At 37.1% G+C, this 288,358-nt stretch overlaps 2 protein-coding genes, 1 long non-coding RNA gene and 1 pseudogene across 21 annotated transcripts; 2 read left to right on the top strand and 2 right to left on the bottom strand.

Annotated features, from left to right (window-relative positions):
* Window positions 1-65,642: 65,642 nt before the first annotated feature.
* Eea1 (early endosome antigen 1) lies at window positions 65,643-218,975 on the top strand. 7 transcript variants are annotated; one of them, XM_074084109.1, is made up of 31 exons: window positions 65,643-65,858; window positions 102,166-102,258; window positions 117,430-117,555; window positions 131,676-131,803; window positions 136,865-136,919; window positions 137,000-137,065; window positions 141,380-141,422; window positions 142,456-142,569; window positions 143,216-143,337; window positions 144,697-144,852; window positions 148,158-148,175; window positions 150,548-150,664; window positions 166,431-166,769; window positions 170,149-170,298; window positions 171,410-171,529; window positions 176,563-176,766; window positions 179,604-179,804; window positions 182,030-182,143; window positions 186,537-186,692; window positions 189,031-189,170; window positions 192,688-193,018; window positions 194,108-194,209; window positions 196,168-196,362; window positions 201,946-202,128; window positions 207,070-207,255; window positions 208,772-208,903; window positions 209,890-210,075; window positions 210,955-211,193; window positions 211,459-211,579; window positions 212,293-212,391; window positions 215,363-218,975. In XM_074084109.1, exons 1-31 carry the CDS (start codon window positions 65,835-65,837, stop codon window positions 215,483-215,485), a joined length of 4,383 nt encoding a protein of 1,460 aa, XP_073940210.1. In that variant the 5' UTR covers window positions 65,643-65,834; the 3' UTR covers window positions 215,486-218,975. The 7 variants fall into 7 exon arrangements, with proteins under 7 accessions (XP_073940210.1, XP_073940212.1, XP_073940214.1 ...); XM_074084111.1 differs by lacking the exon at window positions 137,000-137,065; XM_074084112.1 differs by lacking the exon at window positions 117,430-117,555 and having other exon boundaries at window positions 65,644-65,858.
* LOC109698456 (AN1-type zinc finger protein 2A pseudogene) lies at window positions 110,544-111,306 on the bottom strand (annotated as a pseudogene).
* An 842-nt stretch (window positions 218,976-219,817) lies between the features above and the next one.
* On the bottom strand, window positions 219,818-275,864 carry Plekhg7 (pleckstrin homology and RhoGEF domain containing G7). 12 transcript variants are annotated; one of them, XM_074084100.1, is made up of 18 exons: window positions 275,089-275,510; window positions 271,766-272,442; window positions 270,612-270,634; window positions 266,184-266,294; window positions 263,320-263,447; window positions 259,763-259,803; window positions 254,711-254,806; window positions 253,694-253,837; window positions 250,152-250,247; window positions 249,029-249,130; window positions 245,862-245,975; window positions 237,016-237,190; window positions 235,443-235,558; window positions 234,882-234,975; window positions 229,525-229,604; window positions 227,624-227,777; window positions 223,661-223,758; window positions 219,818-222,085 (listed from the first exon to the last, which is right to left on the bottom strand). In XM_074084100.1, exons 2-18 carry the CDS (start codon window positions 272,414-272,416, stop codon window positions 221,978-221,980), a joined length of 2,331 nt encoding a protein of 776 aa, XP_073940201.1. In that variant the 5' UTR covers window positions 272,417-272,442; window positions 275,089-275,510; the 3' UTR covers window positions 219,818-221,977. The 12 variants fall into 12 exon arrangements, 11 of the variants coding, with proteins under 11 accessions (XP_073940201.1, XP_073940205.1, XP_073940204.1 ...); XM_074084099.1 differs by lacking the exon at window positions 275,089-275,510 and adding an exon at window positions 275,679-275,864 and having other exon boundaries at window positions 219,819-222,085; window positions 254,711-254,809; XM_074084098.1 differs by having other exon boundaries at window positions 219,819-222,085; window positions 254,711-254,809.
* Window positions 227,773-237,797, top strand: LOC141425812 (uncharacterized). Of its 2 annotated transcripts, XR_012450946.1 has the most exons (3): window positions 227,773-230,340; window positions 232,266-232,391; window positions 233,523-237,797. It is a non-coding gene; the product is annotated as an uncharacterized lncRNA (long non-coding RNA). The 2 variants fall into 2 exon arrangements; XR_012450945.1 differs by having other exon boundaries at window positions 232,266-237,797.
* Window positions 275,865-288,358: the final 12,494 nt, after the last annotated feature.

The raw sequence follows: 288,358 nt of genomic DNA, 5'->3' as shown, positions 1-288,358 counted from the left end.
GAGGCCGGAACTAATGAGATAATGAATTGAACCGAACCAGAGCCTTAAATACAACCTGTAAAATGTCTGATTGCATTTCATTTTATAGCTGCTGACCTGACTGTTCTTGGCTAATGTGTGTGTATGTTCATATATTTATCTTCTATGATTTGCCATGGAAATGTGACATGTTGAAATGCAATCTTGTGTGTAGATATAATCATAAGTAAGAAATTTCTAGGCAATAGAGATCAAACATATTGCTGTGATTTGAATGTGCAACCCCCAAATTCATGTGTTAGAAATTTAACCTCCCAAATCATAAGTTAATGGTGCTTGGAAATGGGGACCTTGGGAAATAATCAGAATTTAGATGAGCTCATGATGACTACCTCATAATGGCATTAGAAGCTTTATGAGAAGAGAGAGAACTGAGTTAGCAAGCTTGCTTACCCTCTGAAGCCCTCTGCCACATTAAGATGCAGTAAGAGACCCTCACCAGACACCAGTGCTAGGTTCTTAGATTTCTTAACCTCTCAAACCATGAGCCAAGTAACCTCTATTCTTTATAAGTGACCCAGTCTATGGTATTCAGTTACAGCAACAGAAAAAGTGCTTTCTCATAATTATCCCAGCTGGTGACTTGAACATTTGCTCACTCTCATCTCTGAGGAAGCTCAGAACTTTCATTCTTTTTTATTTCATTTAGTTACATATTTTCCTCTTTTTACTATCATTTCTACATTTACTTACATATGTATACATTGTTTGTGCCACCTCTCCCCACCCCCCTGATTTTCTCTTTATTATCATATTATCGTTGTACTGGGGGTACGTTGTGATATTTACAAAAGTTCTTACAATATATCATAATTGAATTCACCCCCTCACCCCCTCCATCGTTCTCCTTTATCCCCCCTACTCCCCATTCCTGGAACAGTTTCAATAGGTCTCATTTTTCCATTTTCATACATAAGTACATAATATTTTCATTATATTTAGCTTCCTACACCCTTTCTTTATATCCTCCCCCTCCCACTGGTACCAACCCCCAGACAGGGTCTGTTTTACCTTCCTGCCTTTTTTTTTTTTATAGACATTTTGTTTTGTTTAAGATATCTGTACAGAGAGCTTCATTATGACATTTCCATGTATATATGTATTGTATTCTGGATTGTTTAATCCTCTCTATTTTTCTCCTTTTACCTTAGGTCACTTCTTATGGTGATTTCAACAAGTTTAAATGTGTGTCAAACCATATTCACCTTCTTTACTTCCTTCTTTTACCCTCCCCTTCTGTTAGTGCCCTTCCCTTAGCATGACCTGTTTTTCTACCTTGTCCTTCATTGCTTAGGTGTCTGTTTTCACTGAGATTTTTGCCTTGGTATTTTACCTGGGCATGCTTGGTGCTTATGTCAGTGTAATCCCTTTCCACTGCATTTCCTTGACCCTTATCTTGTCTGTGTGTTTCATTTTATCTTATTCTTACACAGATGTGATGTATTTCAATATTTTCATTATCTTTCTTTCCTTCTTTTCTTGCCCTTGGTCTCCTCTACCAGTCCCACTTTGGGTACATGCTCTGTATATATATACAGAATTATGATATATGTATATATATGCAATATTTTTTATTGGGCCTATATCCCACCTATGAGAAAAACATGTTGCCTTTGCTTTCTGAACCTAACTTCGCTTAAGATGATGTTCTCCAGTTCCATCCATTTACCTGCAAATGACAGAATTTCATTCTTCTTTATGGCTGAATAAAAATGCCAGTGCATATAAATACCACATTTTCTTAATCCATTAGTCAGTGTGGGATGTATTGGCTATTTCCATAGCTTAACTGTTTTGAATAATGCTGTAATAAACATGGGTGTGCAGGTGTCTTTTTTGTAACCTGATTTACATTCCTTTGATAGGAATGTGAAATCATTCCCTAGGAGTGATATTTCTGGATCAATGGTAGCAGAGCTTTCATTCTTGATTGCCAGGCCCAGCTGTGTGTCTCTTGGAATTTCATGATGTCCAAGCCTGTCCTTGCACTACAATGTAACTCAAAGCTTTCTCCACACTCCCCGATGTTTCTGAGTTTGTGAAATTTACCTCCTACTCCTTGCCCTGAGATCAACTAATGCAACATTTTCTCCAAATGTCCCCTTTGCCTGTTTGCTTTAACAAAGACCCAAAAGTCTCCTGGGGACATAGCTTCCCTCACTGCCTCTCTAAAGGTAGAAGAGTTTTATGTTTTGTTTCATTTTCTCTTTTTCATGCCTCATGTACCACAAGGCTGAAAAGTAGGGAGAGCAATGCCTGGCTCACCATTGTTGATTACAAAGCTTTTCTCTCCCTTTTCCCTATAACCCCTCCACCCCCACAAACACACTTTGAATTTGTCCTCTTCTTGACCTCTGCTCTCTCTGCCTTATTCCCCAAAACACTGAAACCCACTTCAGAGTGTTTCCTTTCCACCCCACTCCTGCCTCGTTCTGTGACATCAGCTTTGCAGGTGACCCTCTCCATACACTGACATACCTGCTCCTTAACTTCCTCATCCCCTGTTCTGAACAAGCTCTGTCTTGGGGCTAGGGGAGTAGCTCGAGTGAAAGAGCAGCTGCCTAGCAAGCACAGGGCCCTAAGTTCAAGTCCCAGTTCCACCAAAAAGAAAGTACTCTTGGCTCAGTGGATATTCATAGGTAAAAATAAACTTTTACCTGTATATCACATTATATATAAAGAGTAACCCAAAATGGCCATATATTTAAATGTAAAATGTGGACCTATAAAACTTTTAGGAGATAAAGTTGGAAAAAGTCTTTGAGATCTAGAATTTGGTGAAGAGTTCTTGGATTCCAGGCATGCATGGTGGTGCACACTTATAATTTCAGCACTCAGGAGGCTGATGCAGAATGACCATGAATTTAACGCCAGCTTGGGCTACATACCAAGACCCTGTCTCAAGATGGAGAGGGAAGGAATAGGGAGAGAAAGAGAAAGAGAGAAAGATCGTTTTTAGATGTGACAGCAAAAACATAATTCAGTTTTTAAAAAACTGGTAATTGGATGTTATCAAAATTTAACAGCTTTGCTCTGCAATAGACCTTGTTGAGGATAAAAAGACAAGCTAAAGACTGGGGAGAAATATTTGCAATTTTCATGTCTGATGAAGGACTAGTGATATAAAGAACTCCCAAAGCCAACATAAAAAGAAATCCAAGTTGAAAGCTGGCAAAAGACCTGCAGAGATTTTTCACCTGAGGAATGTATAGATGGCAAACAAACACTTGAAAATATGTTCACTGTCATTAACACCATGGTCACATATTAGAACCACTAAAACAAAAATGGATAAACAAATGGCTAAATAAACCAATCAATGGACAAGAACAGCCAAATCTTCCATGCTGAAGAATTCCAAATAATTGATGTGGCTTCTCCACCCTCAAGGAGATAGAGCAGAATTCCTAATTCCTTAAGCATGAGTGACATAGTGACTTCCTTTTGAAGAGCACAGCATACAAAAGGGGAAGAAAGAGTAGCTTTGCCAATGGAGAAATCTAGCAACCGTCCCCTCAGGTGATCAATGTAGATGGCAACAGTGGTAGGTTATGTTGATAGTATGCACCTTTGATCCAATGTAATGAAAATAGCACCTTACTTATGTGGTCTTCCTCCCCTAAACTCTAAACCCCAGTCTAAGCATGAAAAAAACATCAGGAAATCAGGTAAATGTTGAGTGGAGACTTGGAGCCTACTTTTCTGTCTCTACAGTCAAGTGTTTTTCTAAATGGAATGGTGCTTTGTGGTGGATGTGAACTCAGCCTGCACCCAAAGGGTCTCAGGCTTCCCTGAATTACTTCACATTCACAAAGGTAAATGACCCACAGCAGGGGTTTCCAGCACTTGGCAGGGACAGAGCTTTTACCTGTCCCGGGAACACCTGCAGTAGAAATTCTCTGCTTCCCCCCAGAAGGCCAGGAGGGCCATTATGGTTCTTCTCTGACAGGGAGGAGCAGTAACTGGGGAGGAGGGGTGGTAAGAGCCCTGGGCTTACTTAGTGTGGGCTCTGGCCACTCCTCTTACTTGAAGGTCCCCTTGCTGATGTTCCTATCTTCCCACTTTTGAGCAAAATGGAAGAAAGGACTTGGAAACATGGGAGCCATTGTCCTTAAATATTGTATTTGTCTAGACTTTTAATTTTTTGAAACAGTGTCAAGACTACTCTTTCATTTTTGTTCATATCTATGTGAAACAGAATTTTTGATAGTGACAGTAAGAAAAACAAAGCAGAGCCTTTCCTCCTGTGTGCTATCAAATACCAATGTACATTGCCATAAAATTAAAAGAAAATTTAGAGCTGGGTGTGGTGGTGCATACCTGTAATCCCAGTTACTCAGGAGGCAGAGGCAGAAGGACTGTGAATTTAAGGCCAGTCTAGGGAAGGTTAGTGAGACCCTATCTCAAAAACAAAATAAAAACAAAAGCCCTGGGGGCTTAAGTGTAATGTGCTTTAGTAAGTGTGAGGCTCTGGGCTCAATACCCAATGCTGAAAAAAAAATCAATTCAAAGAAATTTATACCAAGAAAACATAATGTACATTGTGTTATAAAATAAATTTTAATGTTGTAAACAATTCTGCATTTATAGAAAAAACTATACACATATCCTTTAAAAATGTCTGTGTTTAACAAATAATATTTATTGGGAAGAACTCTCTTTTGTTTTGAAATTAGGAACTTCCTACATTTTTAGTGTTGAAATATCCTTTCCTTTCTGAAATGATGGAAACGGTAGCTTTTTTGTTATTGTTGTTGTTGGCAAAATTAACAGCTTGGCAACTTTGTGTTGGGTCTTTAATCTTCTCTGGGAAATTTTACATCCTGAAAAAGTTAAGTGTGGGAACCATTAGTCTAAGAATGCTATTATCCCAAAACACAGGAGAATTATATAGCTAAAAAACATTACAATTCTATGTAAATTATGAACTCAGTTGTTGAGCCAATGGTTATTTCCATTGGTTTGTTTCACATACTCCACTGGACAAAATTTCACTTCTTGATTAGGTTATTTTATAAACACCTAATACAAAAAGACCTGAGGTTGTAAAACAGGAATATGGTATAGCTCCATAGTATCACAGTTTTATAGTGCATGTATTTTTCATCCAGCAATAGGCTAGAAAGATTTTATTATAGTTGTTTTCATTTGTCATATGTGTTTGCTTTGATATTTTTCTCTTGTTATAACACACCCCTTATGCATTTGTGAAGACTGCAAAACGTGGTCTTTAATGGTTGGGGTGGTGTCTGTATCTTGTATCAAAGGATCTAAATTGACGAGAAATATAGAAATGAGCTTCTAACTCTAGTAATTGCTTTCCCTTACATTATACAAGTAAGAGAATCATTCCCTTGAAGTACGAAAATCCATTCTTCATGAAATCTGTATTCTACTTCAGAGATTTTAAGCATATGTATAGTTTTACTCTGTTCAAGAGCTTGAAAAAGATGTAAAAATAGGCACTGATTGGATTTTCCCCTAATTTAGGTCTATGCCCCAGTTCAAATGCATCTAGTTTTGCCTCATTAGAAAGCAGATCCCTTTACTACGTCCGGGCCATCTCCATCTTAATGAGTTGTAGCGGGAAAACAATTTTCCTGATTCCTATAGTTTCAGAGTGAGACTATTGGCAGTGTTTCACCCACAGCAGGTAGTTTTACATCCATCTGTGTTCATAGCAAAAGTGGAAGAAGTAGTATGTTAGCATTTTCCTGCTCAGCCTGGACATTGAAATGTGTGGTGTGGAGTCTTATATTCTTTCTCGTTGGATTGCTTGAACATTTCAAAATTTACTCAAATCAGAGTTTTACTGCTGATATTTAGAAAAGATTTGATAGGGGCTACTTAGATTCATTATGTTTCAGGGGTTTTTTTTGACAGAGGGTCTACTATGTAGACCAGGCTGGACTCAATCTTGTGATCTTCCTGCCTCAGGCCTCCCCATTACTGAGATTATAGGTGAGCACCACCACACACCTGACTTCTCAAATAATGAAACATTTGACATAATTTTTTTGTAGGTAATAGAGATTTTAAAAATACGAAGTGTTGGTGAGGTCAGAGAATTGTTTTTTTTAAAAAGGAGCCAATCACCTCAAATTAACAAATACATGAAAATGTAATATCAAGAATATTCAGATTATTACTGACTCATAAAAATAAAAAAAATTCAGAGAGGGAAGCTAAGATTTTGGAGGTGGGAAATAAATTGCATAAAATTTCTTCAAGACACCCAAATTCCCAGACATTTTAATGTTCTTGCTAAAGAACAGAAGAGGTTAATATATTTTTTGCTGGAAGAAACCATTAGCTAATTCACAAATTATACTTTTGTTTGCTTTTCCATTGTGAAGGATACACATTTGTTAGCTTAAGTAAGATCTCCTGCCTTACATAGTTTCCCTGTGGAAAAAATAATATTGACTAAGCCTCTGATCCTGCCTGACATGATATTGATACACTCAGAATCGTGGAAATTTTCAGCTGGAAAGTACCTTTGGATGAGATTTAAAGGCACTAAAAAATATGACCTTCACACCAGTTACCATTTACATAAGTCATGATAAATGCCACAAAGAAAGTTTAAATAATTATACTAGTCAATAGCACAACTGGGGTCCTAGTTTATGACCTGTTAATTCTCTTTTTCTATTACTGGGAAAATATATTCATCAACTTCTTCTGACTATAGAATTTTACACAGATGAGGAAACTGAGACTGAGAAAGGAGAGTTGACCTCACTAAGATCTTGCAGTCACTTAGAATTAAAGCCAAGTTCAGTATAAGGAAAGAACATTTATGCAAATAGAACAGTAACTAACCCATCCATTTAGGGAAACAGCCTTCTGCCGTAGACCAGTAGGGCCTCAGAGGATGGTGGGTCACAATGAAGAAACAGGAAAATACTGAGAGTTGAGGAACCCAGACCAGACCTGAACCACACTTTGAAAAACTCTATGAGGGACCAGAATGTGCTTCCCCCAAGATGTGGAGGACTGTTGAGCTGAAGACAAGAAGAAATAATACAGGAGAGCTGTCTGGCCTCCCTCTGTGTAAAAGCAGGACATAGTTTATAAAGCCAAAAGGTACTCTGGTTATCCTACCACCATGACCACCAGACAGAACAAAAGTTAACCACCAAGGACAGTTTGAGTCCCTTGTTGGCCTACAGATGATACAAAGGAATTTATACTGGCAGACTTTGCTGAGTAGACTTTATCTGCCATTTGTTTACTCTTCCTCAAGTTGCTGCACATGGAATCTCAAAATTCTTTTCCTTTGTATTATCACTTCAATAAAAATTTACTAGTCTTTGTTGAAGATGCTGTATAAGGTGGAATTCAAAGCCATCTCTTTGAAAACAACTCATTCTTTTCCTGTCTTCTGTGTGTATATAAAATAACATATTAATCAATTTGCTTGTTTTTCTCTTGTTAATCTGCATTTGTAGCAGGCATTCATCCCAACTAAGAACCTACTGGAAATTATTATTGCTCCATTATCGTTCTTTGTTTGTCTATTTGTTTATTGATCATCTCTTTGATGAGAAAGAACTGTTAGATTAGAAACTCACAGAGTATGGTTTGTAACTCATTGTATCTAAAAAAACCTAAATTATTTTTTTGAAACCCAGAAACAATATACCCAAGTAGGCGGAATCTTGTGCTTGGATGCTAACTGTCTTGAGTTTGTAGGATGAGAGAAGACTGCTATCATAATTAGTGAGCCCTTTGACCCATGCAAATGGCTCTCTCCCAGGGCTTATCTTTCTTATTGGGGTAAATTCTATGCATGTTCAGAATCCCTGAAACTCTTGCTGTGTGTCTTATGTGCTCCTTTGTATTACTGGGTATTTCACTAAATGTTTAGGCTCTCCCCATAAAGAAGGTATTTGGAAGAAAGACAAAAGCGATCACCTCTCTTTATCTCAATAACTTTAATTTAATGTTCAACACAAGGAGATACTTGGTAAATCATTCCCATCTGCTTTCCACCAAATCCCACTTATGCTGAAGGTCTGTCTCTTCCATGGATCCCTGTGGCATTTGCTACTTTTATTTTTCTTTGGAACACTATCACACACAGTAATTTATTTAACTGCTCTTTGTGTGAATATGTTGTATCATAAAAGTTTTTTTAAAAAATGTTTTATTCTTTTATAATATTTCTCTCCCTTAATATGTAAAATTATCTTCCTTCTTTATCAGGTTGAGATAAACAGGAAAGAATGATATAAAAGCAGGTGAATGCTTTATGTGTACATATGTTTGGGAGAGAATGATGTGTGGGTCTGGTTGGTTTGAAAATTGAAACCAGAAAATTGAAAGGACTTTTTATAGAACTATATTTAAGGAATAGCTGCTTAAGTAATTGCTGTATCCATTATCTTAATGAAAATACTTCAGAAAAGTACAAGGAAATTGGTCAAAGGTAAGACAAATAAAACATTCTTTTGGTCAGAGAAGGCTGTGATGTGTGGTGGGTAGAGCTTTGATATCAAATAATCTGAGGTCCATTCCTTGTTCCCATAATCCTTGTGAGATTCAGACATGTTACATAATCATTTTAAATCTCAGTTCCTTGAAAAACATAACTGAGTGTATTTAGCACATAGAATGATTGAAATAATTATGAGTGAATGCAGGTAGAACACAATTCAAGACCTGTGAAATTAGCTGTAAATGATGATGAGGACACCTGATAAGGATGAGGATGCAAAGATTGAAGGGTAGAAATTGCCATTGGTTGATATTAAGGAAGCAGGAAGTTTTCCCTGGAGCATAAGAAAAGTTATAAACAAAAGTGTGTAGGTCATGGATGGGGAAAATGAGTGAGAGAATGAAAAGCTGCCTATTGAAGGAACAATGGTTCTTCTAGGGGAAGAACAATTAAGGGAAGGAAAATCAAGATGGGAAAAAGTTAAAGTAGCAGCCTACTGGAAAGGAGTATAAAGAGAAAGGGAAGAAACTATAAACTAGGGTATGGGAAAGTAAAATACCCTGAAGCACATTGCCACTCATTCAGAAAATATTGACACTGCTTTGTCGTTTCTCAGGTAGCACAGAAAACTGGCTGATCCACTGTGAGATAATCCAAGATGGCGGGGAAACATGCTGCCAAGGAACCTCGTCAGTAAACCATGAAGAAGGAAGAGCTCTCAAAGTTTGACTTGACTCCACCCTCTTAGCTTTCAAATCTATGACCATTGCATATATTGTCAGGGAAAGAGCACCTTCTGTTTTTTTCCTGTTGAAGATATTTGAATCTGAGAAATGAACTTGACAGACCACCTAACAGGAGAAAAGGTACACAAATTTATTACATGTACGAGGCACCACAAGAGTGAAAAGTGAGTACTCAATGAAATGTAGAGGCTTATATACCCTTCTTCATGCAATAGAGGGAAGAGGGGCTTGTAGATGCTTTTAGGGTAAGAGTAAATGATTTTTAGGGGAGATGAATGGGCCCAAAGAGCAGATATGACTTGGGCAGTGTGTCTGGTGTCTAGACATGGCATCAACTCCAGTCTTCCCTGAAATTAATCTCCTCTGTTTGATGAGATTATAGGCAAGGGACCTAGGGTAGCTGCATTCTTTCTAGATGGAATTCCCTTCCTCAGATAAGGGAACTTCAAAGAAGGCTTTTCACTGCATTTTAGGGGAGAAATAGGAGTAAGAGATGGAGGGACTGGAGAGGGTCAGACAGACCTTTGTTCTGAGACAGTTTTGTTTTAGATTTTTGAGACAGAATCTCTTATTATGTAGCTCAGGCTGACCACAAACTCTGAATCCTCCTGCCTCAGCCTCTGAGTGTTGGGATTATAGGTTTGCACCACCACTATCAGCTCAGACAGTTTTTTATTTTTTTTTTTTCTGCTTCAAAGTCCTCAGTATGTCAATGCACTACACTTTGGGATGTCATTTTCTGAGCCCCAATAATATAAACAAATATTTCTCTTTCAGCAGTTTTGTTACCAATAACCAAAGAAAAACCTTGTTGACAACTCAAAAATTGCATGTCCTAAACAAAGCTCCTTATCATCCCTCTGAAAATCTTTGGCAGTACTCCCATCCGTCTTGGTGAATGGGGCTAGATTCTCCTGAACTCTGAGGCTAGGAAAGTTATCTCTCTCTCTTCTTCTCTCTCACATTTTAGTGTTCAATTAATGGTCTCTGCAGTAATTCTTGAATTCATCATCTCTTTCTCTTTCACCACAATCACCTTAATCTAGGCTTTGATTTGTCTGAACTTCAGAGCTGAAAAGTACTTCCTTATACAAAGGCTCACAGTGCTTGGGTGATTTTCCCAGAGTCACATGGCAGTCAATGGGCAGTAGACCAGTTAGCCCAGCTTATGGATCAATTTCTCTTTCAATTTATGATACTTGACATGCATAAATCGGTCCACACAACAAAACTGAGCTAGTAGAACTGGGGGTTTCTCCAAAAACAGGCTCATAACTAACTTATATTTCTCACAAATGAATATTGGATCTATCCTCCATCCTAAATAATTTCCTGTGTGTGGTCATACTACCCTGAATGCACTCAATCTCATCTAAATTGTTTCCTGAATCTTCTTTCGTATTTCCTACAGTTTACTAGGCATCTTCAATTGAATGTCCTGCCAACACTTAACATTTAATATGTCCAAATGGAAGCTCCTTCCCAACAGAAAGACCAGAGTACTCTGATGAACTAAGAATTAGGATCTATGCTGGACTGGTGGCATATACCTGCAATCCCAGTACTGGAGGAGCTCAAGAAGGAGGATCTTGAGTTTGAGGTCATCCTACTTACATAGAGAGACCATGTCTCAAAAACAAACAAGAAAGAATTGGGATCTAGATTTTAATCTCATCTTTGCCCTTCATTAAATGGAACATACCCTATGCAGTCTCACTTTCCTTAATTGTACAATGCAGAATTGATCTTGTTTAATAGAACTCCAGGGAGAAGTATGAGATGCAACAATTTTACTAAACATTCTGCATAGTATCCACCATGTAGTAATGTTATTAGTAAAAGCTCAATACTGTTTTCCACTCTTCTTTCATGCTCCCCGAATCCAACCTGCTGCTGAGTTCTAAGGGTTGGGACTCTATCTCTGCTGTTTCACTTGCATGCAGCTACTTCTCCTTGTATCTACTTTGATCTCCATGAAAAGAACTCTCTTTTTTGCCCAGTTTTCCCCTCCCCTCCTATAGTGAGCTCTGGAAGAACATGAGTTGCTCAGGTGAAAGTCACACGGGTTGGATTCCATTTGAGTAGAGCTCTCCAGATAGCACAAGGATGTCTTCACACATTAATGAGTAGATCAACTTTTCTGCAAGTGTTTTTCCTTTGCAGCACTGACATTCACACTTAATTTGTTGCCTTATTTATCACAATTATCTGCTTTCAACCCAAAATAAATAATGAAGGAATATTTCCAGTAAAAAAAAAAGTTACCTAAATCCATTTCGCTTTGGCCAGCCCCTTATTATATATCAATTGCTGTATTACAATTTGCCTGTTTACAGGGGAGTTGCCAGGTCTAACACATAAAGCATTCAGAAAATTGTCCATATTATGAGTTCACAGTAACTAGAATCCCTGTGACTCAGTTTTCCACAAATGAGCCATTTGTGAAAATGCTCACAGATCAGCAACTGTGCACTTTTGCTGGCAGCACAAACATTGCTGATGTGCACACTGCAAATTGCAAGCAGCTTCCCCAGTGAAAACAAAGAGAACAGAATCACAGCATTAAAGAGTTGGCAGGGAATTTTAAAGATGACTTAAGCTAGCCTTTTGTTTGGGGCACAATCCTTCTTTAAACTATTTTGAATAGATAAAATCTGTGCTATTTAGTGGATTTTCTATAACAGTCTTCAATTATTCCAGCTCTCCAAATGAGGGAGAAACTCCTTCTGTCTGAAACAGTTAGTATAATGCCTAGCTGAGAACCTTTGCTTGATTTCTTCTACATGAAAAAGACTCATTTTGGAGGAGTTGTCCATCCTTTTCCTATGTGTGTCAGGATTAAATCTGGGTTTGTGTCAGCCTACCAGTGATTGAACATAAGAAAGAGAGAGAGAGAGAGAGAGAGAGAGAGAGAGAGAGAGAGAGAGATCCTGGAAAGCTCTTCTTTTGTTCCTAAAAGAAGATAAGAAGATGTAGGGGAAAAGCAGCTCTTATTTTGATCACACATGATACTTAGAGATGTACAGCCCCCTTGCATCCATGAAGCAATCTGGCCAAGGGCAAACTCACATGGTAATGATGGCAGAGCAGAGATTATGAAAGAATGTAGTGGGTCTTGGATACTGCTGTTGAGCTGCTGAATCTACCAACCTGAAGCCACCCTCCCCAGGATTTCTTCTTATGTGACAAAGTAAAATATCCTCATTTTTAAATGACTGGTAACTATAAATTTGTAGCTTTTTTGGTTCAGAATTTTGATTGGACTGATGTTTAAATGTCCACAACCAGGTAAAAGCTATTCTAGGTGATGGAATGATTGTTCATATCATTTAGAGAAAGGGAAGGTAAACAGTAGAACCTATTTTGGATTCACTAAGCCCACCTGTGCAAGCTAAACATTTCATTTTGGATAGGATTAGTAGAATAGGTGTTGGGTGAAGTCATGGACAACACCAAATACTGGATTTCAACAAACATCTAATAAAATTGCTTATACCATTTTGGCAGCAAAATGGGAAAATATTGAGAAGACATGGTGCTGAAGAAAGATAAGATGCTAGAGGAAGACAAAACTGGTCAAAAGGGCATGGCATTTTAAAGGTGCTTAGTAAAAGAAATAAAATTTTGTCATTTGTGACAATATGGATGAAATTGGAGAACATTGTGCTAAGTGAATTAAGCCAGATACAGAAAGACAAATACTGCACGATCTCACATCTATGTGAAATCTAAAACAAACTTCTAGAAACAGAGAGTAGAATGGCGGTTACTAGCAGATGCAATAGTGATATTAAAAATTCTGCATAGTCTCCTTTATGCAGTAATTGCTCAATGTTACTAGGAAGGGAGGGGAGAGCAATGATAGATATGAAGAACAGGCCTTGTTTTTTGTTTTTTATATCTATTGTACAATTTATTATACATTTAAAAATTGCTAGGGGAGTAAATTTCAAATGCTTTCAGTATAAAAATGATAAGTATTTGAGATGACAGATATATTAATTGGCTTGATTTAATTTTTCCACATTGCATTCATAAAATATAATTATTTTATACCAGGTAAATATATGTAATTTTTAAATTGTCAATTTGCAAGAAGATCCATTAAAAAATAAAGGTACTGTGGCAGATACTGAATAGGTAATAGACCAAGTGAGCAAATAGGTTGGAGGAGGTTGTCATTCTCTAATAAAAATTGTGGGGCTCACTAGCTGTGTGAAAAAAATTTGGGGACATAGTAAACAATGGATAGTGTGCCAGGAATCAGGTGGAAATGATGGTAGGAGGCCCAGCAGGCCAGAGTTGGCAGAAAAATTGGCACGTGACAGGTTTCTAATTGTTTATATTGGAATACAGGATGGAAAACGTTCCTGAATGGTAATATGCGGGAAGTAGATGAAAAGATCTCAAGTTTAAACATTTGAAAAAAAATGGAGGGTGTCCTGATAATAAAATAATAGGGATTAGAAAAGAAAAGCAGGGTTTTCTTGTTGTTTGTTTTGTTTTTGTTTCTTTTGGGGGAGACTGGGGTTTGAACTTAGGGCTTTGCACTTTCAAAGCAGGCACACCACTACTTGAAGCACACCTTCAGTCCAAAATTCAATTTCTTAAGACAATAATTTAAGAAGGCATCACATAGCAGAACTCAAGTTTTTAGTCCTTAGATGAGGGCCAGTATTACACTAGGAGAACTCATAACCCAATATTGAGTTCTAAAGTTTTGTTCAGGAGACCTTCAAATTCCTAGTATTGTTCCTAGACACACCGGGAGGGCCCATACAGGGAAGTCAAGTGCCCTCAGCTATAGAGAGTAGGGATACACAGGGAAAGAATCAGGAAGTGCCTCACCCAAACATTGTTGATTAATCAATGAGTCCATATCAACCTTGTGGAAAATTTCACAGTTATTTGTCTAAGAGCGTTGACCATGACCCTGACTTGTTCAAATATTTTCATTATGAACTTGAATGAAAACAAAGATATGAAAACCAAATTTTCAAACACAAAGCTAGGGAAAACTGCAGATATGTTAGACTTAATAATAAAAAGTTGAACATAGTTATCAGCACCTTGTGTGGCTTTTTCCCCCCAAATTTTACAATAAAATACTTATAAAGACAAAAGAACATCTTCACAATGCACAACACTATATCCTAGGACCATATAGAAAGACTGGTCTATTGTGAGCATCACAGAGGAATTCCCATGAATGATAGGGCTGTGAGGAAGTAATTCAAGGTGGTAAACAGTGGACCTTCTGTGGGAAAGTACCCATACTAAGGGTTTGTCTTTCATTTGCTTTCTGTCTCTGGATCAAAAGCCCAAAATCAGTTTTCATGAGAAACATAGCCCACTGTGGATAGTGTGCGTGGTGTATGTGTGTGAGAGAGAGAGACAGAAAGAGTCAGCGCTGTCTAATTTTGTGCTCTCCATATGGTAAGCCACTTTTCTCCACACCATTTATCAAGTCATGTATCTTCTTCCAACCAAATTTTGATCCCATCTCTTTCATAAATCAAGATCATGGGGTCTGCTTCTAGATGACTTCTCTTCACATTGTTTTATTATCTGTTTCTGTGCCATTACCAAGCAGTGTTTATTTTTTTCTCTCAATTCCTTGGTTTTGTTATATGTCTGCCAAAAGACAAAATTACAACAAATTTAGTTTAAAGATCTTAACTGGCTTTTATTTGTGGATCCAGAATTCAGCAATGCCTGTTTCATAAAAGAGAATGAGTGTTGAGTGTTCTGATGAGCTGCCTAAGGGAGCTTGGCTTTATAGACAGAAAAGAGCTGAAGAAAGCAGAAACAGAGAAGAAAAAGTGGTTGGTCGTTTCAATTACTTTCCTTTAACCATTAAACCAGAGGAAACTTCCTTGTCATGCCAGCTGTTTAAAACTGACTTGTGGGGTTTTGGCTAGTCCCCCTCTCTCCCTCTTTCTTTCTCCCCTCACCAACCCTGGTTTCTTAGAAGGTCAGATAAACAACTGAGTTTTGATTTGGAAGTGATCTTCAGCATGAATAATTCCATTTTGGTTTTGTCTGTTTAACCTAGTGCAGAAGTTCAGTTCAAACCAATGACCTACTATAAATTTTATATAAGATTTCTTAATACGTTGTTCTTTTTCTGCATGTTGACCTTTCTTCATGTAAACTAAGCAAATATACTCTACCCCCAAATTTTGCACAACTTGGTAACTTAAAGGGCATCCTAGTCTTGTGCTCGAACTTAAAGGAAATGCCTCGAATATTTCTCTAATAAATATGTTTTTTGAGACAGAATTTCTATGTAACCCAGGCTGGCTTTGAACATGTGATCCTCCTGCCTCTGCCTCCCAAGTGCTGGGATTATAAAGATCACCTGCTCTTCTCCTGTAAATATTAAATTTGCTGCTCATTTTTAGCAGATTAAGGAACTTTCTATTTCTGGTTTTCTAAACACCTTCTGTCATTGTTGCTTTGTGGTATTGGGGATAAACCCAAGGTCTTGCACATGCAGGCAAGGGCTTTACCACTGAGCTCTATCACCAGGCCCTTTTAAAATTTCTGTTTTGAGACAGAATCTTGCTGAGTTGCCCAAGTTGGCCTCCAGCTTGCAATCCTCTTGCCTCAGCCTCCTGAGTAGTTGGGATAACAGGTATGTGCCACCACCTTTTCAAAGAATTTGCAATTGTTTTAAATATTATTTTCTACATATACCAGGAAAAAGATATGATTTTTATCCTTTAGTTCATATGTGGTGAATTACATTGCTGTAATTTCTACTATGAGCTACCCTTTCATTGCTGGAATAAATCACACACTGTTCTAATCCTCTCTTCAGTGCCCTTTCCCTTATTAGGTAATGTAGAATAAGACATGTAACTTTTTATGTTAATTAAGTTGTGGTGTTAAAGTGCAAGTGACCTTAATTTTACTGAAAAAGGTAATTTGTTCTCATTCTGTACCTTTAAATCAGAAGAACATGAGCTAAGGCAAAATCACAAAATTCCTCAGGGAGATAAATTGCCCTTGTTAGCAACTTTGATAATCATTTGAATTAAAAGAGTGAATACCATTGTTGCTTTATCCCTGTGGTACTTTGGGTCAATAACCTAGATAAACTTTTTTTTTTTTTTTGCCATACTGGGGTTTGAACTTAGGACTTCACGCTTGATAGGGGCAGGTTATCTACCACTTGAGCCAGACCTCCAGCCTTTTTTGCTTTAGTTCTTAGTTGAATGGGGTCTTATGTTTATACCTGGGCAGGCCTGGGCCCCATCCTCCTATTTATGCCTTCCTAATAGCTGGGATGACCAGCACATACAACCACACAGGCTTATTGGTTGAGTTGGGGTCTCTACAGATGATGCTCTTGACTTCAATCACCCTGTCTGTATCAGTGTGGCAGAAAAGACCCAGGCACAACAAGTTGATATATTACTCCTACATGATCCCTTCTCCATAGCTGAGAATTCTGGTTAGTAAGGCTGGGTGTAGTTTATAGCCATGCATGCAGTAGACCGAAGCCATGACTCCAAACAATATCCCAATGCTGAAGTGCAATATACTGGGCCAGGACTGTGTGTTTTCTTGATGCAAAACACTGAACAGAGTCCTTGACTATCAGGCATCATGGGTTCATCTCTGTTGATTGATTACGTCAGTGTTACTTCTCAATTCCCACTGTGCTGTGCATCTCTGCTTTGCACATTCAGTTCCTTTTTTCCCTCCCTCCCTTCTCCCCTTCCTCCCTTCCTCTCTTTCTTCTTTCCTTTCCTTTCTTTTTATTTTTTTTGAGGGGAGATTTTTTTGAACACATGATCCTTCTGCTTTAGCATTTGAGTGCACTATTCCCAGTCTGCACATTGGTTCTTAATCTTGCAAAAAAAATCCACAGAGAGCTCTTTGCAGAAAAATGAAAATAGGCATGCAGTTTCTGAGTAGTAGGTCTATGGATTATAAATTTAAGCCCCTGAGATAGAATCAAAACCAAAAAAGGCTGTAGGGCTCAAATGGTAGAGTGCCTACCCAGCAAGCATGAGGCCCTGATTGAAACTCAGTACCACCAAAAAAGTAAAATAAAGGCTGGAGGCATCAGAGTGTAGTTGACTTTTCGTTTCAGCAGAGCCACTACTCATTTTCTTGAAAGTACCAGTTTTTTAGGTGAACAGCTAAGCTGGACTGAGCAGTAGCTTACAGGGTTTTGTATTCTTCTTACACTGTGGTAGTGTGTGAGAAGAGCAGAGTTGCACAGATCCTATCAGACCTTCCACCCCTTTGAGGAACTGTACCAAGAACTCCAAATATCCATAACCTTCTGCAGATGACTTTTGTACAGTTTCTAGAGAGGATTCATCACTGAGTACTCCTGGAAGACAGATCAAGGTCTTCCTAGAACTGGGCATTGATCCGAACACCAGATACCTGGTTATTGGATCTGTCTTATTTCATGGCCATATCCATTCATTTATTCACTCCTAGAGTGATTTGATTTTCAAACCCTTAATTGATAGCACCATGACGTCTATTGGGCCTACTCGTTGTGAATTTTCATCCTCTTCTTTGCTAGGGAGTATGCAATGAAAAAAAAATCCTTTGGGGGTAAAGATTAGCTAAAAAGAAAGACATATTATTTCCATTTAATAGCCACAGCACGAGTCTTCTTTAAAGAAGAAGACAAGTAGTGTGGCCCAGCACAGCATGAAAGTCAAGTAGGAAGAAAAGCCTGTGATTCATCCTTGACATCTGGTGTGTTGTGACTGGAGGACTAAAATAACAGTGTTGTGGTGATTTTACACTTAATTTAATCTTAGACTTTAGATATTAAACAATTATATAAATTTTGAATGAGGCAAACAATATAAAAAGGGGAATAAATAGCATATCTGGTTTTTTTTTACAAATAATAAGGGCCTAAACACATTTTCAATTAGATTTTAACAAATCAAATTATGCTTTAATCAAATACATTTTTTGTTTCAAAGATGAGAAGTAATCAAAACCACTGAATGGGGGCATCCTACTATTAATAACATAATGACCCATATTTTTAATTAACTTAGAATATGTGGCTATTTTAGTTGTTCTCTTTAGAGTTTCCCCACCTTGGATCCAGAGTGAAAGCACTGCTAGAAACCACCATTGATTACAGACTAGGAATTTCTAGCAAGTTACTTTTATTTAGACTTGTTTTTAAATTAAAACCACATATCATTTTTGATTAAGTTTTATTGTTTTTTCCTCCTACTTTGGAAAGATGTCAACAGTTGCTTTTCTAGAACTGAAGTATAAAGACATTTGGGAAAGGACTGGTCCTTTTCTGACACTCTAGAACTTTTAAGAATATAAAAATTAAGACTGGAATTATGGCTCAAGCAGTAGAGCACCTGCTTTGCAAGCACAAAGCCCTGAGTTCAAACCACAATCCCAGCAAAAAATTACTAATGTCATGAATGTAAAAATTTGATATTATAGACCTAATTAAGTTATTATTTGCTACTAGTTGTTAAAATGTAACACAGCTTATGTTGCATTTCTACAATAATGGAAAGTACTGACAAAAAAGAGATTTTATGTGGGAAACAAAGTACATATTAGAAGTGATTTATACTACATATCATTCTCATAGACGTGTGTGGTCTAATATGTAGCCATTGGCCATATATATACAGCTATTAAACACTTGAGATGTACTGGTGGGGGAGGGGGACTTTCTCTTCACTCTCTTAGTTTAATACATGGAAGCCTGTGAATTAAAACCAAAAGACATTATTAATAGGAGAAAAATACAAAATTTTAATATTTACTTGCATGGGAATTCATTAAAAAAAAAAGAAGTAAAACTCAAGGAGGCAGTTAGATTAGGAGCTTATATGCCATTTCAACAAAGAAAAGAGGGTTTGGACTTCAAGGAATGTTAACCTATGGAGAAATGACCAGGAAATATACAGGGAACTAAAAGAAGGATTGATTGATTGATTGATTGATTGATTGACTGTGGTGCTAGGAATCAAACCCATGGACTTGTGCATGCCAGGCAAGCTCTTTATCACTATGCTATATTCCCATCCCTTGATTTTTTGAGATGGGGATCTCCCTGTACAGCCCTGGCTGGCCTGGAATTTGCCATCCTCCTGCCTCCTCCTTCTGAGTGCTGGGATTGAAGGCATGCACCACCACATCTGGTTTAAGGAGTATTTTAGTAAGGTCTGTTGAAACTCTCCTTATGTTGACTCTACATCTCCTGGAATAAGACACATTCTTCACTTTCTGGTATGGGGAGGAGTGGAGGACAGGGACCTTCAAAAGGGGAAACTTGATCCTCTTTTTTTAGATAGATAAGAGGAAGACAGAAAACTCCTTGCACCTGTCATTCTTCAATTCTTTCAGCATAAAATAATCCTGATTCATTTCAATATCAAATTCAAATTAAGATGTGCTATTGTCACAAAATACACACATGGTTTTGAAGACTTTGTATGAAGTAAAAAGAATATAAATTATCTCAATTTTATGATTGCATGCTGAAATGATACTACTTTTGACATGCTAAGCTTAATAAAATGCATTACCAAATTAATTTCATCTGTTTCTTTTTATTTATTTTTAATGTTACTAATAAAATGTTTAAAATGACACATGGTTCATATTCTATTCCAGGAGCCAGTGCAGTCCTAGACATTAAATAAATGACTGAGGTTGAAGGTATATTTGATTTTAATAGAATATCCTCATTGCCAGGTGGACAGTGGATATTAATGTAGCAAATATTATCTCCCAGGTCACATCAACCTGAGAATTGAATGAGAGTGCAAAATAGTAATAAGAAAAAAAGTACTGTTTCTCACTAGCTAGCATTTGCTGATTCCTGGAAATTTTCATAGTCTTTTTTGATGGCTCAAGATGGCTGTGGAGATGACTAAGTAAAACCCAAAGTATCTTTAGTCCCACATTTTGTCATTGCTCCTATTTCCACGGTCTTTTGGAATCAGAGACTGTCACTCTACAACCTGTCAGTTCTACACTGCTCCCTTGACCTGGTGGAGTTGAGGTCACTCTTCACAGTTGCTGCCTTCAGAAAACCATCCCCACTTCTGGGTGCCAGGTGTAGAGCACTCCTAGCATCTCCAACAGCTCAGTTCCCCACCAGAAACCAGCGCCTTCCAAGCTTCTTTCCTCCCCTCTTGCCAGTGGCATTAGTCTACCTTGTTCTTAAACAGCTTGGGGGTAGCAATAAGCCTGATCTTGCTCTTATCTTAGCATTTTGAGTCTATGTTTTGACAAAGTGGCATTTTACCTGAAGGTTATGAAAGCCCTCACCCTTTTGTGTTCTGAAAAACAGTATATTGCAAGGAACCACCCTTTCCTGTGTGACTTAGATAACATCCCTACCTCCACAACACCACTCCTTGTTCACAATGGCAAAGCCATACCAGACCTGCCAAATTCCCGTTCTTGGCTCCATAAATGGTTATTGGAAATACTTGTCCCATTGATCAATCTGAACAAGATACTGATTAATTACTTGAGTTAAGCTTCTCTCCTCCTAGGCCTTTGAACTTGGGCCCAGCCTGAGCCAGTACGGGGTCCCTCCTTACGAACCCTCCCTGAAAATAGGCTGGCTTCCAGTAAGACATTCTGCGATCCACATCCTATCTTGTTGCCCTTCAGTCCTCCTCCCACCCACTTCTTGTTTATTCCTCTCTCTGGAAGAAGAATTCTGCTTTGAATCACAGGATATTTGCAGGCTCTGTGGTAAGTGCTTTCATCCTTTTGCAGTCTCCCTTGCAATAATCCTTTTGAATGAAGTCCCTCCCTCCAAAGTCTGGAGTTTTTATTTGATGGTTTTTACAGGCAGTGGAGGGATGATCCCTTGGAGAAGCCCCAGCCCCTCTTACTTCCTTCAGAAACTGGCTTGTGGCCACTTTGTGTTAAGTTCAATGTATTGTGATTTTTGAAAAAGAATTTTACTATGTTTGCATACATGAAGAGAATTTCATAAATAAAATCCCTCAGCAACATGTGTCAAGATCTAAGAATGGTATAGGTAGGAAACACCGGGCTCTGGGAAGCACGTGCCTTGTCTGTCACCCACCAGCCACACAGCATGCTGATGTCACCTTCCCAATTCTTGTTTTTACCCCACTTCTAGACAATGCCAAGTGGCAGCTCTTAGAGCAAAATTTCCAAGTTTCCTTTCTTCAATCCACATAGTATCAAAACTTGCCTTTTAGTTAGTAATCACCATTTTCCAAATAATTAGGAGACTTCACATAAACTCCTGGTTTCTCTTGGAAAATAGGATCCAGAAACACTGTTTCCATCCTCCAGTAGGGTGACAGCCTTCACAACTGGCCTGCTTTGCTCAGTTCCATGACCTGCAGGCCTGGGGCCATATGCTAACCCTGATCCGTGGAAGAGAGCACACAGTGCTCCCCAAACAGCTGCATGAGTTGGAGGGGTGCAAAGGTGTGATGACTCTCCTCCCTGTCATGAGGGGCTGTAGCTGTCACTCCTATAACAAGCGAAGAGCAAAAACTTTATTTAACCAGAGATTTTCATAACAGAGGAACCTTCCAGATGTGACGACTTGAAAATAGACCCAGAGAAAACAGTTTTTGTGCTTAGGTTCCATAAAGCATGGACATCCATGTAGAAACGTGATCAGACAAAAAAGGTCTGACCTAACGGTAGTGGTAGTGATTAGTGTGGGGAAAACCCAGTAAAGCCTGTCGAGCTAGATGCTCATTGGTTCCTCTGTGAGGCATTCCTTCCTTTTGGAATGAGGGTTCTATGACCTATTATCAGATGAGGTAGGTCAAAGAATTTCTTTAGGCCAGCTCCTTTACAGAAAGGCAGGGAGAGGGTTGTATTAATATTTCTGGGTTTGATGGCTTGGCCTTGAGGAAGAGGGATTCTTGGTTTCTATGGCCTGCCTTAATAAGCAGGAGAGAGAAGGGCAGGAGGTCAGAAACAGCTTCCGTTCCAAGTACTCAGCATACCAAAGCACCAGACTTTGGAGCCCCAACACTGTCCAAATAAAATGACATGTAGAGAGGCTCCTTTAAGCACTGAGTAGTGCTACTTCTCCCTCTGTACTTGCTGGTAGTTAGGCTTGCTGGGCTTACACTGACTTGAAGCATTTAAATAGACTCCCTGTTTTGAATTCATAGGTAATGGTTAAAATGAACAGAAGGAAGATTAGTGGAGCATCTGAAATGAACCTAATCCTTAGGGGAAAAGAAGTAGATTGTAAGAATCTCAAAACATGTGTATGAAAGAGACATTTTTCAAGAGTAAAATCTTAGGACTGTAACTATATCTTCAAATGAACCATTTAATCAAGAGAGAGTTCATTGATGAAATAGTTGTTTTCCCTGCCCTGTACCTAAAAACTGATTTGATTGATTTTACAACTAAATGGAAGAAGGTGACTGATCATTTTTTGCAAACTCATTCTTGCCCTTTATTGATTTTTGTTTAAAGTTTAGCCACTGAACATTACGATGAAGTGACTGGGCCACATTGAGCTGATAAGAACAGGACAGTCATCAATGATGAGACATGTCACAACTCTTATGGGTTTTGCAAAGCCTTGAACATGTTGGGCAAGTACTCTACTACTGAGCTACGTCCCCAGTCCTCGGCTTTTTGAGACAAGGTCTCATTGTGTAGCCCAGACTGGCCTAGAAATCATGATCCTCCTGCCTCAGATTTCTCCTTAGGGATTTAAAAAGTCAACTTTTCCCTTGAAAAATTTGAATCTCATTCCTGCAGAATGAAGGATAGTATTGGCATCAGGAATCTTTTAGTCTTGAGGTTAGCCCGGGACTATCAGAACTGCCTCAACCGTAACCGTTGCTCAATCAGAAGCTTTTGTGAGAACTCACATGCTCTATTCCCTCTGCAGAAAATTTCTTTTTAGATCCAGATGTTGAAGAGGCTTCTTCTCTGTTCGATCTTGTCCCTGCTGTGACACCAGTCCTCTCCCTCCACCCACCTCTGGACCATGACTACCTCTTGCTGAACACCTAAGCCAAGAGTCAGTTTCACGAATGGTGTGCTCAATTCAGGTTACTCCCTGATTAAAGAGTCTACAGGCATCTCGCACTTGGCCCTGAAATCTCCATTTCCCAGCATAAGGTGTGGGTGGAATGTAGCAGACGCCTGTCAACCTCCCCTCCCTCCAGGACTGGCAGATTCTCCCAGCCTCAGTCTCCTCATTCACAACAAACTCAGTCTTCTCCACTTCTGGATGCTTCTTAGCCTGCTTTATCTTTGCATTTGGAAAATGATGCCACTTTTCCTCAGGAGAGGTCTTTGTTTGCCCCCAGCATTTTTACAGATTGCTTTCTTGTTTTCTTTAACTTTGGTTCTGAAGCAAAATGTGATGAGGTAAACATTCCTTTAGTTGTTACTAAGCTATTTCCCTGCTTGCTTTGTTAACTTTTCCCAGTGGACGCTCCCACACTTTTTGGAGTGTTTTGAAGTGAACTAGCGCCCTCTGTAGGAGAAACCACATCTCAGCGGGGTAAATTTCTAATGCCAGTACCTAAGGCAAGAAATCCCATTTGTCAAAATTATCCATGAAAATCCCTTAAATTACCAGGAAGCATAAAAATCAAGAATTAGCTTCATTTTTTTTTCTCTTTTGATTCAGTTGCTGCCTACCTTAATTGGAACAGGGTAACTTCAACAAGGGGAGAGAAAATTAAATAAAGGAATTGTCTCTTTCTCTACCTCTCTCTACCAGAGGCTCATATTCTTCACTTCACAGGCAGCATATTCAGTCATTCAGAAACATTTGTTGACTTTCTACTAGGTGCCGGCCACCATTATAAATTCTAGCACAAACAATAGATCCTTGATCTCAGGTATTTCCATTCTAATAAAGAGGCAGAATTCGAACCTCTAGTTTGTAAAAAGAGATGCTTGGCTGGTTGTGTTGCTCCATGGTAGAGCGCTTGCCTAGCATGTATAAGGCCCTAAATTCAATCTGCAGTACCACAAAACATCTAAAAATTAAAATAAAAGGGCACACTTCTATAATCTCAGCTACTCAGGAGGTAGAGATAGGGAGGATTATGGTTTGAGGTGAGTCCCAGCAAAAAGTTAGCAAGACCCCATCTAAGAAATAAACTAAGTGTGATGATCCCAGCTATGAGATAAGCCATAGGGTTGTAGTTGTAGGCTGGCCCCGGGGCAAAAACATGAAATCCTATCTGAAAAAAAGCAAAACAAGGCTGAGGGTGTGGCTCAAGTGGCACAGTACCTGCCTAGAAAGCACAAGACCTGGGAGTTCAATGTCCAGTGTCATCAACAACAACAACAAAAAGCATCAAGGAGACCCGTGTTTTCAGTGACAAGTATACTCTGAAGATAATGAGAGTGGGAAGTGACTTTGGGAGTGACTCTCACAGCAGAGCAAGCTGTTTTAAATAGATTAGTCATGGAGTGACTGCAGACAGTGATTTTAGGCAGAGATTTGGAATGAAGGGGACACTGATTTATACCTGGATGCTGGAATAGCATGATAAGCAGTCTGACCCCAAATCTCTACATCTCTAGACTTACTTGCCTCCCACATGTTGTATGTTGAGTTACTTCATATGGATCCCATGAAGAAAAGTAAACTATTGTTGTTGCCCTGCCTTAATCCCATTGAAAGACATTGCAGGCCAGGCATGGTAGTGCAAACCTATAATCCCAGCACTCAGAAGGCTGAGGCAGGAGGATCACAAGTATGAGGCCAATCTGAGCTACATAACAAGTTCAAGGCCAGCATTGACTATGTAGTAAAACCCTCTCTCTCAAACAAATGAACAAAACCCCTCAGAAATCTGGTCAACTGGGCCACAAAGTAGTAGTGGGGGCTTGGTGGCCTGGGTCAGAATAGTTGTAATTTGAGTGGGTGGTCTTTTTGGCAACTCTTAGTGGCTCCTGCTGTTCTTAACCATGAGTGAAAACAAGGAAGTGGGAAATGAGTTTCATTTTATGAACATCTGATGCTGTCTGCCTTCTCCCACTGGGGAGAATTCTGATTATATATTTATATACTTCATATATGTATAAAACCATACATTTGTACATATATATGGTGAGGGAGGTAGGCATAAACACATATATACATATATACACATTTGTATGAATGCATACACACACACACACACACACACACATATATATATATACACACACATTCATTTGTATGGGAGGCGGTGAAAATATATATAGGATTTTTTTTGAGACAGGTTCTTGCTATGTAGCCTGGGCTGGCCCAGAACTCATTCTTCCTGCCACAGCCTCATGAGTGCTGGAATTACAGGTGTGAGCCATCACATCTGGCTTGGTTAGACTTAATAAAAGGAAGGGCTGAGTCATTAAGAGGCAAGAATGTCTCCAGCATACTTCTGCATGAACTGTCTTGTGAGCAACCTGACACTCCTGGACAACAAATGGGGCTGGGCAGTTGTGTGGGGGGGCACTCCCATCTGCTTCATCAAACCAGATTTCCTTATTTTTTAAAATTCATTTATTCACATGTGCATACATTGTTTGGGTCATTTCCTCCCCCTGCCCTCCCTCTGTCCCCTCCCTCTCCCCCCTCCCCCCGCCCCTCACTTCCAGGCAGAATTTTGTTGAAGAGAAGACATAAACATAACAAGGAAGACAAAGTGTTTTTGCTAGTTGATATAAGGATAGCTATACAGAGAGATTCCTAGCATTGCTTTCATGTACAAATGTACAAATGTACAAATGTGCTACAACCCAAGTTGATTCATCTTTAACTGATCTTTGCCCTGGTTCCTGATCCCCTTCTCTTGTTGACCTCTGTTGCTTTAAGGTTTCTGTATTAGTTCCTCTGGAGTGGGGACATCAAACGCTTTCATGTTTTGGGTTTACTACCTATCCCCTTACCTCCCGTATGTGCTCTCCCCTTGTCATGTGACTCAAGTCCAACCACATTGCTGCATTTGCCCTAGATCTAAAGTCCGCATATGAGGGAAAACATACGATTTTTGGTCTTCTGAGCCTGGCTAACCTCGCTCAGAATGATGTTCTCCAGTTCCATCCATTTACCTGCAAATGATAAGAGTTCATTCTTCTTCATGGCTGAGTAAAATTCCATTGTGGATAAATACCACATTTTCTTGATCCATTTGTCAATAGTGGGGCATCTTGGTTGTTTCTATAACTTGGCTATTGTGAATAGTGCCACAATAAACATGGGTGTGCAGGTGCCTTTGGAGTAACCTGTGTCACATTCCTTTGGGTATATCCCCAAGAGTGGGGTTGCTGGATCATATGGCAGATCTGTGTTTAGATTTTTAAGAAGCCTCCAAATTTTTTTCCAGAGTTGTTGCACTGGCTTGCATTCCCACCAACAGTGTAAGAGGGTTTCTTTTTCTCCACATCCTCTCCAACACCTGTTGTTGTTGGTGTTTTTGATGATGGCTATTCTAACAAGGGTGAGGTGGAATCTTAGTGTGGTTTTGATTTGCATTTCCTTTATGGCTAGAGATGGTGAGCACTTTTTCATGTGTTTTTTGGCCATTTGAATTTCTTCTTTTGAGAAAGTTCTGTTTAGTTCACTTGCCCATTTCTTTATTGGTTCATTAGTTTTGGAGAATTTAGTTTCTTAAGTTCCCTGTATACTCTGGTTATCAGTCCTTTGTCTGATGTGTAGCTGGCAAATATTTTCTCCCACTCTGTGGGTGGTCTCTTCAGTTTAGAGACCATTTCTTTTGTTGTGCAGAAGCTTTTTAATTTTATGAAGTCCCATTTGTCCATTCTCTCTCTTAGTTGCTGGGCTGCTGGGGCTCTATTGAGGAAGTCTTTTCCTATACCTATTAGTTCCAGAGTGTTTCCTGCTCCTTCCTGTACTAACTTCAGAGTTTTGGGTCTGATATTAAGGTCCTTGATCCATTTTGAGTTGATTATAGTACAGGGTGATAAACATGGATCTAGTTTTAGTTTCTTGCAGATGGATAAACACTTTTCCCAGCAACATTTGTTGAAGAAGCTGTCTTTTCTCCATTGTATATTTCTGGTACCTATGTCAAAAATAAGGTGAGTATAGTTGTATGGATTCATATCTGGGTCCTCTATTCTGTTCCACTGGTCTACATGTCCGTTTTTGTGCCAGTACCATGCTGTTTTTATTGCTATTGCTTTGTAATATAGTTTGAAGTCAGGTATTGTGATACCTCCTGCATTGCTCTTTTTGCTGAGAATTGCCTTGACTATTAGCGGTCTCTTGTGTTTTCAAATGAACTTTAGGGTAGATTTTTCAATCTCTCTGGTGAAAGTCATTGGGATTTTGATAGGAATTGAATTAAACATGTAGATTGCTTTTGGAAGTATAGCCACTTTTACTATGTTGATTCTACCAATCCATGAGCACAGAAGATCTTTCCATATTCTGTAGTCTTCCTCGATCTCTTTCTTCAGGGGTTTGTAGTTCTCCTTGTAGAGGTCATTCACATTCTTTGTTAAGTTTACTCCTAGGTATTTGACTTTTGGGGGGCTATTGTGGGTGGAATTGTTTCCATATATTCCTTCTCAGTATTTTTGTTGTTGGTGTATAGAAAAGCTAATGATTTTTGTATCCTGCCACCTTGCTATAGTTGTTTATGGTGTCTAGGAGTTTTTGGGTAGAGGTTTTTTGGGTCTTTAAGGTATAGGATCATATCGTCTGTAAATAGGGATATTTTGACAGTTTCTTTACCTATTTGTATTCCTTTTATTTCTTCTTCTTGCCTAATTGCTCTGGCTAGGAATTCCAGTACTATGTTGAATAGGAGTGGGGAGAGTGGGCATCCTTGTCTCATTTCTGATTTTAGAGGGAATGGTTTCAGTTTCTCATTGTTAAATATGATGTTGGCTGTAGGTTTGTCATATATAACTTAATAATGTTGAGGTACATTCCTTCTATTCCTAGTTTTCTTAGAGCTTTTATCATGAAGTGGTTTTGGATCTTGTCATAGGCTTTTTCTGCATCTATTGAGACGATCAAGTTGTTTTTGTCTTTGCTTCTATTAATGTGCTGTATTACATTTATAGATTTGTGTATGTTGAACCATCCCTGGATCCCTGGGATAAAGCCAACTTGGTCATGTTGTATGATCTTTCTATTGTGTTCTTGGATTTGGTTTACCATTATTTTATTGAAGATTTTTGCATTGATGTTCATTAAGGAAATTGGCCTATAGTTCTCCTTTTTGGAGGGTCTTTGTCTGGTTTTGGGATGAGAATAATATTGGCTTCATAAAATGAATTAGGCAGTGTTCCTTCCCTTTCTATTTCATGGAAAAGTTTAAGGAGAGTTGTTATTAGTTCTTTAAATGTCTGATAGAATTCAGCAGAGAATCCATCAGGTCCTGGACTTTTCTTTTTTGGGAGACTCTTGATTGCTGCTTCAATTTCATGTTGTGTTATAGATCTATTCAGGTGATTAATATCCTCTTGGTTTACTTTTGGATGGTTGTAAGTATCTAGAAATCTGTCTATTTCTTCAAGATTTTCAAACTTATTAGAATATAGGCTCTCAAAGTAGTCTCTAATGATTTCCTGGATTTCCGTGGTGTTTGTTGTTATCTCCCCTTTTGCATTTCTGATTTTACTGATTTGGGTTTTTTCTCTCCTCATTTTAATCAGGTTTGCCAGGGGTCTGTCAATCTTAATATTTTTTCCAAAGAACTAGCTTTTTGTTTCATTAATTCTTTGTATGATTTTTTTTCGCTTCTATTTCATTGATTTCAGCCCTTATTTTTATTATTTCTCTCCTCCTTCTTGTTTTGGGATTTGCTTCTTCTTGTTTTTCTAGGAGTTTGACATGTAGCATTACATCATTGATTTGAGATCTTTCTGACATTTTAATCCATGCACTCATGGATATAAACTTTCCTCTTGGGATTGCCTTTGCTGTGTTCATAGGTTCCGGTAGGTCATGTTTTCATTTTCATTAACTTTCAGGAACCTTTTAACTTCCTCTTTTATTTCGTCAATGACCCATTGATCATTGATCAATGTGTTGTTTAGCTTCCAATTGTTTGCATGTTTTTTACTGCTGTTTTTGTTATTGGTTTCTAGTTTTAATGCATTATGATCAGTAGAATGCATGGGATTATTTCTATTTTCTTATACTTGGTGAGGCTTGCTTTGTGCCATAAGATATGATCAGTTTTGGAAAAGGTTCCATGAGCTGCTGAGAAGAATATATATTGTGCAGAAATTGGAAGAAATATTCTGTAGACATCAGCTAGGTCCATTTGATCTATGGTGTAGTTTAGTTCTAGAATTCTTTGTTGATTTTTTGTTTGGATAACCTATCTATTGGTGATGGGGGGGGGTATTAAAGTCTCCCACTACCATTGTGTTGGAGTCTATATGTCTATATATGTTTTTAGGACCTTCAGTGTATGTTTGATGAAATTGTGTGGATCGACGTTGGGTGCATGTAGGTTGATAATTGTTATTTCCTTTTGGTGTATTTCCTCTTTTATTAGTATGGAATGTCCTTCTTTATCTCATTTGATCAATGTAGGTTTGAAGTCTACTTTGCTTGATATAAGTATTGCTACTCCTGCCTGCTTTCAGGGGCCGTTGGCTTGGTAAATCTTCTTCCAGCCTTTTACCCTCAGCCAGTGCTTATTTCTGTCGATGAGATGGATCTCCTGTAGGCAGCAGATTGTTAGAGCTTCCTTTTTAATCCAGTTTGCCAAGCAGTGTCTTTTGATGGGGGAATTAAGTCCATTAACATTCAGTGTTAGTATTGATAGGTATGTGGTGATTCCTGTCATTTAGTTGTCTTTGTTGTTGAAGGGTTTGATTGTGTGCAGCTGAATCAATGTTACTCTCTACTTTCTTGCCTTTTCTTTTCCTGTGGTTTGGTACTGCCTGCCCTTTTTTGGTTTTGTTTGCTTTCATTTTCTCTGTGCAGAATCCCTTGAAGAATCTTTTGTAGTGGTGGCTTGGTGGTCTTATATTGTTTTAGTTTCTGCTTATCATGGAAGACTTTTTTGCTCCATCTATTTTGAATAATAATTTTGCTGGGTAGAGTATCCCAGTGTTGAAGTTATTTTCATTCAGTGCCCAGAAGACCTCACTCCATTCTTTCTTGCTTTTAAGGTTTCTTTTGAGAAATCTGCTGTGATTTTGATGGGTGTACCTTTGTATGTTATTTGTTTTTTTCTCTCTCACAGGCTTCAATATTCTTTCTCTATCCTCTGTGCTTGTTGTTTTAATGATAATGTATCATGGGGTTGTTCTATTTTGGTCAAGTCTATTTTGTGTCCTGGAGGCTTCCAGTACCTGAATGGGTATAGTTTTCTCTTGATTTGGGAAATTTTCTGTTATTATTTTGTTGAATGTGTTATGCATTCCTTTTGCTTGCACCTCTTCTCCTTCTTCAATGCCCATGATTCTCAGGTTTGGTCTTTTGATGGAGTCAGTGAGTTCTTGCATTTTCTTTTCACAGGACTTGAGTTGTCTGACTAATAATTCTTCAGTTTTTCCTTTAATTACCATTTCATCTTCAAGTTCTGAGATTCTACCTTCTGCTTGTTCTAGTCTGCTGGAGTGTCCTTCCATTGTGTTTTGTATTTCTGTTTCATTCTTTTTTCTGAGGTTTTTCCACATCATGGGTCACTTCCTCTTTAATATTGTCAATAATTCATTTATCTCTCTATTTATGGTGTTTTCTGTTTTACTTTGGTGTTTATTTAGGGCTCCTATGATTTTATTTATTTGTTTTTGTGTTTTCTCATATTCTTTATTTTTGTTGTCTTGGAATTTCTTGAGTGCCTCCTCTATGTTTTGGTTAACCATGTCTAGTAACATCTCTATGAAATTCTCATTGATCACTTGCAGAATTTCTTCTTTTAGGGTGTTCTTGTGGGCTTCATTGGGTTCCTTGGTATAGTTTATCATTTTGTTGGAGTCTGGATCTGGGTATCCATTTTCTTCCTTTCCCTCTGAATCCTGTATTAATTTATTTTTGGGGGGGAGAAAGGTTTCAATCCCTTTTTTGTCTTCCCATCATTCCACTTGGTACTGCTTCTGTCCCTGGTCTATGTGTAATTTAGTCTTAGCTAACTTACAATAGTAAAACTAACAAAACCAAGAAAGAAGGAGAAAAAAAAAAAAGAAAGAGAAAAAAAAATGGAGAACCAAAGAAATCAACAGGGAGAGATGGTGGACAATCAAACAGCGAACAAGACAAACAAACACTTAAAGAAAAGAAAAAAGAAAAGGAAAAAAAATCCCCGGCTCAGGAACAGTAGAATTTCAGTTTTAGTAGTTCTGGTGTTACTCCTTTAGCATCCAGTGCTGTTTGTCTGCATCTCCTAGGCAGGTTTGGAGCTGGTGTCTGGTGGTGCTGGAGCCCTCCTGTGGTGGTCGGCAGCCTGGCAGGCAGTGGGCAGGCGGCAGCAACGTGGAGGTGGCAGCCTGCCTGTTCTTTCAGTCTATCATGACATAGAGAAGACTTTCACGGGCTAGGGGTTCAGGGTGGTGAAGTTTCAGGTCTCCCTTGTGCTTTACCTCAGCCAAGTGTGTCTCCAGTGTCTCAGCAAGTTCCCTGATTCCTAGAGCTCACGCAGTCTGAGTCTGTGTCCCAGTTGCCATTTTGGATCCCTCCAGATTTCCTTATGTTATTGCTAGTCCTGTCTCCATAGACCCAGGGCAGTGCTTCAAAGAGAAGTTGCTATACTTTGGATACTCAATGCCGCCCAAATGTCTATGTGTTAAAGGCTTGGTCCCCAGGTTAGCACTAAAAGAAGGTGGTGGAAGTTTTAGCAGGAGAGACCTAGAAGGAAGTCCTTAGGTCATTAGGGTATACCCTGAAGGTGACTGTGGGACCCTGGGCTCTTCCTCTCTCTCACTGCCTGGTAAGATTTCTTTTCTGCCACACTTTTCTCCTCACTGTTACTACCCAGCAGGCCAGGCAATTCCAAAAGCATGGTCCACCCAAATTTGCACTGAAACCTTCAAAATTGTGAGTTAAACTATCCCTGTTGGTTTTATTAGTTAATTCTCTTGATAATTTCATTATAGTGATGGAAAGCTGACTAAAACAGAAGCCAAAGAAAAGCAGGGTAGCTGTTGAGCATTGGGAGTGCAGTGAAAGTGATGACAGGGAAAACATTTGATGGTGCTTAATTACACTATGTAAATTCATTTATCTATCTATTTATCTATCTGCCTATCTACCTGTCTATCTGCAATTCCTTAACTACTAACTAGGTTTGTTTTCTGAACTGAAACTAAAACTCTAGTTGTATTAGTATTTATAAGTAGACTATCTTTTATTTATTTATTTTTTTTTGTGGTACTGGGGATCAAACACAGGGCCATGGGCATGCTAGATAAGTGCTGTACCACTGAACTATATCTTTAGCCATATAAATACACCACATTAAATATAATTGTTGAATAAGGTATGCCCATTGAACCATTTGAGAAAGACCTTATAGGTCATTTGTGATTACAGCTCACTTAAAATGGGGTTTCCAGATAAGGCATTAGACACCCAGTTGAATTTGAATTTTAGAACAAAAATATTGGGACCTATTTACACTAAACATTTTATTGTTTTGTTATTTATCTGAAATTCAAATTTATCTGGATGAACTGTATTTGTACTTACTAACCTGACAACTACCTTAAAACTACTCAATTTCTGATCCTCAAGAATCCTCTTATTTCAACACCTGTAGAGCAGCCAATTCTCCTGGCTAGTGTGGCTTGATGTCCTCTGAGACGGAAGAAGCAAGTATTTTATTTATTTTCAAAAAAAAAAAAAAAGGAAGCAAAGATCTTGGAAAAACAAAAGGGACAGAAAAATAAGTGTAACTCACATTACTTGGAAACTAGATAATAGGTGAAGTGTACTGCAATACTGTTGATCCATGAATTTATTCATTATATTTATATCAAAAGGTGAGATCAGTGAAATGGCGATGTAAAGACCCCTCCCTCCAATCATCTCTTCTTTAAAAACAAGGAGAATAATTAAAAAGTTATTAGAATCAACTTTTTTAGAACTCTAGAAAATAGCAGACTTGCAGCAATCCAGGGAGTGTTTATTCAAGAACAATGTCTGAATTCCACGAAGAAGGAGCTTTGTGGCATGTTAACTTTAGCCTTGGAAATCAATAGCCTGTGATGGCAGTGGAAACCAGAAGCCTGACAGCCAGTGGAGCCGCAAATTGGTACTGGAGCTCCTTCAAAGTCACATTCTGAGAGAACAATTTTTATTTAACCTGTCTTGGGATTCACTGAAAGACCTCAATTGTAAGATTGTCTTGATTTGACTTGGGTTGGAGCTCATGCAATGCAAACAGCCTTTTCTCCAGAGATGTATATTTAAAACAACCAGAGGCAATTGTTTAATACCAAGGCTGCCTTAGGACGAAGATAATCGTTGTGCCAAACACTAGGCTAAGAAAAAAAAGCTTAAAAGGCAAAACCAGGAGACAAGATGTCCATGAAGGACTTTGAAATATTCTGATATGTTCTTGGGGAAAAAAAACATACATGCAAGTAATTGTGTGTACGTCTAGGGCTGGGCACAAGCTTACAAAGACTTGAGAAGGGACTTCATTCTCATCTTTGCCTAAGTTGGAGGGTGTACACTAGCAGGAAATGAAGACTAGGACAGAGTTGTAAACTGCCTGGCTGAGTGTTGCAGGAATCTTCCAACATGCAAAGAGAGCCCTTTGGTAAAGACTAAGAGATTCACAGATTCCACCATTTAAAGAAATCTCTGTCCAGTATTAGCTAATCACCACACTAACTGAGCTGGGAAAGCTGACAACTTATGGCCACCTACAACTATGTACATAAATGTCCATATAGCCTTATTAATTACAGCCCCAAGTGGAAACCACCTATTATCCATCAACTGATGAACTGATAAACGAAATGGGATTTATTCATATGGTAGGATATTCTTCAGCCATAAAAAGAATGAAATATTTATTCATTTTACAACATTTATGAACCTTGAAAACATGGTAAGTAAAAGATGCCAGAAATAAAATTTCTACAATAGGTCAATTCATGGAGACAGGAAGCAGATCAGTGGTTTCCATGGGTGGGTGGAAATGAGAAGTGACTACTAATGGGTATAGGATTTCCTTTAGGGATGGTGAAATATTTCCAGAATTGGTTGTGATGGGTGCAGAGACCTGTATATATTCTAAAAAGCACTGAATTGTGTACTTTACAATGGTAAATGTTATGCTAAGTAAATGATTTATCAGTAAAAAATAATGTAAAAGAACAGTATTTTTTAGGACTATTTATATTAAAAATTGCATTGTCACAACTGGAGGCATGGCTCAAGTGGTAGTGTACTTGTCTATCAGGCTCAAATCTATGAGTTGAATCTCTGCTATTGCCCTCCAAAATTGCATTATTAGTACACAAAGAAAGAGCCCTCATCCTTTAGATTTCTGAGCCTTTCAGATCAAACCTACATACTGGATAAATCATCTGTTTTATGCAACAATACATTGTGTCTATTATTTGTATCATTAAAGATGCCATTGCCACATCATTTTAATGACTGCATAGTATTCTACTGTAAAGATGCAGAAAAATACATTTTATAATTTCCTATTTTGAACATTAAATTTTCTAACTTTTCTCTAATATAAGTACCAATATAGGATACATTCCTAGATAAGAGATTGGTCAGAATATGTATACCTTTTTAAGTTAATAGGTGCAATATATGAGTTAATTGGGTATTATTACTTTGTAAAAAGTAGAAACACCTTTGGTTTTATTCAAGTGCATATTTATTATAAGAGTACCTGAAAGCTATGCATGGTGGTGCTCACCTGTAATCCTAGTACTGGGCAAGTTCAAGAACAGCCTAAGCTGTATAGTAACACCCTCTCTAAATAAACCAAGGTCTGAGAATGTAGCTCAGTAGTAGAGTGCCTGCCTGCCTAGCTTATGAACGGGCTTGGGTTCAATGCCCAGCACTCAAAAGAAAAAAATAAGAGTAGTTAGAAAAGTAAGGAAAGATCCCAGAGAACAGAAATGGGGCTGTTATTCATGGTACACAGCAAGTCTGGCCTTGTCTACAGCCCCCTGTCTCAGTGAGCTGCTATTACTGTATTCTATTGTAACGTCTGCTTCTGCCTCTACTGCTTGACTTCTGTTCTTTCTCCATCTCATGACTTCTGCTTGCTCAGAGAAGTCAAGAAGGATCTTGACTTCTGTTGCCTCATAACTTTACCTTTTCATTCCCTCACTACAGTGCTTCGCTTCTTTATTTGTTATTTGTTTTGTTTTTTGGTTTTGTATTTGCTATGAAATATGGACTTTTGAAAATGCCTTTCATTAAACTTCTCTAAGCAGGATAGTTTAATTAGTTTATTTTATCCCTGTTAGGTGAAGCCTTTACACATGACTTTCACGCAATAACCAATACTTGTGTCCTATTTAAGCAAACAAAGCATTTTATGTTTTGTTTCCATACAGTAAACTTGGCTACTGGCTGCCTTCAGACTCAGAGCCTAACCAGGATCCAATCAGCTGTGACCAGGGAAGCATGGTCACATGCCAGAAATGATGGAGATTTAGATTTAAGGAATTGCTTCTGACAAGACACCACAGATAACTCTATAACCCATCCCACAGTACCAAATTTCCTTCCAGCAAGTATCAACTTGTTCATCAGAAGTATGTAAGAATGCTGGTTTTCCAAACCTTGGTATCATAAGTTTTAAAATTGCCCAAATTTGTTAGATTAAGAGTAATTAAGAGGGATTTGCATATATATTTCTTGACAATTAGTGATTTTTTCTCATGTGCTTATTGGCATTTGTATTTTCCTTTCTCATGTCCTTTGCCTATTTTTTTTAACAAATTCTAGTGCTTATCTTTCATTTTAATTTATAGGACTCTTTGAAGTAGAGATACTATACATTTTGTTTCTCATTATAATGAGATACACTAATCTTCAGAAATGTTAGCCTTTCTATACATGCCTCTCAGACTCTATTTTTGTATCAGCTGTTGAGATTTTTAACAATTAAAATTATAATGATGTTCTTACTATAAGTAAATGCTAGTGAAATGTTAATCAACCATTGTATTCTCAATGCCCTGAGATGTTTGGAGAAACTTATTCAAAGGTTGTTTGCTGGACAGTTTTATAAATATATATATATGCACATATATCTATATGTATATGTATATGTATATATATATATATATATATACATAAAATTGTAGAATTATGAAATAACATTCAACCCAGGTAAAAATTTGGCCATTAGTCTTCCTATCCCACATGAAAAAGCAAGTGCTAGAGTATAAAACTTCCATGTCAAGGGATGCTGGGAACTTGGTATTATTTTATTACTTTTATAAACACCTGCCACTCAATTTGTTCTACAAAGTTCATTTGAGAATTTTTTTTCAGACAGTTTCACTATGTAGCCCACACTGGCCTTGAACTCATAATCCTGCTGCCTCAGCCTCTTGAACACTGGGATTATAGGCGTGTATCATCACACAACTTATTTGAGCATTTTAAGCTTTGATTTTGAAATGTCTGTTTATCTAGGATCATGGGTGAGAGGGAAAATGGAGAGATGGTCTATTGTGTCCAATGAATAGGACTTATGCCTCAGAATATGGTGTTATAGGTATAATACTGGTTTATTTCTGGAGGTGATTTACCAATACAGAGCACGCACTGAGCTATCTGATTGCTCAGTGGTAATCACAGTCAGAGCTTCCTTCTGTACGAATTCCTATCTCTGTGCCTCTGGAATGGGTCTTTTTCCTCTGGCTGCCTTCAAGATTTTTCTTTGTCTCCCTTCCTTCCTTCCTTCCTTCCTTCCTTCCTTCCTTCCTTCCTTCCTTCCTTCCTTCCTTCCTTCCTCCCTCCCTTCCTTCCTTCCTTCCTTCCTTCCTTCCTTCCTTCCTTCCTTCCTTCCTTCCTTCCTTCCTCCCTTCCTCTTTCTTTCTTTCATGTAGCCCAGGCTAGTCTCAAAGTCACCATCCTCCTGCCTCAGCCTTCTGGGTGCATATTTGTACCAGCATATACAGCTGTTTCTTAGAGAAGTGGTTTTTCAAGTTTTAATGTGCATATGAATCTCCCAGTTTCCTGTTGAAATAGACTTGATTGAGTAGGTGTGAGTTGAGGCCTAATTTTTGGTATTTCAAACAAGTTACCAAGTGAAAGTGGTGTGGTAAGGCCTTAGAACATGCTGCCAGAGACAGGAAAGGAGAGCAACTTACTGGCCAACCATTTCTGATGTTATGTCACTGATCAAATTCATCTCATAGGGGCTAATACCCTGCTCACCACCACACTTTGGATTGTGTTATCAGTCCCTCAGATAGCCACTGAGGGAGCTACCCTCTCTAGACCTGGCTGCAAAGCAATGTTCCTATAGCAGAGGCAAGAGTCCACAAGGCTGAAGAAAACATTGGTTTTAGCAAATGAGAAAATGGTGGTGGCAGCCACAATAAGACACTATTTCTACCCTCATGGAACATATGATTTATTTGGGGAAAGGAAGGAAAACAGGAAATTTCAATATATCCCTGTGGTAGGCACCTATGATATGGACCAAAAAAAAATCTCCGGTAGTCATGCCCTTGTGTTGACTGGACTCACTGACTTCCTTTTGTCAAATAGAATTTTTTTTTTGTCATTTTTCTTTTATTATTCATATGTGCATACAAGGCTTGGTTCATTTCTCCCCCCTGCCCCCACCCCCTCCCTTACCACCCACTCCACCCCCTCCCTCTCCCCACCTCAATACCCAGCAGAAACTATTTTGCCCTTATCTCTAATTTTGTTGTAGAGAGAGTATAAGCAATAATAGGAAGGAACAAGGGGTTTTGCTGGTTGAGATAAGGATAGCTATACAGGGCATTGACTCACATTGATTTCCTGTGCGTGGGTGTTACCTTCTAGGTTAATTCTTTTTGATCTAACCTTTTCTCTAGCACCTGTTCCCCTTTTCCTATTGGCCTCAGTTGCTTTAAGGTATCTGCTTTAGTTTCTCTGTGTTAAGGGCAACAAATGCTAGCTAATTTTTTAGGTGTCTTACCTATCCTCACCCCTCCCTTGTGTGCTCTCGCTTTTATCATGTGCTCATAGTCCAATCCCCTTGTTGTGTTTGCCCTTGATCTAATGTCCACATATGAGGGAGAACATACGATTTTTGGTTTTTTGAGCCAGGCTAACCTCACTCAGAATGATGTTCTCCAATTCCATCCATTTACCAGCGAATGATAACATTTCGTTCTTCTTCACGGCTGCATAAAATTCAATTGTGTATAGATACCACATTTTCTTAATCCATTCGTCAGTGCTGGGGCATCTTGGCTGTTTCCATAACTTGGCTATTGTGAATAGTGCCGCAATAAACATGGATGTGCAGGTGCCTCTGGAGTAACAGTCTTTTGGGTATATCCCCAAGAGTGGTATTGCTGGATCAAATGGTAGATTGATGTCCAGCTTTTTAAGTAGCCTCCAAATTTTTTTCCAGAGTGGTTGTACTAGTCTACATTCCCACCAACAGTGTAAGAGGGTTCCTTTTTCCCCGCATCCTCGCCAACACCTGTTGTTGGTGGTGTTGCTGATGATGGCTATTCTAACAGGGGTGAGGTGGAATCTTAGCATGGTTTTAATTTGCATTTCCTTTATTGCTAGAGATAGTGAGCATTTTTTCATGTGTTTTCTGGCCATTTGTATTTCTTCTTTTGAGAAAGTTCTGTTTAGTTCATGTGCCCATTTCTTTATTGGTTCATTAGTTTTGGGAGAATTTAGTTTTTTAAGTTCCCTGTATATTCTGGTTATCAGTCCTTTGTCTGATGTATAGTTGGCAAATATTTTCTCCCACTCTGTGGGTGTTCTCTTCAGTTTAGAGACCATTTCTTTTGATGAACAGAAGCTTTTTAGTTTTATGAGGTCCCATTTATCTATGCTATCTCTTAGTTGCTGTGCTGCTGGGGTTTCATTGAGAAAGTTCTTACCTATATCTACTAACTCCAGAGTATGTCAAATAGAATTTAGTAGAGTGATAGGATATTACTTTGAGATTAGGTAATAAAAACATTGGCTTCCAACATATTCTTTCTCTACTCTCTCTCCCTCTCTCCTGTTATAAGAAGAGAGGTGACAAAACATTAACAGAACCGAAATGGAATTTCCTCATGATGTAACCAAGGATTAAAGAAAAATTGAAGAGTAGTCATATGCTTCCAAGTAGCTACTGCTATCTCCATGGTATACTAAATTCATCACTTGTTCATGAGGCACTTTGAAAACATGGCCTATGCTACTCAGCCAAGATCCCCAGTTAAAAACATGGCTTCCTTATTAGCCAGGAGAGTTTCCTCCTAGCAGGGGGAAGTTAGTGTTTTAAGCCACCAGACTTAAAGCAGCAGTTGGGCACGTGTATGTGGCACGGTGGGGGGGTGGGGGGGGGAGGAGGGCGGTTTCCCATGAATTTTTATGGTATGTTGCCAGATTCTGATTAGTATATAAATTGATTTCCCCCTCCAGATGATGATAGGACAAGGTATGTCTCACTCTGTCCTTAAGAAATATCACCTCCCACTAGATGCTGATGGGTGGCTCATTCCTGTAATCCTAGCTACTTGGGAGGCTGAGATCACAGGACTGCAGTTCCAGGCTGGCCCCTGGGAAAAAAAAGTTTGTGAGACACCCATCTTAACAGAAAAAAGTGTTGATGCATGCCTGTCAGCCCAGATGTAGGAAGCACAAAATAGGAGAATCATGGTCCAGGCCTGCATGGGCCAAAAGCAAGACTCTATTTCCAAATTAACAGGAGCAATATGGGCTAGAGGAGTGGCTCAAGTGGTAGACTGCTTGCTTTGCAAGTGTGAAGCCCTGAGTTCAAACCCCAGTATCTCCAACAAAACAAAAACAAAATCGCCTCTCTTTAGAAACAGTGGATTGAAGCACTCGTCAGGGCAATATACATAGCAGAAAGACTTTTTTGGAGGTACTAGGGCTTGAGCTCAGGACCTTCCACTTGCTAGGCAGGTGCTGTGCTGTCTGAGCCATGCTTCTAGCAAAAGACTTTTCACAAAAGTTGCTTTTCAAAGTCACCATCCATAAAGAAGAATGAAATTTTGTTATTTGCAGATAAATGGATGTAACTGGAGGACATCACCTTAAGTGAAGCTAGCCAGGCTCAGAAGACCAAAGGCTGCATGCTTTCTCTCACATGTGAAATACAAATACAGCAATATTATGAAAAACAGTTCATGCTAAGGAGAGGTCACTAACTAGAGAGGGAGGGTAAAAGAAGGAAGTTAAGAAGGTGAATATGGTTAATGTACTTTCTATACAAGAATGAATGTAGAATTTTTAAACCTGTTGAAATCACCATAAGAAAGGGACTAAGGTAGAAAGGAGAAAAATAGGATTAACCAATTCATGTACATAATACATATTTATACACGGAAATGTCATAATGAGACACCCTGTCTAACTATCTTAAACAAATAAAAATGTCTCTTTTTTTTTTTTCCAAAACAGAGAACAGGAAAGTAAAACAGGTCCTGTCTTGGGTGAGTACCAGTGGGAGGGGAGAGAATATAAGGAAAGGGTGAAGGAGGTGAATATGGTGGAAATATTGTGTATTCATGTATGAAAATGGAAAAATGAGACCAGTTGAAACTGTTCCAGAAATGGGGAGGAAGAATAAAGGAGAATGATGGAGGGGGTGAATTCAACTATTTTAAGAACTTTTGTAAATGTCACAATGTATCCCCAGCACAACAATAATAAAAAAAAAATCACCATTCACTTTTTGGTATTTTTGAACCTATTATCCAAAATTCCAGAACTAAAAACTGTGGCTAATCCTTCTACTTAGGGTTGAAACTTCAACTCCCAAATATGAAAAAGGGCATAGTACAAGAGATTAATAGAATCTTTCCACTAGTAATAATCAAGTCAGATTTCAGAATTCTCACAGTCAGGGTTGTGCTTTTATGGGGGAACAAAGATTTCTTATTCCTTTGTTACGGCAAGGCAATAAAATATGAGCGATTTGCAGTAATAATACTCTCTCTGAAAAGCTTCTCAATGTACATACATCTTGATCTTTTTACTTCCTTTCTAAGATATAATATAAAAACACTTAGAACTTGTAAAGGATTTGTTCCACGTAACAACAGAAAGTAACATTTTCTAAAAGGAACAGTAGTTTCTTTTCTCAGAATTTTGTCAGAGTTCCTGACCAATGAGATCACATAGGATAACTGCACCCTGGCAATGCAGTGGTGGGGAAAGGGAGCGAAGGCAGCAGTTGGAGGTATGGTTTTGTGTATAAGAACATGAGCAAGGGTCAGAGCGAGAGAACTGTGATGCTTTTTCTCTTCCAGTTCAGGACTTGGCCTGCTCTGTACCTATCTTGAGGTACCCAAACATGGCTGGAAATCACTTGCTTCCTTATGCTGTTACATTCTACCAGACTTTTTTCTTCATGTTACTGTCTTATTGAATGGCCAGTTTTGTAGACTAAATGTCGCAATATTTCCACACTGTCAAATAAGAAGAAATATGGTGACCTAAAATATGAAAATCCTTGCGGTATCAGACTTGACCTTTCTCTTGTCTAAATTTTGAACAATATACTTGCCTGGCATCACCCAAATGAATTCAGATAAGTATATAACTTGGACTGAAGTGTGTGCACCCAAGATAGAAAACTGTTAAGTCTCAAGGAGACTGGATAGGAGAGAAACAAGTCCCACTTCCTCATTCAGTAAAGACTGGTGTCATCACCATTTTCTGAATGCTAAGAAGGAACTTTCAAAGAAGTAAAACAAGTTTTATTTAAAACTCCAAAGCAATAAAGTAATATTTATTTATTTATTGGAGTCAAATACCTTTTAAAATTTTTTTAAATTTATTTTTGAATAACCATTCATTAATAAAAGGGAATTTCATTCCTCCCTCTTGGGACATTTATAACTGAGGATAAGAGGCAGAAGAATCAGCCTCAAAACATGCAGAAACTCTGGCTTGTGAGAGGAAGTAGAAGCTGGAGCCAGACTTACAGGTAGAGCACGGCAGCAGAAGTCTCCATGTAGGGGTGTTCCTTCAAGTTAGCAGAGAACTAATATCATGCTTAGGAAAGATTCATTTTTTTCAGAGTAGAACCTTCTTCAGCAACCTGGGGATCAGTGGAGAGACTCTAGCCAATAAGGAAGGGGAAGACTTTATAGGTCTCCAGCTAAGCAATGCTGGAATTTAGCTTTTGAGGAAATTAGGCAAAAAGTCAATCACATAGATGAGACCCACCAAAGTGAAATTCAGGAGAGTTTTATAACTCAGTGGATCCACCATAGGCATCACAGACACCGGGTCTACAGGAAAATAGGTGTTTGCAGAACCAACCCACCTGCATGAGTGGTGCTAATTCAGAAGGCAGGAACTGATATTAGTGTTAGGAAGCCAAGCAATATGCCCATGCAAATAGGATCAGCTACTCGTTGAGATTGTACCTCAGGAAGCAACCCTGTCCTAGATTTTATGGAAAGGAAGTATAAATAAATTTATAGAATCCTAAATTGTTAATAAAAGATGAAAGATGCCCAGAGAGAAATACAAGTGAAAACCACAATTGGTACAATAGCAAAACTGGTATCATTATGAACTCATCAGATTTGCATAACATGCTTACTGCAACATTGCAAAAAATGTTAAATTACCTGAACAGTCAAAAGAGTGGATATTTGGATTAGTGATAAATGTTTTTGTTAACTTAAATTTTGTGTTATATTTCACAATAAATACTACTAAAAACGCTACAGAATTGAGGGTGTAACTCAATGGTAGAGAGTTTCTAGCATGAGCAAGGCCCTGGGTTCTATCCTCAGCACTGAAAAAACAAAACCAAAAGTATTGTAAAGGAGTGGACACGAATGAACACGAGCTAGGATAGAAAACTGAAGTCATGTTCATGAAATGACATATTTAAGTATTTTTAGAGCTGTACAAGATTAAAGAGTATATTTAAATACTTAGGTTATTGAAGAAAAACACTTCATTCTTGGTTCTAGAATGCTGTTTCCTAAGTTATATTGGACTTTTATGGGTTTTTTTTATGGATCATGAATCTTAATGTTTATTTATTTATTTAATTGTTCACGTATTTTATATATTGGATTTTTAAATGTAGGTGCTCAGTGGTCCAATATGGCAGTTTTTTAAAGGCAAGAACCAAGCAGAAACCCTCAACAGAGTCGGTGTTCAACAACATTAGTCAAATGCAAAGTCAAAGACCCAATTGTGTCAGGTTAAAGTCATCGGTGTTAATCTTTGGTCCCTTTTCCTGCTCCTGTCCCAGGTGCCTGTTCTCTGACACCCCTGAGAAACATCCTCACAGACTTGTTAGACCAACTGGGACAAGATGGGAGAGAATTGATGTGCCCTCAATGGCTCCTTCTCCATCCATACCCTTCATCTCAGTTTGGGTAGCTTGGACTACCCTTGAGATAATCAGCTGTCTTTGAGGAGACCTTGAGAACAGACCATGTCTTTTCTATATGTGTATGTGTGAGTCTGTGTTTGATCATACATACTGCCAACAAATACCTGAATGGGCTGAATATTGAGTTTTCCCACTACCATATCACAGTGAATTTTAAGAGCAATCTGAATATTTTCATGAAAAGGAAATGATACAAATGAACCATGAACACTGTGGCTGCTTTCAGAGCGTGTTGAGGAGACTGTAGCAGACATTTCAAGGACATACCTAGAATAAATCCCAAGGAGTAAAATGAGCTTGACAAGTAATGCAATTATAATAGGTGGCACGGAGAAAATGTAAAAATCCCACTTTCATTTGCTTTGAGCTTCAAAAACAGCACTCTCAAAGTGGGTTCCACAAAACACTAGTTTTTGAAGACGTTTTGTAAGAGGGAGTGTTGTCATGATCAACACATTTGGGAAAATACTCTGGTTTCTTTAGCGTGACATCCTTCAGCTGCTTTAAGATGCTACAGTATTTTCTGAAACCCTGAGAGAGGGGGAAAGTTTTTATTCCAATTACCCCGAGGTAGTAATAATTGATGCTTTTTACCAGGAAGCATACCATGGAACTAGTGAATCACTGTTTGAAAGAATGGAAGTGGTCTCTCCTTGATGATTACATAGAACAAGTGTGGGTCAAATAAGTCAAAGTGAAACTGCAGTAGGAAATTGCAGATTTGTCTTTTTCTGGGGAAATTTGAAAAATTTCAGAGAGAGAGAGAGAGAGAGAGGGAGAGAGGGAAACTTAACTGTTTTCAAGGATTTCAAATCTTCCATCCCCAGAAATGTATTCCAACTACCAAATCAATTTTGAGATGTAAAAGAAAATGCTAAAGACTCCATTAGATTGGAAATGGACATGTAGTAAATCCAAAGAGAGATTTTTAAAACTTGAGGCCAAATATGATTATCATCTAGAGCAAAACTAGATATTCACTGAATTATGATGAATTTTCTATTGCAAGTGATAGATACCCATGCTGGCCTTTTTGAGGAAAAAGTGAATCTACTGGTGGGTCTTTCAGTGGGATGAAGGAAGAAATGCTGGAGGGTTGGGCTTCAAACCAGGGCAGGAACCAGGGAAGCCGAGGGCTTCAGTCTGACAGCCATGCTATCTTAAAATTTCCACAGTTGAAATGAATTGCTTCAAATGTTTTCCTTGCCATTAATCACTCTACAAAGATTCTAAGTCCCAGGAGAGGGAGTCCAGTTGGAATGGCTTGGTTCTTATTTGCCTTCTGACCAGGGTAGAGCTAGGCACACATACAATGGAGAGATATATGTATTGGTCATGGTTCTCCAGAGATACAGAACCAATAGGACATATAGATAAATTGGAGGAGATTTATGATGGGAATTGGCCCTACAATATGCTGTTTGTAAGCTGGATAGTCAAAAATGACTGGTTATTTAGACCGAGGACAAAGGTATGAGAAGAGGGGAGTTGGTATAAATTCTAGATTCTAGACTCTAAAGAGCTCAGAACCAGGAGTTCCAGGATCCAGGGATAAAAGGAAATGGATGCTCTAGCTCACTCTTCCTCTGTGCTTTTTGTTCTGCTTGACCCTCAATAGATTGGGTTGGATGAAACCCACCTACATTGGTAAGGAAAGATCCTCTTTATCAGTCGACTAATTCAAATGTTAATGTCTTCCAGAAACACCCTCAAAAAATACTGAGGAACTGTTTTACCAGTTATCTGGGTATCCCTTAGCCCAGTCAAATTGACATGTAAAATTAACCAAGACACCATATTACCATATTGGTAGAAAGAGAAAATGAATGATGACTGACTAAAAGTCAACAAATCTCTACTATGTTCCCTAAGAACAAGTTACATCAAATTAATTTAACTACCTGAGGTTGCTAAAACTCAGAAATGGCATAGGTGAATTGCATCGATTCATTGTTTACATTTACTCCATCTGTTTATCTGTAAATATTCAACATTAGCCAGTAAACATGAAGTATGGTGTACAAATCACATCAATCATCTGCTTCCAACCTTCAATGACCTTCACTTAAAATAAAATAAAAGCTCTCTAATGTAGCCTCAAAGACTCCACAGACTCTGTGCTCTTGACCTTTCCCATTCCCTCTCCTTGCCCAGTTCAGTTCAGGACCAGTAACCCCAGGTTTCCTACATTGTCTTGTCTAGCAGGCATATTTCTTTTTCAGTCAAACCTGGGCAGGATTAATAGGATTTTAGATGAATGCCAGAGTCAGGAACTAAGACTGAAGAAATCACTAGAGCAGCAAAAGTTAAATTAATCTTTGTAAGAAAGTACATGCATGCATCCTTCCATCACATTCCTTTCTTTTAGTTGTGAAGGGAGTTACAGCTTCCTTGAATGAGTCCTGTTTTGGTAATTCTTTGACCAGAAAGGAATGTTCAAATTCACAAGAAGCAGACATCCATGTCCCAAGACCCTTTGATTATAAGGCCACCCTAGACCCATTGTCTCCATGTTTGGATAATAACATCAAGACAGGAACTCAGAAAAATGATTGAAGGTCACTCAGTGACAACATATCTAGCTAAAACTTTCAGACTCAAGTCTGAAATTTTTTTTTGAATTGGTGATGAAGACCATTTTTTTTGAGCTCCTGGCTTCTATGTGCTGTGTGTGTCAGAGGGTGTCACTCTTTCCCCTTTTATTTCTCCTTGTTCCACTTTGCTTTATGAATAAATCTGTGCCAGATCCTAACCTCATGAGCCTTTTTGATGAATCCCCTCTTCGAAATTCTTTTCATTGTTGAATTGAAGAGCCTTAGATCAGTTGGGTAATAGGCTGGTACAAAAGTTCCCCTCTCTTACTGGGGAGCCTTATTGCTTATACCCTTCCCAGTGGTGAAACAAGAATAACCTGTAGGACTCCTAGTCATGGCTTCACTTAATCATTCCTTCCACAGAGAAACTATGCTAAACCCTCAATCTGATTCTGCCTCTCCTATATTTTTGGCCCCTATAGATTCCTCCTTTTTAGCACATTTGTAATCTCCTGTTTTTCCTATTGATTTATGTAACGTAATGATTCTCTTCCTCAGAAGACAAAACCCCTCCAAAATTCAAAGATCACATCTATTTTGTTCAATTCTAATTGCTATATCTAACAGACTTATCAGTGTGGGCACACAAGAAAGACTATTCAATGAGGATTCCTAAATGAACCTGAACTCTATTTATGTGGAGTCTGTATTCTATGGAAAAGAAACTGAAATCATTAGTCAAGCATCACGACTCATGCCTGTAATCCCAGTTATTGGGTAGGTAGATTGGGAGGATTGAAATACAAGGCCAGTCTAGGCAAAAAGTTAGCAAGACTTCATCTCAACAAATAAGCTAAGCATGGTGGTACATGCCTATGATCCCAGCAACACAGAAGGTATAAGTTGGAGAATCATGATCTGTGGTCAGCCGGGGCAAAAGCCCAAGACCTTATCTGAAAAATAATCTACAAAAGCAAAAGAGGCATGGCTCAAATGGTAGAGTGCTTGTCTAGCAAGTGCAAGGCTCTGAGCTCAAACCTTACTGCTGCCCAAAAAGAAATTATAAAAATCAATGTGGTAGGTGCAGTACTATAGGGTGTATAAAGTAGCAAAGGAATACTCTGAGGGAAGGGTGACTGTAGCATGAGGCAAATTCACAATGTCTTATCCTTGTAGATTTCTCTAAGACAGTGAAACAAGGGAGGAGAACACCATGGTGAGGAGTCCAGCAGGTTGAACAATGGTCCAATGCAGTGGAGTAGGAAGAGGAGGGGAAGTACGACCAACACAGTCTCTGCATGAGCCCCACAGGACCATGGCTGTTGACCACCTCCACAGCATGAAGAATGGGAATTATGCCTAATATGCTGCCTTGTTCTGAAATTCTGTTATACCAAGTTTCCTTTAAACATTCATTCTTCATTGCATTTCAAAATGGCATGTTTGTTTTCTATTAATTAACATGTATTTGTCCTTAAATATACTTGGCCTTGTAATTAAGTTCAAATGATTTGGAAAAAATGGGATTCTCTCTACCTTCCTCCCTCCCTTCCTCTTTCTTTCTCCTTCCTTCCTCCCTCCCTCTGTCCCTCCCTCTTCTTTTTCTTTTTTTCTGTACTGGGAATTGAACCCATGGCCTCACACTTGCTAGGCAAGTGCTATACCACTTGAGCTACATCCCTAATAGGACAAAGAGCTTTCAAACAGAAAGAATCAATGACTTGATTTTCTGGAATGTTACAAATTCAATTCATGCTGCCAGAGTTAAAACAAAAAACCCAAACACTCAACATTCATTTTTCAAACTCATGTTGTGTTGTCATCTTTTCAGTTTTTATCATTGAGTGATTTTTATTTAATTTCCACAATTAGGCTTAAAAATCAACATTTGAACCACACCATGGAAAGAACATTAGCCAATTTATGCTTACTCAGTTGCTGAAATGAAGTAATAAAAAACAATTTCCCTTTTCCTCTCTCCCTCCATTTCTTCTTCCTGTTCTTCCATGTCTCTCTCTCTCCCTTCTTTCTTCCTTCATCTTATTCCATAAACATCTAAAGTGAGCCTAGAGTTTTTTTTTTGTGGTCTAGGTTTGAACTCACGACCTCACGCTTGCTAGGCAGGCACTCTACTCCTTGAGCCAGTTGGCCAGCCCACATTTTGAATATATAACACATAGATCAAGGCATATTTAACCATGCCCAAAGTAAGCTCAACATGACTCAATTGACCCCCAGGAGTTCACATGCAGAAGTATCCTACAGTTTAAAATTCTTTATTCTGGCCTCCTTTTTTAAATCCGCATTTATCCGTGGATACTGATTCACCCACATGCAGTTCTTAGTTGATTATTTTCCTAGTTTGGCTGAGTGAAAATAAAAAATGTGCTCTGGTGACTATTCGGTGAGTCAGTCAGCCTTCCTTTCAGTTCCTAATTCTACTTCTACTTTTTTTTTTCTACTTCTACTTAAGGCACCAATAAGCAGTTCCTGTACCCAGCAATTCTAATTAAGCCCATTAGTTAAAAAATACACATAGCCCATGACACATCAGTTACAGTGGTTAGGGTTTGTGTCCAATAAAGCAGAGGAATCAAATGAGTTCTATGGAGAAATGCTATGAGGTTAAAGGCAGGGTGTTTTATTCCATCCACCCAATGTCACTGTGGCCTGCTTCTGTATCTTCTGCTGACTTTAGACACGTTTTCCTTTTCTTGCTCATGCTGGTGGAGGTATTTGGTAGGACATGCAGGTCTTCTTGAGTAAGAACAGAAAACAAAAATGTGTTAGCTTTTGTGCGTGACATTGGTTAACATTCCCCTGATACATGGAAATAGGACCTAGGGAGTCCTATTTGAGTTTCTCTAAGTTGTTCATTTAAAAGTAAATGGGGAAATCCTGTGTGTGAGAGCAGAACTACATAATAAAGGGAAGTCAAACATAAATCTTAGTAGACTGGTATGGATAGAGGTTAAGATTTTCCTGTTGCCTAAGGATTTAGAATGAATCTTTGGTAGTACCAATGATGAGTAAGAAGTAGCCCTGCATTTAAAAGAGGTATTCTTAACACACACATAGATCTTACAATAGCACAGATCTTTCTAACCAAGTAACTGTCACTTCCAGTAGCTTGTAGTGGAGAAGGTTGATATTCATTAGGGCAGATGCATTTTTAGGCACACTTCACAAAAGTTGGGCACACTGGCATTCCTTCCCTGTCCTCCATGAGACAAAACGAAGTGAAGGGAGGCAGTGAGAGAACCTGTTAGAAGGAGTTCTGGACTTTGACTCCTGGCCAGAGGTTTGCTGGGCTGGAGGATTGTGTGGGTCTGCCCTGAGTTACTACAGGAATAGGGGATGAGTTTGTGTGTGGGGGGAACCTGATAAGCATCCTCTGGAGTTTGAAGGATCTAAAGCAATCTGAAGAAGGCAGGCAGAATGGAGCAGGGGAAAAGATAGAGGGTGTCATGGGAGTTACACAGCTAGTATCTGGCAGGCAAGAGTGCACCATGTTTCTCATGGACAAGGAGACATCATAGAGACTGTCCAACAAATGGAGTCAAACTAGGCCATGTACCATCTCCTCCATATTGGACCCTGCCTATCAGCTGGGATAGGAGAGAGTGGAGGAGGAAGGAGGGAGGAGAGATAGCTTGAATTGGGTGAGAAATTCAAGCTTTATTTAGACTGAGCTGAAATTTTCCATAGAGGATGTGACATCTCAGCATGATGTCAAAGCTAAATAATATCCCCAGGCCACAAAGGGAGACCTGCTTATTTGAAGGTAGTAGTAGAGAAGAGAAAGCAGTATACTGACTACAATCACAGATCACAGATCCGGCATGTTTAATACATCAATTACACACTTACAGTTAGTTTAAAAAGTAAGCTATTAAGCCATGTGCTATATTTGGACCCCTCAATTTGTTTTAAACCTGAACCTGGATTTAACAAGCCTCTTTTTTTTTTTTTTGGTGGTGGTGGTGGTATTGGAATTTGAACTCAGAGTCTTGTGCTTGCTAGCACACTATCACTTAAGACTTTTTGATTTTAGATAGGGTCTCATGCTTTTTGCCTGGGAGGGTCTTTAAACCTCCTATCTATGCCTCCTGCATAGCTGAGATTACAGACATGTACCATCACACCTGGCTTAATCAAGCCTCTTAAACTACCTACCAGCTTATAGGAAATAGACAAAATGAAAGAAACTGCAAATGACAACCAGAGAATGCAGCCAGTCCTATCCAGAATGGAAGACATTCAATGGGACAAACAGCTCTACTGCTCTGACAAATACGTGGAATGATACAAAGTTAATTCATGATCCTGGATTTCAAAACAACAGGAAAAAGAACAAAAACAAAGGAAGAGGAACTATCAAAAATTAAGAGACAAATCAGAATTCTAATATACAGGTACACTATATTTGAATTTTTATTTGGGCAGCCCTATAGAGATACACTGAAGAGATTCAAGAAAGGTTGAAAGTCTGTGTGGTGGTGCATGCCTGTAATCCAGCACTCAAGAGGTGGAGGCAGCAGGACCATGAGCTCATGGCTAGCCTGAACAACACAGGAAGACAATGTCCCCCAAAAGAAGAAGTTGAACTTGGACTGAGTATTAAATGTATTACAGAATTACTCATTTGGTGGAGGCGTAGCAGTGTTACTGTGCCCTTGCTTCTTTTTCTTCAAGTTCTTATGCATTAAAGAGACACATTGAAGTGATGTCTGGAGTTTAAGAAATATTCCAGGATAAAAGAAAAAAAGTGTGCCAGTCACACACACACACACACACACACACAAAATGCGTGAATATGAGGGAAGAATTCATGAAGATAAATAGCAAAGTGGGACTGGAGAACTGGTGGCAGGAGATTCCTAGAGGGAGGAAGCGGAAAGCGTGGGTCCTAAAGTAAACTCTTGGAGAGATGCTGGAGATACACCTGGCAGGAAAAACCACCAAGAAGAGGCAAAACTCTGACATCTCCACACCCCCAGCCCACACATAGCATCCCCCCACCACGTTAAATGGAGAAACCAGGAGGGCTCCTGCACCGCCAGACGCCAGCTCCTATCCTGCTTGGGAGACCACCAGGTGAGCAAATAAGCAGCATGTGGTACTCCCTGAGACAAATCAAATAGCCCCCTGGATAGACTGGCCCCCGCCCAGGGGAAAAAGAAAAAAAAATCAAAACCAAAAACTGAATAATAAACAAGCAGCTGAAAAAAAAAAGACACGTACCAAAGAGGGCAGGACGCCCTGAGCTCTGGAGAGTGCGAAGGAGCATTCCCTCATGTGAACTGTAAATAAACAAGCTGGCCGGAGAAGGCAGGTGTGGCACCACCTCCCTGAGTGTGCTTGGAGAGGAGAACATCCAACAGCAGCTAAAGTGTGGCACACTCCATGGGAGAGTGGAGGAGGAGCACCTCCCTACGTGAACTCTAAATAAAAAAGGACTGCAATTGCAGGCACATAGGGCTGTATACTGGAGAAAACAAAAGGGGCATGCGTCCAGGAGAACTCTAAATAAACAAAGCCTGCAGGGCTAGGTGAGTGTAAACCTCATTCCTGAGATCTGCAATAAATAAAGCCTGCAGCAGCAGCTGGCTGACAGTAGGTGGCAGGTGAGCTGCAGCCTCAGATAGACATTCACAAACCTGTCTCCAGACTCCCATTTTTTTTTCTTTGATGAGACTGAAACTGTATTGCATTTGAACTTGGGATATATATTTTTCTTTTTCCCCTTTGATGAGACTATGACAGAACTACTACTCAGACACCAACACCAGAACTGGATGCTGAAGGACTAGAACCAAATCTATTAATACTGAAATTTTATTGCATTTGAACTTGGGAAATTTTATTTATTTTTATTTTAATTTATTATTATTATTAATTATTATTATTATTTTACCCTCTCTCTGTCTTTCTAATGCCTGTTTAGCTCACTGTTGACTAGTACCCTATCTCTCCCTGTTTATTTCTTTGGGTCTGTTGGTTTTTTTTTCCTTTTTTTTCTTTTTTTTTTAAATTTTATTTTATTCATATGTACATACAATGTTTGGGTCATTTCTCCCCCCTTCCCCCTGCCCTCCCGACCACCCCACCCCCTCCCTCTCCCCCCTACCCCCTCGCTTCCAGGCAGAAACTATTTTGCCCTTATCTCTAATTTTGTTATAGAGAGAATATAAGCAATAATAGGAAGGACCAAAGGTTTTTGCTAGTTGAGATAAGGATAGCTATACAGGGAGTTGACTAGCATTGCTATCCTGTGCATGTGTGTCACCTTCTAAATTAATTCTTCTCAAACTAACCTTTTCTCTAGTTCCTGGTCCCCTTCTCCTGTTGGCCTCTGTTGCTTTAAAGTATCTGCATTAGTTTCTCTGTGTTGAGGGCAACAAATGCTATCTAGTTTTTTGGGTGTCTTACCTCATACCTCCCTTGTGTGCTCTCACTTTATGATGTGATCGAAGTCCAACTCCCTTGTTGTGTTTGCCCTTGATTTAATGTCTGCATATGAGGGAGAACATAGAATTTTTGGTCTTTTGGGCCAGGCTAACCTCACTCAGAATGATGTTCTCCAGTTCCATCCATTTACCTGCAAATGATAAGATTTCATTCTTCTTCATGGCTGCGTAAAATTCCATTGTGTATAAATACCACATTTTCTTAATCCATTTGTCAGTAGTGGGGCATCTTGGCTGTTTCCATAACTATGTTTATAGTGCTGCAATAAACATGGGTGTGCAGATGCCTCTGGAGTAACCTGAGTTGCATTCTTTTGGGTATATTCCCAAGAGTGGTATTGCTGGATCATATGGTAGATCTATGTTTAGATTAAGGAGCCTCCAAATTTTTTTCCAGAGTGGTTGTACTAGTTTACATTCCCACCAGCAGTGTAAGAGGGTTCCTTTTTCTCTGCATCCTCGCTAACACCTGTTGGTGGTGGTGTTGCTAATGATGGCTATTTAACAGGGGTGAGGTGGAATCTTAGTGTGGTTTTAATTTGCATTTCCTTTATTGCTAGAGATGGTGAGCATTTTTTAATGTGTTTTTTTGGCCATTTGAATTTCTTCTTTTGAGAAAGTTCTATTTAGTTCACTTGCCCATTTCTTTATTGGTTCTTAATTTTGGGAGAATTTAGTTTTTTGAGTTCCCTTTATATTCTGGTTATCAGTCCTTTGTCTGATGTGTAGTTGGCAAATATTTTCTCCCACTTTGTGGGTGGTCTCTTGAGTTTAGAGACCATTTCTTTTGTTGAGCAGAAGCTTTTCAGTTTTATGAAGTCCCATTTATCTGTGCTGTCTCTTAGTTGCTGAGATGCTGGGGTTCCATTGAGAAAGTTCTTGCCTATACCTATTAGTTCCAAAGTATTTCCTACTCTTTCCTGTACCAACTTTAGCGTTTGGGGTTTGATATTAAGATCCTTGATTGATTTTGAGTTAATATTGGTATAGGGTGATAAACATGGATCTAGTTTCAGTTTTTTGCAGACTGCTAACCAGTTTTCCCAGCAGTTTTTGTTAAAGAGGCTGTCTTTTCTCTATCGTATATTTTTAGCTCCTTTGTCAAAGATAAGTCAGTTATAGTTGTTTGGCTTCATATCCAGGTCCTCTAATCTGTTCTACTGGTCTTCATGTCTGTTTTTGTGCCAGTACCATGCTGTTTTCATTGCTATTGCTTTGTAATATAGTTTGAAGTCAGGTATTGTGATACCTCTAGCATTGTTTTTTTTTTACTGAGTATTGCCTTGGCTATTCTTGGCCTCTTGTGTTTCCATATAAATTTAATGGTAGATTTTTCAATCTCTTTGATAAATGTCATTGGGATTTTGATGGGAATTGCATTAAACATGTAGATTACTTTTGGGAGTACAGACATTTTTACTAAGTTGATTCTACCAATCCATGAGCATGGGAGATTGCTCCACTTTCTATAGTCTTCCTCAATCTATTTCTTCAGATGTTTATAGTTTTCCTTGTAGAGGTTGTTCACATCCTTTGTTAAGTTTATACCTAGGTATTTGATTTTTTTAGAGGCTATTGTAAATGGAATTATTTTCATATATTCTTTCTCTGTTTGTTCATTATTAGTGTATAGAAATGCTAATGATTTTTCTATGTTGATTTTATATCCTGCTATCCAGCTATAGCTGTTGATGGTGTCTAGGGGCTTTTAAGTAGATTTTTTGGGTCTTTAAGGTATAGGATCATATCATCTGCAAATAGAGATATTTTGACAGTTTCTTTACCTATTTGTATTCCTTTTATTCCTTCTTCTTGCCTAATTGCTCTGGCTAGGAATTCCAGTACTATGTTGAATAGGAGGGGAGATAGTGGGAATCCTTGTCTCATTCCTGATTTTAGAGGGAATAGTTTCAGTTTTTCACCATTAAGTATAATGCTGGCTGTAGGTTTGTCATATATAGCTTTTATAATGTTGAGGTACTTTACTTCTATTCCTAGTTTTCTCTGAGCTTTTATCATGAAATGGTGTTGGATCTTATCAAATGCTTTTTCTGCATCTATTGAGATGATCAAGTGGTTTTTGTCTTTGCTTCTGTTAATGTTGTTTATTACATTGGTTGATTTTTGTATGTTGAAACACCCCTGCATTCCTGGGATGAAGCCTACTTGGTCATGGTGAATGATCTTTTTGATATGTTGTTGAATTTGGTTTGCCATTATTTTGTTGAGGATTTTTGCATCAATGTTCACGAAGGAGACTGGCTTATAGTTCTCCTTTTAGGAAACTGAGTTAGTCAGTTTCCAGCTCTTTGAATGTTGTCTTTATTTTGGTTGTTGAGTTCTAGTTTTATTGCATTGTGATCAGATGGAATGCATAGTATAATTTCTATTTTCTGGTTTTGGGATAAGTGTAATACTGGCTTTATAAAATGTGTTAGGCAGTTTTCCTTCCCTTTCTATTTCGTGGAACAGTTTAAGGAGGGTTGGTATTAGTTCTTCTTTAAAGGTCTGATAGAATTCAGAGAATCCATCAGGTCCTGGACTTTTCTTTTTTGGGAGACTCTTGATTGCTCCTTCAATTTCATTTTGTGTTATAGATCTATTCAGGTGATTAATGTCCTCTTGGTTCAGTTTTGGATAATCATAAGTATCTAGAAATCTGTCCATTTCTTTACAATTTTTGAATTTATTTGAATATAGGTTCTCAAAGTAGTCTCTGATGATTTCCTGGACTTCCATGGTGTTTGTTGTTATCTCCCCTTTTGCATTCCTGATTCTACTAATTTGGGTTTTTTCTCTCATTTTAGTCAGTTTGCCAGGGGTCTATTGATCTTGTTTATTTTTTCAAAGAACCAACTTTTGTTTCATTAATTCTTTGTATGGTTTTTTTGGTTTCTATTTTGTTGATTTCAGCTCTTATTTTTATTATTTCTCTCCTTCTATTTGTTTTGGGATTTGCTTGTTCTTGTTTTTCTAGGAGTTTGAGATATATCATTAGGTCATTGACTTGAGATCGTTCAGTCTTTTTAATATATGCACTCATGGCTATAAACTTTCCTCTCAGGACTGCCTTTGCTGTGTCCTATAGATTCCGGTAGTTTGTGTTTTCATTTTCATTGACACCCAGGAACTTTTTAATTTCCTCTTTTATTTCATCAATGACCCACTACTGTTCATTAAGCAGTGAGTTAGTCAGTTTCCAGCTCTTTGAATGTTGTCTTTATTTTGGTTGTTGAGTTCTAGTTTTATTGCATTGTGATCAGATGGAATGCATAGTATAATTTCTATTTTCTTCTATTTGCTGAGGCTTGCTTTGTGCCCTAGGATATGATCTATTTTGGATAAGGTTCCCTGCGCTGCTGAGGAGAATGTATATTGTGTAGAAGTTGGATGAAATGTTCTGTAGACATCAACTTGGTCCATTTGGTCTATGGTATGTTTTAGATCTAGGATTTCTTTATTGAAATTGCAACCTTCCCATTTCCACCTCCTGCATAGCTGGGATTACAGGCACAAGTCTGTACCTGGCCCTTAAATGACTTTGATGTAATTTGTGTTATTACATTGTCTGAAATCTACAATGCAAAAATGACAATGTACTGTATTAGCATATATTTTGTCTAGTATATCCTTTGCTGTTTTCTCATATTTGCATTTATCTTTTAGCTTTTAAAGTTCTTTTAAACATACAGAATTTTCTTTATTCTGTTTTCCTATTAAAATATTGCAATGATATATAATTGAGCAAGTAAACGGCCCAAATATTTTTTATTTTTTGGCAGCACTTGGGTTTGAACTTAGGGTCTCATACTTGCTAGGTGGGTGTTGTTACTGCTTGAGTCACTTCACCAGCCCTTTTTTTTTTTGTGATGGGTTTTTTTGAGTAGGGTCTCCCCAACTATTTGCCTGGGATCTGTGATCCTTCTGATCTCTGCCTCCTGAGTAGCTAAGATTACAAGTGTGAGCCACTGGCTCCCAGCTTCTTTTTCTTTTCTTAAATACAGTTTAGTCTGTTTTAATAAGAAACTTAATAGGAATAGCACAAAAGACAGGCAACTTAAAAAAACCATGTACTTTCATGTAGGACAACTCAGAAATGTACAGTGAATGGATGGAATCTACTGTATGATAAAACCTACAAACTCCGTTTAGTTGCTGTCAATACAAAATGTACTTAAAATTTTAAAACTCCAAACGCTGTCATTGTCCAAAAAACAAGTTTAATTGTAATTGTTATAACATTGAACTGCTGAATCTTGATCACTGAAACATTCTGACTTGCACTAATGTTTTCTATCCCTGCATTTATATTAAAATCCACAAATGAAAATGGAAAAACAGTCAATACTTGATCTCTGTCCCTTATTTCTCCACTCACAATCATATACTTAGGTACCTTTTTAGCCTGTGGTGGTGGTGGTGGTGGTGATCTAACAGAACAACTGATAACATGAAGAAGAAAACAATTACTTTTGAGAAAGAAATGTTTCCCACCGTGGTGGATTCTTTATCACCTTCTGCATGCATGCACATGTTAACTGACTATCTTTTGGCACAATTGTTGTATGTTTGGCATGGCTGGCACTCTGGTTGGTGTTTTCAAAAAAGCAAACCAGAAGCTGCATATGGTGATGAAAGTCTGTAATGCCAGTATTCTGGGGGCTGAGGCAGAATGTTATGAGTTCAAGGCTAGCCTGGGCTATGTAGCAAGACTGTTTCAAAACAAACAAACAAACAAACAAAAAAGCCTCCAAAAAATCCAAAAAAGCAAAATAAAAAAACCAGAAAACAAAAATGGCCAAACAGCCAGACCTCAATGGCCTCCTGCAAAACACCATTTGCTAGGTTCTGGGAGTGCAGATCTACTTTGAAGTCCTGAGCAGTTTCTCACAGCAGATACTGGAAAGGGAGTTTGAGAACCAGAAATTATTTCTGGTGGCTTCTGATTTCACAGGGTGCCACCATCCCAGGCCTATAATGCCGAGGTTTCTTCATTCTTCCAGTAGAGGGTGCACTGTCACCAGCAGCTTTTCTAGAGGTTTTCAGGTGCTTTACATAGGGTGGATTTGTGGGCAGTCAGTTTTGTAGGAACCATGGCACAGAGAATCAGAGCTGGTACTAGAGACTGACAGTGCAGCAGTGGCTGTGAACACTATTCTGTCCAGTTCTTTAAGGGTAAAACCTAGACACATCACATATTGCTTCTATTTATATCCCCTAGGTCATATCTCAGTTATATGGCCACATGAAGCTTCTAGGGATGCTAGGCAATATAGTCTTTAACTGGGCAGGCCACATGGCTAGATAAACTCTATTACCATGGAAGAAGAGAAGAATGGAGATTGATGAACAGCTTTTAGTCTGGCATAGATATTTATGGCTCCACCACTGGATACCGTTTTGATACCAAATATACCTTTCCCTACTAATGGAGTGAAGGGCATGTGGCCCAAACTAGTCAAGCTGAAACTAAAAGCTTGAGCAAGGTGAGACAGAGATATGAGATAACTGAAGTTCATCCATCCTTTCTGTGGCAAACTGAAGAAACTAAACTTCATGGGTTTGTGCTACTTAGATCTCTAGGGTTTTTCTCTGGGTGTTTGTTGTCCTTAGTCTGCCTTTTCAGATCCAGATTTTCCTTGGATTCTGTGGGATATCATTAGCTTTATTTTTCTTAAATTGGCCAGACTTGGTTTGTGTTACTTGCAACCATAGAAACTTAAGTGACCAAAGGTCAAGTCTAGATGCATTCCTAGTTGAGGAGATATAGAGATAGTTCCCTAGGGTTAACAATATATATATATATACATACATATATATATGGTGGGGATTGAACTTTAGGCCTTTCACATGCAAGGCAAGTGCTCTACCACTTAAGCCACATCCCCAGCCCTTTTTGCTGTAGTTATTTTTTTCAATAGGATCTTGTGTTTTTGCCTTGGCTGGCCTCCAATTTACACCTCCCACTTAGCTGGCATCAAAGATGCATTCCACAATGCCTGGTTTGTTTTTTTGTGATGGGGTCTTGTTAACTTTTTTCTCCTGAGCTGGCCTTGAACAACGATCCTCTCAATCTCTGTCTACTGGGTATCTGGGAATACAGGCATGAGCTACCATACTTGGCATTGAAACAACAACAACAGAACAAAAAGATTTAATGATTCTTAAGTTGTTTGGGTCTCATAACACAGCTGTAAAATATATAAAGTAGAAGTTGCCAAACATCAAAAAAAATTATTTTGAAATAGCTTGTATTAAGAAAAAAGTGAACTATGACTTTCTTTATTTTTCCTCTTTTATTCATTTCACACATATTTTTGAGTACTTACTACGTGCTAGGCACTGAAGATACATAAACAGTAAAGATAACTGTAAGGATAGATGGCAGACTGCAGATAATGATACAAATAATCCTTGTGTAATAGCAGATTTCATAGAGAAGCAGATTTGTTCTGTGTAAAAGAAATTACAACTCAACAGTTGGTTTTACTGCCATATGGAACATTATCCTCGTTTTGTGTACTTGAGTAATCTTATCCTAGCATTTTTTTCTTTCTTACATCTGTTTCATGCCCCTTTGAACTGGCTTTATCATCCTGTTGACTCTCTTAGTCACAAGCTTCTTGGCTCTTTATATATGTATTATTAGAGATATGTGTTTTACCTTTTAAAAATTACAAATTGGGTCCAGTGTGTGGTGCACACCTGTAATTGGGAGGCACTCAAGGGGCTGAGGCAGGAGGATCCAATGAGTTTGGGGCCAACCTGGGCTACTTAGTGAGGTCCAGGCCAGTCTGGGTTACAAAGCAAGATTCTGTTCCCCCTCCCACCCCACACAAATTACTGTTGTTGTGTACAATACAGTTGATATACTTCTGATTTGTTACATATCTTTAATGAGCAACCAAAAAGCTAAAAAAAGTATGCATTAAAATAAAACAACAGAAATTGAAAATAAAATCTTGTGGGTGATATTTTTTACATTCTGATGTTGATGGGCTATTAGGCAGTAGAAGTGGAAATTATATATGCTGAGGGTGTATTCAGTGCCCTGGATTTGATTCCCAGCACTTCAAAAAAAAAAAAGGAAAAGGAAACTGTAAAGTCCATAAAATGATGGGTGATATAAAAAAAAAACTTATGAGAATGTTTTAAAAATATGGAGTTAAACAAGCAAATAAAACACTGAACCCTGGGGGTGAGGGCAGGGGGGAGAAATGACCCAAGCCTTGTATGCACATATGAATAATAAAATAAAAAACCCCAAAACAAACAAACAAAAACCACTGAACCTACCAAAATATTACTGCCTCTTTACCAGAGTAATAAGTGTATCAGGTATTCGAGTATTTGAAGTCTTTAACAGTACAAGTTCTGAAATCAGGCTGCTGGTTTCAAATCTTGGCTCAATCACCCTGTGGTTTCAGTGCTTTCTATCTCACAGGATCCCTGTGAGGGACACACAAGATAATGAAAACTAAGAGCAGTGCTAATAAATGCTCAATAAATGTTAGCTACAAAGTTTCTCTTTAGTTATTTTGTTTTTTTGCAATAAAATATTATATGCAAAGAAATGCAGTTGCAATTGACAATTACAAGTTCCTATTATGGTGTAAATCCTTTTCAAATCATGCCCAATGTTTGCAATTTTTGATAGGGTAATGTTCCTCAATACTGAAAAGCTCTTCCAAATCAAAATGGATTATATTTTAGCCACAAGGTAGTTCTGTATTTTATTGAATTAAAGAACATTTTACAACTACAGGAAATTCTATTGTGCAGTCTAACCTAGGTCTCAAGAACTTCTCTTGCTTGAGAAAAGAGAGTTCTTAAGCTCTTGCTTGACTAAGCAAGCTATAATAAAAAGATATTTGGCAAGCATTTATTTGAGGGATTTATGGTTATCCCAAAGAACAGAAATAAGACAAAAATTTAAAATATGATAAAATGAAACAAAACAAAGACAGATAGGGTTTCCTTTAAACTGCATGCATTTACACAAGCCAAATTAATAATGGGTCAGAAACTGCTCTGCAGGCTTGAACAATGACTTGGTAGATCTAAATGTCTCAAACCTTGACAAATGGCTAGGTCTTTCTAAGTGTCTTTACCTTTCCAAGTCAAAGCAAAAGACACAAAGGATCCCTTTATTCTAGTCATCACACAGTATTTTAAATTCAACAAGTTTGTCAAGTTACAGGGAGTAAGGATTGCCCAGTGCAGTGGCTCACATCAGTAAGTCAAGCTACTTGGAATGAGAGACGGTGGTAGTGGTGGTGGTGGTGAATCACTGTTCAGGGCCAGCCTGGGCAAAAAGTTAGCAATTCAACCAGTAAGTCAGGGATGGTGGTTTGCATCTGTTACCCCATCTGGGAGGTGTAGACAGGAGGATTGCAGTACAGGTTCACCTCAGCAAAAATTCTAGACCCCATCTGAAAAATAACTAAAGCAAGAAAGGCTGGCTTAAGTGGTATGGCTCAAGTGGTAAAGGTGCCTACATTGCAAGAATGAGGCCCTGAATTCAAACCCCTGTAATACAAAGAAAGAAAGAAAGGCAGGGAAAAATATGTTTATTTAGCTAAAAATTTCCTTTATTTATTTATTTTGAGACAAGGTCTCACTATGTAGCTTAGGCTGGCCTTGAACCTGTGATGGAAATGACACTACATGACTTCCTAAGCCAGGATAATAAAGCTATTTAACAAAGATGATGTTTTAGTGTACATAAGATGTATACTTTGAGTAATGGTCAAATCACAGTGATTAGCATATGTATCACCTCAAACTTTTATCATTCCTTTCTGTGAGTACATTCAAAATCTGTTTTTGTTTTTCCCAGTACTGGGATTTGAACTCAGGGCCTACACCTTGAGTCACTTCACCAGCCAGCCTGTTTTTTTTTTTTCTTTTGTGATGGTTTTTCTCAAGATAGGGTCTCTTAAACTATTTGCCCTGGCTGGCTTCTAACCGTGATCCTCCTGATTTCTGCCTTCTGAGTAGTTAGGATTACAGGCGTGAGCTGTCTGCACCAGATCAAAATCCTGTATTTTGAGATATACAGTGCATTATTGTTAAGTATATTTACCCTATCATGCCACAGAATTGATTTTTCTTCCCATTTACCTGTAACACTGTACATGTTAAACAATCTCTATATGTCCCTCTTCTCCTTTACTCTCCCATCTTTAGTAACTACTCTTCTATTCTCAACTTCCACTAGATCAACTTTTAAAGATTCAGCATATGCATGAGATCATGTGGTGTTGATCTTTCTGGAGATGCACAATTTCAAAGAATATATCTAGGACTGGGCATGGTGGTACACACCTATAATGCCAGCATTCAGGAGGCTGAGGAAGGAAGATTGTTTCATACCTTGTCTCAAAAAAAAAAATCTATTTCTTTCCTTTCCTTTTGCTTTTTTATTTTTCTTTTTGGTAGTACTAGAGTTTGAACTCAGGGTCTCATTCTTGCTAGGCAGATACTCGACCATTTGAGTCATACCCCAGGCTGAACAAATCCATTATGTATCTCGCAGAATCCCAAGGATCAATTCAAAATGTCTAAACTCTAAATTAAACTTGTCAGCTCCCTCTTCTGCTCACCAGTCCTTCATTTCCCTATAAGCTCTTAGTTTCCTAATCAAGGTTTGCCACCACCATGACCAAAATAGAAATCTCAATATTATTTTTGTTCCCTTTTTATTTCCACTACCATCCAGTCAATGAGTTAGTCCTGTTAATCCTACCTTATTCCACCCCATTTTTGTGCCATTTTATTTTAACCGGGGTTACTAATTAATCTGTTTTGATCTTGCATCCCTCCAGTCCATTCTCCACACCACACTTAGAATGACCTTTCTCCCATTCAAGTTTTAACCAGGCCCAGCACTGCTTAGCTTCTGAGATCGGGCCTGTTCAGGGTGGTATGGCCATAGACTAGAATGACCTTCCTAAAGCACAAATCTGATCATTGTTATTCCCGTTTAAAATTCTGGTTCCAGATTTTTAGTATAAACATCCAAACTCCTTTGTGGCATTTAAGGCCTTCACATGCCTCAGGTATTGTGTTTCCTTTCCCTTGCATACTTCAGGCATGTTGAACTATTGCACTTTTCTAGGCTTGTCAAAGTCTCTCCCTTAATTCTGAGCTATTATATATGTTGTTCCCATATTACTGGCGTGTTCCCTACACTCTCTCCTTTACTTATCTAATTCCTACTCATCCCCAAGTATTTCTCTGCCTAACTAAGCTACATGGCCTCATTGTACCTATACTTTACACTCAAACCTACTACAAGAGAGAAAAGACTTTGCGTCACAGATTCAAAACACTCGAGACTGCACGACAAGTTTATCCTTAAGGTACATCATTCAACTACCTCTTCTTATTGTGAGTAAGTTTTTGTTTGGTTTTGCAGTGCTGAGGACCAAACCCAGGCCTCATGCACACTAGGCAAGTAGTCTACCACTCAGTCACGCAAGTTTTATGATTCTAAATGGTTACCATTCAAGTGTTGCTTGCCATTTAATGTTGGCTTTAAAGAGTAAATACACTGGTTCTGTTGATTTAAGTACAATGGACATGAAAATTTAATTTACAAATTAATGACATTTCAGTCTGAAAAGAACTTACTTTCAACACGCTGACAAAATTTCAAGTTTTGAGTCTGCAAAGCAAAGACTCAGAGCCTGTACCACAATGAATTTGCCAATATAAGCTTCCCTAGTGAACCTCCTCTTCTTTTTCTCTTCCGCCTCCCCACCCCTGCCTCCTTGAGTGTCCAAGTTCTGTGGCTATTAATGTAAAATATGTTCAGTAACCCTGGTTATACATTTATACATGTGTGTCTCTAGATATACCAGCTGCTCCTGTGTGGCAGAGAAGGTATACATGGTTGGGTTCAACCAGGGTTGGTAGCTGGTATATGAAAACAATGGCGGTCCAATAAACAAGTCAAGCACATTCACAAGTGTGAACTATAAAGTTAGATCATGGACTTAAGTTTTTTTCTTTCTTTCTTTCTTTTTTTTTTTTTGAGACAGGGTCTCAAATGCAGCCCAGATATCCTCGAACCCCAAATCCTCCTGTACCAGCCTCAGGAGTGCTGGGATTATAGATGTGTCACATCACACCTGATTTTAAGCTGGGTTTTGATGGAAATAAATAGGCTACAGAAATGATAGTTGGGAAGTAAGAGCGGCCAGTGGAGTGGAGGTCTTGATAAGGGTCAAAAAAGTGATGATTTTGGGAATGTTAATGCAAGAGAAGTGTATGGATAGGAATTAGTGGTCGCACAGGCTGAGCAGAACTGCTATGTGTGGGATCAGTGAAGGGTATTCTTACATGATTATGCGTCAACCGCTGCTTATTTCCTTTTGGAGTAATTACGTTCTCCAGTGTATTATTCTAGCGATACAAGGGAGTACAAGGTTTTTTGAACAACCTATCTAGATAAGCAGATGTGAGCTAATTAGTCAAACGAATCTACCTAAGAATTCCAGGAATAAAGGACACAGTATATGCCACTAATTAGCAGTTTTAAACTAACTTTTGAAAAACAAACACAAGTTATTTTTATCACCTTAAGTCACTGAGAATGTTTTCCATATTGTCTGAACATAAAGCCCCCCTGTGTCTAGGAAGATGGAAAAATGTGTGCTTTGAAATAATGAATTTAGTTGTAATCATGACTGTCTGATGTACTACAGAGACCCACAGTATAAAACAGTCTGTTTGGCATAGGACACATATTAACACTTTACCAAAATACTTTCATATTAACTCATTTGAAAATAATACTTACCTGCAGTTTCTTAAAATACCTGGAAGTACTTCCCAATCATCTTTCCACTCATTGCTCGGTAGATTTCAAGTTTGTGTCCCTTTTCCCCCTACTTAAGCATTATTAAAGGCTTCTTTTTTTTCTGCCAGGGTGAAAGTTGAGCTCCTTGGCTTGTGAATATTGGCAGAACTGCAGGTCATAGGAACTTTACTTTCAAGATCAAATAATGACACTGTGCCTGAAGGTCAGTCCACATCTTGCTTTGGCACCATGTTCATTTGTGACCTTATTTTTTCTTAATTTGTAAAATACAAACATTAATGACGACATACTTCATGTACCTATTATACTAATAGTATTTAAAATTCCTTAGAAGGGGCTAAGGGCTTTAGAAAGTGCAACATGTTAAACGACACCAGCCCATTAGATACTACTACGGTCCATAAAAGACAACCCAAACTTCTTTTGCTAATTCAAACTGCAGCCTCTTCCCATCCCTTTCTTTTCTGATTCTTTACCGCTGCCCTGGCTGCAATTAGATGCCAGAAGGGAGCGGGGGGAAGAGCAGAGGGAAGCCCACCGGGCCGTCTACGGAAGTCTGCGTTTCTCTTGTCTGCCTGGACCCAGGGGCTGAGCCATCGAGTCAGCATTTCCAGCAGAAATGAGGATCCAGCTCAAGCTCCCTGCCATTTCCAAGCCAGGAGCAGGCACAGCAAGGGGCGCCCTGGTTTTGCGGCATAGTCTGAGGCGCAGTTGAAGGAACCTCGCGAGTACCCCTTTCTCCCGCCTCGGAAAGGGACACTCCCAGGCGGGACTCTAAGGGTCTCCACCCAGCCCCTTGGCGTGGACGCTGTCGGGGAGTGGGCGCGGCTCTCTGACGGAGCACGGGTGTGCGACTCGCTGCCCTAGCGTTCTCTGGCCCGCCGGAAGGAGCCGCGGCGCCAGCGTCCTGCCGCCTGTCCGTCACGCAGCCGCCCCCGCTGCCTCCACTTACGATTGGTCGCAAACCCCCTTTACAGCCCCTCCCCCTGGCAGACGGACAGGCCGGGGGGCGGGGCGGCAGCGGGCCCCGCCCCTCGGCGGCCACATCGCGGGCCCGCCCAGCTGTCAGTTACGGGGGCGGCCCGGCGGGCGGGCGCTCGCTCGCTCGCTCGCGTTCGCTCCCTCTCGCCGCCTGTGGGGAAGTCGGGGCAGCCTGAGCGGCCGCCGTAACCGCCACCTCGCCCCGACCTCCTCCCTTGTGCCCTCCCGCCCCCGGCTAGAGAGTAGCCCGCGTAGGGTTCGGAGAGTCACCGCGGCGGCGCCGGGTGGTGTTTAAACCATGTTAAGGAGGATTTTGCAGAGGGTAAGAGAGGGAAACCGTCTTTCCGGCAGCACGTGAGCGGGCGAACCCGAGCCCGCGGGGCCCTGGGAGCTGCGGCGGCGGCGGCGCGGGCGCCACCTCCTCCGCGCGGCTCCTTCCTTCTCTAGGCCCCGCAGCCCGCAGGCGCTTGGGCCTGGCGGTCCGGCTCGCGGGCGGGGGGCGGGCTGCGGGCCGGGCGGGGCGCAGCGCAACGCAACGCAGGCGGAAGCCCCGCGGCCCGGGGGACTGTCACCGCGAGGCGAGCCGGCTGCCAGCCCGAGGGTGTGGTGCCCGCGCGTCCTTCCCGGAATCCCGGGATGGGAATGAAAATGGAGAGTTAGTCCCGATGGGATGGCCGGGCTGGAGAACGTCCCGAGGGAGATGGCGGGCAGCCTAGTTGGCTTGTCACCTGCCCTTCCTGCCCACTGTGTCCCCCCAACTTGACATGACACCGCACCTGCCACGCGCCGCCTCGCCTTCTCTCATCTGGACCACATCGAAGGGTAATAGGAGACCCGGCCTAGCGTGGGCCCAGTTGTGGGACTGACACTGGCAAAGTCAGCTGAGAAAGAAGATATTACTCACTGTTGCAAACTTATCCTTTTAATTAAAAATGCATTTCCCCTCTCCAAGCCCCAGTGCCTTATTTTTAGCTATCCAAGAATAAATCCACAGTAAGCTTTATCAAGTGGTGTCCACCTCGTTTGGTGTCTGCCGGTGCTGTCTCTATTTGAAATCTGGAAAACCTTGAAAATATAAAGATTAGAGAGCACTGGAAAAGCTGTGTGCATTGTTTAGGGGTCACTATCTAGTATAACATAATTGAAATCTTTCCTGTAAGAGTTACCATATTTGAGTTTTTGTTTTGGATACCATTTTTTTTTTTTTTTTTTGGATACTGGTATAGGGTGTAACAAAATGTAAGTGATTGTAAGTAGGTGCTAAATCCACCTACTGAGCAGGATAAGTAGTTCAAAGGACATAAGAACTTAGTGAATTTGTGGTATGGAGTCAAGGCTTGTGCCAAAGGGTTGAGTCATCCAGTGTGTAGGAAAGGAGTGTCCTTGCTTCTGCATAGCTTTCACGAACTGTTGAAATCATATGAAACTTGGTTATAGATCAGGGGAAATGAGTTAACTTTTGTCTCTAACCCTCTGTATTGACATTTGGTTATCTTTTGTCTGTTTTGAAATCTTGATCAGCAGTGGTTTAGCAGTAACATGGGCATGGTCTTTACTCTAAATATCAGTTTTTCTTTGTTCAACAGTGAAGACATCTGGTGCATGATTTACTCAGAACCTTTAAGAAATTTTTCTTTTATCAGACCTGGAGGAACTGATTAACTCAATTTGTTTGCCTATGGTTTGCTTTAAAGTTTATAGAGTGTTTTCTGATTTTGAGTGTAGCTTCTAAGAGTTATGATTAGTTTTTGAGAAATATGAGCTGCTTTCTGGTACTCTTGGTTTAATGTTGGTAAGCAGTGAGGTTAGATAAAGAGCATTTCTAATGTTGGTGCATACACATCAATGTTAACGAAATTTCTGCCTGGCCTTGGGTGGCTCCTGCCTGTAATCCTAGCTACCTGGGGGGTGGGGGTGCTGAGATCAGGAGGATCGAAGTTCGAGGCCATCCTAGGCAAATAGTTCATGAGACTCCCATCTCCAAAATAACTAGAGCAATGGACTGGATGTATGGCTCAAGTGGTAGAGCCCCAGCTTTGCAAGAACACAACTCTGAATTCAATTTTTTTCCCCCAACGGAAGCCAGAAAATTGGAATTTATTGTGGTTATTGCTGAGATGTGATGTTGAATCATCCTCTTTGAATAAGTCAATTGAGAACTGAGTTTCCCCACCTTGGAACTATTGACATTTGTGAGTAGATATTTCCTTGTTGTTGAGGCTGCCTCGTGCATTATAGGATGCTTACTAGCATCTCTGGTGTCTATTCACTAGATGCTACTCATGTTCTTTCAAATGTCCTCACCCCCTGTGCGACAAGCAAAAGTATCCCCAGACTTTACCGAACGTCCTCTGGGAGTAAAATTGCGCCTGGTTGGGAAGTACTGTGTTAAATGTATGATCTCCTTGATAAAAGTTTGAAGTGTTTCTCACAGTGAACTAATTTTCTTTTGGTTAGTGACCTTATATTGAGTTACAGTAAATTTAATGCATTACGCTAGTAGCTGGGAAAGTTTAATAAGATACAGGTACTCCCTGTAGAACTCAGTCTGGTTGGGAAGGTGGACATTAAATCTTAATTACGCTGCTGTGTAGTAGAAGAGCAGAGTGCCCTGGGAACCACTTTGTGAGAGGTTCTTGGGGTAGTCAGGAAAAGTGTCAGGGAGGAGTTCAAGAGGGAAGGGTATATCAGGCAGAGGGAACAGTAAATGCAAAGACATGGAAATATAAAAGAAGAAAGTATTAGTAGGGGGAGGTTAACAAGTTTGGATTAACTGTATAGGTGGTATTTACTAACTTATAGAACTTGAATATTTGAGTTATGTAACGTGAAAACTATTTTATTTTACCCCACCTGACAATTTTATTTCTCAGCATGGATATTAAGATGTAAAATTAAAATACAGTTGCTGAGTTAGAGTTTTGCTTGAAATGGTCTCCATATTTTTGAATTATATTACATTTATTTAACATTCTGTTTTTAGATGAGCTTTCATTTTAACTGTTATAATTTTTTTCTTCATTGTGCCTTTAAATAACATTTTTGAAGGAAGGAAGGGACAGTGCTTTTATAATCAATTACAACTCTGAGTCTTTGATTATTACCAGTAAGATTCAGAGTATTTTATGGAAATTTGGTTTCTGCTTCTCCTCCTCGTCTTCCTCATCCTCCTTTTCCTTTCTTCCTAGACTTCCTCTTTCTCTTTCACTAGCTTACTAATGGAAAAATGTTACTCTCTCTTTTTTTTTTTTTAAGTTTTTAAAATGCTCCCCTCCTCCCTTTATTGTTGTGCTGGGTGTGGTACATTGTGGCATGTACAGAGGTTCTTACAATGTATCAAATGTATCATACTTGGATTCACCCCCTCCACTGCTCTCCTTCATCCCCCTCTCCCCCAGATGTTATTCTGAGTCTTGAAAAGGCCTAGAAAGAAACACAACCATGATGAGGTAGCTCCAATATGTATGTTTTGAACATTTTGCTTAATAGTTTTTTGAAGAAAAACTTGAATTTAAAGGGCTCAATGGTCAGAATGATGCTCACCATTTAAGTCCCGTTGGCAGTTTGTAGACTTCATGCTACTTCTTTCTTAACGAATTTAGTGTGATTTAACGGTAGTATCCTAGATTTCCTATTACTGATAAATATAAAAAATACTGCTAAAGAAAGAATGGATTTAATTATTCCAGAATTGTAGAAATGGAAAGACTTCTTTAATTCTCCCTCTTTCATTTTAAAAATGAGGAAGTAGAAACTGAGTGAGATTAAGTGATTTATCTAACAAACACAGCTAGTAGAGGTCAAAGACTACTAGAGACTAGAGCCAAAATTCCCAACTCTCAACTATTTCCCCTTTCTTGGCACCTTACTCCCTTTTACTCCCAGACTCAACTTTTGCTCTAAGGAACTTAAATGTTAAGTGCTAAAATAAATGATAGAGTAAATAAAGGCTGTAGTAGGTACAGGGGAAAGGGCAGTTCATTCTTGGAAAAAATTGGCGTGAGGTGGGGTTTTTGAAGACTGTGTATGATTGAGAGGAAAGGTTTTATGTTGTAAGGAGTTATGATATAAGCAAAGATTTAGAATTGGAAATGAGTTCATAACCCTCCTACTCACCCTTCTTCCTTAGCATAATGCCTTTTAACAAATACTTATAATACTTTTTCTGTGCTAGATATTGGGGATACAGCAGTGAATAGACACAATTTCTACTCTCAAGTTGTTTAAAACCAGTGGCTTTCATATATAGAAGTGCATTTAAAGCAAAAAGAAATTGAGGGAAATTTGCAAAGCGGTGTGGAACCTAACATGTAGAGTTGCTTGATTGTCTAGCTCAGCTTTGTCCAATACAAACATGAGTTACTTATGTAAGTTAAGATCACTAGTGAATTATATGTTAAAAAGTAAAAAGGAAGTAAAAATTAATTTTTGAAAATATTTCCTTTAACTCAATATATTTTAATATTTCTAAATGCAATCAATATAAAATTGAGATAGTATACATCCTTTTTATTCTCTTTGAAATGGCACGTCTCAGTTTGGACTAACCACATTTTAACTTGTTAGCAGCCTCATATGGCTAGGGGTACTGTGTTGAACAGTACAGGTTAGTTGAATGCCTGTATAGTATTAGTTTTTAACTTCTTACTTAGAACTAATTTCAAACTTACAAGAAGTTGCAAGAATAAGATAATTCAAAGAACATTTATATTCTTTACCCATATTCACCTATTGTTAACATTTTGCCTTTTTTGATTTATCACTTCTTACAACATTTCTTATTCTTATCCCTTCCTTCACCCTTGTTTTTCTCTCTTGGTATCTATTCAGTCGTATATACTGAGTCATTATGTCCCTTTGTTTATGAAATCAAGAATATCTGGGTGCTGGTGGCTCATGCCTATAATCCTAGCTGCTCAGAGGCAGAGATGAGGAGGATCAAGGTTCAAAACCAGCCAGCGCAAATAGTTCCTGAGACCTTATCTTGAAAAACCCACCACCAACAAGTGATAGTAGAGTGGCTCAAGGTGTAGGCCCTGAGTTTAAATCCTTGTACCGCAAAACAAACAAACAAAAAGCCAGGAATATAGTTAATTTCATAAATTTACATTGATTCAGTTCATTATCCATAATTCCAATTTTGTGGTTGATTTACTAATGTCTTTTGTAGCATTTCCCTGCCCCCCAGTACATGAACCAGTTAGATTTTATAGTTAGCTGATACTTACTAGACATTATATTTAGTTGTCCTGTCACTTTGGCATCTTTTACTGGAATATTTCCACACATTTGGTTATTTTTCATGACAGTTTTGAAGAATGCATTTCCCCTTTCTCTTAGTCTAGTTTGTATTGTTATAACAAAATACTCCAAGCTGGGTAATTTATAAAGAAAAGTAATCTATTTCTTATAGTTCTGGAGGTTGAGAAGTTCAGGATCAAGGGTTACACATTGTGATAATAAAGGAAGAGAACTGGATTCAGGTAGCTCACACCTGTAATCCTAGCTACTTAGGAGGCTGAGGTCTGGAGGATTATGGTTTGAGGCCAGCCTGGACAAATAGTTCATAAGACCCATGCCCAAACTATCTGAAGAGATTAGGTTAGTTCTTTTGAGACTGGATTAGGTCTCTTAAGAGTGGGTTGTGATAAAGCGAGCCTGGTGCTTCCCCTTGGTCTGTCTTGCCATGTGGCATCTCTTCTGCAGGCATCTTCACTCCCCATCCCCTTCTGTCCTACCCTATATGGAGCAGTGGGGGATCCTCATAAGATGCTGACACTTTGCAGAACAATGAGCCAAAATACCTCTCCTCCCTGCCTTTTAAAATAAATTATCTATCCCCAGGTGTTTTGTTATAGCAACAGAAAACAGACTAAGACATTGTTTCATCTTTTTTAAAAATTTTGGTAGATGAGGACTCAGCATAAGTATTGATATTCACTCATCATACTGTTGAACATTTATTCTTTGCTGATAACTGTGCTGGGCATAGGGATAAAAAAACCCTGAGAATAAAATAATGGGTTTTAATGGAGAAGACAGATATTTAAACAGTAACAAAGTAATGTGATAAGTGTTGTAATAGATACACAGAAGAAGAGATTGGGAGCACAAAAATAAAGTAACCAATTTTGTGGTGGAAATCAGGTTGGGGTAGGGGAAGGCAGGGAATGGAGATTTTTGAAAACTTTGCAGACTTAAAGTGACTCAAGCAGTGTGAGTCAAGGGAGAGAAGGCCGTTCTGGAGATAGAATCTTTTGGAGATTGAGCTTGATGCAGCCTGGCACAGAATAGGGAGATGGTGAGTGTTTCTGCATGTGGATGGAGATAGTTACAACAGATGAGGCTGGGAAATTTCATGAAGGGTTTTTGATCTTGTACTCCACATGTCAACTTAGACAGTAAGGAGCCACAGAAAGTTATTAAATGTTCAAATTTGTAATAAGGGAAACCTCCCAAGAATATTTTGCCTAGCCAATCTTTATCAAAAGAAAATCAGTTTATTCATTCTTCAGCCTAAAATCTATTAGTAACTACTTAGTGTCTGCATTAGTCAGCCTTTTGTCACTGTGACAAAATACCTGAAAAAAAAAATCAGCCTAAAGAAGGAAAGATTTATTTTGGTTCACAGTATATGTGCATAAAGTACATTTAACAAATACTATATGATAACTTTTATACTATATATCTTTAGAAAATATGTCACATTTCTTTTTTTTTTTTTTTTTTTTTGAGATAGGGCTTCATTATGGAGTCCAGGCTGGCATCATATTCACCACGTAGCATAGTCTGGCCTTGAACTCATGATCCTCCTGCCTCAGGTTCCTGAATGTTGGATTATAGGCATGTACCACCACACCAGGCATTATCACATTGCTTTTGCAATTTGTGTACTCAACATCTTCCCTGCTAGACTTTGAGCTCCTTTAGGTTAGAGATTTTGTTTACTTTCCTAGTTCATCTAGGGTCCAGCATAGTGCTTGATGCTTGGTGGTTCAATAAAACAAGTGACTACTTGATGGTTGTGTAGAGAGAATGATTTCATTAAGGGAAAGACAGCTATAAAGTTACTATATTTCCTAAAATTGTTATGTTTAAAAAGTGCTCTTTTGCTTAGCTATACTTCTGGGCCCTAAACAAAAAACAGAAGCAAACAATTTCTGGACCTCTGGCTACAGGTCTAGGGGATAATGAAAACTTGCATTCAGGCAGTGGTTTTGAGGACTAAGAGAAACTAGATGGATTTTCAAGAAAATTAAGAGAATTGGTAGTAAATGGTAGTAACCAATTAACTTACTCCAAGTTAACTACTTCCTTAACTTGGAAGTAATTTGGAGAGTTGAGAGGATGACTGAATAGACTAAAGTGAGGGGTGAGGGAGGAGGAGAAATGGCTTTGGGGAGTAAGATGAATATGAGCTAGAGGTCTATATGTATCAGTGGAGACGTCCATGGGCAAGTGGAAATACAAGTCTGGCACTTAGGAGGCAAGTGGAGGCAAGTGTTAGATACATGTGAATGTTGAACAGAAGTCAAGTCAAATAAGGACTGAGAAGTGCCACTGAATAGAATAATTGCATCATATTCAGTTCAGTTTCATGAGAGTCACAGGGAGAGATGAGTGACTAGGGAGTAAGGAAATAGAAAGTGGGAACACAGACTACTATCCAAGAACTGTGGAGGAAAAGAAATGGAAAGTATTAAATATATGATTGTTATCTGCCATTCTTGGACCATGTTCTAATAACATTTTATCTTTGAGAATTACAAACCTCTGCAAATCAGTTTAAATGGAAAAGGGAAATTATTGTAAGATTTCAAAGTGATCCAAGAATGGATATTGCTATACAGTTAGTTCTTTCTATAGAAAGTAGGACATAGAATAGTGTTAGTGACAGAGGCAACTCTTCTCTGTCTCACACTTTGATAGACCACTGACTTCTTATCTCTACTTTCTGTGTCCATCTTCCTCACTGCCTCTTACTCAGTGTGTTCAAGACTTCAGATGGTCATCTGACACACAATGCTATATGCCTTCCCCCTTAACTTTGCATAGCCAACTAGTCCAATGTCTCATTTCCCAAATCCTAAGAGAGGAATCTAAAATATTCTTTTCATCTTTTCTTTTCAGGTCATGCATAGGTCTCTGATTGGCCAATAGAGTTCTTTCCGCAAGGAAACTCATTGCTGCTTTAGTCAACTGAGGATGGGGGTAGGGTCTTCTTTTAGGAGTTGTAGCACTGTGAAATATATCTGTGTTAGTTAGCTTTCTGTTACTACAACAAATACCTTAGATAAATTAACTTATGAAGAGAAAAAGTTTATTTTGGCTCATGGCTTCAAAGGTTTTAGTCCTTTGTTGGTAGGCCCTTTTGCTTTCAGGCCTTTGGCAAGGCAGGGCATTTGGGAAGGAGCACATAGAGAAGTGGTTCACCTATGGTTCCTGGGAAGCAAAGAGAGGAGGACCAGAGTCCCAATAATCCCTGCAAGGAGTTGCTCCCAGTATGACTGGAAGATTAACAAATCCCCACTTTTTAAGGGTTCCTTCATCTCCTAGTAGTGCCATGGGCTGGGAACCTAGCCTTTAACATGACTATCCATGGTTATTCAAACTAAAAGGAACATCTTTTACAGGTCATTATTCTGGAAATATACTTTGTTATGGCTCTGCTTAGGTTCATTTGGTTCTAGGAGTAAAAAACTATTAGGTTAATTCAAACAATAGGGTAGTGATGTTTATAAGGATATACTATATAATAAGAAATACTGGAATTTCACAGAAACTCAAAAGCAAAAATGTAATATAGGGCTGAGTCTCTGAGACTTTTTCTTTTGGAGGGCTTTGCAGGATCCAAGGGAGTGCTGTTCAGGATCTCCATGACAGGGTGTGATGGTTAATCTTGATTGTCAACTTGGTTGGATTGAGAAGTGCCGAGGACATTAGTAAAACACACCTCAGGGTGTTTCCAGAGAGGATTAACAAAAGAGGGAAGACCTACTCTGAATGTGGGTGACACCATCTCACATGCTGGGAGCTGGATGAAATGAAAGGGAAAAAAGGAGAAAGCCACTTAGCACAGATATTCTTTCTGACTGTCCTGTATGAACTGCGCTGCTCTGCCATACCCTCCTTGCTGGGATGGAATGGGCCCCGTTAAACTGTGAGCCAAAACGAATCCTTAGTCATTTTGCTGAGGTATTTTGTCACAACAATAGAAGGTCTAATACACAGGGCTTTATAGATTTTCACTCTAGGGCTCAGCTGTTAAAGGATTCAGTAATTCCTCATGTTTGTGTCCTTTGCATTGTGTAATTTTATTTCTGCTGTCAACTGATTTTTTTACCATATGGTTTTTTTTCTTCCCCTAAATCCATAGCTTTTGTATAGTGAGAATCTATTGTCTTTTCAAGCTTTGGCTGGGTTATAACTCTGATTTGTTGAATTTCCTCATGTACTCTTCTACTTTATTTCATGATTCCACAGTATATCTGTTTAGCACCGGCTTCTGCACCCCATTGATCATGTCTCTTCATAGTTTGCAATTCAAAGGCCTGAGCAGAGGATGTAGCATTCATTCTTGCATTGGGATACATTTTTATTTAGTTGTTTTTTGTCACTAGGTTATGTTATTGGCTGCCAGCCAGTTTGTGCACTGCTGCTGTGGAGTGCAGGTGTTCTTATCCATTCAGTCAATAATAGGCATGGGGTCATATAACCTGACTGTCCTGGCCTGTATTCTTAAAAATCAACTATGGTAGAACAACTTACTTTAAGATGCATCATGGCCATTGAATGACCTGTGATTGATTCACATATTTAATATACTAACACGAATAACTTAGTAACATTTAAGTGTTACATGAGCCATAGCGGTAGATGCAATTTAATAAAAACGATGTGCTTTTTCCTCATCTCAGTTTTCAATATCAGTCTGTGGTTAAGTTTTATCTAAATATGCTCTTATAAAATTTTTTCTGGAGTCTTAGTGGTACATTTTTTGGGCTTTACTAGCTAAATAATTTCTACCTTTATACTGTTGTATGCCAAAATACATTGTTTTGTGGGACGGATCTCTGATAAGGAAGTATGAATTAATTTTGTTCTATAAAGCTGTTGTAGAGTTAGGCATATGCCTCCTATCCTAGTTGTCAGGAGGCTGGACAGTAGGATTATAAAAATAAATCACGGACACCAAGAAAATTTGAAAAGTTAAAAAGAATAAAATTGAGAAATAGTATAGGGTGTTGCATAATGGTTGTTTAATATTAAAAACATAAGCTTTGAAGTTAGGTGGAATCCTAAATCTGCTCACTATTACATTTGTGATATTAACTAACAACTAAATTAGCTTCTTTGACTTTATAGTTTTTCACCTTGGCCAATGGGAACATCCTTTGTCTTTATTAAGGATTATTGTGAGAATTAAATAATATAAAGCAAATAAAATACTTAGAGTTGTGATTGTCATAGTCTTTATATGTTAGCTATTATTGTTGTTAATATACTACAAACTATTTCCTCTAGTAGGAATTGGCTTTTCCTCAGTGTATGATTTTTGAGAATGCAAATGATACAGGGAAAGTTGATATACTGAACCTTACAATAAGATTCATGTTTATAATTATTTTGATTTTACTAAGCCATTGATTTTAAGGTATAAGAGCAAGTAGAAAAGTCACTTAATTTGGAATCAGCTTCTCCTTTTGTCCAATCTGAGTTCAGATTCTACCTTTATTATTAGTATGACCTTAGGACATTTCTTTTTTCTTATCTGTCTGAGGAAGGCACCACCTAGCTGATATCTAATGTGCTTTTTAAGATAAAAGTTTTAGTTGAAAACCAAGGAAGAACCAGGATTTTTAATGTGCAGATAATTTGCAACCTGAATGTATCATTTTAGGTGTGTGACATGACAAATTTTTGTATCTTTTATCCTCTTCTCTAATTGCTAAGAAAAAAACAAGTGCTTTCAAGAAGGAAGGATTCAGTGATATAATATGATAACTCATGCAAGGTGACTATCACAGTACCCACCACATAGTAATAACCATTCAGGATGGAGACACATATTCCCCTATCTGCCCCTGTAATGGCTGCTAATGGCTCAGAGCTGCATCTCCCCCTTCAGGAATTGTCCTAGCAGAAGAAAGCTGCTCCCTCAAGATTATGTCCCCTTTCTGGAAGCAGCCTGTACTTCAGTATTGGTTGATGTAGGGGATACAAAGAATTATCCTGTTGCCTTAATTAGGGACTTATGTGAAGGACCATTCCAGCTTCAGAACTTTTGTAGGATTAGTGCTAGCTGCTGTTCCAATTATGTTACTCTTCAGCGTCTTCTTTCACCCACACATACTTCTTTCCTATGCCCACAAGGTGTTGTCCTTGATATCACTTCCTAATAAATCTCTTACATGCAGATTACAGTCTGAGTCTGTTTCCTTGGGAACCTGAATTATGAGAGTCATCTATTATTTTGGTGGTCTTTCTCTGGCATTTTTGCATCATAGAAAACAATTATATTCAGTATTGATTTTGATTTTATGATTTTTTTTTTTTTGTGGTTCTGGGGATTAAACCCAGAGCCTTGTGTATTGTAGCCAAGTGCTCTACAAATGAGATAGATACCTAGCCCTGTGTTGAAACTGATATTCTACAGATGTTTTATACTGGAAATCCAGTCAGTAGATTAGAATTTGTTAGGTTATAAAGCTATGAAGAAATTTTCAGTTTCATTAACTGGTATTTTACGCAGGCTTACATATGCCCTCTTCAGAAAATGTTATTGTCAGTACCATTCCCTGTTTCCTTAAGTAATTTTAAGACTGAAAAAAAAAAAGTGGATTCTCAGAACTAGACGGTGAATCCTTATTTTGGTATGCTTTTGTGCCTATTTATATTTGATGAATCAAAACATTTTATACTCTAAACTTGTCTAAAATAAGTAGACCAATTTAATTTTATGTGAGATATTTCAAAATTTTACTCTTAGTTCATGTTGAGTTATTGTATATTTGTAGACCCAATTTAGTTACTAGTAATTTATAATCTATAATTAGTTGTAATTATCTAATCTCTTAACCAGTTGGCTGCATTGGAGAGGTAAATTACTTTTATGTAACTATTAATAATCACTAACTCTACAGTTTTGAAAATGCCATAAGAGAACTAAGCATATATAGAGATTGTTTGTACATTTGACTTAGTTTCTGTGGACATGTTTTAAAGTTAGCCAGTTTAGGGCCTAGATGAATCATGGAATGAGAATTTTGGAGCTGGAAGGGCATGTCCTTGTAGTTTATCAATGAAGTTGAAATCAGAGAAATTGTCTTGATTCTGATTAGAGACATAGATGAGAAATACTTGGAGATTGTAGAGAGAATATGGATTGAGAGTCTGTTCATTTTTTTTTTTTTTTTTGGTATTATGAGTTTTGAACTTAGGACTTTGAGCTTATTAAGCAAGTGCTGTACCACTTGAGATGTATCTCCAACCTTTTGACTGAGACTTTGGAAACTTCATTTTATTTTTTGGTGGTACTGGTGTTTGAACTTAGGGCTTCATGCTTGCTAGGTAGGCACTCTATCACTTAAATCACTCTGTTAGCCCTTCTTTATGTTGGGTATTTTTGAGATAGTGTTTTGCAAACTATTTGCCTGGGCTAGCTTCAAACCCCAATCCTCCTGATCTCTGCCTTCTTAGTAGCTAGGTTTATAGGCATGAGCTACTGACACCAGGCTGGAAACCTAATTTTAGTAGCAGAGTGCTATCAGGCAAAGCAGTTTGCTTTCTAGGGCTTATTTTTTTTTATCTAATAAGTGATAAATTTGAAACAGATGATTTCTGAGTGCCTTCTGTCTTTTAAAATTTGATTTTAGGTCATTTTTTGGGAGAGATATACATAATAACATGCGCCTATTGTTTGTAGTTTATCTACCACAATGCTAGGTACTGATTTAAATATTTTATATTTGTTATTAATCTTCACAAAACTTTGGTGAGGCTGACATTCATACCACTTTACAAATGGGAATTTCAGACTTACAGAAATTAAACAAATTTATAAAGCTTCTGACTGATTAACTAGAAGTTGAGTGCAGGTTGATGTGATTCTTAATTTCTATATTCTGAGTCACTATACCTAGATCTAGGGAAACTTTTGTTTTCAGAGCTGGTGATCCACCCTGATGAAAACAGAACCAATGCAATCAGATGGGTATATGCTTCTGACCCCTTTCTCCTGCACAGTGTAATGTGTGCTTATAGGTCAGGCAGGAAGGACTTAGGAGACAGAAGTGTAACGTGTGCTGGCACTTGAGAAATTTTGGAGAGGGGTGGAATCAAACGCAACAGGGCGATAGCCTTTTAGAGAGTCTCCCTTTGAGAGACAAGTTGAATAAGGATTGCATTCATTTCAGCATTAGTAATTTAATAATGTGGGTAACTGTATTTACTTCCTTATTAAAGTTGTAGATGACTCTAGGTTAGGTAGCAGAAAATGAAAACTTAATCCAACTGAATGTTGATGTAAGTGGGTTTGGGTTAAATGTAGTATATTTGTAAAGATGCTTACTACTATACATGGTTTTATGATGGATTGAAAAGCATCTGTGGAGTCACATGGAGAGTTCTATGTTACTACAAACTTTTCTAGACCAAGGTCATATTATTTATTGCAAAAGTCTAATAAACCTTCTACTTCAGGATTTGATATTGATCAGGATATATTCAGTTTTAAGAAGGTAGAGAAATGAGAAGGAACTCTGGAAACAAAAAAAAGTAACTAGCAAATATAAATTAAGAAAGAGGTTTAAGAGTGTTAGGGTTATAGTGCTGATTAGAATGAATAGTATTAGTTGTCAAGGTTAAAGATTTAGAATAAGAACAAAGGACTTAATAGAATGTAGTGTTCCAGCAGTCTCCAGCCACACTCGTGGCATCCTAACCTAAAGAGAATGCAGAAAGCTTACCAGAGGGCTTACCTCTGATACCATTTGACCGGGCCTTATTGCACTGTCCCTGTCCATCAAGTTCTCTGGTTCTAATGTGACAAAAGACACTTGAGTTCAGCAGGAGAAATTTTTTTCCTTCTTACTGTTAAAGTGAGCCATGGCTTTTGAGGGTTTACTTTTAGGGCATTGTTAGGAGCCTCTTGGATCCTTTAGTCTTTTCCCTCTACCAGCTGTGCTATTTTCTAATCTGGGTGGGTGTTTGCTGGGTCATTCCCCTCTCTAATGGCCTGCTTCTTTGCAGAATAGCTAAAGGTTGGCTCCTATTTGCTAGGGTCCTAGAAATCCCCTTTATTGGGAGGTCAGGTGGTCCACCAGAGTTTCAGGACACTTTTACAGTGGTGCTATTGTCCTCCCGATCTTGTCTAAACTTGGAGTGTGAGGCCAAAATATTGAGCTGTCTTCTTAGCCTTGTTTTTCTTTTTCATTCATGGCTTTGGTGTTCAGTCTCAGTTGAATACCCAGAAGGTCAGTTCAGCCTCCTGGTTTTTTGTTTAACTTGAAAAAAGAAAAAAAGTTGGAAAGAAGAATTATGTCAGTCCTGGAGTAGTTCATTAATCCTTTTTAATGTATGAAAATTATTATTAAATAATAATTAAATTCAAATGGAAATACTTTTTGTACCCCTACTTGGAATTTTGGGACTACTTCACTCTGTTTGAGCTTTCATCCTTAAACAAGGCTTCTTTCCTTTTGTGGAGAAGACATGGCAACATAGTACCTATTGCTATGTAATAAACTACCCTTATACTTTGGCTTATACAACAACCATTTTATCTTGGTTCTGTGGGTCAGTAGTTGGGATGGACTTAGCTAAGTGGTTCTTTTACTGGTCTCTCCTGGAGTTACTCATACAAATGCAATCATCTGGCACTTCAATTGGGATGGATGATCTAAGGTGGCTTCATTTGTAATGTTGTTATATCTATTGGGCACATGTAGCTAAGGCTAGCCTGAGTTTTGTGGTGGTAGAAGACTTTCTAGTGACAAGAGAACAAATATCACTGTGGAAGCACCTTTTTTACGCTTTTATGGTGCTGGAGATGAACCCAGAGCCTTATATATGCTAGGCAAGTGCTCTTATCACTGAACTCCAATTCCAGCCCATGAATGCACTCTTGAAGCCTTCTTGTAACTCATTTGCTGTTGTATGAGAAGCTGTAGCAAATCTCATGGACAACCTAGAAGTGATGTGGAAGAGGATTCCATGAGAGAATTTCAAGGGCATTAGAACATAGGTGAGATCCATTGATGGCTATAACTGTACCAGTCTACCACTGACACTTTCTTCTTCCTTGTGTTTGAGTGCCACAAGAACAGAATAAATAAGGGGCATAGTAGAATATAAAGAATGGAAATATGTTTTTATCAGTGAGAGAAGATTCAGAGAAGATTTTATGACGACATTTGAAGCAGAATCTTCTGATCCGTAGTCAGATGTGTTATCCATTGCGCCACTGGCCCACGCATGAAGCAGAAAGATTAATTTCATCAGATTTGCATAGTGGTGATTTTTCTTTCATTTTTTTTGACAATATTCATTACATTTTTATTTGCAGAGGAACTGTTAGGTTATGTAAAAAATGACCAAGATATAGTTCCCATCTTCAAAATGTTATAGTCCTTTGGGAAAGACAGACATCTAAATTCATTTCACTGAGTGTAATTTAAATATGTACAAAAGTATATGGAGGCATAGAACAAAGGCAATGATTTGGTTGAGAAGACAAGGGTAGTTCAAAGCAAAAAGTATATTTGAGCTGGTTTTGGGGGTTTCATTCTTTTAATATACATGAATTGAAATTTTGCAGCACTCTGGAGGCTACAAAGGCAGGAGTATCATAAGTTCAAGGCCAACCTGGACTATATAGCAAGACTGTCTCAAAACAAGAACAAGAGCAAAACCAACAACAATAACAACTACAAGAACAACTTTTCAACATCAACCAGGGCTTATTTGGTTATCTTAAATTTCAGTGTGTATTGGTAAAGCAGGATAAATGATCAATTCATTTTCTTTAATTATTAATTTTTCAGGTAACAATTAGTACACAAGCTACTCAGTGCTGATTACTAGTTTTTTATTTTTTGGTGGTACTTGGGTTTGATCTCAGGGCTTTATGCTTGCTAAGCAGGTATTCTACTGCTTTAGCAGTGCCTCCAGCCCATTTTGCTCTAGTTATTTTGGAAATAGAATCTCACTTTTTGCTTGAGCTAGCCTTGACCATAATCTTATTTTATGTTTCTTGCTATAGCTGGCATGATAGGCACTATGCCACTGCACCCAGCTATTGGTTGAGATGGGGTCTCATGAACTTTTTGCCCAGACTGGCTTCTAACCATGATCCTCCCAACCTCAGTCTTGCGAGTTGATGGGATTACAGGCGTGATCACTACCAGGTCTGGCTGATCATTAGTTTTGCTTATTGGTCTCCTGTCTTTTTCTTTCTTTGAGAAAAGAGGACTCACGGCTTTTAAAATAACTTTTTTGTTTAAGCATACTTTTAGGTACCCCCCCCAAAATTAGGAAAAAGGTAGAGATTTCTCATATGCTTCTGTGTTCCACATGCATATTCTCCTCCATTGTCAATGTTCTCACCAGAGTGGTGCATTTGTTACAGCTGACAAACTCATTGACATGTCATTATCTTCTAGAGCCTATAGTTTACATTATGGTTCACACTTGGTATTCTGTGGACAAATTTATAATGATGTATATCAAACGGATAGCTTTTACTTCCCTAAAAATCTTGTGTGCTCTATCTGTTCCTTCCTTCCCTTCTCTTAACTCTTGACAAACACTGACTTTTTCATTGTCTCTAGTTTACCTTTTCTAGGGCTTTATATACTTGGATCATATAGTAAGAAGCCTTTTTAGAGTAGCTTCTTAAACTTAGTAATATATATTTGTTCGTGGCTTTTCATGGCTTGATAGGTCATTTTGTAGTGCTGAATAATACTCCACTCCCTGTATGTACCACAGTTAATTATTCATACACTTACGGAAGGACATCTTGGTTGATTTCAAGTTTCAGCAATTTTGAATAAAGCTTATAGACATCTGTGTACAGGTTTTGATGTAGACAAAAGTTTTCAGCTCATTTGGGTAAATACTGAGGCATATAATTGCTTGGTTATATGGTAAGAGTATATTTAGTTTTGTAAGAAACCACCAAATTGTCATCTAAAGTGAATATACCATTTTGCAATTTTACCAGCAATGAATTCCTGTTCCTTTATTCCATGCCTTGTTAGCATTTGATGTTAGTATTCTGGCTTTTGGCCATTCTAGTAGGTGTATAGTTGTATAGTGTGTTGAGTATCTTTTAATATAATTATTTACCATTTGTATATCATTGTTGGTGAAGAGTCTGTTGTTTGCCCATTTTTAAATTGGGTTGTTTGTTTTCTTTTAATTCCCTTGATAGTGAATTTTACAGAGAAGAATAATTTTAATGAAGTCTAGTTTATAAGTTTTTTGTTAGCCTATTAATTATACAAAGGGGTTTCATTGTGGTATTTCTATATAAACATCTATGTACTTTGATCAGATTCACCTCCTATATTATTCTTTCTCACCCCCCCTTCACCCCTTTTTAAAACAATTTTAACAGGTTTCATTCTTCTATTTTCATACATGTGTATAAAGTATGTTAATCATATTCACCCTTTCATTCTTTTCTTTCACCCTCCCCTCTTCCTGCTGGTTTCCATCTCAAAACACTTCCTGTCATTCATTATTTAAGGTCTAGATTCCATATATGGAATTAAAGAGTCTCTAATGGAGTATGAGAGAGAACATGCAATGTTTGTGTTTCTCAGTCTGGGTTATTTCTATTAACATGTTGATCTTTAATCCTATCCATTTTCTTGCAAATGACATAATTGCAGTCTTCTTTATGGCTGAATAATATTCCACTTTGTATATATAGATGCATATATATAATATATATATATACCACAATATTTATCACAGTCTTTTAAATTGGACACATTATCCATTCATCTGTTGATGGGCATCTGGGCTGATCCTATATTTTGGATATTGTGAATAGTGCTGTTAAAAACATAGATGTGCAGGGTGCAGGTATCTGTTGTATGCTGACTTACATTCTTTTGGATATATGCCCAGGAAGATATAGCAAAATGATATGGTAGTTCAATTTCTAGGTTGTTTTTTGTTTTGTTTTGTTTTTTTGCTGCACTGGGGTTTGAACTGAAGGCCTCACGCTTGCAAAGCGGGTGCTCTTACTGCTTGAGCCATTCCACAGTCCCTGTGTCTAGTGCTTTTGAGGACCCTCCATTATGATTTCCATAGTGACTGTACTTATTTATATTCCTACCATCAGTGTATAAGAGTGCCTTTTCCCCAACATCCTCACCAGGCATTTGTTGTTTGTTTTTTAGCCATTCTGAGTAGAGTCAGATGAAATCTCAGTATTGTTTTGATTTACATTTCCTTATGACTAAGGATGTTGAATATTATTCATGTATTAGCCCTTTCTGCTTTTTTTTTTTTTTTTTGGTGGTACTGTGGTTTGAACTTAGGGCCTACACCTTCAGCCACTCCACCAGCCCTTTTTTGTGATGGGTATTTTCTAGATAGGGTTTTACAAACTATTTGCCCAGGCTGGCTTCAAACTGCAATTCTCCCGATCTCTGTCTCCTGAGTAGCTAGGATTACAGGCTTAAGTCACGGTGCTCTGCCATTTGTATTTCTTTTTTGTTTGGTCAGATCCTTTGTCCATTTATTAATTATTAATTGTGCTTTTGGTGTTTAATTTTTGGAGTTCTTTGTATATTCTGGATATTAATCTTTTATCTGATGAATAGTTGGCAAAGATTCTGTCTCAGTGTATAGGTTGTCTCTTGATTCTGGTAATTGTTTTCTTTGCTATGCAAAATCTTTTTGATTTGATACAATCCCATTTGTTGATTCTTGTTCTTATTATCTGAGCTATTGGGATTCTATTCAGAAAAGTGTTATCTATGCCTATATCTTCAAGGGTTTTCCAGTACTATATTGAATAAAAGTAGGGAGAGTGAACACCCTTGTTTTGTTTCCTGACTTAAGAATAAATGGTTTTAGTTTTTCCCTATTTAGGACAATGTTGGCTGTAGGTTTATTGTATATATCCTCTGTTATGTTGAGGTATACTCCTTCTATTCTTTGTTTGCTTGGAAAAATCTTTTTTCATCCTTTCACTTTGAATCTTTATTTGCCAGAGAAGTGCATTTCTTGTAGGCAATAAATGGTTGGGTTTTGTTTTTTATCCAGTCTACCAGTCTGTGTCTTTTGATTAGAGAATTGAGACCATTAACATTCTGAGTTATTATCAAAAGGTGCATGGTAATTCCTGTCATCTTGTTGTTTTTGTAGTGTTTGATTCTTCCCTACCCCTCATTTGCTTGTCTACTTATTTGGTAAGACTTCCTTTTCCTGCATTTTCATGGGCTTGTTTATTCTCATTTTCTATGTGTAGGATTTCTCAAATTACTTTTTGCTGCTTTTTTTTTAGTAGCCATGAATTGTTTTAGTTTTTGTTAATCATGGAAGATTTTTATTTCTTTTTTCAATTATGAAAAATATCTTTGCTGGGTACAGTAATCTGGGTAATCAGTTATTTTCTTTCAGGGCTTAAAATACATTTTCATGTCCTCCTTGCTTTTAAAGTTCCTGTTGAGAAATCTGTTTCTGATGGGTTTGCTTTTAAAGATGGTGTGGAACTTCTCTCTTGCAACATTTAGTATTCTTGTTCTGTATACTTAATGTTTTAACGACTGTATGACATGGGTAGGTTCTATTCTGGTCTAGTCTCTTTGAAGTCCTAAAAGTCTCCTGTACCTGGATGACCAACTCTTTCTTAAAGTGTGGGAAGTTTTCAGCTCTTACTTTATTGAATATCTTTCCTATGGCTTTAGCTTGTTCCTCTTTTTCTTCCATGTCCATGAGTTGTAGGTTTGGTCTTTTAATGTTGTCCCCAAGGTCTTGTAGTCTGTTCATACTTCCTTATTCCTTTTTATTATTTTTTTAAAATCTTTATGTGATTTTTTGAATACATCTACTTTGTCTTCCAACCCTAACATTCTATTTTCCATTTGTTCTAGTTTACAGGAGAGAATTTCCAATGAGTTTTTAATTTGACTGATAGAGCTTTTCATGTCCAGAATTTCAATTTAATTTTTTTCCCAGGATTTCTATATCTTTATTGAATTCCCCTTATTTCATTCAGATGTTTATTTGTATACTCTGAATTCATTTAGCTGTTCATTTTTTGTTCTTTTTGAATCAAATGAGATGTTTATACATGTTCTCTTTAATTTTGTTGGCCTTATCATTTTTTTGAGTTCAATATTTCAGACTTCATCTTCAGCATCTGTTAAGTCCTTTATTGTGTGATTATTGAATTTTTGAGGTGTCATGTTGCCTTGTTTTTCATATTTCTTGTGATTCTGCATTGAGATTTGCTCATCTGAAGTCAAGTCATTTGTTGGAGGTCTTAATTACCTGAAGTCCTTCAGTTGAATTATCTTTTATGGGTAGTGGCAAGGTTGATGTGGCATTTCTCACCACTGAACTAGGGGTATAACTCAACAATAAATATACGAATTCAAAACCATACCAGATTTCTACATGAAATAAACAATTGGTGATTTCATCTATACCCCTAATAGTGTTTTATATATATATGAAAGGGACTAGTATTCTTATATGGTACACCAGGGGGTTAGAAAAATATAGGTGTGGGGTTTAAAAATTTAATAGTAAAAATGACCAGGGGTGAGAGAAATAAAAAGGAAGAAAGAAGATGGAGAGATGGGGGTAAGTGTGTGGGGTGAAAGTGAGTGAAATAATAGTGTGTAGAAATACAGTTTGATTATTGTGAAGAAAGATGCTACAGTTATGGATTGCAAAATGATTGGAAAATTAAGAACAATAAAAAGGTAGAATAAACAAATTTTCCACCAATATAAAAATTAATAAGAAAAGTTAAATAAATGAGAGATAGAAAAAATGTTAGTATTTCTTCCTTATTGAGGAGAAGAGTGAATGCCAGCTGGACTCTTGTCAGTGCTCTCGGTTTTCTGTTGTAGTCTCCTGTTGTGTTTACTCCTGTATCTCCTTTGAGTGGATCTAGGATTACCTAGGATGCACCTCTGGGTATAGCCTGAGTATAGTATTCTGTGGTCAGTTAAGGTTTTGTATCTGAGACAGCAGTTGAAGTGAGGCATAACATATTCTGTGGAGTATCAATAATTCCCAGGTGCTGTCTGCTCTTGGGGGTGGATCCCACTGCAGAGGGTTCTGGTTGGGATGGGACTTTGTGGCCAGTTGTATATATGTGTATATGCTGGGGTTAGGGATGTAGCCGATTAGCTCACTTTTGTGTCTGCTGTTTGTCCTGGGTAGGGATTGCAAGTGTTGTGTATCTTCTGCCCCAAAGGAAGGCTTGGCAGCCTCTGATCAGCCCATCTTGCAGAGAGGCTTACAGGCAGTTGTATATATGTATGTATACTGGCCTGGGTAGTGAGTTTATGGATGTAGCCAGTTGCAGGGAACTCTGTGGGACTTACTCCTTCCCACATCTGCCTTTTGCCCTGGTCAGGGGACACAGTTGGCACCTGTCTAGACAGGGTGAGGCTTTCTCACCTGTGCTTAGCCCTCTGGGTAGTTGTTTCCTTTGCAGTAATGCATGTGGGCATGCTGGGCTGGAATGGGCAAGGGGTGCAGCAGATCCATTCCAGCTTCCACAGGGCCACTCTGGGCTCTGCCTGAGGAAAAATTTCTCTTTGTTTCTTTTATAAATCTAAAGTTTGCTATTTTTTTGTTTTCTCTAGCCACTAGCTGTCTAGTCTTTTACTGGTGCCCTGGCCTGGCTTACTAACTTGCGTGCCTTTCCTTGTAGCCATATACCTGAGGTTTTCTAGAGGTATATAATTTTATGTCTTACATTTATGTTTGTGATCCACTTTGAGTTAATTCTTGTGAAGATTATAAAGTGTGTGTGAATATCCAGTTCTTCTAGCACTGTTTATTGAAAAGACTGTCTGTGTTACTTTTGCTTCTTTGCCAAAGATTGGTTGACTAACTCATGTATTTTTATATATTGTATGGGATTATGGATTTATATTTAGTGTGTTTCAGTCACTTACAGTCAATGCTATTTGCTAATGTGCAAATTATCCCAGTTTTACCTAAGGGAGTTTTCAAGGTGACTTTGTCATTTTGGTAGGATTCTATTGGTTTAATGCCTTTCTTTCTTTTTGACACAATATGTCTCAGGTTTATCCTGTAAATTTCTTCCCCATAATTTCTTCCAAAAGTCTTGGTATCTTTTAGTGGGGAATGATGTTTAGACCCAATTTTATACTCTATACTTCACACCCACATTACCACTTTGTTATGGTTTGAATATGAAATGCCTTCCCAGACTCAGGTATTTGGTCATGGTAATGAGAAAGTTAACCAGAAAAATGGGGTTGTTGCTGTAACTGAACCTGACCATGTGGTTGTTAAGCCTTTGGAACTGGTTTGCAAGAGGGTTTGGATGAATTTGGAGAAGTGGGCTGGAAAAAGCCCAAGATGCTGTAAACTTAGCTTAATGTCAATTCTCAGATCAGATCAGAATGCTGATAGAAATGCAGACAATAAAGACTGTTCATCAGGTTTCAGGTGGGAGTGAGGACTGTTGGGAATTGGACTTAAAGCCATTCCCATTACATTCTTTCAATGAATTTGTCAACATTTTGTCCGTGTTCTGATACTGAATTTAAAAGTAATAGACTAATTAGTTTGGCTTTTTGGACCAAGGTCTCATGGTGTACTTCAGGCTGACCTTGAACTCACTATGTAGTCCATGCTGGCCTCAAACTTTCAGTCCTCCTTCCTCAGCCACTAGAGTGGTAATTACAGGTATGTAGCACAATGCCCTGCTAAGGGTCTCTTTTTCAAAGTCCAGGTATGTTGGCTCAGGAGGTGGAGAAAGAAAGATAGATACAAATTTTATACAGGCAATTGAACAACTTGGTGATTGGATGTAAAGAGGAGCTAAGGATGATGCCTTGAATTTGGGCAAAATGAGTGGTGATGGTTCTGTAATCTGTGACAAGGAATGCAGATGGTAGAAAGGTTTGTAAGAAAAGATAGTGAATTTGGTTTTGAAAAAATCTGACTTTGTACTGTTCTCAAGACACTCAGAGATATTTAGCAGGACAGGAAAATAGGAATTTGAAGTTCAGCAGAGGTCTGGATTAGCTGGTAATTAAAATTAAGGGAATAAAAGAAATTGCCTAGAGAATATATGATAAGCTAAGAGATAAAATATGAAAAGTGATTGGAAACGCTTCCAATGCTTAAGTGAAATTAAGCATTTTTTTCATGATTAGTATTTGTCATTTGTGAATATACCTTCTCACTTTAGCTGTATGGTACGTGGTCAACTCTTAGCTTTTAATAATAGGAAAGGGATAGTGAGGACTGTATGGTATCTTATTTATACTACAATGTTCAGGTATTATCTTAATGTAAACATTAATTAATGTTTTATGTTAATGTAAGCATACCTCTCAAGGTCTGCATATAGTACATGGCTTTTAAAACCTTTTGAATTTGTAAACATCTTTCCAATTAGTTTTTATGGTAGGGTGAGGATGAAACAGAGTAACAAAATTAATGCTAAAAGTTACATTTTATAAGAAATCCTTATAGGCATCTTATAAATTCTTGAGATTTTGAAATCGTATGTAATTTAATTTCTAATATTTACATCCTTTCCAGTTTCAGAAATAATTTTGCTAGGTATAAGGTATGTATAATATTCATTTCAAACCATTCCTGCTACTGTTACAAAATATGCAAGACTGGATATTCTATAAAGAATAGAAATTTGAACTGGGAGTGGTGACTCACACCTGAAATCCTAGCTACTTAGGAGGCAGAGATTGGGAGGGTGGTGGTTCAAGGCCAGGTGGGCAAAAGGTTCTTTAGACCCTATCTCAACCAATAAAAGATAGGCACCGTGGTGCATGCCTGTCATCCCAACTGTGTGGGAAGCATAAATAGGAGAATCATGGTCCTGGCCAACCTGGGCATAAAAATTGGGAGCCCCAATTTGTAAAGCACCCTAAAGCAAAAAGAGCTGGAGGTGTGGCTCAAGTGGTAGAACTCCTGCCTAGCAAGTACAAGGCCCTGAGTTCAAACCCCAGTATTGAAAAAAAATTTTTTTTTTTTCACAAGGCTCTGGAAGCTTGGAAGTCCTAGATCAAGGTACTAGTAGATTTTGTGTCTGGTGAGGGCTGCTCTCTGCTTACAAAATGGCACCTCTCTGTGTCCTTGTGTAGTGGAAGGGGGAAAAGGGAAGAACAGCCTACTTGCATCTCTTTTATAGTTATTAATTCAATTCCTGAGAATTCTAACCTCTTATTAATTACCTCCTAGAGGTCCTCCCTTTTAATCTTATCACATGATGGCTTAAGTTTCAATGTGTGAAGTTTGGGATATACCACAGATGTATCTTTAATGTTTCTTAAAGATTATTGTAAATGAACATTTAATTTTAGTTTACTCACCTTTTGCTGTGAGGTTAATATATTATTAAGTTGGCTTTTGCTGGTTTGCCTAGCTTCTAGGGTGGTGTGAGTTGTGTATTTACTAATGTATTACATCTTTTTTGTGTGAAAAGCCCTGTTCTAGTTTTTATTTTCATCTGTTCTAGTGCTTGGAAGGCAGGTAAGATTTATATAAGCAGTTCTTCATCTTCAGTAACAACTCTTCATTTGGCTGTTCATTTGTACCTTTATAATATCTTTATAGATTGTATCCTTTATAATATCCTTTTTAGGTTGTGAAACTGATGTAAGAATAAATTTCTCCACTGAAGGTTTTGCTTTCTTCCTGTTTGATCTACTCTAGAGTAGATTCATTTGTAGAGTTGGGGGAGTGGCATATCAAGAGTTAGGAAGCGCTAACTTAGAATATCACCAGGTATTAGAGAAACTTATGTTATTCATCTCTTAAATACTTGTTTCTTACATGCTACTAAGTGTTTGTTTTTATTTCTATTATTCCTTGTTATTAGATGAAGATTTTCAATCACAATTGGAAGCCATACCTATTGCTTTTTTTTTTTTTAATGACCATTGCCAATCTAAAAAAACAATTAGAGACACAGAGAGTCTTCAAAGAATATTGATATTTATTTGGGTGTAGAATAGCAGTGCAATGGGAAAAATGTGTGCCATAGTAGACTATGATCATATTCAAAGAGGTTGAGACAAAGGGAAGTGTTTTTTTTGGTGTTACTGGGGTTGAACTCAGGGTTTCTACGCACTCTACCACCTGAGCCACACTCCCAGCCCCCTTTTGCTCTAGTTATTTTTCAGATAGGGTCTTGAGCTTTTGCCTGGGCTGGCCTTGACCTTTATCATCCTGTTTATGCTTTCCATGTAACTGGAAGGACAGGCATGTACCACCATGCCCAACTATTGGTTGAGATGAGGTTTCACTAACTTTTTTCTCTAGGGTGCCCTCAAACCTTGATTTTCCTGATCTCTGCCTCCTTTGTAGCTGGGATTACATAAATAAGCCACTGAGTCTGGCCTAATGGATAGTTTTTCAAGGATTACAAAAAATATTTTGAAACAATAATTCTTAGCCACAGTGATTAATAATACAGTGTGCTGCCAGTCCGACTGCTGCTGGGCAGAAATTCTTTTCTTTTTTTTTTGTGGTACTGGGGTTTGAACTCAGGACCTAAACCATGAGCCACTCTACCAACTCCTTTTTTGTGATGGGTTATTTTGAGATGGGGTCTCCTGAACTATTTTCTTGGGGCTGACTTCTAACCTGTGATCCTCCTGATGTCTGTCTCCTGAATAGCTGGGATTATAGGTATGAGCCACGGTGCAGGCTTTTATTATCTTCTAAAAAATCTTATTACATATGATAGTTGTACAGGGGGATACATTATGATATTTACATATGTGCTTACAATATATCTTAGATATACCCCCTCCATCATTCTTCCTCTTCCCTCTCCCCTTTTTAGAACAATTTCAGTAAGTTTCATTCTATTTTCATATATGAGTACAAAATACATCCACCATATTCACCTTCATTCACCCTTTCCTTATGCCCACCTCTGTCCCACTGGCACCCACCCCTGGAAAAGACCCATTTTACCCTCCTGAGCAGAATTTCTTGCAGAAGTATATTTTGTGTAGGGTTGTAGTGGTCTTTGTGCAAGTTTATGATTCTAGTCATCTTTCGTGATAGCTATACTACCAGGCAGTCATGCGTGAGAACTCTTCCTTTATAACTTCCCAGCTTAATTTAATTTTTTAGGGTCCATACAAATGACTCCATTTGCATTCTGACGACTTTCACATAGTATACAAAAATGATTCTTACATGTAGATTATTTAAATTATAGTCAATAAACAACTAGTTGTAAATTGATCAATTAGTTATTTCAAAGAAACTTCAGATTGTTAAAAGCTTTTAACAATGATATTTCTTTTACAGAAAGCAATGATAGCATCTTTTTTCCTTTTTTTTTTTGGCTACTAAATGCTGTTTTTTCTTAAACTCTTTAATGGCAGTTTTTGTAGAGATTAATACTGTTTTAAAGGATCTCCCAGTTTTGGGTAGTATGAATGTATTTGCTTGTTATCAACAATCTAGGATATTTTGTATATTGTAGGCATCTGTTAATATCATAATTCTTTTGCTTTCTAATTTCAATTAGTTTTGTAATACTGTGTTATAATAAGAAATACATGTTTGAACTTCTTCCTGAGCTCCTAAAACCCTTGGAATTTCCTGAATCATAGGAGGGGGTGAAAGGAGCATGCTTCTTTTGTTATTTTAAATAAGTCCTTTCCATGTGTATCTTAGTTTATGCTGTTGAGGTGACTTTTGATGGTTCTTTAGGTAGCTTCAAGTTGGGATTTAGTTGTGTAACTGGACTCAGGTCTGGCTGCTCATCATGGGATAGGCCAGTCAAATTGAGATAAGAAAAATGACTTTACTCAAAAAGCTGGCTAGACAGAAGATAGGGGACTCTAGTCACAAAGTCCATCTTACTGGGAAGCTGGTCTGATTTAGGGGTAGCTTATATAGGTGGTTATATAGGGTGTTCTTAGAGTGGCAGGAACCTTCTCACAGTGGGTGATGGGTGATTGCAGATTAGTGGGCACCATCTCATAGCAGGTGAAGCAGATGATGTACATTTGATCCTTATTACCTAGTAGTTATAAGCTGCTTTTCAGTTCTGCAAATCTCAAGAACAAAGATCCTTTTTCCTTGGGCTATTCTTGTCATTTATTAGCTTGTCCACATGCAATTACATATTACACAATGGGCAGGCTAGAGGGGTAATTGCCCCAAGACCCTCTTTTTTATAGCCAAAATGAAGTAATGAAGCAAAGCTTCCTTAATACACAATGTCATTTGCCAGAGGAACTAACCATAAGATTAGAGGTGTGGAACTTTCAGTTATATCCTTCAACCTGCAGGAATGGAGAGGGGCTAAAGATTGAGTTAATCATCAGTGGCCACTGATTTAATCAGTCATGTCTACATAATGGCACCTCCATAAACGTCTTAAAACTTTGGGGTTTGGAAAGTTTTCACATTGTTAAACTCATGCACTAGGTGGGAGGGTGGCATATACCAAATTCCACTGAGACAGAAGTTCCTATGCTTGGGATTCTCCCAGATCTTGCCCCATATAGCTCTTCATCTGGCTATTCATTTGTATCCTTTATAATAAATATCTTTTGTAGTAAAGTAAAATGTTTCTCTGGGTTCTTTGAACTGTTACAGCAAATTATCAAATCAGAGGAGGGGGTTGTGTGAACCCCTGATTTCATAACTAAGTGGGACAGAAGTGTGGGTGACCTGGGAATCCATTACTTGCTACTGAAGAGATGCATAGTCTTTTGGTACCAGTAGGGGTTTGCACAAGTTTCCAATAGGGTCAAAATTGAATTAAGCTGTAGAACGTGAAATTGGTATTTACAGAGAATTGCATTGTTTGCTGTAGAAAACCTATACATTTGGTTCAGACCAATTGTGAATACAGAAATAGTTTTATTTGGTTTTCTTTTAGTTGGTCTGTTTGGCTGTGGCCACCAGGCATAGGTGCTTAATAACTGTAGTTTTCTGAATCTTTTTGTCAAGCTCAGTTTTAAAAAAAATTTTTTTTTTTAAAAAAAAATAAGAAAACTTGAAAAAGTACTATGATGACCCTAACAGAAAATTTTGAAAGTAGGTAGATGGTTAATAAAAGTATATTAACACAAATTTCATCCTTTCAGTAACAGAGGAAGGAAAAGTAAAAATAATCACCTTAACATGAGGCTCGTTAGTCTAGTATGATTACTTTTTAATCTCTATGTGTTTATATTTTTTATAATAGAAGACACAATACAAACTTTGTACTTTGTCTCAAGTACAAATTGAGAATTGTATCACATCCAGCTTCCTTCTTCTATGTAACCTTCACACTTATCATTTTTAATTGTTGAGTCTGTTGAATGGTTTAGTTAATTTGTTTTGAGCAATGTGACTTACAGTTTTTCATTTTTGTAAATAATGCATTTTATGGACACAAAACCAAAGTTAAAGGTGATACAGATATCCCTTGTGTTTAGTTTTATAATTTTCTGTGAATGTCATTGTTCCTATTAGTTGAGTTCTGGTCTGTCAAAGAGATGGACAGCTACTTTTAAGGTGAGATCCTCAAGTCTAAAGAGGAAGTAAAAGCATAGTAGCTCTAAGGCTTTTTAAACTTTACTCAGTGGTGCAATTACTTGCTACCTCATTCTATTAGGCTGAAATGGGGTTCCCAAAATTCATGTGTATTTCACTCATATATTTAGTTGATTTACCTTTCTCTGACTTCTCTTAGGATGGAAGCCATACGTTGTCATTAGTTTGGGTAGTGTTTTGTGCTGGTGTGAAATGTTGTGGGCTGGTGTTAAGATCCTTGCCTTCATAGGCCAGAGAACTGGCTCATGAGGCAGCTGATTGACTTGTGAGCCAAAGCCAGTACACGAAGTAGGATTTATTAGAAAGAAAGGAAAGGCTACAGCTAGAGCAGTGTAGTGGAGCCCGGAAATCGTTGGCTCCCTGTTTAGGTGAAGGCTGGGGCTTTTTATGGATGCTTTAAGTCTGGGTTTGGGTAAGGGTTAGGTGGGCTCTTTCCATTGGCCGTGGATTCATGGGCTCTCTTAGATGAGTTGGTCTGTTTTCCCCTTATGGGGGGGGGGGAACAACCTTGAGAATATTTTGTTTATTAGCCCCGTGGCAGATTTATGAGACCCTGTATCTCCTCCTCAGGGTGCAGGAATGCAGATTTATAACTCCTTCTCAGGGTGCAGGGCTCCTAGTGCTCTCCATGGGGGATGGGATACTCACTTATCTGTCCTTAGGTTCCCAGACCCAACAAGTCCCCCTTCTGAGACAAGTATCCAACTGCTGTTGGGGAGAGGGACAATGACTTGTCTAGCTGCTTTATGCTGGCAGTGGGGCGACGGGGTAAGGGTGGTAGCACTTGTCTCAGGGGTTGACTCGTGTAGTCTCCAGAGGCCCCTGATAGAACTGAATGAAGGGCTCATGCGTAGGCAGAGGTATTCGAGTATTCCTTGACTAAGAGCTGGAATTTGATCCGTTGGAGCTGTTGAGATATGAGTCTGGAGAGGGCATTTATTATACAAGGCCCAAATAGGAGTATTAAAAGGAGCATAAAAAGGGGGCAAGCCAGAGGTAGCGTCCAAGGGGCCCAGCTCCATATGTTGTTTTAGAAGGACCATGAATTGGCTAGCTTGCTGTCGTAAGGGGTTAGTGGGGTCTTTAAAGGCAAACAGAGGCTGACTGTCAGGACACAGAGGAATGTAAAAGAGAGCATCCTTTAAATCTAGTACAGAGCAGTATTGGGCTTTTGAGGGTATTTGAGCCGATAGAGTATAGATATTGGGAACAATTGGGTAGAGGAGAATGAGTCCTTCATTAATGAGCCAGAGATCTTGAACCAACTTCCATTTATTTGGCCCTTTACAGATAGCAATAATAGGAGTATTATAGGGCCTGGAGCAACTAATTAGTAGCCCTTGTTTTTTTAAGGAATTTATGATAGGTAAGAGGTCTTGTTATTCCCCTCAGGCTTGAGGGGATACTGTTTTTGATGTGGAAACTTTGAGGGATTTTTGAGTTTTATTTGAATTGGGAGGGCTGTTTTGGCTCACTCTACAGTTATTCTATCAGTCCACACTGTGGGATCTACTTGTTTCTGAAGAAGGGGCAGCAGAGATAGTCTCCTGAAGGGAGTAGAATTTGAGCCCTTAGTTGAGATAGAAAATCTCATCCCAGCAGGGGCACTGGAGTCTCAGGGACTATGAGAAAAGAGTGACAGAAGTAGAGGTCTCCCCAAGAGCAGGCAAGAGACTGAGTAAAATTGTGCTGTAGGGGCTGGCCAGATAGGTTCCAAACAATAACCTTGTTATTGGACCAGGGACCAGGAGAGAATGGTAAGACAGAGAAATGGGCTCCACTGTCTAGGAGGAAGATGACCTATTGCTTCTCTACTATTATGGTTACCTGAGGCTCCTCAACTTTGATGTTAAGAAGTGGAGCCTGGACAGGAGACCCTGGGATCCTTAATCCATTGGAGGTAGCACCCCACCTTCCATCTGGAGACAGGGTACTTAGACCTCCAGAGGTTACCTTTGCAGAGAGGGCAAGGTCCCAGTGGGGGCCGAGACTGTCTCCCAGACTGTCCCCCTTTTGGGCATTCTCTGTGGAAGTGCCCTTCCTGTCCATGATGGTAGCAAGCTTAGGATGTAGGCCTCCACTGGGTAGAGCACTCCCTGTGAGCTGCGATGAGGTCATGGTGTTTTTATCTTTTTCTTTCTTTTTAGTGACGTACTGTTACAGTATACGGACTGTATACTGAGTCTGTGTGACTCAGGGTTCACTGTGGTATGTTTTTGGATGGCGTCCTTGAGAAACTGTAGAAAAGTAAGGGGGTTTTCATCAGGGTCTTGTTGTACTACAGTCACCTGGGAATAGTTTAGAGGTTTAATTTTGGCCCTTTTTAGCCCTTCTGTAATATTATAAGATGGATGAAGTGGTGTTGAAGCCATTCATCCTCCTCACCATTTTGATCCCAATGTGAATCTGCCAAGTGGACTGCCTGTGCCCTTGTGGGCATAGACATATTTATTCCCTCATTTCCAGATGCCATGGGTATTGGGGCTCATTATAGATGGAAATCATCTCCAAATTGAGTGGCCTGAGCTGGGACCTGTTGCTTTTCTAATGAGGAAAGAGTCTGGTCCAGGAGAAGCATAATGTATCCTTCCATGCCAATTCAAATGTTTGGATCACAGAAATAAAGGCTTGGACATATTGGTCTGGGGCATCAGCATAGCTGCTCAGATCCTTTTTAATCTCCCTTAGATCTGATAACTGGAAGGGGACATAGACTCGCCCTCTTCCTACCACTGCCTGTTGAAGGGGGAAACATCCATTAGGAGGTTCTGAATATTGGGGTGGCTTAGAAGGTAGGGCAGAGGGTGAAGCAGTAGGGACGGGGCCTTGTCATTGGTAAGGGGCTTTTCTGATCCTCCCTCCTTCCCCATGTTTATCCTGTGGCTTACAAAAAATGGCCAGTGTTTGAGTATCTACATAGCAATTATGGAGCCATTCTGGGTGGTCCTGGAGATAAGAGAAAAGCTGTATATAGGGGACCTCAGTCCACTTTTCCTCCTTTTTACAGAAAAGGTCTAATTGGAGAATAGTATTATAATTAATGGAGCCCTCTGAAGGCCACTTCTCTTGGTCACCCAAGGGATATTGAGGCCAGGCCCCAGTACAAAGAAAGATGAGGTTTTTTCCTTGAGATTGTTAGGATCAAGGTCCTTCCAACATTTTAGTAGACAGGCCAGCAGAGACTGCTTGGGTACTGAGGCAGGAAGACTGGAGGGGCAGGTCCCATCTAGATGAACAACAACAAAAAAAACCTGGGTCATTTCCTCTTCTTGTTGGCATCCTGACTGGGGATTGACCTAAGGAGAACAGGCATCCCTGTCTCATGATTTCCTTCCACCATCTGTAGCCAGGACTGAAGGAAATGCAGTGACTGGTAGGACTGTGGCCACCAATACCTATGCAGTGAAAAAAACTCTAGGATTCTGCCTTTTAGCCTCTTTAACAAAGGCTTCCTCTTTAACAAAGGGATGTGTCACCTGGAGAAGTGCCTGAAAAGTTAGAGAAAGGTACTCAGAGGGAGTCCCAGGGCAATCACGGTGCCATAAAGGGATGACTAGTGTCAACATTTGGAGGACATTTTTCTATGATGAGGCCAAAGGTGTGAGAAGTTTTAAATGAGAAGTCTAGAGACCACAGCAGAACCCATTTTTTTTTTTGGCTGTTCCCAGATGATTATGTTAGTGCTTTTTGGGGACCATGACTTTGAGATAAGAATTGGCTCCAAGGGCTGGGTCAGTTAGGCTTGGGCATGAGATGGGGCTGGGAGTGGGGCTTGAGCAAGGCGCTGCCACCCTCCCCCATGCCTGGGACCAGTGACCCTGTCTACCCGGGCTTGCCCCTGAGGCCTGTTGTCCCTCCTCCTGTGTATGCACGCCTGTGTGCATTTAGTTTTCCTCTTATCCCTTTTTGGGGGAATGGCGGTGGGTTGCAGTCACTGCTGCATATGTCTGGTGGCTTTGGATGCGTGCTGAGCCCTTTTTATGGATTGCCTTAGCTGTGGCAGGTGTATGGATTGCCTTAGCTGCCCAGGGTATCCGGCAGGATGGGCTGGCATTCCTCTGCACGCAAATGCCTGTTTGTTTTCCCTCCTCCCCTTGTGGGGGTGGAGTTAGGGCATGTGTGTGGTGTGGTGGGAGGCCTGTGTTGGTCCTCACCCCTGTCAGCTCTGCCCCTTGGGCAGCGGTTTTGTGAGGCTGATTTAAAGCTGGTGTAGACCAAGGAGCATGACAAACTAGGTGTGGGAGTAATTCAAGAAAGTCATAAGAACTGTGGTACGAGTTTTCCATGGGAGGCCAGGGTCCCAGTAAGCACACAGAGGTGAAGGCAGACAGAGATGAAGGACTAGGCAGCAGGACCCAGGAGGGAGTGTGTGAGTAAAAGTATGTGTGCTGCTTCTGGCAGGGACAGAAGAGGCAACCTCACATTGTAGGTGGAGGAGGGGAAGGGGACAGAGCTGGGAGACAGGACACACACATGAGGGATTAATAACTAGATGTGCTTTCAGGTCACTCCCACTAAGTGGTCCTGGAACACTGTCAGCCACACAAAATCTCCACTCTGAGGTCACTGCCTCTGGCAGAAGGGGGTATTGACAGGTGGGACAAGACGCAGATCGCCAGGTGCAAAAACCAATCAGGTCTCCCCCAATGTAACATAAGGCACACCTGAAAAACCCTGGGCTTGGTCTTGGATGACGGAGGGAAAAGAAAGCACCCCCAAAGCTGAAATCACTATGAGGCCAAAGTTGGCTAGGAGCTGGTTCAATACCATGACGGGAAAGTCCCTCAGGAAGACAGGAACAGAGAGAGAGAAAGGGGGAGTGACACAGGTAAGTCTGCTTTTGGCTTGTCCTCAGCAGGGGGTTTCCCCCAGCAGGAATATTCAGCAGGGCACCGGTGGCTCATGTCAGCACCTTAGCCAAGCTTCTGCTTGTTTGGTGCTCAAGTTATACTGACCTTGGTCCAGGAAGAGATGTCCCTTCATGCAGTGTGTTATGTGCGGGTGTGAAATGTGGGCTGGTGTCGAGGTCCTTGCCTTCATAGGCCAGAGAACTGGCTCATGAGGCAGCTGATTGACTTGTGAGCCAAGGCTGGTGCCCGAAGTAGAGAAAAAGGAAGGGGTACAGCTAGAGAAGTGTAGCGGAGCCCAGAAACCGTTGGCTCCCTGCTCAGGTGAAGGCTGGGGCTTTTTATGGATGCTTTAACTCTGGGTTTGGGTAAGGGTTAGGTGGGCTCTTTCCATTGGCCATAGATTCATTGGTTCTCTTAGATGAGCTGGTCTGTTTGTCCCTTATTTGGGGGTGGGGGGCAACCTTGAGAATATTTTATCAGTCCTGTGGTAGATTTGTGAGACCCTGTATCTCCTCCTCAGGGTATTCCTTCTCGGGGTACAGGGCTCCTAGTGCTCTCCATGGGGGATTGGGATACTCGCTCATGTGTTCTTTAGGTTCCCAGACCCAACAGTAGTATCTCCTGATTCTGACAACCAAATGGAGACTCCTCATGTCCAGCTCCTCTCATTTTCTTTTATGTTTAGCCAGAGATTTTACATTTTTCATCTTCACTACTTTACCAACATTCTGCTCAACTTTCTACTCAATTTGGATAAGTTTTAGCATGTGGTAGCTGCTTTTTTTGGATGGGATATAGCTATGACTTCTCTATCTGTAACTGATGTTTGGTTGGTGTCTTTTTTTTGTCACTTGTTAGTAAGATACCTGTTCCTTCTGAATTGTGCCTCTGGGTTTCTCTAGGTATTGTGTTGAAAATATAATTACATAAGGTAATGTTCCTTCCTTGTCATTCTTTAGTCAGACTTTCATAGAACTCTGAGTTCTTCTGGGAATCCTAAAGAAGAGTATAGGTTGAATATCCCTACTGGAAATGTTTCAGATCTAAGGTGTTTTCAGAGTTCAGATTTTTTTCATATTTGCATGGATGTAATGAGATATCTTGGGAATGGGAGCCAAGTCTAAGTGTAATTCATTTATATTTCATATCCACATTATACACATAGCCCGAAGGTTATTTTATACAATATTTTAAACAATGCTGTGCATTAAACAGAGCTTGGTATGGAATTTTCCACTTATTGCATAATTTTGGTGCTCAGAAGTTTTGGATTTTGAAACATTTCACATTTTCTGATTAGGAATGTTCAACCTCCATCTTAAAAAAAGGTCAAGAGTTTTTAGTTTCCTCCTGTAATCCTGGCATCCTTGATTAATATTCTTTCCAGGTTACAATATAAGACTTTAAATTAATCTTACATTCTCTTTTGAAGGGAGTATGTTTAAGAAGAGTTTGGAAATTTCCCTGTAGCTTTAATTACCTGTTGATATTTCCTTGTTATCCCAATTTCCAAATTCATATAAGAATAGTATAAGCACAAAATATAAATAAATATGCCAAGTATCTGTGTAAGGAAATAAAAGGAATGTGGACTCCAATTTGAAGTCTACTTATCTTAAGTATAAAACATTTTTTCAACATAAAAGTAGTTTAAGTATGATTAAAATTCTAAGAAAAGATAGCAAAAGCAAAAACTATAAAAACCCAAACCCCTCATAATCCTGTCTTGCAATAGAAATTATTTGCATTTTAGAATCTTTTTTTTTCTTTTGTGGTACTGGGGCTTGAGCTTATTTCTTATATAAATAATTTTTATTTACATAGTTAATAGTTTGTATTTTTGATACAATTTAAATAATTTTAATTGATGAATTAAAATTATTAAAATAGTATTAGTTCATCTTTTTTTGACATTTAAGTAAATATTTAAGGCAGGTATAGAGTATGTTTGTGTGTTGAGGCAAACTTGTAATGAGTTATTCTCAGTCTTGGGATTGGGTACTCAGGTACATTTTAGTAAAGATTATAGCAGAGAAACAATATTGACTAGTGATTAAGAGCCATAGTGTTTAAATTAAAATCCTTTCTTCCATTTATTAGCCAACTAAGTAACTTTGGGTACGTTACTTAGTTCTGTGCCTTCCCAGTCTCTTGTGTGAAGTGGGACTCATGCTAACATGAACCATATATATATATAAATTTTTTATCAGGATATATCATGATACGGGGGGGGGGTTTGTAGTGACAATTCCAGTTAGATTTATAGAACCATATATATTTTTGATCAAGATTATTGAGTCAGTCTTTGTACTTTGAATCTCTTTTTATTCAATGCTTTACTAAATTTCAGATTCATTTAAAATTAACATCTCGGTATTAATGAGTGATAAAGTTGGATGATAAATGCTGCTGGGGAAAAAAAAGGATATTTAACCTTCCAAAATGTACCTCTGGTGGTTGGCCTGAGTGGCAGATGAATGGGTGTCTATATAATTTAGGCTGAATTTTTTTTTTAGAACTCCACAAATCATTATAATTTAATTTCATGTAATAAAGAGAGCAATGCAAGATGACTCAGAAGGTCAGCTTTTTATTTCTACTGCTTCCTGTTTTTTAATTCTTCTTTCTGTACAACCATAAGTCATACAGTTGCTTTGAATTTGTTTTGTCCTATAGAAATACCATACATCTCACCTTTCTCAGATCTATCATTATGATTAAACAACATGTTTGGTGAAAGTGGGCTTGAAAACTATAAAGCCTGATATTCAAAAATAAACTGTATCAATTTAAAAAGTAAAAACGGGATAATGCATAAAGAGCTCTTGATACACACGGTATTCAGTCTAGTCTTTCCTAAAAGACATTGTTTTTGCTGCTCATTATTATTGTGAAGACAAATACTTATGTGAGAAGGTTTATATAATTATTACATGGCTTATGGATATATTGTTAATATCTGCTTTGATTTTTTTTCTTTCCCTTATGTTTGTGTTTCAGACTCCTGGGAGAGTTGGCTCTCAAGGTTCTGATTTAGATTCATCAGCAACTCCTATAAACACAGGGGATGTCAATAATGAGAGCTCTTCAGAGGTACACACTAACAATTTGTCAATAAAAGTCAATATTGTTTAAGAAAATCAGCAAATATTTGTAGTAACAATTGGTGACTTAAGCTTATCTTTGTAGGAAAATGTCTCTTTAAGTCTTTGCTACAAATTTACAGTATGACTTTTGAATCATACTTCTAGATATATACTTGTTTAGTTGTGAGATTGAGAAAGTATATATTAAGACTCAGAATAATAGTATTGCCAATTTGTCTTTCATGTTAATGTCATCTTAATTTAATGATTTTTTAGTTCATTACCAGTTAATTTATATATTTTTATTTATGTGTGTATACATACTGTCATGAACTATTGGGTTAATGAAGCATAAGGGAATTTATAAAGTTTATGCATTATTTTTATCTTCATTTATTGTTTTGCAAGAATTTTTATTTTTTCACTGATACATTTAAACTAGTGGAAAATGTAAATAAGTATAAACAATTCAAATAGCAATTTGCCTTTAAAAAGTTACATTACTATTTTCATTTTTAACAAACAAGTAATGTATTTGTTCATTATAGAAAAAGGAGATAGGAAAGAGGAGAATAAAAAAGTAACCCACAATACTGCCAACCAGGTGGACTGGGGCATGGCTCAAGTGAATGCCTAGAATTGAATTGCCAGCACTGTTACCAGAGACCAGCATATTCACTCTGTGCCTTCATAGTTTTTGTCAGTTGCCCCTTCTGGGCCCAGCTATAATCCACTACGCAGATCCCTTTTCTCTCAAAGTCTCAGTTGAACTTTTATTAGGAACAAATTTAAGTAAATAAAAAAATTATTTTGTAGTGCTGGAGATAGAACTCAGGGCCTTCTACATACTAGGCAGTTGCTGTTCCTTCTGAGCTACATTCCCAGCCCACTAGTTTTAAGAAAAATGTTCCAGAGCCTGCCAAGTAAGAGCAAGGCCCTGAAGGCCCTGAGTTCAAGCCCCAGTTCTTAAAAAAAAAAAAAGAAAAATGTTCCAAACTATGTTCATTATAAGATGGGCTCCAAGTGTCCAGTTGTGACCCAGTAGAGGAAACTACTAGTAATTGTTAACCTCAGTCAAGAAAAAAAAACAAAAACAAACAAAACCCAAACCAAAGAAACAGTAGCAACTTTAGGGGGTATTGATATTGAGTGATGGGGAGCAAGACAGCTTTATTTTTTCTGTAGAGCCATTTTCTACTTTCTCAGGTAATTATTTTATGCCCTCTTTATCTTCAAATCTCCTGTGTGTCTTACCTTCTGACATTGAGAAAATAGGAACCATCAGATAAATGACCTTGTTTTATCACCAAAGTTATTCTAATACCCATGCTCACTTTCTTACTTTAGTACATGGAAGATTGTTCCCTTTTATCAGATTTCTATTTTTTGTCTAGTTCTCTATATTCCATAGTGTTTCATTCTTAATTTATTGTCTCTCTGCTGCCAGTTTAGTTTTTTCTTTTTGTAATTTCTATATTTTTTATTACCATAAATTAAATGTGCAAAGGGGTTTTGTGATATTTACTACATGCATATAATGTACCAAATTCATCCCATCTACATTACTCTTTTTAACCCTCTTGCCTCCCCCCTACTCCTTTTGGTGGGTTTCATTATACTATTTTCATATACATGTATATATTTATATGTATCTTTAAAAATACTTCTATGATATTTACCTCTTATCACCCTTGTTTCTCCTCCTTCTGTACTTGCTGGTTCCCCTCCACCAACCTGTGCCCTTTTTATAATTGTATCATATTGTTATTATGATTTTAGGTCTAGATTTCATATATGAGTGAAAACGTGATTCTTGTCTTTCTGAGCTTGGCTTATCTTGCTTAATATGATGATCTCCAGTTCTATCCAAATGATATAACTTCATTCTTCTTTATGGCTGAATAATACTCCATTGAATATATGTACCATATGTACTAAAATGTGGTACCTATATATACACCACATTTTCTTTGTCCAATCATTGATTGTTGGTCACTGTGGCTGGTTCCATAGCTAGACTATTGCAAATAGTGCTGCTATAAACAAAAATGTGCAGGTATCTCTTTTTTTGTGTTGATTTGCATTGTTTTGGCTATATGTCCAAGACTAGTGTAGCAGGGTCATATGGTACTTCTATTTTTAGTTTCTTGAGGAGCCTCCATACTGATTTCCAAAGTGGCTGAACTAATTTACATTGCCATCAACAGTAAATAAGGGTTCCTTTTTCCCTTTATCCTTGTCCCACCCACTTAGTTTTTACTCTGTCTTGAATTATTCCTATACACACTTATAAACAGCATATAACTTGGCTTTTAACTGAGAGAACCCATTTGATTTATATTGGTAATTGATTCATTTTTACTGTTCTTGTTGCATAGCTCTTTGTCCTGGTGTTTTTGTCTCATATGCTTTTGTGTGAACTTCTTTTTCTCATTACACACCCTATGCTTCTGTGTTACCATTCACTGGTTTTCTTCCTGCCTCTCTTCTCCCTCTTTGCTGGCCCCTTTGGTAACTGACCTTCCAAGTGGTGGAGTGCATTACTTGGATTAGACTGGGTCCTTGAACTAATTTGGAAGTTACACATTTTATTCTGTTCTCTTAGTGTTTCATTACTTTTTTTTAATTTTCACACACATAATAACTAAGATGTTTTTCTTTCCTCCTATTTCATGAACTTTTGAACACTGATATGGATCACCAGCCTCTGTCTTATAATCTATTACTGTTTGGTGTTTTTTTTTTTTTTTTGCCAGTATTAGGGATTAAACCCAGAGCCTCACTCATGCTAGGCAAGCACTGTACTACTGAGCTGCACCCCAGCCTCAGTAATTTATATTTATTTTCTTTTATGTTCACAAATTAGTTGTCATTATTTTCTGTTGTTACTGTTTAGATTTTTCCATACATTTACCAGTATGTTTATCATTCGTTCTTGCATCTTCAACTTTTCATTTGCAATTATTCTTTTTTAATATATCCTTAGGATTGTCTTTAATAAGGGTTCATTTGATAGATTCTTGGTTTTAGTATACAATTTTATTAATTGCATGATCATTCTTGAAATAAGATTTTGCTAAGTATAAAATTCTATATAGACTTAATTTCTCTCAACACATCGATCACATCGATCTCTGTCTTCTTTCTGGTTCAGATTGTTACTGTTGAGAAGACTGCTTTCAGTCCACTGTCTGTATTCTTTTGAGGTGATCTTTACTTGCACTCTAGCTGTTTTTCTAATTAAGCAATCAATCAACCAACCTGTCTTGTCTGTATCCTTCTTTCTCTCATTTTTCTGTGATTTTTAAAAATTCTGCTTAGGATTCACTGGGCTTCTTGAACATATGGTTGTGGTTTTGAAGTGTTCTGGAAAATTATCAATTATTATCTTTGAATATTGCTCCAATTATTTTTTCTGTTATTGCCACCTGGAACACAGATTAAATACATGCTTAAATTTCTCACTATCTTTCATTCTGTCTTTTCTATATATCTTTCTTATTTTTTTGGTGATTGAGCTTATGGCCTCAGGCTTCCTAGGCAAGCTGTTTACCACTTGAACCATACTCTAGACTCATATCTTTCTTTTTTGTCTGTTTTTCATTTCAGATTTAAGAATATTGATTATCCAATTAATTATGTCTTTAGTTGTAGAGAGCATCTACTGTTTAATACTCCCATTAGTTTTAAATGTCTTGTCTTTCATTTCTATAAGCTCTGTTTGTTTTTCAAATCTGATCATTCTTTTTAGTAGTTTCTTGTACTTTGTTCATATTTTCAAATTTTCTTTTTATTTATTTAAATATAACAAATATGATGATGATTTCTGTTTGATAGTTGTTAGTGTTATAGTATTTGAACCTTTGCAGGTTTGACTCTGTTGCTGGTTCTCTCTCCTAGTTGTCACTTATAATGACTTATTTTCTTGCTTATTTTACAATTTTGTTTTTGAGACTGGGGCCTTGCAATGTAGCCCACACTGGCTTCAAACTCATGATCCTCCTGTCTCAGTCTTCCTAGTACTTGGATTATAGGTGTGTACTACCACTCCTCCTTTTTTTAACTGTGAATTTGTGTCCCTTAGAAATTTTCTCGTTGGTGTTTTATTTGTTTGTTTTTTTGCTAGCCTGAACTCATAATCTTCCTGCCTCAGCTTCAGTGCTGGGATTAAGGTGTATACCATCATGCCTGGCTCACATTTGCTTTTGCCAGTGCTCTAGAGGTGCCATCAACCTGAGATTGTCTTAAGTTCTGTACTTGAAATTTTTTTGGCTTACATAGTAGGATAAATTGTGACTACTATCCTATTTTGAGGGCTATTGGTGGATATGGAATCTCAGGGGAAATTATTTTTTTCCATATGCCCAGGTCTCAGTGGATAGTCTTTCTCTCCCTCCCTGCCCCATCCTCTATCTCCCCTTTATCCTCCCTCCTTTTCTTCCTCCTTCTTTTCCTACCTCTGCATTTCTGTCTCTCTCTATCTCTAGCTCTCTGTTTCTCAATCTCTTCCAGGTTTGTTTACCTTTTCCTTTACACTAAGATTGGCTTCCAACCTTGGAAAAGCTGTAGATGTCTTTGCAGCCATCTAAATAGAATTTGAAATATCATGATCTCCAAGACTTTAAAGAATTTCAGGGTGAAGTCTTGCTTTGGTGTTTATTTACATAATGTTTTATTTTTATTACATGTAATAATTACATAATAATAATGAAATAAGTGATATTTTATGTCATTTAGTTCTTATCAGGAAAACTTCAAACTATTTAGTATGCCATCTTGCTCAAAGCAAATGTCTTTGTTTACTCTTCTTCCTTCTCCAATCTGGCTTTATTCCTCAGTAGTAGTTTCCACTGAAAGTACTCACTAGTTCCCTGTGTTTTACTAAAACCTGTATTTATTTCTTTATCCTTATCTTATTTGACTTCTTAGAAGCATCTGAGTCAAACAGCTATTACTATGTAATTACATATTCTTTCTTGTGCTTAGGATATCCCTCTTCTCTTTTTCTTCCTACTTCTAGGTGTTCTTTTTAAGTCTTGTTGGCCGACACCACCAGTAACTGGCTTCCAATGTTAGAGTGTCTAGACTCCTCTTTCCTGGTTATTTAAATTTTCTTAGGTTTTTTTTTTTTTTGGTAGCACTTGCTGGCATTTCCAGATTTCTGATCTCTCCAACACCCATTCCATTATTTATGAGGCAAAAAGAAAAACCAGAGAACTCATCACTATTTTGTCTTTGATCATGATCCCTAAGTGGTCTGCCTTCTTTTCTTCACCTTTCATATTCTTCTTATGTTTGTTTTACATGTAATATCCAGGGACTTTTAGCTCTACTTGCCAGGAGATATAAGGAAAATACATCCATTTCATTTTGTCTGAAACTAGACAGCTACACTTTAAAAATTAGGTTGTTTATCTTTTTTTTACAATTGAATTGTAAGATTTCCACATCTTACATCTTATGTCAGTGGTATAAGTCCTTTGTCAGTGTTTTCATCCTGTCAATGGGAAGAATTCCCATTCCAAGGTAATAGGGATCCTTTAACATTAGACAGATGAGATCAAAACTGGTTTATTTGTCACCTATATTCACAACTTTAGTGAGGAGGATAACACATGCCAGCTGTGTTACATGAGGGTTGTACTTGGGAACAAAATGAACAATCAGTGACTGTGGGAGGCAGGCTTTGTAGTATGAAGAGGGTGGGGTGCTGTCTGGTTCCTATAGGAGGATATGATTGGATTTTGTTTGAATAATTCCATGGGCTGGCAGAGAACTAAAACCCACTACTCAGGAAAAAGCAGGCACTGTGTCTGGTCCCTGTGATAAGGAGGGTTGTTTCACTAGGAGGGCTTATTTGCTAGAGCATAGTGGGGAGAAGAACTTGTGGGTAGGGCATTTGAGGCCCTCCTTCTCATTTCCCCATATATCAAGGCAGTGCACAATAAAGGGACTTAATTTTAGTTATGAGGAGAGCAAGTATCTTGCTTTTTTGCTGAATTTAGAGAACTAGTATTTAAGGCTTTTACCATTGAGAATGATGCTAGCCATAGTTTTTTTTTTTTTTTCTTTTTTCTTTTTCTCTCTATCACCTTAAAGAAGTTTGTTATTCCTGGTTTTCTGAGAGCTTTTCTTTCTCTCTTTCTCCACATCTCCTTTCCCTTCTCCTTCTCCATCCTTTTTACTTTTGAATGCATTTTGCGTATTGCCAAATGCTTTTTTCATATGATATGATTTCTCTCCTTTGTTCTGTTAATGTGTAAATTACATTGATTTTTTTTTTGAATATTGTTGTACTTTTGTATTCTTAGGATAGACTGCACTTGATTGTTATGTGTTATTACTACTATTTGAATGTATTTCTGGATATCATTTGTTAATTTTTTTGAGGATGTTTGTATTTGTTCATGAAAAATATTGATCTGTAATTTTCTTTTTTTTGAAATATTTTTGTCAGCTTTTAGTATCAGGGTTATGCTGGCCTCATAAATAAGGAAGTATTTCTTTCTCTATTTTCTTTTTAACTTTTAATGTTTTACTAATCAAATATATGTAAAATACGCTATTTCAACATGTAAACAACATTTTTTCACAATGATAGTCACATTTATTTGTATTGTTTTCAAAACAGAATCAATAGATTCTCAATTTGAATTTGTTTAAATTTGGATTTGTCTCAATTTGGGCATTAAAATTTCAGCAGAAATATATATTTCTATATTCTTCACAAAATTAAGTTACAAAATAGATTTATACACCCAAGTTCCTAATGCACTGAAATGTTTTGTAACTGAACCAAGAAGCTTTGAACTTAAAAGTTAAGTTGCACCAGCTGCATTTTGAATGTCCATTGCCAGTGTGCCTAGTTGCTGCTGTGCTAGATAGCCGAGGTACAAAAGAGTGGCTTGTCTCCATGTGTCCCAGACCAACAGCATCACCTTGAGCTTTTCTAAGTGCAAATCCCAAATACACCCAGACTCGGAGTCAGAAACAGTGGATAGCCCAGGACTGTGAGGAGTTGGCACTGTTCTGATGTGTGCCAGCGCTGGAGAGTCACTGGCCTATGACAGGTGCACTGAATAAGAGCACAAAAATGTGCCAGCCAACCATGTGTCGACAAGAAACTAAATGCACCCTCCTCTCCATTATATTTAGAAGCTACAAAACCAGAAAGCAAGATAGCTGCTGGGATTTAACCCTGGCACACTGAGCTGTCTCGACAGGATGTCAGGGCCATGTAAGGTCAGGACCAACTGTGCTGGCTCTCAGCTCATCCCTGTTACCCAAGATACTGGGAAATGAGAGTACTGGCCCCACTGAGGTAGTCATTGTGCATTTAATACTGGAATCTATGCTAGAATCTATACCACCAAGCCTCCTAAACATGTTCCTTGCTGAATAAATTCATGGCTGGTGGTAGAAATGGTGTCAGGCTGTGAAGGCCACACTTTCTCATCATCTGAACCATGAAAGGCTGTGGGCTGCACACCCTGCTGTCCTCATGCTCTGCCTTCTGCTTGGGTTTTCTATTCTTTGAAACCATAGAACCAGCCCTTATAACTTCCAGGACTCAAGGGCGCTGTTATAGTTTTAAATTACTCATGGAAGTTTCTATTTTTTCAATATTGGACAGAGCTTCATCTTGAACAGCTGGCATTTTGTGACTTTCTTCTTGGCATTGAAATCATACCAAGGTACAAATGAGCTGTGTCATAACCAGCTCATAACTTAAAAGTCAGTTATGGCAGATGGCACACAGCAGGCCAAACACATGTCCTTCCTCAAAGCAGTCCTGGCCCTTAGAGTCAGAGATGGGTACAGGATGGACTCATGTTCTCTTGGACTGTGAGTGGACTGGGGGCCACCCTGGGCAAAGACCTTTCACAAGGAAGGTGAGGTCCCTCTCCTTGTTGGGGCGCAGAAAGCTACCTCATTAAGAAGCCTCATGGGGAAGACCCCAGAGCTATGGCAAGTGGCCTTTGGTTAAACAACAGAATCTCCCAGAAGACTGAGCTCTGAGCTGGCTCAGCCCAGGGCAGAGCTGTCCCACCAGGCACTCAGATCCTCTACTCCTGAAATCACTGCGTTTTTGTTGTTATGACAACATAACCCACCTTGGAGTATCACTTAGCAGCTTTCTGATGCCTGTTCTGCCAAATATCTGTATGTCCTTTTGGAAATGTCTCAGTTTCAGACTGAGCCATGAAAACATGAAAGTGCCAAGGATGAGTCATGTAAGGAGTGAGACAGTGCAGAAGCAAAGTGATGTCAGATGAGGGACAGATGGTCACATCATTGCTTTATGTTCCACCTAAGCTGCTGAGTCAGCCAACTGGAAGACAGAGTACTTAAAGCTCCTGTTGGCTTAGGCTTAGAAGCTCTGGCATTTAATACTTCTCTGCTGGGAGAGCATCTCCCAGGTCTACAGCTGTGGTCCAGAGGATGTCTGTGTTAAATGCTGAAGTTGCCTTGGCATTGTGCACAAGCCAGATACTGCATCTTCTTCTTCCACCCCTCTTTTGAGTATGGGTATGTGAACACCTGCTTACTTTCTTTCTCTTCTTCCCAGGATGATATGAACAGTCCCTGTCCATGTGTTTGCCAACCACTGTGTCTGGTATCTTTTCTTCCTTACAGGAATGGGGACATTATACAGTGGACATACAGGGACCTGAACATCCTTCTTGAACTTGAAGGGACACTCATGGGCAGCAGAGGCAAAAAAATCTTTATAGAAATCTTGGTTACATGCATCACATTTTACTGGAAGAAAATCTAGTTGCTTGCGAGTGTTTTCTGAACAATGCTTCTCCAAATCAGGAAACTATTATGAAAACAGTGTTCAAAACCCAGGTGGCAATTAAGTATCACCTGGCTCTTGTTAGGTGACCCAAGCATCTGTGGGGGGTTTGGGGAAGATGGCAGATATGGAAAAATGTTGACCCTCTCCAAGGTAAGAACAATGGCACAGGCACTGGGAGCCACAAAATGTCTGAGGCCCTCTCACACCCACAGAAAGTGCGGTATTATGGTATCCTCACTCCTCTACCGCCATTTTCTGAAAGACTTCATTGGGCTGGCAGAGTGGCTCAAGTGATAGAGTATCTGCCTAGCAAATGTGAGGTCCTGAGTTTAAACCCCAGTAGTAGGAAAAAAAGTATGTGAATTTGTTAATCATATCTTGAATGTTTGCTAGAATTCACCAGTAAAATTACCTGGGTTTGGACCTTTCTTTGTAGGAAATGTTTTGATTATGTATTGAATTCCATTGATAGATACTGGAATTACTTAGATTTTTTATTTTTTTTTGGATTAGTTTTGATGAGTTGTATCTTGGAATTTGTCATTTCATCTAAGGTGTTGAATTTAGTGTCATAAGTGTAAGTAGGACCTGTGGTGATATTCCAGGATATTAGCAATTGGTATTTTCTCTGTCTTGATTTTACTTGTTGGAACTCACCCATTTATTACTCTTTGAAAGAACTGACTTTTGACTTTGTTAATTTTTTCTATTTTTTTACTCTTTTGTTAATTTCTGCTCTTTAATTGCCTTCATCTATTAGCTTTGAATTTAGTTTGCTCATTTTTTTCCCCAGATTCTTTAGGTGGAAACTTATTCTTAAGCTAAAGATTTAGGAGCAAACTAGGTTCTTCTTTTATCTGCCATATTCAATTCATGAATAATTCCTATTCATATTAGCCTCCAAAATATATCTTGAATTTTGCCCTTTTTTCTAATTTCTGCTGCCACCACTGTTTCTCACCTAAACTACCATAAGAATATTTTATCCTTGTTGCTTTATGTTCATTTCTCTAAAGAACAATAGGAATTGTAATCAGATCAGGTCACTCCTTTGATTAAAATCTTCACTGGTTTCCTGTTAGGCAGACGAGTCCAGTGTACTTTATCATGATCTTCAGAGCTCTGCATTGTAGGGGCTGTGCCTAACCTGTCACATCTCATTTCCTTTTCCTCTTATTGCTTGGTTGACATTGGCTACTCTTGTCTTTTTTCCCTTTAGACACAAAAGGACTGTAGTTAAGAGTCTTTTTTACCTGATTTCTTTACCTGGAACCTTTTCTCCTGACTCTGTAACTGACTGGTTACTTTCTTTAAAAATTTATTTAAGTTTAGTTCAGTTGCCACTTCCTCAGAGAACTTTTTACATCTTAAGGGCTTTAGTGGTAATTTAGTCCTATTTTAGTTTTCACTACCTTAACTTAGATTGCCATCAAGTATTAACTTTTACATAGATTATTGTAGTTGTCTTCCTTTTCTCCAGTGTTAACCCATCTGTCTCCTCTCACCTCATTTTAACCTCCTGGTTAAAAGCCAGGTTAATGGCTTCTGGTTAATTTTTTTTTTGTAGAATAAGGTCTAAACTCTTTAGCTTATTCCAGAAGGTTTTAAAATTAATCGTTTTGTGATCTGCTCTCTGCTCACCTCTATAGCTTTATTTCTTTATTTTTTGGTGGTTCTGGGAATTGAACCCAGTGTCTCAGGTTTGCTAGCAAATGCTCTACCACTTAGCTACATTCTCAGCCCACTATATCTTTTTATTTCTTCTAACGTCATCTTTATGCTCTTTAGTCCAGACGTATTGCACTTTTCCTATGTCTGGGTTTTTGCATAAGCTAATCTTTATGTCTTAGTTGTTTGTCTTAGTCATTTGGACTAAGTTCTTGAAGTTCTGGAGGCACAGGTAGATCAAGACATCAAGAGATTTGATATTTGTTGAAGGTCTTTTTCCTGATTTGTAGGTGGTGCCTCCCAGTATTCTCTTATGGAAGAATGGGTGAAAGGGTTCCCTTAGGCACTAATCTGATTCTTGAGGACTCTGTCTTCATGACCTAGTCACCTCCCAGATGGGCCTACCTCTCAGATCCTGACCTTGGGGGTTAGGATTTCAACATAGGAATTTGGGGGTAGCACACAAACATTCACATCATAGTATTGCTCTTATTTTGTTTTTGCCTGATTAACATTTGATATCCTTCAGGTTTTTTTGCAGATACTACTTTTTCCAGTAAACTTTCCTTGACTCAATTGTGAGATAGATGCTTTTTGCATGTGCTGGTATGAAATCCTATTCTCTATCCTTTTGGTTATGCTTATTATTCTGAAATTCATTCATTTACTGATTACCAGATACTAGATACTGTTCTGTATGCTCGAGATACAACAGTGAAAAAAATACTAAAAAACAAAAACAACTTTATCCTAATAGACCTTACATTTAAGTAGGTAGAAACAGCCAAAAACCAAAATGTACTTAAAATCTACCAGGGTAGATAATTTGTATTATTGAGAAAATAAATCAGGGAAGGAGGTCTAGAAAGTGTTTTGGTCAGCTGCTGTTTCATGTAGTTACCAGTGAAAACTTCCTTGAGAAGTGGAATCTGAGAAAGAACTGAAGGAGGTCAGGAAAGTAGTCAAGTAGATTTCTGAGGCAAGTGATGTTCCAGGCATATGGAACAAGTAGAAATTCTCTAAAGTAGCAGCATGTTTAGCTTGTTGAAAAGCAGTCAGTAGGCCAGTGTATCTCTGGCACAGTGAGAGACAGAGAGAATGACTCAGTGAGATAGGTCTACTTCTTGTAGGCCTTATAAGTCTTGTACACACTGTAGTGTTTCTTAATGAGGTAGGAAGCCATTGGAGAGTTTTGAGCAGGGAAGTGATAAGATTTGATATACATTTAGTCCCGGGTACTCTAGCTGCTGTGTTGAAAGTAAACTGTTAGTGGGGTAGGGTAGAAGTATAGACAGTGTTAGGTGGCTATGGCAGTGATCTGTGTACAATTGATGGTAGTTTGGATCAGGGTGATAATAGCAGAGCTGCTGAGATTCTGGATATACTCTGGACATAGATCTAATAGAATTTTCTGATTAGTGGGGTATAAAATGTATTCAAGAAGCCTGTAAGCTTCTTGAGGGTGAGGAGTGTGTCTTTTCTGCCATTGTGTCTTCAGCACAATATCATAGTAGCTGTAACAGAAGTAAACACTTTTTTGGGTGAATTATTGAATAATTGGGTATGGAAGCTTACAGTGAACAAGTAGGTCTAAAATGAGAGAAACTATAAAGTAATGGTAGCAAAAAAACCCAAAAGACACCTTTAAAGAAAGTATTATTCTGTAGTTCTAGCACTTGGGACTATTGTTTTTAAGAAGACAACTTTCATTAGTTAAAAAATGTATTTATGTTCCTTATTTTAATACTTTGGATGATATCCCATGAGGGCTATTAACAAAAGGAATAATGAGTGTAATGATAGCTAACATTCGCTTAATGTTTCCTTTGTACCAAGTACTATGGTAAGTTCTTTCCACGTTGTGTTATATAGCTTTTCATTGCTGTGACAAAGACCTGAGATAAACAATATAGGGGAGGAAGGGCTTATTTTGGCTCACACTTTCAGTCTGTGCTCATGTAGCCTCATTGCTATGGGCTTGTGTTGAGACAGAACATCATGGTGAGAGTACTTTGCAGAGCAAAGCTGCATACTTCATGGCAGCCAGAGGTAGATTGAGAAAGAGAGAGAGAGAGAGACAGAGAGAGAGAGATGAAAAGGGCCAGGGACAAAACAGACACACCCCCAACTGACCTAGTAACTCCAACGAGGCTCCACTTCCTAATTGCCCCTTCATCTGTGGGCTTATCAGTGGAGTAATCCATTGATGAAGTTAGCATCCTCTTGACCCAGTCGCCTCTCAGTAGCATCACCAGGTGGGAACCAAGTCTTTAATACATGAGCCTTTTTGGGGGACAATTCATATCCAAATCATTACATGTCTTCTCATTTAATTGTCATGAGATCTGTATGAAGTAAGTGGTATTGTTATACCAGTTAATAGATGAGGAAATTAAAGGTTGCACAGCTACTTGAAGTGGTGTGAATCAGTATTCAAGCCCAAGCCTAACTCTTAATTGCCACCCTGACATTGTTGTTCTTTGGAACCTTATTTGTAGTCTTCATCTTTTTTGTTGCTGTTATCCTATGTGACTTTAGTGACTAAAGGAACATCTTAGATCCCTAGTTCCTAATGTTACTAGTGCCAACAATCTTTTATTACCTCTTGTAGCTACTAATTTCCATGGTAGTACCTTTTTCTTTATCACCAGGCAGAGTGGCTTCACCTGAAACATTAAAATATCTCCTTATTCTTTACCATAATTATCTATCCTCTCAAAAATTCTTTCTCATTTTTTCACTCTTAATTTCTTTGGCCTTCTGAGTAATCCAGGTTTTTACTTGCTATTTTTTTTTCTTATCTCTTGGTCTTTTCCTGGCTTCCTTTAATCTCTAAGCATATATCTACTGATAGTTAATATTTGTTGAGCACTTACAAAGTCTCTGTCACTGTATGAAGAAGTTTATATTCACAATAACTCTAGAAGAATAGGTGTTATATTAGTTCCATTTTATAGACTTGGAAACTGACACTTAAGAAAGTGATTTCCTGAAGGTTATCACATCTATTTTTGTTATCAAAATTCAATGTTATTACTAACAACAGGTGTTGGCGAGGATGCAGGGAAAAAGGAACCCTTTTACACTGCTGATGGGAATGCAAACTAGTACAACCACTCTGGAAAAAAATTTGGAGGCATCTTAAAAATCTAAACATAGATCTACCATATGATCCAGCAATACCACTCTTGGGGATATACCCAAAGGAATGTGACACAGGTTACTCCAAAGGCACTTGCATACCCATGTTTATTGCAGCACTATTCACAATAGTCAAGTTATGGAAACAGCCAAGATGCTCCACTACTGATGAATGGATTAAGAAAATGTGGTATTTATACACAGTGGAATTTTATGCAGCTATTAAGAAGAATGAAATCTTATCATTTGCAAGTAAACGGATGGAACTGGAGAACATCATTCTGAGTGAGGTTAGCCTGGCCCAAAAGACCAAAAATTGTATGTTCTCCCTCATATGCAGACATTAGATCAAGGGCAAACACAACAAGGGGATTGGACTTCGATCACATGATAAAGTGAGAGCACACAAGGGAGGTATGAGGATAGGTAAGACACCCAAAAAACTAGATAGCATTTCTTGCCCTCAATGCAGAGAAACTAATGCAGATACTTTAAAGCGACAGAGGCCAACAGGAGAAGGGGACCAGGAACTAGAGAAAAGGTTAGTTCAAGAAGAATTAATTTAGAAGGTAACACACATGTACAGGAAAGCAATGCAAGTCAACTCCCTGTATAGCTATCCTTATCTTGACTAGGAAAAGCCCTTGGTCCTTCTTATTATTGCTTATATTCTCTCTATAACAAAATTAGAGATAAGGGCAAAATAGTTTCTGCCTGGTAGTGAGGGGGTGGGGAGGAGCGGGGCGGGGGAGGTGGTAAGGGAGGGGATGGAGGGAAGGGGGGAGAAATGACTCAAACATTGTATGCACATATGAATAAAAGAAAAAAAAACAACTCAATGCTATAACCTTTTGTCTTTACCATTACATTTTGTTTATTCACTTTGTCCTTAATGCTCTCAATTCTCTTATTCTCCCATCTTTTACTGTTCTTATCTGACAGAGCTTCAAACCATAGTTCAAATACAGCCCACATTTTAAAGTTTAGATATTGTTAGGTATAGGGAATTTGAGAGATTGCTTTAAAATGATTTTGTTTAGTTCAAAAAATTAGTAGGAAGGATCATCTAATGGGAATTATGGATATGGGGAAGAATGAGATCTTAGGCTGGTGAATTATGGAAACAACTAAAAATTACTTACATTAAGACAACTTCTTTGTTGAGCACATATATCACAAAAAGATATTTTTGTCTACCAGTAATTTCTTGATATATAGTAAAAGCTAATTTGGCAGTAATAGTCTCAGATAAGTAAGCACCAAGTATCATGAATAAAAAAATTAAAAGGTATCATAAACAAAAGAATATTCCATCCAAAGCAACTATGTACCATAATAAAAAAAAAAGAGCCAATGAAAATTTATAGTGTGAGACTAGAAACTAATTTTAGAAGTACTACTTTGGATGACTCTTTCATCTTTTGTACAGTTACTACTTTAAAGTTTCCTTTACATATCCTAAAAAGAGAAATGCTAATTATTTTCCTGTTGTATCTGTTCTCATGTTTAATTTTGTTTTATAAAGAACTTTTAATGTACATCCTTCTAAAAGTTGTTATTTCACAGGGTTTCATCTGCCCATTATGTATGAAAAGATGTATAACTGCTGTTGATTTGTCGGACCATTACCAGAAAGTACACGCTGAAAATGAAACAAGAGGACAGGAACTTCTTAATGACGCCAGTGTTACTGTGGGTCCTGTGTATTTTGTCTTAGCAGTTTGGTTATGGGTTGCTCAAAATAGCATTATTTTTCCCTGCATTGGTGTTGGTTTTCTTTTATGCTACAAGGGAATATGGATTGCTTTAATTATGCATGCTTAAATGAAGGCTCAATAAGGAAAAGAGGCTCAGGTCATCTGCTTGCTTCCTCTTACTGTTTGCAGCTGTCTTTTCATGAACTTGAGAATAAATATAAAAGTTTAAGTTAACGTTTTACATAAATTTCACCATGAAACTTGAAATATAAAGTGATATTATTTCAACATTTGTATTACTTTATTAGAGTTTTATTAATGAATTATTAAAGTGTTTTAGGTTAAGATTCTTCAGTCTTACATAGAAAGAGGACTTTGTGTGTGAACAGTTACTGTCCTTATTTGGGAAACTAGATAGCATTAGAATCTGAACCTAAGACTGTCTGCATGTTTTAACTCTTCAGACCTAAGGGTGGTGACAGATGACACCCTTTCATCTGTAACAGTGGATCACCCCCAAGATATTTCTCTAGGATGGGGCTAGTGCATACAAAGGCTGAGAGAAAGAAATTTTAGGCTGGAAAGAATTTCTCAGATTATCCTGATATATCCTTTGAAGACCACTAAGATATTGTAAAAGCAAAGAGAAAAGCAGGAATATTTATTCTTCTACAAATCTTATAAAAGAATGAAACTTTAATGCTAAGAAAGACCAGAAACTGTGACTTACTGTTTTTCAATGAAGAAATTGTGTATATAAGAAAAAATCTCACAAACTCACTTTTATGTAGCAGGTATTTTGGTAGACAATGGAGAGAAAAAAGTGAAAAAGATGATGTCTACCCCAGGAATGTTCTTTGATAGATGTTATTTGTGAAAAAGAGTGTAATGGCTAATTCAACATGTGAGGGACTCAGAAAAAACTTCACAGAAGTACAATTAAATCAGATATTCTTTTGGGTGCTGAGAAACATTGATGGCACCAATTAAACTAGTTGGAATGTATAAGTAAAGATGAAGGCATCAGGATTCTTGGAACTCTATTTAGCATGTTGTTGGTTTTCTTCCTTCCAGAATGTGTTGGTCAACTTTTCTTTTTTACATATTAGCTAAAATCAAAAGTAAATCTCACTTACCTGTCACTTTAGAGCTTTCCTTGTAACTAAAACAGCATTTTCATTCCTCAATAGGAATGAATATCAAGTTAGATTCTTAGCTGTATTTGGTCTAAGAAAGGATTTATAGGTAACTGAATTCTAAGAGTAAGGAAGTTACTATTTTTAATTTTAAGTGAATTATGGTTTTTGGAAATTGGTGATAAATTTGGAATGATTATGGGAAATAAATGTAGTTGGATATTTTTAGTACTTTATTGTTAACTAACAGTCCCTTTCTGGCAACCTTGGTTCTCTCAAATGTAGTTTAAAAATGATAAAGGAGTCTCATGTCCAGAATTAATATCACAAAGTCTATGAACTAAAAGATCATGCACTCTATTGCTTTTACTTTAAATGAGTGTCATGGTTTTAAAAACCTTTACTTCTCTTCATAATCTACTCTTCCCATCCATAGCATCCTAACATTCCTAAAAAGAGCATGCTAAGAATCTTTAGAAAAGATTGTTGAAATGCAAAACAAGGACTAGGAAAAAGTATAAATATATGTAGATGAATTAAAGAGGCATGCCAGAATTAATGGAGCAGAAAAAAAATCCATTTGGCGATTAATATTTTTATCTCTTAAGACTTTAAGCAAAGGTTAATATCATCTATTTAAGAAGGGAAGGAGCCATATGTATCTTACAGAATTTTATTTTTATCAGAAATGTCCCCAATTTTAAGTTTTACTTAAACTGCAAGCTCTAATCATGGAAAAAATTCACATACGTAGAATAGTCTGTAACAAAATATACATTGCTTCTTTTTAGGAATGAACAAATTCTTTCTGAGGTATTAACATGATAATATGTGGAAACTTCAAGACAACATGACATACTTCAATGTCATCAGTAGTTTTCTGGCACTCTTAAGGTACCTAGTGTCAAAAGCTGGAAGCAGGGACAATAGTCAAAAGCTAAACTTGTTTAGATTAAATAGTGTAATGAGGATGTAGATTTTCTGAAAAACACCCTGTAATTTGCTTTCTAGTTATTAGCAGAATTTCAGGCACAAAAAAAAATGACATGCTAAATCTTATCAGTGTTAATATGCTGTTGCACTAAAGTCATGACAGATGTGTTATACAGCAGTGACTGGGAAGAAGTTCTAAGAATGGCAGATTGAGCATAATGTAGAGCCATTATGAAACACGATGGAAGATAGCAGATGGTTTTGGAGAAAGAATAACGCTACCTAGATGAACATGAGGTGGTGCATTTGTTCACTCCGAAGACAACTGTGAACACCAAACACCTCTGCAGCCTAATAGCATTCATTATTCTATTGTCCAAAGGTGTTATGGGAAACTTGAACAGAGACACAGGACTCTGAGGCAAGGAAGCAATGCTTTATTATGCTAGCACAGACTCAGCTGACTTGAGTCCAAAGGCTGAGCCCCAAGAACAAGTCTCACCTATGTACCCTTGCAAGTAGGTTACAGAGGCAATAAAATTAAAAAAACAAGGCTTAACCCATATATGGTTATATGCAATTCTATATGCTACTTCATCCTAGTGCTAAGTGCCCTCTACCCCTAGTGCTAAATGACCTTCTTCACATTTGGATTCTTTAGGTTTTATCTCTCTGCTATGCCATCCCTTCCCCCTGCTACTTTATCAGAACATAGGCCTGTCTGTTTCTCTCTGGTCCTCCTCCCTGCTACATCATTGCCGTCTTTGAAGCTTGGACCCACCTAGGGTCAAAGAGCATCATCTTGATTTAGGGGTTTATATTTCCATAGCATCATTACATGGGGGCCATTTTTCTTTCAACTGTGGCCTTGATGAGGCTGGAGACAGACCTTACAATCAGTGGGGACAGGCAGGGCAAAACCAGACAAGCCGCTAAAATCAAAAGCATAACACTTATGAGGGTTTTGAATCCCCCCAAAAGTTGAAAACCATCCTCCAAATAATTCTCCAGGGTTCCAACCTTTCCAAGTCTGGACTGGGATGTGGGCGATTTTTCTCACTCAGTCTGTGATTTCTTCTTTGACTTTTCCTTCATCATCTATCTGTAAGTAGCAGTTGCTTAGGTTAAATTTTCCACAAACTCCTACCTCAGAAGCTAGCAAATAGTCTAAGGCCAAGTGGTTCTGATAGATGGCATTGTGCATTTTAGTACTTTGCTCAGCCAATAAATTGAGGGCTCTTGCAGTCTCAGTAGTTACAGTTTCGACAAGAGCCTATAACCTGATGATATGGTTCAACATATAGATGGGCGTACTGTACCCCCAAGACCCATCCTGTGCCCAGGTGGCTGGAATGTAAAAATAGATTATATGCTCAGGGGATCATTTGTCAACCTTCCAGTTGCCAATTTGTAAGGCACACTATTTTCTTTGGGTTTCCCAGCTTTCGTATACTAGAGCTCCTAAGAGTTCCCCCCTGGCATGTGGGAGTAGGAAGAAGGATGGACGGATTGACCCCAACACACAAGATCCTGACCTGTTTGGGGGAAGTACAACACAGGCTGTTTTCCCACATATCCAGTATAGTTCACTTGGGGCTCGGCATTTGATGTCTGCATTGACATCATTTCAGGCCTCTGGGAGATGAGAGAAATTGGACAAGTGATGGGGGTTTGGTTCAGTGTGGTTTGGGGATCCCCACCATTGGGTTTTCCAGGTGGTTACATTATAGAATTTTTGGCCCAGGCATGTCAAGCTAACAATGGAAGTGTTAAATTGTCCTCTCCATTGGGCAAGTTCTTTCCAGTAATTGAGGTTTTGAGAAGCCAAACCCCAGTAGCCCGCTGGGAGTATCTTGTATCATTATAGGGCTCATGGGGATCCAACTCTATAGCCTCCCAAAGCCATTGATCCCCCATATTTGTTCCCCCACATACATAGCAGGAAGTGATTTTTAAAGATTGAGCTATAGTGTCTGCTAGTTCTAGAAACAGATTTCTGGTAGTAGTGGAGATGGGTGACACAGTTCTTTTCATTTCTTCACAGAAGGAGTGAAAAACCTGGTTGGACAAGGCTTTATGGGAGACTGTAATTCTTTTGAAGTATAATATAGTCCCCGGGTTTTTGCCCTGCCTGTAGATATATATGGCAGTCTGCTGGTCATTTCTCCACTTAGGGTCTTCTGGATCAAGGATGATAAAATTAACAGGATTACAGGCCCCTAAGTGACACCCTGAGGTAGTGACACCCTTTTGAAGAGTGCTGTCTTATCTTTACTTTTGTGGGTGGCCCAAGAGACATATTTCCAGCTGGGGCAAGGTAGTGCACATTCACTAGGTCTTGGTTATCTCACATATATATTTATCACTGAACCTGTACTCCTTTTCCCAAGATAGGCCTCCACATGTACTGCGATAGCTGGTTCCCACTAGTGCTTTCTTACTTACTGCTTACAGGTGAGTTGATTCACATTTTAAGGCCCCACACACATCAAACTGTTTTGACACTGGCTGTTTCAGATTGGTGATCTGGACCTTTTGAATTATATGACCTTTATTGTTGCAGCTCCTGACTTCTAGCCATTCATCATTTGGGGAGTACTGTGGATTGAAACAAGTGCATTGGCCCTCTTGCAGGCAAATAGTATAGGTAGTTTTGTTATACCTGTAGGTCCCCACGGCTGTTCCTTGGCAGGAGAAATGAGTGTGATAAAGCAGGTTCACGTAACCCCCTGACCCGATCGAGTTATGTGAATATATGGATCGCAGGATGAGGGTTCTGGAACCATGAAGGGAAACCACATCAGTAACAATAAACAGTAATTATGTACCCTGTCCAAAAGAGGTAGAAGAGAGCTAATAAAACTTCACCGTGGGTCCAGTCATCATAGGTGGTTTCTGCCAAACCTATGGCAAAGATTAGGGTTAGAATTACAGTAATGGATACAGATAAGGGGTGATAATGTATTACAGTAAAATTACTGACATAGAAACAGTTCATTTATTCTGTTAGTTGATTCTTCATGCTTCTGCCCTGTGTAGACTAGTCAGCTTCTGGAGTGACTAGAGCAGGGCTGTCGTCTCTTTGTTCATGATCCCCTGTTGTTTCCTGGGAAGCAGTGTCCTGCTGAGGGAGGGTGCTGATGTTTCGGAGGGTGATCTTACACAGAAAAGATGGATCAGGGATGCACTCCCAGTTGGGAGAGACTGGATTTACTCTGCTATGGTGGACCCAGGGAGCACTTTTTGCTACTTTATCTGTAGTGGAGATAGACAAGGTAACAACAAATGGGCCCCTCCAATGGGGTTTTAATGGTTGGACATTTTATTCTTTTACCCAGACAATGTCTTTTGGTTTCTTTTTTTTTTTTTTAATGGAGTAGAATTACCATGGCAACAATTATTACCATGTATGTCCAAGAAAACACATTGTTTAAGAAATTAAAACCACCATCTTTAAGTATCAAAGGACATGTTTAGATCCAGTAAAAATAGACATTTTGTCTGTATTTAAGTAAAAGACCCTGTCTAAAAACTAAGAGTTTGTGTCTGGAAGGGCTTTAATGCCAGATAGCCACACATATGTGAGAACCATTTCCTCATTCCTCTCAGCCTTGGTTATTTTTGAGAGGTCTGGCCCGAGTGACTCCATTTGAACTTTGAGGCATTTCCCCCCTTGTCTCCAAACTTTTTGTCTCTGAGCAGTCTCCTTTGAAGATCTTTTTTCCATACAAGTACTAACCAGGCTCTACCCTGCTTAGCTTCTGAGACCAGATGAGATAAGGCGCGTTCAGGGAGGTATGACTGTAGACTGAAGATCTTTCTCAATTGGTCATTTTCTTTCCTCATCATGAGGATTTGGTCTTTCCTGGATTTTTGTTTGTTTGTTTGGTTTTGGTCCAATGTCAGGGGGTGGGGGAGGAAGTAACAAGCAGATCAGGTAGGAGTCAGTGCCAACTAGACCCTTTTGGCCAAATTTAAGCAACAAAGAGGCTTAGAAGGAGTGTCTCTTAGGCAGTGGGCTTCTAGACAAGAACAATACAAAACAAAATTCAACAAAAGCAGATGTCTAAAAAGCTAACCTGGTTGATACATAAGTACTCATTAGAGTCATTTTTTATGGACTTGATTGTAAATGCCCCGGAAGGATCAGAACTGTAATGACAAAAACTTAAAAGAGCCATGGTTAAAATCTTGATGGACAACTTAGCAACTAACAGAACAGTGTATCACTACCATTAACTTTTGTATTTTAGAAAGCTTGATATGCTTGAAAGACGTAAATATATTTAGTATATAGGAACCAGCAACAGCATAACAGCTCTATAGAGATTATAGATACATATAGTTATATTAGTTTAGTTTTTGCTCTTGAATTAAAACCTTAGCTTTTTCTCATCAGTTGGGGTGGGGGGGGAATGGTGTCAGTGATCCCAAATAGCCCAGTCACATATTAGGATATTGACTACATTAGAATCACCCATGACAACAGTTGTTTAACCATGAGGTCATCTAGAAAATTTTACATAAGCCAACTCTTAAATGAACATGACTCAGTTACCTCAGTAGCCAAAACCCTGACAAAAATCACCAGAGAACACAGGTAAATATTTATGGGGACTAAGTGTGGAGTTAAGAAATCTAATGGCCAAGAACCATGGCCCAGATGTTGATAAGGCATCACATCCCAGGTTGTTGACATTAACACATGGTTCATGACATACAGGAGGATCCTACCAACCTGTAGTCAATGGAGCTCCCCCACCACCAAAAAAAAAAAAAAAAAAACAGGCCCAATCTGGCCATCCCAGGCTAAAAATTCCCTCTGTCTGACATGTGGAAGGAGAGGACTAACATCTCCACTCTGTTGATTCCTATAAAAACTGGAGGTCTTGACCTCCAGTGTAGTGCTCCTTTTTGAGTTTTTTTTTTCTTTATCTTATCTGGAGGGTGCACTTTTTTTTTTTTACTTTGCTTTGCATAAGTAAATCTGTCTCAACCCTCATATCAGTGCAACAGCACTCCCTGTCTCAGCTGCCTCTTGCCTCTCTGTGTTTTAATAAACTCTTGTTGTCTTGATAAATTTGTGGATTAACCTGTAGCACCAAAAATTCCCGACAGTTATCTTGACAAAACAAAAACCATTTTAAGACAGTTTTTTATAAATGTTATCAAGAACAATATTTTAAGACAACCTTGTTGTTATGAGCTTAGAGAATTAAGTTTTGGTTTAACATCAGTACATTAAATTTTGACCGTACAAAACCTTTAATGTAACTGAATTTTAGTCAACTCAATCACTTACATAAGCATTTATAAGCTCCATCTTTTTATGACAACATGACAACTTACTCTATACCTTTGTGACAACTTGTTTCGTATCTTCTGGGGGAGCTTGTCTTTACCCTTTCTTTCACTTAAATTTTTTTAAACCTTTTATTTTTTAAAAAATTATTGAAAATAACTCATAAGCCCTTTTAACTTATTATATTTGTATGAAAAAAACCAGAAAGAAAGCAACCTTAAAATTATGTTTTGTATAAAAACAATTTATGGAAAGCCTATTTGTTAGTAGACCCATGTATTATAAGAGAGAATTAAATCCCAGAGTTTATTTATGACAGAATGAAACAGGCTAAGGTCAATTTTTAACTACCCAAATTTTAAGATTCCTGTAGGAGGCTGTGGCCCCTCTTTTCTTTCTTTCTTTCTTTTTTTTTTCTCCTCTGGTCTGAGCCAGAGTGTAAACCCCTGAATGCCTGTATCCTAGTGAGACCTGATTGAAGTAAGTTTGAAAACTGGTTTTCTTTTTCTCCTTTTTTTTTTTTGCTTCTTTTTCTTTTTTTTCTTTTATTCATATGTGCATACAAGGTTTGGGTCATTTCTCCCCCCTGCCCCCACCCCCTCCCTTGCCACCCACTCCACCCCCTCACTCTCCCCCCCCACCCCCTCAATACCCAGCAGAAACTATTTTGCCCTTATTTCTAATTTTGTTGAAGAGAGTATAAGGTATAATAGGAAGGAACAAGGGTTTTTGCTGGTTGAGATAAGGATAGCTATACAGGGCATTGACTCACATTGATTTCTTGCGCATGTGTGTTACCTTCTATGAAAACCAGTTTTCTTAAAAGTAGCAGTAGAACAGAGTAATAATTTTTTTTTTACATGTAAACATTCTGAAGATGTTTACATGTTCATATGTAAAAAACTTAAGCAGTTTATAACAGAGATCTTTAAAACAAACACCCTGGTTTTTTGTTACCTTGAATATCACATTAACCTTATAACAGCAGTTTAAGAACCATTTTGAAGATTCTCTCTCTCTCTCTCTCTCTCTCACACACACACACACACACACACACACACACACATTCAAGTTTTTTAAATTAAGCATGCCAGAAAAAAATGTCACCTTAAGTATGCATAAGGTGAGCTGGAATTTCAGGAGCAAATTAAATTTTGCCTGATGCTTTAAAAAAATTGACACACACGCGCACAAGTTAGAGTGTGTGTGTGTCACTCTAAAAAAATGAAGAAACTTTAAAATTATGCCCAGAGGACTATCCAGTGGAATGGTAGATGATCCATCTGTTCTTTTGTGAGTCTCCCTCTTTGGAACTGAAATTTTGTTACCTATACCTTAACCTTGGTTGTGGCTATATCCCAGGAAAAGCTCAATCTTCCTAATTCCCAGAGGTGTCTCACACGCTTTCACCCCACTCCCTAAAACTGAGAGATCTGGTTTCACCCTAGATAGGGTTACTAAGGGGTCTCTGGGAGGTGATCAGTCTCCCCTTCTGTCTCCCAAAGGCAGGCCTATTATTTGAATCTGGATTCTTACTAGTCTGATGGGTGGTGCTCCCCACACTGGTTCCTATATCTAACTGGGTTCCATTGTGCATCATAGGCCCTCACCCAGACTTTCTGGGAGGGCAAGTCCCTTCTCTGGAACAAGCTGTCTGCAGGTGCCTGGTGGGAATCACTTCTCCAGGTGGTCCAGGGAATGTACCCTGTCAACAAGGGAGGTGAAAAAACCATGGTCTTCACAATCCTGGCAATGAGCCTCCAAGAAATGTTATGGGAAACTCGAACAGAGACATGGGACTCTGAGGCAAGGAAGCAATGCTTTATTGTGCCAGCACAGACTTGTGTCCAAAGGCTGAGCCCTGAGAACAAAGGGGTCTCACCTTATGTACCCTTGCAAGCAGGTTACAGAGGCAATAAAATTGAAAAAATATAGGCCATATACAGTTATATGCAATTCTATATGCTACTTCATCCTAGTGTTAAGTGCCCTTCTACCCCTCGTGCTAAGTGACCTTCACATTTGGATTCCTTAGGTTTTATCTCTCTGCCCTGCCATCTCTTCTTCCCCCCTACTATTTTATCAGAACACAGGCCTGTCTGTTTCCCTTCTGGTCCTCCTCCCTGCTACAAAGGCACATCCTCAATAGTACAGTTTTTTCTCATTTCAGAGCACAGAAAAAACCCTGTATCCCAAATGAACATGACTATGTTTCATAGCCCTTTCTGTGTCTTTGTTAATGCTTTTCCATTTCTTTAGAATGCCTTCCTTTATTTCTACCAGGGAAGTGTTGACTCGTTTTTTAGTACCTAATTTAAAATCTCCTATGTACATACATTTACATATACATGTGTTTATACACAATATGAAGCTTTGGTAAGGATAAAGATGAGATATATACATAATATGTACATATGCATGTTTTTTTTTTCTTGGCAGTATTGGAGTTTGAACTCAGGGCCTACATCTTGAGCCACTCCACCAGCCCTTTTTTGTGATTTTTTTTTTTTTTTTTGAGATAAGGTCTCATGAACTATTTGCCCAGGCTGGCTTTGAACTGAAATCCTTCTGTTCTCTGCTTCCTGAGTAGCTAGGATTACAGGTATGAGCCACTGGCACATGTGTTTTTGTAAAGCATTAACTAATGCCTTAGGCATAGCTGGATTTCTCTTATGTTGCCATAGTTCTTTACATATACTTGTGTATTAGCATATTTTTCTACCTATCAGTGTCCCCAATAATCAGTTAACCTTGATTCTGCCATATTGTATGCATAAATGATGAATGAGAATATACATTGGTTGCATTGGCACCCAATGAAGGAGCCAAGGTTTTTGTTTATTTATTTGAGTTTTGACACAATCAGTGCTTATTTTTTAGCTCATTTTGTTCTTGGAAGATTTTATGATCTGTAAACTCTTAATCTGCTTTTTCACAAAGTTCTGAATTGCCAGTTTCATTCATATTTTAGTAAATAAGTGTATTGTGTAAAAATACATAGTATGCTGAAGGTACAAACTTAGCCATTAGGGAAATGTAGATGCAAAGAGCCAATGTATTGTGTGTTAGATTGCAGGAACTTGGCAAGCTAATGGGGATGCTGCTAGAGGGAAAAAGCAGTATATGTGAAAGCACAGAATTTTGAGAAACCATGAGGGGTGCTCAGGGAAACATAGGAACTTTAGTATTGTTGAAGCATATTGTATAGGTTGAGAGGTGACCAGACATCACGACACAGGTAATTAGGTGGAATGGTTATACAGTAACTTGTATGCCATGTTGATGATAAAGGTTAATAAAGGATATTGAAGAATCTGCTTTAAAACCCTTTTTCTGGCAGCTGTGTGGAAGATTCATTAGGGAGAAAAGAAAGACTAGGTATATAGGAGTACTATTTGGAATGTTATTACAGGAGTCTGGACAAGAGATACTGATTTTCTGAACAGGTCCAGCTGCAGTGGGGACAGAGATGAAAAAATGGAAAGGAAGAATGTTTATGCTTAGTGTTTCATTAGAAATGAGGTGGAAGAGTAGTTCACAATTTTTTTAGGATTCTAGTTTGGGTGAAAAGTGGATGTTGGTGAGAAAAAGTGATTTGGCAAGTAAGTTAAGTTTGTTGTATTTGAGATGCTTACGGAATGCAGGTGGAGATGTATGTTTTGGGGTGGATAGATCCAAATGAATCCTGGACAGGATTTTTGGCTAGATGTATGGATTGGGTAGTCATTGGCATGCGTTTTTGTAGTCATTAGCATGTGTTATATACTAGGAAGAATGTTGAGTCAGAAGATGGCGAGGTCTGTGAGAGAGTCTTGAGGAACAGTGATCTTTTGTTTTGGCTTTTATGGAATGAAGAGAAGGTAGCCATTCCTATGTATAAAAGTTGTATGTTCCCATAAAACAAAACTTCCTTTCTATAGACCCTTCAAAGTCATACTGTATTTACTTGCCGCATACAGTGCAGAAATAGACGGAAGCACCACACTCGTGTCATCACTTAATCTCTGGATCTGTAATACAGGAGCATTTTAGAATTGTCATGTACTTGATGAAAGCAAAACAAGTTTATTTCTTTCTACCTTAAATTGGCAGAATTAGAGCTGTATTAACCTCAAGGTTTTTTTCTAACCACTGTTTTATCTTTGATTAAATATTCTTTAACATATAGCATGCTCCTGCAGAATAGATTGCATGGGAATATTGTGGATTAGAGTGAAAGATGGGCAGATAGGAGCTGATAGTGTTTTTAGAATTGATATCAGGCAATATTTTTTAAAAGTAAGTTTTGCAGTAAGACTTCCTCAAAGCCCTATGTGTGGAGTGTGTTTATGTGTTTTCAAGAGTAGAAAACTACTTTTTTTTAAAAAATGAGATTGGTGATTAAACTAAACACTTGCTAGACAAGTACTCTACCACTTGAGCCATGCCTACTCCTTTTGCTTTTTTTTTTTAAGATAGCATCTTACTCTTTTGTTCAGACTGGCCTCAGACCTTGATCTTCCTACCTCTGTTTCCTGAGTAGTTGGAATTACAGGCATGTGCCATTAGGCCTGGCTTGTTTTTAGGACACAGTCTTGCTAATTTTTGCCTAGACTGGTCTCAAATCTCAGTCCTCCTATTTCCAGTTCCCATGCACTGTGATTATAGACATGAACCACCATGCCCATACATTATTTTTTGGAATAGGGTCTTGCTATGTTGCTCAAGACTGGCTTTGAACTTGTGATCCTCCTGCCTTGGCCTCCCAAGTTCTGGTATTGGCCTCTCAAGTGCTGCTATTACAGGCATGTACCTCCATGTCTGGTTGGAACTACTTCTTTATTACTCATGAACATTTTGTTTTTTTGGTAGTTCTAGAGTAGGAACTCAGGGCTTTGTGCTTGCCAGGCAGGTGCTCTATCACTTGAGCCATGCCACCTACTTTTTGTGCTTTAGTTATTTTTTTCAAATTAGGGTCTCTTTTATTCTCTGGCTAGCCTGAATAGCAGTACTCCTATTTATACTTCCCACATAGCTGGGATGACAGGCATGTGCCACCACACCCAGTTTTTTATGAGTTGAGATGGGGTCTTGCTAACTATTTGCTTGGGGTGGTCTCAAACTGTGATCCTCCTGATCTCTGCTTCCCACGTAGGTAGGATTATAGGCATGAGCCACCATGCCTGGACCATGAAAACTTTTGAATGCAAGTAATTTAAACAGAAATTTAATGTTGAGATATTTCTGTTTTGTATGGAATTAACTATGCTGAAGTAATATGTTATATTTTGAATACTAATGACAATTCAAAAGACATAGAAGTTAAGTAAATAATTTTCTAGAGACCAGCACACAGTTGGGGAGAAGGCTATTTTAGCCATTTACTTGCTAATACATTTTGCAGTCAGATAGACATAAACTGTTAGCTTTAATGTCATCTGGGTACCATCATTAATTGATTCTCAAAAAAGTATTTTTCATATGTATACAACTTGTCTTCTCAGTTAACTGAAGGCTGAGACAGTTTAGAATTTGTGTCTTTCATAGTACTTTTATAACACTTGAAATAATTATAAATACTTCTTGAGTAAAGTCACTAAAAAGTTAGCAGATAAAATAGTTTATTTTAAGGAAGTCACGTTTAAGGGTTAAGTTAGGAAGTTCAAGAGATCATGTAGTGTTCTGGAAAGAACATGGAATTTGTCCAACAAATCTATACATTTCCTGGTTTAGTTAGGTTTATGACTTTAGGAAAGTCATTTAATTAATCTGAGGTTTAATTTCCTCTTCTATGAAGTGGACATAATAATAATTGCCTAATAAATAATGACAAGGTTTAAATAAGATTGTAAGAGAAAGCATTTGGTACATGGTATGGGCTCAATAAAAAAGTAACCATTATTACTAGTCATTCCATCTTACAGCTGTCTGTGTTAGTGCTTCTCATATGTTTTTGTTGACAACCATTGTAATAAACATACTTTCTTGTCATTAGTCAAAACAAAAGTTAATAAAATATTATTTAACTTTACTACTTAAGATAAACTTCTGTTGTAAATGATAACTAAAAAAAAGTTGCAACCCAGTACATTGGTTTCATGATTCATTAATTAATTATAACCCCAAAATTTTGTGTTTTCCATTTGAAAAACATGGATCTACAGCAGCATCTTTGACATAGTACTGTAGTTGATAGTCTTAACCATGCACTAATACTGAGGTTTATTGTAAGATTTTTATATTACATGGGACTCTATATTAGTTTAGATTTTACTGTTAACCTTAGGTTAACAAGGAAATTTACTGATTCAAATACTTCTCTACTATTGTAGGTGTCTAATCTGTGCTAATTATGATTTACTATATGACTTTATTCTTTAATGATCAGAGTACTTTAATTTTTTTAGTTGCATTCCTATGAAGAAGGCCAGAGCAGTTATTATTTTCCTAATAAGGATATCTACAGAGAGGAAGGTTATGATGTCAAATCTCAACTAGTACAAATTAGAACAAGCTTCTCTAGCTGTTATTTGTTTTAGTCTAAAAGATGCTGTAAGGGTTTTCTTTATATTTTGTAAACTCCAATGAGTGTAGACAATGAAGTAACTTTGCATGATAACAGAATTTGGGCTTAACACCAAATATTACAATTTTTAATGGCCCCATTGGTATGAATAAGACATTTGGCTATATTTCACAATATAAAAAGTGTTACTTTATTATATTAAATACTATTTTGAAACCTTTTTCTGCTTTTTTCTATAGGGCTTCATATGTCCCCAGTGTATGAAATCTCTTGGATCCGCTGATGAGCTTTTCAAACACTATCAGGCAGTTCATGATGCTGATAATGATGCAAGTCATGGAGGAGAGGCTAGTCTCGCATTGAAGCGGTACAGTATGACAGTTTCAAAGTGGAATATTGCTATGGAATGTGCTTGTGAAGTTGTTGAGTCATAATTAATTTCTAAAAATAGAGTTGTTTGGAGATATTGGGGCTTAAACTCAGGATCCCATAGGAACTCTACCACTTGAGCCACATCTCCAGCCCTTTGTGCTTTAGTTATTTTTTGGATAGGGTCTCACACTTCTTACCCAGGGCTGGCTATTATCCTCTTACCTACATGATCCCAACTACATGATGGGATTATAGGCATGCACCACCACCATTATTTAATTTAACTATGCCCTCATTTAGCATGGCCTTCCTCCTTTATCATTGTAACCTATTCAGTTGGTGATCAGCAATTATCTGTACCAGCATCTGCAACATGTTACAGAGGTTATGTTTTTATGAGGATTGAGTTGGCAAAAGATTAAATTATGCTTACCGTATTCTGTTTAATAAAGAATGATATACTAAAAAAGGAATGATATGTTTTGGTTAGATAATTTTATAGTAAGTTGCTAAAATAATGAATTGAGCCAACAATTAAAATTTGTTTTTAATTTAAATATTAAATTGTTAGAAAAAATAAATTAAAATTAATATATTTATTATAAGTAAATAATAATATATAGTATATAATAAGCACATATACACATTGTGCTTCTTGGCAATTTACCTTGATCATTTTGAGAACTAAAACTAAACTAAAATGTATAACTACTTAGAAAAGCATTCAGCAATAAACTTTGCTTTTCTTTTCCTGTTGAGAATTGTTGTCTTTTGCCTCCACTAAGGAATAAAGCTTTATTTCTTTTTACTTCTACAAATTTTTTCGTGCTTTTCTTTAAAAATATTTCTTTGTTGATTAGTCTGTTGTAACACAAAGAATACTAAGTAAAAGAAAATACTATGAATATGTACCTTTGTGGTTGATAGATACTATAGAACTATAAAATGTGTTTTTTTATTAGAATATGTGGGAAGGCCAGGTCCATTGGTTCATGCCTTAATCCCTGCTACTTGGGAAGTGGAGATTGGGAAATAATGGTTCAAAGCCAGCCATGGCAAAAGTTAGTGAGACCCTACATGAAAAATAAATAAAGTAAAAAAGGGGTGAAGACATGGCTTAAGTGATAGAGTCTTGCCTAGCAAGCCTGAGGCCCTGAGTTCAAACCCCAGTACTGACAAAGGGGAAGCTGGGAGGGGGGTGTGAGCGGGGGGAAGCCAGTTCCTTAAGGGAAGAATGGATTGTCCCTTTTATATGACTATGAGTGCACCTTGGTAGTTTTATGTTTTAGTTAATAATTATGGTTATTATCCTTTTGTCATTTGTTGGGAAATAGGTAAAAATAGGTAGGTATATTAAATCATATTATAAAAATGCTTTTATATTTAGTACAAGTTTAACAGAGTTGCCTTTTCAGCCATGAATTAGACCATATGCAATACTGTACATGAAGTTTTAACGTAAATTATCTCACACTCTACCCCCATTCTCTTAGTATTCAGCTCACTTCTAAAGCTTGGACTTTGCCATTCTCTTGAAATTTCTTCTCCCAAAGCCAATAGCATATTTTCAGTTCTTATTTTACTTGACCTTTGTTTTGGTAAACTATTACTGTGTAACAAGTCACCAAAGCTTAGGGGTTTAAAACTGCAATAGTTTATTACTTCTTATGACTCCTTGGGTTGACTTCATGGGTCCTTTGCTTTATTGAGGTCAGTTGTGGTGGTGGGAAGACAGGAAGGTCCAAAATGGCTTCTCGGTCATAACTGGTAGTTGATGTTGGATGCTGGCTGGCAGCTCAGCTGGGGTTATATGCCAGAGGTCTAAGTTCTCTCTGGCCTCTTTATGACTGCTTGGACTTACAAATTGGCAGATAGATTCCAAGAAAGAACATTTCATGAGGAAAGAAGCAGTGCTGGCCATGTTCAGACTGAATTCAAAAGTATCAGAGCATCACTTCTGTCATATTCTATAAGTAAAATTAATCACAGGGCCAGATCACATTCAAGGAGCCACAAAATGAACTTCATCTTTCAGTAGATTTCTTTTTCTTTTTTGTGGTACTGGAGATTGAACTCAGGGCCTCTTGCTTGCTAGGCAGGTCTTTTACCGCTTGAGTTATATCCCCAGCCCTTTTTTTTGTTTTTGCAGTGCTTGGGTTTGAACTCAGGGCCTTCATCTTGAGCCACTCCACCAGCCCTTTTTGTATTAGGTATTTTTGAGATAGGGTCTCTTGATCTATTTGCCCGGGCTAGCTTCAAACTGTGATCCTCCTGATCTTTGCCTTCTGAGTAGCTGGGATTACAGGTGTAAGCCACTGGTGCCTGGCCCTTTTTTTTTTTTTTTGTTTTGTTTTTTGTTTTTAGTTTGTTTTTGGGATAGGATACCACTGACATTACCTGGACTGGCCTGTAACTTACAGACCTCCTCCCTTCATCTACCAGGTAGCTGGGATTATGGGCATGAACTACCCCATTCAGAGGAACTGTATATTTTGTATATAGGAATAGAGGAACTTGATGGCATTCATCTTTGTGGACTATTGCAAGCTTTGCAAAATTTAACTCTCCCAGCTCCTTTTCCTTTTGAGTTATACTAGTATGATCATTTTCTGTCTACTTTGAGAGCCTGTTTGGAGGTTCTAGCAAGAGAGCACAGCTGCTTCTATACCCTTGACCAAAAAACAGTTCTCCTCTATTGGGGAAGGTCTTAGTAAGAGCACAGCGTTAGGAGGGAAGCACATGGAGCAGTGAGGGAGGAAGGGGATACCTGCCTAGCCAGTCACATCAGCTAAATCAACATGGAGATCAGTGGGGTGACGGATGTCATAGCCAGAACACCCTTACATCCTCTGTTTGTATGCCGTTCTTCCTCTATATCATATATCTGGGGTAATATCCACATTCCTAACTTCCTAATGAACCACATCACATCTCTAACCTAGAATTATCTCCCAAATTGCCTGCTGGATATTTTCCCTTAGGTATTCCACAAGCATCTCACATTGACATTTTGAAAACAAAACTAATAATTATGTTTCTTTCTAAACCTGGTCCTTGTCTACTGTTATTTTTTTCTAGTGAATGGCAGCATTATTCGTCACCTAGTTATTAAAGTCAGAAAATTGGGTGTGGTTACTTTTACATATTTGCTTTGGCTCTCTAGTCTAATCTGTCGCAAAGTTTAGTTAATTTTGTTTTCTTAAACAGTTCTCATGCTGTTTTCTATTCTCATGGTTATAATTTATTTTAGAATTTATATCTCATTCAAAAATATTTTCAGTATTTATAGTTGGCTTTAGTCTTATACCCCTCCAATTAATTCTCCACGTTGCTGGAGAATTATATTGTTACAATGTAAATTTGATTGCTGTAGCTCTAAATAGTAACTTTTCTCATTGCTCATGGGATAGTTACTGAGTACTTTTCCAAGTTTATCTCTTATTGTATCTCTTCTTTCCTTCTTCCTATACTTGGGTTTCTTTTTTTTTTGTGGTGTTGGAGATTGAACTCGGTAAGTGTGCTATACTGCTGAGCTACATCCTCAGCTCCACTTCTCTGATTTTTTTTCAATTACATGCTACCCCTCTGTAACATATTGGATAACCTGTGACTATGGGCAGGATATGTCTTTTAGATCAAAAGTTCACATGATTCGAGTTGGTCACAAAACCTTTTTTTGCTTGAATACATTATTTTCCTCAATTAAAATATTTTTATTTCCTCAATTTACATGTGAATTCCATCAATACTGACAAAATATCTAAAAAATGCATTACATCTGAAAATACGGGTTTTTTATACAGGATTTTCAAATGTGTATATAGTTTGTATATATATTGCACAAAATTTAAATGGTTCATATAGTCATATGGTGAAAAATGAACCCTTGCACCTCCTTTCCTTAGCCTTTTCTTTTCATCAGTTTCTAATGCATTTTTAATATACATGTGCATATCTGTGTATATATAAACATATAAATACATTTAATTTTCTACAGCTTTCTGTCGTACTGGGGTTTGAATGTTCTGCAACATTTCTTTCTTTCTGTATTTCACGTATTCCTTGATATCAGTGTAGATATTGATCAATAGATATAGATAACAGCTCTGTCAGTATTGATAGAGTTACTTCATTCTTTTTAATAATAGCACAGCATATTATCATTCTCCAGTTAAGAAGTATTTAGGATTTTCCAGTGTATTCAAATTACCTGTGATGTTGTGGATTATGTCAATGTGGAGATACCATTTGCACATGCTTGAGTATATCTATAAGGTAAATTTCTAGAAGTGGAATTTTTAGACAAAGGTTTTCCTTAAAACTTTCATAGATACTGCCAAACTATCTTTTGTAGATATCCTAGGTTGTTATAATGTGTTACACCTTTTAAAAGATTCTGTTGCCAACTTACTTTTACAAACTTTTTGAAATTATACTTTTAAAAGAGATTAGTTGGGACAACTGGGCTCAACAAGTTTCCTTCCTTTGTCTTTATTGGGATTTCATTAGATTTTAACATGAGCCATTCAGTACTTTACTACTAGTTACTGTTTCCATCACTTTAGTTTATATGTAGATTTAGAAGGTTATTAAATAATAGGGAAAATTTCAAATATACCCATACATTTTCAGAAACAAGCCAGTATTCCTAGAGCTAAGTGAAGAAGGGGAGAGTTGTAAGGTAGGGATTAGATCATGCAGGTTTTATAATCCTTGTTAATGACATTAGGTTTTACGTAACAGGAAGTCATTGATGCTTATTGGTAAATTAATAGAAGGCATTTTGCTTCTGCTTCAGGTACTTGACAGTTATATGATTATTTACATGACAAAATGTGTTTTTGCTTATAAACCATAAGCTTTAGGAATAAAGTTATTTTTCTAAGGGCTTTGTATATATGTGCTTTTATACATAAAATCTTCAGTAGGTTTTCTTTTTAATAATTCAGAAAACTACAATATGTAGTTAGTATTATTACTTTTATTTGTTAATAGACAAGGTTGTAAATTAAAGAATATTAACTACTAATTTCTTTTCCCCCGCATACATGTTCAGAGATGATATAACACTACTCAGACAAGAGGTACAAGACCTACAGGCTTCTCTTAAGGTAACAACAAAAATTATAATACTTGTTAATTTTTACTGTTTCACATTTAAAAGTTACTAATTAAAAATCTTTTTCGTTAGGAAGAAAAATGGTATGCGGAAGAATTAAAGAAAGAATTAGAAAAATATCAAGGGCTACAGCAGCAAGTAATTGCTTTTTAATACTTAAATAGTGTTTATTTGTTTATTTTCATTGTTGAAAAGGAAGCATTATACTTTTTATAAGTAAATGGTGTGATGTAAATAGCTTCCTAATTCATTTCTCTGTGTTTAATAACCTAAATGTATTCTTTGCAATTCTAACGACTAGAAACAAATACATTGGAAGCATAGATTTCATTGAGAATCAGTTCTCTATGGATTGCTTTTTGTTAATACTGGGCTTATGTTATTCTGTTTTTCTGGTAATATACTTAAATGGTTAATATAGGTTCAATCAATAATGAATCTCCTTAAAGCATTTGCATTTGTGACAAATTGACAATAACTGCAATGTCTGTTGGTAGCTTTTTATGGTTTGTGTTAATGAAGATTATTTTCAAACATGGAGAAACTGTTCTATTAACAATGTTACATTTTTTAAATGAATAAAAATATATATGGGTATATATTTGCTCACAGACATATAATCCTGTGTTGTTTAATGATGGGAGTACATTCTGAGAAGTGTGTCATTAAGTGATTTTGTCAGTGTGAACATCATAAAGTGTACTTACTCAAACCTAGGAGGTATAACCTCTTACATACTTGGGCTATATGATATAGCCTGTTGTTTCTAAGTTATAAATATGTATTCAGCATTACTGTACTGAATACTGTAAGTAATTGTAATGCTCGGGTACCTAAACATAGAAAAATATAGTGTAAACAATAAGCAGTGGTACATGAATATAGGGCACTTGCTATGAACAGAGCTTAGGATACTGGAAGTTGGTCTGGGTGAGTCATTGAGTGAGTGGTGAGGGAATGTGAGGCCTAGGATATTATGGTATGGTATTTTAGGTTTTATACATACTATATACTGAAGCCACATTAAATTCATACAATTATATTTTTCCTTCATTAATAAATTAACCCTAGCATATTGTAACTTTTTTTTACTTTATATACTTTTAATTTTTTAAACTTTTGACTCTTGTAATAACACTTAGTATAAACCACAAATGCATCGTACAGCCATATAAAATATTTTCTTTGTATGCTTCTCTATAAGCTTTTTTCTGTCTTTAAGTTTAAAAAAATTAGTTGTAACTTTTTAGGCTTTTTGTTAAAATTGAAGACACAAATACATATTAGCTTAGTTCTTCACAGGGTCAGAATAATGAACATTTTTGTCTTTTATCTCCAGTTTGTGTCTCACTGAAGGTCTTTGGGGCAATTACACACCTGGAACTTTTTTCTGGAGTACCTCCTAAAGGGTCTGTCTGGTGCTGTTTCAGTGTTAGCTTTTTCTTTTTTTAAAGCACACCGAGTATATTCTAAAATAGCAAAGTATAATAAATACATAAACTAGTAACAATCACTTATTGCCAATAGCAAGTATTAGGTAGGTAGTGTATATAATTGCATATGCATATGCTGCACTAAATTTTATTTTTTGGTGGCACTAAGGTTTGAAATCTGGACCTTAGGCTTGCTAGGCAGGTGGTCTTACCACTTGAGCCACTCTACCAGCCCTTTTGTGTGATTTTTTTTTTTGAGATAGGAAGATAGGATCTTGTGAACTATTTGCCTTGGGCTGGCTTTGATTCTCCTGATCTTTGCCTCTTGAGTAGCTAGGATTACAGGCATGAACCACCAGCACCTGGCTGTGCTATACTCTCATATGACTACACCAGCATCGCAACAAACACATAGTTATTTACTGTGCTATATCTTCAGTTGGCTACAGTGTCACTAGGTGATGGGAAATTTTCAGTTCCATGGTAGTCTTATGGGGACTACTGTCACATACAGTCACTCAGAGCCTGAGATGTTGTTATGCAGGATAGGCATGCAATTACTGACTATGTCTAAATAATACAGACACAAAATAAAAAGTCAGACTTACTAGGAAATGCTTTATTGAACCCTTGAGGTGTATATAATTCTTTAAAATGTGAAAATAATGCCTCGGCAGTATATTATTTTGTTACTAATGCCAGGATAATTTAAATCTTAAAGAACATGTTCTTTATTTCTGTGTCTTAATAATACACAGACTATATGTATTCTGTGTGAATTTAACTATGTAAAATGATTCATAGGAGAAAACAAGAAAATCATAGTGGTATTAAAAAGTGGTTATCTGTGAGTTATTTCTAAGTGCCTTATCAAAATATAAGTTTTGTGCTAAAATTATATTGGCTTTATGGTAACATTGTATAAGATATGAAAGGACAATTCATTTTACCAAATTCATATATTGTCTTCATTTTAAGAATAAAGAAGGTATTCTTCAATAATAGTTACATTTTTATAAAGTCAGTAGTAATTCCTTTACACAGTATTTTGTGATGCATTGTGACTTTCAGTTAGGTTTTTTTTTCCTCTTAGTTTTTGCACCAAGAATTGTATTTGGATTGAGAAAGACATCTTATTACTATTTAAAGAGGCTTTTAGTAATCTAAAATACTACAGTTTATTTGCTAATCAAACATGGATTATATTATTTTCTGTACCTAAAAAGAGAAAATGGTTTACATTAGAGATTACTGTTTTACACTTAATAAATTCTCCCACAGTGCAAGATATAAATTACCTTGGTAGGAAATATACCTTTGAGAGAAAAATGTATTTTAAATATTGATTATTCTTAGCAATCAGTATGTCTGAATAAAATAGTCAGGAAATAAAGAAGTTTACTAGGAAATGTCTTACTAAACTATTTGAAGTATATATAGTTCTTTAAAATATGAAAGCAATACCAAGGTGGCATATTATTCTGTTCCTAGTATCAAGGTAACGTTAACCTTAGAGAATATGTTCTTGTAGGAGGTGTGGCTCAAGCAGTAGAGTGCCAGCCTGGTAAGCTCAAAGCCCGGAGTTCAAACTCCTGTTCCACCAAAAAGAAAGAATATGCTTTTTTTTTTTTTTTTATGGCACTGGGTTTCAAACTCAGGGCCTCATGCTTGCTAGGCAGGTACTCTTACTGCTTGAGCCACTCTGCCAGCCTAAGAATATGTTCTTTATTTGCTTCTTTTAAGGATGATCTATGATCCTAAATTAAAAAGTGTATTTATTTTTTTCAGTACTGGGGCTTACACCTTGAACCACTCTGACAGCCCTTTTTTCTGATAGATTTTTTTTGAGATAGGGTCTTGCAAACTATTTGCCCTGGCTGGCTTTGAACCATGATCCTCCTGATCTCTGCTTCCTAAGTAGCTGGGATTAGAGGTGTGAGGTACCTGTACCTGGCTTTTTTGGTTTTTTTTTGGCAGTGCTGGGGAAATGAACCCAGCATTTTATGTGTGCTAGGCACATGCTGTATTACTGACCTACACCCCAGCCCTTAAAATCATTTTTTCCAGTGGTTTATAGTTTGATGGCATATTTTAACTTATGCCACTTTTCAAATATTATAGTTGTTTTATATGGTTGTAATAAGGAGATGATTGAGATATGATTTCACAAATGACATGGTTTATTGCCATACAAAGAAATGTTCTCAGGTTTGCAATGCTTAAAGAAGGGAGAGTAATGTGAACAAATCTCACAGGGAATACACTTACAGGATGAGGTACATTAACCACAGAGTTCCACAGTGATTAAAGTCTATGGCTCAATTGTGATAGAAGCAAGTCTCTATGGAAAGAAGGTCTGATGAAAATTTGAGGTGTACCTTTATGAGTGATTTCTTGGAAGTGAGGCTTTCCAACATGGTGGAGATCTTTGATGGGGATTACTTGCTGCTAGAGCATGGTGCAGTTGTTGGTGGGCAAGACTTCCAAGTTCAGAGACTAACAGTATGTGGTCGCATCACAGCTTGAGCTATGGATCTTGGAGAAATAGTTAACAGAATATTGTCTACATGGCCTACTTTCTCATAGTGTCTATCAGACTCTTAGGTTGTATGTTTTGAAGTCCAGTACTTGAGGTCAGTAACTCACAAATGGGGTATGATAAGTTTGTTGTTATTCTAGAGGGGAGGTTTATTATTTATTTACTACTAAATTTATGGAATTTAGGATACCATCTGTTATAAGACTCATAAGAGTTTCATGCACACACACACACACACACACACATAATCATACAAAGAAATCTGTTCTAGAGCTCATGAGCTGATGTTAAATCATTATGTTATTCTGTCTAGTTGCACCTTGTAGATCCAGAAGAATGAGAATTACCAAACTTTGATTTTCACCAAAATCTTGTACCTTACCTGACAGACATGGCTTTCAGAGATTTTTAACATTGATAATTGTACATTGTTGTCTTCTCTTTTTAATGCATTTATGTGTATCTTTTGTTTTCATTGAGGAGTCTAAACCTGATGGATTGGTGGTGGCTGGTTCATCAGCAGGTAACTTTCTTTCTGTTCTTTCTCAGCCTGTTTTTTTTTTTTTCTTTCTCTAGAGCCAGCTAATAGAATTTTGTTTGTGGTTATACTTCATGGCTATAAATCATGAGAGGTAATGGTTATATTCTAGATTAGGAATGTTGACCTGTGCATTTCATAATTTGGTCAGTTACTAAAATCTTATGTTGTTTTAGTTCATTATATTATGAAGTTATAAATAAATGCCTGAAATAGTACCACAAATGATTCTTTAATGAAAATTTAAGTCTAGAAACTTTTTCTTTTATGGGACTGGAGTTTGAACTAAGGGCTTCATGCTCGCAAAACATTTGTTCTACTTCTTGAGCTGCACCTCCAGTTCATAAAAATTTTAAGACTATATTAAAGAATGATACAGGCGTTATACCTTGAGGTAAGTTGATGGAACTAGCGTCTTTGTAGCTATCTTTAAGTGCAGGAATGCTCAATGAATAATCAAAATTAGATATTGAGATTAGCTGTTATATTTAAGATGTCTTTCCTTTTTTAAGAATGAAATACCAGTAGGAGTTGGCTGTATTTCTTAAGTGATTAATTTTTTTCAAGTTCTTGGTTTTTCTTAACCATTTCTAATATCTCATTTTATTACCAATTTTATCAGAGTTGAAGAGTATGTTCTTTTGTGATCATTTGATGGATATTGGAAAACAATTGTGAAATACAAAATCAAAATAACTTTAAAATTGGGTGTGGTGGTACATACCTGTAATTCCAGCATCCAGGTGGCTGAGGCAGGAGGATTGCCAGTTCCAGGCCACCTTAGGCTATATAGGAAGGTTCAGGCTGACCTGAGCTACAAAGTGAGATGTTGTCTCAGACAAACAACACCCCCCCCCAAAAAAAAAACCCAAAGAAACTCATATAGCTTATTTAGAGACAATTCTAAATACTCTGTTCATGTTGATGTATTCATTTCTACAATGATGATGATATAAATAACAATTTAGTGTATGTGTTTAACATTGTATGTAAATAGCTGCTACACTTTCTTTTGTAGAACTGCAGTTATTGGAACAACAATTAGAAGAAGCCCAAACAGAAAATTTTAATATTAAGCAAATGAAAGATTTATTTGAACAGAAAGCAGCGCAACTTGCTACTGAAATTGCAGGTAAATTGAATCAGAATTGTTGCCAATAAATCTGTCTTATTTCCTTTACACCATTATATATCCTAGAAATATAACATAGTATTTCAGTGCAATAAACCATTTGTTATAGACTATTATAGTGATCAAAAGAATATATTGATACCAGAGTTGATTTGTAAATTATTTTGTTTGTCCTCCCTCCTGCCTTCAAAGGACTAGTTTTATTCTGTAGATTCTTCTTAGAATTCAAAGATAAATTTTTTTTGGTGGAATGCTTAATGATTAAAAAATAGTATCTTGAAGCAACTAATTACATATTATAATAGAGATTTAACACTTGGTTATGCTGTCAGATATACATACTATAGTTTTTAAAATTATGTGCTGTTATTAAAATGTTGAATGTGATTAAGTATTTGTTAAAATTTAAATTAGTAGCTTAGTGTTGGGTGGAATTTATATAGACAAAATCATTTAATATTTTTAAGTTCATTATTTAATGTAATTCAAAGTATAATTTTATTGTGCAAATTTGTAGTATTTAACGAATGTGACTTGATATTAGAGTGCTGTACAGATATGCAGAGCAACATACAGAAATTTATAAAACTGTCCTTCCTTAGAGTTAATTTATGAAACTAATATTTATCTTACTTTATTTAATTAGATTTAAAGTCAAAATATGATGAAGAAAAAAGTCTTCGAGAAGCTGCTGAACAAAAAGTGATGCATTTGACAGAAGAATTAAACAAACAGGCAACTGTAATTCAAGATCTGAAAACTGAACTGGTAATTTAGAAACCACTTATTGGAATGTACCTTTGTACATACTCTGGATTCTTCTTCCTCTTCCTCCTCCTCCTCATCCTTCTTATTCCCTCCTCCTTCTTCTACTTCTTCCTCGTTTTCTTCTTCTTCCTCTTCCTCCTTCTTCTTCCTTCCCCCTTCCTTCTTTCTTCTTCCTCCTTCCTCCTTCTCTCTTCCCCCTCTTCTTCTTCCTCTTCTTCCTCCTCATCTTCTTCTTCCTCCTCTTCTTCATCCTCTTTCTACTCCTCCTCCTTCTTCCCTCCCTCCTTCCTTCCTTCTTCTTCCTCCTTCTTTATTCCTCCTCCTCTTCTTCCTCTTCCTCCTTCCTTCTTTTTTCTTCCTTTCTTTAGTTGTCATTGTCTTCTTCTCCTTCGTCATTGGCATCTTTGTCTTCTTTTTCTTTGTGATGCTGGAAATACATATCTGAATATTTAAAGAAATATTTTAAAAATAGTTTGAGTAAGTTGAAGGAAATAAAAACAATTTCCCATACTCTGTCACCTGTAATATATACTGTATATGATTTTTAAAAAATAGAAGTGGAATATTATGCATAACTATAACATTAACATTTTTGTTATTTATATCTAAACATAATGTGTCTTTTTTAGTATTTTCCACATCTGCATCACTGATCCTGCCATTCTCTTACACTTTAGTTTTATAAACTCACCTATTTTTAGGATACTCCCAGTAGAATTTCTATTTTTCATTTCAAATTCAATAAGTATAAAACCCAAGTCATACTTCTTCTGTGATTTTATTCTGTCATTGGTATTGTTCAACTTTCTCCCCAGGCTTTACAACCTTGGATCTGTTCTTGAGTTTTTTCTCTCTAAGTAATGAATAAATGTGAATATATGAATAAATAAGCTACAAGCAGTTTGCTGCAGACATGCTTATACTTACATCTTTTTCTTTTTCTTTTTTTTTTTTTTTAATTTTATAATGTTGGGGATAGAACCTGGGCCTTGTGGATGCTAAGCAAGAATTCTACCACTGAGCTATATACCTTCATTTTCATTACCTGTTTCCTAAGAAGGAATATCAAGTCATTGTTGCTACTTATAGATGCAGTTTGTGAAGAAAAGGAAAGCCAATGCCACACTAAATATAATTGTGAATTTGCTATATTGAACCTTGAGTAGTAATATTATTAAATATAACATAGTGTGGGAAGAGGAAGTTGGCTTGTTGGGGGAAGGTGTCAGTGTTTGATATTTGGAGTAAACAACTGATCACAGGATTGCTTTCATTTTAATTTTTTTAGTGAAACTATTCTATGTACATCCTTTTAATTTTTTAATTTTATAATTTTAATTAAAATATGTATCTTCATAGCTTCAGAGGCCTGGTATAGAAGATGTTTCTGTGCTAAAGAAAGAATTGGTCCAAGTTCAAACATTAATGGATAATATGACCTTGGAACGTGAGAGAGAATCTGAAAAACTCAAAGATGAATGCAAAAAATTACAAACAGAATATGCTAACTCAGAGGTAATGAAGTTAGTGTACTTAACTGTGATTGATATTAGCTTGTATAGTGCATACTGTTGACTAAAGCCGAGATCTGAGATTTTTCTGAGTGGTACTACAAAACATTATTTGCTTTGTTTCATTTGCTCTGAGGAATATTTGTCCATAGTCATTGTGGCCTGATAGCCAGTATGCTTTAATTTCACTTTATGAAGCTAGACACTTGGAGAGGAATATTTATACAATAGATTATTATTTTATTTGACAAAGGTTATATGTGTGGAACAATGATTTTTAAAGTTAAATTTACTTAAGTCTAGTTGATAAATGATAATTGAGTTCAATCTTAATTTGGTAGGAATAAAGGAAGAATTAAATAAGTTTTACAATTCTGTTACAAATGTTGGTTAAGAAAAATGTTTAGGAAAGATTGATTGATCGATTGATTTTTGAAACGTGGTCTCAGTATGGTGCCCAGATTGGTTTCGAACTCCTGGATTCAAGTGAACTTCCTGGCTTAGGCTTCCAAGTAGTGGGGACTGTAGGCATGTGCCAACACACATTTTCTAATAAGCTCATTTCCAATTGATAGATGTTAAATTTATGTAGTTGAAAGAAATATTAAAAATTATCTAGTCTAATACTCCATCTACAATTCCCTATTACAGAAACCCTGATGTGATCTTCTTTGATCTTTGCTAGGTGGTACAGGATGTGCATATTTCTTCCTAAATCAACCCTACTGTTGAATTGACATTTGTTTGCATCAGTTCCAGCTACCTTCCCAGGAATTATAGAGCATCAGTTGTTACTCTTTCCATATAAAATACTTGAAGAGTATTCATATTCTTTTCCAGAGTAAACATTCTTACTACTCTTTCTTATATGGTGTAATTTTGGCATGAGTTCCTTGTATTTTTATGTCAATGTATGACAAGATATAAGATGTGTAATTAATGTATTTAAGAGTGCTACCCTTTGTCTTTTTATTGTATTATAGGATATATTTTGTTATGACAACAATTATTTGCTGTCTTAAAGTTGTCTTACATGGAGTGAACCTCAATTTTTCATATTGTTAGTTTAAAAAGTCATTATGATGACAATTCAATTTGTTTCTCTGTCTTAGAAATTTTATCTGGTGATCCAAAAGCTACTCTATTCAAAAATAGTACATGAAACCAAACTATAGAGTGTAAATATTAGAGAAAACCCATGTGTAATTCTTGCTTTTATTTTCCTTTTTCCTTTATCTTATCAGTGGGGGAATTGTGGAGATGTATGTGTTTCACGTGCATAGGCATGTGAAGCCTTATGATGTTTAACATTAATTCCCTAAAATGCACTTCATATCCCAATAACGTATCCCATAGTCCCATTATTTTTCAAACAATTGCAGGGGGGTTCATAAACTTATCAAAGTAAGTTAAAAACTGGATGTGGTGGAGCACACTTATAATTTCAACATTTGGGATGCTGAGGCAGGAGAATCTTGAGTTCAAGGCCAGGCTGTGCTGTACAGTATGACCCTGTCTCAACAAAACAAAAACTAAAGAAAGGAAGTATAACTTGGTAATTAAAAAGTATTTCTGAGAAGTGTTTTTATAATTACTGTAGCCACTAGATAAAGGCACCAGTGACTTACACCTGTAATCCTATCTACTTGAGAGGCAGAGATCAGGAGGATTGTGGTTTTGAGGCCAGCCCAGGCACATAGTTTGCGAGACCCTCTCTCAAAAATACCCAACACAAAAAGGGCTGGTATAGTGGCTCAAGTGATAGAGTGCCTGCCTAATAAGCATGAGGCCCTGAGTTGAAACCCCAGTACTGCCCCCTCAAAAGAAAAGAATTAGTATAAATTTAATTTTGAGTAATTGTGAAACAAGTATGACATTTATGCCTTACTTCATTAATAGATATATAGTAATGAATGAGACCACAGACTATATTAAAATATTTTTTATAACTTTAAGAAGAGGTAGCATAAGAGTCAGACTAAATTTACTATTAGTAACAAATTCTTACTTTTTGAGCACCATTTGATTTTGGGTACTATGGTACGTACTTAAAATATTTGGTCTTATGTCATTCCTATAACCTGGTAAGTCAAGTATTAGATCTGTTTATATATGATGAATCTGAGGTTCAATGAGGTTAAATAACTTATTCAAGATCTCTACCTAAAACAAAGAAGCTACAGTTTGAGCCCAGGTCTTATCCAAAAGCCTGTGTTCCTCCTGTAGTATGTTGTTTCCCATTTTAGGTAGTCTGATGATTGCCTTATAAGTAAATCTGTGCTATTAATCTTGTCCTAATATTTATTATTATCACATTTGTATTTTTTCAAATTATATGTTATACTATTTTAAGTAATAGCTTGAAATGTTTTTGAATTGTGTCTTATACCACTTCCATATGAAAAAATTAGCTTAATTGCTTCATTTTGCTTATTTGTTTATAACTTCATTTTTTTAGTTTCTACTTATTCTGAATATGTGGTGTGCATTTTATTAATTTATTAAAATCCAGTTCTATTTAAGTGCAGATTATGCCACTTGAACTTATTAGAAATATTTTTATAGATGTGGCTACTTTTATTGAATTTAAATATTGACATCAGAAACAAAACACATTAAAGTCATTAAATGCTAATGGAGTGGCTAAGGAGATAGAGTGCCTGTTTAGCAAGCTTAAGACTCTGAGTTCAAGCCCCAGGACCCTAAAAAAAAAAAAAAAAAAGGTTAAGAAAAGCAATTAAAGACACTAAAGTTACAAGGATTCATTAACGGGTGTTTGTAGTTGTACACTGTTACATATATTTTTACATTTGTTACTTTCACTGAAAGTATATACCTTATAAATTCATTAACTTTTTTGTCTATATAGATTTGAAGGTATATTTTTTCATTCTAAAGCATTTGAAAGTGCTTAATAAATAATTGGCTGTTTTATAGATTGAAAATTGAGCATGTAAAGGTTAAAAAGTTCTAAAATGCTGCATCATCAAAAATATCTATAAACTATAACTTATGTTTAGTTTGGTCTTTAATGGAAATGATTGTTAAAGAATTTTATTTGTATTCCAAATGAACTCATTACATTCCTAGTTTTAGGAGCAAAAGTGTTTACATAGGTATAGAGTAATTATGATTATACCAATGCATAGCTGTTAGAGTGTTTAAATATCTTTTAAACATATGCTAATTTAAAAGATTATACTTGTAGGTATGTTTGGACATTTTTATTGTGTGCTTAATGTGTACTTTTGTCATTCTTGTGTTTCACCTTTCATCCATCATTTTATTATTTTTTTCTGCTTTCTAAAGGAGATGCTTAAATTTGAGGTAATGTGTCTTTGGAAAGCTTTTTAATATTAATAATATTCCTGATCTACTACCTTCTATTATCATGTGTCAATTTTGTGTTTTAAGGCAATCTCAGAACTTCAAAGACAAGTTTTTATTTGTTATTAACCAAATTTTCAATCATTTAAAAATGATTATTTCCTACTAGTAGTAGAATATTTAAACAATAATTATAATTCTAAAGCATCAGCAGGATGTTTGATCAAAATATAGTTCCTTAATTATTTTGTAAATTAAAGGTTTTAATAAAAATTCAGTGTTAAATTTAGTAACATAACATCAAGGAAATACAGAATTTTTAAGGGTCTAATATACTTTTTCTATGGGAATAAATATCTATAAAGTCCTTGGAGGTCTAATCACTCAGAGTGGCTGGAGCTATTTTAGGTGTGGGAAATACAACACTGTGTAAGTCAGTGCCTGCTCTCATAAAAAAAGTGAACCATGATACGTGTTAGTTTTTCATTGCTGTGACAAATACCTGAGAGAAACAACTTGAAAGGAAGAAATACTATGTTGGCTCACTGTTTCAGAGGATTCAGTCTTAGGTCAGGCAGAATGTTGACAGTGAGGGTGTATTGCAGAGGCTGTTTAACTCATGCTAGATAGGAAGCAAAGAGAGACAGAGGGATGGGGTCAAGACCCCAAGGGCATGCCCCCAAGTGACCTAATTCCTAGGTCCCACCTTTGAAAGTTTCTGTCAACTTCCAGTAAGGCCATCAAATTATGAATCTAATCACTGATTAGGTCTGAGCCCTCATGATCCATTTGTTTCTCAATGATTGGATTCATTAGCTGGGGACTGTAAACCTTTTGGGGGGATACTTCATGTCCAAACTGTAACATGATAGAATGTCAAAATAAGTGCTATGAAAAAAAAGAGAAAATAGTAGTCTGTGCTGTAGTAAAGCTAAGAATAGTGTGGACAGTTTGAGATAGAATAGTCAGGGAAGATCCAAAGAAGGATATGAGTGAGGAGAATAAACCAGAATCGAGGTGAAGTACTGGAAAGAATTCCTGGGAAGAGGTTATAGCAAGTACTGAATTTCAAGGCACAGATGAGCTTGCCCAGTAGGATGGCAAGAGCATCCATTGTGATTTGTGAAGAGGAATGTATTTTATTCCTTTGAAATGTTTGTCTTTCTTTAATCCTATTTTTTCCCAATATGAGAACAGTTCATCACTGTCAGAAGATTACAGTGATTCATGATAGGAGTAGGAAAAGCAATAGTCTCCTCTAATTTGCTTTCCTCTCTCCCTGCCTCACAGCTGAAGTCTACTTTTTGATGCATACTTTCCCCACATCTTTCTTTTTTTGCCTTCTTGAGTAAATTAAGCAATTTTAAGTGATTACACTTATCTTTTAAAAATGCTTATTTTTCAAAGCATCCAAATTTAGTGTATTAAACAATAAATGAGATACCTAATATCTGGTTCTTTAGTTGGCATTACTATCACAAGAAATTAGTTGTCTTCTAAGATTTCTTCGAAGATTAAAGGAGTCATTTGTTATATATAACATGTATAGCTATTAATGTATTAAGAACAAACTTAAAAATTTGTCTTATCTATAATATGAAGTTTATTCAGCAATAAAGAATATAGAGAATGGAAAAACTAACTTTAAGAATATAGAAAGTAAAGTCAGCAAGCAATATTTTGTTGAAGTTATTTGCAAGAAACCATTTAGTCTTTCTAATGTCTTTTATGTACAGGAAATTTGTATGCCTAAGATTTTTGCTTACTTGGTTTTCTCTCATTGTTTTTTGAATACTTAAACTATTGTGTTAGTTATAAATGTTAATTTTAATGATTTAGAAAATGTTAAAATGCACTAAAGCAAATTTATGTTCAGCTATTACACCTGACTATAGAGTGATCTAGCTTAATGAAACAACATATAACTTTAGTTTGGTAAGCTTCTTTGGACAAACCATGTCATGTTTGCATGTATGTGTCATAAAATAAAAGGAAAAGTTGTACTATAGAAATTGGGAAAAATGTGGACATAGCTTAGTTTTGCTCTTTAAATTCAGGGGAATTAAGGTATATAATAGTTTCAATAAATTAAAGTTCAAAATTTGATGCCTCAGATAAAGATGTCAACATTTCATTTCACATAGCATTAATTAAGTGACGTTGTGCACTTTGGATAAATTTAAAAAATTAATTTTAAGCCCCGAAGAAGAGTGAGGTGGAAGAAAGGGTGTTAGGTAAAGAATGAAGTTAAAAGTTTCAAGTATTATTTCAATTTAAAGACATCAAATTTATATAATCTTAAAATCTTTGTATACTTCCATTTCCTTTTTCATTTTAGCTTGTTACAATTTTTATTTTATTTTATTTTTTAGGCCACAATAAGCCAGCTAAGGAGTGAACTTGCTAAAGGGCCTCAGGAAGTTGCTATATATGTGCAGGAACTACAAAAACTTAAAAGTTCAATTAATGAATTAACACAAAAAAATCAGGTGAGAACTTTAAAGGTACATATTTATCTAAAGTTTTAATTTGCATTTTTGATTTTTATACTGCTTTGAGCTAGCTTCTTTGTGTGTGTGTATACAGACATATACACACACTATATATAGTTAAGTACGTCACATGGCTGTAAAAACCAATCTCCAAAATGCTTTCCATCTTGCAAAACTCATCTGTTTCTTGCCTAAGCTCAAGACAACCACCATTATTTTTTTTCTCTCTGACTTTTGGGTTGCTTCCATCTTTTTTGGCTATTGTGAATAATACTGCTCTGAACATGGGTACATAAATATTTCTTTGAGACTTTGCTTTCATTTCTTTTGGGAATATACCCAGAAGAGGAACTGCTGGATCATATGTTAATTCTGTTATTAATTTGGGGGGGAACTACTGTACTGATTTCCACTGTGACTACCATTTTACATTCCTACCAACAGTATATAAAAGTTTCAGTTTATCCACATCCTCACCAACACTTGTTTTACTTTCTCTTTTCATTTTTTTTCCTTGAAAGTACTCATCTTAATGGGTGTAAGTTGGTATCTCTCTGTGGTTTTGATGTACATGTTTCTAATGAGTGGGTTGTTGAGAATCTTTTTAATGAGCTTGTTGGCTTTTTAATTTTAATGAGATAAGTTTACTTTTTGTTATTGAGTTGTAGGGATTCTTTCCATATTCTGTATATTAACCCCTTATCAGGTAAATGATGCAGCCCCTTATCAAATACATGATTTGCAAATCCTTTTCACTTTATTGTTATTGTTTGATGCACAGAAGTTTTACATATTGATGTAGTCTGGTTTAGCTACTTTCACTTTTGTTGTTTATGTTTTGGGTGTCATGTCCCAGAAACTGTCAAATTGAGTTACATAAATTTTTTAACCCTATATTTTCTTCTAAGATTTTTATAGTTTTAGGTCCCATGTTTAAGACTTTGATTCATTTTGAACTAACTTTGTATATGCTGTAAGGTAAAGGTTCTAATTTCATTATTTTGCATGTGGATATTGATTTTCCTTAGCACAATTTGTTGAGAAGACTATTCTTTCTGTATTGAATGCTCATAATACTCTTGTTAAAAATTATTTGATTATTATCTTATCTGTTTGGGCTCCTACAACAAAATACCATAAATGGAGTAACTTATAGTTAACAGAAAAATGTTTTTTGCTCTTCTGTAGACTGGCAGATTTTATATTTTGTAAGGGCCTGCTTTCTGGTTCATAGATGGTATCTTCTTTCTATATCCTTATTAGGGATATCTCTCAGGTTTCTTTTTGTGAGGGCACTAATTTCATTGATGAGGGACTTTACTCTCATAATCTAATAACCTCTCAAAGGCCCAGACTCTAATAATCATCTCCCTGGGGGTTAGGATTTTAGCAGTTGAATTTGAGGAGGACACAAGCACTGAGATCTTAACAATCGTGTATATGAAAGTTTATTTCTGGGCTTTCTATTCTACTGCTCTATTTTTATACCAGTATTATACCATTTTGATTACTAAAACTTAATAAGCCTGCCTTATTCATGGATTTTTTTACATGCAGTTTTGACCAAGCATGCTCATCAATCAACCAATAAATAAAAGAAATTTCAAAAAACAAAAATTTAAAATTTCTGTGTGTGCACTCCAGTTGATTTGAGCAGCTCTCAGTCAGTCCTGGGTTATCCTCAGTTGTGTTCAAGTCATGTTTAAATCATCAGCTGAGTGTTTCTTTGCCCTTAATTTTGTTAAAATATGCCTCCTAAAAAGCAGATGGTGCTCCAAAAGCAAGGTAGAAGTTATGGTTATCCTCCAAGCCAAAATGGCATGTAATGTGCTTAATTTGAGTGACTAAAGTGAAATATTTAGATCTGTTAAAAGACAGCATGTCTTTAGTGGAAGTTGTTAAATCAGGCATTTGCAGTACAATATTAAACTCAATGAATCCTGAGCATTCATGTTTTTTTCCAATGGCAATCTCCTTGTAACCGTAAACCCATGGCTATCAAAGGTCTAATATAAGTTTTGAAATCAGAAGGGTGAGACTTCTACTTGCAATTATTTCTATATTTTTAACATTAATGTTTAAATGAGCAATGATAATATTTATGTCAGAGCAGATGGTATTAGTATGGATGTTTCCCCACCTATACCTTTACTTTCTTGGTGGTAGGAGAGTAAAGAGTTATTAAACCATTTTCTTCATAGATGTGGTAAATATATATATTGGCTCTATTTTAATAACTTAGACCTAATATTTTGGTGAACTATAGGAAGGGAAAAGCAAGAAAGAAAAGAAAGTGACAGTAGGGAAGAAATAGATAAATATGAATTGGCTCTAAATGTTAAGCCTCCTTCCAGCAGCCATGTGAATGAGCTTGCAGGCACTTCTTCCTATCAAGAAATTACCTCTAGTCAGCAGCTGATGGCAGCCTTCTGGGAGACTTTGTGGAACTACCCAGTTAAGCTGCTGTCCTCAAAAATCGAGTGGAATAATAGATACTGTTTTAAGTTGCTGCTGCTGAGACTGATGGCAGTTTGTTGCTTGTGCCCTTGCCTACCAGTTATCTTTACATTTTCAAAGTTATTAAGACTCCAAAGATTTTACTTTCTTGGAGAGATGTGGTTACTATCTCTGTGAAAACTTGCCATATTAGAAATTTAAAAGAAAATGTGAAAGTATTAATTTATTTAAAAATCATTAACCTATTAAACATTAACCTAACATTTCTTATTAAAAATGAGTATTTTCCCAAACACACAAATTTAGTAAGAATAGTGATATTTTTGTAAACTTCTTTAATATCTGTCCTTAATATAGGATATATGGATTTCCATATCTTCTTTTACATTCGGCCTGTTATGATATGGTTGAAGTATATGAAGAAAATTCATTCTTACATCGATGTGTAGTTGGAAAGGGGAGAAATATTTTGTAGCCTTTTCAGAAAATTGTCTATTTTTATTTGATACTATATTAACATTTGGTAAGTGATAGTTTCTTAGAAGTTAGTTACAACGTAGAATCTGTAACCATATCAATGTACTTTTTGTACCCTGTAACATTAAAATTCATTGGTTTATTATTCCTTTTGAGTGGATCTTTTCCTTTGCATGATTTTGTAACATCATGCATTAGTCATGTGAAAAATATTGGCTCACTAAGCTACTCAGCTCTTCCAGATGTTGACACATTTCACTGTATAATATGAAAACAATCACATACCTCATTATCACCATCAGTCTCAGAACAGGCTTTAAATATGAAGAAGCTGTCAAATTCACAGTGGTAGATACAAGTTTTCCAAGACTTCAAGCATCTTTTAGAAGCTTGTATTTTAGCACTGACATCAAATACTACCAGTTCTATTCCTTGAATTGACAGGTCCTCTTCCTATTCAAGTCTGAATAATCATAGTTTGTCATTATTTTCAATAAAATAGTGTTCCATGAAAAAAGTGTGCTTTCCCTTACTACTGTATTACACTTTGGTATTCAGCAGCACTGGTCGATTTATACATCTTATTTTGTCAGAGTTTTTCTTTTTCCTTGGTACTACAAATATCATGGTCATAAATATTTATATAAAAATTTATACATTTGTGTAAGAATTTCTCTATGTTAGAAACCCTGAAGTACAGTTGCATGATTTTAAGGTATGTTCAAATTTAAAATTGGTATTAATTATTTTTCTTTTTTTAATTTTATTTTATTATTCATATGTGCATAAAAGGCTTGGGTCATTTATCGCCCCTGCCCCCACCCACTCCCTTACCACCCACTCCGCCCCCTCCCTCTCCCCCCTACCCCCTCAATACCCAGCAGAAACTATTTTGCCCTTATTTCTAATTTTGTTGTAGAGAGAGTATAAGCCATAATAAGAAGGAACAAGGGTTTTTGCTGGTTGAGATAAGGAAAGCTATACAGGGAGTTGACTCACATTAATTTCCTGTGTGTGTGTGTTACCTTCTAGGTTAATTCTTTTTGATCTCACCTTTTCTCTAGTCCCTGGTCCCCTTTTCCTATTGGCCTCAGTTGCTTTTAAGGAATCTGCTTTAGTTTCTCTGCGTTAAGGGCAACAAATGCTAGCTAGGTTTTTAGGTCTTACCTATCCTCACCCCTCCCTTGTGTGCTGTTGCTTTTATCATGTGCTCAAAGTCCAGTCCCATTGTTGTGTTTGCCCTTGATTTAATGTCCACATATGAGGGAGAACATATGATTTTTAGTCTTTTGGGCCAGGCTAACCTCACTCAGAATGATGTTCTCCAATTCCATCCATTTACCAGCAAATGATAACATTTCGTTCTTCTTCATGGCTGCATAAAATTCCATTGTGTATAGATACCACATTTTCTTAATCCATTCGTCAGTGGTGGGGCATCTTGGCTGTTTCTATAACTTGGCTATTGTGAATAGTGCCGTAATAAACATGGGTGTGCAGGTGCCTCTGGAGTAACCTGTGTCACAGTCTTTTGGGTATATCCCCAAGAGTGGTATTGCTGGATCAAATGGTAGATCAATGTCTAGCTTTTTAAGAAGCCTCCAAGTTTTTTTCCAGAGTGGTTGTACTAGTTTACATTCCCACCAACAGTGTAAGAGGGTTCCTTTTTCCCCGCATCCTCGCCAACGCCTATTGGTGGCGGTGTTGCTGATGATGGCTGTTCTAACAGGGGTGAGGTGGAATCTTAGTGTGGTTTTAATTTGCATTTCCTTTATTGCTAGAGATGGTGAGCATTTTTTCATGTGTTTTTTGGCCATTTGAATTTCTTCTTTTGAGAAAGTTCTGTTTAGTTCACTTGCCCATTTCTTTATTGGTTCATTAGTTTTGGGAGAATTTAGTTTTTTAAGTTCCCTATATATTCTGGTTATCAGTCCTTTGTCTGATGTATAGCTGGGAAATATTTTCTCCCACTCTGTGTCTTCAGTTTAGAGACCATTTCTTTTGATGAACAGAAGCTTTTTAGTTTTATGAGGTCCCATTTATCTATGCGATCTCTTAGTTGCTGTGCTGCTGGGGTTTCGTTGAGAAAGTTCTTACCTATACGTACTAAAATTTCAGAGTATTTCCTACTCTTTCCTGTATCAACATTAGAGTTTGTGGTCTGACATTAAGATCCTTGATCCATTTTGAGTTAATCTTGATATAGGGTGATATACATGGATCTAGTTTCAGTTTTTTGCAGACTGCTAACCAGTTTTCCCAGCAGTTTTTGTTGAAGAGGCTGCTATTTCTCCATCGTATATTTTTAGCTCCTTTGTCAAAGACAAGTTGGTTATAGATTTGTGGCTTCATATCTGGGACCTCTATTCTGTTCCACTGGTCTTCATGTCTGTTTTTGTGCCAGTACCATGCTGTTTTTATTGCTACTGCTTTGTAATATAGTTTGAAGTCAGTTATTGTGATACCTCCTGCATTGTTCTTTTGACTGAGTATTGCCTTGGCTATTCGTGGCTTCCTGTGTTTCCATATAAATTTCACAGTAGATTTTTCAATCTCTTTAATGAATGTTATTGGAATTTTGATGGGAATTGCATTAAACATGTAGATTACTTTAGGGAGTATCGACATTTTTACTATGTTGATTCTACCAATCCACGAGCATGGGAGATCTCTCCACTTTCTATAGTCTTCCTCAATCTCTTTCTTCAGAAGTCTATAGTTTTCCTTGTAGAGGTCTTTCACATCTTTTGTTAGGTTTACACCTAGGTATTTGATTTTTTTTGAGGCTATTGTAAATGGAATTATTTTCATGTATTCTTTTTCAGTTTGCTCATTATTAGTGTATAGAAATGCTAATGATTTTTCTATGTTGATTTTATATCCTGCTACCTTGCTATAGCTATTGATGATGTCTAGAAGCTTCTGAGTAGAGTTTTTTGGGTCTTTAAGGTATAGGATCATGTCATCTGCAAATAGGGATATATTGACAGTTTCTTTACCTATTTGTATTCCTTTTATTCCTTCTTCTTGCCTAATTGCTCTGGCTAGGAATTCCAGTACTATGTTGAATAGGAGTGGAGAGAGTGGGCATCCTTGTCTGGTTCCTGATTTTAGACGGAATGGTTTCAGTTTTTCTCCATTAAGTATAATTCTGGCTGTAGGTTTGTCATATATAGCTTTTATAATACTGAGGTACTTTCCTTCTATTCCTACTTTTCTTAGAGCTTTTATCATGAAATGGTGTTGGATCTTATCAGAGGCTTTTTCTGCATCTATTGAGATGATCAAGTGGTTTTTGTCTTTGCTTCTGTTAATGTGGTTTATTACATTTATTGATTTTCATATGTTGAACCACCCCTGCATCCCTGGGATGAAGCCTACTTGGTCGTGGTGAATAATCTTTTTGATGTGTTGTTGAATTCGGTTTGCCATTATTTTGTTGAGGATTTTTGCGTCAGTGTTCATTAAGGAGATTGGCCTATAGTTCTCCTTTTTGGAGGTGTCTTTGCCTGGTTTTGGGATAAGTGTAATACTGGCTTCATAAAATGTGTTTGGCAGTTTTCCTTCCCTTTCTGTTTCGTGGAACAGTTTAAGGAGGGTTGGTATCAGTTCTTCTTTAAAGGTCTGATAGAATTCAGCAGAGAATCCATCAGGTCCTGGACTTTTCTTTTTGGGGAGACTTTTTTTTTTTTCATTTTTCTTTTATTATTCATATGTGCATAAAAGGCTTGGTTCATTTCTCTCCCCTGCCCCCACCCCCTCCCTTACCACCCACCTGCCCCCTCCCTCTCCCCCCCACTCAATACCCAGCAGAAACTATTTTGCCCTTATTTCTAATTTTGTTGTAGAGAGAGTATAAGCAATAATGGGAAGGAACAAGGGTTTTTGCTGGTTGCGATAAGGATAGCTATACAGGGCATTAACTCACATTGATTTCCTGTGCATGGGTGTTACCTTTTAGGTTAATTCTTTTTGATCTAACCTTTTCTCTAGCACCTGTTCCCCTTTTCCTATTGGCCTCAGTTGCTTTAAGGTATCTGCTTTAGTTTCTCTGCATTAAGGGCAACAAATGCTAGCTAGTTTTTTAGGTGTCTTACCTATCCTCACCCCTCCCTTGTGTGCTCTCGCTTTTATCATGTGCTCATAGTCCAATCACCTTGTTGTGTTTGCCCTTGATCTAATGTCCACATATGAGGGAGAACATACGATTTTTGGTTTTTTGAGCCAGTCTAACCTCACTCAGAATGATGTTCTCCAATTCCATCCATTTACCAGCGAATTGATTGCAACTTCAATTTCATTTTGTGTTATATATCTATTCAGGTGATTAATTTCCTCTTGGTTCAGTTTTGGAAGATCATATGTATCTAGAAATCTGTCCATTTCATTAAAATTTTCAAATTTATTTGAATATAGGTTCTCAAAGTAGTCTCTGATGATTTCCTCGACTTTCATGGTGTTTGTTGTTATCTCCCCTTTTGTATTCCTGATCCTACCAATTTGGGTTTTTTCTTTCCTCATTTTAGTCAGGTTTGCCAGGGGTCTATCAATCTTGTTTATTTTTTCAAAGAACCAACTTTTTGTTTCATTAATTCTTTGTATGGTTTTTTGGTTTCTATTTCGTTGATTTCAGCTCTTATTTTTATTATTTCTCTCCTTCTATTTGTTTTGGGATTTGCTTGTTCTTGTTTTTCTAGGAGTTTGAGATGTATCATTAGGTCATTGATTTGGGATCTTTCAGTCTTTTTAATATATGCACTCATGGCTATAAACTTTCCTCTCAGGACTGCCTTAGCTGTGTCCCGTATGTTCCGATAGGTTGTGTTTTCATTTTCATTGACTTCCAGGAACTTTTTAATTTCCTCTTTTATTTCATCGATGCTCCATTCTTCATTAAGTAATGAGTTATTTAGTTTCCAGCTGTTTGCATGTTTTTTGTCTTTACTTTTGTTGTTGAGTTCTACTTTTACTGCATTGTGATCAGATAGTATGCGTGGTATAATTTCTATTTTCTTGTATTTGCTAAGACTTGCTTTGTGCCCTAGGATATGATCTATTTTGGAGAAGGTTCCATGGGCTGCTGAGAAGAATGTATATTGTGTAGAAGTTGGATGAAATGTTCTGTAGACATCAACTAGGTCCATTTGATCTATTGCATATTTTAGATCTTGGATTTCTTTATTTAAGTTTCCCACAACCACTGTGTTGGCATTTATATATGCTTTTAGGTCTTTCAGGGTATGTTTGATGAAATTGGGTGCGTTGACATTGGGTGCATACAGAGTGATAATTATTATTTCCTTTTGGCCTATTTCCCCTTTTATTAGTATGGAATGTCCTTCTTTATCTCGTTTGATCAATGTAGGTTTGAAGTCTACTTTGTCAGAGATAAGTATTGCTACTCCTGCCTGTTTTCGGGGGCCATTGGCTTGGTAAATCTTCTTCTAGCCTTTCATCCTTAGCCTATGCTTATTTCTGTCATTGCGATGGGTCTCCTGTATGCAACAAATTGTTGGATCTTCTTTTTAATCCATTTTGTCAAGCGGTGCCTTTTGATGGGTGAATTAAGTCCATTAACATTAAGTGTTAGTACTGATAGGTATGTGGTGATTCCTGTCATTTAGTTGTCTTAGTTGTTTGAATTTTGATTGTGTGTACCTAAGTTGAGGTCACTCTCTACTTTCTTGCTTTTTCTTTTCCTGTGGTTTGGTGCTGCCTGTCCTTTCATGGTTAAGTTGGGTTTCACTTTCTGTGTGCAGAATCCCTTGAAGAATCCTTTGCAGTTGTGGCTTTGTGGTCACGTATTGTTTTAGTTTCTGCTTATCATGGAAGACTTTTATTGCTCCATCTATTTTGAATGATAGTTTTGCTGGGTAGAGTATCCTGGGGTTGAAGTTATTTTCATTCAGTGCCCGGAAGATCTCACCCCACGCTCTTCTTGCTTTTAATGTTTCTGTTGAGAAGTCTGCTGTGAGTTTGATGGGTTTACCTTTGTGTGTTACTTGTTTTTTCTCTCTTACAGCCTTCAATATTCTTTCCTTAGTTTGTGAACTTGTTGTTTTAATGATGATATGTCGTGGGGTAGTTCTATTTTGATCTGGTCTGTTTGGTGTCCTGGAGGCCTCTTGCATCTGTATGGGAATATCTTTCTCTAGATTTGGGAAATTTTCTGTTATTTATTTTGTTGAATATATTACGCATTCCCTTTGCTTGCACCTCTTCTCCTTCTTCGATGCCCATGATTGTCAAGTTTGGTCTTTTGATGGAGTCGGTGAGTTCTTGCATTTTCTTTTCACAGGTCTTGAGTTGTTTAATTAATAGTTCTTTGGTCTTTCCTTTCATTACCATTTCATCTTCAAGTTCTGAGATTCTGTCTTCTGTTTGTTCTATTCTGCTGGATTGGCCTTCCGTTTTGTTTTGCAGTTCTGTTTCGTTCTTTTTCTGAGGTTTTCCATATCCTGGCTGTTTTCCTCTTTTATGTTGTCTATTTTTGTCCTGAGTTCATTTATCTGTTTATTCATTGTGTTCTCTCTTTCACTTTGATGTTTATACAGTGCTTCTATGGTTTCCTTTATTTCTTCTTTTGTTTTTCAGATTCTCTATTTTTATTGTCTTGGAATTTCTTGAGTGTCTCCTGTACATTTTGGTTGACCCTATCCAGTATCAGCTGTATAAAATTCTCATTGAGTACCTGTAGTATGTCTTCTTTTAAATTATTCTAGTTGGCTTCATTGGGTCCTTTGGCATAGTTTAATCTTCATTTTGTTGGAGTCTGGATCTGAGTACCTGTTTTCTTCATTCCCCTCTGGTTCCTGTACTAATTTTTTGCTGTGGGGAAACTGATTTCCCTGTTTTTTCTGTCTTCCCATCATTGTCTTTGGTGTTGTTACTGTCCCTGTACTATGTGCAATTTTCTAGCTTGTAATAAAAACAGTGGTAATATTTAGAATGGAAGGGTGAGCTGAGATGGAAAGCAAGAAGTTAAAGAAATGAGAAAAACAAATACACAGACTGGAGGGAGAAAACAGAACAATGTGTCAGACAAGAAGATTTCAAAGATATAAACAGGGAGCTTTAGTGTACTAATCGACAGTAAGCTGAACAGACATTAGAGAGACAGAGAGAGGATTGAAAATCAAAAGTAAAAAAAAAAGGTAAGAATAAAAATAAAAAATCAGTAAATGAAAGAAAAATCTAGTTATAAAAATGTATTAAAATAAAATGAAAAAATAGAAAATTAAAAAAAACCAAAAAACCTCCAAGTTCAAATGCGGTGACGTCACAGTCTCCAATCTTGGAGATGTTGCCTCAGATGTTGTTCTGTAGTTGTCTCATCAAAGGGGATGCATAAAGAAGAACAAAACTACACACACACACACGCACAAAAATAACCCCACAAGTGTCCCAAGTTCAAATGCAATAAAGTTTCAGTAAGTTTTTCAGCTTGCAGGTGTAATTCGGTTGTTTTCTCATCAAAGGTAGGGAGACAAAGGAAAAAAAAAAAAAAGAGTCTGGAGACAGTTCTGAGAATGGTTTCTGCAACTGTGGCTTGCCTGCCCACTGTTGTTAGCCTCCTGTTGCTGGAGGCGTTATTTATGCAGATCTCTGGGGTGAGCTTAGCACTCACCTGGCCCCACAGGCTTTGTTTGCTCAGATTTCTCCTGTGCGTGAGCCTCTGCTACAAGCTTTCTCCTTTCCAAGCACTGGGAAAGGTGACACTGCACCCGGGTTCTCAGGCCTGTGTGTTTATTTACAGTTCATGTGGGAGGTGGGTCTTTCCCCCTCTCCTGTGCAGTTCTCCTCCCACTGCCACTTTCACAAGCTTTCCTGCTACTGATTACTGGCCGGTGCTGCTGCTCCTGCCAGCCGCCATGTTGTTTACAGCTCACGTGGGAAGTGGGTCTTCCCTTCTCTCCTGTGGAGTTTTCCTCCCTCCTCCACTCTCACCAGCTTTCCCGCTCCTGGTTGCTGGGTGCGCACCCCCGCTCCCACCAGAGGCTCTCCAGCCTGCCCTGCTTGTTTATTTACAGTTTATTTACAGTCCCGGGAAGGATTCCCTTCCCCCAATCTTCAGCGCTCAGGGCTTCCCACCCTCTTTTCTGCATGTCTTATTTGTTCTTATTGCTTATTACTCAGTTTCTTTTTGTCTCAGGGTTGGAGGTCAGTCTGTCCAGGGGGCTATGCTGCTCTGGCCCATGCTTGTCTGTTGGGGTACCGCAGTACGGAGAAGCTCACCTGGTCCGCATCTTCCCAAGCTGTCTGGGCGCCGGCGACTGGCGGCCCCGGGGCCGTCCTTGTTTCTCCGTTTAACGTGAAGTGGAGATTCTCTGCGCCAGCAGGAAGTGTGGAGGGGTCAAAGTTATGCCTTTTCTCAGTGATTATACCTGCAAAGTGTGTCTCCGGCATCTCTCCAAGATTTCACTATAGGAGGCTCGCTTTCTGCTTCCTCCCTCTAGCCACCATCTTGGAATTCTATAATGTATTTTTTATCTGCACTAACTTTTATTGTCATACTGCTACTTATTTTTTGGCAGCACTGGGGTTTGAACTCAGGGCCTCACACTTGCTACGCAGCACTCTTACAGCTTAAGCCACTGTGCCAGACCTTTTTTTGTGATAGGTTTTTTTCAAGTTTGGATCTCTGGAACTGTTTGCCCAGAGCTGGCTTTGAACAGTGATCCTCCTGATCTCTGTCTTCTGAGTAGCTCGGATTACATGTGTGAGTCACTGATGCCCAGCTGTATGTTGTTTTAAAAATTGCTTTAGTTTGTTTTGTTTTTAGCCCAGTAGCCTAGGCTAGCCTTGGAGTCACAATCTTCCTGCCTCTGTATCCCGAGTGCTGGAACCACAGGAATGTGCCACCATGCCTGGCTCCAAATATTTTTAATCCACAGGTTGGTTGAGGATCCCACAGATATGGAGGACCAACCAACTGTATATATTTACACACACATACATGCACATGTGAATACACAAATTATTGAAGAAAGTGACATTTCTATTTTTAGATAATATATGGAGTTAACCTGATTTAGTGTTGTAAAATTGGAAAATTTTTGAATGGGGACTAATAAGATCTACTAATCTTAATAACACCTTACATGAATATAATCCATCACAGTTTTTTTTCCCTATACTGGGAATTGATTGCTAGTCTGAGCAAACACAGAGCATATGCCTTTCCTTATTTTCCTTGGTATCTAGCCCCTACACCCTCCTCACCCCATGTCTTTGACAAACCATAATTATTGACAGTAGTAAAATCCAAGTGCTTTGAATTTGGAAGTCTCTGTACATGGTCTTTTTTAAGGCTATTATGAAAAACATCTTGTGTAGCTCTTGTGGGTCTGAGGAATCCTTAAGGTATATAGGTAATGTTGTAATATATAATAAATGGAAAGATAATTGTTTTGTGTTATTAAGGTTTTCAGCTTTTAATCATGTTTATAATTACTAGTCTTGAAACCTTAAAAACAAAATGAGAGGGAGGTGGCGATCAGGGGGATCACAGTTTGAGGCCAATACAGGCAAATAGAGACCCCCATCTCAACAAACAAGCCAGGGATGGTGTCATGCCATGTAATCCCTGCTAAGTGAAAGGCTGTAGGTAGGAGGATTACGGTCCAAAGCCAGCCCTTGGACAAAAACACAAGACCGTTATTTGAAAAATAACTAAAGCAAAGAAAGGCTTGGGGGTATGACTCAAGTTGTAGAGTACCTGCCTAGCATGTGCAAGTATGAGGCCCCACGTTCAAATCCCAGTATGACAAAAAGGAAGAAACCTCTTTGTTAGTTTCTAATAAAAGTTATTGACATTAAGCAAATTCTGCAGTTGAGTTTAATTAACTATTTTCATGTAAATTCTAAACAAAATCATTTTGCTTAGCTAAGGTTACTAATATTATTAGTCATTGTAAGAGATAAGTTACTTTTTGAGTCTCTCCTGTCGCCCTTTCACATCCTTATTGCTCTCCCCAACAGTCTCAGTTTTAAGATGTTCTTAGGGCAAAGTGAGAGCCAGATATGGTAAGAAGTTATTATATTGTGTATTTCTGTTGCACTGCAAAATATAGTTGCACTGTGGATTCTGTACCCACAGATTTAACCAACTCTGGATCAGGAAAAAAAATCTATATTAAACAGGTGCAGGTTGTTTTTTCTTGTCATTATTCTGTAAACTATGTAACAATTATTTCCATAGAATTTACATTGTACTAGGTGTAATAAGTAATCTAAAGATGATTGAAAACACATGGAGAATATGCATAGGTGTGTCAATAGCACTATATTATTCAGAGAGTTGTGCATCCACAGATTTTGTTATCTTTGGCGAGTCTTGGAACCAATACTGAGACCACTGTAGTGTATTGATGTGACCAGCATTGTGTCACAGGCATCTTTAAATTCTGGGTTTGCCATGTACTGTCCGTTTTCTTTTCTGCTAAGAGGTATATTATAGCCACTTGTCTCGTAGGATTGATGTGAATATTAAGTAAAGTAGTAAGATGTTAATGTGCTTATTTGATTTTTAGTAAGCACCTCAGTGAATGTTGGTTTTGTCATTTGTCTTGCTTAGTGTTGTGATAACAATGTTGGGTCAAGCCCAAAGTCAAAGTTTTCCTAACTTATTACCTACTAAATCAGCAAAGACCTTTGTAGAACTCAAAACTTTTTCGCTGAGTCTTTAAGGATGCTACGGAACATTGCACATATCAGTGGGGTTAATGGCATTTCATTTTAAAAAGTAGATATATAAAAGGCATGGAACCATATAAGAACAGATACAGCTCATAAATTCTAAGATGTCAGTTAGCTTGATATAAAGTATTAAAAATGTCATTCTTTTTTATTCATTCTTGTTATCTCGGCAAGTAACAAATAATGAATGAAGCCTAATAGAAGGTATGTTAGCTTTGTCATTACTGTGACAGAATGCCTGACGTAAATGATTTCAAAAGAGGAAAAATTTATTTAGCTCACCATTTCAGAGGTATCAGTCCATTATGGTGGGTAGGGCATGGCGTGCCTTTTGGGTGTAAAATTATGTACTGTGAATGGATTAGTTTCTTTTAAAAAGATTGAAACTAGTTTGTCTTTTTGAAATAAAATTTAGTTATGTGCTTCTGGGCAATTAAGGAGATGGATTTTGGTTAATTTTTTAGGACAAATGAATTTTGTATAGTTACTGGTTGCCATGTATTTCTGTTTCTTGAAGAGTAAAGTTGTCTGAAGTGTGTGCAGAAGTGATGAAATTGTTTGGTCACTTTTATTAGTAAACTTGTGGAAAAGAAGCCTATTAATTTTACTAGGCTTAATTTTTGTACCATATGTTAAAATTACATTTGATTGAAGTCCTAAGTATATGAGAGGGTCATTGTGTTATGAAATTCAGTAGCTTAGAATATTCTTTAAAGAAGATACAGATCAATGAATAGACTTGATTTAGCTTATGAATTCTAAAGTGAGTTGTGATTTTCCTAACATTTTACTATATGTTTGTAGAATAGGTAGCAGGAGTCATATATATGTGTTCCTTGAGTCCTCTGACAACTTTTGAAACTCAATTCAAACTTTATTATTTTCAAGTGATCTTAACAGTTATCCCCACCTGATTTTGCTCATTAAAAAAGAAATACATATCATGCACTCCTTTTTCTTTTCTTTTTGAGTGCTGGTATTCAACTTAGGGCCGTGTGCATGCTCAGCATGTCCTGCACCACTACACCACCTCCCCACACTTTGTTTCCTCGTTCTTGCTTGTATATTTTAAGTGCCTGAGAAAAGATTTTTGTTATGTGTGTTACATTTACATTATAATCTGTTTAGTGTACAGAGATTTTGATTATCTAACTTTTGTATTATACCCTTCTGTCATGCTGCATATGGGAAATATCCACTGATTTGACTCATCAGGTGCTTAGAGTGCCTTCTTATCCTGGCTATGTTTCTCACAAAAGTGGCTGAAAATTCTGGTCCATAGTTTATGTGTAAATATGTTGACTTAAAATGTTCATTGTTAGTTATAACAATACCATTGAATCAGACTTTGAGATTTAATTTAGGCTGGTTGATCCAGATCTTTGATTGAGGGTGTTATTTTTATACTTGATAGTGTTGAGTAAAATAATATATGAGGAAGGTGTTATCTTTAGATCATTATTTTTGTATTTCTAGAAACAGAATTGGAGTAATTTTAGCTTGTGTCTCTAAAATATGGTCTTTTTAAGGAAAAAAATTCAATCAGTAGTAACAGAAACACACTAGAACAGAGAATAATTGTTTTGCTAAAGCTCTTACCAATGAAATTACAAAGCCAAAACCAGAATTGGCATACTATGTATATATATTGTTTATTCAAAAATTCCTGTTGGAAGAAAGATTGGTTTTAATTTTTTAACTCAAGAGTAAATATATAACTGTGTTGCATACCCCCCAAAATCCAGTAGATTTTAATGTTTTTATTTTATGTCAACATTTTCTTGGCAATTCTTATTATAAGTAGAATTGAGTCATGCAGACCAATGATAAAATCAAAGTTAGTATGTAAAAATTCTTATTTTTAAATGTTTTATTCTTTTTATTATTGTTGTACTAGGCTTACACTTTGTGATATTTATCCAGATTCTTACAATATATCATAGTTGAATTCACTTTTCTTTTAAAAATTCTCCTTTTAATCATTCTCCTTTTAAAAATTCTAGAGTAGAATATTTTCATTTTAACATTGACTTAACATGTCATAGCAGATAGTAAGGCTTCAAAGATTGTTTGCAAAATTGGTATAATTAAATATATTGGGAAAAAGTAAATTGTGAAATTGATATTTCAGAACTTGACAGAAAAGTTGCTGAAGAAAGAACTTGATTATACCCAGTTAGAGGAGAAGTATAATGAAGAATCTGTGAGTAAGAAGAATATTCAAGCAACCCTTCATCAAAAAGATCTAGATTGTCAACAGCTGCAGTCAAGATTATCTGCATCTGAAACCTCACTGCAGAGGATACAGGCAGAACTAAGTGAAAAAGGAGAGGCTACTCAAAAGCTCAAAGAAGAATTATCTGAAGTAGAGACCAAGTACCAGCATCTTAAAGCAGAGTTTAAACAGCTACAACAACAGAGAGAAGAAAAGGAGCAGCATGGGTTGCAACTCCAGAGTGAAATTAATCAAGTAAGAGATGATAGTTCTATTTGTTGCAATTTTCCCTATGATTTCTTCTTAGTGTGCTTGATGGTTATTTGTTTATAGTATAGTTCATGTTGAAAATTGTCATTTAATTAACTCTTAGGTTTTATGTCCTATAGTGTTGCAAATCTCATTTCCTTTAATTTCAACTTCCCATAAGAAAAAAAAACCCTATCTGTCATATAGCATTGCTGTGGAGTATTTATGAATTGACACATATAAATTGCTTAGAATAGTACCTGACATATAGTAGGTACTTACTAGATTTTAGGTATTATAATTAATTCACGTTATTGACCAATTTTAGGTTTAAAAATTCTTATCTCTTTTTTGTACTTTTAAAAACATAATTATTATAAAACAAATAGTATAAAATTAGATATTTCAAAAGTATTTTACATTTTTATTAGTTTTTTGTTTATTTGCACTTTGTCCACCATCTCCATTGGACTATGAACTCCACAGTTTGAGAAATTTGTTTCACTTTGTACTCTATAAACTCTCTGCTCAGGGCATTTAATTACTATTTATTCAAATGATAGAAGAAAACTGACCTTCCCTTTTTTAATATCCTTAAAGAGTATAAGCATGAACTGGATTTGTTTTGCTCTCCACTGTGTCTTCAGCATCCCCTACCGTTCTGACAAAATTAGATAGCTTGTGATTGTCAAAAAAGGGTTTGAAAATGAAGTAGTCTATTTGTTTCTCATTTGTGTTCATGAGCACATCTAAAATAGCCACAGAGATGTGGATAACAATTTGTTACATAATTGAAAGATCAGATGTAACTAATTTATTTCCTAAAAATTATCTGACATGCTATCTCAAATAGCATGGTTTATAAGCATGGAATTAGGAGCCAACTGCCTAGAATTCAGTTCAGTAGCTTACAAATTGTGTGATCATAGGCAAGTTACTTAATTTGTGCCTCAGTTTACTCATTTGTAAAGTAAGAATAATAATGGAACGTTCTTCATAGGGTTGTTATAAGGATTAGATTAGTTATTTGTATTTAGAAGAGCGTCTGTAGCTTAAGGAATATAATGAGTACAGACCTATCTAAGTATATAAAACTGAGTTTATTAGAGACTGTATGTTTCAGTTTATAATTTAGGGTATAATTCTAATCCATATTATTTCCACATTGCATTTTAACTTCTTTTTCCTTAACATCTTTGTTCTAAAATGATATAGATATAATTGTTTAAGTGATGTTGGCCTGCTTCCATGCATGAGCAGCTTTAATTTGAGATTCTTTTCTTTGTGAAAGATAAAGGATTTATCTGGAGTCTTAAAACTTATTTATAAGACAAGTCTCACGCCTTTAGTAAGTCAGTACACATTTCAGAGCAGTAGTTATCTTTATTTCAGTGGTTCTCAACTCTGATTGCACATCAAAATCATTATTCTTATCTAGGTCTCACTCTTGATCCAATTAAATAATAATCTCTGGCATAAGCCTGATCATTGGTATATTGAAAAATTTCTTACATTATTTTACTGTGCAACCAAGATTGGAAAATGCTGCTTTTAAAAATGTTACATTTCAGCAAGTAATTTCTGAACATTCCAGAAACTAAATATTGTCTGGTTCTTGTTTTGAAAACATGAATTCTTGGGCTCAAGATCAAATGTATGAAATCTAAATTTCTGGGGGAAAAGTCTAATTCTGTGTATATTAACAATAATTTCAAGGGATTCTTAGCCAACAAATTTAGGCACTAGGCATGTGTGATGCCTGTTTGTATGACTTCAAGCATGTGGGTGCTTGAAATATGAACTTGCTTTGAAGGTTTCCTTTTTTTTCAGATATCAAGATTGGCTCTTTTCATGAGTATAGAAAGTTTGAGTAATTGTTACAGTGCGTTTTCTCTTTGCTGATTTATAAGTTTATTGTGAACTCTTAATTTGTATTCCCAAACCAGAACAGAAAGCAAAAGAATTAAAAGGAGAGAGTTGTCAGGGTGCTGAGCACAAGAACGAACTAAATGTGTGCTTTCTGTTTATGGTTAGTTAGACATAGGTAATGTGTAAGAATATAAATTTCCTTTTTGTAACAAATATTACTTTTGTAATAAATTACATATAAATAACTGATAGCCACAGGTTGTTTCATTGCCTAAGGAAGAATGACTACACAATTTTTTATATAACATTTTTTTTCCTTGACAATTATTAGTTTTTGTGGAGAAATATGTGAGTATAGGTATATAAATATGTATTTATGTATACAATTTATAGAATAGAGAAAATATGACAAATACCATAGACTCAAGATATTTTCAGATTTAACTTGAATGGTTTTGACTATAAGCAATTGTATAGAAATGCTTGTTATTAAATATAATTTTACTGAGGCACAGGCGTTTGATTTTCTGTGGTATGCAGCTAAGTGTTCTCAGTGTTTAAGCCTTGCCAAATTAGGATGCAAGTATCCTAATCTCCAGGCAACTCTTTTGTTCTGTACTCCCATCATATGTACATTAATTCTTCTGAAATTAATACAAACTGTTTTCTTTCTTTTTTTAATGAAAAAAGAAGAAATTGAAACTCCTTTCTCTACTCCCCCTGGAAAAACTAACAATTATTTCTTTATTAGAAAAAATAATTAAGAAGATAATGGTTCTTAGCTCCAGGACAAATTTCTCCTTTAGTTTTAACTTGGTAGCATCTGCCCCTTAGCTCCCAGTGCTAGAGATTAAACCCAGGGCCTTGCACATGAGAGGCAAGTGCTTTACCACTGAGTGATATACCCTCAACCCCTGGGTTGTATTTTTAAAGTTGATGAGTGAGGATCGCCTAACATTTAAAAAGAAGTAGAATTGTTTTCTCAATTTTATATAGAAATTATGTGCCAATTTAAGGACTTGGGAATGCTTTGGGCTATATCTGATATCCAAATGCAAAAAGTCAACTGGCTCTTAACTATGGAAAACCAACTGTGATCATGGATCACCAACTGTGATCATGGATCCTTTAAAAATACTGTGAAATAGGTCTGAGTGCCCTGAGTATCTTAAATTTTAAGTTTTGTTTTATTATTTTAAGTTCCTCAAGTGATAACAATTCTTATATCCAAACAAGAGTGCCTGGTCCCCTGTATTTTTTTTTTTAAAGAAAGCAACGCAACAGAAACAAAATATTTAATGCTTAGTCATAACTGTATGTGATTCGTTATAATTGATGTGATTAAAATTCAGTTGTAATTTAAATTGATATATAGATCATAGGTTTATCCAAAGCATCATGAAAATTAAGATAGTTTACTTATATTGGTGAAAAATAAAATACAGCTTGGAAAGTAGGTGGTATTTAGTTTACATACATATACAAACATGTACATACTTTTATTTCTTTGTTAAAGTTACATAGCAAGCTTTTGGAGACTGAGCGCCAGCTAGGGGAAGCCCATGGTAGGCTGAAAGAGCAGAGACAGCTTTCAAGTGAAAAGTTGATGGATAAAGAACAACAAGTAGCTGATTTACAACTCAAACTTTCTCGTTTAGAAGAACAGGTAAGCTAACATTTTAAAAGAGTTGATACTAACAAAGTTTTGGTAGTCTTGTAGCCTATCAATAGGCTTAAATATGGGTTTATTCATCAGTCTTCTTAATTGTCAAGAACTTTCACTGGACTTTTTTTCACTTTGAAGTGAGCTTTTCTCCTTCCCAATAAAAACATCCTACTTAGCTAACATATTCTGTTTGTTTTGAGACAGAGAGTTGCTATATAGCTCAGTGTGACCTTGAGCTTGTGATCTGCCTGCCTCAGCCTCCCAAGTTCTGGGATTGTAGGAGTATACTACCATGCCTGGCTATTAACTGCATTTTTAAGTTACTACATTTTATTGTGATTGTATTACTTAAAGGGTTCAACAAAAATGCACAAAGAAGATGCTTTTTTTTTTTTTAGCTTTAGGGAAAAAACTTTCTGGAGTTGACCCTCCATTAGGCTGTTGAAGTCTTCCTAACCAGGAAGAACCACTTACAATGAAACAGTGAATAGTGAATAGTTGTTGAGAGTCATTAAGTACATGTGGTTTGTGCACATACACTGAGCTTATATATATTTAAAAACTAAGCATGTGATTATTTATCCTAATTAAGGTTTTAGTTGCTCAAAAATGCTACTCTTTTATGGTTAAAGTAAAAGTTGTCATTAAATTATGTCTTTTCCTTAGCTTGAACAGATACCCAGACTTAGACTCTAGAGCTTTAGCAACAGACTTCTCTTCATATTTAAATGTGGCTGGTGATTCAGTTCTGTTTTAATGTCATTGCTATGACTTACAGAAAAATAGAAGAAGCACTGATACTATGGTTATTATTTATATAAATACATGCATTCCTTGATCATATTTGTATTTTAAAGCACTGATGAATGAAATGCCAGTCTGGAGAAAGATTTATATTCTTTTTAGGATAAAAGTCTATTGCTAGAGAATAGGTTCTTCATCATGAAATTAAGAATCTGTAAGTAATGTGGTATTGCTTTTAAAGTTGATTTCCTGTACTTTCTGAATTAATTTTTCTGTTCAGATTTTGAGAATTGAAGTAATACCAGATGTTTATGAATGATAGCATTATGTCTTAAGTTGTCAACTGACAGTCTACATTTTTTTTAAGTTGAAGGAAAAAGTAACAAATTCCACAGAATTACAGCATCAGTTGGATAAAACAAAGCAGCAGCATCAGGAACAACAAGCTCTTCAGCAAAGCACTACAGCTAAACTCCGAGAAGCCCAGGTAAGCATCATTGTGATAATTAACCTTTAAATGAGTGGCCTTCGTCATTATGCTTTTGCTATGACATTGCTAGCTAATGCAAAATACTTAGTACTTTGTGATCATTTTCAACTTTAGACAACCAAAAACTCATTTTTCTTTTGATTCCTGTGGTGAAAGTTAAAATAGCTGAAAGTTATTTGTTATAAACAAGTTTTTATTATTTATATATTTATATAAAATATTTAAAGGTATTAAATTTATCAGCTAAATGTTTCTAGTTAAATACATTTTATTTAAATTATTGATAATTATTCTGTATTATTTGCTGAAATACCTTATTTTTAAAATTCAGAAAAAATTTCCTGGTTTTGTTACCTTAGTAAAAAAAAGAACATTTTGTATTTTCTGTAATAGAATTTAGTATTCATTGGTCATGTCTTTCACTTCTTAACTATCATCTGAACATTGTAATTGTAGGAATAAAATATAATTGATTGGATTAATTTATGCAGATTCTACCAGATATCTTGGAAGGTTTAAAGAAGTTTATTTTTAGTTTTGTTATGGTGAGGGAAGGAAACCCAAATGTTTGCGGTGAATTTGACTTTGGAACTCATTTATTCCTTCATTCTTTCATTAATTGATTATATATTATTGAGCACTCTGTGTCAGATACTGTGCTCAGCACTGAGAATAAAGAGGTACAGTGCCTGCCCTCAGAAAAGGGTACTCTAATGATATGCAAAAGAGAATAATTGTGGAATTGGAGGCAGCCGGTAAGTAATTTTTCCTTTTTGAATTTGGAGTATGGCATATGAGTCAGACAAGTAGAGATGGAAATATTGGATTCACTTATCTGTTCTTTTATTCAGTCAGTCAACAAGTATTTATGTCTCTCAGCAAAGGAACTGATTTTATGACTATGGCAGCAAGCAAAACAGACAAAAATGTCTGCTCTCTTGGAGCTTAGTGAGGGAGGCAAACAATAACCAAGGTAAATAAGCAAAATGTATAGTATATTAAATGGTAGTAAGTGCTAGAGAAATGAAAAAAGAGGGAAAGGGGGTAGGAAGTATGTTTGTGGCTGTAAGTGGGATTGTAGTGTTAGGTAGGGCTGCTAGAGAAGTCTTCTCTGAGAAGATGAAAGACCTGATTGAAGGGAGGGTGTGAGTCATGTGGATATCAGAAAGAAGATCATTTGTAGTACATTAAAAGGTTGTGAGGCAGGAGCAAGTCTCAGGAATAACAGGAAGTCAGTGGAGTGGTGTATGTGAGGAGTTAAAAGCGACATAGGCGTAGAGATCAAAGAGGGTCAAAACATGTAGAATCTTATAGGTAATTTTAAGAAATATTTTACTTTCATTTATTTATTTTTTAATAAGATGAGAACTCATTGGAGGAGTGACATGATTTGATGTACAATTTCATAGGATTACTCTGGCTGCTGTATTTGAGTAGGCCATAGGGATATAGCAGTAGAAGAGAAATTAGCCAAGACATACTACAGTAGTTCAGACAAGAAATGATACGACTTGGACCAAAGTTAAGGATGACTCCAATGAGTTTTGGTTTGGGTGATTACAATGATAGGGGTCAAGCAAGTCGAAAACTGAGAATCCCATTGAATTTGTCAACATGGTCATCAGTGTCTTTGAGAACCTTGATAAGAACAACTTGAGTAAAGTAGGTGGGATGAGTGCCTAATTGGAGAGGTTTCAAGAGAGAATGGGAAGAGTGAAGTTTGATTATGTGAGTATAGATAATTATGGGATTTTACTGGAAAGGGTAGAAAAGAAATGGGGTAGTAAAATTAACATAGAGAATTTGGCCAAGTTTAGCTGCCAAGTGAACTTTCTTGTAGTGTACACCCAAATTAAATTTTATTCATCTAGCTATAGACAAAGTTGGAAATGATAGCTTTTAGTATTCTTATTTGTGGGTTGTCTTTCAAACTGAGGAGAGAACAAAAGGCTCAGTTGAACACTTACCCACACTTATTCCACACTTACCATAAGTTTAAATTCTTATTTTCTGAGGAGTAATAAGGAAAGGATGGGAATGAGGTTAAGCAGAGTCTCTCAGGATGGAAACATGAAAAGTCCTAAAAGCTAATTAAAGAGATGTATTGATTATCATTCTAGCTTTGTATAAGTATATAAAATTATTAGGGTCACATAGATGATAGTTGCCTAACCCAAACTGAGTCTAGAAAAGAAGAGTCACAGAAGACTTCTTACAAGTGACGATCTGAGTCATCGAGTAGACATTTCTTGGGTACAAAGATGGTGATAGTGTTATTTACCAGGTAAATGTTCCAAAGTCAAGGATAGTGAAGCTAGTATGAATTAAACTGTTGGGTTTTGCTGGAGCTTATAGTGTAAGAGAAATTAACAATGTGAATGTGAGGTGGGATGCCCAATATGATCAAAGAAAGAGATCTGTTAGATAAGCATTTAAAAATAAACTGGTAACTTTATTCAAAGTCTGATTGACGAGTAAATTACTTTTGAAATTTAAATGTGAATTGTGTAAAGACAGGGCAGACACTGGAGGGGCGCTTCCTCTAGAGTATTTTTTAGAATAAGAGAGACATAAATATATTTCTAGCCTAGGACAAAGAAATTGGTAGAGAGGGAGTTTTGTTGTTGTTTTGGTGGTACTGGGGTTTGAACCTCAAGGCCTTGAGTTCACCAAGCAGGTGTCTAACACTTGAGCCATACTCGCAGCCTGAGAGGGAGTTATTAAATATATTGGAAGGAATGTCACTAAAGAAATTAGATAATAATGAAAAGGAGCTATGATACCACTCATGCAATGGGGGAAGTGAATTTTAACTTCTTTACTGAGGTAAACATGCATACACACACAAATATAGTTGTATAGGTAAGTGAATGGAAAATCAAGGAAGATCATTCCTAAAAATCTTAGATTTTGGGATAGAGCTGGAGATGGCTGAATGTCAGATAAGCAGATCTGAGAGCTTAGAGGAGATACTTAGTGAAACATTTAAGAAGTTATTGGGTAAAATGTTGAGAGGGAAGAGCCTCATTCAAATGACAGGATTGAAAAGATTCTGAGTATTTAATGAAGTTAGAATCCAGAACTTTGTAGTGGCATAAATCTATGGAGTCTTGTGCTTTTATTCTAACAGTCTTTAGAAATTAAAGAGTAGAGAAAAACCAATTATATCACTGATCTAGAATTAGAATTTTGGAGAGAAGCTGCCTTGAAAATTTTGAGGTGAAAGGAAATGAAGGATGTGATTGAAAGAATAGTTATGGTTAGGTCATATCCATGTGTGAGTTTTAGCGGGACAAGCGAGGCATATCTTGAATAAACTAGAAGGAAATTAAGGTCTCTGGCACTGAAGATGAGATAATGAAATTGGAAGATAAATCCGGAAGTTGTGGTTACAGAGTAAGACACTTGGAATTTTTTTTAGCTGGAACAATTTTAGGTTACTACATGATCCTATATGAGTGATTTCAATATGGAATGAATTAAGGTCCAAGAGTTAAGATGATTCAAATGTGATGCTCTTAATTCTGTATGTATTTTGTATTTCTCAGGACATTGGCAAAAGTTGGGATTGAGAGAAAGTCTAAATCAGGTCTCAATTCTTCATTGGATGAGGTAGGGATTTATAGATGATAGCAGTAAGGAGTAGAGAGTAGAATAAGTAAGAATGGATACTTCCCAAAACAATACTTAACTTTTACATGAGAGAGTGATGACAGTGTAACAACAAGAAAAGGCAGCCTCATCTGCTTACCCAGGGCAATAAGCCTTCCTGACTAGAGAAGGTGAGGGAGAAGTAGAATCCGTACAGACAGAACCAAATTTCAATTAACACTTTTCTGGAACAAAGCTTATGATTGGGACTGTGTTTCCAGAAGAATAGTGGACTGTAGAGTGGCAAGGCAGAAGCTGAAAGCAGAGAGGTTATGTTTCTCTTCATTTTGGAACTGAAGTTTAGAGGAATGAGAAGCATGTTTGGAAGTGACTCACCTTTAAATATCTTAATATTAATTAAATATCTTAATATTGGCACAAATATCATGTAGCTGCTGGCTTTGTCTCAGCAAGGTGGTGTGGACTACTAAAAAGTTTACGGAGGGACTGGTCAGGGCCGTATTCTGGGTGTAGTCTTTGGCTCCCTTAAAAAGATTGAGGTAGAGACAAATGCTATGGGTCAAACAGCTTGAGAAAGCAGGTGTTATTCTGAAGGAAGTCTATTGCATTGTGCTCCACATAACATTGTGATCCTTGGTAAAGTAAAAGAAGAGGGACCACTTAGAGACAGAAAAGTTCTGCTGGAGTATTTACTCAGCCTGTGTAAATGCATGTATGTTAGAATTGCAATCATTTGTTGTTTTAGTTTGTTCCGTGATTATTTTAGAACATGTGTCAGATATCTTGGATATACATCAATGAATAAAATAGACAAAAATCCTTGCCTTTGTGCAGCATACATTTTAATGGTGGATGAGGAAGGGAGATACATATGAAAAATAAGTAAATTATTCAGTGTGTTAGAGATTAAATGCCATGGAAGGAAAGAAAAAAAATAACTGGATACTAAATGTTGGAAAAGGCCACAATTTTAAATTGGTCAGGTCAGGGTAGGCCTGATGGAGAAGGTGATACTTGCTAACATTTGATGGAGAAGGAATGAGTCATATGACTATGAAGAAAGCATTTCAGGAAGGATCATTAGTGCACAGGCTCAGAGGTGGGAATATGCCTGGAATGATCAAGGAATAATGAGTCCCATGTGTCTGAATCTGATCAGAAGACCAGTGGAAGGTACAATCAAAGTATTAGCAAAAGAATGTTATTAATTGGCTTTTTGGTTAAATTCTAGGTTATTAATATCAATTTACATTATTAGGTATATAGTTCTAATTAAACTTGCCATGATAAAATGTAATGTGTAGTTTTTAAAAATGTAAGATTAAGAGTTTGGATGATATTATTATCAGTCATTTTATGTTTAAAGAATAACTTTTTAAGTTCATTGTCTTTAAAATAGTAGCTTTAATTCCTTACAGAATGATTTAGAGCAAGTACTACGTCAAATTGGTGATAAGGACCAAAAGATCCAGAACCTTGAAGCCTTACTCCAAAAGAGTAAAGAAAATATTTCATTACTTGAAAAGGAAAGAGAAGATCTTTATGCAAAAATTCAGGCTGGTGAAGGAGAGACTGCTGTTCTTAACCAGTTACAAGAAAAAAACCATACATTACAGGAACAAGTAAGCTTGTAAAATGCACTATATTTATAAAGTATACTTTTATCTCTCTAAATCATATTAAATACTTTATTTAAATGATTGATTCATCATCCTGACTCTTTTTACTACTTTTGTTGATGGTACTGGGGTTTGAACACAGGGCTTTGTGCTTGCTAGGCAGGCACTTTATACTTGAACCATGCCCCTAGCCCTTCTTTTTAACTACTTTTAAAATGTTACGTATTTTTGAAAGCTACCTTCTCCTTTACCTTCACTGCAGCAGTGAAAATTAGTTAACATGATTTGACAAAGGAAATCCTTAGTTCAAGTCCTAGAATATGACTTATTACCTTAAGGTAAATCATTTTACTTTGCTAGCTAATTAGAAAAGTAGAGATGTTATTAATAATGCATACTTGCCTTCTGGCATTTTGTGATCTTAAAAAAAGGAATGAATAACAACATATATTAAGAAGTTAAAGGTACTAACCAAGTGTTAGTTGTTACTGTGTATTGTTTAATATTAACACTTAACAGTTATATTTGATAATGTGTATGTCTTTGAATAATTAATAGATAATTTTGATAAGTTGATTTATTGTTCTAAATTTCATAGTTTAAAAGAAACTTACAAAACTTCAATTAGTACATTTTCAAAAAATAATAACAGTTGCTCTTTTTTTGGAAGATTTATCTTTTGAGAGAATATTGTTATCTTAATGAGAAACTATTTGGAACAAAGTATCAGGAAGTCATATCACTTTTCTAATCTGGGAATTAGAATATAATATGGATTCCTTCTCAGATTTCCAAGTTAGTTTTGAAGAACTCTTATGAGGAATTCTTTAGTTTCTATAAAGAATTCTTTAGACTAACTTTAGTTATCTACAACTTGAAGCTGCTCATCCTACAAATATGACCAGAAAAATCATGCATTTCTTAGAAAGAGTAAATTAAATTAATCTATATACTTCTGGTCCTGGCCATGTTGGGATAATTGATAACTATTTAGCCCTTCTACCATAAACAACTAGAAAAGTGGAAAAATGTATAAAGTCACTGTTTTCAGCCATTAGGCCATAGGCAGAAACTAGGTAGGTGAAACCTTTAGCCACTTGAAATTTTTACCCAGAGACATTTTTCTAGACTGTGGAGTAGTTTGGGAGAATTCAAGAAAAGAACAGTGATCTTCCTGAACTGAGGAATGAGAGATTGATTTAAATTTAAATTGAAGTTCAGGAAGGTTAACGTAGCTTAAATTTGTAGGACAGAATACCAGAGAGGAATGAGCAATGGGGAGAAAATCTCCAAAAATCCGTAGAAGGATTCATGGTAGGCTTTGGTGGAATGTTAAGTTATGCATTTATATGGTGAGATAGTCTACAAGTCCAAACAATGAACAGCATCAGGGAGCTGCAAGTTGGAAAATTACCAGAGCTCATAGGGGACTAGGAGATGTTCAAATGCTAGCCAGTCAGAGATGAAAGACATAGCTGAATAGTTTTTCAGTAGAAACATCAAAAATGTCTACACTTTTCATGATGAGTAAAGTAGCCCCAGAATAAAAGCTACTGTACATTTCATCTAACAATATAAAAATAAGCCTTGAAAGGGCTCAGCTGAACCACAAATGTATTAACTACTTGCTGGAACAAAACTCATCGTTCTTTGAAAAAATACAACATATTCCAGACTAGTTATGATAAATAACAAAAATTTACTAGACATGTGAAAAGCAGGAAAATGTGTCATAACCAGGAGGAAAATAATTCAGTGAATACAGATCCTGAAATGAAGGATGATGGAATTATCAAGCAAGTACTTTAAAGCACCTCTTATTGTATGCTTATGGGTATAAAGGAAAAATTATAACAATGGAGATAAAATGGAAACAATAAAAAATCAACCAAATAGAACTTCTAGTACTAGAAAAACTTAAAATAATTGAATTTGAAATTTTTATTGTATGGACTTAATAGATAAAGCAAGTAGAAAACTTTATTAGTGAATATGAAGACAGGGCAATTGAAATTGTCCAAAATGAAACAGAAAGAGAAAAAAGGCCAGGAGCAGGTGGGAAGAACAGTGCCTTGGTGATCCATTGGGCAGTATCATGCAGGCTAGAATATGTAATGAGTAATCACAAAAGGATGATGAGGAGAAAAATATTGGTAGTAATTGTGACTGAAAAATTTTAAATTTGATTAAAAATATAAATCTATGGATTTAAAAAGTTCAGTGGACTCCAAGAAAGCTACATGAAATTAGTATCAGATGAATTGGATTTCATCTAAAAATTTAAGAATGTATGCTCTCCAAAAGATAACTTTATGAAAATAAGAGCCAAGACACAGTCTGGGAGAAAGTATTTACAATAAAATATGATAATAGTATCTATCATACAATGTAGAAATATCCAGAATATGGAAGGACCTCTTGTTACTCAATTAAGTCAGTGATTGTCTGGGGCTAGAAAAGGAAGGTAGGAGTGACTGCAAAGGGGCACGAGGAAGTGTTCAGGGATAAGGAAAATGTCCATCTTAATTATGGTGATGGTTAAATGTGTGTATACATTAATATATTTCAAATTATATACTTCAGTTAGATGAATTTTATTGCATGTAAATTATATCTAAATGGAGATGATTTTAAAATAATACATCTGAATTTGATTTTTTTTTTTTATGAATTGAGATGCTATGTTTACTTAGCTTTGGAAAGTGAATAATTTTACTTGTAAAAGTGTAAGATAACCTATGATAAATAAGTTTTATATTCTCATACTGCTGAAATTTGAGTTTCTTAGTTTTTGTATGTCATTTGTGAATTTCATATTTAGAATCTTATTTATATACTAGGTAACTCAACTAACAGAGAAGCTGAAGAATCAATCAGAAAGCCACAAACAAGCCCAGGAGAATTTACATGACCAGGTACAAGAGCAGAAGGCACATCTCAGAGCTGCACAAGACCGCGTGCTTTCCCTAGAAACCAGTGTCAATGAATTAAATAGTCAATTAAATGAAAGCAAAGAGAAGGTCTCTCAGCTTGACATACAGGTAATATTGAATTATGCTTCTTAGTGAGTTTATATGCGTAAAGCACCAATTTTAGACTATCAAATGTTTTGCCTTCTTTCTTTTTTGCCTTATATATTAATTGAAAAACATTGGTAATAGAAATTTAGAAATCTAGTTTGTTGAGCTTTTCTGTTTACATGGGTTCTTCCTCCTCTCCTTCCTTTTCCTCCTTCTCCTTTCTCTCTTTCTCTCTGTACAAACTCTACCTTCTCAAGTCATCTAAAATCATTGGATCTTTTAGCTTTTCATTGTTCTTGTAATAAGATCAGCCAGTTTTCCTTACGGTCATTGTATCCTTTATCACCTTTACAATTACCTCTTCTCTTTGAAAAAATGTTACCTATAGGTATTTTTCACCTTCCTCACTTTTTTTTTCAAAGCTACTTTAACATTTCTATGAACTAGTTTTATTTCATGAAGTAGGATGTATGGTTTTACTTTTCTTTCAAGAATTAGGACTCTGATGAAAACCTAGTGCTTTAAGTAATATTAAGACCATCAACCAGACACTAAAAGATTTTGGCTGTAATATATTTTTTTAAATAAAAACATACTAAACAAAGTCTGTTTAGATAATCTTCCTCCTCCACTCCCTGGAATGTCCCTTTAACTACACATTGGTGATTTTTAAGCTATTTCCCAGTTTCCAGTTGTGTAACGTGTCTTTTGACCCCTACTTCCCAGATACTTCCTAGTAGGCGTGATCAGGACAGCATCAGGGTAAATTACTATGCACATGTGTGACAAGCACCAGGAGACTGCTCTTTGTGCTTTTCCTGTGTTCAGAGCTTTCATGCATGTGTGGCAACAATTGTAGCATCTTAGCTATTGGCATTGCGTGTGGACTTACTGAGAATAAAAGGACTGTCATGGGAATGGCCACATATTTTCTCCATCAGAAGTTTTTCTGAAACAGTGTAAACCAGAGGAAATATTTCTTAATTTTCCTCAAATATTTGTTGCATGACTTTGGAAAAATATATCACATTAGTTGAAGCATATTGTATTAAAAGATCTTGAGCAAGTTATCTTGTATTAAAGTATTTAATGAGTTCTTGATTCTTCAGATAGATAAAATACCAAATGTAAATGAAGCTGAATTCCACAAAAATGAGCTTTTCATAGTTCCTGATACATATTCATCAGCTACTGTGGATTTACTTCCTATTATTTAAAGTGTGGATTTCTTTGGATTTCACTTTTAATTTAGTGTAAATGTATATATCTTGATATAGCTATCTTTTCTTTGAAAATTAAGTATTTAATCATTGAAACAAGACTTCTCCAGATTTTTTTTCCTTTCTTCTTAAACTTACTCCTATAATGTATATTTTAGACTTATGTTCATTGATACTCCTAGCTCAAAAAATGTTCTCTTCCCCATTTTTACCCTTTTTTTTCAAAATACTGTAATTTCAGATATATGTTTATATTTTTTCTACTTCTTGCCTTTTGTATTAGAGGTGAGTTATGCTAAAGTTATTTAAATACTGAAATGTTACTTTTGATAACAGAGCAGAACTTCTTGCTTGTTTAATTTTACTTAAAGCTTATTGTTGACAGCTTTAAGTCTTTAATGTGTGATTTCTTGGGTTTTTATGAGCATCAAAAGTAAAATTCTTTAGGTGAGAAGTTGGCAGGGAAAAGTGAAGTAGTAAATTTCAAACGTAGTTCCAGTTATTCTGACTGTTTTGACTCTGTGGATTCTGAAGTTCTTGAGTATCTTTGGAGCCATCATTTTCTTTGACCCAGCTGGTTTATTGTATAGCAGAAGACTTTGGATATTCACTTCTATAAAATATAGGGGCCTTTCTCAGTAAAATAAAATATACTTTTCCCTCCCTCCCTTCTTTTCAGGGTCTCACTATGTAGCTCAAGCTGGTCTTGAACTCATAATTCTCCCACTGTGGCTGGAATTATAGATGTGCATTACCACTTCTTCCTTAACAAAGGGGTACTGTAATGTTTTGGTGTCCTATAGGAACTTTTTTTTCATTGTTATCGAAACATTATCAGGAGTCTTCTCCCTTACCCTTTCCTATTTTGGTGATTTTTCACATACATATTTTTCAGTATCTAAATTCTTTCTTTTTAATCAAAGGACTTATTTTTTAAATAGTTGAGTGACAAAAGCAGTGTGCATTCAAGCAAGAGGAAATCAGCAACTAAATATGGAATTAAATAGCTTTTAAATTTTGTCACAGATTAAAGCCAAAACTGAATTATTGCTGTCAGCAGAAGCAGCGAAAACCGCTCAAAGAGCCGATCTTCAGAATCATTTGGACACAGCTCAAAATGCACTACAAGATAAACAGCAGGTAGGGAATCTGATGCAATTTCATATCATAAGCTACTACTCTGGTAAATAAGTTAATTGCAAACGTGTAAAAGTGATAACCAGTTTTATAAAATCTTGTGATAGATTTGCTTATCCCTCTTATTTCTCCCTGACTTCAGAACCAGTTGAATAAAAGATTCAGGAGTTAAACAAATGGAGATAAAAATATCATGGTTTTTTTTTTTTTTTATTTTTCAGTACTGGGGTTTGAACTCAGGGCCTACACATCACCAGCACTTTTTTGTGAAGGGTTTTTTCAAGATAGGGTCTCATGATCTATTTGTCCAGGCTGGCTTTGAAACACAATCTTCCTGATCTCTGCCTCCTGTTTAGCTAGTATTACAGGCACAGGCCACTGGCGCCTGGCTGATCTTTATTTTTGACAAAACTTAACTGGCATGCAAGTATGGTTGGGCTTCCTAATATTGTATTGTATTTCTTCCCTAACGTAGGCTTTGGTGTGGAGAGTGGATTGTCTCATCCCAGGAAGCACCAGTGATTGGGAAACAGAACTCCACACTTATTGTTAGTAGGCAGGCTGGACTACCCAGATGTACTTGCTTCTTGGAAGCAGGAAAAGAGTACTGTGTTTTCAATCTCAATTATAAAGAGTTTCTTTTGGGGGAAGGGGTGGGAGGGAGTGAGGAGCTGGAGGGATTATAGAAATTATTTTTCTCAATAGAATCTTCTATTTTAGGATCAAAGTCAAACTGATGTAGATTTTCTTACCTTTTATCAGGTTAGGAATTTTTAGAATTTACTCATTATTCAAGAAGTAACACTGACCAATGGTCTATTTTTAAAGGACATATAATATATCTGATTTTAAAAGCAAAACAAAACAGTTTTCTGTTTTCTATTTTACTCCACTCCCATTTTTCTTAGATGGAATGTTTGCTGTTAAATTTGGTATGTATTCTTCCAGACCTCTGTAAGCATTGAAGAAAATATTTTATTTTATTTTTTTTTTTTTTTTTTATCATAGCTTCTTTATGCTCTTTGGGGTTTTTTTTTTCAGTGCCCAGATTAAATTCTAGTACTTTATTAATAATTTTCATGGTCTTCTTTTTTTTTTTTTTTTCATTTTTCTTTTATTATTCATATGTGCATACAAGGCTTGGTTCATTTCTCCCCCCTGCCCCCACCCCCTCCCTTACCACCCACTCCACCCCCTCCCGCTCCCCCCCTCAATACCCAGCAGAAACTATTTTGCCCTTATCTCTAATTTTGTTGTAGAGAGAGTATAAGCAATAATAGGAAGGAACAAGGGGTTTTGCTGGTTGAGATAAGGATAGCTATACAGGGCATTGACTCACATTGATTTCCTGTGTGTGGGTGTTACCTTCTAGGTTAATTCTTTTTGATCTAACCTTTTCTCTAGTTCCTGGTCCCCTTTTCCTATTGGCCTCAGTTGCTTTAAGGTATCTGCTTTAGTTTCTCTGCGTTAAGGGCAACAAATGCTAGCTAGTTTTTTAGGTGTCTTACCTATCCTCACCCCTCCCTTGTGTGCTCTCGCTTTTATCATGTGCTCATAGTCCAATCCCCTTGTTGTGTTTGCCCTTGATCTAATGTCCACATATGAGGGAGAACATACGATTTTTGGTCTTTTGAGCCAGGCTAACCTCACTCAGAATGATGTTCTCCAATTCCATCCATTTACCAGCGAATGATAACATTTCGTTCTTCTTCATGGCTGCATAAAATTCCATTGTGTATAGATACCACATTTTCTTAATCCATTCGTCAGTGCTGGGACATCTTGGCTGTTTCCATAACTTGGCTATTGTGAATAGTGCCGCAATAAACATGGATGTGCAGGTGCCTCTGGAGTAACAGTCTTTTGGGTATATCCCCAAGAGTGGTATTGCTGGATCAAATGGTAGATCGATGTCCATCTTTTTAAGTAGCCTCCAAATTTTTTTCCAGAGTGGTTGTACTAGTCTACATTCCCACCAACAGTGTAAAAGGGTTCCTTTTTCCCCACATCCTCGCCAACACCTGTTGTTGGTGGTGTTGCTGATGATGGCTATTCTAACAGGGGTGAGGTGGAATCTTAGTGTGGTTTTAATTTGCATTTCCTTTATTGCTAGAGATGGTGAGCATTTTTTCATGTGTTTTCTGGCCATTTGAATTTCTTCTTTTGAGAAAGTTCTGTTTAGTTCACATGCCCATTTCTTTATTGGTTCATTAGTTTTGGGAGAATTTAGTTTTTTAAGTTCCCTGTATATTCTGGTTATCAGTCCTTTGTCTGATGTATAATTGGCAAATATTTTCTCCCACTCTGTGGGTGTTCTCTTCAGTTTAGAGACCATTTCTTTTGATGAACAGAAGCTTTTTAGTTTTATGAGGTCCCATTTATCTATGCTATCTCTTAGTTGCTGTGCTGCTGGGGTTTCATTGAGAAAGTGAAGAAAATATTTTATATGTGTACATACACATAAAAAAATTTAAAAATATTTTCTTTTATGCATGTGGAATCATACAATATATATGATTCTGCAACTTGCTTTTTACTTAACAGTATTGCTAAACACATCTTGAAAGTATTTTCTGAAACTATAATGGAAAAGCATATGAACCCCCATATAAAGATTTAAATTTACTTGTCAAAGATTTAAAGTTCTAAAACACATAGCAAAAAGATAAAAACATTTTCTGGAACATGTCTAACGAAGTGTTAATATCCTCGTTATTTAAAACACTTTTGAATGAGAAATAAGAGAGCCTACCGGAAAGGCTAAGCCTTCTTTATCCGAAAATCAGAAGTCCAAAATTTCCCAAATCTAAAACTTTTTCAGTATTGACTTGATGGATTTGTAATATTTAGAATTTTGGATTTCTGATTAGAGATGCTTAAACTTAATTAAAATCTATGTAAATATTCCAAAATCTGAAATCTCTAGGTCTAAGCTTTTCAAATACTGTATGCTCAACTTGTATACATATTCAAAAATATATTAGGAAATGTTTAGGTTCACTAAGAATCAGTTGCAAATTGAGAAAAGTGTGTGTGTGTTTCTGTGTTCAGTGATGAGTGGAAGTGTTGGAGAGGGTGTGGAAGCACAAGCCACTTTATTTAACACAGTGCTAGTAGGCCTGTGCATTAGTTTAGCCTTTTAGGGGAGAGGGTGGAGACAATTGCTGGGTTGTGGGCAAGTACTTTAGAGTTTGTCTTAATTTAAGTCCTTTATCCTAAGGGAATAATGGTAGATTTTATTATTTGAAAGATTGCATTTGTGTATTTACTAATAAATACAGAATATTTAGTAGCAATCTAAAGAATCTAAAGCAGATCTGACTAAAAATGGACTATATCAATTAAATGGAACTTTGTAGTCAAGTATGGCATTTTAGAAAACAAAATCAGAAAGTTTTATGATGTGTTGCTGTCTGAAAATAAAGTTGGTTAAAATAAAATGGTATGTAAAGTAGGATACCTATTTTTATTTTAAAAGTACCAAAATGTAAAAAAGAAATTAGCATACAGAAAAGACCAGAAGCATAGTTATCAAAACATTAGCAGTAATTATGCATAGCTGTGGATTTAATAGTAATTTTTATCTTGTTCTTTAAATGAAACTGGATACTCAAGTGAGTTGAACAAATATTAGAGATGTCATCACTATTGTATTTGTGTATATTCTGTGTACATTTTATATATATTCAGTACTGAAGGTTGAACTTCAGCCAGGCCTTTTTTGCTTTGGTTGTTTTTGAGATAAGAGTCTTATATTATGCCTGGGACGGTCTGAACTGCAATTCTCCTATTTATGCTTCCCTGGGTGGCTGGGATGATAGGTATGCACTATCATGCTCAGCAATCGGTTGAGATGGGATCTTGCAAACTTTTTGGCGGGGCTGGCCTCAAACCATGATTCTCCTGATCGCCACTTTCTGAGTAGCTAGGATTGCAGGCTTGAGCCGCCACACCTAATCTCTCTATAATATTTTTAAAAAGAGCATTTTGAACGTTGAAAACATTTAATTTTAATATTTATTTTGTTATTAACCTATTTATGGCTCTAAAATAATACTTTCTAGAAAAACATTGATGACCTATTTAACTTGGCTGGTGTGTACCTCAGTTGTAGGGTGTTTGTGAGACCTAGGTTCAAGTCCTAGCACTGCAGCAAAAACAGACAATAAGAAGTTATTTAATTGTTATAAAGTTAGTATCTTACAATATCTAAAACTTTAATTCCTTTATGTTGGTGAATAAAGATAGCATCTGACATATCATGAAACTTATCTGAGGTCTTACTCCATATATATTTTGAAATAAAAGTAGAGATTTAATTTTACCTTGACTCAACATCTGGGCACTACAACCTAGTAAGCCTACCAAAGTTTTCTTCAATTGTACTTTTCTGTAGGAGTTAAATAAGATCACTACACAGTTGGATCAGATCACTACGAAGTTACAAGACAAGCAAGAACATTGCAATCAGCTGGAAAGTCAGCTTAAAGAATATAAAGAGAAACACCTCTCTCTAGAACAGAAAGCTGAAGAGCTAGAAGGGCAAATTAAGGTTTGTATAAATGATGTTGAATTTAGCTATATTTTCTATTCAACAGCATTGGGATATGAGGACTGGTGGAATCAGATTTTTAATTAACAAAGAAAGGTGAAGTTGTAGTAAACTTCAAAAAAATTACTTATAATTTTTCATGTCTTATTTTAGAATTTCATCTTTATTTTTCTTTCATTAGCAAATGGCTTTTATAAATAAGTGATCAGAACATATATACTGATTTCATTGTGAAGTGTTAACTATTTCCAAAAGACAACCAACTAGGGAGCTATTCTATATTATGAGCAAAGTATCAATTTTTAGTTGTTTAAAAGTCTCTTCTGTTCTTTCATTTTTTCCATCTCCTTATTTCCTTACTCCAATATATTGTTTCTCAAGTTACCACATGTCTCTAACTCATACTTCTGTAATCAGGTGAAACTTGCATGTGTGATTTTAGAATTATGAGATTTGGATATGTATATATGTACATCCATCCCAATATGAGAAAAGGATGACATTTATCATTCTAATTATGGGTTCACTTTTCCTTTCTTTATGGCCAGTGTGGAGTAGTAATGACAAGTTATTTATGGTTGTACTATTTTACTGAAAAGTGTCTAATGAGAATTCTGTTGAGTACCTTTTAAAGATAGCTATTATGGAGGATGAAAGAACTGTGAAATACTGTACTATTTCACTATACTGTGACCAGAGATAATAGTTATGTGTTGTATATTTTAAAAAGCTAGAAGAAAATATTTTGAAAATTTTCACCACAAAGAAACGGTAAATGCTTGGGGGTATAAAAATGTTTAACCTGCTTTAGACATTATCTAATGTATACATACATTGAACATTATAAAGTACCTCCATTAAAATGTACAACTTTTATATTTCTGTATATCAGTTAAGAATAAATAAAAATAGTTGTTATTTAGAACTGACAGTGCCTATTGTGATTATTACCTCTTTAAAATTTTCTAGTTAATTTAGAAAATATTCCAATATTTTATATAGGCATATTATTATAGAATTAATTTGTTGCATCAAAAATCTTTTATGAATATCTTCAATTACTTATTGGGTTAGAGCCAAAGAGAACAGTTGGTTTATAAAATATTTAAGTGTACAAAGTCATTACACCTAACCTATGCAAGAAAGTGCATTGTTTATAGATTTATAAATTTATAAAACTACACAGATAACTATATATATATACGTATGAGATGCATACTACATTATGAAGAGTAATAATATCATCTAAACCAAGAAATTAATGAATTAAAGTCATGAATTTAAGGAATTTAAGTGGTTTTATATTTAGGGTTTATAGGCATTGATTACAAATCTATTTTAATTTTAAATATGTTACAATTTAATGTTGTTAACTATGAATATAAAGATAATGTATATTAATTGGGTACATGAGCAACCTGTTTTTTTTTTAAACTTGACTTATTTTTTTTTTTGCTGTAGTAATATTTACACTTAAGTTTATTCTCTTACTCAAAATTAATTTTAAAAATAAACATGTATTGGCTACTTATTATGTACGAAGCCTTTAGGAGGTCATCTGAAAGACTTTAAAAAGTAAATTTCTTTCTCAGTAGTGGTTTCAGAATGTTTTCTTTATTTCTTTTTTATTTATTTAATATTCTTGGTATTGGGGTTGTATTCAGAGCCTTGCACTGAGTCAGGCACTCTACCACTTGAGACATGCTCCCAGTTCTTTTTTTGCTTTTAGTTGTTTTCTGGATAGGATCTTTTGTTTTTGCCCTGGCCTGGCCTTGGATGGCAATCCTCCTACCTATGTTTCTCATGTAGCTGGGATTACACATGTGTACCATCATGCCTGGCTTATTTGTAGAGATGCCTCTTGCTATCTTTTTGCCCAGGCTAACCTGGAACCACTATCCCCTGTCTCCCAAGTAGCTGGGATTATAAGCGTGAGCCACTGCACATGGCTTCAGAATGTGTTTTCTATTATAAATATGTTTTGGTTATTTGTATCTTATGTCAATACTGATTTGAATGCAGACAACTTGGAAGGTAGGGATAGGATGGTGAGGCCAGCCTGAGCAAAGTTAGTGAGACCCAATTTCAAAACCAAAATAAAAACAAAAGGATGGACTGGAGGAGTGGTTCAAGTGGTAGAGCACCTGCCTAGCTAAGCCTAAGGCCCTGAGTTCAAACCTCACTACCAAAAAACCAAAAGGACTGGGGGCTTAACTCAAATGGTAGAGTTCTTGCCGAGCATGTGCAAAGCCCTGGGTTCAATCCCAAGTACAACAAAAAAAAGAAAAGATAATTATCAGCTTATTAAAATGAGTGCTGTATTATATTTCTTCCATAGAAAGTAGAAGCTGATGCTCTTGAAGTTAAAGTGGGCAAGGAGCAAGCTTTGCAGGATCTACAGCAGCAAAGGCAGCTGAACACAGAGTTAGAATTTAGGATTGCAGAATCGAGTAAACAACTTGACATGGAGAGAGAAATGTAAGGCAAATTATCTCACTTATAACAATGATTGTATACCAAGTGCTTATATTTCCTTTGGCTTTTGACTTTGCTATCATTGTCCTTAAAGGTCCGTTAAATGCTTATTTCATGTTGGTTTTTGACTACTGTTAATGTGAATGCAAAATAAGCCAAAATGATGTGGTTAAAGCTACCTTCACTAGAAAGGACGGAAAGCTTAGTTTTATGAAGTTTGGGTCAGGAATCTCTTTTGAACAATTACATTGTACCCATTTCTCCTGAGTGGTTATTTTGAATCGTACCCTTTTATACATGAGTCTCCTCAGAAGAGCTAGCTTGGGTTTGAGGCACTGAACCAAGTAAGGGATGACAAAAATGTGTTTCCAGTTCTGTGATGCCTTGACCCGAAGCCGTGAACATTCTTTTTATTAGGGAGGTAAAATTTACACCTTAACTAAATGCACAGATTTTGAGTTTTAATAAGTGTATCTCTTTGTAACCACGTCTTCTCTACACCCCCTTTCTCCAGTATGAAGCATTTTCATCGCTCCTGGGCTGTCCTCATGCACCCTTCTAGTCAGTTCGGTTCCTTTTCCCTGTGGACAGCCACAGCTCTATTTCAGCCTCTGTAGATTAACTTAATGTTTTGAACTTCGTATAAGTGGAGTCATATAATGTGCCCCTTGTGTGTGTGCGTGCGTGCTTGTGCGCATGTGCGCGCGCGTGTGTGTGTATGTGTGCGTGTGTGCGCGCGTGTGTGTATGTGTGCGTGTGCGTGTGTGCGCGCGTGTGTGTGAGGGAGCAGTTGGGATCACCTTTTACACCATACCATGCATTATTAAATTGTTCCGTACCATTTGATTTGTTGGGAAAATGTTTCCCCATTAAGTGGCTTAACATCTTTGTCAAAAGTAGTTCACCTAATGGATGTGGGTGCTTTTGCGGCTCTTACTCTGTTTTATTGATCTGTCCCGACATCACTACCATCCTATGTTGATTGTTTTTGCTTTATGGTAAATCCTTGTATCAAGTTGTATTAATCGTCAATACAATAATCTTTTTGAACATTAGCTTGACTCTTCAAAATTGCTTTTCCCTATAAAATTTCATATTAACTCATCCTTTGTACAGATAAAACTATTGGTTTTGATTGGAATTGCATTGAAATTAGAAATTAATTTGGGGAGAATTGACATCTTAACATCAAGTTTTCTACTTCCCAAAGGTGATATATCTTTCTGCCTACTTAGGTCTTCCTTATTTCTCTGCATAGTATTTCACTGTTTTTAATGTAGAGATCTTCCATATCTTTTGTTAAATTTATTAATTTATAAATTTTGTTAATTTATAAATTTGCTATCAAATTAAATTGAAAAAGTAAATTTAATTAAATTACTTTTTCAAATTAAGTTTATTTTTTCAATTTAACTTCTCACTTACTGTGGGCTTAATTCAAATTTTTATATACTGATTTTCTTTTAACCTTGCTAAATTCACTTTTTAGTTTTAATTGTTATTTTTATAGAATTACTGGTACTTTTAAAATAGATGATCATGTTACATCTGCGAATGGAGACAGTTTTACTTCTTCCTTTCCAATTTGCGGGCCTTTTATGTCTTCTTGATCTACTGCTGACTAGGACTTTTGTAAATTGTGATAGCACACATCCTTGCTTTGTTTACGATTTTAGACAGAAAATATTAAATGAATTTTCAAGTTTGAAGTTAACTGTAGGTTTTCCCTAGTTTCCCTTTATCAGATTGAGGACATTCCCTTCTGACCCTAATTTTATTTTTAAAAATTATTTTATCTTTTAAATAATGCCTGGGTTTTATCAACTTTTTCTGCATCTTTTCATATGATCATATTTTTTTTCCTTTATTCTGTTAGTATGGTGAATTACATTAGTTGGTTTCTCATATTAAATCAACCTTGCCTTTCTGAGATAAATTTCAGTTGACCATGCTGTCGTAGTTTTTGATTTGATGATATAGTCAGCCCTCCGTATCTATGGGCTCTACATCTCTGGATTCAACCAACTAATGATTGAAAATATTCATGGAGTAAAAAATTGTGTCTGTATGAACATGTACACTCCGTGTGATTATTCCCTAAATGCAGTAGAACAACTGTAACATTTACATTGTGGTAGGTATTGTAAGTAATCTACAGATAGTTTTAAGTATCCAGAAGATGTGTGTAGGTATTATGTAAATCCTGTACCATTTTATATGAAGGACGCTAGCACCTACAGGTTTGGATATTTCTAGGGGGTCCTAGAACCAAACCCCAGTGTATAGTGAGGAACAAGTTTATTTTGTTAAGAATTTTTTAAGGCATTCACATTAGTTCATAATGTGAACATTCTTTTAATATCTTCATCAGGTTTGGTTTAGTGTTACACTGATCTTTTGTGTTTTGGTGGAACCGGAGTTTGAACTCAGGACTAGGAACACTGGTCTTAAAAAGGGATTGAGTTTTCCTCCTCTACTTTCTAAAAAAGAAGGTTATTATTTATTTTTAAATGTTTAATAGAATTCACCAATGAACCACCCGGGCATAGAATTCTGTCTCTGTTTTGCTTCATTTGGGGTTCAATTTATTTAATAAAGTGCTATTCAGATCTTCTAATTTATTTTTCTTGAATCAGTTTTGCTAATTTGTATCCTTCAAGGAATTTGTTCATTTCATCTAAACTTCCAATTTACTTTTAATGTTTATAGAATCTGTAATAATGTCCTCTTTTTATCCTTTTGTTCTATTTGTTTGGTTTTTGTGTTTTGAGAAGGGTTTCACTATGTAGCCCAGGCTGGCTTTGAACTTGTGATCCTCCTGCCTCAGCCCCCTGAGTGCTGAGATTATAAGTATGTACCACCACACCCAGCCTGTAGTATATCTTTACTTCCTTATTCTTGTAACTTATTCATTATGGCATAAAAACTTACATTAAAGGATAAATGGTAACACAGCACTTGTATAAGTTGGTAGTTTTGGAGTTAAGCAAATCATTTGTCTTTCCTCCATCTTTGAAGTAACATACTCTTTTCTTATACATTTTTTCAGTCTTACCTTAAATATTTTGATATTTAAGACCTGTCAAACACATATTGTGTTTTATGTTTTCAAGAAAAGAAGCATAGTTCTCTATGTGCTTGGAAATGAACACATTTAATAGGTTCTTTAGGATGCGTGGAAAAACTTTTCTGGCAGTTGTAGATCTGCTGTGATTTGCTGTATGTACTTTTCTTTAGGGATCTGTTTTAACAAGACTGGATTAAGTCAGGAGGCTCATATGGTTTCTGCTTTACTACTAACTTAATTGCTTTACTATTAACTTAGTAGAGGAAAATCATGCACATCTGTTAAATGAGCAGATCTGATATTATAAGGCATTTTTCAGTTGTGTGATTTTATTAAATTAAATTAGTTTTTCTTTGGAACTTATAAGAAACTTTAAAAACTGAATCTTCATTTATTATTAATTTTGAATGGTAAATTGTGCATTATTTTTACAAATGTTTCTTAACAATCTAGAGTATCCAGTACAAAATTGGATCTACAGAAAAAATCTGAAGCCATTGAAAATATTAAACAAATGCTTACTAAACAAGAGAAGGAAAATATTATCCTGAAAGAAGAAACTGAAAAGTTAAGTCAAGATGCAAAGATGCAGCACAAGGATTTGAATGACAGAATTCAAACAGCACTAACAGAACTAAAAGAAGTGAAGATAGAGAAAGAAACTCTAATTACAGAGCTTTCTACAGCAAAAGAGAAATTAACAAAAGTTTCAGATTCTTTGAAAAACTCCAAAAGTGAATTTGAAAAGGAAAATCAGAAAGGAAAAGCTGCAATATTAGATTTGGTTAGTTGTTTATATTTACTTTCTTATGTAAAAGTGATTACTTTATTTAAAATGTATTGGACTGGATGTGTGGCTCTAGTGATGGAATACTTGCCTGCCAAGCTGGAGACCCTGAGTTCAAAATCCAAGTACTGCCAAAATATAAATAAAATGTACTGATTGTTTTTTTTTTTGGCTTTGGCTTTGGCTTAATTCACTGTTGACTTTGTATCCTACATTTAAATGTTTTAAGATAGTTCTTATAAGAAAAGGAAGTAGGATTGCTTAACCTCGAAAAAGATGGCCCAAGATAAGCATGTTTGTTTTGGGGGATATTTCCACAGAGAAATGCAACTGCAACTGAAACGTTCATTTTCCTGAAAATTAGCCAAAAAAATTTTAATAACTCTTTTAATTCTGGCACTATAAACTTTCTCATTATTGAATATTCTAAAACTAATAATATTTTGTTAGAGAGACCATAAAATATACTTAAACTACAGAGAATAATGTTGCACTGTCAGTAAGAGTATAAAGGGGAATAAGTTCTCAGAAGTATTGTAACCCAGAATAACACAAAGTAATAGTAAAGGTAAGACTGCTGTTCTCACTGTGAAGGTCAGTGAGAATGTTTAATACTACAAAAACACATGATGTTATATACTACCTTTACATTTCTTTCTGTTTGGAGAAGACTTTTTGTATTTGTACATCTTTCCTCTGGAGTTGTATGTAATTCTTCTTTAAATTTATTAGCTCAGCATTTTCTTTAAAATATTTTCTTCCATTTTCTTGCACCTCATCATTCTGCTTTTAAAATAAAATAATGATAAATGATTTTGTGACATGAAAATGTGGTTTTCAAATTATGGTTTCTAAAGGATGGTCTAAAAATTTTATTGTGACTATTAGTTGATGATAGAACCCCTGAATACTTTGCTGCCCCCCCCTTTAGTCCTATAATGTTTGCCTGTTCTTATCATTAAAATGGATGATCCTATCCCATTTTAGCTTGTCAATGATTTTTAGTTAATTTCTTTGTGATTATCTTCCCAACTTTTTGAGGACATTACAAATATTTTCTGCATAATATCATTTCCTCCCTTTTAGGAAAAAACTTGCAAAGAATTAAAGCATCAACTTCAAGTACAGACAGAAAGCACACTAAAAGAACAGAATGAACTGAAAAAGTCACTTGACAAAGAGAAGGAGGTAAGATTTTCTCTTTTTTTTGTAATATAAATATGTAAATTATAGTAAGCCTTTATATTTTTGAAATATTTCAACCTGATACTTAGATCAAAGAAACAGTTGTTTCTCTGAAATGCAATGGATAATATATATTTTAAGACTGTTACTTGTATCCTACTTACCATTACCATTAAGCCAAATAAATTAAAAAAATATATAATTATAAAAGTAGAAAATAGAATCAACTGTAGAATTATAACTGGATAATCTACTTTAAGAAACATTATTATAATAGAAAAATTGGCTTTCCATAGAATTGATCTTTTTTTTTTTTTTTTGTGGTACTGGGGTTTGAACTCAGGGCATCATGCTTGCTAGTCAGGTGCTCTACTAGTTGAGCAACTCTGCCAGCCCAGAAATGATCTTTTAAGAGCTATTTATTTCATGAATAGTTATATTAATGTTATATGTGATAATGACTATATAATCATCAAGATTTAGTTTTTGGCTGAGGATGTTGTTCAATGGTAGAATACTTGTCTAGCGTGCAAAAGGTCCTGGATTCATTGTCCAGCACCATAATACAAAAAAAACCAGAGCAAAAAGAATAGTTTTGGGATATTTCTATGGTTAATACTTTGATTGCTTTAGAATTAAAATACACAAACAAATGAGTAAATCCATGGGTATAATATATAGTTGTCACTCTCAGAGGCCATAGCTTTTAGTAGTTAAGAGTCCAAGCATGTAGTTTTCTAGAAAATCTGATTTGATGAAGCAACAAAGGATGGTCTCAACAAATGTTTAATGTCATTGTATTCTGATTGTTGATTGAAAGAAGACATTTGTAGTACAGATGCCAGCCATGTAAATGACAAAATTATAGTGGCTTAGTGCTCAAGCTCTGAATCAAAAATGTTCAAATGTATGTCCTGATTATGATGTTTTTTAGCTATTCCATTTTGTGATGTTTGACAGATCACTTAATCATTTTGTGTTCCACTGTTTTCAGCAATAAAATGGGACTAATAATAGAATCGGTGTCATAAAGTTATTATGAGAAGTAAATGGGTGAATACACTTAAGGTACTCAGAATGCTGACTATAACTGCTCATATGTAAGCTATCATTTTTCATTGGGTTTCACAGCAATACCATCCTGTTGTTATACTACCTGACTTCTGTTTTACACAAAAACATTTGGAGATAAGCAGAGACATCTGTATATAGCTCTGAAACTTTAAAAAAAATTACTTTGAATTTGGTCAAATGCTCAAATGCAGTTCTAGGTTCTTAATGAAATATGCTTAAAATATGAAATTATGACTTTGACTAGAAAGGCAGAAAATAGTAGTAGTTCTCTTGGCTATGGAAGAACCTTAGTGCGACTTTTATTTGATATTTAATTTTGTACAGAAATAACCTAATGGATCATAAAAGTAAAGAAGTAGCAAAATATGCCCCAGATCTCTAATTGATACAACTATTGTGCAGTGTAATTGAATGACATCAGAAAGATACTAAAATATTTTCCCAAACAGATTTTACTTTTATCATAGTTAATATAGAGCTATTTCTTCTGATTAACAGTGACCAATAGGGTAAGTGGTATGAGAATATTCTTGAAAGTGACTGTGTTGTCCAGTGATCTAAACTTTGATACTGACATTCATATACTCTATGATAAAAGGGAATACTAGTCTAGTTCATTTACAATTCTATCTAAATATCCAATATAAGCTTAAAAGAAAGGCAGAATCAAGTAAATCATAATGAACATTAATCTTGCATGTCATCTAATAGTGAATGAAGTCAGTTATGAAATCAACTTGAAGACAGGGAGTTTTCTCTTTGGTTAACTGATGATTATTTGTCAAGAGAGTCAGACATTTCTACCTATAGTACATGGCATGCTGTATGTATTCAGTAAAACTTTTGAATTAATAAATGAATGGCAAATAGTATTCATTTTCTTTTAGACTTCTCAGCAGTTGAAGTTGGAACTCAATTCAATTAAAAGAGAAGTCATACAGGCCCAAAATACTTTAAAACAAAAGGAAAAGGAAGAGCAGCAACTTCAGGGGAACATAAATGAGCTAAAGCAATCAACTGAACAGAAGAAAAAGCAAATTGAAGCACTCCAAGGAGAAGTTAAGATTGTTGTTTCACAGAAGGTATTGATAAGAAATTTGTTTACTTTTCATAGGAAGAAAAAGTTGGCAATTAAGATAACATGATTAAGACACATGAGTTTTATCACAGAAAAACTTGTATATACTCAAAATTTTTCTAAGTTAAATGTATAGCTTATATTTGACTATATGATTAAATATCCAAATCTGGATTTCCATTCACTATAGCCATTTTGTCAGATAAATCATTTGAAATTCTAGTACCAAACATTTTTAATTGTAAAATAACATACAACTTACACTTAATGTTAAACCAATTATGTATGCAACATTTCTAGTATATTAGAAACATTTAAAGGAATTAAAAATAATTCATCCTTATTAAGGAAAAATAAGAACAAAAATTACAAAGTATGATATATTTTAAAAGTTTAGTAGTGTCAGGTTTCATATAGTATATTTGATATTTTAGGTTACATCAGAATGTTCATTTCCAATAACAAATGCACAATTTATTGTTAACTTGCTGTTTTTCATTATTTTTTTTTTTAACATGACTTGAGCCACTAGCTCAGTCCTTTTTTCCATTTAGTTTATTTTTCAGGCAAGGCCTGTATTTGTAGCTGGGGCTGAAGTTGGGCTGTGATCCTCCTTACATTTGCCTCCCACGTATCTGGGATTACAGGCATGATCCACCATACCTAACCCTATTTTTCATTTTTAAACATATTTTAAAACTTGTCCATATTAAAAGTCGGTAAAAATGGATTATATTTAATGTAAAATATTTGAGCAAAATGAGTTTTCCCCCACTATCTGCTCGTGCATATTAATTGTCTGTGGAATAAAGAGCATTAGAATTTCTAGTATGTAGAATAAAGTCTTTAAAGTCATTAAGGATTGGCAGTCATACTACCAGAGTAAAAAAGTACAAATTAAGCCAGGTGCCAGTGGCTCACGCCTGTAATTCTGACTACTCAGGAGGCAGAGATCTGGAGGATTGTGGTTTGAAGCCAGCCCAAACAAATAGTTCACAAGACCCTATCTCAAAAAAAAAAAAAAAAAAAAATCACAAAAAACAGCTCAAGGAGAAAGACCTGAGTTCAGCACCAGTACTGCAAAAAAAAAAAAAAAAAAAGTACAAATTAAAAACCTTATAAATATGAATTCTATGTTGACTGCTTTTTCTAATATACTATTTCAAAAAAGAGCACTTTGCTAATAATATAATAAGTTTTAATGGTTTCATTGTTCTGTTTTCACAGCATATAAACTGCTTTGAACATATTCACCCATCTATCACCATCTCCTTTCATACTCTCCCCCACCAACCCCAACTACTTGTGCCCCTCCCAAAAGTTCCCCTTTTAGATTAGTATCACTTTTTTTTTAAAAGTCTAGATTCTGAGTATAAGAGAAAACATGCAATATTTGTCCTACAGAATCTGGCTTATGTCACTTAATGTGATGATCTCCAGTTCCATCATCTACTTTCCTGTAAAAGACATTATTGCATTCTTCTTTATGGCTGAATAATACTCCATTTTGTATATATATATATATATATATATATATATATATATTACACCAAATTTTCTTTATCCATTCATTGAATCGACCTAGGTTGATTCCATAGTTTGGCTATTGTGAATAGTGCTGGAGTAAACATGGGTGTGAAGTTCCCTCTATTGTATGGTGACTTACATTCCTTTATATGCCCAGGAGTGATATAGTGGATCATGTGGTATGTCTATTTTTAGTTTTTAGAGAAATCTCCATCTTTTAGTGTCTTCTTCAGCTTTTTTCTTCAAGGTTGGATAGTTTTTACTGTGGAGGACTTCTGCCTCCTTAATTAAGTTTATTCATATCTTTTAGGGGGGAGATATTGCAAATTGAATTGTTTTTCATGATTTCTTACTCAACCTGTTCATTGTTAGTATGTAGACAACTACTGGTTTTTGTATATTAATTCTATATACTGCTATATTGCTCAAAGTGTTTATCAGATCTGGGAAGTTTTTTTTTTGGTGGAATCTTCTATGTGTGGCATCATATCATCTGCAAATAGGAGAATAATTTGACTTATTCCTTCCCTATTTGAATCCCTTTTTTTTTTTTCTCTTGTTGTATTGCTCTGGCTAGTAATTCTGTTTTTATATTTAATAAGTGTGGGGAGAATGGATACCCTTTCTCATTCCTGACTTTATAGGAAATGATTTCAGTTTTTATTCATGTAGTGTAATGTTGGCTATAGGTTTGTCATATGTAGCCTTTAGACATTGAAGTGCATTCTTTCTATTCCTAGATTCTTCAGAGCTTTATCATAAAAAGATGTTGAATTTTGTCAAAGGCTTTTTCTGCATCGATTGACAGGGTCATGTGATTTTTGTCCTTGATTCTGTTTATATGCTCTAGTACATTTATTGATTTGCATATGTATCCCTGGAATAAAACCAACTTGATCATGGTGCATGCTCCTTTTTAATGTATTGTTGAATTTGATTTGCAAGTATTTCATTGGAAGTTTTTTATGTTGATCAAGGAAATCAATCTATCATTTTCTCTTTTTTTGTTGTGTCTTTATCTGGTTTTGATGTCAGGATAATACAGTCTTCACAGAATGAGTTTGGTAGCATTTCTTCACTTTTTATTTTATGGAATAGTTTGAGAAGCATTGGTGTTCTTTTTTAAAGTGCTGGTAGAATCTATCCAGTACTGGTTTGTTCTTTGTTGGGAGACTCCTTATTACTGCTTTGATCTCACTGCTTGTTATAAATCTGTTCGGGTGATTTATATCTTCTTGGTTCAATTTTTATAGGTCAAATGCATCTAGACATTTATCCATTTCTTCTAGGTTTTCCAGCTTATTAGAATATAAGTTTTAAAAATATTTCCTAATGATCCTCTGCATTTCATTGGTATTTGTTCTGTTATCTACTTTTTAATCTCTACTTTTATTTATTTGGGTCTTTTCTCTCCTTCTTTTGAATTTGGCTAAGGATTCGTCAATCTTACTTATTTCTTCATAGAACCAACTCTTTGTTTTATTGATTCTTTGTATTTTTTTAGTGTTCATTTCATTAGTTTCTACCCTAATCTTTATTTCTTTCCTTTTACTAATTTTGAGTTTGGGTTATTCTTCTTTTTATACAAGCTTTAGGTACATCATTAGGCAATTTATTTGAGATCTCTGTGTTTTTGATGTAGGCACTGATACCTATAAACTTTCATTTGGTACTGCCTTTGCTGTGCCCTAGAGGTTCTGATAAATTGTGTTTTCATTTTCATTAGGTTCTGGGAAATTTTTATTTCCCCCCCTTATCTCTTTGATGATACACTGGTCATTCAGTAGCATACTGTTCAGTCTCCAGGTATTTGAATATTTTCTTTTGTTGTTGACTTCTAGTTTTATTTTATTGTTGTCTGATAGAATACAGGGAATTATTTCAGTTTTGTTTTATTTGTAAAATTTGTTTTATGTCCTAAAATATGATCTTTTTTGGAGAACATTCCATGGGCTTCTGAGAGATATATGTCTTGTGCAGCTGCTGTTTGAAATATTCTATAGATGTCTATTAAGTCCATTTGGTCTATAGTGCCATTTAATACTCAAGTTTCTTTGTTGATTTTTTTTGTGGGGGTCTGGATGACTTATCTGTTGTTTTGAGTGTTGTATTGAAGTCTCCCACCATTATTATGTTGGAGTCTATCTGTGCTTCTAAACCAGTAGTGTTTGTTTAATGAAATTGGATGTGTCATTGTGTGAAATTGGAGTGAATATGTGCTCACAATTGTTATTTCATATTGATAGATTGTTCCCTTTGTTAATTTGAACTTTCTTTGTCTCTTCTTAGTAATTTTGGGCTCAAGTCTATTTTATCAGATATGGGTTATACCTTTCCTGCCTGTTTTCGACATCCATTTGTTGCGGAAATCTTTTTCCATTCTTTCAACCTAAGCCAATGTTTGTCTTTGTCAATGAAATGAGTTTTTGCACACAACAACAAAAAGTCTTGCTTTTTAGTCCAGTCCACCACTCTACCTTTTGATTGAAGAATTGAGACCATTAACATTCAATTAATATTGAAAGTTACTTAGTATTTCCTGCCATTTTGTTGTTTTTGTGATGTTTGCTGCTTTCATAATCCTCATTTGCTAATCTACTTGTCTAGTGGAATTTTTTCTTTCTTGAGTTTTCCTGTTTGCATTTATCTTCCTTTCTATATGTAGGATTCACATATCTTAGGCAGTACTGGTTTAGTGGTTATGAATTCCTTCAGTTTTTGTTTATTGTGGAAGGTTTTTGTTTCTCCTTCAATTATGAAGCTAGCTTTACTGGATACATTAATCTAGGTTGACAGTTATTTTCTTTCAGATTTGGAGTATATTATTCCATTCCCTCCTGGCTTTTACAGGAGTTTCTGTTGAAAAATCTGCTATTATTCTGATAAGTTTGCTTTTCTGCTCCTGTGCTACTTCTTTTGTAATTTTTAATGCTCTTCCTCTCTTCAGAATATTGTCTGACCCGTGCTACCTGACTTTTCTCCCTCATGGAGTCAAAATGGAGGATGCTTCTAATCTGCTATCTTGCCCCACCTTTCCATACAATGTTTAATGACCAAATTAGAGTAATTAGTATTTCTATCTCATTATATATTTATTAGTTCCTTGTGTTGGGAACCTTTGAACTCTTCCATTCTAGTTCTTTTTATTTGTTTGCTTGTTTAAGACAGGGTCTGCTCTGTAGTCCAGGCTGGCCTTAAACTCTGAATCCTCCTGCCTCAGCCTCACAAGTTCTGGGATTATAGACATGCTCAGTTCCTCTAGTTCTTTATAAAATACATAACAAATTGTTTTAAACTGTAGTCACCTTGCTGTGCTGTAGAACACTAGAATGTATTCCTCCTATCTATTTTGTTACTCATTATCCAACCCCTTTTATCCTCTTTTTATCCCTACCCTTCCTAGCCTTTAGTGACCACTATTCTACTCTCTACTTCTGTGGTAGATAGTGTATTTATTTTAAAATTCAAGTTTATTTTTCACATTATGCACATGAGTGTACTTTGATTTTGTTATAATTCATGCAAGTGTTCCAGATCTTCTTAAACATTAATGACTAGTTGAGTCAATAGCAATTTGGACCTTTGTGAGTTTTTTTTTTTTTTGCCGTGATATTAATATAGATGACCTATAAAATTTATTAAGTTATTTTGAATTTCCAAGAGTAGAAACTGCATATGTCAATATGCCATAGTAATGGTTTCATAATTTTTATCATGTAGAAGTTTCCTTTAGTTTAACCCTAAAATATATTACCTATGAAATCTAGCACAGCATCTTCTATCAGAACATAGTTGTTACTCTGTCTCCTGAGATCAGATAGTACTTCCCAGTAAAATGCAATTTTTCTTCATTTGATTGCTTTTGCACTTTATGGTTTTTAAATTGAAACTTGAATTTGTAACTCTTTATATATATAAAGTAAGTTACTCTTCATTGAAGTAAAATGTTATAGCATAAATGCATTTCATCTTGTTTTCAGAAATATTAATATGTGTTTCAGTTTTTACTTGTAAGTAGTTTTTTGTACGCATTGTTTTAAATAACTACTGTATGTTTTAGACAGAACTTGAGAACAAACTACAGCAACAGTTAGCACAGGCAGCCCAGGAACTTTCAGCAGAGAAAGAAAAAGTATCAGTGTTACAAAACACCTATGAAAAATGTCAGGAAGATCTAAAACAGCTTCAATCTGATTTCTATGGGAAGGAATCTGAACTTCTAGCCACAAGGCAAGATCTGAAGGTAAACTGTACTATGTTATAAAGTTCAGTAAGTTGTTTATACACATTCATTGAATGAGTTATTTGAGCCTAAATGGGCAAAGGAATGTTAATATTTGTGGAACATCGTACTGTTTTCTATTAAATTATTATTAGATTAACATGCTTTAAAAATTAAGTTATTTTGTATAATAAAAATTGATATACATAAATATGGGTATTTTAAAGTAAGTTATATCTGTATTAGTGAAATAATTTGGACACATCAGTTGTCACAGTTTTAGTTTATCTAAGGATTTGAGGGCCTTTATTTGAAAATAACTTCAAAGATGGGCTGTTATTAGAAAAATCTAAAATTAAATATAAAGCCACTTGTGGAAAAATGCAAGCAATTTTACTGTTGCTTGTCAGGCAATACCAATTTTAGTTTTATATAATTTGTCAGCTTTCTAAGATTATTGGAATGCCTAATGATTAAATTTAAGAGATTATAGCTCAAATTAAACTTAACCTTAATTATCTAACAATGTATAGCAATTTTTATCATTGGATATTATTTTGTCCATGATAAAGTTTTATGCTTATTAAAATGAAGGATATGGAAAAGGGTGAACAATTTTTGTAAAACATTAAAGTATCTGTTTTGTAAGGGAAATGGGACATTTTTATGTTCTTTCACAGAAAATTCAACTAGCCTCTTTCCTTCCTCTCCCTCTCTTTCCTCTCTCCATCGTTCTCATTTTGATAAGTTGAAGTATCATGCTTTCCTGTTTCTTTCCTATGTTTGAGATTTTAATTGTTTATTTAAAGTGTATTATTGCAAAATTCTGTTAAATCAGAATGTTATAAAAGTTTATTATCTATAATGCATATATCATATATTTTCTTTGTGGGGAAGGCTTTTAGAAGGAGATAGGACTTGATTAGGTCCTGAAGGATGTGTAGCATTGGAATATGCAGAGTGTCCTGGGAAGGCTCATTTCATTTGGGGACACATTTGAGAAAAGGTGCTACAGTGGTTATAAGTAAAGCCAGGGCACAGTTAATACAGTTGTCTTGCTGGAGTGCTAGTTTATCTATGAAATTTAGATTTAAAAGGTAGGATCTAAATTGTAAAGTATTTTAGGTGCCTTGCAAAGGCAATTGGATTTGATTTTTGAGGGGAAGAGTGAAGTGTCTAAGCAGAAGAGTAAAATGAAGAAAATATTCTTTTAGGAACTTAGCCTATAATGGTTTAAAGAGGCTTGGACTGACTAGTCCTAGGGAAATTAGTTGCAATATTATCTTCCTTTCTTTTGGGAAGTTGTGTGGTGATTAGAACTAGAATTAAAATTAAAGAGGATGGGGCTGGAGGTATGGCTTAAATGGTAGAGCACTTGAAAAAAAAAGGATAAAATAGAAGAGACTAATGGGGAGAAAGAGATGAAACAAGGGGCTGAATATATAGCAGGCTAAAAGGGAAAATAGTGATTAACATTTGACACAGAAATAGAAGATTGAGTAAAAGAATTTTCATAGTGCTAGTAATATATATGTGTGTTTGTGGTGTAGTGGTGTAAGTGTGTGTGTGTGTGTATATATATATATATATATATATATGTATGAGAAATGAGCAAGAGAGAGAGATAAAGAAAAAGAGATACCAAAATTAAGCTGGGCATGATAGTACACATTTGAGAGCTCAGTATTGGGCAGAATGAGGCAGGAGGATCATGAGTTCAAGTCTAGCCTGAGCTACATAGTGAAACCCTGTTTCAATAAACAAAACAAAAATATTTCATAATTAGGAAGAAAATGTATTTATAAGAAAAAATACCACATGACATTTAGATAGTGTCAAATTATTATTATAATTGCTGTTTTCTTTATAATACTGTCAAAAGGCAGGGAAGGTTTGTGGAGGAGTTTAGATTTAACATAAAGGCAATGAGGAACCACTGAAGGAAGTTGCCTAGATTTGTATTTTGAGCAAATGACTGACTGCAGAATCACAAAGGGGTTACAGGAGAACAGGGCTGAAATGTAGAGACTGGTGAGGAGGTTTTACTGTAGTCCAAGTGCAAGATGATGTAGTTAAGTGATAGAAGGGGTGAAATTTAATGGTTGATTGTAAAAGTTCTGTGGAAATCATACTCTTCATATGGATATATCACTTACCTAGAGTATAGCCTAGTAATTGGATTTATAGCTCTTAAATCAATATTCTTTCAGTAATCCAAAAATAATTATGCTTGAAAGCTACGAGCCAAAAGAGAAAGGAGAGGGATGAAGGTGCCATAGAGTTGTACAACTAAGATGACTTGGATGGTTCTTCTGTTCTCAAGCTTCTCTTGGCGGAAGGCAGCCCAGTGTGGCACATCAAGAGAATAAATCATGGTTAGATATCAGTTCTTACTCAAAGTCTCTATTCTTTTGCTGCCATTTCACTAGAATATTTTTTACAATATAAATGATTTATAAATTCTATATTAATGCTTGTATAATGAGAAGTATATGAACTACTTAGGAAATTGTTTTTTTGAAAGAGAGTACATTCCTAGGGAAGTTCAAATGATATTTATGGACCAGAATGAGAGATGGTTATCAACCAGCATTTTCCTTTTGTTTATTGATGTTATGTGATCTGTGTATAAGAGAGAAGGGGAGAGATTCAGAACGTTTTGTAATGTGACTCCTACCTATATCAAGGCTTTTTACTGTGGGCTGACAGTGTGCACCATGAGCTAAAAATACTATACTTAACACCAGTAGGATGGAAGACATCCTGGCCTGATCTATACTGTTAGCTCCCTCTGCTGGACCATTTATGAAATACTTAAGTTTGTTGACTGGATATTTCAAATTGGTTATGCTGTGTGGGAAGAGATGCTGACTAGAGAAGATAACATGGTCTACAACAAGAAAGATAAAAAGAACATTTAAAATGCATGGCAGGAAAGGATGGAATAATAGAAATGAATTTTCAGAGGCAAGACAGAGCAATATGTCTTGGCTTCTTCATAAAGGAATTCATGGAGCAGGCTAAATTTAAAATGTTATAGGCCATCAGTTAAAATTTTTAGAAATTACGAGGACTCATCAATTTTGTGGACATTTTTGGAGTTCTTGTGGAATTCATAGGGGTACTATTGCTTTTCAGGCTTTAGCAAATCTTGGTATTCTTTAATACTAGATTACCCTATGTAACAAATAGGTCAGTTGCTGCACGTACCCTGGAGCCTTCTGTAAACCACATTCTGCAAAGGCTGTCACAGTAAGCTTTCTGTGCTTTTGGTACCTAGCAGGTACTCTACTACCCTGTCCAGCTCTTACTTTACATCACCTATTCTGTTTTTCAGGGTACCTGGTGAACTCCTGTAAGTTAAGGACAATCTTATTACCCTCCTGTTTTATCTTAGCAGTGTACTTAATTAATGGTTTGCTACAGGTTAATAAAAAAGAAGAAGAACTCAATGGGATTTTAGGTCTCACCTGAAAAAAATAAGCCTTAAGGGGGATAGTGTTGTACTGGCCGTCCTTAAACAATAAAATTTAATTTGTAAAAGAAAGAGTTCTAAACTGGGTTGTTGGTAAGGAATATACTCCCTCCTTTCCTCCTCCCTGCTTCCCTCTCTTCCTCCCTCTCGTCCTTCCTTCCTTTCTTCTTTCTTTATTGAATACTTACGATATACTGTCCTAACCAGCAGGGACCCTTTCCTGAATTATATTTTCTGCCTCCTTTTCAAAGGAACTGTATCTCCAGAGTAAGAAAGATCTGCTTCTTCCAAGTTTGGTGGAAGAGCATCTTAGAGTTGGTTCTGACTCCCTGATGATTCTTAGCAAAAACAGCTGAGAGTGGCAGAGTTCCTGTTATTACCATTATCTGCCTGTTACCGTATCAGCGAAAGCAAAAAAATAATGAAACCAAGTAGGCAAAAGTCTTGCCCTTTCCCCAACTTCAGCTTCTCAAAGCATTGAGTCTTTAGAACAGTTAATTACTATGGGTTGTGTTAACTGACATCACTTTTCAGGATAGAGCCTCAGATGTTTGGCTGAATTTTTTTCTTTAAATTCACTTGATCAGATTGACAGCTGTGAAATATCACTATTTTTCTTGAAGACAAAAACCCCTTCTTATTAAGGTGTTCAACATGTCAAGGGCCATCATGGATTCTACAGGATGTATATATAATGTAGCATTTAACTGTACTTCTTTTAAATTGTTTTCTTTCCTGTCTTGCCTGGTCTTTTCTCTAATCATATAACATTTTCCTACTTATTTGGTATTCCTTCATATAACCTAGTCAATATTAAAGATAGGAATAAGCAAGCATTCAGTTGATCGTTTTAAATTATCTACAAGTTTTTAGAGTTACTTCAGTTTTTACAAATATTTTATACAATTAACATTTTCTATAAGCATGTGCTAAGTGTCTCTTTCAATTGCCTAATTTCCTATTTGTTTTAGCAATGGCTTTGTTTATACCACCATTAGAGCTCACATTCTAGAATTTTTTCTCTTTATATGACCTTATTTCACTTGCCATCTTTTTATAGTAGAGCCTTAACTATATAATGACATTTCGGTTAGCAACAGATCACATATACAGTGATAGTCTCATAAAAAGGAGCTGAAAAAATCCTGTTATCCTGTATTTTCATTGGACTTTTCAATGTTTACATATGTTTAGACACACAAATATTCACCAACCTATTATAGTACTTAGTGCTTTAACATGCTGTACAGGTTTGTAGCCTGTAGCAACAGTCTGTACCATATAGTTCAGGCATGGCATAGGCTGTACTGTCTAGGTTTGTGTAATTACATGTTTTGATATTCACATGAAAAATCTGCTGGCAAGGATGGTCAGAACATGTCCTTACTGTCTGTGTGTTGTTTTCCATAGTGCTTGTATTAGCTGTTATATTTCTGTTGAATTTTGCTAAAAATGACATAGTAATTTGAGGAAATTGTTTTTGTAAGTCTGTAGAAGAGAAGCTTTCTCTAGCACAGGAAGACTTGATTTCAAACAGAAATCAAATTGGAAACCAAAATAAGTTGATTCAAGAATTGAAGACTGCAAAATCTACTTTGGAGCAAGATTCAGCAAAGAAAGAACAACAGCTGAAGGAGCAGAGTAAAGTACTACAAGATATTCAGAAAGAAAAGGTACTTCATTTCTCTCACTTAAATCCAAACTCACAGAGTGCAGTGTGGCTTTAACAATCATCCAGTTGACTGTTTCACCCAATACAGGTATCACCAATTTTTCAACAGATCTTTCAGAAGGACCTCTAGGATATACTAAAGCATTTTTGATCATTGGAATTTTTAAGCTAAGAAATATCTCTTAATCACTTCCTTGTCATGTTTACCCATTTCTTATTGCTCTTTGTAGTTTTACAAACAACTATTTTTCGCACCATAGACCCTTGGCTATTTGAGAACAGAAATTGCCTCTCCACTAGTTCTTATATAACATGTTATCCTCTAGATGTATGAATGAGATAATAAAAAGTCTAAAATAATTTGTAACCTTGTTAAAAATTCTTAAAACTAGAGTTGGCTTTTACTAAGGGAATGTAGGGGTATATTTTACATAAATGATACTAAGTTTTAAAGTTAAAAGCACTGGTTTATATGGTTTATAGGGGTATATTTTACATAAATGATACTAAGTTATAAAGTTAAAAGCACTAGTTTATATCACTTAAAATATATTTTAAAAAAATTCAGATTCTAGGAAACATTTTGTTTTTGTTTAATGTTTGAAATTTTATATTCCTATCAGACAATTATTCTGAAGTATTGTACTTCCTGAAGTTCTAGGTATAGTCCAAATTGTACAATTCTTGAAATTCTCTTTAATTAAAAAAAATGGTTTTTTTTGTTAGGATGAGAAATTCACAATTTATGTCTTAGGTTTAGAAAGTTCTGATAGAACTATAGTTTATAGGTGTTTAATTGCAGAGGTTTTAGATCAGACACATCTTTTGTGTTAGCTTTACCTGTAATAAATTATTTAATTTCTCTTAAACCTTTCTCCTTTACTTTTAAAATGGGGATTGAAAACTCTACCTACTGTGGTGATTAAATGAGATAATATATAATGCTTCAGATGGCATCTTACATAAAGAAAGTAATAGTAATAGGAGTTAGAATAAAAATGGTAGTTTTGACTAAATTTTATAGTATTCTTACTTTGGCTAGGCACTGTTTATTTCACAGTATTAACTCTAACTATCTAGGCCTTATAATGATATTATTAAGAGAAAAAGGCAAAAAAGGTATATAATTTGCTCAAATTAAATAGAGACAGAACCAGTGTCATAAATACTGGTAGCATTTTTATTACACTAATTTTCAGTTGTGTTTGCTATAAAATTATTTTTCCCTTTTTAATTTTTTATGAGGATATATTCATTGTACAGGGAGGATTCATTGTGACAGTTCCAAATAGGCTTATATTGTTAGATCACCCTCACTGTTTCTCTTCCTCTACCCCTCCCCACCCCACTTAAAGCATTTACAAGAGATTTCTTTATTCTATTTCACATAAGTATATGAAGTTCATCCACCATATAGCCTCCTTAATCTCCTTTATTCACCCTCTCCTCTCCCACAATTACCCCTCAACACACTGTACCTATTTGTAAAATCATTTGTAATCATTGTTTTTCTACAGTCAATGAAAGAAAAAGAATTAATGAATGAAAAATCTAAATTGGCAGAGATAGAGGAAATTAAGTGTAGACAAGAAAAGGAAATCACTAAGCTAAGTGAAGAACTCAAGTCTCACAAACAAGAAAGTGTAAAGGTAGGTTAAGATAGTAATTTTCCTGTCTTCTATGCTGTATTTTTATTAAATTTATATATAAATATAAGAATATATTAGCGAGATTGAGAAAGAGAACCCACTAAGTGATAGGCAAATTATTTTGTTGTTTTTGACAAATACTTTTGCCAGAGTGCTCTTGTATTATTACATGGTATGTATTCAGATATTGAAGCTGTGTTACTTTTGTTTTCAGATTACTGAATAAAGCAGAGGAACCCTAAATATTTAAATTTCATTATAATTGATTTTGATTTAAAAAATTATGCTTAGAGATAAAAATCTTTAAAAAATACACAAGAATTTAGAATTAACATTTTAAGGGGACTCAATTATTTTTCTTTTTAAAAACCATTAATTATCTCTTGTTTTTAACATTTCATCCTGATATAGTCATGTGTAGGCTGTCAGCTGAAGAAACTGTTTCTCATTTGCCTTGTAAAATCATATACAATTTCTTAGAGAAAGGTTAGATTCTCTCTTGAGATCCTTCAAAATACCCTTTATATTTGTTACCTAACATCCTAAGTGATTTCATTTCCTTGCATTCCTTCAGAATGTGATTTCTTTAAAGCAGGGAATGTATGTATTTCATTATATCCTCAGAACCTAACACAATCTATGATGACCCGTATGTTCTTGTTAAGTGAGAAAAGGGAAAGTAGGGGGTAGAAACTCTTTTCGCATAATATAACGAAAGTGTGTGCATGCCAAGTAGCATCATCTGAATTGAATGATTAATGAGTAGGAAGTAAATAATCTTTTTCACCAACTTTTAAAATATTTTTATTAGCATACTTTAATACTACAAGGAGAGGGTTTCATTGTAACCAGTTGTTGGAAATACTGAACTTAATCTCACAAGTGGGTAAAACTCGTATCTCTTATGGTGGTAAATTGCATGAATTTCACCTATCTTTTAAAATATTTGCTCTTAAGAATGACTTATATTTTGCCTTTTCCAACAGGAGTTAACAAATCTTAAGGATGCCAAACAGCTTTTGATTCAGCAGAAATTAGAACTTCAAGGAAAAATAGACTCCCTGAAGGCAACTCTTGAACAGGAAAAGAGAAACCAGCAGATACTAAAAGAGCAGGTGAAAAAGGAAGAAGATGAACTGAAGAAAGAATTTGTTGAGAAAGAAGCTAAACTGGTCAGTGAGTTATTGCTGAAAAGTGTATTTTGTAATAGAGCTTTAACTCAATCCAGTGAGAGGATTTTTCTACGTAGATGTTATCTTTGAGATGTTTTCTTAACATGTTAGTTTTTCAGAGAGGAAATCTGATTTGCTTCAGTAACTGATGTGATTATAAATATTTTATTCTGCAATCATATTTTGGTTTATAGAAGTGAAAGTCCAATTAAAATATAATTTAAAATATTTTTAGTGCCAGAAACAAATAAACAAGCCCACAACCATATAGATTGAGGCAAGTGCTGTGAAAGCTGTCATGCTGTACTCATTTGTTTTGGTCAAAGTGAATATTGATAAGGGGATTTGGAATTATGATAACTAAAGTCAGCTTTCCCTTCCCTCTGTGTGCATGCCCAGTGTGAAGCATCTGGGTCATTTAATTGAATTAACTCCAAATGTCCTCGGGTAACTTGACTGTTAAGTCCAAACAGTGACCTTAAGGGCTTGTATTGTGGTTTTTAGTGGTTGCTAGAGACTGAAGAATGTATTGAGAGATGTAAGAAAATGCCAGGTTTGTCTCTAGGATGTCTTGTTCTCCTAACCTTGCATGTCTTTCTTCCCTTGCTGTTGTGGAAACAATAAGACTTTCAAGTCATGTCACTTTACCTTGATCTTGAGACCCTTGCTAACCATTGTTTCTACATTATGACATTTGAGTCCACTTAAATTAAAAAGCATAGGTATTTGTGGATAAGTTTTATTAGTATATGATGAAATATATTCTCTTGCATCCTTTCCAGAAGAAGCAGTTATTATGTATATTTTTAATATTTTAACTGCAATAAATAACTTTATTTTTCACTACTTTTGTAGTAACCCCCCCCTTTCTTTTCTTAGCATTCTGAAATAAAAGAAAAGGAAGTAGGAATGAAGAAACATGAAGAAAATGAAGCTAAACTTACCATGCAGATAACAGCATTAAATGAAAACTTAGGCACTGTAAAGAAGGAGTGGCAGTCTAGTCAACGGAGAGTTAGTGAGCTCGAGAAACAAACGGATGACTTACGGGGTGAAGTCGCAGTCTTAGAAGCAACAGTTCAGAATAATCAAGATGAAAGAAGAGCACTACTAGAAAGGTGATTGATGTCTAGTAAAATTAATTTATACCTATTCTAAGTGATAAAAAGATTGTCATATTCCACAACTTTACAATAGAGGAAGAATTGAGAAAAGTAGGTAACCCTTGCAGGTATGTAAGTAGGTATTTAAAAATTAACCTTTAAATAATTAGATAGTTGAAATCAGTGTATTCTATTTAAAATTATCAAAGTAGTCCATCACCTATATTCTAGAAGGGCCTTTAATAGTTTATTTAAATTATCTCTTTGCATTCTATTCCAGATGTCTTAAAGGAGAAGGAGAAATAGAAAAGCTTCAGACCAAAGTACTAGAACTGCAAAGAAAGCTGGATAATACAACTGCAGCAGTGCAGGAGCTAGGCAGAGAAAACCAGTCCCTTCAGGTAAGCCACCAATGATGTGAGGCAGTTTCTTAGTCTAGACTTGACCTCTTAAGGAAAAGTGTATTTTCACTTTTTAATTAAAACCTCCAGGACTGGAGGGAGTAGCTCAGTGGAAGGCTATTTGCTTAGCAGGTACAAGACCCTGGGTTCTATCTCCAGCACTGCAAAATAAGCAAGCACAACATCAACAAAAACTCATATGTTTAATAGGTATTTTCAAATAGCTACTGTCTTGAAGAGCAACATTATAGGTTTTATGGGTAGTTAAGTATAAAAGATAAAGAACTAGTTCAGAGATATCAGGGATTAGTTTGAGAGCCATGTCATTCATGAATTGGCAGTATAGATGGGGAAGGAATTACAAAATTCAAGAATACCAAGGAATAGATAAGTTGGAGATGTTAAAGAAGTGATCTCAGGATGTTCTCAGGGTCCCAAGGAAGTAGTGATCAGGTTTAGAACAGATGAGAAGTCAAAAAAGGTTAAATGTTAATAGTGCCTCTGAGGAGCAAATGTAATTTATTTTTTCATTCAAATTTATGAATGTAGCTATTTTTGAAAACTGGATGTTGACCAAAGCATTTCTGAGTTTTGAATTTTTATTCCATGTCAAATATAGTCAAAAATTTGTAAATATCTGCTACCAAATTAGATATAATCCATGATTCTCTAAAATGTTGAATATTGTCATGTATTGAAACTTTTTTTAATAGATCAAACATACACAAGCATTGAACAGAAAGTGGGCTGAAGACAATGAAGTACAAAACTGTATGGCCTGTGGGAAAGGCTTTTCGGTCACAGTGAGACGGGTAAATGACTTTGTTCGTAGAGCTATCTTTCTGGATCTGAATTAATGTTTTAACCATCAAAAAGTTCTGCATTTCACAGATTTAAAAATTTTTCTATTTACTGGTTACAAATGCATAGACTAATTAAGCTTAATTACAATCCAGTTTCTAGTTAGCATATGTGTTTGAATTTTAGTTTGAAATTTAGTCATTTCTTTCCTACTGCATTCTTCTCTGGGACAGTCATTTTCTGAACTAGTTTGCTAGTATTAAACTCTTGTGTTTTAGTTAACACTTGGGTTCTGTTAAAAGAAGAAAAAGCAGAGAGCTTTAAAATCAATTTTAAGCAATGCTATCATATTTAAATTTCAATGGAAACTTTTGGTGAATAGGAACAGTTTTTTATTTACTTGAGTGCTTTAACACTTTTTAACAGTTTTTTATTTAATTGGGTGCTTTAACACTTGTAACATTCTCTTTTAGAATTCCAATATACAATAAAAGCCATCTTTTGTTTTTTTTCCTTTTATTATTCATATGTGCATACAAGGCTTGGTACATTTCTCCCCCCTGCCCCCACCCCCTCCTTACCACCCACTCCACCCCCTCCCTCTCCCCCCCACCCCCTCAATACCCAGCAGAAACTATTTTGCCCTTATTTCTAATTTTGTTGTAGAGAGAGTATAAGCAATAACAGGAAGGGACAAGGGTTTTTGCTGGTTGAGATAAGTATAGCTATACAGGGTATTGACTCACATTGATTTCCTGTGCGTGGGTGTTACCTTCTAGGTTAATTCTTTTTGAACTAACCTTTTCTCTAGTTCCTGGTCCCCTTTTCCTATTGGCCTCAGTTGCATTTAAGGTATCTGCTTTAGTTTCTCTGCATTAAGGGCAACAAATGCTAGCTAATTTTTTAGGTGTCTTACCTATCCTCACCCCTCCCTTGTGTGCTCTCGCTTTTATCATGTGCTCATAGTCTAATCCCATTGTTGTGTTTGCCCTTGATCTAATGTCCACATATGAGGGAGAACATACGATTTTTGGTCTTTTGGGCCAGGCTAACCTCACTCAGAATGATGTTCTCCAATTCCATCCATTTACCAGCGAATGATAACATTTCGTTCTTCTTCATGGCTGCATAAAATTCCATTGTGTATAGATACCACATTTTCTTAATCCATTCGTCAGTGGTGGGGCATCTTGTCTGTTTCCATAACTTGGCTATTGTGAATAGTGCCGCAATAAACATGGATGTGCAGGTGCCTCTGGAGTAACCTGTGTCACAGTCTTTTGGGTATATCCCCAAGAATGGTATTGCTGGATCAAATGGTAGATCGATGTCTAGCTTTTTAAGTAGCCTCCAAATTTATTTCCAGAGTGGTTGTACTAGTCTACATCCCCACCAACAGTGTAAGAGGGTTCCTTTTTCCCCGCATCCTCGCCAACGCCTGTTGTTGGTGGTGTAGCTGATGATGGCTATTCTAACGGGTGAGGTGGAATCTTAGTGTGGTTTTAATTTGCATTTCCTTTATTGCTAAAGATGGTGAGCATTTTTTCATGTGTTTTTTGGCCATTTGAATTTCTTCTTTTGAGAAAGTTCTGTTTAGTTCACTTGCCCATTTCTTTATTGGTTCATTAGTTTTGGGAGAATTTAGTTTTTTAAGTTCCCTATATATTCTGGTTATCAGTCCTTTGTCTGATGTATAGTTGGCAAATATTTTCTCCCACTCTGTGGGTGTTCTCTTCAGTTTAGAGACCATTTCTTTTGATGAACAGAAGCTTTTTAGCTTTATGAGGTCCCATTTATCTATGCTGTCTCTTAGTTGCTGTGCTGCTGGGGTTTCATTGAGAAAGTTCTTACCTATACCTACTAACTCCAGAGTATTTCCTACTCTTTCCTGTATCAACTTAAGAGTTTGGGGTCTGATATTAAGATCCTTGATCCATTTTGAGTTAATCTTGGTATAGGGTGATATACATGGATCTAGTTTCAGTTTTTTGCAGACTGCTAACCAGCTTTCCCAGCAGTTTTTGTTGAAGAGGCTGCTATTTCTCCATTGTGTATTTTTAGCTCCTTTGTCAAAGACAAGTTGGTTATAGTTGTGTGGCTTCATATCTGGGTCCTCTATTCTGTTCCACTGGTCTTCATGTCTGTTTTTGTGCCAGTACCATGCTGTTTTTATTGTTATTGCTTTGTAAAATAGTTTGAAGTCAGGTATTGTGATACCTCCTGCATTGTTCTTTTGACTGAGTATTGCCTTGGCTATTCGTGGCCTCTTGTGTTTCCATATAAATTTAACAGTAGATTTTTCAATCTCTTTAATGAATGTCATTGGAATTTTGATGGGAATTGCATTAAACATGTAGATTACTTTAGGGAGTATCGACATTTTTACTATGTTGATTCTACCAATCCATGAGCATGGGAGATCTCCCCACTTTCTATAGTCTTCCTCAATCTCTTTCTTCAGAAGTGTATAGTTTTCCTTGTAGAGGTCTTTCACATCTTTTGTTAGGTTTACACCTAGGTATTTGATTTTTTTTGAGGCTATTGTAAATGGAATTGTTTTCATACATTCTTTTTCAGTTTGCTCATTGTTAGTGTATAGAAATGCTAATGATTTTTCTATGTTGATTTTATATCCTGCTACCTTGCTATAGCTATTGATGATGTCTAGAAGCTTCTGAGTAGAGTTTTTTGGGTCTTTAAGGTATAGGATCATGTCGTCTGCAAATAGGGATATTTTGACAGTTTCTTTACCTATTTGTATTCCTAATAAAAGCCATCTTAAATGTTTAACATAGTGTTTTATAAACAGGACGTATTCAATTTAATATAAGAAAGGATGAAATTAACATAATTTAATATCATTAAGTAATAACTGGGAAGTTAGTATACTTTCACAATGTAGTTTGAGCTATTCATATAGCTTTATAATGCTCTTGGTATAGTTTTTATGCTTGAAGTTGTTTTATTTTTTTATCTTTTCAGCATCACTGTCGACAGTGTGGAAATATCTTCTGTGCTGAGTGTTCAGCCAAAAATGCCTTAACTCCTTCTTCCAAGAAGCCTGTTCGTGTCTGTGATGCATGCTTCAATGACTTGCAAGGATAACAGGTTATCACAACTTCAAAGTGATATTACACTAACATTAGATTTTTAATAAATGTGCTTAATAGAGGTCTTGGACTACTCTTTGATTTGGACTCTGGTTCTGGTTGCATACTAGACCAACTTAGAATTCGTATATTTTGGAATGTTACAAGTATCAAGTAAAACTCTTCTATTTTTGTGAGACTTGAGTTCATATTTCATTATTTTTTTCCATTTAATCCCTAGAACAATTTTCATGCCAAGTTCAGAATTAGCCAATGAAATGTAAATAAACTTTGGAAAGAAAATAGCAATGTATTTTTTTAAATATAATTTCAGTGTTCACAAATGATGAATACAATTCCACAGCTTACTTCTTTCTCCCAAATTATATGTACAGAAATGTATATGGTGTTGTTATCATGTGTTGCTGTTTTTGTTGCACAATAACACATTAATTATATTAAATATTATCTTTATAGAGTCATGCACAGTACTATAACACTCTTCTGACTATCGTTTTCTCTTATGTACAGGACTATAGCTCAGTTACATTGTTATGTTACAGATTTACTGCTTGGATATTCTACATGCAGTTTATGTTAAAATATTTATCAACTATGGATTCAAACATGGTTTTTGTTTTAATAGTATTAAATTCCTCTGTAGATTTTTTGAAAACCTCTGTAAAATCAGTTTACTTTACGGTCATCCTAAGGTTGTATTTCAAAGATTAGAGTTAATTCCTTTTCTGTTGTTCTTCTATCTCATTTTTAAACTCCCACGTATTGTCCCTCAGAAAGCCTCTAGAACTTCCTACTCTATCCCTCAGTTTCAGGATGAGTAGTAGAAATTTATAATGGTCCTATTCTCGTTTTCTTATTGCTGGGAAGTCTTCTGAGATTATGTTCCATATTATATGTTATTTTGTCTCTCCAGCATCTTTTAGAATCTGAATTTGCTTTTTTAAAATGGATCTACTTTCTTAAAATTTGTTTTAATCTTTCCAAGCATAGCTCAGCTTCACTATAATTGTTTTGTAATTTTGGATCTTAAAGCTATGGGAATGATACTGCTATAGTCTTATCTGTGAACACAAAAGGTAAAGTGGTATGAAAACATTAAACATTCTGCTTTATATTTTATTCTTAACTGATAGGGAAGAATTTTTTAAAGTTGTAAAACTGGCTTAAAATGTTACTGAATTGGTGTTCCATATGAACTGGGAAATCTTTTAACTTTGCAAAAGTAATGCTGTGTAATTACCTTTAAGTAACAGCTAGAGAACAGTAACACCCAGCACAAATACACTTAGAAACTCCATAGTTACAGCATAAACTGAAACAGAAAGCACCTTAAGGATAATTTGTATGCTGAATAATGGAATTAAGCTTTAATTTTTTATAGACTTATTAATTTTGAAAACTAGAAAACATCTGAAGACAGAAGTCAGTAATATTAGTTTATTAGAGAAGAAATATAAAGTTATACATTCACTCAGTGCAGTCATTTCATAACAAAAGCAGAGAAGGTTGACAGTTAATATTTCATTTGTAATAAATAATTTATTATATACACTTACTTTCAAATATCATGCTAAAATGAAGTTATGTTTGTGCCATAGCTATGATGTATTTTAAAAAGAAATTAATAGATATTATGTAAGTATTAAAAAATTTAATTCAAGCCTGTTGACAGTAGCTCTTAAAGACACTGACTAAGTTCCCAGATTTGGATAAACAGTATGTCCTTAATCATATATAATAAAGAAATGGAATTGCTCTTTATGAAATATTATAGCTGTCTAATATAAACTGAGCTATTTATGCATTTTATAGATGTGTTAATCCTTTCAAAACGTCCTAATTCTATACTTTTACACAAAAATAGCTTAATAAACACAGACATTGTGTTAATAAACACAAATACCTGTGTTGAAGAGACAGGTATTCACAGCACCACTGTTTTTGTTTTAAGATAATGAAAGTTTGTGAAAACTTTGCATTAGAATGTTTGCTCACTTCATCTCCTGATATGATGAATTTACAGAGCTTCTCCTGATCCTGACCTCTCTCCCCTCAATAGTCACAGCAAAATTGTGGGGACAATAAATAAAACCATGTGTGTTTAGGTGGTTTTCTTGTTTTCATCCAACTAAGTTCATTTCATAGGCCCCAAATAATTATGTACCATAGGCTAATATACTGATAATATAAATGAAACCAAACATTTTTGCTATTACCTCTCAGCAATTTAATGTATATTGGAAAAAAAAAGTGTTTTCTTCACTTTTAATTTAAAGAGTCCTTTTCTAAGTTCTTTTGGGTATGCATTTTAGGTGTTTGCTGGCACTTTTATTTTGTCAGTGAGTTGGAACTGGCACATGTGGAATCCCAGCTCATGGCTGCAATGTAAAACATATCAGCATGAAATGTCAGTGAATTGCAAACCCAGCACAGAAATGTGAGTTAAAATGAGGTCTTGTTGGGCTAGTGTACAGTAACTGTATCTACAGAATTGTTTTAATAGGAAGAAGGCAAAGCTGCTGATGTAGGATTTGTTCCTTTACAAGAAAGAGGAAAAGACACACAAAAACCTCAATGAAGTATACAAATAACATTTTTTTCAACTACCTCTTCAAGTGGAATTAGCAAGTTTAATAGTTTCCTTCCAGTAATGTTAAATAGTAATTGCCAAATTTATTTTCCCATCTTTCTGAAAAAGTCTTTATGATTATTTTATATAGTTTTGAGATCTCTAAAGCCACTTTTTTTAACCTTGCATTTGCTAAGAATGTTTAGCTTTTAAATGGAGAGCAAATTATGATTACATATATTTTGATATTCATGACCTGTTTGACTATCGCAGTTTTTTTAAAATGCACTTTGGCTATAAAAACCATGGATGATTTGATCCATAAGATTTAAACGTGCCATTGATTTAGTGTTGCTGGGCATAAGCTTGGTGAGTGCTATTCTGTGATTATAATGTGCCACACATTACTGTCTTAATTGCCCTTTGCCTCAATTTTAATGATCAATTTGTTTTGTTGCAGATGTGAATATTGTGCATAAACTTAGGAAATTGATGTAAAATTGTACAAAATAGAATTGGAAATAACTAAGTTCTTTCTGTGTGGAAGTAATGACCTTCCTGCAACACAATGTGGTTGTGTATATGACATTCTGTATGTCCTTGAACTGGATCATATTTTCATAGCTTCTGTATAGACTTTTGCATGGGTATTTCCTCATTCAGTTTTTGGGGTCATTATTTGTATTGTGTTTACTACTTGTGATCATGTAGTTGTGCCTTATTTTGTGAGAGAGTTTAGCTCAGTAAATACTGTAATTTCTAACCTCAGTGATTAGAAGGTTATCAATTATAAATATGACTGATAAATCTCGACAGCATTTAAATATGTAAAAAGAAAAATGGAAGGATCCTTACTGAATTGTTTTGTTTTTTAATATGTTAAAGATGATATTAAAACTTTTCTTTCTAGAAGATATTCTATGACTATAAATTATTTTGTCTATTTAAAAAGAATGAGAAAGCTATTAACTATTTTGTACTAAATTAGAGGATATTAGGGCTTTGTACTTTCACTTATATAGACAGTGGTTATATTTTAATGTGGTTAAACTTAAGATAGTAATTAAGTTTCTGATCTCAAGAGAATTTTTTTTTGAGACAGGGACTCACTATGTAACCCAAGCTGGCCTCAAACTCATGATTCTCCTGCCTCATTCACCACCACACCTGGCTCAAGAAAAATTATTAATGCCATTTTGCTTTGGACATTTCCTTTTCTCTCTATTCACTATTGTGGAGGGGGATAAACAAAACTAAAAAGTATAAAAATATAAAATTAAGTCCTCATTTTATTGTGTAAGTTTAATACCCAGATGACCATTTAAAGATACTTTTTTTCTTTTCTTTTTTTTGAGACAGGGTCTCACTGTATATCCCAGGCTGACTTTAAACTCTCTATCCTCCTGCCCTCTGCCAGTGCTCGGATTACAGGCATGTATCTCCACATCCAACTAAAGATACTATGGTTTTTTTTTGGTGGAGGGGGGTGATACTGTTACTGGGGTTCTTGCTAGGCAAGTACTCTACTACATGAGCCAGACCCCCAGCCTTTTTTGCTTTAGGTTGTATTTCAGATAGAGTCTTATGTTTTTGCCCCAGGGCCAGAGACAGAACGCCATCCTCCTACTTCCTCTCCCTTTGTCCCAGTAGCTGAGATTAGAGGTGTACACTAACATTCCCAGCTTGGGTTTTTAAAAATAAGGTCTCAGTAACATTTTTTGGATGTGGGGGGGTGGGTGGGTGCTAGCCTGGCTTGGAATGACAATCCTCCTGTTGCCTAATGAGTAGCTGGGATTATAGGTGTACACCATCATAACTGGCCTAAATATATTTTTTGAAGACCCAGTATGTCATTAGTTTTTGCTATTTATTTTCTGGGCACTAGGTTTCTAGAATTTTTCCCCTGCTTCATCTTGATATGCTTCCCTCTAAAGAGTATGATGTGTATATCCTCCATGTAATATCAGGTATTATTTTGTGATCTTTATAAAATTCAAGTTTATGTATGGCATATTCTTGAGCTATTTTACATCCTTTTTATTAATTTAGTCTTTCCCACTAATGAGATTGCATATGAATGTGTGGTTACTGGACTTATGGAACTAAAGGAGTCTTGAGACCATCCAGTCCTGGTCCGTTTTCCCCTCTGAGGTTGGTAGTTGAAAACCCCTACAAGATGATTTTTTTTTCTAAAAATAATCATTTTAGCTAGAAATGTCCTGATCTTATCTTACACATGTCTAAATTGTCTTCCTCTGGACATAATGGCTTTCAGTCCCATCCAGATACCATCTTTGGGAACTCACTTGAAGTCTATTCTCCTCTTTGCTTTTCCCCTATTTATTCTTACCAATAGTTATTGCTTTCTAGATTTTCCTTTATTGTCTCTTACTCCTAATGAATGTGGCTCACATGGTAGAGTACTTGCCTAGAAAACACAAAGCACTGACTTCAAACCCCAGAACCGCAAAAACTAAAACAAACAAGAAATTGTCCATCCTAATAGTGCTTGGCCCTGTTAGGGCCAAGGGCCTTTCTGCTATCCCTGTCTGTACTACCTTGTGTATGTGGTGACATTTGTGACCTCAAAGAATGACTTTCCCCAGATGTTACCCTCTGGATCTGATCCATCTTAATCAAAGAAACTGGTTAAGTCCTCAGTTGTCATGCAGCCATTTGCTAAATTTGTAATTTCCACTTAAGAGATTCCAAAAGGTACCGTGCCTGAAACTGAAGTTTGTGAACTTGCATTTGATAGAGTCTGACCCTGAGAACTGGCTACTCATATTCTGTTAATAGTATATAGTATATCCCACTGGGGCCTAGCTTGAGTATGTGTGAGGCCCTGGGCTTGATCCCTATTCCCACAAAAAACAATTTTTTAAAGTATACCATATTAAATGATGGCACTGTGGTAACACACACACACACACACACACACACACACACACACACACAGACGCAAACACACACACCCCACTCAAATCCAGAAAATGTTTTTGAGCAATGTCATCATTCTCCAAAAACTGAAGTTTAGAGAAAGAATTCTTACTATTTGTGTGAACATCTCTGATGCAAAAATACTAAGTGGTGGAATAGATACTTGTTTTTTTCTTTCTTAATATAATCTGGTCTTTGGGGTTTTCTACTTTCAAGTTAGAATATTACAAAAATACCTAAGATAAACAAACTGACTGTTGGAGAATAGTAAATTTAAAATTACTGTTAAATATAGACCTTATTTATTGCTTAGCATATTAAAAGAACAATCAAACACTATTTCAAAATTACCATTGTGTGTGCAAGTAGGATTATAAAGCAGTAAGGCTGATTTAAAAGTGATAGGAAAATTGGTTTCATTATTTTATAGATACAGAGTAAGATGCTACAATTCATATTGTACACAGCAGTGGATATTTTCTTTCTTGATACTCCATTTACAAATTATAGTAGCACCATTCTTCACTTGCATCTCTTAACAAATCTGACTGAAGCATTAGAAGATAGGGTGGATATCAATATTCATTGTCAAGAAATGTCTCAGAGTTCAAATTTGTTGTAGTCATTGTTCCCCTACACTAAAGACTTTCCTGGCTCAAATTCTCAAGTTCTGGAATGCCTTTAAAATGCACATTTCTAGCCAGGCACCAGTGGCTCACACCTGTAATCCAAGCTACTCAGGAGGCAGAAATTAGGAGGATCACAGTTTGAAGCCAGCAAGTAGTTCTGGTAAAAATCCTTTGCAAAAAAGGACTGGTGGAGTGGTTCAAGGGGTAGGCCCTGAGTTCAAACCCCAGTACCACAAAAAAAAAAGCACACTTCCTTCTAGCCCATCACTTGATAAGTGTTAGGAAAGTCTGAATGGAAGAATACCTTATGCCCCAGTATCTAAAAAAAGTGTATACTTATTTTAGGTCCCTAAATCTCAGACGATTCTTCAGGCAGTGTGAACAAAGACATTTTCTTGGTTTCCTGACTCTTGGTGAAGCCAGAGATTGCTGTGGTTATTTGTACCATCCATGCTTTCTGTTGAAAAAAGAAAAAAATATATATAAATACAAATTAGAATTTTAAACTGGTAATTTCTCACATATTTGGATTAATATTTTCCATTATCTTTATTGGCTTGTTCTTTAAATTGAAGACTAACAAAACTTTTGCATATGTTTCCCATTTTCTTAAACCTAATATAAATACCTCTAATCAAATAGGAAAATGCAAATGGATTAGATGAGCGTGGTGTGCAAGTTGGATAAAAAGTCATGAGCAATCAAGGAACCTTAGTAGTCAATGATGATTAATTAGAAAAATGAATACTGGGATTATAAATAAATGGAAAGTTGAATTTCTTGAACTCCCATTAAGAAACAGAAGTTCTTAACCAGTAATATAATTTGAAAAATGCTCTGAGGGAGGTAACCCGGGCAACTGATTTTTAAGAATAATGCAGCTGGGTGCCAGTGGCTCACACCTGTAATCCTAGCTACTTGGGAGGCTGACATTGGGAGAATCATTGTTCAAGATCAGCTGGGGCAGGGAGTTCAGAAGACCCCATCTCAATCAATAACTGGGAATGGTGGTGCGCACCTGTCACCCCAAGCTACATAGCTGAGATCAGGATTGCAGTTATAGGCCAGCCCTGGCAAAAAAGTTTGCCAGATCCCACCTCAACAGAAAAAAAGCTGGGTGTGGTGCATGTGCCCATCATCCTAGGAGGATCTGATACAGGCTGGTCTGGATAAAAAGTGAGACCCTATCTCTAAAATAACCAGAGCAAAAAGGATTGGAGGCATGACTCAAGTGGTAGAGTGCCTGCTCTTTAAGCAAGAAGCCGTGAGTTTAAGCCCAAGTACCACCCCCCCCCCCAAAATTTAAAAATAATAAAAGCTGGGTGTGGTTGTTCATGCCTGTACTCCCAGCACTCAGGAGGCTAAGGCAGTGGGATTGAAAGTTCAAGATCAGCTTGGGCTACATGGCAAGACCTAATCTCAAAAACCAAGCAAAAACAAAAAGAAAGTCATGTAACATTATTAATTAATAATTTAATAATTAATAATTAAATAATTGCACTTATTGTCTGTCCACATTGTTGCTGTGATGGAGGACTACCAGGGGAAAGACAAAAACTGCTAAGATAAAGAAACCAGGTTGGGCAGCTACTCTTTTTATTCTATAGCTGTAAAAGCAATGCCACATTTTCAAAGATTGAGCAGACTGTACATGGCGCATTCTTGCATCAGGCCTTCACTGAAGCTGGAACCACACTTTGGAAATTGATCAGAGCATCTTAAAAGTTAATTGTGCAATACAAAGCCATTCTTTCCCATTTGCTATAGTAACTCAGAGGCAGTTCTTGACTTTCTGCAGCAGGGAGAAGTGAGAGAGGCTGGGTCAACTCTGTAAGTTTGAGGAAATTGTTAACACTAAGGTTTCCAGCAAGATATGGACTGGATGTCTCCCTCCCCTCCTCCCAACTTCTCCCCTTCCCAAAGGTAAGGAGGGAAATACACAGAACTCTCCAATTCACCATTACTTAGAGACTTGAAGACTTTTCCTTATGGAAACTGAAGAATCAAAAACCTACAAAATTAAGATACATACTTTGCTGTTTTCCGTTTGGGCTTGTAATAAGAATGCTGCTATACACTGTCGATATCTGTTTTCATGTTGTATAAGAAAAGCATTTCTCAGCCCAAAGACTAGAAAAAGATATTGCAAAGACAAAAAGCCAAATCATTTAATATGAAATCCACACAATTTCTTACTTCAAGAACCTGGGATTTGTCTTTTATTTTGGTTTGTTTTTATTTTAATGAGGGTAGAATGTTCATGTAGATTAACAAGGAAACATTCTGATTCCAAGGATAAGATTCCCCTATGTTCAAACAACCCATTTAATGTGAATAGCCCATCTTCCTTAGCTGATGACTTCTGGGGGTTGATGAAATGCAACTATAGCTTATGGGAGGGAAAATGGGCTCCCCATAACACAAGGTAAGCATAACCCAGTGGATTCTGTGTTTGTGAAAGTATAGATAACAAAAACAAAGAAAACAGTATCCTTATTTCCTGTCTCCCATCACTCCTTTTTAAATGATTATTTTTGTATTTAAATGGAATTCACCAGTGTATGCACATATGAATAAATGAATAAAGAAAAAAAAAGGGAAGTCACATCAAAAGAAGTCTTAAGATGGGACAAAAATATAAAATCACTTGAATGTTTCACAGCAGGCCAAGAAGAGTCAAAAACACTGATTCAAATAAAATGCAATATCTACCAAATTTTCTGAAATATGAAACAAAGCAAAACAAAAAGAACTGCATAGTTTTTGTGTTTGCAAAAGAAACAGTCTGGTAATTTTCTAGCTGGTCTCAAAAAATGACAGGCGGTCCTGGGAGAGCAGATTCCTTTAAAAAACCAAGACCAAAAACAAAAACCAGAAGCTCTGAAAATGGAAGTCAGTCCCTTGAATTATAAATAAACACAGGGGATGAGATTCTACAGCTTATACCTTCTGTCTAGGCTTGTGTTTATAAACAAATCATAAAACCAAACCAGGTCAGTCTCCTGGTCATAGCAAAAACTTTAGGGAGGAGAAAAAGAGAAAAAGTGACTTTGATTCCTCGCACCACTGTCATTGTTACTGGTTGAAATTTGTGAATTTAACTCACACTTAAGTGAGGCAGGTTGGGTTTTATTTTGTAATCAAACTGAATGCAAGACTTTTCTTTTCCTAATTGTAAGAACCATCCGAGTATCACAGATTAAACTCACAACAGTCTAAACCTCACATTTCCTAAATTCTACTACAACAAAGTCAAAGTCAGTCATAAAATCCTGTCCAGTTTCTTTGGGATAAGATGACTTGAACCTATTAAAATAACTTTCTGGAAAAAAAAGATCTGGCTGTGTTTGTTTTACTCTTTGATTTTTCTCCTTATAAATTCCTAGTAGCAAAATAAGGCTTTAAAGATCATGTTGTTGAACTTGGCTGGGGTTTGGAACACATTTTCCTAAAAATCTGAAACTGCAGTTCTAGTTAGAATTCATTGTTTGAACTATAACATGAATGGAAGGGACTTCATAAGCAAAAAACATCTGGTATGGCCGGGCCTGTTAAGTACAATAAGAAGATAAAATAGGAGCAAAATAACTTTTTTTTTCTCTGACATTCTAATATAATAGAATTTATATTATACATTTTTATTATTATTTTAGAATTTTTAGGCATTTACCATGTAGCAGGCCCTATGCTGTTTTCCTCTGTTTTGTGTTACTAAAACCATACAGCAACTGTAAAAGATTGGTCAAGTAATTCCTACTTACAAATGAGGAGCCAGAAACCAGATGAATTTTTCCAAGGTCACACAGCTTGGATGTGACATGGCCATGGTTTGGAATTGTCCCTCCCATGCCCGATCTCTTGTCCCCATTTACTCTTCCCCCCTCCATAGCTAATCTGCCTTTGTGTGCTCTACCCAAGCTATCAAAATAATAGACCAGAGGAACAAGAATAACAATTTTTAAAAGAATAAGATTTGCCAGATGCAAATAAAGATGGAAGTATAGTTTTTTAGAAAAGTATTATTTTCAATGATTTTTGGAAAAGGAGCAGAGGAGAAAAATCAGGCATCTGTCAAAGAATCTGGGAGGCCAGATTTCCCTGAGACCTGGTTCTCACAGCTGGCAGGGCTGTTTCTCCTGCTGGGGGTAATGGTATCTTCCTCCACTCTGGATGCCAGAGTCTTAACAATCACCACTACAGTAAGGAATGACCCCCAGCACAGGAAACCCTCTGTGTTGTGCTGCCCTTATGGAAACACACATCACAAAGTGGTTTCTGCTTCCCACATACCAAATTCCTATCTTAACTATACCACCCTGCCATCCCTTGAGCAGGGAAATGGCTCACATTAGAGGTGAGTGCAATCACTAGGCAAAAACCCTCTGTTTAGGCTTGCTTCTAAAATGTCTGCTTCATGCAGACACTGGCCTCTGCTATTTGGATGTTGAATGTCGCCCAAAGGCCCATGTGTTAAACCTTTAGGAGGTTTAGCCAAGAAGTCTTTAGGCTATTGCAGGGGTTCCCTCAAAGGGAATTATGGAAGCTTGACCTTTTATTCTCTTTATTGTGTTTTTGCCTCCTGGCCATGAAGTAAGTGTTTTTGCTCTGCCACATACTCCTACCATGATGTGGTGCCAGACCACAGGCCTAACGTAGTGGGGCAAACCAATCACAGCAGTCCTCCAAAACTGTGAGCCAAAATATACCTTTTGTCTTCATACGTATCTTAGGAGTTTTTTTTTTTTTTTTTTTACAGTGATGGGAAACTGACTAATACATCCTATTTGATTTCTCCAGACAAATAACGGGAGCCCTTAAGGCCTGCCCATCTCACCTTTCAGCATATCTTACTGAAAGTAGAAAGACTAGAACAGGAGGCAAAAGCTATGTTTCTGGGTATGAGCTTCTGATAGTGTAGCCCCTCTTTTGTGAAGAGAGGTCTTCTTCATTCATGAGTTATTATATAGTAAGCATTTAAATATATCATTTGATCATACAGCATAACTATATAAGTGTTCTCCATTCATTTGCTCATTCATTCACTCACTGTTTAAAAAATGAGTCTACTATGTCTAGGTTGGTCCTGTGCTAGTGACTGAAGTGCTGGATTGGTGCCTGGGTTAGGGATTGAGGGAATGCTACTTCCTGCTCCTTCCATGGACTGGAAGGTTGGTGATCCTCCCAGGCCGGGCCTGAGCTGGTCTAGGATCCTCTACCTGTTTTCTCTTAGACACTGCTACTACCTGTCTAGCCCTAAGAAGATAAAAGAGACTTCAAGTCCCTCAGAGTTCCAGGGCTTTCCTGACAGGAGATTGATCTTTCATTATTCTGAGAGCCCAGCTCCCCAAGGGTGAGGGCTGTTTCTTGTTCACCCTTGTATATCCAGGGTCTGCTGAGTGCCTGGCTGTCAGGTGACATTCGGGAAATGCTTGCATAAAAGTTTAAAAATGACACATCTATTTCTAATATGCATGTGTGTGAATGCATCTATATGTGTGTGTGTGTGTATATATATATATATATATATATTTAATTTGGCATATTTCTTTGGCTAGAATGTTTATAATAAAATATCTTATACTTTCATAGCATGTCATGGGTTACCAGTGCTTTCACAATAGCAACAGTATTAATGAAAATAGATTGACAATACTGGTCATACTATCATTTATTGTCTTTATTATATGCATTATTTCATTTAATTCTCATGCAAACTCACCAAAAATTAAATTATTATCCCTACTTCATCAAGAGGAACCTAAAGCTTAGAAAATTTAAGTGCTTGCCTAAGGTCACATAGTTGTCAAGTAGCAGAGCAGGGCCATCCACCCATTGGCCACCATAACTAATTTGTACAGTGAATGATACATAACCACGTAGGAGCACAGTCTTTTCTTTCATGAAGGCTTAAATTGGGTTCATGTCTTGATACTAAAAATGTCCAATATGAAACTGTGGTGCAAACAGAGTTGCTGAATGATGGAAAGACACATACCCGACACATGGAGTGGATCAATGCTTTTGACCACCAGTCTATCTAGTGGAATGGGCTGGTCGAGTACTGTACATGAACCTCCCTCTTTTATTATAGTTTGCAGCTCAGGAGTAAGTGAAGGGCACATTAAACCAGTGTCTGAGCCTCCAACTTTCTGAAATTAAAGAGGAAAACAGTGCAATATATAAGATACAAATATTTGTGCACAAGTATATCTGCATCTTGAGGAAAATAGATTCTTAGAAGCAAGTTTCTTGACATCTAGCTTATTCCTTCTAGATCATTAATATCATTTTCTTAAAACAAAGTGAATTAAAGCAAGGTGCCTTTTATCTCCAAGTTTAGTTACCTGAATAAATAATGATCGGTATCTATACTTGAGAGACATTTTAATCTCCAGCACACCGTTGGGAAGATCTGCATTTCCAGTATACTAATCTCTGTAGCACTAAGTTATACAAATGAAAAAGGGGAGCCCCAAGTTGAAATATGAAACTTTCATAAGGTCCAATATGAAACTGTCAATAGATTCCATGCTCTAGAATTTCATCTTGAATATATAAGATGCTGGATTTTTTGAAAAGGGTGTAAAAGATTACATTTTGCATGATAACGTGCTGTTTTGTGTTCACACAAAACAGCAAAAAGAGGTGTAAACCAATAACAATCCTTATTTTGAAATCAAGTTGTGAAGCATGAAACCAGAATATTATCTTAAATTATGGTCAATGTAGGCTGCTTGTGACTCCTGTGCTCTGATTAGTAGCACCCTTTGCAGTGAAGGTAGGACATGCTCCTGGCAATCAAGGGCTCTGAAGGGGTGGAGATTTTCCAGAACTTGGTTTCTTCAGACATGCAAGTTTGAATAGCTTAAAATAGGAAGCCATACAAATTCTGAAATGGTGACTTTCAATATTCTCTAACTCCTGCTCCCTCCCCAGTCACCAACTATTCATAGGTTGATTAATGGGTGTCTATTTTATTGCTCAAAGAGCTTTGAATTATTTAGTTCAACTAACCAACATGTCATCTAGAGGCTTAGTTTATTAAAAGACATGAGATATGTAGACTTCTAGTGTTATCTATGTAAGGCTGGCCATCTGGTAAAGAAATGAGTGGAACAAAAGAACTTTAGATGTCTCTGATGGCTTAAGACATATAGCTCCTCCAGCCTCTAAGGGCAGGTATCTAAGAGCCTTAGAGGGGCTGCATTTCCTGATACTACTTGCTCTCAGGTTGCAGACTGTGAAATAGGAGATGAGACAGCCTTTCATGGACCAACAGAACAGTGGCTTAAGGAGTAGTAAAAACAACAATAACAACCAAAATAATAATGAAATGGTAATACTTAAGAAATATTCTTTATAGAGAGTTTGTCATTCTAGTTAACTCATTTTGTCTATGATACCAGCCATACACTTGTTCAGCTTCTTCAGTTCTTACACAAGTAAACACTGAAAGATCAGGGCTCCCTTCCACCTTCAACCATCAAGTCATCATTTCTCAAGAATCATGAGAGCTTTCAAATTAGAGTGAGTGTGGATCTAACCCTTGCCACATGGCTGCTCACAGGTTAAAGCCCTCACCCCCACCCTGGCAGCTTTCATTGTGATGGACAATTTGGAAAGGCCAATATGGACAAATATATTTTGGGTTCCTCTGCTTAGGCAGGTCAGGCATAATGTCCCATGGTTTCAGAGACTTAACTTGAAAAGATACAGACTAAATCATCCTAAAAATATTTATTCCCCTTGATATTCTTGAGAAATATAGTTTGTTATTTATTTTATTCTATGTTTAGAGTGTGAGCTCTGATTCAATGTATAAGAATATTGTATAGTTTTATATGTAAAAATATTTTTAAACTCATTTAGAAACATTTCTAACAACAGTGTTTTTACCTTTTTGTTGCGCTTAGTTTTCGTAACTAAGAGGAAATCATCAAAGAGAAACAGATAAACATCTAGGAATCTTGTGCTTTCTGAGGAAGAAAAGAGAAGGTAAAAATGGGGACTGGAAACAGTAAGCAGAACTTTTTCTTTTTTTTAAATCAAAGAATCCCTTGGAAAACAAACAAATGGTGGGCTTGAAGCTCGGTTTCCAATCAGGTAGATCAGAAAACTGCCTGTAGCAATGTCGAGTTGATGTCTTCTTTCTTAAATCATGGACTTTATCAGAGCTCAAGATTCCAACCTTAAAGACCTTGTATTTGTGATGTATTTCAAGTGGATCTGTAACAACTTGTGTGATATTTGTGATGGTTTCAGCTAAGCCTACCAGAAATCCATCAGTTAATTGAACTTGCAGCATTTTTGGCCTCTTGACTCATCTCTGTGGATGGTCATTGGCAAAACCACAGACTTATCAGACAAATGGCATTTTGTTATGTCTATGATTGAACTGTGCCCCCTTCCCCTCAATTCATATAAGTCCTAATCCCTAGTGTGACTATATTTTCAAGTAATGTAGTAATTATGGTAAATGGAGGTCATAGATGGAGTCTTGATCTTATGGATTGATGTCTTCACAAGAGAAGTTACCAGAGAGCTCTTTCTCTGTCATGAAAGGACACAACCAAAAGGTGGTCATCTGCAAACCTAGAGGAGGAGCCCTCACCAGGAACCACAAGGAACCAAATTAGCCACCACTTTGACCTGAGACTTCCTACTTCCTGTTTGTAAGAAACAGTTTCTATTGTCTGAGGCACTCAGTCTATGGTGAGTCATCCCTAACTGACTAAAACAGTCATTAAGACCACTTATTTCTCAGTCTGTAAATGTTTAGATAGTCTCCATATATCCATGCAGCTTTAACAATTTTCTGATGTTACTTTTTTTTTTTTCTTGTGGTACTGGGGATTGAACTCAGGGCCTGATGCATGGTAGGGCAAGCATTCAACCACTGAGCTACATCCCCAGTCCCTACTTTTGATAGTTACTTAAGTCATAGAGGATTTTCTACTTTTCCCAAAGAAGAGAACAATAGAAGATAAATCATATAGGTAATCCTGTCCTTATTTTACTCTATTACTTGGAAATTAGAAAAATAAATGTATAAATTTAAGTGATTTCAGAAGAAAGAGCAGTCTGTTTAGAAGGGGATGTGTCAAGGTACTTAAAGCAAATACAAGAAAACCCAATAAATTTTTAAGTTTGTTGTATTTATTTTACTTATTTATGCTGTTCTAGAAGTCATTTCTCATATGCTTTTAATCCTAGAAACTAGGTGGCAAAGGTTAATAGATAAAATATTTAGGATTCATTTCTATCTCTTCTCCTTTAACACTAGAGGAATGACCCTACATTTTGCATAGAAATCAGATAGTTTATTCAATTTGAATCATTCTTGAATATTTTAAAAGAATTCTATGACATCACTATTAGAAACTTTCCTTTTCATAAATCAGGCTGTGAAAAAAACTGCTGATCACCTTTCAAAAACCATTTTCCTTTCATAGTAATGAACTCCCTGAGTTTTATTCCGTACACATCTACAGAGAATAAGTACTACATTTCCCAGCTTCTCTTGCAGCTGAACATGACCAGGGAACTAAATTCCAGCGAATAGGATGCAAACAAAAGTTTGTAACTTATGAATCACATCTCTGAAGGGTGTGATTAAGCTCTTATCCACTCTCTCCTTCTCACTGGGTAAAATGCAGACACAGTGGAGAATCATCTTGGGCCACACAGAAGAAAATAACACCCACGAAATGGCAATAGGCAGAAGGAACCTGGGTCCCTAACCAATACGAGAGAGAGATAGTCTTAATCTTCTGTCAAGTGACTGATATGTCCCCAGCAGCTGAATCTATATCCTAACTAATATGCAGAGCTAGGAATGGAATATTTGAACACCATTAGATCTTTGTCTTAGTCAACTCAAGCTGCCATAAGAAAATATCATAAACTAGATGGCTTAAACAGTACACATTTATTTCTCATGGTTCTAGAGTCTGGGAAGTCCCAGAACAAAGTGCTGGGTGATCTGATTCCTAGTGAGGACTGCTTCTGGGAGCAGCATTACTGCCTCATTTCATTTTTGCAGCAACTTGAACAGTACAAGTTCTTCAAATGTTAAATCAGTTGGACCTTCGTATTTGTCTGCACCTTACTCATTGTTCTATTTAAAAATATCAATCTGTTTGGAGAAATGTATTGTAAAGAGTATCCAGCCTGGATTCCAGTGGGAAGTATACGTATGCACTAAAAGTTATGAAAACTAGTACCTCCTGGGAGTGGGAAAATATACTTACTTAGTTATAGTAGTATATTTTTAAGACTGCAAGACATTTGGAAATTATGAGTTCCAGGTTTCATTGCCATCATTTCATCATCAACATTTAGAGAAGAGATTAAGAGAATTTAAACAACTTCCCCAAAGCCCACAATTGGTGCTAGATTCCCTGATTATTTTTTAATTGATGCTACAGATTGAACACAGGGCCTTGCACATGCTAAGCATGCGCTCAACTGAGCTATGCCCCCAGCACCCTGATTCTTGGTTTAGTGCTTTTCCTATTCAAAATTATGCTGTCTTTCTTCTACCACTATTACTCTTGCTCCATCAGATCTCTGCCCAACTCTAAGTCAGAGCCCCCTGGTTAAACCTGTCTTATCTCTGTTGAATTTGACTAATTCAGGTGGTGGCATTCTGCAAGTGTATGGCATTAGTGACGTTATATAGCTCATCGCCATTCCATCACACATGACCCTACAAGAAGCTTTTTCTGGAGAAGTTGGGTCTCATTATGAAGATTCTTTCTTAGGTGAGTCCCCCACCTGTACTTCCTTGATGATCACCTTGAGCCCAAGTAATGTATACCTGCTTGTCTGACATGGCTTCTCATCAACCAGATGTTCATCCAACTTCCTCATGGCTTCTCACCATGCCCACACTTGAACTCTAACACTGATTCCCTGACCCACCCCCTCTACCACCCAGTGTTAATCTCAAAACTTTCAGGCAACAGCATACTTAAAGGCTTCTTAAACTTTCTTTCCTTTCCAACCACTTTCTCAATCATAATGCCCTCCTCTCTCACACTTGTCCTTTACTGTCAGTCTTCATCTCAAACATTTTAGGAGAGGCCAGTGCATCTCATGTTGTTGGAAGGCTGGAAAGGAGAGGACTATCTTGAAAAATGTCAAATGGAGGTATTTTGGTGGGAGAGGCAAATGGTCTTGGACTGAGAAACACAAAGTTTTTTTGCTTCATTAGTTTGATTTAATCTTGTCATAATATACAATTGTTAATAACATTAAAGAAAAATGAAAATTGTTATCTTTCCAAATGAGAGTGGAGATTGGGGGTGCTGGCTGTGGTGCCACATGCCTATAATCCCAACTACACAGAAGGTGGAGATTGGGAAGATAGTGGTTTGAGGCCAGCCTGGGGAAAAAGTTAGTGAGACCCCCATCTCAGCCAATAAGCCAGGAATGGTTGCAGCTACATGGAAGGCATAGGTAGGACTGCAATCTGAGGCTGGCCTCAAGACAAAAATATAAGACTCTGTCTGAAATATAACTAAAGCAAAAAAGGGCTGACCCTGAGTTCAAACTCCTGTATTGCTAAAAAAAAAAAAAAGAAAATGTGGGGGTTACATGAACTACAGGTTGAGTACCAGAGGCTCAGTGCCTCCTCATCTCTCCCTTCCCCTCTGCCTCCAGCTTTACTATTTAAATTCCTGCCTGATCTTTCTGCTTTCATGTCCTCTGTCCCATTTTTGCACTGCTTCCCAATAACTCTATCTTCCACACCCTTTCATGCCTATCTTTCCCTTCAAGAACACAGCAACTGGGGCTGGGGGGTGTAGCTTAGTGGTAGAGCACATGCAGACCTTTGGGTTCAATTCCCCAGCACAAAAAAAAAGAACTTAATGACTTCTTGTTGGCCACAGTTTCCTGGCTGGGTCGCTCTGTTTTGTCTCCAAGGTGGTTCCTTGGATTCTAGGAGGTTCGCAGGCCAAGGTGGCCTGGACTGACCCAGAACTCTGCTGTTTGCCTGCTTGGTGGTCTTGAACATGGTAAGAAGCCTCCTTGAGACTCAGTCTCCTCACCTGCAACATGGCGTTGAACATGACTTCTCTGTGTGCTCACAGGAGGGAGACTCTGTATGACAAGCTCTTTCATATAAAACGCTGGACATGTTTGTCTTCCCTATTTAACAGTTGCCAGGTGGGGACTGTGTTCTAGCCTGAGATTGAACACTATCTCTAACACACAGCAGATTCTCAATCCATGTACAGAGGAAGGAATTACTTCCGGAACCTCCGCACAAGACCTCTGCCTTCACAAATAGCCACCATCACACCCTGTAGAGCTTCACGCACAGTAGGCACCCAATCAAAATTATTGGCACTAATGAATGAATGATTGTAGACCTTGTTCGTTCCAGACAACCCTTTCTGATCATCATACTACTTATTGAACACGGACTTTGTATCCATCATCCTTTCAAGTGCTTGTCCATCTATTGGCCTATCCACTCCTCACAGTAAAGAAGGGGGACAGAAGCAGAGGACCCCTGTGACTGTTGCAAGGCTGGATAGGCAGAAAGAGCTGAGCTGGGAATGGGCCAGGCAGTGGCTGCACTGGGGCTAGCCCTCCCATGCCCTCTGCTAGGAGACTGTTCTCAAAGCTGGCCTCTGCCTCCCAGCCATTTCCCCTACTGTGCTCCTTATCTGTCCTGTCCTCCCTCCTGGCTGTTCTGTTCTTCAAAGTTCACCTCTAGTCCCAAGTGCTGCATGAAGCCTTTGCTGGGCACTCCAGCCTAAAGACTCTCAGCTGAACTTAAACTGCAGGCCCAGCAATCAGGACAGTCTCCCAACCAGACAGGAAATGATTATACAGAGTAATTATTTTGTATCTTTCAGTGGCACCTGCTATGTAATGAGTTTTCAATAAACATGTGATAGCTGGATTGACTAGCTCACTGGAGGAGTAAAATGATGATGATAATGATTGCTTGGACTGACCTAGAGTTTATTGCATGCCAGACCTTGAGCTAAGTTCTTCATGAATGTCATTTTGTTTTAACAAGGATTTTATGGTATAGATATAATGATCCCATTTTCCAGAGAGAAAAATGGAGGGCCCATAGCCAGTTACAATGTGAAGTCTTTGTTTAAGCTGAGTGTTTTCCTATCAATACCCTCCACCACCCTGGACAGAAGTAGACCTTATTCCTTCTGCCCTTCAACTAATGACAGTCAAGTTATATAGTAGCCAAGGTGTTGAGTTTTAAATCAGTTATTTACCTGCAAGAGTTAATTTTCCTTCATAGAGAAGGTGTCTGTTGGTTGGTGACAAGATGTTTTCTGCCATGTGTTCTTTAAAAATGTGTCTCAAACACTTGCAAAAAAAAGGGAGAAAACAAAAGAGATGTTGTTAGTGATTGAAAGAGAACACGTTCAAAAAGCTGGGGTACTCAACTCCATCTAGAATGTTCGGGATTCTTAGAAATGCTGTGGACAGTCTCAGAAGGACTGTTCCAAGGTGGCATAATGATATCATTCTCCCCATGAAGGCTCTCCTTTAAGTGGACAACTGTGGATTTTCTAAAACTATTTTATTGCCATTTGAACACCAGACTTCCAGAAAGGGGCAGAAGTCCTCATTGATCCTTGTGTGTGTGTGTGTGTGTGTGTGTGTGTGTTTACTTGGCTTTTATTTCTCCCCCTCCCCTTTTTATTATTGTATTATTGTTGTGCTGAGGGTACACTGTGACATTTACAAAAGTTCTTGGAATATACCGTAGTTGAATTCACCCGTCCATCATTCTCCTATTCCCCCCACCCCTAAATTGATCCTTTTTGTACCTCTGGAATGAAAAACCTTTTATCTCTATCCCAAAGTGGAGGCCATACTATGATTTCCTGTAGGTGTCTAAATTTTTGGAAATTGTCAAGCCACTTCACTTTTCCTTCAAGATCCCCTGAAAGACAAGGCACAGCCAATATAGTTTTAAAGTCATGAAATATTGCAGCATGCATTTTAACTGTATATATAGTGATCATTTAGACACACTGTCTGCCCCTGGAGACAAACCATAATTTAGGATCATTTAACATATTGCTTGCTGTTTCAATGTCTTAGGAAACTCACTAATTTAAAATCAGCCTCTTGTAGAGAAAAATAATACTAACAAAGCTCTTGTTCATTTTTTATACCCCAGACCACACATAGACTATAAGTAAGAGAAGAAAAATAGTAGGCTAATAAAGACAAACATATATTTTGGTCCTAATCATACAGCATACATCCCCTTCATAATAAGGATAATTATTTCTTTGGGGTAAGAACTCAATTTGTCCTTTGAAGTTTTGTGTTCAGTTTCTAGCACTTCAAATAACATGTTGTTATTGAGGTTGTTTTGAAATAATTTTTGAAAAACATGGGAGCAAGTGGTAGACTCATAGAATCACGTGGTTAGTAGAAGTCACGAGAATAGGTAATAACTGAAAGAAAAGCCACTCAGAGAGCTCTTCCTTCAGCAGTAAGAATTCATCTTTGATTGCGACATCTTCAGAGAATTGACTTTTATCTTCTCACAAACCTATCCTAATTCATAATAATCCTCAACATTATTTTAAAAGTTTTAAATAGTTTGATTGAATTTACTTCTTAATCACCTGATAAACTTAACTTAAACTTAATGATCCTTAGATCATTTTGGAATTTGAATAAAAGATTGGAAAAGAGGAAAGAACTGTCTTCTCCCAATTCCATGGCCAGTTTAATTTTACCTTTGCAAAAAAGCACAAGTATATCATTTCTGTACAACTGATAATTACCAATTTGAGTTGTTCCCTTTGGATGCCCACCAGGAAAAGTTGCTTTATGGGCATACATCATGAACCTTTTTATTTAATTTTGATTATACAGAGCTATATAAATACACTGAAGACATTTAGGGTTTGCTCAGTTTCCATCCCTAAATTTCAGTTCTAAAGATTGCAATTGGTATTAGTTTTACAATTTGCCCCCATATTTCAGTGATTTTTTTTTAAAAGATGAATGGAAATGTATCTTGCAGATTAGGCTTTCCATGGTCTTTACTCTCATTTTCTCTGTGCAGGGTTTCAGAATGGATGTTAAAGAGCAAAGTGTCTTCAAACATCTGGGAAGTAGAACTTTTCCTGCTCAAACTCACTTCTGAAACCCTTGGAGACAGAGCCACTTCCCACATAAACTTGGCCAGTGTTCTCCCAGGATGTGACTAGAGTCTGTTGGTTTGTGTGTGTTTGATAATGCACTCAAATTTGGATCCATTTCCCAGCGTCATGACCTCAAGTCAAATGAAATCACTTTTAAGAATGGAAGCTCAGATGGTTCCCAAGAGCCATACAGCTCTCTGACTTTTAAATTAAGTTTTATATCTCACGGACTTACGGATTGACTTTTCCACCTTTTCCTTGATGGAGTAGATCATGATTTTCTCAGTGGAGTCTGTACTCCTTTTCCAGATATTCTTCAGCAACAAGGGATATCGAGTAAGCCTGTGCAGTGGGGCTACTAGGAGCTCCGGCAGGTGAAGCCGTTTACACCGTTCATTTTGCTCGCACCACTAAGGAAGGCAAAAATGGACATATTGAATATCACATCTCCTGAAGAGCCACTGAGAAGCCTGGACACAAGAAGTTCCTCGAGACTTGACAGAGTGCAACTGTGAACTTGCTGAGAAAAGTTATAAGCCATTGACTAGTCATCGACTTTGAAAACTCCCTATTAAATTGTCTTTAGCAAGCATCTATCTACCAGTTCCAAATTTAGGGCCTCAAATTGGATTCTTTGGTGTGATCAAGAAGTATTATAGAATATTACTGAGTAACTGCTTTTCAGTTAGAGAAAGGAAAAGAAATCCTTCTTTGCATATTTTGCCTTCCTGAAATAGTGATGAAGGCAGTAGTCAACAGCACCACCACTCTGTCCTCCTAAAAGGGAACATCAGGCTAGCAGAGTGGCTCAACCTTTAAGAGCACCTGCCTAGCAAACATGAAAGCCTGGGTTCAAACCCCAGTGCCACAAAGAAAAGCGGGGGGAGGGGAATCAAATCAAGATTTAGATGCATAGGAAAAGTTTAAAACTCATTAATCCCTGCCCCCCAAATGCATATTGCATTTGTGGTAGTGTCAAGATGTATTAATATATGTGCTCTAGCCTTGTGTACTCTTCTCATTTGAGAGTTTAATTTTGCCCATTGGCTTCTCCTACTTCTTGTCCCTTAAGAGAGATCCCTAGTTTCACCAGCTTGATCCCATCCTTGCTGTGATGCAGTTAAGAGAGGTGTGAATCAGGACTGAGAGGTGGAATGGAAAAGAAGGGAGTTTTGCTTGGCAGGTCAGTTCTTTGATTCTCCTTTGCTGGGGAGAATCATGGTAATGATCTAAAATGAAAATAGAGGTCCAAGAGGCTAAGCTGATCTATATGATATGGGGCAAATAGGAAAGAGGAGAGAGATAGAAAACAGATAGTTTTCACATGGAAAAGTTTGGAGTTGGCAAGGAGGCAGTTTCAGAGTAAGCAAGTACCAGAGAATACAGGAAAAGGAATTTTAGTAAGTATTGCTATGAGGTATACACTGGAGCTCTATAAATGATATTCAAGAAACACAAGTAAATGTAAGAGTAGTTTTTACATTTGTTTTATCTACTGGGCTGTGTCTTTGAACGTGACATGTCCTTGAATGTAAGAGCCCCTATCCGGTTGCTGGTAACTAAGCAGAAATGTATATCACGAAGTATTACTGAAGCATGTGTTCTTCCTCTTTTATCCCACCCACTCACCCCAAATTGATCCTGAGTTCAGCTATAAAGGGATTGATTTGAACAAAATATTTGTGGCCCCTCGACATCCATATGTTAAAATCCTAACCCCCAACAGGATAGGATTAGGAGGTGGGGCCTTTAGGAGGTGGTTAGGTCATGAGAGTAGAGTCCTCATGAATGAGATATGTGCCCTTATAAGGGAGACCTCAGAGAATTTTCTAGTTCTCTTTTCACCATTGAGGATATGAGAAGAGATAGCAGTCTACAACCTAGAAAAGGGCCCTCATCAAATGTCTGATTTCACCCATCCACCTTCCAGAAATGTAAGACATACATTTCTGTTATTTGTAAGCTACCAAGTCTGCAGTACTTTGTTATAGCAGTTCAAGTTGACTGTGGCAGCAATCCTGTCTTTACACTCAATATTTGCTCTAGGCTGTTGCCTCTTTCTACCCTTCATTCTCAGTTCAGGCCCAGGTGAACTCTTTTGCTTCATCACCCAGAGCCTCCATGGCTATCTTCAAGTGGTGCAAACACACTGTAGATTGTTCCCTATGCTTCCCCAAAGTCATCTTTATGTCCAAATGTCACCTGTACCATTTTGGAGCTGTAGGTTCAGTCAACTCAAACTCCCACTAATTCAGTGGCTCATGGAAGTCCAAATTCCTCTCCTAAATATTTATAAAACTGTGGGGACTGAGATTCTAATGGCTTTGTATGACTCTGTTTCCGGATACACTGTTTGCATTTACCCTGTTTCTTCCCTGAATAGCATGGCTCAATCACAGCCCCCTTAGTCTATTTTCTGTAATAGAATACCTGAGAGTTGGTAATTTATGAGGGGAAGAAATTTATTTCTTATAGTTCTGGAAGCTGGGAAGACTAAGGTTAAGGGGCCGCATCTGGTGAGGGCTCTCTTGCTGGTGGGGTCTGTTTGCCTAGGGCATCACATGGTGCCAGATAGAGCTTGATTTCATAACAAAGACATTCCTGTGATAACTCATTATTCCATTAACCAATCAACAAATTAACCCATTCACAAAGGCAGGGCATTCATGACCCAATCACCTCTTAAAGGCCCCACTTGGTCCATCTTTTAATAATTGGAAATGGGAATCAAATGTCAACATGAATTTTGGTGGGGATATTCAAACCATAGCACTCTTGGTTGATTTCCATTGTAACCTCCACATGCCAAATATTTTGTGAATATGCATCTTCATTTCACTAGAGACCATGGAAAGTGTTGAATGCACAGTCCAAGTCCATGTGCTGACTCCATTCTCTTCCCTTGACAGCTTTCCCTTTTTTGTCTTAGCCTCCTGCTTAGCAATTTGAACTTGCTTTTCATTGCTCAACCATGTTCTTGTGTAGGGGTGGGGGATCTCACCCTGCCACACTAGCATCTTTATCAAAGTATTTCTTTCAAAAACACTTGGGGCTCTTCACAAGAATCCTGCCGACTACACATTTTTCTATACCCCTATGCTGACAGTGGGTCATACAGTGAGCATGGGACACTATGCATGGAGCTCCAGGAGCCAGGCTCCTAGGATCACCTTCCCTTCTCTTCCATGAAGTGGTGAAGGGCACTAGATGATCTCCAAGTTCTCATCTACATCCACAAAGTAGTGGCTCTCATTGGGGTTGGAAAGAATGGAGAAGGAAGCAGGGTCTTCAGGTGGGGAAAGACTGGGAGTGGTAACAGGTAGAAAGAAGGGGAGGAGGATGGGAGAGCTGTCATTTTATTGGCTGATTTCTAGGCTGATTCTTCAGTATAATTTCTGTGATACCTGTTGATTCTCCTGGATAATAAATCAGTAACTGATTTATCAGCAGCAGCTAAGGATCCTCTCAAAACACACCCCACACCCCAGACCACTGCCCCAAATTCTCAAGCTGCGAGGAACAGCTATGATTTCTAGCAGTCACTGGTAGTGAGGGTAAAGGCAAAAACACTTGATATCCTCTAGATATTAATCAGATAAGGCATGCCAGTGATAAACAATACCAAGATTCAAGAAGAGATATCAGAAACTTTGTGTTTTGGAAAACCTCAGAAGACAGAAAAAAAATGCTGGCTGACAATTATGAAACTAAGGCCATAACTTTTTCATTCATCTCTCTATTGGCTTTATTTTTCAGGTCTATTAAAGAACATCTCTATCAAGAGAGATTGAACATAAAAGGTCTTTTATTGATGGATTTAGATCAATGGGGCCACTTTTTTTTTTTTGCTAATAAGTGTCCAGTGTGTTTAGGGGAACAGCAAAAGGAGTTAAGGGGTATAAATAAAAATGACATTTTAATAAATCTGTCTTGGTGGGACACGGAATTGGCTTTAGGTCAGCCAGTGTTTTGGAGACCTTAGGAAAACTACTTAATCTCTTCAAATATCCTCTGTCCAGTGTAGATAATTAGAGTAATTATCTCACTGAGTTGGTGAGAAATTTTAATTAGATAATCCATACAAAGAGCATACAACAGTGCCTGTCAAACACTGAGCCCTGACCTCTTGAGTTTTTAGCTATTGTTAGTTAGACTACACTGAGACTTGTTCAAAATTCCTGGCTTCTTCTACAGCATGCCAATGGATTCTACAATAGTGGGAATAATCATCCTCCTGTTAATGTGCACCAGGATAATGTATGCATATTCATAAAACCCAACCTTGCATGATAAATTAACCCTAGCAGATTTGTACTCTGATTCCAGGCATCCCACAATACCCAAAGTATGATAAAGATTTAAGTTTTCTAAGAAAGACATTATAGCAGAGGATAGTAGGAGAATGGACATCCGCATCAGACAGACCTGAATTAGAATCCTTCTTCTAACCTGTGTCTTATAGAAAGATGCCTAAATTTGGTGTGGTGGGGCAAGATGGCAGATTAGGTGTGTCCACTGTTTGATTCTGTAAATGGGAAAGTTCATGTAACAAAGGAGAGGCTATATTCTGATGAGAGAAAGAGAGGAAGGGCATTGGGAATCTCAAAGGAGGTGGTGGGGCAACAGAAAAGCATGGAGAGACAGAAACAACAGAGGAAAGCAGAAAATAGTTCCAAGCCCTGTCTCTGGATCCCCAGGAGGAGGAGGAGAAGCCAAAGATACAATCACAAGGTAAGACAGATGGCCCTGGTGACAGACTGGCAATTCTAACTGCATGATAAACCCACATCTCCCTGAACGCCTTAAGCCCAATGAAGGGATTTGGTGAGACAGTGACTACTCTGGTGTGGAAGGCTACCCTCAGTGAAGAAGATATTCTGCCTCTCTCCTCATCTCTGAGAGCTATTGTAAGATACCATCTTGAGAGACAGCCTATTGTTGGAGACTGAGTTACTCTAGAAGTTTGAAAATGAGGAGTAACCACAGCTCAAGGAGTCTTGGAACACTTTGCAAGAAGAACTGAATGGGAGATGACCATTTGAGGTGGTTGTGGAGAGGGATGGGGTCTGGCATGGTCTCACAGAGAAGTTTAAGCAGTAGGGAGCTACAGCAGCCAGGGGTCTGGTGGTCAGAGGCCCCCCTCCCTTCCCTGGCAAGGAGGAAGTCTCACTGTCTGAGGGTCATGATGGGAACAAAGCACAGAGCCTGTGGATGGCATTGTGTTGGGCCTCCAAGGCTGCCTCCTGGCTGCCTGAGTTGGCTTCTAAGTGGATCAGAGGGGCGTGAGCCCAAACCCTCCAAATCATGTAATATCCACAGCCTCCTCTCCCCCAAACTCATTTAATGAATCCACTATTACCCTGATACCAAAACTTAATGTAGAAAAATTCCAGGTTAATTGCTTGATGAACATAGATGGGAAAATTCTCAATAAATGATGTGCAAACAGAATTCAACAACACATTAAAAAGGTCATACGCCATGATCAAGTTGGTTTCATCTCAGGGATGCAAGGGTGGTTTAACATATGCAAATAAATAAATGTAATATAGCAGATAAAGAGAATAAGGGACAAAAATCATGATAATGTCAACAGTTACAGAAAAAGCCTTTGAGAAAATTCCACGACTCTTCATGATAAAAGTCCTGGAGAAACTAGGAATAGATGGAGCATACCTCAACATAACAAAGGCTGTATATGATAAACTAATAACCAACATTGTATTAAATGGGGAAAAACTGAAGCCATTTTTTTACCATCAAGGTAAAGAATGAGATGAAGGTGTTTACTCTCTATACTCTTATTAAATATAGTGCTTGAATTCTTATCCAGAGCAATAAGGCAAGAGTAGAAAACAAAAGTGATACAAACAGGAAAGAAAGAAGTCAAATTATCCCTTCTTGTAGATTATATGATCCTATACTTAAAGTAACCTAAGGATACAAAATTAACATACAAAAATCAGTAGCCTTTCTATATACCAACAGTGAACAGGCTGAGAAAGGAATCAGGAAAATAATCCCATCCACAATAGCCACAAATAGTTAAATACCTAGGCGTAAACCTTAAAAACCTTAAAAAGGAGGTAAAAGACTTCTGCGGTGAAAACTATAAAACGCTGAAGAAAGAAATTGAAGACACAAGAAGATGGAAAGACCTCTCATGTTCATTGATTAGCAGAATTACTATTGTGAAAATGGCTATAATACTGAAAGAAATCTATAGATTCAATGCAGTACCCACCAAAATTCAGATTGAGTTCCAAAACTTAAGCACCAACTGAAAAAATAATCCAATTAACAAATGGACAAATGAATTGAACAAACAGTTCTCAAAAGGAGTACAAATGGCCAATAATTACAGGAAGAACTGTTCAGCATCCTTAGCCAGAAAAGAAATGCAAATCAAAATGTCACTTAGATTCCATCTCATCACAGTCAGAATGGCTTTCATCTAGAAAACAAACCACAAATGCTGGTGAGGATGAGAGGAAAAAGGAACCCTATTACACTGTTGGTGAGAAGGTAAAGTAGTGCAGCCACTATGGAAATCAGCATGGAGGTTCCTCAAAAAACTAAATCTAGAACTCTCATATGATCTTGCCCCACCACTCCTGAGCACGTATCTGAAGGAATGTGAGTCAGCACACAGCAGTGTTATCGCTGCACTTGTGCTTATAACAGCACTATTCGTAACGCTTCATTGCTCTACATGTCTGTTTTTGTGCTGGCAGCCAAGTCATGGAATCAAGCTACATGTCCATCAAATGAAGAATGGACAAAGACAATGTGGTGTATGCACACAATGAAGTATTATTCAGCCATGAAGAAGAATAAAATTATGTTTTTTGCTGGAAAATGGGTGGAACTGGAAATCATCCTTCCTTTCAAGTGAAATAAGCGAGACTGGAAATCACATGTTTTCTCTCATAAGTGGAATCTAGACCTAAAAGAAAACGCATGCATGTATAATGGAGGTAGGGATTACGGGGTGGGAACCAGAAGGAGGGAAGAATGAGAAAGAAGAGAGTGAAGGGGTAAGTATGATTGATTGAAGTACTTCATACACTTGTAAGAAACCGGTTAAAATTGTTTAAAAAGGAGGGAGGTAGATAAGAAAGAGAATGAGGGGATGAATTTGATCAAAGTAATTGTATGCATGTGTGAAAATATCACAATGAAACCCTTTTGTACAGTTGATATACACTAATAAAAAAGATGCATAACTTTGTGTAAGCTCCTGAAATAAGGGTATTATATGAAATTTCACAGAGCTGTTATGCAAAGATTCCACAGGTGTTTGGCATGAAGTATGATGCCTGGCCCATAACAAGGACTGGAAATAGCCAGTTTACTACCTGTGAAGATGCTTTCATTCTGTGCTATGGGGTCATGAATGGTAGATTTCTTTTCAACTCCTGCAAAGTCTCTTCTTGAGCCCTCACTTTTGGTCTCATGAGACTAACAGTTTCCAGGGCATTGAAAATAACCCTGAAGAGCTGGAAACGGTGCTAGTGTAAAGTGCACTGAATTTTTAAAAAATTTAAATTGAATCAATTTTTTCTTAATACGTAATATGGTGGTACCCATGTGGATTTTTCAGTACATGTATACATTGTGTTATGTTTAAATCAGGTTCAACACAGACCTTTGCCTAAGGACTTTAATATAGTTCTTTATTTGTCACCTTTGGCTATGTGACCTTGCAAATGTCATAAAACCTCTTTGAGTCTCAAGAACACATGGGAATGATGTCATCAACTTCAGAGGTTTGTGTTAAGAACAAAAGAGATATTCAAGGGTGTGCCTGGTATAAAAGCATCGTGTGTGTCATGAGTTACCACAACTGTGCTGCATCCTTTACTCCTTCTAAATAAATCTTTGGATGTGATATGTGTTCATATATTAATATAAACTACGCTCGTGCATCACAATTCATGAGTTTTCTACAGTTATTTGAAAATAGTTTCACAACCTTACTAAGTTAATCTTTCCCTAGTTTGGAAGGAAGAGAAATGGACCTGATTTAGGGGCCTAGTTAGGAGTCTAATTTCTCAGCTTTCAGGGAACCCATTTGCAACATGACTGTCATATATGTTTGGAAACTAATAAGCTTTCTTTCCATTTTTAGTTTGGGTAGCAAAGAAAATATGGAAAGGCTGAAGCTCCAAAAATTGGGCCAAGTCTCTTTCTAAAGTGCACTCCTCTTTTCTCATCCCTGCCCCACCTAAGCTTCCTGTCACATGGAGACCAATGCAAAGACCCAGGGATTCACAGTTGAGTCATTGGGAGCCCTGGCAGCCTTTCTTCCCAATCCTCTGAGGAGACACTGTGGCAGCTGTAGAGAAGAGTGGGTTTTCTGGGAAGGATTGGATAATTTTCTCTGGATTATACAGAAGGGCTCTGGCATAGTACTGAAAAGACATAATTCACACTAATGAGATGTCAAAGGATGGGTCAAAAGAAATGGAGAAGACAAGGAAAAATGAGTTCCCAGTTTGCTTATTAGCTGGGAGGCCCCAGCATAAATTTCTTGTTTCAAAGCTTTTAAGATCCAGAGCTGCCATGTTGCACAACTCCAGGAACAGCACTTACATTGTGCTCTAGGAGCTAATATAGTGGGTGTCAACGTAAATAATGCTCCTACCTTTTGTGCAACAGGATTTTGCTAGGACCAAAATCCCACAAGGGCCACACTTCTAGCCACTAACAAAACTTACATGAACTTTTTTTTTTTTTTGGTGGTACTGGTGTTTGAACACTGAGCTTCATGCTTGCTAGGCAGGCACTCTACAGCCCCAAAGCTGACATTCTTATTCAATTTTCTCCCTATAGTGTACCAATTTTACCATAAATAAAAAAATTTTTAAGCCCCAGACAAAATTTCAAGTGGGATATTAGATATCATGCTTCCAAAATGTTCAGCATTTAAAATTGTTTAAGAGGAAAGCAGAATTGTGGTTAAAATGTATTGTAGATTATTTTTCTTCTTTCCCATTTAATTTGGACATAATAATTACTAGTATCTGTTATTCCCAAAGAATGTTGGAAAACATAAAAGACAATCCATTTGTACTGTACTTTTAAATAAATGCTGAAGTCATCTCTCTGCCTCAGGCTCTCCAGATAAAACACAGCAGCAGAGTAATTCAGGCAGTAAGTCTGGTGGCTCTGACAGAGGCTCCCTCGGAAATACTGCAGGAGAAGAAGGAGAATGAGCAGAGGTTAGGGAGAGTACTAAGCCCTGAGAGACTTTCTCTTTCTCTTCGCTTTACTACATCAGAGAAATCAGATGCCATGATGACATAGGAGCCTCCCTGATGAAGCAGGAGCACCCATGATGACGCAGGAGCTTTGGCTGTGTAGACATACACAGGTAATCTCCACAACAAACATTCTTTTAAGAACATATGATGTTCCTATAATAAAATTAACACCTCGTAAATGGTCTTTCTCCCCATACTCAATGAAAATTCTATTTAAGATGTCTTAATTTAATTAACCCATCACTTGTGTTAAGCTTTTTGAGGCCCACACAACCTGCATAGTGCCTAGTAACAAATACTGTCTTTGATTTCAGTGCCCATGTTAGTTGATGTTAAGCTTATGTTGGTAGTAACTGATTGCAGTAACATTTAACTTTTTATCAAATATTCCTCAAAAATACCCATAAATTTTATTCTTTTTATGTCTAAAAATGTAGAAATTTAGAACATCTCTATTACATGTAATGTATTTAGTAACATGTATTTTGTTTGGTAGTCTTACACAATCCATCACTTGTGTTATCTTTTCTTCATTCTTATTTAATGACCAAAGCTTTATATAGTGATTATGCATGTGTAAGCCACCTTAAATTCATTTTAGAATGAGACAAATTGTCAATTTTTCTACAGATAGTCATGTATAGTCATATATATATATATATATGTCAAACTCAGCACATCACAAAGTATGCCACCATTTGAGTTAAGTGTCTTTTGGGGGAATGAAAATTCTTGTCAGTGATATTTCTGTCTCACCATAGGCAGGCACTTTATTTAGGGTTCCATAATGTCTACCATGTTACTAAGCCTATATGCCTATTGAGAGACATTTATTAATATAACAAGTCATGGGTCCCATTAAGGAATTTCCAACAGTATCACAATGTGGTAGGATCGTGAGAAGGAAAACACACTTCCTGGAAATACTAGAACTAGTGATTAGAAAGAAAGCAAATCCTTCTAAAAAAGTCACAAAAGAAAGTGACAATAATAGAGACAATGAAAATGTAGAAAAATATTTTGTCACAGACCTCAGAGGATGAAATACTAATGGATAAGCAACATCAAGTTTTTGGCTCCAGCAAGAAGAAATGTGAAAGAGATGATATGAATTTATTTTGGCAGTTATAGGTGGATGGTTGGGCAGAGACAAGGACTTAGAGGTGACAGGAAGGTTTTCCATCCAGGGCACTGATGTGTCTAAGAAACCACCATAAGTAGGAGGCAACTGTTGAGTGGCCAATAGTATGAGTTATTAGTGGTCAGGCAAAGACATCCAGTTCCAACAACCATTATCTATATGACCTTAGCCAGGTTATCTGACCTCTCTAAACCCCAGTTCCTTCCTCAAGAATTCCTCACATGGTTCATGTGTGATAACAAGGTGTCTCAGTCTTCCAGCTGGTGAGCTTATTGTGAGACACTGTTCATGCATTTCCCTTCCTGGGGAGGATTCTATGCACTTGTGCCTCTGAATGTAAGTTTGGTCATGTGACTTTATCTGGCTAACGAAATGTGGACAGACATGCCAAGTATTGCTTTAGGTAGAAATATGAAGAGCCAGTGCTTGGCTACAAACTCTCATGTCTTTGCCATGGAAACTGATGATGTTATGGTATAGCTGCTCCATCGTCATGTGTCCTAGAGTTAGGATAGTGACACAATGTAAGTTGAGTATAAGTGAGATATGAATCAAACTGCTGGTGGTTATTTATTACTGAATCTAATCTGACTGATGTAGAATCTTTTAAATTTAGGAAAGGTTTCTATAAACCATCTCTGTATATCTATTATACAGTATGAGATATTCATATGTGAGTTATATTCTAGACCTTTAGTAAAGAGTCTATTAATGCCCCATTCCTTAGAAGACTGTTTTGATAAGAAGCTAGTATTTCTCCAGGATAGTTACTAAAAATTCAATTTACAAAAGCTTGACTCTCAAGGAATTGAGAGACTCAAGATTTTAGCTAATTTCCCAAACTTGATATTCTTTCTCTGGTTTTCCAAAGCTTTTTGCATTTAAATCTGTTTTCAAAGTTTGCTAAATTCCTACTTTATATGGAATTTATTTCTTAGTTGTGATTTGTTAAAACTCCTTCATATCCACATTTGGGATCAGTTCTCCAAGAGGCATTCCCACCACTAACTATTCCACCTCCCGCCCCAATTAGAAGGTTTTCTTTGTAGGTACCATGAAAAGATATGTGTTCCTTTTTAAATTTTTATTTATCACAATTTTATTATATAATCATTAGTCTCATTATTGGATTAATTTCTCCCCCAATGGAGTGAAGATTCCTCAAGGGGAGTAGGCTGGGTTAATCTTACACACTGTGTACAGGGTATCACCTTATACAGATAACTTAGTAAGTGCTCAATAAAGCTCAATCTCTGTTTTTTAATGGAGTGCAAGTATTTAAATCTTGCTAAATAAGGATTGTATTTAAAAGGTCAAAGTAAAAGAGAAGTGAAAAAGAAGACACAAACATCTACTCAAGAAATAAATAGCATTTGTCAAACCAGGACTGCAATTTTTTTTCTTTTCTCCTAATTTCACATATAGAAATATTATCAAGGGTGCTGATGGATTTAAAGTTCATTTTGCCTCTTTTTGAGAGACAGGCACTTTTGTCAGAAGAACAAGTGAACCATATAATTAATTAGTGAATACTAAATTATTGCCATGAATATTCCTTTAAATTGAAGTCACTTAAAAAATGGACTTGGAAATGGCTTTTCCATGCATTGGATTTTTTGTATTAATAAAATCCACAGGAGATATGACAAGAGGAAAACAGAATTTACATGTTATTAAAAAAAAGGAAAAACATTGGCTGAGTGAGACAGGGGTGGTTCCTTTCTGAGAAGGTGTTAGTAGAAAATTTCCAGAAAGAACAAAGAAATCAAGTAGCTATCAACAACTGTCCTGGGAGGTGGGCAAATTTATTGCATGAAACAGATCTCCCAAGGGATTTTTACCTTTGTGAGTATGGAAATGAAATCCATGAATGGCGAAGTCTCAGAAGCATCTACATAGTCCTTGATGATGCTGAAAAGACTGTTCACAAATCCAAGGCTTGTCTAGGGCCAGAGAGAAAGAAAACAAGAGAGGATACATTCAGGGTAAGAGATAAGAATATGATGAAGGCTGGGTGCCGGTGGCTTACGCCTGTAGTCCTAGCTACTCAGGAGGCAGAGATCAGGAGGATCATAGTTTGAAGCCAGTGTGGGCCAAAAAAAGTTCATGAGACCCTATCTCAAAAAACCCTTCACAAAAATAGGTCTGGTGGAGTGGCTCAAGGTGAAGGCCCTGAGTTCAAGCCCCAGTATTGCCAAAAAAAAAGAAGAATATGATGAAAGCAGGACATGGCAGTACATGTCTATAATCCCAGGACTCAAGAGGCTGAGGCAGTAGGATCTTGAGTTCAAGGCTAGCCTGCACTACATAGCATGTCCCTGTCACAAAATAACAAGCATGAATAAATAAATAAATAAAAACTGAGATGAACCTTAAATTTCATTCTTATAGACACTTTCTATTTTAAATTTATCTCTTAGCAAAATTCAAAGATTTCTTTTCTTCCACTCTGTAATATGTCTTTTCTTTTAAATTTTATAAAGGGTATATTTTGTAGTGCTGAGGGTTGAAAATTCAGGGGCTGGCATATGCTAAGCAAGCACCGTACTACTGAACATCATTCCATCTCAGATGAATAAATTCTTATCACTAGCTCTCTTTCCTTCCATTTGAGAGGAACAATAGTATTCAATTGTAATATAGGTGAGAAAATGGCATTAATTTGAAGGTAAACATTTATGGAGATTGTAGGATTATGTCTACTTACCTAAACAGCCATGGAAAAGTGAAAAATGGTTAACTAATAGCTACAATTTGTTTGGAAGATGATGGGGGATGTTTTAGACATCTTTCTTATAAACTTGAACTCCTAACCATAATATTACATGGGGATGGAACATAGAATAAGTCATATTGCATATTCCAGCATGGAATATAAGTCATACCTATGTACCAAGCATGAATTTTCATGATTCTCCGGTGAATTTTAACACATGGCTGCTGGCATCTTTTTATTTGGCTTACCTGAGTTAACTCCTCCAGATTTGCAAAAAGTCTCCACAAGTCCACATCCAGGAGATATTCATGAATTTGCAGGTATTTTAATGTATTCATAAAAATCTTTAAAAAATAAATGCACATTACTTTTTGTTTTTAAATTTTGAAGCATGCCTTTTGCAAGAACATTAAACATAAACCTCCTAGGTATAACTTTATAAACCAATATAGAAATCAGTACTCCTCAGGTTTAAGAATTTTACTCAGCACAAATCATGCCATTCAAGCTTCACAGAACATATAGGAAGCGTGTTCTTCAGAATGAGTTGTGGTTGTGTGTGTTAGTCCTTAAATCATTCCTATTTGAATGTTTCTGTGCTTCCTGGTGCCAAAGAAATCCCAAAGGTTTTCTTCTTGCCAATAGCACTCTTGAAAGTAAAACAATGCTCATACTGTGTTCCCATTTATTCCTTCCTCTACAAAAAACCCATGTCCTTACTTGCAGGGAATTACAAATACAGAATTAGTGAGTTAATAACTAAGAACTGGGAAGATGTGGTGATTTAGGTAAAGGTGTTAAATATTAATGAAAACATTAAGGGTGTCTTGGTTATTATTACTTGATTTGATGCTCTCACACATCAGGGGAGCTACACAGCAAGTCAAGAAATAAGAACTACAATCATTTCAGATAACCTGCTCCTCCTTCGATAAACCAAAGAGAACAATTGATGGAGGAATACTTGGTTTATATAAGACGGGAAGCATTCAAAGTGACAAAGGGACTAATAATTTTAAGAATTTTAGTTGTGAAAAGATTGGCCTCAAATAGTCAGTCTTCTCCAACTCCCATGCCTGCACTAGGTAATTAGTGCAGAGTGGTTCTTGAACGTGCATCAGAATCACCTGGAGGCCTTGTTAAACCAGTGCTTGTTGGACCCTGCCTGAGAGTTTCTCATTCAGTCTGTCTGTGATGGGGTCTGAGGATGTGCGACTAACAAGTTCCCTAGTGATTCTGATGCAGATGGTCAAAAGACCACATGTTGAGAGACACTGACTTAGAGCTTCCCACATCCACACTGTATTGGTGGTCTGGAAATCTGTCAGTAGCCAAGCATTTAAAACAGATAGTTGTAAACAACAAAACCACAAAACAAAGACAAAAACCCAGAATTCATTATTACAGTTCTACTGGGACAATTTAGAAGAAATATTCTTTTTGTGATCCATTGTTTTACATAAATTTTTGCCATTTTAAAAGAATACGGAGTCCTCAAATATAGTTATCTTACTATTTGAGTTACCAGATTTTCAATGCACAAGCAGCTCTGGGAAACTCATATTGATTATGTAAAGGGAAGTACATTTACACTTAAATACATGGGGATATTTGAAAATAAATTCAATTTGTCCTTTTCTTAAACAGAAGGTGCCAGTTTGAGAGGCTTGGGTAGCTTACAAGTGGGGTAGAACATTCTATGGTGCTCATTGGGGCAAGGGAGGAAATAGTAAAGCTCTGTAGTGAGTGCGGTCCAGTGATTATTAGTGCTCTGCTTGTGACCTCCCAGCTCTAGTGCTGCCCTTCCCTAACAGCATCCTGGTTTCCAGCTTAGTATCCTTTCCTCACCAGGCTGCACAAGTGCCATGTGGCAGCTGACCTTGATCCTAGGGGTGGGCCTTGAGTGTCTTAAGTCAATTAGTATTGACTTAAATCAAGTGATTGATTCAGGGGTGGACTGAATCCCAAGACTTGCTAACCTGATCAGAGCGCACTCTCTCTCTCTCTCTCTCTCTCTCATTCTCTGTTGTATCCCCTTACCTCCCTTAGCTCAAGGACAACAGCTATTTCATGACTTTAAGAGAAGCTGCTCATAAGAAGAGCTAACACTATGGAAGGCAGGAATGAAAGGTGGAAAGAAATTTTGACCTTGGTTTTGAGCCCATGGTTCAATAAACTTCTTAATTCTTTCCCACTTTGGGACTTATAGTCACATGGGCCAGTCAGATCCTGAGTTGCTTAAGCTACTTCTCTGTTACTTGCTCTTTGAAGTATCCTCAGAGATACAGACTCTAAATTTCAGCTTTCTCATGGAGTCTTTGTGGTTTAAATTTTGCTAAGTAAGGTACTTAGTGTGGTGACTGACAATAAATCTTACTTATAGAAAATAACTGACACTTGCATAGCACTTAATATAGTTCAAAGAAAACTAATTTCAGCATCACAGTGATCTAATGAATAGCCAGAGATGATATTTTCATTTCCTTTTTATAGCTTAGTACAGGGATTGTCAAACTATAGCCTGTAGGCTATAAATCTGTGCTGCCACCTGTTTTATTGTGACACAGTCACACACATTCCTTTGTATATTATCTATGACTGTTTTTAATATGGCAGTGATAGAGTCGAGTAGCTGCAACAAAGATCATATGGTCTGCAAAGTCTACATTATTTACTATCTGGATTGCTGTAGGTGAAATGTGTCCCCAAAAATTCATGTGTTCAATGCTACAGTGTCAGGAAGTGAGGTCTAAAGAGAGCTGATTAGGCTGTACTCTCATGAATGGATTAATGTCATAACACAGGAGTAGGCTCATAATCTCCAAAGCGGGCTTTTTATGAAAACAAGTTCTGCTTTCTCTTGCTCCCTTTCTGATCTCTGTCACCATATGATGCCTTCTGCCAGGTAATGACACAACAAAAGGCCCTTACTAGCTGCAACCCCGCCACTGTGGACTTCCTAGCCTCCAGAACCATGAGTCAAATAAGTTTCTTTTATTTACAAATTATCCAGTCTGAAGGCCTCTGTTACAGGCCTAAGACATGGACCTTTACAGAAATGTTTGCCAACCCCCTCATACAGAATATGGAGGGCTAGACTTTTCTATGGTCATATGCAAGTCAGAGGCAGATCCAGAGCTTGAACTTGGGTCTCCAAAACAATGCTTGTTACCCAGGATTCAATACTAGGGCAAAGACAATGTAAGGAGCCATCTAGTTCATCCTACCCTATAGGCTTAGAAGGAAGCCACTGTCCTCCCTCTCTTGTTCTATGGTTCTTCTATAAGGAATGCTGTGCTCTAAGCCTCCCCAGGTCAGGGCTGCAGCACGTACAACCACTGAAGAGGAGATCATGCATACTTGTGGATGTAGCCCCAGAAATAGTACCTGTGGCCCTGCAGCTGGTATAAAGCATTCACCTGGTACTGTCCCTGTGGGAGCAAGAGCTCCAGGAGAGGAAGCCCATGGAAAATGGGCTGGGCTGCCCTGAGCGTGGCTGTGAGCCCTCACCCAACAGGCAAGAATGAAGCAGAAGGGAATCACATAGCAGGCAGAAAGCTGAGGCAGTATTCTATGATTGGAGGATCTCATCCAATCCTGAGAGATTATGTTTAAGCCAAGAATGAAGAGATAACTAAGTAGTAGCTTGATAAAAATAATAAATAAAACTTTCTTCAAGAGCCACTGAAAGGGGAGAAAATCTCCTTTCCTTTTTTAGCATGGAGAGAAAAACAAGACACCAAAGAACTGAATATTTCCCATTCAGTAGAAAAATGAAAACCAGCATTACCATCTTAAGAACTAACAAATGGTCCAAGAAATAAGTGCATTCACTTGTGAAAAGTTCCCACACAGCCTCTTGCTGCTTTCTCAAGTCTAACTGATTAGTAGGAAGTTTTTGATGTGTTTCCATGACTTCACTCCAGTTCTTATCCTGTACATGGGGAGAAAAGAGAGAACAGAGCATTTCCACCTCTGCAGGTTGACCTGTCTGCTATTTGCTTTGGCCATAGTATGGCAGAAGTCCTTCTGCAGGTGCCCTGTCCCAACTGGTAGTGACTCCTCTAGCTACCCAAGCCATAGCTTCTCCCTGTGACTCAGGAATGCTGGCCCCTCCTTATCCAAAGCTTGTGAGTGTAACATAAAAGAAACTCAAATTGATGTTGTTTGGAATTATGCTTGACAATTTCGTGAGTCCATTTCAGTTTCTTTTAAGACCCAAAGCTAGAACTGGGAAGTCCGATTCCAAGTTCCACTGGCAAAAGCTTGTTGAAATCAACTACTCAAGAATCACAATAGGAGAGTTTTAGAACTTAAAGAGACCTTTAGAAATTGTCTTATCCAAAACAACTTGCTTTTCAAATGAGGAATCGAGGCTCAGAGAGTTGAATAATAGTAACAATTGAAGTCATTTGTCCCCTAAGGATAGGGATATGTTCTGAGATAGTCACTGTTAGCTGATTTCTTGTTGTGAGAATATCACTGTATGTACTTACATAAACTAAAATGGCTAGGATGTCACTAGGCAATGTCATCGTATGATATCACCATAGATGTGGTGTGTTACTGCCTGAAATGTCATTATTTGGCACCTACATTTCTATATGGCTCCATGGTCTACAAGGTGCTTTCATATCCATCACCCTTTTTTGATAAAATAACTTTCCCCAGGCTTGGGATCTTCCCCTGTACCTGGCTATTATGGTGTTATTATGAACAAGGCAATAATCTACCAACTTAATGACAAAAAATAGAAAAAAAAGAATAAGTCAAAGGTATTTCACATACCAAACAATCCATGAGATACCTTAAGACTATAGAATTCGTAGCCCCTGAAGTCTGTAATCTTCATGGAGGACAGGCAGCTTTCCAGGTCAGATATGTACTTGTGTTTGTCTTTGCCCTGCTTAAAGATCGTGAGAAACAGGATTTTCAAACATGAATTTTTTAATGACATAATGTCAGTAGCCTCAGCATCTTCTGTTGGTTCTCTGATGTTCACGAGCACAGACCACATCTCTAATAGACCAGGCACCTTAAACTACAAACAGTTCCAAAGTCATGTCTGAGTCATGGTCTCATTCCCAGAACCACAGAATGTCAGAGCTGGAGGACAGAGGCCTGTGAGGTTTTTATATCCAAACTTTTCATTTAAATGAAAAAAAAATCCTTGCAAAACCAAAACTAAGACACAGAATGGTCATATTGCAAATACATGGATTCTAAGTCTGGTGCCTGCCCTGGGGGGTGACATACATCCTTTGCAGCTTTAGATTTTCCAGGTTGTGGACCATAGGACTTTAGCATGAGAAAGTGCTTTGGAGGTATTAGTTCAACCCCTCACTTAGCAGATGACCAAATAAACCCACAGTATTAAAGAGACTCACCCAACACAATAATTCTCTGCCCAAAATACTAAAACATACTGGAAGCTCAAAGTTTCCTTTGACTGGAACCACCCACTTGTTTTTATAATAGTCTTTCTTTTGGAGAACCTTTTTATTTTTATTTTTTAGAGGTACTGGAGTTTGAATTCAGAGTCTCATATTTGATAAGCAGGTGTTCTAGAGCCACTCGGAATAGTCTTTCTTCTTAAGAGTATTTGTTTTAAAAATCTGATTGCAATATACAATTACTGCAGAAAACTTGAGAAACAATGAGGAACATAACAAAAATTAAAGCCATTCATAATCCCTACCCTCAGAAAACCATCGAAAACATTTTTGCTTCGATGCAAAATTAATTTCAGAATTAATTTTCAAATGATGTCATATTTACTCATCCTTTGCAATTTTCTTTTAAAGTTTAATATATTGTGAGCACTTTTTGCTTCATTCAGTATTCTATTGCAGCATCATGAACTGCCCACTTAAGAGTTCATATTACCACCCAAACCAGGAAGAAGCTATCTAATAAGAGCATGGAAGGCTTTCTAAAGTCAGCTTGGCTACATTTCAATGGAATCTTTATCACAAATTTTTCAACAAGCACAATGCTGGCAAGTTGATTAAAGTAATGCTAACAGCAGGAGAAATCCCAGGGAGTCTGCTGATGTGGGTAGGGGACCCCTGCAATCCTGACAGGTGACCCCATAATGGTTTCAGAATGTACTGAGAAGCTGTGGTGGGTTTCTCTGGCAGGTTTTGGCACTGAAAGAGGACACCTATTGTCGATTCTTGAGCCTCCACAGTAAGCAAAGGAATCTTGGAGCCAGTTGGGGACCTCCTACAGCAATTGGGACTTATGCGTTTTGTTGATGTCTGAAACCATAGTGACTGCATGTTGTGGCAATAAAAAAAATCAGCAGTCAGTTGGAAAAGAAGGAAGCTAAATAAAATAGAGGCAGCACTGGAGTCGTGGGTTAATTGGGCATCAGCTTCACACTCCGGAGGGCACTCACTGTGGCTTCCATGGGGTTGACCAACCACCTGGCCAAAGCTTAGTGAATACTCCAGGGAGATGAGAGGAGAATGTTCCCCAGTGGCCACATTAACTCTTTAAAAAATGTTTATTAGTGTATGTTAATTGTAAAAATGGGGTTTCATTGTAGACTTTCCATACAGGCATATGTTGCACCTTGATCAGGGTAACTCCTTCCATTGCTCCTTTTTCCCCCCACCCTCTATCTTTAAGCAGTTTTTGGTAGATTTCACTATGCCAGCTTCATACATAGACACGATGTACTTTGATATTATTCACCCCACATCGTTCTCATTCCCCTCCCCCTCCTGGTTGTCTCCCCAAAGAGTTCCACATTTACATTTATGTTATATATATCTAGGTATGTATTTTTAGGTCTAGTTTCCATCCATGAGAGAGAATATGCACTATATGTCTTTCTGAACCTTGCTCATTCCACATAATATGATGTTCTCTGGTTCCATTCATTTTCCTGAAAACAAAATTTCATTCTTCTGTATGACTGAATAATACCCCAGTGTGTATAAATACTACACTTTCTTTATCCTTTCATCTGTTGAAGGACACTTAGGCTGATTCCATAGGGTGGCTGTTGTGAATAGTGCTGCTGTAAACACCACTCTTGTAAGTCAGGATACAATACACCAGCATTAACTCTTTCATTACAAGAGTCCCAGCCCCATCCAGTGCCTGTTGCTTTACTGTGGTGATGTGGTTAGGGACGGGGATGAGAAGCCCCTAAAGGGTATTTAAGAGGTTATAGGGGTGAAGAACTCAGAGAATTCAGGGTTGATTCTGGGTTCTCAAATTTAGTCACTAAGATCTAATGCAATGGGAATTTGCAGTGGCCATTGGTGACATGGAACTGGAGTGAAACTGAAGGTTATGACTGAATATGTATATTTTGGAGTTGCTGACAAAAAGATGGTATTTTAATGGGTGAGGAAGGACAAGCTCTTTGAGAGTTGTGATGCCAGAAAGTAGGAAGGAATGAATAGGTCTGGTCATGGGGACCCCACATTTGGAGGAGTGGTGCAAAATCGGGGCTAGACTCAGAGCCAAACTGCCTAGGACTGCTGAAGACAAATTTTTCTTCTACTTCTTGTAAGCTGTATGATCTCAACCTCTCTGACCCCATTTCTCCAATTGTGAAACAGGTAATACTATCACCTTCCTTGTTGGATTGTTATGAGAATTTGTGAGTTTACTTAAACTATGATATATGTTAACGCAATATGTAAACAGCAACAGTACCTGCTAATGTGGTAACATTTTATATATTTGTATACTAATATATGTCTTAGCTTTATTACTAATATTGTTATTGATGTTTGGGAAGAAAGGAAAGAGGGAAAGAATTAAGGTGAGAAGAGGAAAATTTTGTAATCGTCTGAGAAAATGCATTACAACTTAGAATGTGTTTTATTGGTTGGTATTAAAATAGGAATTACTTGATAAATAAGGCTAAGAGGATGAAGGAAGAAAGTAGATACCTTGATTTTACAGGGAATCAGGTATCATGTCCTCATAAGAATGGGGCTTCAAGAAATGAATTTTTCTTTGTTGCTGAGAACATTTGGCAAAAAAAAAAAAAATTGTTGTACTACAGTCAGCCCTCTGTATCCACAGGTTCCAATTTACAAATCCAACCAAACACAGATCAAATATATTTTTTAAAAAAGTATGTCTTTACTGAACATATACAGACTTTTTCCTGTCATTATTTCTTAAACAGAACTATTTACATAGCATATGCATAATATTAGGTATTATAAGTAACGTGGAGATGATTTAAAGTACACAGAAGGATATGTTTACATTACATGCAAACGCTATGCCATATTACATAAGGAACTTGAGCATTCTTTCCTGGTGTGTTGCCACCACTGCCCCCATTCTAGAGTGTACAACATTCAGCATATTCTCCCCGTATGCAAATGGGGGAGAGAATTTGGTGTCTTAGGTGTCTGGCTCACTACTTGATATATACAGTCATCCAACACACATATTGGAATGAGCTGCTTCCTTATGGGGAAAGGAATGGCTTTATCCCTACAACCTGAGGGGCATTCGTTCCTTAACTAAGTCCTTCCTTTCTGAAAGCACTTTCTTTGTTTCCCAGACAGCCGTTACAGCTTGCCTGTACTGGCAAAGCTGCAAGGGAACATCCCTCCTTCTGGGAACTCAGGCCTGACTCGTGATCTGCCCTGTCTCTGTTCAGATGAGGAGGGAACTTGGGAGAGGCTGCCCTGTCTCAGACTTGCTGAGAACACAGTCAAAGTGTGTCCCTGAATGACTGGTAAGCACAACCCTAGTGACCATGTCATTGCCAATTGATGATTTGCAGCTTGTAGTATTTAAATGCTGGTCCATATACACTATTATTTTCATATAAGTACCGCACGCTAACCAACTCCACCACTGGAGCTCCTACACTATTATTTTCAAAAAGAAATAATGTTGAAGTCAACCATATACTTGGCTGTGAGAACAAGTTGTTTTCTAAACCCTAACTGAGAACACTGCTACTACTACTATGACCAATATTAATGTGAATGCTTGCTTCTCTGGGGGAAGCCCCACATGTATATGATTTACTCATCACAACTGCCCTGTGAGGCTGCTGTGATTACTTTCTGTCTTTTATAGAAGAAGACCTGGAGCTGAGGGAGTTCATTTATGTGGTCAAGGTCATGCACCATAGATGAAGCAGCTAGGATTGGAACCCCAGAGGGCTTTTAATTTAGCTATTGAACTTAAAAAATATCAATTTGTTTATGATTGCAGATGTCAGCAACGGGTGACAAACTCATCAGAGAGGCCATGTGGTTGTGATTGTAAACATTCATTCCCTCTACCTACAGCAGGCTAGCAGGAAAGGCTTGACTTGTCCTTGGCCACCCTTGTCCTAGGCAGTAAAGACTCAGGGATTGCTGATTTAGACTTATTACTCTTCAATAATTGATGGAACCCAGAATGAATTTTAAAAACCCACTAGGACCAATCCAACTGACATTCCTAGAATAAATGTGTATTTGTGGAGTCTGTTTCTGTAAAATCTCATTAATTTTTCAGTGTTCCCCATATACCTGGCACTGGCTGACACCTGGGGGATATACTTGTGCAAGTTTTACTTCATTGAGTGAGCTGCCTCTAAGCCATATCAAGTTATAAATTTAGTGCTGTAAAACATCACTATATTGGAATTGCTTTGCTTTTTGCGTAACTCATTAACCATGCAATTAGCACTGTTTTGTTGCACAAAATGGCTCCATTTGGCATGCTCTACAGTCAATACTATGGGTGTGATATCATTTACATTTCACGTGCCATCTGCCTTTGTGCAAAGATAAAGCAGAAAAGGCTCTTCAGCCATATCTTACTTTCTTAGCTACAGGAGGCTTAATTAAAAACGAAAGTGACAATGTATAACACTTACCACTCCTCTCTTGGAGAAAGGCCATCTTGGTTTTTTGGATTCTGGTGGGTGAAATAAAGGAAAATACATCATTAGCCTAACTAGTGACAGATCACTGTAGTGCTTTATGAAAGCTCTTTTTGCAAATAAGCCCAACAGAATTTATCCTGCTTTCATTCTCCTTCTCTTGAGGATGCGTGGAATGGATATTCGTATTTTTGTAGATGAGTGAATGATGTGGTATTGCAACTAAAGGTTGACTTTCTACTGCTGCCTTAACATGATATTATACTATTTCCTTACTAGGCTATTACTTAGCTTCCCTTCCCCCATAACATGGAGAGAAATCTACAAAATACAATAAACATGGTGAATAATTCATTTAAGACAGAGAATCACAGCACTGAGGGGGCTGAAAGAGCTGGCCCTTGTTTTGACACCATCCTTCCATAAACCATCCCCTCACATGCAACATCAGTAAGTAGACTGACCAAACTGGAGTCTTGGAGCCTTCATCAACTGTTAAATAAATACCATGAAATAGGGAGCATCAACATGTCACCCATCTTTATGCTGGGGCTTGTTGTTATTGGCCCCATCCCAGTAGTCCTTAAGAGTTTCTTTTAGTAGAGAAGGACATCATTATTCAATCATATATTCTTTTGATAACCAGGAAGTAAAGAGACTAAATTCTGACCTTTTGATTTTTATGTTGTTTATGCTATTTAGAAAAAGAGTGACTGGGTATGTTGGGGCACGCCAGTTATCCCAATCCTTAGGAGGCTAAGGCAGGAGAATTGTGAGTTCAAGGCCAGCCTGGGCTATATAGTGAGATCCTGTCTCAAAAAACTATATATATATGTAGGAATGGTCTCTTAGCTTTATGTAGGATGATCTGACCACTTACTATACAAAATGGATGTCTTCTAGACTTGTCTCTCTGTATATCAGTTTCTTCCCAATGCTTCAATCAGATGGAAGTAATTATGGGCAACATTCACTGCAAAGGATGTACTTGAGGATTTTTTTTTACTGTCACCTTGGACAGGATCTAATCAATCCACCTGATTATCCTGTCATTCATTCTGACCACATTGCTGATCTCTACAGAAGAGAGAGTAGGTAGAATCTCCCTTAGGGACAAGTCAGAGCCAGCATAACTTAGCCTCAAATGACTGGTGGTAAATTATCATGTCTACTTTGAACTGCAAATAACTGGGGTCCGTAGTCCTTGGCAAATTTTTCTTCTCTGTTTTTCTCACTTGGAGGATAATTTTGGAGCCTTGGGAAAACTTTTTAAGTATTCCAAAGACTTAAAGGAGTCTTTATTGAATCCATAATCTTTCATCATATCTTAAATATTATGCTTGCTGCATCAGAATCCCCATTTCAACAAGTTCTGCAGGAAACTTGTATGCACATCAAAGCATAAGAGGCACTGCTGTAGACCATGACTTTGGAACATGGGACTGGATCCTAAACTCATTAGAAGAGGGCATAAAGAATCTGGATAGCTATTTAGGAGGTGAAGTAAGAGGACTGAGGTCTTGGGCCAGCCATGGCAACAGTGTGAGACCTTTTCTGAAAAACAAACTAAAAGCAAAAGGACTGGGGCATAGCTGAAGTGGCAGAGTGCTCGCCTAGTGAGCAAGCACAAGGTCCCGAGTATGAGAGGGAGGGAGGGAAAGAGAGAGAGAGAGAGAGAGAGAGAGAGAGAGAGAGAGAGAGAGAGAGAGAGAGAGAGAGAAATGACTGTGGCGAGGATGTCAATGCTGCCCAGCTGCTTATCTTCTACTGAGAGGGGTCTACTATGATGCTAGATATGCAACTTTAAAAAGGAGCAGGAACCAGTGTATAGATCAGTTAGAGATGAATCAACCTGGATTGTAACACATTTGCACATGAAAGCAATGCTAGGAATCTCTCTGTATAGCTATCCTTATCTTAACTAGCAAAAACTCTTTGTTTTTCTTAGTAATGTTTATTTCTACTCTTCAATGGAACTGGAGAAAAGCGCAGAACAGGTTCTGCCTGGAAGGGAGGGGGTGCAGGGGAGAGGGTGGGGGCGGGGACAGGAGGGAGGAATGACCCAAACAATGTATGCACATGTGAATAAGTGAATAATAAATAAATAAATAAAATGGAGCTGGCATCATATGGAATCATCACAGCAGCCATGACCTTGTTCCTCAGTGTGGTGGATCTTAAACTTCAGCTGGCATCATCTCAGCTGCAGAGCTTGTTAATGAAACAGATTGCTGGACAGCACCCTGAGTTCCTAATTCAGAAGGTGTGGGATGCCCCAGAATTCACATTTTTGACAAGTTTTCAGGTAAGGCCAAAGCTTCTGGTCTGAAAACAGTCATCAGAAACCACTGCTCTAGTTGACAATGGTTTTAAAGCATTTGCAAAGCATCATGGCAGGTGTACTAACCTATTTTAGGGTTATGTGGGGTTTAGAGCTAGCCCTTTTTTCCTGGGGGGGGGGTGTATCCTCAAGCACATCACTTCACCCTTCTGGTTTGTTCATCTGAGTTGTATCATAGGAAACAACAGATGTTCACTCCTGTGTCATAGTGCATAAGACAGGAGGTGTGAAAAAGAGCTATGAAGAATGAACAGCTATAAAAATGCTCATTGTGTGTTATTCTCTGGTGGCTTCCAAATTCCATATCCAGAAGTCTCCATCTGCCATGGAGTGGGTGACTGATGTAGGCTGGTGGAAGGACTGTGGACAGGCAACAGGAGCCTCAGTCGCATTCCTCCAACACAAACCAGCTGTCACCATCACTAGGTTGCTTCACCTTTCTGCATTTCACTTTCCACATATGTAAATGAAGAATGAGCTTGGTGCTTTTCAAAATCATTTTGCCAGGATGCCATGGATATGAACCTTTGGGATCTACCAATTCAACCAGTGAACTTTACCCAGGTGTAGTGAATATAATGGATTTCCAAGTAAGGATGCTTTGGTAAAATGAGCTATAGTAACAAAACCAGTTTAAACACTACCAATGTGTATAATCTTTAATTCTCCTTTTAGCTCTCAATGCTTTGATTTGCCTGCCCTCGGAGCTGTGAGGAAAGCCCCCTGACCACCACAATTGTTCTTTTCTTTCACTGCTGAAACCCATCTCAAGGCTGTCTCTCTATCAGACACTCATCCGCCACTAGAACCTCTGGCTCCACATAGTGCTATCCTGGTTGGGAGACACCAGTGTGAGGCTGAAGACAAGGAGTGGGGTGAGGGATAAGCCTTCCAGTGATTATAGGTAACCTTCCCACCAGTCTGGTGAGAGCAGTCTGATCCAAATTGGTCACCCTCTCTTGTGCACCTGTCCCAATGGATAAATTATTTGACAAGAGGACATTTTGAGGGGAGACCCATGGAATGCCTAACACAAGACAGGTAGTCAGCTGGTTCCAGTGCCTGTTCTAACTGGTGAGATTTTAGTTCTAACTGGTTAATGCAGGCATTCTACTAGTTATTGAGCATTTGGAAAATCCCCTCACTTATGACAGTATTTGTCCTATAGCTATAGCAGGCATGCCATGAGTGTAGGCGGAATGCACATGACCTGGACTCAGCAGCAGAAGTGGATGATACAGGTAATCCGCAGTTCCATCAGACACCAAAAGGTCCCCAGGGAACACCTCAAGTCCAGGCAAGTTTAGCACCACAGAACTCCGTCGGTGCTCATAGAACCTGTGCTCAAAAGATGAAAGATGACAATTTAGAGCCAGGGTGCCAGCAGGTTTATCGTCTAGACCCCCTCTGGTCATGGGAAAGTGACTGTTAGGGGAAAGTAGCTGCTGCTAGCCACCTGCTCTCTTAGGAAGGACTTGGAGGCCACGCCAGGCTCTAGGCACAGGAAAGCTGTGATGACACGTAGCTGCCACCCACTAGCTTGTCATCTCTTGGATCCTTACTGACCATCTATAATCCTGACTAATCCAAAGCAAAAGGGATCACATAATAATGTCAACCCAAACACACCCTATTTGTTCTGACTCAGGATACAAGGAGAGAGTCCTCATACCCAGAAGTCTTTGCAAGTGATGCTTACTTCCTCAGAAGTGAGCAGAGTCCATGGGGGGCCCCTGGTGCTCTTAGCAGTCTAAAGTTGTATGAGTAGTAGGACAAGATGTTTTATGAATTTCTAATTAGTCAATCACTTACAAACAAGTTTCTACAAAAGATATGACGGATGCCTCAGACTCTGTAGATGTATATTGTAGGCATAAAAGAAAGTTAGTTTTCAGGCTACAAAAGCCTGTTTGCTCCAAGCAGTCTTTCCTGATTCATTTTTTATTTTTCACTTTTTGTTGGTACTGGGGTTTGAACTCAGGGCTTCACAGTTACTAAGTAGGAGCTTAGCAACTTTGGTGCCTTGGCTAGGAATGGTTTGCCCCTGCCTCCCCTCCCAGGCCTAGACCCTACTCATCCCAGAAGATTCAAGTCTGGTAGGATGTCTTTGTTAAGTAGTTCATAAAAGAAATATCAAAATAAAATTGGGCTCAGTGTTCTTTGATTATCTCCTTTCCCTGGGGTTTTATAATCTGCTTTACCTGTCCTTTCTCTGCTTCCCAATGAACAGGGATGAATGACATAATCCTGCCATGCTGTCTTTCCTCGTGGAGAGTGATTTACTTTAAAAGGTCATTTTATAGATTCATGCCTTATTTCCTCTGTTATGTTACGCACCTAGCTCCTGGACTAAGTGCCCCTGTTTAAAATAAGGGTTCAGTAAATATTTGTTAAGTAAGTGGAACAATAATCAAGCCTGCTCAAGCTTAGAGCGATCACTGTCATTTGGCATCACAAACTCCTGTAGAACATGTACTCCAGTAAAAGCTAGCTGCACTTCATTCTTGAAACTACTCTGCACTTCCTGCCTCTACACCTTGACTGAGGTAATTCCCATCTGCCTGCTCATCTCCACGCCATCTGCCTGGCAAACTGATTCAACTAAACTGCAGTCACTCTTCCTTCAAAAGTCTTTCTCATCCATTCAGAAGAGTCATCTCTCTCTCTCTCTCTCTCTCTCTCTCCTCCCCTTCTCTCTTTCTTTCTCCTCCCCCAACCTCTCCCTTCCTCTTTTCTCCCTCTCACCTTTTCTCTTCTCCTACTCCTAGCTTTATAACTCTTATAATAACTTCATTAAAGACTTCTGTGAGTGTGAAATATCACAGAATCTAATGTGTTAGCATAGAGCTTGACCTAGAGCAGGTATCCAGATAATCTATTGAATAAATAAATTATGAAGTATAATAAAATACTGACAGCTCTCAAATGAATTTGGTTTTACATTATGGATCATAAACACATAACTATATGTGTATACAATAGCAAAACACAATTTGAATCCCTCGCCTGCCCCCTGCTCCGTTGCTACCCACCTCTATTTCTCCTGTGTTTGGGGGTTCCTTCTAACATAGGGCATCCATTTGGGATGACATAAGCCAAGTTTGGATTTGAATTTGCACATATGTAATGGAGGGAATTTGCATGGGCCTGAGTCACAGCCTTGGCTTTTTGCCTTGGTGGTTAAAACCTAGTGATGCTCAACCCAGGAAGGTGGGAATGGCCCTGGAAGAGACTAACAGAATCTCTGTAGAAATGAATTTTTTGTTCATCAAAAGAGAGCTGAATTAATTAAAATACAGTTACAGTTGTAGCCATAGAGACCTAGAAAAGCTATTGCCTGTGCCCAGCAATATGAAGAGACAGACTGGTGCAGAGAAACATAGCCTGGCATCACTCATTCCTGGCAGTGCACTGTACTTCCTGGACCCTGGTCAATGTCACCTGGAGTTGCTCAGATCATTAATGATATTAATGCAAATACTTGTGTTGAGATTAGCATGACTTTGAATTTAGGTTGTGTGTGGGGGGCGGGGTTTCCAAATTAGTGCCTTGTTTTCTCTGCTGTAAATATTAGGATTGCTTCCTTTAAAAAAGTGCCATACATGCAGAATCACTGTGTTAAGTTCTCGATTGACTCTCCACAGGAAGTAATGGTTGCATGAATTAAGAATTAATTCCCACCTTCCCCAAACAAAGTGGTGTGTATGGAATAGAGACGTCTAGTGTTTAGACATCTGATTTCCTCATAAACAGATTAAGCTAGGAAATAAATTAACAATAAATATTTGAGATGTGGCTAGCAACCCACTATCACTGTGTAAGCCCAGTGTAGCTATGTTTCCTTTCATTTGTTTGGAAAAACAAAACAAACGTCCTTGAGAAATGCATTTTGTTGTTGTGTTGTCTGATGCTTTGCTACTCTGATTCTTTGCTTCAGGAAAAATTTCTGGACCTAGGAGGTTGTGTAATTGGGTGCCTCACATAGATTTGGCAGCATTTTAGTGCCTGACATCCCTTCTCTGGCTTACCCCCATCCCCACCCAGAAACCCCAATACAGCCACATGTACACTAACCCTGAGTTGCGTTGCCCCCAGCTGGTCAGATCCGAAGAGACCAGTCCCATGGTTGCTGGAATAATCTTGTGTCCCTTCTGGTACCAGAGTGTCTCCTTATTCTGTCCTCTACTGCAGGTCAGAAGATCCATGGCGTGGGTTGATACATCAACAATTCGGAGAATCCCAGGAATTCCCCCCACAGCAGGGCAGGCCTTACACCCATGAGTCAACACTCAACAATGAGGCTGCTATTGCATGTTGGTTCCAGAAAAGTTTCTGCCTGCTAGAAATGTGTCTCCCAGTGGACACTAAATGCATAGGTTTTATAAACACTAGATTGGTGAATATTATTCTAATTTAACATCAGCTGGCATTTACTAAGCACTGACTCTCCCAAGACACTCTGTCAAGCACTTCCCATGCCTTATCATATTGATTTTCACAAACACCCCAGGAAGTGAAAATATCTACTCACATTTTAGACCAGAGGAAACAAGCTTAGAAAGATAGGTAAAGAACTCACCCAAAGGCCTAGATTCAAAATCCACATAGGCAAGTCTAACTTCAAAAGGATTTGACAATAGAAAGAAGAGAAAAAGATATTGCCAATAATTGTAACGCACAAAATGTTTTTAAAAATGAATATGATGATGGCTACTATATTAAAAGAGGGGGTTAATGGGTTGAATGGTGCCCTCCCCTCAAGATATGTCCATCCTACCATATTCTGGAATCTGTGAATCTGATCTTATTTGTAAAAGTGATCTTAGCAGATGTAATTAAATTAAAGCTCTTGAGATGACTGGACCCTACTCCAACGCCAAGTGCCCTCATAAGAGATAACCAGAGAGGAGACACAGAAGACAGAAGACATGTAAAGACCAATGGGTAGAGATCAAGGTGAAGCAGCCATAGCTAGCCACAGAGTACCTGAATGAAGGAGCAAGGAAAGCTCTTACCATGAGCCTGCAGGGTGAGGTAGCTCACATGACAGGATTTAGATTTCTGGCTTCTAGAACTGGGAGGATACATTTTTACTGTCCTAAGACACCTGGTTTGTAGTAATCCATTATAACAGCCAAGGAACTTAACACTGGGGCGATACACTTGAGTAGCAAAGGCACTGGATTTAGGACCCAGATTGTCAACTGCAACCTTCATCACACGTGTCCTTGGCATAACAGTTCCTTTGGCCAACATTTCCCTGTGTGGAAAATGAGTGTGGTGAATAAGACCCTTTCCATCCATTATGCTGCAGAATCGTGATCAAAGCCTCAGAAGTATTGCTGTAACTTTACTCAGCAGAAATGTTTAAAGATAAATAAGTCAGCGTTCCCCCTTTAGAAATTTGACTAATAGATTATTTACATTTTTAAAATTCCTTACATACAGCTGATTTAAACCAAGGACTACTGGCCTTTAATTCCCAGGGGCATTTTTTTAAGGCAATATAATAAAAAATAACAGAAACTATGGGGGAGGTAGCAACTCCCCTTAGTGCTATGTGTGTCTTAATCTTTTTTTTACTGGGGTTTGAGATCAGGACCTCACACTTGCTGGGCAGATGCTCTGCCACTGGAGCATGCTCCTGGCATGCATGTGTTCATGGAATAAAATTCTCAGTCAAGGACCTGTAATTTGGATAAGATGCACTCTTGTCTTTTCCCTTGCCATAAATGTTACTTGATGGTTTTATATCAGGTAGGCTTATCAGGCCTTATTTCTCAGAAACTGTTTATTTTTATCTAGGTATGGTAGTACTCATACCTGTAATCCCAACACTCCAGAGGCTAAGGCAGAAAGATTGAAAGTTTGAGGCCAGCCTGGTCTATGTAGTAAGTTCAAGGCCAGCCTGAACTACATACAGAGACCCTATCTCAAAAAAGACAACAGAACAAAACATAGTAAATATAGTAAAAGCTCACTAAATGTAACATTTTTAGCAGGCACTTTTCAGTAAGTGAGTGACTAGAAAAAGTAGGCATTCTATTTTAAGAATCGTAATGTTTTAACTTATGCAAGAAGTACAGTACAAGTTAGAATGTTTGCTTGATATGATGGGTTGATTACATAAGAAGAACAAATTATGAATCAATAACAATCTTTGAAAATATTGTTATTAACAGAGAAATGATAAGTCTACCACTAATTATTGAATGATAGCTTTCTTGGTTAAATGTGGGATGTATTTTTTTCCATTAGAAGTCTTACACTACTTAAGAATACTGGAAACATCATTTTGTGTATTTGACTATAGTTTCTAGTTCAACTTCCAGCTAAAATACCCCATTTGGTGGAAAGCCAATTGAGAAGGCAGAAAGGAAGAAAACCTTCCACATAGTTCTCTGCCTAGGACGTGGTATTTGGTAGTTACTTTCATAAATATGGAGCAGACTGGAAGTCAGGTCCCTGCTACATCTGTTGGAACACAGAGCAAAGATGCCCGTTAGCAGTCTTAGTAGTGTGTGGATAACATCCTGACTTGTGATTTCTTAGGCTCCATCAGTAATGCATAGTTTCTATATAGACCAGGCTGGCCTTGACCTCTTCATCTTCCTGCCTCAACCTCCCGAGTGCTATTTTTACAGGTGTGTACCACCATGCCTTGCTTTTGATCAGTAATAGTTTTTGAACACCATATGTTCAGAGCAGCAGGGTAACTGCCTAGAGCTTTCACCCTCTTTCTAAGACTGCCTTTTTTTCAACAAGAGTTAAATTACTACTTAATGATATGAAGCAATAACTGTTCAAATCCCTACAAAACCAAGGTATTTTCAAGCAATAAGCACAAAACAGTAAGAAAGATAGGAGAGGTTTAAGGAGCTAGAGGGAGACAAGTACTTGGATGAGAAAAATGTACAAAACAAAAAGTGATCAGATGTTTCCCCTACCTGGCATGTCCAAAACTAACTAACCTACCTACTTCCTTTCTTTTTCCTTCCTTGAACATGAGTTGAGTTCCTACCATGGCTGAGCATCGTGCCAGACACTGGGGATGCAGCAGTGAGCAAGTAGGCAAAATTCCTGTTTCTTGGGAACTTCCATTCTAGAGGCACTGTGGTTGGTAGAAGAGTAGCATTTGGTTCACCCACCACACCCTCATCAGGGGGTTTTGTCCCCTCTCCTGCAGTCTTCCCTTCAAGTAATTACCACTATTCTTTTTATTAGTCTCTATTCAATACTATTCTAAGAAGCTCTTTCACCTCCTCCCTTTTCCCTTCTTCTCTCTCTGTCTCTTTCTTTCAGTAGTCTTGGGTTTCTGTACCAGGTTGGCCTCAATAGTGCTAGTACACCACAAATTTTAAATGAAAATCTATGGAAGAAATAATATTCTATTAATCTTAGTGATCAGACACATCAGATGAACTTTTCGTGATTGGCCATTGAACTTGGCATTGAAATATTTTAGAAAGAATAAATCATTGACTTTTGTAAGAAAAGGGCTGACTGAGTGAATGAATGGATAGACTGTGTCTCTAAAAATATTAGCTACTATTTAATGATTAAATCAGTACAAAAGGCTTATGAGATGGATACTATTTATATCTGCACGTCATGAGTGAAGACGTCCCCGTGATGTTAAGAAAGTTGCTGAAGTTCATGTTGCCAGAGAGAAGTGGAGACAGGATTCAAACTCAGGGTTTTGACTCCAGTAGCTTTTAACTGACTCCGTGTTATGCTGCCCTCTTATGGCAACCGCAGATAACCTGACTCATCAATGTTTTTGTCTGGTTTCTTCCTCAAGACAGACTTTCAAATTCCTTGCCATTTGGTTTCCACACTTGCTAATTTGGGTATATTTAACTTTCTTCCTACTTCCTTTTGAGCACTGAAGGTCAGTCTTTATTCTCATAGAAATATAATATGTTTCTCAATTCAGACCTGAAAATTAGATGAGACAGGTAGCTTTCTGTGAATATAGAATTATGGTGTTTGCGGTGGGGCAGGGGTGAGGGTCTCCCTACCTACAAAATCTCCCTCATTTGCTTCCTGATGTTTAAAATTTTACTGACATGATCTGCTTGCCTTCTAGATAAGGGTACATTCTGTCATAATAGGCATTTTAAAGGTCAGGCTAGATTTAAATAGGACATCTTGTTCCTTTTAAATTTTGTCCTTTGAAACCCTGCTGAATATTTCTAGTCTTTCCATTTTCTTTGCTAGACAAAACCTATTACTAAATGGATGTTAATTAACTCACAAGGTCAAAGCATTGATAATCCAAAATGAAAACCACGAACACATGTGGCTGTCATAACCTGCCCCCCAAAGCCATGACAAACTGCTGTGCTCTTAAAGAAAACTCCTGAAATGAAAACTCTTGCACCCATCACCCATGAGAGGGGTGTTAAACAAAGTGCACTGATCAGTATGCCATCAGAGCAGAAATAAGTAAAAATAGACTGTTAACAGCTGTTACCGCTCTGGAGAAAAGTACATACACACCTGGAGCGATGTAATTCTTCTCCCTGAAATAAAATTTAAAAATATTTGTTTTAGTCTTGTTTAAGCACATTTGAAATGTAAGAATCAGCTTAGGTCAGGTCTTTTCTGTCAAAGAATTTAATCAGTAATAACCGCCTTACTAACTCATTTCCCATACACTCACTTAATGGATTCAGCTTAATATGATAAAAGTTTCTATTAAGAACAAAGACTTGTTATCTCCAGCTGGATTAGGGCAAGAATTCCACTAGATGTCCTGGTTCGGGAGCTGATAACCCCAAACAGTTATTGCTTCACTGAACTTTTAAACTTTTTTGTTCCCAAAGCCCCCTCCTAACCTGTTCCCTTTCTAATTAGCCAACTACATAGACTGTGAGCCCAAAACCTGCCCAATCCAGGGTCAGGAGAGGGACAGAATGGCATAAGATAAAACCCTTGCAGAATTCCGCCCGATGTGCATACCTCTCAGACTTCCTGGTGTGCATCCTTCTCAGAAGAAAATTTTGCCTTACCTATTGATTTCTGAGTAGTGTCATCTCTCTTGTGACACCCCAATATCTTAAAGACATTTCTAACAAGAAATTCCAAAGCAAACTCTTTGGAAGGACACTTAATTAACTCTTCTAGCTAGCTTGCTTGGATTTGTAGTTTTTTTGGGGGGGGATAGGGAGGTGGCTAAGAAATGTGAAGAATTAGCTCTTTCTCCTCTTTTAACTCAGCTATTCCAGGGTATCTTCCAATGGTGTATGATTCCAAGAGTGTCACTATTGCTGTATAATGCCCAACAGACCATTGGTGGCTTTTTGGTTTTGTTTCCTTTTTTGCTTTTTTTTCTTGGCAGTACTGGGGATTGAATTCAATACCTCACCCTTGCTAGGCAGGCACTCAACCACTTGAGCCACTCTGCCAGCCATTGGTAGCTTTCCTTAAAGTGCCTTCAAAGAGAAGAAAGTGAATTAGATAAGATATCCATTTTCCTTCTTCCCCAAATGCTGCACCTCTTTTAGATGAGAATCATTGATTCCTAAAGAGTGTGTCCCCTTGGTAATGTCTTCCTGTGCTGTCCCCCTGACCTTTAGGATAGTGGGCAACCCTGAGACCTATTTCACTTTTCAGTCCACCAAGCACAAGAAGAGGGCTTAGAGCTCTGTTACCTGAGGACTAGGGTACCGTGGTGTGGGGCTGGACACTGTGATATCTTCTTGCCCTGAAGGAGAAGGCTGGAAAAGAGACCCCTCACTGTTGAGCACAGGAAACACATCCTCATCGGTGGGCCTGACTTCGGGCCTGACAGAGTCAGCTGCGTTGAGGACCATTTCAGGGTCAGAGGGGGGCCTTGAGCAGAGTCTCAAGTGTGACAGAGTATGGGAGGAACCCTTTGGACTTCCAGGGAAACTCTTGGAAAGGCAACCTGTGGACTCTTTCCAACTTCCCCAGGTGGGCACTTCCAGGGCATCTTGCTGGGGTAACCAGTGCGAAGTCTCCCAGCCGCTCCCCCGTAATCTCCTCAGAGTGGGAGAGGTGGAAATGCGTCCAGGGGCTTGTCGGTCAAACTGGAGAAGGTGGCCTTGGCTCTCACAAGCCTTTGTGGATAGTTGTGGGGGGCGCTGAGGAGGTGTCCCACAGTTGTTGGGCTGTGCCTCTGAGCAGGGTGTCTCTGTCTTCCCCATGAGGCTAAGGGAATCCATTGCTGGAAGCTTCCAGGAGACACTGTCTGAGTTGCTGTTCTCTGGATTATGCTGGGGTGGCATTGTATCCTCTTTGTCCTTCTTCCGAGACAAACTGTGAGCAGGTTGCTGCATCATTAGTGAGGAGGAGCAGTCTTTGGAATCTGTAGTGAATCAGGAGACCAAGGTGAGAAAAGGAGGTGTTCGAAATTTCAAAGGAAAACATAATTTTTCAGAGAAGATAAGTAGACCCTGGTTCTCATTAGAGCCCTTTATATTTTGAAGATAATTAACATACGTGATCCCAGCCTTCCCATCTAAACAGCATACTGAAATCCATTTACTCTCTTCTAGCTAATATTCCTTTTAGTGCTGGCCACTGTGGCTCATGCCTCTAATCCCAGCTACTCAAGTGGTAGAGAGCAGGAGGGTTGTGGTTTGAGGCCAACCCCAGCAAAATGTTCTTGCTAACATTCAGTCACATAGTTAACCACCCTCTGGCTATTCTATGTTAAGAGAATCACATACACGTTAAATTCTTGCATTCTGCTTTTGTATGTGCATGTATGTGTGTGTTTATGTACTTTGGTGCATTCCAGGGATGCACAGACAAGGAACACAGGCCCATTCCCTAAAGGTTTAAATTATATGAGACATGCTTCAAAAAAGATTGCTGTGAGCAGGGCACGGTGGCACAGGCCTGTAATTCCAGCACTATCAAGGCGGAGGCAGGAGAAAGATGAATTTGAGTCCACGGGATACACAGCAAGTTCCAGGCAACCTGGGCTACATTTTGAGACCTTGTCTCAAAGAGAGAGGAAGAAAGGGGAGGAGAGGGTTGGGGAGGGAGGGAGAATTGATGTAAATTATTTGGCAAAACACATATTTAGAAAAATGACTTTTAAGTTTGCAAAGAAAGTCCCAGACATCACAAGACACGCTTCTCCTCCCAACAAGAGGTGTTTTCTAGGATTCACAATCAGAGTTGCATCCAGGGAATATCTTCTCATGCTGAAGCAAAGCTGATTCTGCCTGGTTACAGCTGGATCATGGGGACATGGAAGTGACTTATGGCAGCTTTTTTATTTTGTCGTTCCCACATGAACAAAGTATTCACGTGTGGGAAAGTATGAATCTTCACCCCTCCCATCAATTGTTGCATGAGAGTCAATGCTTGATGATTTACAGAGGTGGGTGGAGCTGTGGAACAGACTCTGTAGCCGTCTTCCCTTGCGTGGGCAGCGTGGGAAGTGGCTTTAGACTGTGCAGGGATTGTTTGTGGGCAGAGCATCAGCAGTTGATCACATATTCTGACGTCTCAAGTAATAGTTTTAGCAAGTCTATAATTCTGTAGAGAAAACACAGTAATTTGGAACCCTTGAGAGTGGATATATTTGGATAGGCAAAATTTGGGGATAATTAACAATATAGTTTTTAGTGCCATGTAATTCTAATTGCTCTGACAACACTTTCTAGTGGAGCTGTTTTTACAGTGTATTATTCACTTCTTCAAGTTGATATTAGTAAATGCTGAAAAACAAGGAACCTTTTCCTCATGATCTGACCTCATGGTGTTGACTATCACTCATAGTACTGTGTTGAAATACTATGATTATTACTACATTTGTTGTAGTTTTATGGAGAGTACAATGACTGCTGTAGGCTTTTATTACATCTGGTTATCTGCCTCCACACTAAATGGCCCACACTGATGCACTCCCTACTTTTTATTCATTACCTCTCATTATACTTTGTGTACTTGTCTATGACAGGCAGACTCTCCCTTTTAGTTGCTTCTTTCAATCTATTCCAGGTATAAAAGTCCAAAAACTTTGTAGAATTAATAGGCTCTTAGATTTACCCTTATCAGTAAAGAGGAGGAACCCAATGTTATGATGTTGTCATGACAATATTGTGATATTGGTTCTGGGAACTTCATGATCTTTCAGTTTACTTCTTGACTCTCACCTGGTTTAAGGTCAAATGAAAATAACAGGTACTGGAGAGCTGTTTAAAGAGTTACTTAGGTATCAGCAAATGTCAATTCATTCTTGTTTACAAAAGAAATCTGAAACCCTTATTGCTGGGCTTGCTGTAACATTTGAAGCTAAGGACTTGACTGTTGTAGAACTTCACATGTTGACGTAGAATACAGGAGGTTCCCTTTTTTGGGTGGGAGGGGGTGAAAGAAAGAACAATACTAGCTAGAATGTACATTTACTGAGGGTGGAACTGAATTGGTTTTGTTTTAAGATTTGTTTTGAGACTGATTGCTACATTACAGATTGATGCCAGCATTTCTGGAGAAGAATGAAAAGGGGTGTCTGACCCCTGATGAACTCAAGTACATCAGGTGGCTTTAGGAACTGAGCCCCCATCTGCTTCATGGTGGGCCAGTTCCTCATTCTCCCAGCAATGGCATACCTGAGGACTGGAGCTACAGGTACTTTCACACTTGTCCACACCCAGGGATTCTATTGTTTTTCTCCTGTAGAGGATTATCCTACGGAAATTCTAGGTGGCAATAATGCTAAAGAAATTCAGTCAGTTTACACAGGCACTTGCAAAAATAGTTGTATCAGACTTTTTAGCCTTTGAGTTTCCCTTCTGTCCTTTTGGCCTTCTTTGAGAGCTTAGGCTATAGCTTTGGGGAATCCTTTCCCATCGTCTAGACACAGGAGTATGACCACTGGAAGAAGGTATTTATGCGAAATATGATTTACGTGTCATTATTGGCCTGTGTCTTAAATATTGGAACCAAGACAAAAATAACTACTGGCCAAGGTAACAGTAACGTCGACATGACTCACCACAGGACTGGGGAAACTTCGCATACAGCAGGGCTTTGGGCAGTGGTTTGCAGAGAGGTGGGAAGGGCTCAGTCTCTGGAGTAAATGAATCTGGTTTCTCTTCCAGCCTCACTGCCAACTAGTTGTGTGACAGGACGGGCCCCTTCTCCTTTGGCAGCCTTCATGTAGCATTTGTAAGAAGGGCATCAAAGTTCCTTCCTTACAGGCTTGTTGTAGGAATTAAGTGAGATGATGACTGAGGCTCCTGGGAGTTAGTTGCCTTCCCAAAACACTACCCCTGCTAGAGCTGGTAATGGGAGTCGGTTCATGCCATCTCTTCTCTCGCATTCTCTAAAAGACCAGATCACTATAAAGAAAACTCACCAGCCTTTAACCTCCTAAGTCTTAAGAATCTGGCAAACACCCACTCACACTGTTGGGGGAGGATCTCACTGTACTAGCAGTTAAAGCACATAGATTAATGGTTCACTAATTCTAATTAGACCCAGAAAGACCAGCTGGGCAGGACCAAGCAAAGCTGGTAGCAACAGGACTCAACAAACAGAAAGTGCAAGAAGGAAACACAGAAAGTGGCTGAATGTCGTTAGTACCTGTGGGATGTTCTGCTGGGTCCTGACTATCACAGTGTCTGCAGAACCACAGAGCCAGCTGCGAGGTGAGAGCTCCAGGCAACAGGCTCCGCAATTGCACCGATGGACCTTCTCCAATGAGTGCAAGCGACCTTGACAGAGCTGCAGTGAGGAACTGGCCTTCTCCTCCTTAGAGACTTTTCTAGTTATTTGTTTATGAAAAAGCCTAAAGGGAAGCAAGTTCAGAACTAAGGTCACCTAAGAAAAAGCCAGGTGACTTGTTTTTACTGAACACTGGCTACTCCAATACAGAAATGATGCAAATGTGGCTTTTTACTTCCTCTTAAGGTATCACCCAGGGAAGTTATGGGATTCTATTATGAAAATCATTCCTTAGGATCTATCTTTTTTCACATCTTAAAACATTTTGCGTTGATCTATTTTATTAATAGGATGCCTTGAAAAGCATTAAATAGAGGAAATAATCATTGTTCTAGCAAACAAATTTGTGTGCATAAATTTTCAAGTAATTAAAATGCAAGTGGAAAAGCATTCTCATTAGATCATTACCATCAAAGAGTACTTATTTGGTTCCTAGATGGATTTATTTTTTAATCCAGGCAACATTAAAATATTTCTACACCTGCTTAGTAAGTGCAAGGTCCTGAGTTCAACTCCTAGCAAACATCCCCCACTAAAAAATTTCTTTAGTCTCTTTATAAAAATAAATTCCAACCAATTCTAATTACTATTACGGAAGTTGTCACCACTTGGAACTATTTACAGATACTTATTATGAAGGTTCTTGTAAGTCAGTGATTCTTAAGCTAGGTTCCCGGGCCAGCAGCCAGTATCAGTATCACTTGGGAATTTGTTAGAAAACAAAAGTTCTTCCCATTATGGTCAGAAACTTTTTGAGTAGGGCTAGAATTCTGTGTTTTAACAGAATTCTCCAGGTAGACTCTTACCTAGGTTAAAATTTAAGAACCACTGCCTTAGGGAAACATAATAATTTATGGATCTTCACCTTGTGATAACCTTTGTATTGGTCTTTAATTCTCTCATATCAATCTTATTAGAACAGCATTTACTTAACACATTGAAAAATGGCTTGATCTTCTTCCCTTGCCACCTCTAAACCCAACCTGGAACATCAAGGAAGACCTATCTTGTCACCATGAGCTGGCACAGAATAATCTCAGCTCTTGCCAAGGCTGTCTAGAAAAGAATTGCTTCACTTTAGGAAGAAAGAAAAATGAATAAGGTCTTTTAGCTTTTGGTCTGTGGAAGGAAGGTCATCCTTTATGCCATAGGCTCCTCATGTACACACCCATAACTGTAAAACTGTCTCTCCTGGGGGATAATGATAATGGAAGATTTGATCCCAACCTCTGGTTCTGACTTAAACAAGAAAAGTAAGAGTCTACAGAAGGGTCACAAAGGGTGATTGGGGTAAAGTAGTACTTCCACCTCCTGATTTGTCAGGGAGACTGGACTCTGGAGAGGTATCTGGGATTAGGAAGGGACACCCTCGAGTAAGCACTGTCTCTATGGTCAGCTTGTCCCTCAAGAGCTGGGACAACCATACTGACCCTTCATTTCTTACTGTGACATATGAAGTTCTTTGATCTGCAAAGGGAGAGAATGCCTCAGTATTTTTGCTTTTTTTCTGGGTTCCCCATTGAGATATTTTAGTGGGGAAAAAGTCATGTGCCCCCGTGTAGTCAAAAGCTGTTTTGGTATTGTCAATAACCAGATTTGAGGCTATAAACCATCGGATTGTGACTGGTTCTTTGGTTTTTAAAAAAATTAATCCTGCATTAGAAATTAGGAGAACTCATAAAAATTTGATTGTAGGATTTTATTTTCATTAAAAAAAATTAAGCAATATGGCCGCACTGCTGTTCATAGTCTTATATTCTTTTACATAGTATATCAAAGGACTGGATCCGAGGATAGGCTTCCTCGGATAAGAGCTATCCATTTCACCAGCTTTTACCACTCTCAACAGTCCCCCAGAAACAGGTTAAAGTTGTCACTATTTATCATTGTGATCCTAGAGTTTTATTTCTTTTAGCTACACTGTAACTAATAGCCCCAAACTGAAAACAACCCAAGGTTCATTTCAGTAGGATATCCATCATCAACAGATCAATACATTGACATATTCTTAGGATGGTTACAATTCAACAAAGAAAATGAAGAAATGATTTCTGTACTGGTGAACAGAGTGTTCATTCGAAGAATCCAGACTGTATGATTCCATTTACATGAACATCAAGAACAAGCAAAGCTGACCTATGGTGTAAGAAGTAAGGGTAGTGGTTTTATTTGGCAGGATAGGCAGTGACTAAAGCCAGGAGCATGACTTCTGAGATGCTAATATGTTCCATTTTCTGATCTGAGTTCTAGCACCTGAGTGGTTCTCTCTGTGGAAACTCATTCACTGATACAATTATGATATCACATCTTTATGTTTACATGTGCTTTGCGTCAATAAAAAGTACACTTTAAAAAGTATATCTCTGGCTGGAGGCATGGCTCAAGCAGTAGAGTACTTGCTTAGCAAGCATGAAGCCCTGGGTTCAAACCCTAGTACTGCCCAAAACAAAGAAGAATCAAAAAAGTGTCTCCATACTAAAAGATGACATCCTGGTTTGCTCACTATTTACATGAATTTCCAGTTTTGAGTTAGCAAATTCCTAAAAAAATATTTTTTCTAGTTGTTAAAAAGAGCTTTTTTAAGATTTTAGGGTTTCAAAAATCCAATTGTATTGTGCTTAACATGATTAGTATGAAAGCATCTTGATATATTTCAACATTTTGAAGAATCTATTCAAGAAAATTTTATAGTCAGTACATACTCTAAACTGTTTTTATCCAAAAATGTCTTTATTCTGATGTCATATATGACTGTTAAGCATGGAATTTCTGCACTATGATATCTTCCTTTAAAGGTCTATGGATAATTTTGCATGATTTTCAGTCATTAGTTAGAAATAGGAGGTCAATAAAATATTTGCTCTCTGGTGAGTACTCTTCTTCATTTTCTTTTTCATTTTTACTTCTTTATAATACTGCATATATTTTCTTGAATTACTGAATTATTTCTCTTTATATATATATTAAAATTTATTCTTTATATTTGAAGGTAGAGATGTTCAGTGCATATCAAGGTGGGTTCTGTTTTGCCAAAAATCTGATACATACTCATGATTATTTAAATACTTTTTCCAAATAAGAAATATTTCCTGTATTATTCTCTTTCATTGACTCTCTTTCTTTAGGGGTGATCTATTATCTCTTGACTCTCTCTACATTATTTCCTCTCTCTATATTTTTCATCCTCTCTCTACATTATTTCCATTGTTTTTACCTTCTCCCCTGCTGTCAAGAATAATTTCTTGAAGTCATTTTCTATATTGCTTGCTGCATGTTCTGCAGAGTTCAAATTACTTTTAATTGTTTCCATAATGGATTTGACATAGAGGTTAGGCAGGGAATTATGAAACTTGGTGGCTGAGAATGATGGCTTTGATATTGATTAAAAAACAAACAAAAAACCACATCCTAGTCCATTGACATTAACAGAATGGCCTGTGACTTCAGGCATGGCTTACTTGACCCACAGCACACACATCCCGTGGAGAAAGAAAAGGCCTGGTGACCATAGTGGAGCAGTGACCATAAGGTTAGTTGAGATTAGAAAAAATCTCTACCTATCCAGGTGCCATGACCATCCTGGTCTTAGAATCTTAAGTAAAATATTCTTCCTATTGTGTGGGAGAAGTGAAGGACACATAATCCAGTTCACACAAAAATCATACCATTTTCCAGGAAAAGGAACGACTACCCCCATGTTTGCAGACCCCTGTAAGAGCTTGAAATCTTAAGCCCTCTCCCCCGGAAAGCCATTCAGCCTCAAGCTTTCTCACTCCTTTCATCTTGAGAGTGTACTTTCACTTGACTTTTGCTTCACTTCACATTAATAAACCTGTTCCCACTAGATCTCCTTGAATTCTTTCTATGATGAGACAAGAACCTGGGGACCCTGGACCCAGTGACAGCTTTAACATCAGTTTTATTTCTAAGATGACTAGGACTATTGCAGTGCAATTCTTTTTATTGCAAAATGTTTCCTTTCTATGATTGCAAAGTATAGGATCTTAAATCATGTTAAATATGTGAATTTTTAGTGTGTAATGAACTCAGACATAGATTAACTCAATATATAATGTGATCTAAAGATTAAAGTCAAAGAATCATGAATCAGATAATTTCTTTTTTCTGTTTCTTAAAAAACTCTATTTCTAAAAAAAGTTGCTCTGTTGCACCATCTTAAATTTTTTTTTACTTTAATCTTATGAATGACCTATCACCTGTTTTAGTAGACCCTTAGCTATTCTAGTTTCTATTCCTTATATGTGAATATCTTTGCTTGCTTGGCATTGAACTATGGACAAGAAGGTATGGGATGGGTTCTGATAAACTAGTGGGTGGGTTATACCAAATGTCTAAAATAGAATCTGTGAAGGAATAAATGAGAAAAATACAGTTAAATTATACGATTGTTTGCTCAGTGATTTTTGGAGACTAAGGGCATAGTTTTAGAACTACAGCCAAGGCGCAACCAGTATGTGAGCTTTCTAGCATGCCTGACCATCTGCTCACAAGACTCACCAGGAGCAAAGTCTAATGTCTTCCTACACACTGTAGTTGCATCCCTACTACTATATATCAGCTAAAGGTGGGGGTGTAGGGGGCTGAAGGGCTAGGCTTACTGGTGAATTCCCAAAGCCCTTCCAAGTCTTAACCTCACCTCTTTGATTTAGAATTTTATTAGATATTTGTATGTAGCTTCCCTGTATCCATGACCCAACCTACTGCCATTTCCAAAGAGCTGTGATTTCCTTTATGTTTTATTGTATTTCTCTCATGCTTACTCTATGCCCCGATTGAGAGGTAGAACACTGAACCTTGTTTGAGCCAAACATGCATTCCAAACTCAGGAGCTTTAAGGATTGGTTTAGGAGACTAGCATGTGAGTTAAACCAGTAAACCCACATGACTCAGGGATTTGGTAGAGAATACTGGAACAAAGACTCTCTTTCCTGATAGGTGTGGGAAAGATGGAATGTAACCAGCAAGGTATTTCTGTACATTTGTTTCTCTAACTCAGTAAGTTTCTTTTATTGTGAAGTCACATTGAGTTATGCTTTCCTTGTTTATATCTAAATGCATCCTCATTGATATAAAGGCATAAAAGGGGGTCTTGTTGAATTTGCTTCTTACCATCCAGAAATATTGCAGCCTTCAGCATCTTCCTTTGATGCAGGATCATTTAGACTATATTTGAAGAATTAACTCCTCCAGGTTTCTGGATGGTAGTTAGTAGTTGGCACCATTTTTTTTTTTTGAGACAGGGTTTTACTATGTAGCCCAGGTTGCCTTGTATTTGTGATCCTTCTACTCAGCTTCCCAAGTGCTGGGATTATGTGCCCATTCCACCATGGCTGGCTAGTTGGCACCAATTCTTGATTTCCAGCAAGCATGCAGGTGTTTTCCAATATGAATATTTTGTTGGCCACTGTATTAGTTTTCTATTGTTACATAAGAGATACCATAAAGTAAGTAGCTCAAAACAGCACACATTTGTTTTCTCAGTTTCTGGGGGCCAGAAGTCTGAACATGGCTTAATTGAGTTCTTTGCTAACTGTTTCACAAGGCCACAATCAACATGACTGCTAAGATGCACTTCTTCCTGGAGCTCAGAGTGCTGTTTTCATCTCATATGGTTGCAAGAACATAGCTTCTTGCAGTTTTATGATTGAATCTTTCAGGTCCTAGAGGCCACCTGCCTGTCCCTGTTTTATGATCCTCCTAATGGACTCCACCACATCTTGCTTCTTGAAAGCCAACAGGACAGTGTTCCTCACCCACCTGGTAAGCTAGAGTCTTCTAGATACATTATGATAGAAGTACAGGAGTGATGTCTCAACACCTTTTCCATGTTTTATTGGTTAGAGGCAAATCACAGGCCACACCTATATTAGAGGGGAAAGGCTCACCAAGAATGTGACTTGGGGTCTCCATTAAGGTGTGTCTGCTACAGTCATCTCAGCAGTAATTGAATTTTATCTAATTGGCATGTAGCTAGCCTAAGATATGTCCTCAACCTCAAGCACTACATCTTTCTTTTGCTGCCTTTGGCATCACAGGGGCCTGAAGAATGGTTTTCGATGTATGTTGAAATCTTGGTTTCTTAGGGTGGAGTCCCATATGGAAAAGTGGAAGCAAGCCAAGCAATGACTTCTCATGGAGACCCAGGAAGTAACCACAGCTAAGGTTTCCCAATTTCTAGGGTTGTCCCTGGCTCTGTTCCAGCCCACCTGTATTTTCCAACACCCAACAGAAACAAGGGTTTATTTCTTCTGTTTAATTTTAGCATGGGCTGTTTTGAATCTTACTTTGACATGGACTCACAATAAAATTGAGACCTATGTGAATGAATTTCTTCTGCTGTTACCTAAAGCAGCAACCAATTGTCTACCTTGGAAAGTTTGGTGATGAGATTTCATTATAAAATTCCCTTAGAGTTGTGCAAGAATCCTACACCAGCTGATTCAGGCAGCACACTTCACCCTGCTGAATGCCACCAACTTTTAGTGTTGACAGTTGTAAAGTGACTAAGTTTGCCTGTGTTGTCATAATTCTAGCTGTGAAGACTTTAATGGCAGCAATAACAGTCTTGGAAATGAATTTTAAAAGACCAATGAGGGCAAAATAAGCTTGTAAGTTTTATTTTTTAAAGGTAATAAAAACAGAACAGGTAATTAGGCCTGAAAATTATCCTTTTTCTGGTTCTTTTTGTGTGACTCAGGACCCATTGAAAGACTTCATCCACTTCCCTATGACCTCTGTCTCTACATCATAATTCTAGTGTGGTTATGTCAAAATTATCTCCACAGTAGCCAACTGTAGTGTTACAAACAGAGAATTAAGATTTCAGGTAGTGAATAAGTAGAAATCGTAGGAGCCCTAGAAACAGGGCGGTATAAACCTTCTGTTCTTTAGAAAATGTTCCTGAGGACAGCAGAGAAAATAGGGAGAGAAGAAGGAAAACATGGAACTTTTTAAATTGTTGTGTTGGGTACGTTGTGGCATTTACAAAAGCTCTCAAGGTGTATCAAATATATCATACTTGAATTCACCCCTTCCACAGCTCTCTTTTACCCTCCTGCCCCCCCATTCCTGGAATGGTTTCAATAGGTATCATTTTTGCATTTACATACATGTGTATATATTTTCTGTGTGGTATTCATCTTCTTATCCCCTTTCCCTGCCATCTCTCCCCTCCCAATGGAAACCTCTCCACCCTCCGCAGGACCTGTTCCACCCTCCTGGTCTCCGATTTTATAGAAGAAAAAAGAGAAAAGGAAAAAAATGACATTTTTTCTTGTTTGAGATAAAGGTAGCTACACAGGGAATTTCCTTGTGATATTTCCAAAAGCATGGGTTGTTGTATAAAGCGAGAATCATTTCTAAATGGAGGGAAGGTTGATTCACTTTGAGAAAATTCAGAACATCCATCAGGTTTCCTCGAACAAAGGTACTGTGTGAGAAGGGTCATAGATTGTCATATTATACATGCATACGAAGTGGTTTTCCCCAACACAATGGAAATTGCTTCTGATACAATCTGCAGTCTATGATAATCTATAAAGATAGCCATCTTCAGGGGGCTGGAGGTATGACTCAAGAAGTAGAATGCCTGCTTAGAATGCATGAAGTCCTTAGTTCAAACCCCAGTACTGCCAAAAGAAGATAGTAATCTTTAAACTTTTATCCCATTTTTCACTGTCTAAAGAATCAATAACTTATATATTTATTTTCTGCTTTTCATTGGTAAGGGAACTTTTAAATATATGACATATGGCATACTTTGATGTTGGCCTTTCAGGACAAGTTGAGAAAATGTGGGCTACATGGGAGTGTAGATAGGCTACTAGGGATCAACTGTAGCGCAAAAGGTTTATGATGGTAAGTGTGACAGGCAGGATGTAGAGTATTATTATTATTATTATCTATGGTGCATGCCACTGAGTGAAATTCCCAGCCCTAGAGAATATTATTTATACAAATGATAAAATAGTTTGCATGTCATTGTGAAAATTCCTTTTTCATTTAATACATCATGAACATCCTGTAGTGCCAGTAAATATCTATGTATCTATGTATCTATGTATCTATCTATATCTATATCTCTATACACACGCACAGATATATATACATATTACACATTTAAGAGCAGTGCATTCTTCCACAATATGGAAGTACAGTCGTGTAATTTCTCATGCCTCTATTGATGTCACTGTCACTAACTTATAGCAGGGCACAGATAACCTAGAATGCCTTTCATCCATCTGTCTCTTCTTCTGCTAGATAGACTTTTTTTCCTTTGGTTCAGGGAAGAATGATTTTTCCTTCCTCTTCCCCCAACACAGAGCCAAGTCTGGTCAATCTATTAGAAGCTGACAAATACACAAGCTGGGACCATCGAGACTTTCACTGGCGTTCAAAGAAGCAGATGATCACGTGCTGTGTAGATGAGGTCCATTGGGTTTTGCTCATAACAACATCTGCTACCAATGGAATTCTGTTCTAGTATTTCTATCATTCTTCTTCCCCAATTTTTATAATTTTTTTGGCAGTACCAAGGTTTGAACTCAGGGCCTTTTGCTTAGTAGGCAGGTGCTCTACCAGCATCCCGCAATTTCTTTAGCTTCAGGGTTTTAGTTTGGAAAGTTTTCATTTGCCTACCCCATCTTTAACTTCTAGTCTACTGTCAATCCACCCAGTGATATTAATTTCAGATATTGTATTTCCTCAGCTCTAGAATTCCCATTTTAATTATTATAGATTGTAATTCCATCTTAAAATTCTTTATCATCTCTTTCATTTTCTCTAATTTTCTTTCCTTTCTTTTTATTTTATCTTATTTTTTTTGAGGTACTGGGGTTTGAACTCAGGGCCTTAAGCTTTGCTTGGCAAGCACTCTATCACTTAAGCCACACCTCCAGCCATTTTTGCTTTAGTTATTTTTTACATAGGGTCATGTGCCTTTAAAGGGAGAATTTATTACATGGCTGAGAGAAATGTGAAGGATTGGATGGGCTTTGGTTTCCCTATGCTGACTTCACTCAGGGGCAGCCTTCCTGCATAGTAGCAGATGTTGCTATGAGCAAAAGCCAATGGACCTCATCTACACAGCATGTGATCAGACAGATATGTCCACCTGCTTCTTTGAACGCCAGTGAAAGTCTTGATGGTCCCAGCTTGTGTATTTGTCAGCTCTTAATGGATCAAATGGAACCAGGGTGATAAAATTCTAATTGACCAGGCCTGGCTCTGTGTTGGGGGAAGAGGAAGGAAAAATCTTTCTTCCCTGAACCAAAGGAAAAAGAATCTATCTAGCAGAAGAAGGGATGGATGGGTGAAAGTCACTCTAGTTTAGTCATGTCCTGCTATAAATTAAGTGACATCAGTAGAGGCATGATTAATTACATAAATTGTTTTTCACATTGAGGGAAAGTATAATGCTTTTTTTTTTTTTTTTTTTTTTTTTTTTTTGTGGTGATATGTAGCACTAAACTTTTTTTTTTTTTCATTTTTCTTTTATTATTCATATGTGCATACAAGGCTTGGTTCATTTCTCCCCCCTGCCCCCACCCCCTCCCTTACCACCCACTCCACCCCCTCCCGCTCCCCCCCTCAATACCCAGCAGAAACTATTTTGCCCTTATCTCTAATTTTGTTGTAGAGAGAGTATAAGCAATAATAGGAAGGAACAAGGGGTTTTGCTGGTTGAGATAAGGATAGCTATACAGGGCATTGACTCACATTGATTTCCTGTGTGTGGGTGTTACCTTCTAGGTTAATTCTTTTTGATCTAACCTTTTCTCTAGTTCCTGGTCCCCTTTTCCTATTGGCCTCAGTTGCTTTAAGGTATCTGCTTTAGTTTCTCTGCGTTAAGGGCAACAAATGCTAGCTAGTTTTTTAGGTGTCTTACCTATCCTCACCCCTCCCTTGTGTGCTCTCGCTTTTATCATGTGCTCATAGTCCAATCCCCTTGTTGTGTTTGCCCTTGATCTAATGTCCACATATGAGGGAGAACATACGATTTTTGGTCTTTTGAGCCAGGCTAACCTCACTCAGAATGATGTTCTCCAATTCCATCCATTTACCAGCGAATGATAACATTTCGTTCTTCTTCATGGCTGCATAAAATTCCATTGTGTATAGATACCACATTTTCTTAATCCATTCGTCAGTGGTGGGACATCTTGGCTGTTTCCATAACTTGGCTATTGTGAATAGTGCCGCAATAAACATGGATGTGCAGGTGCCTCTGGAGTAACAGTCTTTTGGGTATATCCCCAAGAGTGGTATTGCTGGATCAAATGGTAGATCGATGTCCATCTTTTTAAGTAGCCTCCAAATTTTTTTCCAGAGTGGTTGTACTAGTCTACATTCCCACCAACAGTGTAAAAGGGTTCCTTTTTCCCCGCATCCTCGCCAACACCTGTTGTTGGTGGTGTTGCTGATGATGGCTATTCTAACAGGGGTGAGGTGGAATCTTAGTGTGGTTTTAATTTGCATTTCCTTTATTGCTAGAGATGGTGAGCATTTTTTCATGTGTTTTCTGGCCATTTGAATTTCTTCTTTTGAGAAAGTTCTGTTTAGTTCACATGCCCATTTCTTTATTGGTTCATTAGTTTTGGGAGAATTTAGTTTTTTAAGTTCCCTGTATATTCTGGTTATCAGTCCTTTGTCTGATGTATAATTGGCAAATATTTTCTCCCACTCTGTGGGTGTTCTCTTCAGTTTAGAGACCATTTCTTTTGATGAACAGAAGCTTTTTAGTTTTATGAGGTCCCATTTATCTATGCTATCTCTTGGTTGCTGTGCTGCTGGGGTTTCATTGAGAAAGTTTTTACCTATACCTACTAACTCCAGAGTATTTCCTACTCTTTCTTGTATCAACTTAAGAGTTTGGGGTCTGATATTAAGATCCTTGATCCATTTTGAGTTAATCTTGGTATAGGGTGATATACATGGATCTAGTTTCAGTTTTTTGCAGACTGCTAACCAGTTTTCCCAGCAGTTTTTGTTGAAGAGGCTGCTATTTCTCCATCGTATATTTTTAGCTCCTTTGTCAAAGATAAGTTGCTCATAGTTGTGTGGCTTCATATCTGGATCCTCTATTCTGTTCCACTGGTCTTCATGTCTGTTTTTGTGCCAGTACCATGCTGTTTTTATTGTTATTGCTTTGTAATATAGTTTGAAGTCAGGTATTGTGATACCTCCTGCATTGTTCTTTTGACTGAGTATTGCCTTGGCTATTCGTGGCCTCTTGTGTTTCCATATAAATTTCACAGTAGATTTTTCGATCTCTTTAATGAATGTCATTGGAATTTTGATGGGAATTGCATTAAACATGTAGATTACTTTGGGGAGTATTGACATTTTTACTATGTTGATTCTACCAATCCATGAGCATGGGAGATCTCTCCACTTTCTATAGTCTTCCTCAATCTCTTTCTTCAGAAGTGTATAGTTTTCCTTGTAGAGGTCTTTCACATCTTTTGTTAGGTTTACACCTAGGTATTTGATTTTTTTTGAGGCTATTGTAAATGGAATTGTTTTCATACATTCTTTTTCCGTTTGCTCATTGTTAGTGTATAGAAATGCTAATGATTTTTCTATGTTGATTTTATATCCTGCTACTTTGCTATAGCTATTGATGATGTCTAGAAGCTTCTGAGTAGAGTTTTTTGGGTCTTTAAGGTATAGGATCATGTCGTCTGCAAATAGGGATATTTTGACAGTTTCTTTACCTATTTGTATTCCTTTTATTCCTTCTTCTTGCCTAATTGCTCTGGCTAGGAATTCCAGTACTATGTTGAATAGGAGTGGAGATAAATGTACATATATTTAATGGCGCTAAGGGATGCCTACAATGTATTAGATGAAAAAGGAATTTGTAGGATGGTATGTAAGCTGCTTTATTATTTGTATAAATCGTATTTCTAAGGCTGGGAGTATAGCTCAGTGGTAGAGCACCTCTGATTATTAATAATAATTGTAATATTATTATTATTGTTATTATTTGTCATAGTGCTGGGGATTGAACCCAGGATTCATACTTGTTAATAGCCTTCGATAGTGATCCTCCTACCAGTCTCCATCCCAGCTAGGGTTATAGTTGTATACCCTGATACGTAGCTTGTTTGTGATATAGGGTCTTGCTACTCGCTCTGCTCCTCCTACACTGGCCTCAAACCACAGTCCTCCTGATCTCTGCTTCTAGTGGCTGAGATTGTGGGCATGAGCCATTGTGCCTGGCTCCAATTTTCATAAGCATATTGATTATATTTATTGTGGTTGTTTAACATTTTTGTCTGCTGACTCTGAATTATTTGTGAGCCTGGATTCATTGTCTATTTTTTCTCTTGATTTCTCTAGCCACTTCTTCATGTCTGGCTGTATGCTTTGTAATTTTTGATTGGGTATCACACATATTATGTTAATTTTTCCAGGGAATTCTTACCTTTTCCTGTTTGGCAATTTGATTGAGGGGTTAATCATCTCAATCTATTTAGAATTTTATGTTTGTTAGGGTTGCATAGCACCCCAGTTGA

The sequence above is a fragment of the Castor canadensis genome, chromosome 8 (genome assembly GCF_047511655.1).
Source record: "Castor canadensis chromosome 8, mCasCan1.hap1v2, whole genome shotgun sequence".
Classification (NCBI taxonomy): domain Eukaryota; kingdom Metazoa; phylum Chordata; class Mammalia; order Rodentia; family Castoridae; genus Castor; species Castor canadensis.
The sequence above is the reverse complement of the archived record's forward strand: the minus strand, read 5'-3'. Positions and strand labels throughout refer to the sequence as shown.

Excerpts from the sequence above, each read along its gene's own strand:
- Eea1 (XM_074084109.1), top strand. The coding sequence starts at position 65,835 with ATGTTAAGGAGGATTTTGCAGAGG. Across the intron at positions 196,363-201,945 it reads AGATTGTTGTTTCACAGAAG|ACAGAACTTGAGAACAAACT; the intron begins GTATTGATAAGA and ends TGTATGTTTTAG. Across the intron at positions 210,076-210,954 it reads TTGAGAAAGAAGCTAAACTG|CATTCTGAAATAAAAGAAAA; the intron begins GTCAGTGAGTTA and ends TTCTTTTCTTAG.
- Plekhg7 (XM_074084099.1), bottom strand. The coding sequence starts at position 272,416 with ATGATGCAGCAACCTGCTCACAGTTTGTCTCGGAAGAAGGACAAAGAG. Across the intron at positions 259,804-263,319 it reads ACTTCTGCTGCTGAGTCCAG|AATCCAAAAAACCAAGATGG; the intron begins GTCATGTGCATT and ends TTCACCCACCAG. Across the intron at positions 222,086-223,660 it reads CCCAAACGGAAAACAGCAAA|AAAGCATGGATGGTACAAAT; the intron begins GTATGTATCTTA and ends TTTTTTCAACAG.